The sequence below is a fragment of the Diplotaxodon limnothrissa genome, linkage group LG12 (assembly GCF_057381915.1).
Source record: "Diplotaxodon limnothrissa isolate DT_005_m linkage group LG12, D_limnothrissa_male_GT1.1, whole genome shotgun sequence".
Lineage (NCBI taxonomy): Eukaryota > Metazoa > Chordata > Actinopteri > Cichliformes > Cichlidae > Diplotaxodon > Diplotaxodon limnothrissa.
In genome coordinates this window covers 12762472-12988772 of record NC_140607.1, presented here as the reverse complement: position 1 = coordinate 12988772, position 226301 = coordinate 12762472, and the positions used below count along the sequence as shown (strand labels likewise).

Sequence of the window (226301 nt, the reverse complement as noted above, 5' to 3'; positions counted from 1 at the left end):
TAGCTATTTCCAGCATTTATCCATTACCTTTACCTCTTCTTTTTAAGCATTGCCCGTTGCTTTTATCAAAGAGTTTAGCATTGCCGTTAAACCGTTTTAGCTAGCTATTGCTGATAACCAGCAATAGCTTTTAGCTATTAGCCTCTTTAAAAGTTTTCTTACATATTCATACAAATTCCTTCTTGTTTTTAATACCTTTACTGAGTGCCTCTCGGCTCACTTTAAAGCTTTTCACTTGTGTATTGTCAAAACATGATCTTCACTCATATTTTAGCCAGCTTATATAGATATGTTCTTAAAGTGCACTCCACCATCTTTTCCCTGTAAGAAGCACCGTATGGCCTACCCTTGTTTGTTTACATTTCCATTTACATGTGGCTTTCATATATGCAATCAATAAAACAAAATCATTTCCTTTTTTCCCCACCAGACTACTCTGTAGTCTCAAACACAGGCAAACGAAGGAGAGCGAAGAGCCGCTGACTCTCCTCTTTATCAGTCAAAACAGCATAGCCAGGCTGCTCCCTGTAGTTCACTTCAATCCCTCTCTCTTGTGCCTCCTCTCAGTGCACACCCTAAGCCTGGGTGTGTTGGATGAGACTTAACAGACCCTACGCCCCTCACAACTTCAAGGCGCAGTATGGTCAAAGTGCTGCCTGATGTCCCACTGACCCAGCCCACCTCTGAGTATCTGTCCAAGGTCTCTCTTTTTGTGTGACTCCCCCCAACCTGCCCGCTTTTTATCCCTTTATCCAGGCATGAGATCAGAATTCCAGATCAGGATTAGGGTCAGCATCAGGATCAGTTGTATCATATATCTACTGAAGCATCTCTCTTTCTCCTCTCTGGCTTTGCTCGTCCACCAAAAGATGTTTTATCTTGTGTTCTCCTCTCTCCTGGAGATGAGTGACACATCAGAGATAGCCTTCAACTAATCCTATCCTTTATGCTCTGTGAAAGGAAGTTGCGAGCATGTAGCCCTTTCACACTTTATTTGTTGTCATTTGAAATCATGCTTAATGTCATGCTCAGTTTCAGATGGGGAGCTCTGTGCCTTTTTAAATTTCACTCAGTCTGTGATGCACCGCTCAGAAACAGGGGAAACTTAAACATCAAAGCGAAACAAGAATTCTTCCAGTCCAACTGTTGGTTATTGTTGGAGCTGCTCCAGGAAAATAGCTGATGATGTGTTGGCTGCGTGCCCTTCAAAGCCCACATTGTCTTTGGTTGGAAAATTTTAAGTGTCATCATTATACAAAACTGGAATCAGACAAATCATAATATATAACAGGCAGTGATCACCTTTTTTCTTTTCTATTGACATAAAGAATTATATACCTGTGTCTGGTACTGATACATTTCTTTAGGTAAATGTAAGTCATCTTAGCTGGAACTGTAGTCACTAAAATCCTTCACTTGTCAGCTGTGTGTGCCCATTTCTCCAGCAGGTGGTGCTGCAGAGCTGGCAATCCTACTGAAAGAAGCTCAGGCGAAGTTTTAGACTGTAAGACACATCCCCAGACCTTTACCTGACCTCCCCTTCCTCTCTCCTGCACACACCTTGTCAGCGGGCTGGGCCTTATCTCTCTCTGACTGAACTAAGCCATTGAGTGCACACTTGACCTTGTCATTATCTTGTACCTGGCTTTGTTTCCACTCTCATTTCTCCCTTTTGTGTGCTCACTGTCTTTCCCTTTCCGCACTATTTGAACAAAGATAAGAGCAGAGTCTATTTACTAGCTCAATAACCCCTCCCATATACACCCAGACACGTTTTGTTTATGAAAGAAGCCTTGTGATATTTCAAAGAGAGGCACTGACCATGACCTTCTGTGGTAGTTTGAGGTTACCATTCAGCACCACTAAGTCTTTTTCCTCTCATTTGCAATGCAGAGGAAGAAGAGAAGATCAAACTTTTTATGTGAAGTACAAAGAGTATTAAATACTGTATATGGGCGCTCTTCCTGCTAAATGTTAAACACACAACACACAAACTTCACAGAGTGAATTAACTTGGGCTATAAAGAAAGGAAGGAAGAGGAAGAAGATTTAGGCCATTAATCTTGACATTTATGTGCAAGATGAAGCCTAAATAATAAGAAAAATATAATTTGCAGGGGACAGTAACAGCCCCAGCTTCGTCATCAAAGCTTTCAATGTCCCTGTGTCCTCACAAAATGTCAGTATTGTGCAAAACTACAAAGGAAACTCCAGCAACAAGTGTTTACTGCTGTTAACCTTAATTCAAATCCACTATACTTTACCAGTGTCCAATAGTCAATATAAGACAGCTGGAATAAACCAAGATTCACCTAAATGATATAGCATTTATGTGGACTTTTCGGTTAGTAACATTGTAACCTGTAACCATAATCTGATTCAGTTTTACTTATATCACAACAACAGTCGGCTAAGATGTGATTCAGCCAGTGGTTGGCTTACTTCATCTGTGTCAGTATGAAGCTGTTATGACATCTTTGAAAATAGACTTAACCATTTTCTTTCTAAGAGTTGAATCAGAGGATAGCACTACTGTAGTTGTTGTTCTCAAAGGGGGGGGATAGTTTAATTTTAATGGAGAGAGACAGAATATCAACCAACAAAAACCCAAAAACAAATTTCATAAAAGTTAAAAACTGTTTTCCGTTTCAATGAGTGAAATAAGTATTTGATTCCCGAGCAAACGTGACTTATTTCTTAGTACTGTAGTTGTACAGCAGGAAGATGTTTCTTGTAGTTGTTCACCAGGTTTGCATCTCAACAGAGATTTTGGGCCATTCCTCTTTACAGAAACTCTCTAAATCCTTCAGGTTTCTTGGCTTCCACTGGGCGACTCGAAGATTCAGCTCCCACCACAGATTTTCTATAGGAATAAGGTCCAGAGGCCACTCCATGACCTTAATGTGCTTCTTCTTTATCTTTTCTTTCGTTGCCTTGCAGATAGGTTTAGGATCATTGTTGTTCTGTAAGACCAATCCACGACATCTCTTCAGCGTTCTGGCTGAGAGAAGAAGGTTCTCATCCAAGATTTTACAGTACATGGCCCCGTCCACTGGACCCTTAATATAGTCAAGTTGTCCTGTACCGTTAGCAGAAACACAGCCCCAAAGCATAATGTTTTCTCTCCTGTGTTTGACTGTTGGGTTGGTGATCTCAGGGCAAACTAAGCTTTTCTCTTCCTCTAAACAAACGGGTCAAGTTGATACCAAAACATTTAGTTTTATCTGACCACTTCACATTCTCATTTAGATGTTCACTGGTAAAATGAAGACGGGCCTATAAGGGAAAGGAGAAATTGGGGCCACCACCTGACTGAGAGCAGTTGATTATCCTTTTATATTTCTTCTACAATTGCACGATCAGTTGTCACCTTCTCACCAAGCTTCTTGTTGATGTCTTGGAGCCTGTTCTAGCATTGTGCAGGTCTACAATCTTTATCTTGATGTTCTTTGACAGCTCTTTGGTCCTGCCCATGGTGGTGAAGTTGGAATGAAAGAAACTGATTATATGGATGTTTTACTAATTAACATTATTCTTGTGGGAATGCTACATGATGATTTAGAAACACAGAAATAATTTAAGTAGTTATAAATTTAAAAAACAATGGTCTTGTTTCATATTCCTTTAGTGTTATATAAGTGTTTATCATCCATTTCCCCCTAGTAGTTACAAAATCCTGAGCATCAAGGAGGAAATACACATGTAGAAGACAATTAACAGACTGCAACTGTATCAGACAGACACAGTCTTATGTTAAGGTAAAGGTAAGTTTAACACACTGAGCAGTAGATATTGTCTATTTTTGTCACATAATGTCTTCACTGTATTATTCTTACAAGGAATATATGATGGAAAACTGCGATTATCGTCAAATAGCTCATTCTCACCAAAACTGACTGATGTGGTCAAGTTTCTCAGTCGCCTTCAAAATTATAATACATATGCTATCCATAGAACAAGCCTTAATATATCTGTCCATCAAAAAGTTCACTGACAGCATGAGGAGAGATGGTGCTAGCCTTTGATTCTAATGCTAAGAACATAATTTATGTAAGATGTTTGAATGGCTTTTTGAGTAAGAATAGATTAAAGGAAGTTTCATGTTTGAGGAGCCAAAAAAAAGTGCCTGCAAAGCAGTGTTTTTAAAACTCCTGGGGCTGCAAGGGGTTTGATGAATGAGCCGGGTGCAAACGGTGATTAGCTCAAGCCATTTCTAACATCTCTTACAATACAGTTTGCCAATCACAGCTATCCCTTGAGTTTTCCTCTTTTCTGTAAATATGAAAGACCTTGTCCTGACAGTGACTTCAAACGTGGCAGCAGCGGGCCCCATACCAGGCCATGGTGACTCCTTCAGCCCTTCCTCTCCACACATCAAACCCCAGCTGACAAAAGCAGCTCTAGGTGGCATAATGAGACGCACTGCTCCTTTCAACTATGTGTGAAGTGTGACATTCTCTGTCTTCTTGTATCGTGTGTTGACACTGCAGCCTGTGTGTGAGGAGCTGACCGAATGGTACAGAGAGCCTTCCACCTTTTAGACCCCAGCTGCTGAGTGCCGCATCATAGATCACTGAGTTCCTTAGGTCAACAGCCAGAGTCGCGCACACAAGGACGCGCCTGACACAAAAGCAGAGGAGAGATGCTTTGGTGTGGCCCTTCCCACTCCAGCTTCCTCAAGATTGTTTCATCTGCGTCCAGAGGAAGGTCTGCAGACTAAAACATCAACTGATAACTCAGTGTTCGCAAAGCCTTTTAGGATAGGCGGCACTGGTGACCTGTAAAACAGTTTTATGCACATGTGCACCCTATCACCCTGCCTTGTGACTGACTCTCCGGTATTTTTTGGAGGCGATGAAGGCCATTATCGGTGGATTAGCAGAAACTAAGATGGTAGGGGCGTGCTCACAGTATTGGAACACGCCAGCCTCATTCTCCCTCAGCTATATCCTGTGTATTACCCTTCTCCACTGGGCAGTAGACAAGATCCAATAAAGAAACAGAAGTTCTGCAATTGAAATCAAAACTGCACCTCTCATGTGACTGCTAAGCTAGAGCCAAAGGTACTTAACCAAAGGTTTAGTAACCTGAAAGAGCCCCGCATGCTTCCAGGAGGGAAACCTGGGGCTCTGGATCTAAATACATAAAGCAGCAACATGTCGCAGCACAGCCAAAAAAAACAAGAACTGGTTTCTGCTCCCTAGAGGAAACTGCACAACAGCTGCATTCACATCCATCCACCATTAATCCCAAATCATAGCATAATACATTTGGACAGGTGGATTGATAATCTAACATGTCTTCCCCTTTTTTTCACGATTATTATTCTGTTCCTCTCACTTTTCAAATAGTTTACTTTAAGCCCGAGGGTGTGAGCCATCGTGTTTTCTATGGCTGCCGAATTACCTCAGAGCGCGCATTGCCTAGCTCGCTGCCAGAGAGGGAGGCGAGTATTGTTTTCATGACAGAGATCAATGGGTGGGTGAATGTGCTTTAATTCTGCAGGAGCTCCTCTCCCAGGCTAATAAATGCAAGCCTCCCCGCTGACTGAGCTGTCGTGCTGAGCCCAGCGGGGGTCAGCCTTTTTGTGTTCCTGTGCCCAAATTATGGAACCATCAATACACTCCCTGGAACCAGTCAATAGAAACCCGCTTTGTGGCCGAGGGGAGACCAACTTCAAGGCCGATAAAAAAAAGAAGAAGAAGAAGAGAAAAAACTAAGCTCTGACAGATTTAAATAAGATCAGGATGAGAACTTGATATGTTATACTTTTAAAATTTTGGAGTTACTTGTGCAACAGTTAATGGATTCATCCGGCTAAACCTGTTTGCGTGCTGAACATTTTCTTAAATGCTTGTTTACATTCCGCAAGCTCTTTAGTCGTCTGAGGTGGGCAGTTCACCCTGTCCATAAGAATTGTTTTAGTTTTTTTTCTGCAGATCTGTGTGGGAGTAAAGTTATAAAAAGGAAGCTAAGACTTAGTGTTTCTAAAATAAACTTGTGACTTTTTACAGGGCACAATTAAAATTTCCTTCTATGCTTTTCAGGATCTGTGAAACATAACTCCTCAACACACACACACACACACACACATACACAAAACTACATCGCTGTTTCCTGAACCAGAGGTTGTGACACACTTTTTCTCGACAATGCATATGCAGTGAAATCTGTTGTCATGCATGAGTGTGTTTCCATACTGCCTTACTGCTGCTTGTAGCATCAAGTGAATTATTAAGTACCTAGCTTCAAAAAGCTTGTAAAACTCTGTCCTCTTCCAAATCTGAAACTTTCTTTTTCTTCCCTTCTCCTCTTTTTCTCTCCTTCTCTTATTTTTGTCAGCTTCTCAAACATCAAGTTGTCTCCAGGTTTTCAAATGGGCTGAAAAATATGAGTTTCCCCAGCTTGCAAGCGCATTCAAAGGGCGCGTTCTTCAGATGTGCCACCTTGCAGCGTGGTGGTGGCTGTGCAGGAACAGGATCATTCAGATATGCTAATGGATCAGCGGGGTAGCTCCAAGCACGGCTTACCCCGCTTTAAAAGACAGCTGCCTTCTCCCTTTCTTTTCATGCCCTACTCTCAGCCTGCCTCTCTTTTTCCCACTCTACATTGATAGCAGGTTGAAATTTAATAACCATTAAATTTCGACTAATTAGACAGATAGAGCAATTAGCTGGGTGCATGTAAATCCAAGTCGGGAAATATGTCAGACAAAGAAGAGTTCAGAGGATGAGTTTGGCCAGTCGCTGAACGCAGCTGAGGTTAGAGTCGGCACAGTGTAGGCTAATGATATCATGCTCAATGCAGAGAGCTGCAGATAATAGAGCAAGTGCCCAGTGGCCCTCCCCTTGGTAAAGTGGCCCTCTGTGTCAGTGCCTGTGTGTTAGCCGTTGGCTGTGCCGCCGTCCCACACTCTCCTGGGCTATCTATTCTCTCCAGCCAGAGTCATGCTGCGCAGGAATCCTGGGTGATTGGGTTTCTTTCAGGGGCCTTATAGTCAGTCATAAATCGGAGGGGATCCTGCCCAGCCCCTCTCTCTCGCCCCTAACCCTGGCTCCAGCTGGCAGGGGACGATTGTTGGAGAGCCGAGGTCATTGGAGGGTCGCTCTCTGTGGTGCTTCTTAACTCCCTTTGCCTATTTTTTTGTACCCCATCCACTTTACTATCCCCCCCTCCCCTTTTCTCTGTGTCTCCCAGCTGAGGTTGCTAGGGTTTGGTATTTGCTTTTTAAGACCATGTTGTAATTACAGAGGAGCTCTACTCCCCTTGCCGCCTCTGGCTCACTCGTCTCTCTCTCTTTTTTTTTATCACTGCTGATTGGTGGTAAGAAGCTATGCTGGGGCCATCTCACCGCTCCGCAACAGGATTTTGTACTGTCTCTCCCCCTGAACACACACAGAACTGATTCATTCACATCTTCTAACCTTTTCTGCAGCAGAAAGAGGGCGGCATCCTCACTCCAGACAGACAGCTCTCTGCACACCTACAGAGAGGAAATGACTACTAATTTTTGTTAGCATTTGCATGCAATCGCTGCAAAATAAACTGAGGGGGAAAAAAGTACTTTGATAAAAGTGCAACTGTTGCATGTCAGTAAAATTTCTCAAGTTGCACAACAAATCAGTGTGCCACAGGCTCAGGTCACATTTCTATCTGGTATAAGCCAGCGGCTGCTTGCTGTTTTAAGAAGAAGAGTCTGTTTTTGCTGTTAAAGCAGCAATGCCACCACAGAGAACATCAGACACAGCCCTGAACTGTCTTTTCTGTGGGTTTGCACTCCTCCGCCAACATCTGGGACCATAAACCAAGATCAAAAAGCAAAAACAATACCTCAGTGACAACAAACAATCATTGTACCACTGGATGTGGAGGAGGAGTCGCCTTGAACAGCAGTTTGGCCATGGGGGGAAAGGTTTTCACAAGCAAGATGAGGGCAGTCGTTAAATTATCTGAGTTCTTAAGTGCTGTCTTGAGCTCAATTTGTATTATAGGAAAAGAAAGCTAGAGTTAATTCTAACCAAAATCCTGCAAATTGCAAAATAATACAGGAACAGGGGCTGCCTTTTAGAGAATTTAGTGCAGCTGCTGCACAAACCTGACTGCTATAGATGCCTGTGATGCAGCAGCTAATCATAAATATGCTGTACGAATAACTCATTAAAATACAGGCTGTAACTAAACGATTATCTCCGCGTCACAAATCCTTTAGAGTGAGTGAAGCATTTGATGCTATGCAGAGGCTTGTCTTTCCCCCCTAACACACTTCAAAGCGAACAGAACCAAAATATCACAGAAATGTGTACAGTGTATCACTACAGAAGCATGGCTAGTCTTTCATGTGAATGGAAAAGTGCCATAAACTAAGCATTGTTGCCTATGAAATAGGATACAGGCTGGGAAAAGCTATTGTTCTATTTCAGTTTGCTTGAATCTCCTGTGTTGCTTGCTGACTCGCCGCTTCACCATCCTGACTTCTGACAATCAGCATCTGCACCAGGGACGCCATTTCTTCCCACGAGGCAGATGGGAACAAACCCAGGATAATCACTTAAAAAACAAAAAAAACAGGACGCCATTAATTGTTTGCCTCGATTGAAGTATGTCCCTTGGTACTCGACAGGAATTTTATTAATCATTTTAGTGGTTTGACTTATTGGGTGCCAATGAGCACAGATGAATCGTCTGGCGAGGCACAAATCGTTGGTAGAAGCCCACATTACTCTGCATAAGCCAGACCTGTTCATAACTATAGACAGGGAGTCCATAGTGGACACCACTGCTGCAAGTGTATGAAGAGCCAGAGTAAAACCAGACCAGGACTCCTGGACTCTGCTCAAGAAACCTGATTCACAATCATACTGAAATTTGTATCTAATTTTAACAACTTCCAGCTGGTGAACATAAGAATATTATTGGATATGGGTTTCTCTTTATTTCTAGATATAAACCAGACAGTCAGCGAACTTAAAGAAACATCGCTTCCCATTAAGCCCAGACCACTGAAGCTTAAATGTTACCAGCTTGACAAAATAGACATGTTTGTGGGCAGCTGGAGGGGTTCAGGCTTGTTCAGACATGTCTGAACAGACAAGGTGACATTATAAGAAAGCAAGGATGATATCCCAAGCAGTTCTCCATTCAAAAGTAGTGCAAAAAATGAGGTGGAAAACTATATCGAATATGTGAGTTATAAAGAAAACGATACTTGTTATGCAGACATTCATGAGGGACTGCACTAATTTAAGGAATCTAATTGGACAGAGGCTTACACTTCAAAACTCTCTGCCTTTTGTCAACATGCCTTCGAGGTAAATCAGTACAAGAAACTGTATTTTAGGGCGCCAACAATATATCTGAGCTAAAACAACAGTATCATACATCACATCTCACAACAGACTGCGCTGAGGAGTGACATTTGTACAAGATATCATAAACACATCAACACTGAGCTGAATGTCAACAAGCTTAAACTCACACCTCCAGACAACAGAGCAAACAATTACTGAGTCAGAGTCTGTGCAGAACTGAGGACTTCCTCCCCATGTTGTTGGAGCTGTCTGCCTTGGCATTGTTAGAGCACCAGTTTAACAGCCTGGCTGTGGCCAGATCACAAGGGCTGTAACTGCTGGATGAAAGGGCTTCACCAAAAGGTGCTAATGGAAACGTCCTGAACCTGAAACCCAAGCCTCTCTGTCAAAACCGCAGAGGGGAAGGGGGTGAGAGAGCGAGGTCGAAGCAGACGCTGAAATCTAGAGAGGCTGCGGTTATTTCTCCCAAGTGAGAGGGTCATAGTGGTAACAGCGTGTCTTTGCAGTCATTGCTTGTGGATGGGGGACAAGGGTGTCAGTCATCACAAGAAAGAGGAGTTGTGGGAGGGGATTGGGGAGGTGAGGATACCAAACAGTTTGTGTCAGCACGCAAAGGACACGAGGCTATCTGAGCAGGTGTTTGCGGACCATCGGCTGTCGGCCCGTTTGACAGTTAAAAGTCTGCCTACACTGAAGACTGTCAACAGCACTTGACACTTAAGACGGCACTTAAGGCACAAACATTTTGTTTAGCCTCCTTTTGGCCTCCCTCTCATGCGACTGAAGGTACGCATCTTCTCAACATCTGTAGTGAAGATGAAACGGAATAATAATTGCACGCACCCATTAAAAAGGCCTCTGTTCTTCTTGCGAGCTTCAGACACAGACTTCGTTGTCGAAAGAAAGAAGTTCAGTGGGTTGTTACATTGAGGCCGAAGTTAAAACATGCACACAAATGCATAGCAATTTTTGTCAAATTCAGGGGTGATTTTAGCCCATTTTTGGGGGTGCTTCAGCAGATTTCTTACTTTTTTTTGACAATATTTGCTGTTTGTGTGACACACTACTAAAAATATAAAAAGCATACAGTACTGTACTTGTTTGAGACGTAACATTTTAACAACAAAAGTATAGATAACCCCCCCTCCCAAAATGGTTTGTTCCAGCTCGCCTCTCCCCTGCTCTGGCTCTAGCGCTCTTGCTGCCAGAGCGATGCTGGCTGAGACGCAACGGAGCGGAGGTGTAAGTGCCTGGCTTAAAACAGGACATATTAGCTGCATTTAACCTTCAGTTACTCTTTATATAGTTAGGTAGGAGTCAGACCATGTTTCTTTTTAGCTGAAAAACATTACACCAGGTAACCTGCTGTGTTGAAAATGTGTTTTTCTACAATGTTTGTTGCTCTGTAGTAAAATCAGTGACATTTGAACGTCCTGTTGCTCCCATTGAAATGTATACAGCCTATTTAAAATCTAAAACTTTAAATTGGCCGTAGCCTGCTGTTGGTTACCACTGTCCTGTATGAAACTCCTGTTGTGTGTGTGTGTGTGTGTGTGTGTGTACAGAGAGACAGCCAGGTTCATAATGGATATAAGGAAATTTTTTCAAAAAAAGGAGCCACATTCAGGTAAAAGTGTAAAATCAAATGATCCATCAATCAAGAATAATGTTGGATCAGTGTTTCAATATTTATATCTTTTATTAGATGTAGGGGAGAGCGGGGTAAGTTGTCACACGGGTAAGTTGTCACACTGTTCATAACTCCAACACTAGAGGCTCTATCTCAAAAATGAAATAGCCACTTTGTGTGACTTCTTCTTCTATAGTCAACCTCCTGTTCACATGTGGTCAAGACTGCTCTAATCTGAGGTGAGCACATCTTTTTTATTTTTTTGACCTAAAAGGAAAAATAAATCACTTTAAATTTTCTTCAGTACAACTTTGTTAGGTATAGATGTTACAAATTATTATTTTACACAAAATAGAGGAGACATTAACGTGTCTTTTGATACTTCAGCTGATGTGCTATGTTGAGCTAACCCTGACATTTAGCCAAAATTAGCATAAATGTCAGTTTGGGGCAAGTTGTCTCATTAACTTTGGGGCAAGTCGTCACATGTGACAACTTGCCCCAGTACAAATAAATGCTCCAAAAAATTGTGATATTGTAATTCATTTGTATTTGTAATAACTTGGTAGTCCACTGTCAGTAATTGCAGTGCTGGCAATTACTGACAGTGGACTACCAACTCCAGAGGACATCCAGCCATATCCAAAAGCTGGCCGCCGAAAACCATCCGGCAAAGGAAGAAAACGATGCAAATCAGCAATTCTAACCGACACACCAGTGAAGCAGCAACTAGAAAAAGAAAAGAATAAGGCTGAATCTAGCAAAAAGCTGTTTCAAAAGAGAGGGACGCAAGGGGGGAAAACATCTGGACCTATGAAGAACAACGCAGCTAAAAGAAGAAAAATAATTCAAGAGTCATCATCAGATGATGAAGAGTGCTTCTGCCTTGTCTGTGTGGAGCCATTTTCAAACAGTCGTCCAAAAGAGACCTGGGTAAAATGCGTAAAATGCAACAAATGGGCCCATGATGCTTGCACCTCAGGCCAGGCAATTTATGTGTGCCAGAATTGTGACTCTGAAGTTGAGTCTGATTAATCAGAAATAGGGCATCTGTTTTGTTCAGAGGATAAACATGTTAAGTAAAGCAAGTTATTTGCAGCATTCCATTCATGGATGATGGATTTATGTGCAAGCCAGAGAACATTTGAGTTTAAAGTTCAAACTAAAGTTTTCTTTCTACTTAATGTTTTGATTAAAATGTGTATTGAATTGAAATAATTGTTTTTTTCCAAATTCTCTTGGCATAATTGTTCAAATTTCCAGTTTTGGTTTGAATTTAACAATTAAAATCAATAATCACAATTAAGTATTTGTGTTCTTATTTTAAGATAATCTAGTGTGACAACTTACCTGCCGATGGGGCAAATTGTCACAAGTGCACATTCTCCATTCAACAGTCTACAACTCCGTAATGAGATAAGATATGAAAATGTAATGAATACATCATATGTGCCCGAGACTTCCGTCTTTCATTTGGTGAAACATTTATTACGTTGTGATGTATGGTGCTCAGTAAAAGTTAGTCAGTGTGAAAAGTGTGACAACTTACCCCGCTCTCCCCTACATGTGGTTTGGTTATTTGCCTTTTGGTTGAAAGTACACTGACAGAGGACTTTTTGTTAGTGATCTTAATAGAATTTTTTTCATATTAATGTAATTTTTTCATCTAATTGAATACAATCTATTTGTGTATGATTGTCAGTCCGAAGAGGGAGAGAGAAAGAGGGGAACGCGAGGAGAAAGTACAAGGTCAGGAAGAACCAGGTAAGAAAACAGACAGGGAACAGTGACACAACAGAAACTGTTGAACTGACAAAGAGAAAAAAAACCCTCACACAATCTGGAAGTTGTGTTCTCCCTATATTAAAGCTGCTATACAGAATCTGCAAAACAAACTGGTTTGAAACAGTTTTGACCCTCTTTAACAACATTCCAACATAACATTATCATTGATTGGGGAGATTACAGTAGAGCCACAACTTTAGTAAAATCTCAGCCAGTAATAGGTAGGCCAACTTTTGGACCGTCCAGTTGTCTGTATGACTGCCGCAGTACGTACATCACATTTGCACACTATCAAAAAGTGCCAAACAGAGTCCTGGTGGAGTGAGGAGCTGTAAAGAGAAGCAGATGCTCTGTTTATATTCTAAAAATGTTTTAAGCTAGCTTGTTTCAAAGGTTCTGTACAGCAGCTTTAAATGTTTTCCAAAAGCACATATACACTTAACTTATCAGTGTTTCTCAAACGTTTTACAGTGTGTACCACCTGATAAAAATGTCAAGCTCTCCCAAGTATCACTATGAAAGCATGAAAGTCATAAATCTTACAACACAAAATTATTATTATTAAATTAGTAAAATTAGTATCTGCAATAAAGATTTTTTCATACATTGTATACATTCTACGACAGGCAAAGTTGCCTCCATTTTTATAGATTTTATTAATATTTTGTAATAATTTATTTGTAATAATTTATTCTGTTTTGGGAGTGTTTTTTTATGTATCTGTATTATATTATACAGACACATTAAAAGTGAATCTCTGTCCAAAAAATGCACTCAGTTTACTTTTTACTCACTGTGAGCATCATTCATTATTCTCCTCCAGTAATTAAGGTTAGGATATGTATTTTTTTCCTATTCCAATCCATTCTTCTTTTGCAGCATTTAAATAACCTTGATCAGATTTGATGGTTTTGTTACAGACTTTTCAAAAAAGTGTTTTGCCTTTCTTTCACAAATGTGGGGATTAAATTGTGTTAAAATTCATAAAACAGTGATGTCATGGTCTGTGACAAGGACCCAGGCACAGAGAGACTTGATGAATTTAAGAATCTTATGATTTAATAAAGAAATTTGCAGACTTGCACAGAGATGGTAAAATTCTGATGACTGATAACGGAGATGAAGACAACAGATGATGAGGACAGGGAGGATGCAGGGGTTTAAATGCACCAAAGTGACAGTCAGAGAGAACTCGGGACAACAATAAAGGATGCAGGGACTGACAGAGACAGGTTTATCTTGCCTGGCTGGGCAGCTCTCTGGGTGCTCAGCACCCTCAAAGCTCTGATCCTAGAATCGCCCCTGGTCAAATTACAACTAGATGCAGTGTGTTTGCCAAGTTAAGATTTAAGAGGTGTTGAGATCAAACACAAAGAAAACACAAAGAAAACTTTAAAAGGCACAGCGTTTATGCACACAGACTGGTTCTGGAGGATACAAACTGAAGCTAATACTAACACAAATCAAAATGACTTTCAAATATTTCAGCTTCATTTAAAAATATAACATATTTTTTGTTATAAAAAAGGATTTCAAGCTCATGTCATACAAAATTTAAATCATGTGCATTTAGAGTTTCAAAAAATAGTACCAGAGCCAGACTTATGCCAGGTTTACTGGCTTTTATTCATTAGTTGGGGAATGGTGTTAATTAGTGTTATTTTCACTAACTTTAGTCTAATTGTCATTATATTCATATTCAATCAATTCAATCATAGTAAAGCTAACATGGCCTTGTCTGTAGTTTTATATGCATCGGGCTGATATAAGTGTCTCATTTGTGTCATTTGAAATTTGTCAACAAACTGAATGAGCTCAAACTCTGTACCGTCACAATAAATGTAACAAAACACTGACACTGAGGCTACGTCCACACTTCCACGGGTATTTTTGAAAACTGAGATTTACCGTTTTCGTTTTAAAAAATAGTCCCATCCACACGTAAACGCAAAAATGAAGGAAAACGCTGCTAGGAACATGCCAAAGCAACAGGTGGCGATATATTCCTAACCTGTAGAAATGTTGGCCAATCAGAAGTCTAGAAACCTCGGTGGGAAATAGTAAACAAAGATGGGGCATAGAAGCAGAACCGAGTCGTATGTGTGAAGGGACAGTAACTGTGTGTGTATATGTAAGCATTTAAACACTGCAGAGAGTACAATTAACAGTAACAGTATTGTAGAAATTCATTTCACCAAAACAATAACGTGGTGCACAGTGTGACGTCAAAAATGGCGCACACCTTTTACGCTGCATTTTCTCCGTTTTCCTCATCCACACGTAAATTAAAAAACTGAGTTTTCGAAAATATCCACCCTAGCAGGCGTTTTTAAAAATCTCCGTTTTCAGTGACCAAAAACGCCATTTACGTGTGTACGAAATCTGACAAGGCATAGAAAAATCTCAGTTTTCAAAAATACCCGGGTACGTGTGGAGGTTGAACTAGATGTAATGTAATGACTTCAGCTTTCTATGCTCATTTAGTAAATTGGTTAAGGAACATTCTAGTCATGTTTCCCCAAAATAGTTTGCATTTGAAAAATTATGTACTCAAAAATCATAAATTCTTCTCAGCTGGCCTACCATGTTTGTAATTAAATAATTTATGTAAATGAAAAACAAAACAAGAATGACTTTGAAAGGAAGATAAAAACCTGCTTCGAGCTAAGAATCAGCACGCTTTGCTCTTAGTAATGATCTTAAGAGCTCAAACCTGGCATGGGTCTGTCACATCCAATCTGCACTGATAATTTTACTACACTGTTATAACAACAATCTTTAAACATTCTGTCTGCTCCTTTTTTTTTTTATCTCCCTCAAGTCCCTGGCTTCTTATCGGAGTCAATAAGACTCTTTTCAAAGCCCAAGTCAACATCTTTTTCCATTACAAGGAGAAGCAACTGCCTTGTTTGTAGGAGCTGTGAAGCATCAAGACGAATGTGTGCATTTCCATGCGTGTGAGATAGACAACCCCGAATCCATATAGATTCATGTGTTGTTTAATCATAGGAAAAAACAAGCCTTCCCCAAGATGCCATCTACCATACTTTGGAGATAAAAACTGAAGCAAATCAAACAGGATGTATGAAGCTTGCATGTCAAACAGCTCCGAACAGGACAACTTTTAACCAAACGTAGCAGTGGCTTCTTTTTTAATGGAGTTGGATCTATCGCAGGTTCCCCGGCCGATCACTCCGGAGGCACTGAGACAGCGATGTGAAATGAAATCACTCGGTATAAAGTTTGATAATAATGTCTGGGACATCTCTTGAACACCGCACACGTAAAAGTTAAACAGCCATTGCACTTTTTCAGAGTGGAAAAAGGAATAAAGCCCAGAGGCGCATTCCATAACTGGGTTACCAACAGCTGTCACAAGAGCGAAATGTGTGAAAACAAGACATTTTTACCACTTCTATAATTCAGTTTCTGGATCATTTCACCGCGTTCACTTCATAGCACTGCTTCTTTTGTTACATCTTATTTGCAGGTTACAGAAATCTTAATCCTGCCTTTCATCTGCATATATTTATGATGTTTTGACCTTTAAACTTAAGAGGATATACCATCAGAGGGTAAATCTTCCCCCAAAATATGGACCATCATGCTGCAACATCTATATTCTGGGAAATGAGACTGACGGGTTATTTAGTGCTGTTTTGATATTTGAGCCTGAGGAATGCCTACAGATACAGTGATCCCTCTGTCTGAGAAGGAAGATTCATAGATGAGGTAAGACTGCTTACAGCTATGAAACAAAATCTGAAACAGATTAAAAGACATTTTCCTCAGCTTGATTCATGTTTCTTTCAGCTCGCCCAGGTGTTACACCTCAAAACAGAGAGCGGCACAGACAGCAGGAAGGAAGGATGTGCATATACACTCATGCATATGTTTGGAAGAAATGCAAAACACTTTTTTTTTCGTTTTGTCAGTGCTTTGAGAGCTGCAGTGTCAACATTTTGGCTTTCTAACATCTTTGCCACATTACTTCATGTTAGTCTCTGCAGACATTCAACATGAGAATTGATCTTGTACTGTGTGTAGATCATAGGCTGTACATTGCAACAACAACAAAATGCTGCAACTGCAGTGACGTCCCCTGTTACTGCTTTTTGAAGCATCAGCTTTAGCATTCTGGCAGCCTCCCTGTTAGATCTGTGGCTAACATATAAGGATTAGAGTTACTAAATACTAAATTATCAGTTAATGCAAGCAAGCTTGGTTAGTAAGCTCCATTCCTAAACTGTTGGGCTGCACAGACACAGATACAGATACAGATTAATACACCAAGATCCTTGAAATCATCAAAAATAAAATACACACATATTGGATGGGCTAAACATTACATCAAATAATATTATTTGTTGGAATATTTCATTAAAATATTAAAATAATAAAGGGCAAAAAAGTGATGGCAGCAATATTGAGGTGAGTTCTTGAAGCTATTCTTCACTTTTCTGTCAGTAAGCACTGCTGGTTTTGCCATCTTTACCTGCTGTTGGCCTCTGTTAGCCGCTGTTAGCCGCTATTAGCCTCTGTTAGCTGCTGTTAGCCCACATTAGTGAAACATGTGGCTCTAATATGAGAATGTAATCAAACTGTTTATTAGAGGGAAAGTGTGATTTTGAGCCCAACAGCTTAACCTTAGCTGGCATGTTAGCTTATAACTAGTTGTTGTTGTTGTTGTTGTTTAGCCGACTCGGTAGCTCACTGGAGACAGGAGCACTGCATGCCTTATCTACTGACAGTAACTGCGACAACATTGGGACTAAATAAACATGTTTATGCATGTTATTTTGTATTTTCTCAATTCTAAACAGGGTCAGAAATATACATTCACCCACACTAACATTTGGTTAAATGTTTGGATGCAAGTTGATGGCTACCAGATGCTTTTGGTAGCCATCAAGAAGCTTCTGGTATAATTCTGGCAAGATAGTCTGAAGGCCCTTTTCACATAGGACATGGCACCTGCAGCCCTGCACTCTGAAACACATTCATTTCTATTGACTGCATAGCGCAATAACGGTTTCCCACTGCGCTGAGCAAGTCCAAACTCAACCCAGTTCAATTTTAACTGCTGCGTGCTGTGACGTACCTTTGCGCGACCAATAGAAACGAAGCCTAGAGTTGCATTAAGTTCAACCACACGATGAAGGAAAACATTCTATTCATCTGTGAGTTTGGTGAGCTTTCTCGCACAAGTTTACATGCATATATCAGCAATTTAAACAGGTGAGCTATATGAATGTTCGCCCTTCCCCAAGAAGGTCAGAATTAGATTTTGTTTTTGTATTATGCAGTAAACATAATCATCTGTGATGTAAAATTTGGCAACAAGCGGGTTGATCGGGATGTATTTCTGTGCCACCCTCAAGTGGCTATTCAGGAAACTGCAGTTATTGGCACTTGTTCCACACTGTCTGCGCTGGCTTCATTTTTCAGCCCCGGAGGTTGCTGCTTGTTACAGACACTGATTGTTCCAGCTTGTCTTCATACCTGCTCAGGTTTCACTGCAAGGCTTGTCAATCCCTCCCCAGGACTTCAAACACAGCACTGAATCTGTCACCTGCACCTTCACTCATCCCTTCACACCTTGCAGCAGCAAGATGGTAAATTACCCATAATTACTTTGGTTTGAGCCTAACAAAGACATTTTGTTTGCTTTTGTATTATTATTGGAACCTTGCATTCAAACTAGTTCTCTCTCTAATTAAAGATGACGTCTTTCCAAAGTATAGATATCTGCTGTGCGGCAAAAAGAAAACTTCAGCTGTGCCTGACTTTTTTTCGCACTAACGCTGAACATGAAAGCAAATAGAAATAGCCAGAGAAACGTCTGCGAAAGACACTCTTCAGTGTTCTTGCGAATCTAAATAAACTTTAGAGAAAAAGACTCCACATGTGGCTCCTTAAAAAAAAAAGAAAAAGAAAGAGACCCATGCACCAGATGAAAAGACAATGACAAAACTTTGCTCTACACGCCTTCTTCTGGCGAGAGAATCACAGCTAATAACAGCACAAGACAATGCCATTCCTATGCTTGCGCTTCATGCCTCTTGCTATTAGACGGTCTCATTATTTTTCCCTTTGTCTTAATGCAAAGTGAAAACAAATTTGGAAAGCAATGAAAAGTTGCCCAATCACTTAGATCTCACACACTCTGTGAAGTCCGTTTATCCCTGATCATTATGACAGTGTTTTTCTGTCTGTATCGATAGTCATTTCCTTTCTCCCTGCAGCAGCCTTAGAGTCTCCAATGCTGGCGCTGAGCACAGCACAGCCAGCACAGTCCCACGGAGTGCAAGCAAAGGAGGAAATCAATAGAGAAAATATCGCTGCAGGCTCACACATTTTTATCTTGCTTTGAACGAGTCAGCTTTAATTTTGCTTTGATCTCAATTTGCTGCTTTTGGGATAGCTTGGCTGCACATTGAACCAGGAGGAATAAGCTTCCACCAGGGCTTTCTTACAAAAGACCCTTTCAACTGAGGCCTTTATTTTGCCTATATGCGTCAGTGTCCATTACTGGTTTACAAGGATACAAGGAATCAAAACAACTAATACTGGAGGACTCGGACACACTGGTGCACATCTTGTGCAGACCGTTCGCCAAGTGAATTTTATCTATTCTAGTCAGGGAGGATTTACGGCCGAGCTGAGCAAATGCTGGACAATGTTAGCGAGGGGGCACAATAAAGAGATCCTTAGTGTTGCTGTCAATGTTTTTGTGGGGTAACAGGTTGACATGATGCACAGCTGGCGTTGTTCTCACTGCTCTGCCAACCGCACTGCCAGACTTCTGTTCACCCCCCCTCCCCACACACACACACATCATTAGAGCTGACACACCAAAGGGTCGGTGATATTATAGCATCACCTAAGGTCCGCTAAAGATGTCTGCCCTTCCCTCATCCTTTTCCAAACCAGTGAATTCTTAGGCGGGGAGCTGTTTGGGAATTTGTTTCTCTTTTATGAAGCAGAGACAAAAGGGCTAGGATAAATGACCAGGCAGAGAAAAGACCAGCGCCTTGCTGGGGAGAAAGGGAAGGGTCTAATCTAATTTGGTTAGAGGAGGATGTGCGTTTGTGTAGGTTTGTGCACATGTGTGTGCGCGCACATGCATGGCAGCTCTGCACAGTGTGAGGGGACTGTGGGAATGGGACAGGAGGGCTACGCTATTGAATGGAGCCTCCAGAGCCAGAAGCAGTGGGGAGTCTCCCCAGACGTGCTGATTCCAGGCCGGCCACTCAAAGAGGGATTAGACCAGAGAAGCCCTTCCTGATTAGCAATTCACACTCAAGTGCCCCCACAAGGACCTTGGGTAATAATATTGCCATTAGTGTCCTTCACCGATGCACCCAAGAAAATGTTTACCCTCATTTTGACTTATTTTCCCCCCCTTCCTCTTTCATCCATAGCATCTTATTCACTTTTGTGTTTCTAAGAACTTGACAGAAAAAGTCGACTGAGTCTCGCAAACGTCTCCGCTGGGTCTGATGTGACTTTCTTAAATATAAATGCATTTTTCGAGCATTTATATTTGAATCTGTTTTGGTTCATTACTTCATCTTAAGCTCCACCAGCAAACCCCCACCCCTTTCCTCTTCCATCCACTACTACTTCCTCCCTTCCGCTTCTCTTTGCGGTTAAACGACCACCACATAAAAGGGTATGATGTAAGAACAGCCCACTAAACTAATACTGCCGTCTCAAAGCAGCCTCGGCGCAGATGTTATTAAGATTCAAAACAAACCAAATTCATTACAACAGCTCTGTTTATTGCAGATTGGCTGACAGCTTCTCCCAGTCATATTGCTAATTTACCCTCTAAACACTTGGGAAGGTTATAATTATGCAATGACGTCCTCTTATCAACCAGAATACACAAACAATGAGGTCAGAGGGTTAACCTTCAACTGGTTTAGCTCTGCCCATAAATGACAGCAGTGAAGCAAAGCAGGTTTTAATTGAGCAAAGCAAAATAAAATTTAAAAAAAGCACGAAACAAATTAGTCCTCATTAATAAGTTACTTTATCAGACTATTTAAACCATATGAGCAAAGAATACTGGAGGCTTTGATGTTGACAGGGATCTTCAATAATTAATTATTTGATTCATATGCGTTTCCTCAAAACGTCTGACCCTTTACAGAAACCCGTGCTCTCAGTAAAGCTCCAGCATTTTAAACAGGACAGAAACACCATGTATATTATTACACCGGATTATCTCTGCGAGCAGTTTTGCAAGCAGAAGATGTTTTTAACGGAGATTGGGCAGAGATTTTGCTTTGATATTCAAACACTGCTTTATTTTTTTAATTTAATTTTTTTACTACTGTCTTTGCCCAGATGCCATAGCTTTCCCATCATTTTTCTTTTCTTTCTTTTTTCTTTTTTGGTTTTTGGCACCAGCCTCTTCACACATTGTTAAGTGGCAATAAGAGAGAAAATAACAGATTATGTTGATAAATAGGATCATCCTGAGCTAAATGCTGAATGTGTGCGATCAGGAGGGAGAACAGGATCCTTGGACAATGTGCAGGGCATGTGGACAAATAGTCTCACCTCCAACTGAGTGTGTTGTTTCTTCTTATTGTGCCCTCTGAAAGAGCAGGAGGGCCTTGGTTAAGAAGATTATAGGGCTACCCCACCCGTACGTTTAATCAACATGCCCTTTCAACGCCGCCAACAATGCCAAACATGTCTAAAACGTCCCCCCATCTCTCCCATAGCATACCTCACATGTTGGAACAGCATGCCAGTCAGCTAAGCGCGGCAATTAACTGAAATACTGTGATTGCTCTTGCTGATAGCGAGTCAGCTTTGGGCACACTCTCATCAGAGAGGTGATGGCCTCAGTTTCAGAAATGTCACCACTATAGTTGCGTGTTTTATCTAATTTGAAGCCACGCAAGCAAAAAAAAAGAAAGAAAAGACACGAGGTACAACTCATTTTTACTGATTGAAATTCTCTTAAGAGCCCAAGGAGCTTTGCTTCCTCGCCCTTCATTTCTTTCATCCGTTGTTAAATATGTAAATAAAATGTCTAAAGTCATTCTTCAAAGGGGAACAAAAGAAAAAAGGGGGCTGAGGGAAAAGACAGCCATAAAATTCCTCCGATTCTCCATAACATTAGCCAGAGGGGGGCCAGCTTCCAGCCAGAGCCTAGCAGCAGGGGAGCGAGCTCGCTCCATAGAATCACACATCTCAAATCCCACACACACAAAAAATAAAATATCTTTTCAGCTTCAGCCATCAAAGGGCCCTCCCTTTCACTTTATTAGTTACAGAATTATCTCACAGTTGCTGATTTCTCAGAGATGGAGCAGTGCCGCTTTTCTTCGTCGCACTGTTGTGGTTGCAGAGATGAGATAAAGTTGCTGTGTGTGCATGTGTGTGTGTGAGAGAGAGAGAGAGAGAGAAATAGACTGTGCGAGTAGGAATCAGTTATAGGAGGGGGTATATAAAAAAAGGTGGGGGGGGGGATGCTGAGGGAGGGGAGGATCATAAAAGAGACAGTGGTAGCTACTGATGCGACAGATGCTAAAGACTGAACAGGCCGGATTCCTTCTCTTTTTCTTCCCGTTTTCAAAGAGATATCATCATGACCAGCAAAACAATCATTAAAGAGAAGGAGGCAGGAGGAAAGACAGGGACGAGAACAGAACAAAGGCGATGAATTACAACAAGCCAGCAGACTGTGTCTTCTTATTAGACTATGTGACAATTTTATCTTGTCTGCTTCATTACACCAAAGGCAGTGGAAATAAGGGCAGATATTTGCTTTCAAAAATGCCAGACAAGGTTTCCTAAAAGCCAGATGATCAGTAAATGGTGAGCAGAACAGGCCCAGCGAGCAAGCAGATATTATATTATTCTTCACATTAAAGCCGTCAACTCTTTTTATTTTTTTACGTCTGCGCATCAGCCGCAGACTAATAGAGCTCTAGTTGGGCGGGAGGGGTAGAGCAGGCAGGTCAGCTGTTGTCCTTATCTTTGCGAGGGGTCCGAATATTAAAAAGAAAAGGGGGGGGGGACTGCTGCTGTATTACAAAGGAAAATGGTTTCCATTATTATTCTTCGTTTCCCGCCAGAATGACTTTAACTAAAGATTTCCCCTTTGGAAATATTATATCTGTCAGGAAATGAAACTAGCGTAAGCAGCTAAAGGCTGTGGACACATCACAAGGCACACATATAAGCAGTGTGTGAAGTGAACATCAAGTATTTTATACTCACATTTAGGACCGGAGCACCTAAAATGTTAACAGCTGGATACATGAAATCTGAGGAGCACATGTGCTGCATAGGAGGAGGGTATTGTGTCCATAAGTGTATTCATACCCCATATTTATGCTCTCGCTCCTCACGCTGAGCACTAACAGCTGAAGTGCCACCACTAAGATATGCTGGGCTTAAGCCATTTAGGCACGCTGGTGCCGGGTTTCTCTTGCTCGGACACATTTCTGAAATACTTCTAAAAGCACTTTAGTGACTTGTAAAAATGCACTAAAAGCACTCCTGTTTACTTGTGATCAGCATTTCACCCGCAGTGGAGACCATAGCCAGGCCTCAGTATAAATCTTACCACTACAAGGTAGTGTGAGCAAAGCCTGGAGGATCTCTCTCTCTCTCTCACACACACACACACACACACACACACACACACACACACACACGCACGCACACACACACACACACACACACACACACACAAAACAGGCAGAAAGTCCCTTGTGCCATCACATCCTGCCATATAGCACCACTAAAGTTAAACAGATAGTTTAGAGAACAAGCCTGCATAATGAAAAGAACAAAGTGTGGTCAAATCCTCTCTCCACTTGTACTGCTCTGAATCACAGGGAGTTGGAGCTTAACAAGCACAAGAGCTAGGGTGAAAACTGAACAGATCATCAGTGTATTTGTATTTGTGGAAAAAGTGGTCAGTTCAGCCAATCCACATGTCTTAAGAGTGGGAGGAAACCGGTGCACCTGCAGGAAACCATCAGAGAAAGCAAGACCAAGCAAAGTGCACAGAAGTTGAAACGCCCAGTGGTTTATCCATACCAAATTATTTTCAGATATTTGTCTGGGACAGCAACCTAATATTTACTCTTTAACGTTTCAGTTTTGCTTGCATTGAAATGTGATGGAAGAAATTAGCATCCAAAAAAAAAGATTTTTAAAAAAAAGCTGAAATTGACCTGATCTGGTGAGAATGGAAGTGTCGCTGTAGGAGACGTTAAACAGTAAATTTATTTACTGCTGCAAGTGTACCTCTGTAAGCTTGACAATAGAACAATGGCACCACTTTAGGACCACAGATCCAAAAGGAATTTGACCTTCTTATTTGTTTGCAGAATGGCTTCCTTCATTGGAAAAAAGGCAGGAAATGTCTGCGAGGTATTGTTGAATTATGCGTTTGCAACGTTGGCCAGAGCACCCAGATTCTTGTACTGCTGAATCCTAAACAGCTCCCAAAACTGGACATACTTTTACCATTATCCTTGTGTGTTTTGGCTTTTCTTCATGAGTGTTTTGTTGTTTGTTAAAGACTGCCCAGAGATGATTGCGACACAATGCAGTCAGATTCCTTTCTTTCACAGTTAAAAGAATACGTCTGTAACATTTTGGTTGGTTTGTTCTATTCTTCATGTTACTGGTTTGGAAACTTGGCTCTAAAAACCGAGAGGATTCTGATTTAATTCTCTGTACTCTGAACTTATACGGAGTTGAAAAGGCCTAATAGTACTTTAAATGAATACTTTAAAATGAATGTGAGGCCACTGTGCTCTCCCCTAACGTGTAGTACTTTGGAACAGATAAAATATGATACCGTTTGAGTGTAAAAGTCATATAAAACAGTACAGTTAGATCCCTTTGGAAAAGCTGCAATATTAAAATGCAGCTTAAATTTAAGTATTAATAACCCAGAATCTCCAAACTGACTACAGCTTACTTAGCCTGTGATTTGCTGTACTTGGTTGCATGGTTGTACTACAACCATAGGATAATCTACTACCTTATTATTCAATAGATTTGAGAGCATGACTGTTGTTGCCTAGATTACATCAAACACTTATTAAAAAACATCTATTGATGTTTGATATCTGATTGAGACTTTTAGATTTATAGTATAGAATTATATTGAGAATTTTAAAAGTCTTAAATGGTGTTAAATAAATATAAAAAAATTTCCATCGTTTATCAAAATTGATATATATTGTAAATATTTGCAAAGGGAAAGAATTAAATGCGAAAAAAGTTAAAGGAAAACATTATCTACACTTGCATTTTATTTTTATTTTTAACTAAATGCAATTGGAATATGAACCGTGGCTGCTTTTGGTGGACCAGTGCGGCCGTGAGCCATATTGCGCAATATTTTTGGTGATTCTCTTAAAATGCGCCTCGAAGTTTGTGGCTGAGCACAAACAAACAGAGAGAAGGAAGTTTGCTGCGAGCCTTTGAAAGCGCTGTAATGAACAAGCTGTTCCGCACGATCTGAAAATAATCCGCGTGTCAGTGTCAGCTTTCTTATGCAAATTAGCTGTCTTTGAAGGCGGATCTTTTGGCAGGTTAGACCGGGACGGAGGCTCCGACCAGCTCAGACGAGCACTGCCACCAAAAGCATCAACTGCCTACTTACAGAGGGAGCATAATCCTGCGTTTCTGGGACACATTTATAGAGACCGATATGTGTTCGACTTGTTTTGCTGACTGCTTATTTGTCCCCGTTGCCTTGCGAGCAGCCATGACCGTCGGATAAAGAGCTGGAGGGAGATTGTTTGTTTTTGTTTTTTAAAGTTGTCACACAATGACTGAAATCTGCCACAGAGAGAGAGAGACTCTCGGAAAGTGCCATGGAGCGTAAAGGCGAGCCGGTGAGACTTTTGGAAACAAGAGGGGAACACATCGGGGCACAAAGAAATTCTCTTTTACGCACAGCAGACTGATATTCACAGCGCAGGAGACGGAACAAGTAGCTGCTGCACCGAAGCCGCAAACTGAAAGCATGGACCAGACGGCACACTTCCAGCGAGGAACCGTGTTCGGACCGTCGCGGGATTTATCTTTGATATTTTAAATCTGCAGTTTTTAAAGTGAGGAAGCGATGGTCCTGCTACGGAGAGCTGAGTAAGTTTCTCCACATTGATCCAATAACCGCCATCGCCAGCCTGGATTCATCGCTCACTTTTTTAATGAAAGAAACTTGTGTGTCTGAGGTTTTGGTGAACATTTAGCTGTTTTTTTGCCTCTATTAAAACAACACAATGTGTTCAGCTGTTAAAGTGAGCCTTATCTATTCGCTGGTGCTGCTGCTGTTGAGCAGTAGGGGCTCAGCCATAAGCTCAATAGATCCTGACTGGTCAGGAGAGGGGAGATGTCAGCACATCACCATCCCTCAGTGTAAAGACATTGGCTACAACATGACTCGCATGCCAAATCTGATGGGCCATGATGACCAAAAAGAGGCAGCGATAAAGCTGCAGGAGTTTGCCACCCTCATACAGTTTGGATGTCACAGCCACCTCAGATTTTTCCTCTGCTCACTGTATGCTCCCATGTGCACGGAGCAGGTGTCAAACCCCATTCCAGCGTGTAGAGTTATGTGTGAGCAGGTCAAGCTGAAATGTTCTCCCATCCTGGAACATTTTAACTTCCCCTGGCCGGAGTCTCTGGACTGCTCACGTCTGCCTACCAAAAATGACCCAAACAACCTCTGCATGGAGGCGCCCAACAATGGCTCGGACGAACCTCCCAAAGTCTCCCACACCCAGCCTCCGGATTTCAGGCTGCAGCGGCCTCTGAGTGGGCAGGACCTTCACCCTAAAGACAGTGGCAGCAAGCAGATGTGCAGCAACCCAGGCAAGTTCCACTTTGTGGAGAAGAGTGAGTCCTGTGCCCCCAAATGCTACCCAAAAGTGGATGTGTACTGGAGTCAGGGAGACAAGCAGTTCTCTCTGGTGTGGATGGCCATCTGGTCCATCCTGTGCTTTGTCTCCAGCGCCTTCACAGTGCTCACTTTCCTCATTGACCCACAGCGTTTCAAATACCCCGAGAGACCAATCATCTTCCTCTCCATGTCCTACTGTGTTTACTCTGTGGGCTACCTCATTCGGCTCTTTGTGGGAGCTGACAGAATAGCCTGCGACAGAGACAACGGGGTCCAATATATTATCCAGGAGGGTCTGGAGAGCACAGGCTGCACTATTGTGTTCCTCATTCTGTATTATTTTGGCATGGCCAGCTCCCTCTGGTGGGTTATCCTGACCCTCACGTGGTTCTTGGCTGCTGGGAAGAAATGGGGTCACGAGGCCATCGAAGCAAACAGCAGCTACTTCCATCTGGCAGCGTGGGCCATCCCTGCCATAAAGACAATCATGATACTGGTGATGAGGAAGGTGGCCGGAGACGAGCTGACGGGCGTCTGCTACGTGGGCAGCATGGATGTCAAAGCTCTCACAGGTTTTGTGCTCATTCCTCTCTCCTGCTATCTCATTATCGGCACTTCATTTCTGCTGTCCGGCTTTGTTGCACTCTTCCACATCCGCAAGATTATGAAAACCGAGGGAGAGAACACAGACAAGCTTGAGAAGCTGATGGTTCGCATCGGAGTCTTCTCTGTCCTCTACACTGTCCCAGCCACCTGCGTCATCGCCTGCTATTTCTACGAGAGGCTCAACATGGACTACTGGCGCATTCTCGCAGGGGAGCAGAAATGCAGCAGCAGCGGGCTAGAGTCCGACGACTGCATCATGAAGGCTTCTATCCCCGCTGTCGAAATCTTCATGGTGAAGATCTTCATGCTGCTGGTGGTGGGCATCACCAGCGGCATGTGGATCTGGACCTCAAAGACACTGCAGTCATGGCAGAACGTGTTCAGCAGGAAGATAAAGAAGAGGACGAGGCGGAAGGCTGCCAGTGTGTTCACCAGCAGCAGGCCTTACATTAAACCTCACCCATCTCTCAAAGGGCCCAACACTAAATACGAGCCCACACGCCCCCCTCCAACATGTGTATGAGCTGACTCTCTTTGTGCAAACCCCCAAAATACTTTTAAAGCCCTAAACAAGACTTCTAATGATCAGTGCCATCAAATGAATCAAGCTTCATGTTTTATTTATGCAATATGCATCGAAGGTAATACAACATGGGGGTTTTGTTCAGTCTTGAGCCATGTCACACAACAAGAGCTGCCTTTGTTTGAGAAAAATCTGCTACTCCTGGATTCACTTATCCTAGAGGAAAAAAAAGTTATTGTTCCAGAGACAAAAAGAGTGGAATAAACCATTTGGATGTGCAGTGGGGTTACTTGAATAATGTGCAATAGATGTTTTTCATTACAGCCAAAACAACACTTGTACTGTTGTTGACCGATTACAGACAATGCATGATGAACCCCATAGACATTAATGGCAAATAGTCAGAGAGATGACCGGTGTGTTTGGAGGCTTTTTCTGTTAATGGAAATCAATGCAGTGCCATATATGTTTAAACTGGACTGAGAGCAGTTGCTGAAAGGCGCTCGAGACCTTCAGAACTGCCCCATTGTGAGGCAAATCCATGCCATAAATTAATCAAGCACTCAGTACTGAGAAAAGTTATTTGTAAATGCTGTTTTTTTTTTCTTTGCTGTTTTATAGCACAAGGGAACATTTGTATATATTTCTGAAAAGTTGAGATTTTATAGAAAAGTAATAAAACGTTCTAGTTTTAAATGTTTGTAAAGCTGGAATTTTGTGTGGCTGCTGTGCTGTTGTTCTCCCTGTTGGCGTGAGACACGTTAAGCTTGTGAGATTTTTTTGTTGTTCTTTTTTACCCCCACTATCATATACAGGGAGTAATTTTAATGCGTACTAAACATTTAAACCATTAACCTTAATTTATATATGTGCTTAAGAGCTAGGTTTTGACTATTCTATCTGGAATTTTTATAAGAATATAAAATTAAGCAAAAAATATATCTGTAGTTCTTTATTAGCAGGTTAGTAGCTTATGGGAGATCCACATTAACTCATAAATCGTGCGCATGCATTTGATCGTGCTTATGGAAAATATATATTAACACGTCTGAAAAAAGGTAAATTAATAAGTGCGGGAACAGGAGAAGTGATGCACAAGTCGAGTGGAAATGAGTCGCTGTGTCCCGATTCTTGTTTTTAAACGTTCTTGAGGAAACAGTTGAAATGTGTGGCTAAAGATGACTAACAGCAGAAAAAAAAAACACAGTCAGTGTCATAAAAACATTACAGTTAGGCAGCACTGTCACTAATGGGCATATTTATTCAGTGTTTTCAATATTTTGTCCCAGAGATATCATTAATATTGTGTCCTCAGAACTTGATGTGGTGGCTTTAGATGTTGTCATTAGGATTGGGATTGTGTTTACATTTGTAACTGTTAGTGGCTTTCTTTAAAGATGAAAAGCGAAAGCGGGTGCAGTCAAGCGGTTTAACCTCCATGTTTATTGGACCAAATATCAGTGGTTTGAATCAGCGCTTTGATTGCAGTGTTAATGATTTTCTGCACTCCTCGCTGTCTTTATGCTGCATGCTTATGTAAGCCCGGTTCTTCAGCCACAGCTGAAGTGAATATAGAACTTTATTTTAGTCTTCCTTCGTCATCTCTCTCTTTCTCTCTTTTCTTCTCCGTCTCACTTTCTCGCTGCGTGCATGTGTCGGTGCGCATCAATGAAAGGGTTATACAATAATCCAGCTCTCATTCAGGACAGGATTAGACTGTTTGAAGGGTTTGACTTTGAAAAGAGCACCGCTGCAAACCAAAATACAGAATATCTGTCATCTCTTCTCTTCTTATCAGCAGGGCACGGTGACGTTTCTAAAGACACATCTGGTCAGGATTTGAAGTAGTTACATATTGACTGAGGCGATTTATTTTTTCTTTAAAGCGTGAGCAAACTGAATACATTGTCGTATACTGAGATGTTTAGTGTCCTTCCATTGTCAAAATATTAAGGTGCATGCACAAGTCTAGTCTTGAACCTCAGATTCATGTTTTCCCATTGCTGTGGTAGCAATGGGAAAACATGAATCTGAGAGATGATGGCAACAAATAAGGGTAAAGCTATAGTTTTGAGTATAAAACCATTTCCACTTTTTTCAGTCTCACTTTCAACCCTTTTTTTTTTTTTTTTAGATATTTGTTTTTTTGTGACTGTACCATAGAAGTAAAAAATAGTTTAAATCCTATGTTAGAGGGCCCTCTCTGGTCTAATAAAGTTTTAGAAGTGTATTAATGCTTTATCCCTCAGGGCATTCAAGTTCCAGCGTCAACCCAACCCGTTTTAACAGTCAAAAGCACATGACTCACAAAGTCTATGTGGCTGAATCAAAGTCAGCCGGTGTCTATTGATACTCTGAGTTGCGAAAAAGGTGTGAGTTCTTCTGAGAGCTTCAACAGAGGCCACCTGGATAACAGCCCTGGAGGTGTCTGGGAAGGCTGTAAATAAAAATGACAGTTACCACCCCCCTCCGGGGCTTCTTCAGCCAAGCAGGCTTCACTTCTCTTCTTTTGCTCTCTTCAAAGGGGAAAAAAAAATCCTGCTCAGAGCAAGGGCATAGTAATGCTGGCAAGAAATCTTGAAATCACACTGAACTGTATTAATGTTTTTAAAAGTCTCATTCCATCACATCACAGGCAGCCTCTTGCCAAAGTGAAACAACTGATGTCTCATGGTGTTCTCTAGTGAATGCTTGTTTCTTGCAAGGATGCGTTTTATTTGACCAAGCGGGGAATCCCGCCACAGCCACATGACTAAAGCTGATGAATCTCAGATGCACGTATCTTAAAATTCCACCAGGATGAATCCCGTCACCCACATACTCCATCCGTTTCCTGTTCCGTACTCTTTCTGCCGTGCTGTGCTGGCGATAGCAGCAGGCATGCGTTTATGATGTGTTGACAAAAAAAAGGGAGGGGGGAAAGGGGGGCTTTTGCTTGTGATCAGTGTTGTTGAAATTGCATCAAACCTTTGATAATTATTTGATTTAATTTAATTTGACTGGTTTGCCAGCAAGCCAGGATTTTCAGCTTTTCACACTCTGTAATTGAGCTGATGTTAGGTGTCTTTGCAGAAAAGAGCGGTATTACGAACATAAATTAAGCGTCCTCTGCGTGTCAACGGCAGATTCAGCTTCAGAGGGAAAGTGTCAAGTAAACATCGCCAGTCAAAACCTGAAGCCTATGCTTTTGTTTCAATAAGTGGCGACGCCTTCTACTCTGTGCTGTAGCTGTATGAAAGGCCACAGAGGAACTTATGCACTATTATCCGCTGTTTTTTCAAGCACTCATAAAGTACTCTGACACAGTGGCATAAATCAAGTTGCTGGGATGACTGGCGGCTCAGGCAACTTCTCTTTGATCAAGGCTTTATGGAGACGCCCCATGTCTTCATCCTCAGCTGCTCCGGCAGCACCTGTTTACTAGTTCAGGCCTGTCTATTTGGAAAGCAATGTTTAGCCTCTCAGTGTCCTAGACGCATACATGACGCGCACGCATGCAGCATACACACAAAGGAATTCGGCTGCTTCTCAGAGGAGAATGGGCTTCCGCCATCACGTCTGCTCCCAGTGCCCCAAACCCACTCAAGGCTCTTGTTTCTCTTATTAGAAAGCTACTTTAGATGTAAATCTGTCTCTTTTTGGAGGGTTCTGACTCCTTTGGCTATACCAGAATCTTTTTGAAAAAAGTTGACAAATGAAACAGCCTTGTTTCTTCTTGAAGAAGAAACTCAGAGGGTTACTGGATTAAACAAAACAAAAGGAAAATGCACAGAGAAAGACAGACAGAGAGAGCTGCAAGTTTCAAAGACCAAAGCATTATCATAGCATGCAATGAAAGCTCTCTATCATCCCTCAAGTTCTTGTGGTACAAAAATCCAGAGTTCTAAGGGCTTTGGTTTGGAGGAAGAGTGGGTGAGCTTCATGTTCTGAGTTGATCTATACAGCAAAGAAACTAGGGCAATGTAGAGTACAGCATATAAAGCCAATCTGCAACAAAGAGCAGCACTAATAGCTCTCTCACACACACATACATCCCAGTCTTATTTCCAGGCCGCGACTGAAGGTGAGAGTAATTACATAAAAACCTGGCAACAATGTGTTCTCTCCTTGTAAGGCGGGGGCAGGGCCCTTTTTCTTCAAATGCATAATGAACTGCCTCAAAAGCCCTCTGCTGATCAAACAAGTGTTTGATAACAGCTTTGGTTTGAAAGAGGACTGAATATGTTTATTTGCATGTGGAGAAGTGAGTGACTTTGAGGTGGAGATCAGGCAGATTAGTGTTAACTGACAGAGACCTGTGCAAACAGACACTCCCCCCGCATATGCAAGCAGGGCAGTGGCAAACTTCCTCTGAGGACCAGAGTATGGCAACTCGGGGCTATTTTTCAATTGTGCTGCTTTGTATGCCAGCTTCCTCCCTTAAGTTTGAGTCTATTTTTTTCCAGAGACTTTGCCTGTTTGCTTGTTGCATGTGAAAGCATGCACAATGATATCTGGCAAACAATATAAGGGATGGGAAATCCAATAACTTGCAGCTATTCATCAAAAATTCCCTCAGAACTGCATTCACAGCAAGACTCACTTTTGTTTCACGAGAGCTAAAGCATTCATCTGGAACTATTATACACTAAAAGCAGTGTGAAAAATATGGAAATTGGATAACAGTTGCATAGGGATTTTTGATCGATATTGGCAGTAGCAATCGCCTCATTGAACTCTCAGCAAGAATCTGAAAAATCCTAATGTGCAAATTGCTTTAACAGAGAAATGACCAGTCATATCTTTGTGTTTTGGCAAGTTGAATTGATGCACTTGTTCTCTGCTATGGCAACAACGGATATGCAACATTCGACACAAAACAATCAGATGAAAGCGAGCTGCTTCACGAGTGCGGTGACACCCATGGGCTTGCAACGTGACTGAGAAGGCAAGAGTCTGGTGTCAGCTGGAAGCAAGTTTTGCCACGGTGTCTAAGCAGCAGACTTTAATATGCCACCTTCGTAATCCACGCTGCTACGAGCTCAGATAACTCTAAAACACAGCAAAACACCAGAATGGGCCGGCTCTCCTTCGTACGAGGTCACTGCTATATTTCTTTGCAACTATGTATGGGAGCAACCCTGTGTGCATTCATCACATGTAGGGGCATTTTTCAGAGATGTTATGATGGCAGTGACAGGATTGATGGAGGAGTAGAGAGAACAGGCACAGCGGGAGGCTGCCGACATGTGTATGTATTTACGTGCGCGCGAGTTTACAGACAGTATAGGAGCTATAGAGGGAGAGGCAGAGGGAGAGGGATGATGATGGATCTGGCAGGGCTCATGAACACCGCTGAGAGAAAATGCCTGTGGTTCAAAGACACTCTCAGCAAACTTAACAAAGAAAGATGGCACAGAGGGGGAGAACATGAAAGCAAACTACACAATCAACTGTCACATAAACTGGGAAATAATATCCCCGTCCTGTTGGCGGAATATACTTCAGGCAGGCATGTGACTATTTTAATATTAACTCCATGCAAAAGATGGCAACAAGGCGAGATGTAGTTTGGTTTTTAATGCAGATCAAACAGCAGATTAGCAATAGTTTGATTTGGCTTACTGATAAAGTTAAAGGCCATACTGCAAATTCCAGAAGAACCTCAATATTATTGTACCCCGACCACTTGACTATAAGGGTTGCCTGTTTTAAATGATGACTGAAAATGAATTATATGCTGTATTTCATATTCATCTGTGTACATCTCAGTGCCCTTAAATCATCTAGATGTCAGCTGACATGCGGATTTGGTCCATGCAGAAGTAGATGTTTTACTGGTGTAAAAGTAGACTAAAAACACTCTATTGTAGAGCTACGATGACAATCTTAAAGATAGAAATGTATACCGGAAAAATGTCTCAAAAAGCAGTTTATATAAGTGGTGCTGTTTATTGGGTTGCTGCTTTATTAAACATCCTTTTTGACGCTCTTCCAATATAATACTATTAGCATAGCCTGACTAAATACATCAGAATTACACTGAACTGCATAAGTAATGCTACGCTAACTTAGATACACTCCACCAGACAAGAAGCTGCTCTGGACTTTGTAATCTATGAATGCATAACAACAACAGGAAGACATAAACAAAACGTTTTTCATGGAATTTTGCACCCACTGATTTGCAATTCAAAGTATTAAACTACAGGAGAGCGCGGCTGTGCTGTTTGTTAGCTTGCTTGTGTTTTGTTTTTTTGTTTTTTTCTGTTCAGGTTTTTGCCCAAGTTTTCTTTGCTCTGGCCAAAAATTCCTTTTTCTTCTTGGGGCATCAAGTTAATATGAATGGGCATGCACAACGCATAACATGTGTTGGTCTACAGTTTTCCAAAGCAATGTCCCATTTTGCTCCCAGCTTGCTTTACGCAGTGACAGGACTGGAAGCAATTTGGGATAAGTACCGAGGAACAGTTGAGGAGATGATAAACGACTTTATTGTTGGTTATTGCAACTGTATCTGATACCGGTACATGTGTTCCTTTGAGCAATCAAGCCGTAGCATTGGCAAAGGAATCTTGGGTTTCCTGGACACTGGTTGCAGGCCAGATTGTCTGGTCCTGATAATAGTAATGAGAGTGATGGCTGCAGCAGCTAATGTACCCAGAGAAGAGGTCAGGACCCACTTATCAGGCCAAAGTTGAAAATAATGACCTACTTAAGAGGCTAATCTGTATGTTGCAACTTGTTTAAAACACTGCTGACCCCCTGCTGTCTTTGTTGATATCGTGACTTTATGACTTAAGATCTTTTTTCATACCTTAAATGTATTTTCTGACCTTTTAAAGTTAGACTTAAGGATGCTCAAGCTGTGTTTATATCAATAAACTTGTCAACACTTGAATAAAATGTGCTTGTATTTTTAGGTACACTGGGATAGAAGGATTTCCAAAAAGGATCCATTCTTCATGTCAGAGTGTTTGAGAGCAGATGTGAGCAAAGCCAACATTTCCATGGCCAAATAAAAAACTGATTCTAGCCCATAAAACAGCTGTCAGGAGACAGGCTCCAGCCCAAACCATCTCACGCTGTGGTAAACTGGTTTGACAAATGCACGGAAACTATGTGTCTGCATATTTACTGCACGACACCTGCCCGGCCTGTTTACTATCGTTCACAACGCGGTGCACAAAGAAATGAAGAACTAAATTCAGTTCTCTGTTTGATCATTGCCTCACATCACAAACGACATGGCTAGTACAAAAGACAAGCTTCTGTTCCTCTGTCCTTCAAGACAGAAAAGGGAGCAGTGTGGAAGACAACAATGTGTTCTGTTAAACAGAAAATGCGCAGCTAGCTGTAGATTGACACTATGGGTGCAGCTGCTGTAGAAACCCTGCTTTGAATTTGCTCATGTATTCTGAAAACTGCTTTTGTTTGCATAAGCTCTCTACAGACAAAATGATTTCCTCTGGCTCTGCTGTGTCCGATGACTTCTGTCTGATCCACCCACCCGATTCTATCCGATGAGCTCAAGCACCCGTTCATTTACTCTATCCATCATGTCTTTTTTAATAACAACTGAACATGAATGTTAATGAATACAAGATAAAACCACATATTGTGGATGTGCGTGTATATTTATGTTGGGGGATGGGGAGTGGTATGTATGTGATCCTCAAGCTCGGGTCCTATGCCAGTGCCCGGGAGGGGGTTGATGGTTCTGCACAGTATCTGTTCCTGGGAATACACTCTTCTGGACAACGACCTCCGATGTTGTATCTGGAATCTGCTGGAGTTACTCTTCCAGTTTGGCTTTTATAGCTCCTAATGCTCCTGTACTTCTCATGCTCCTTGTTCCTGGTGTGGCTGTCTGCTGGGATTGCCACATCTATCACAGCTGCAGTCTTCTGCTCCTTGTCAACCACCACTATGTCTGGTTGGTTGGCCAACGGCTGCTTATCTGTCTGAAGCTCAAAGACCCACCAGATCTTAACCCTGTTGTTCTCAACCACCTTTAATCATGTTTCCCATCGGGACTTGATGACTTCTCATCCATATGTGGCACAGATGTTCCTGTACACTGTCCCAACCACTTGGTTAGGGCTCTCAGTTAAAACGGTTCCAGCTTGCATCTTACATATTGCTACTATATGCTGGATCGTCTCTGGGGCACCTTTGCACAGTCTGCAACTTGGGTCCTGCCTGCTATGGTATGGACTCCTGTCTCTATGGATCTGTGGCTTGGAGTTTGTTCTTGTGCTGCCATGTATAGAGCCTCTGTGCTGTCCTTTAGGCCAGCCTTTACTGTTGTGTAGGGCGCAATGATAAGCTTAGTGTCCAGCTTTTTTAGGGACATAAGAGCCCCAGTTTCTCATGTGGCCAGTTAGGAAAATTAATTTCCGACTTCTAGACAGATTATACACTATAGTTTTCATTTCAGCCAAAATTCAGTTTTTCCTTATTTTTTGGGCTTTTTCCGCTTTATTTGATAGACACAATGAAGATAAGACAGGAATGCAAGGGCAGAGAGAGAAGGAGGAAGGCATGCAGCAAAGGGCCACAGTTCAAACTCGAACGCAGGCTGGCCACTGTCAGTCATATGGCACGTGTTCGCCCACTCAACACACTGAGCTAACCCAGCGCCCGCTTACTTACTTTCTAACCAAACGTACAGTACATACATTTAGTCTTTTTCTTAAACTAATAGTAATCATAAGCACACTTTTAATGGTGAAGATTCTTTTGTTTTCCTTGGATTTTTGGCTTTTTCTGTCATAGTTTCATAGTTTAGCCCCTTCTATGGTTTTGGTTGTTAACTCCTAGCTCAGGTAACCCAGTCATTACTGGCTGATATGAAACACTTCCATCATGTCACTGACAGTAACTTCAACATAGATGGAACTTAAATGCTTTTTTATTGCAAAAACACAAAGTGATTTAGAGCCTGGCTGGTACCTACAGAGTTCATCGACAACCTGACAACACCTTAGGCAACAAAGTAACAGATGTTCATAGATGTTCCTGTACGGTCATGTAACAAAAAAAAAAAAAGCTTTCACAGAATCATATGCAGTCCTGTGAAAAACTAAGTACACTCCATGATTTAGTAGCTTGTCGAACCACTTTCAGCAGCAATCACTTTAATGAATCATTTTCTGTTTGTTTTTATCAGTGTGTCACATCTCAGTGATTTGGTTCACTCAGGTTTGCAGTCATTTGTTTATCCACAGCTCTTTTAAGCTCCTTTCACAGCGTTTCAGTCTGGTTAAGGTCTGAACTTTGACTCGGGTGTCGCTGCTGTAAAACAAGCCTGAATCATCACCCTGCTACCACCATGCTTGGGTTTTTTCCAGTTTCTTTGATCACCTTGATGCTGGTGTGACTTTGCTGGCATGTTTACGCCTGGGAAGATTAGCAGCTGTCTTGAATGCTTTTCCACTTTCTCACTGTAGAATGATGAACTTCAGGTTGTTTGGAAATTGCCTTACTTAACACTTCCCAGATTGATGGGCGGCAACAATTGCTTCTCTAAGATCATTAGACATTTCTTTACACTTACTAACTTTTACTGTGTAATCAGTGTGTGTAAGCCAGATTTAATTCATATAAATATAGTTTTAAATAAATATATTCACCGTTAATGCTGAAATTAGTTATTTTAGCACATATTTTCTATATAGCATTAAGCTACAGAGGTAATTTCATTGCCAGTTACTGGTTGGGAATCAAACTGGTTGGGAATTACTCTAGCAGACAAGAAATAAACTGGAAGCAGCAATGCACGTGTGTGTTGATTAAGTGTTGTTTAACCCTGTGGTGTAAGTGTGAATGCAGCAAGAGGCTGGAAGCAGGTCAGGAGAGGTCAGAGAGAACAGCGAGAGCTTCTTATGTGAACTGGACAGTTTTGAGGACCACTACAAGGGGCACGGAGTCAGTTCATTGATATTCAAGCATTTGACCCGCTGACAACGGGGATGTCACCGGGGTTAAGACAGCCGTGCCTCTCCGTATTGTACTGGCCCGGAAAGCCAGGGGTCCCCCGGCCCTCCGCCTCCACTCTGCATGGTTGTCATGGTGAGCAAATGAGTCCAGCAGCCCTATGTCACACTCATGTGGGCACTTTCTCGCCTTCTTCCTCGCTTTCCTTTCTTTTCCTTGACTTTCTGTGCTGTTTCACCGAGGGGGCTGCCAAAGAGTGCATTCTGTACGCTGACAATGCCCGGCATGTCATAGACATCCGCATACATATACAGTGCAAAGAAGAGCAGGCAGCGAAAATTCACGGGCATCTTTTCCCATAACTCATAGCAACAGAAACAGCACATTTCCCTTTTGTGTGGGATCCGATTGAGAGTTTTAGATGCAGTTTATCAGCTGCTGGAGTAAGGATTGTTGTTTCACGACAAGTTAGATGATGCTATGTGCATTATTCTGTCTATTATTGTATCTTTTGTTCAAATGATATCAGTGGCTCAATGAGAGAGCAAAAACCATTTAACTGTAACTAATCTGGCTTAATGAATATACTTTCTCTACATTCTGTCAGTAATTCGAGCCCACACTCAGAAAAATAAAGGTGCCAACTGGAACCAAAAGTGGTTCTTTAGACTGATGCCATAGAAGAACCTTTTTTGGTGCCACAAAGAACCTTTCAAACAATGGTTCTTTGAAGAACCATTTCTTTCAGTGGTTCATTGAAGAACTATTAAAGGTGCCCCAAAGAACCATCAAGAAATGGTTCTTTGGGGCACCTTTAATGGTTTTTCAAAGAACCTTTTTAAAAATGGTTCTTTAAAAGAACCATTTTAAAGAACCTTTTTTGAGTGGTTCTTTAAAAAACCATTTTAAATCTTTCAAAATAAAATGCATCATAAATTGAATTTGAGCAGGGTAAAATAAATACGAGCACAGCATAGACATATATTAATGGTTTATTGTCATTTTGTAGTTACCAAAAGACAAAAAGGCATTTTAACCCTCAGCACAACATCACTACTAATACATGTCACATATTAGTGTTTTAAACAGTAATAATTATATATATATATATATATATATATATATATATATATATATATATATACACACACACACACACACATACACACACATATACATATACACACATATAAATACTATATCTACAGATAACACAACAAATAATACATGTATTGTTTAATTAATAAAACATCAGAAAGTGATAAAACACGTTAGAAATAGCAATAGCTTCATAACAGACCAATAAATCAACACATTTTCATCAGCAGATGTTTGCATGTTCAGTAAAAACATTTCAACAACAAGTTTATGATTAAAATGATCAATGAACTTCAGCCTTACGCTCTGTAATGTACTTTTCATGTTGTACTCATGGCCCTTTGTTAGTCCAGTTTAGGACAATGTCTCTGACGTATGTTTCATATCAAATATATGTCATATCAAAACAAGCCCACACCTGCAGTTGTTTCAGGTTTTCACTGGTGTTTCCTGTCAGCTGGTCAACCTCACTCAGGCGGACATCCATATCAGCCAACCAAACGACAAGTTCCTCCCTTTGTGCTTCAAATCCCTCCCACTCTGAGACAAGGAGCTGAAAGAGAGAGAAAAGAGTCAATTATAAAGAAGAGAGAAAAGTGAAACCCTCCTCAGAAGGTCTGACTCGCATACCTGCAGTTGACCTGTGATGGACTCCAGTTTGGCGTTCACGTCATCCCTCGCCGATGCCAGCAGCAGAGTCTGCAGGGTGCCCTGGAAGAGCTGAGTTAATGTTCGACTCCTCCTGGTCAGGCTCTCCAGCTGGATGACCCGAGGTCTCCCCTCTCGCCGCTGCCTCTGAACACACAAACACAAATTGCATCTGAAGCAGGAGGTGCAGATTTTTTTTGCTATTCTTTTCTAAATCCAGGCTTGATCACGTGGAGGTATTTGGAAAATTGTTTTGGCCAGTGGACGACTGTTGTCTTGCAGAAAGTCAAATCAATCAAACATATGCGATACACAATCAATTCACAAGAACACATTGTAAAAAATAAGTCCAGTTCTTGCCTGATTTCAAGTGAAATCTGCATCAAAACAGGGTGACAGAAGTAAAACGAGTGCACAAAGCCTCACTTTGTACAAGCCTGCTATTACAGTTCTCCTCTATGCAGACGACTTTCCTGTTTTCAAGGCACAACTTGGATCTGCTGTACGAATCTTATGGATACACACTAAATGAAATAATAGTGTGCATGACTCCAGATTCTGATCCCTCATCCTAATATGGTCCCAACATAGCAACAGCAATAATGCAAATGCTGAGGCTTCAAAATACAAAGTCCATAAACCAATGGCTGACATGGGTTTTATCATAAGGGTGATAAATATACAGATTTCAGTCTGTCTTAGAGATTTGATTTTCATTTACCTGCAGATGCACTATACGTACCTGCTCCATGGTTTTTCACAACATTTTGCATATCACTATTTAATACAGGAAGTACGTGAACTAAAACATGTCATCGGTCTTTGTGAGAGGACCATATTAATGAAACAAACCTCAATGACATCATAGGGATCCCTAAAGATGCTCTTGCTGCTTCTCTTCCTCCTCATCCTAAGCTTCCTTCTTCTTGTCCTCGCCTTCCATCCAATTGTAATTCAATCTAATTGTGTTTCTGCCCCTCCTCTTCCTCATTTTGTTGGAGCTGTGAACACAGTTAATGTGAATCTGGATTAATTTGTGCAAACAAGAAAAATCTACAGCTTTTTGGTCAGAGGTGCTCTTGTGATTTAAGCCGGGTAGAGTAGATTTATGTGTTGATGCTACCTGCTTCAGCTCTGGCTGCTGAGTGATATTTACACCCTGGCTGGATTACAAACTTTAACCATGTGCTGAACTTTGGCCCAGCGTTGATACCTCTTGTTAGTATAACGACCTCTTCTTAGCTTGTATGTATGATGGTGGATAAATGAAATATACAAAAAAATGTAACTATATTACAAAAGAACATCTATCTTGGAAACATCAAATGACCAGAGCATAACTTGTCAACTAGTCCGAAACTAAGTTATGCAGGAACAGTCAAAGACACACCTTCTCATGTTTGAAACCATTGTTTGAAAGGTTCTTTGTGGCACCAAAAAAGGTTCTTCTATGGCATCAGTCTAAAGAACCACTTTCTATTCATTTCTATATAATTCTATTAGACAATAAAGAGTTATCTAATCTAATTATTCATTCAAAACACTTATGCATAGCTGTATTTTATACAGCTCATACAGAATTCAAAGTACAGGTTCATGTGAGTATTTAATGTACGGCTCAGATCTACAGACTTTCAGAGTTTCTAGAGCAGACACAGAGCTCACGTCATAACAGGCTTCAGGCGCCATTTTAGTGACTTTAACAATATATTAAATTTTAATTTCGGTCTAGCTGACATTAGGTTATGTACGCAGCACGCAATTGAACCACATATTTTAGAAGCCAAAGGTTCAAATTAGCTGGGAGCAGCTTCACTTAATTATAACAGTGGTTTTGTTAGGAAAACTGTTTCTGTATACCGGATACTAAATTGCGCTGACCTCAACGGCTAACGTATCTAGCTAATCGCTACTGTTAGCACAACATTAACAGCAAGCTACAATGACGAGTAACAAAAACAAAACAGTAATAAGGTTTTAATGGAAATGTTTTACCTTTTCTAACAGTCCCAGAATCCACAGCTTCAAAGTCCAGCAGGTACTGAAGACTGTTATCCGCCTCGCTGTCACCGTCCGTGAGTTTTTTTTTCCCGAAAGGTCAAGGCCCGCCGCTCGCACACTCTGTCTGCGCATGCGCATCCCAACGACTGACCCCCTAAGTCCGCTCCCGGGAGGTTATAGTATGACGTGTTCTGACGTCACTCTCTCTCCCTGTCATTTATTTGGCTCGAAACACATATTAACAAATTGCTCAGTGATGAACAACTACTCAGATCATTTACCTAAGTTGTGATTTGTCAAAACGAAGTGTGTGTTTATTACACTGACATTCTGTTCTGCAATTGTTATTTACTTGTATCTTATAATTTGACTTTACATACTGCTGGGTGGTTTGTAAAGTTTACAATAATTAGTATTATCATTATGCTGTATTTTCAAAAATATATAATAATCTCAAAAGTAATGCCTTGGAGTAGAAAACGGTAATGCTTTATTAAAATTTAAAACTAAAGTACAGTATTTGAATGTGTGTATTGTGTCTACTGTTTGTTAACTCACCATATTCATAATGTGTTTGTGGGGTTAGGGGTGTGTGTGTGTGTGTGTGGGGGGGGGGGTTAGGGTCTTTAGGCTTTGGCCCCCACCCTGCCACCAGTATATTTTTAAGCAAATATTTCTAACTTTTATTTGAATATTCAGTTTCCTACCATCTTCTCTTAAAGGGTAATTGCCAGGTAACCTGCCCTTCCCCTTCGCACACACATGCACACAAAGAAAACACACAGTATAATTCACAGCCTCATTATAGTGAATAAATATTTATGCCATTTACACCATCAAACTTAGATTGCTAAGGATGAAGAACCTTTTGTTCTTTAAAGAACCATTTGTAATAGCTGAAGAACCATCCACAAAATAAAAAGGTTCTTTGACGTATGATGGTTCTTTAAAGAACCATGAAGCCATCTGAAGAACCATTTAAGAACCATAATTTTTCTGAGTGCACTTATGTTTGGCAGGAGGTCTGTGCAGTGTCTTGTTGTCACACAAATATGTTTCTAGAGCCAGCGTCAGGGAGATTAGGTTGAAGGGAAAATTGCAGCTGTATTTTGCAGCAGAACTAGTAAGTTGCTGCTCTCAGGTGATGGGGCATGTCTGTGCCTCACCCCATCCGAACTTGACGGCTGCTGCGGTTTGCACTGTAATTAGACATAAATCACAGAGCAAGAGGTGGGGTGGGGGTGGGGGGTTGGGAAGAGTGGGGTGAAGAGAAAGTGAAGAGAGAGATTGTTGGCCTCAGGGCCAGTGAAGGCCCTGACACTCAGAAGCACACTGTTCCCTCCTAAATGCTCCCCGCAGTCTCCTCTTTCTCTTTCTTTTATTTATTTTTTCTTCCGGTCAAAAACACAAACACGCTGTTGCAGTTTGTCACTAAGGCTTCTCCTCCTAGCTGTGGTTGTGGTAGCTGGACTATGCTGGGTGCTTTACTGGTCCTCTGGGTACACTTTAAAAGCAGTAAGCAACATACTTTCAGAAACAATGGTTGTTTCCACTGCTGATGTGGGCAGATGTCATTATTCTTGTTTCCATTTTCCTCAGAATTTAAGATTCTGTTCAAAATGTGCCACAACTATCATCACAGCACTATTAACAAGCCACTGTGTATGCTGTGGACTACTGTGGTGTTGTAAGTGGTCTCGAAGAGTAGTCGGCACATTTGTTTTATTGGTCAGATCATGTTATATAACTTAAAACTGCCACTTATGCCGATAGACATTATATCTAAATGCCTCATTTTAATTCCCATTTCGGAAAAGCAGTCTGTGAGTCATTTTACCTTCATTTTGAATGTGGATAATTGAAAGATGACAGGGAATGTATAACAAAAGAGAAGGGGGGGGGGGGGGGGGTGTTGTGCATTAAAGGGCTCAGCAAGAGTCAATTGGAACAGGCAGGATTGCAGTGTATTGTATCAAAGCATCATTCTCACTGTGATTCATCACTGTTATTATTTATGACACTTCATTAATTCAACTTAATTAAACAGTCTAACTCTCAGTTAAATTATTACAGTAGGATTATTAATCTTTACTAATTGGTTAATAATTGAAGTTTATCAGATTAATGGAGCAAGCTGAAACTGGTGTTTAAAAAACTCTGTAAAGGGTTAAGATGCATTTGGATGGCTGTCATAAAAATGAGTCTAATGTTTATAATACTTGCTTTAAAAAAGTGTGTAAGTTAAAAAAAAAGTGGGCTAAAATGAATGCAGTTAATAACACAGTTGATTTCCCGCTTTTCTCGATGTTCAGGTTTTGGGTTATGCCATTACTACTACTATGAGTAGCAAGTGTGCTAAAATGTGACACCAAGGTCCTGTCCAAGCACCCGTGTGTGAGGAGCAGGAGGTAAGGGTTTCTCTATCACTGCACTAATTTAACACCCTTAGAAAGAGCAGCAATTCAACTTTTATTATTGCCACATTTAATCATCATTAACAAATACATAAAATAGCATTATATCTATCAGAAACTAATATCAAAATAGCACCAATAAACATAATGATTGGTTGTCAATTCTCTGTTTATTGTTTAATAATGATGATTCTTTTAAATTGTTACTTTTTAAATCTATTTGGAAAGTTTCAAATGACTGGTCAACATCACAGGCTCAGCAGCAAAAGAACTAAAAAGATATACATCTTTTTAGTCCCTGTCCAAAAATCTAAATGCAAGCTCGTTCCTTCATTTTCCATAGTCTCCCATGGTGATCAGTCAATGACTTCCTTCGTCAGGGTTTAGGTAACATCCCTTTAGAGCCACAAAAGACATTAGAGAACAGCTTTGAGTTCTTCTGCTTGTGCAGCACATGCAACGAGGTTAAAAAGAACCGACGTGTTAGCAGGAAGTGCCAAACAAACAGCACCACACTGCTTCTTCTTTTGCTCCCTGCAGAGAACAATTACAATTTCTATGCCTGAGAGAAGGTTTTTGTGTCTTAAACATAAGCATATGTTATTTGGAGGCATTTACTGAAACAACTGATGAGCACCTCTTTCCTGGAATTCACAATGAACGATGAAAAAATATTTGCTGCCGACGGCAAAAATACAATGTATACATGTTTATATGTAGCAAGCGTAACAGGCATGTGATTGTAAAGGGAAAGAGAAGAAGAGAATCCCATTAATGTAGCAAAAATTAGAAAAACAAATCTCAAAAACTGCAAATATCACTGATTCTTGAATGTCACAAGTCCTGAACCATTTAAGTGACTACCTAAATGAGTAGTGACTGCAGCCTAACATACAGTTTTGTTCAGAAGTTTAAACGCACTCATCACGAGCAGGAATGTCATGGTAATTTGAGCCTTTAAATGATTTCTTTGAACTGTTCGTTTTGCAAGGCAGACTCATTGTACAGCATCTGTAATAACTTTCAAAAGCAAGAATTGGGTGCACATGTTTGAATTCATTTCCGATTTTCTGTAATCCACACAGGCACGTAAATGCATGCACACACACTGAAATTTGGTTAAATGTCCTTTAGCTGGTTGCACCTCAACCTGACACTTCTGGTAGCTTCTAGCATAATTCTCATAGCATAGTTTCTTGGACTTTCCCATAGTTCTGATTGTTCTGCCCATGATGAGTGAATGTAAACTTCTGACCACAGCCATAAATATTCAGTCTGAGTCACTGTCCTTTCTGCACTCTGTCCTTACCACAGCGGCTATGGTTTGATTCCACGTCCTCCCCCCATCTCTCTGCCCTTCCTGTCTTTCTTCAGCTGTCCCCAAAATAAATCTATGTAAACAAAATAAACGATATAGAATAAAAAGTTAGCTGCCGAATAACAGAAAGTCCACCAAGATTTCGGAGCAGTCAGCTGTGCACTTCCCCTAAATAATCAAATCATGCACCACCCGTCTGTTTAGCGAGACGTGTTATGCGGGAAAATCTAAAGACTGTCACTGCAAAATCCACTGCATCTGAATAATTTCCTCCTTTGAACTGTGAAATAGAGTGCAATGTGGAGACTCCTGCTGCTGAATTAGGACATATGGAAATGAACACATCTTAGCTGATATCTGATATGTGCTCCATCCATATCAGGCAAAGATGTAGGCACAGCCCTCAAGGTCAGTGGGTTTTTTTTTTCTATGTAAAGACAGTGTTACTCAAAAGACAATCGACACTTCTTATTGTGTTTTGAGCCAAAGACAATATGACTTCCACTGATCCATAAACTCATTACCAAGAAGCTTTTAACAGGTTCCAAGGACCACGGCTTACTTTTTAAATAAAATATAAACAAGGGAAAATATCAAACCCATTAATCTTTCATTAAGCTCGCCGGATAAAAAAGAATCGCTTAAAGTATAATTCGTTACCATCACTGCGAGTGCAAAAGCCCCCTGCTAACATCAAAGGCTTCTCAAAGAAACAGAGCGGGAGAGAGTCAGTTAGCTGAATTTGGCTGAGAACCAGCTTCTGGTTGGGTTTAAATTTTGACTGACTCATAATGGCGCTGAAGAGAAAATAGGGACCTGATCTATAATGGTTCTTGTGGCATGAAGGCCTTTTTTTCTGCGCAAACACTCGCATAAACAATGCACTGCGGTTAGCGAAAAAAGCAGCGCATTCAGGGTGGATGTTGACAAAGGTTGGGAGCTCATCCTCCTCTTGCACAAGTCTTTGTGCCAGTAAAAGATCAGAGGCTTCCCATGGCCAAAGAATGGGGTGACTCCATTTCAAATACATACACTACACACATGCATGCATGCATACTTGTGCAGCAGAAGGAGTGGCTGTCATGTTTGTGAGGGCCGTGTGACAGCACTCTGTAAGAACAGACTGGCCTGGCTTTGTGTGTTTGGGTGGGGCTTCCTGCAAATATTTAGCAGCTCTTCAGAGGATCAGAGAATATATTCCAAACCTCATCTGCAGCAATTTGAAATATCTTTGATAAACTACTCTGTGGTTAAAAACCATAGGCAGTGTACACTATGTGTTTTGAGAACTGGCCAGTGACAGACAGGCACTGCTTAGCTCAAAGAAACAATGCTTTTATTTACACCCCTGTCTCTTCCATTAGCTCTGTTGCGTTTATCCTAATGCACTAAAACATCCTGGCAGTGATGCCAAGTAGGTTAATAATATGCAGTGGATTACGGTTTTAGCACAGCTCTGCGTTGCTGCTATGCTAAAGAACTGATTTAGCAGGGTGTAAAATAAACCTATCGCGACATATTTCCTTGACTCGCAAGCCTGCGCTGTGCTGTGCTGAGGTACATTCATTTCTGTCTCCGGCACAAAGCAAGTGAAGCAGCCTGCGATTGACTTCAGAGGCCCAGTATATTACATGAGTTAGTCATGGCTCATACTGAATTAAACATGGGAAGAAGAGTTTCTTTTTATCTACAGCCAAAGTGCTAAATCTGACCACTGCAACCGATACTCGCCCACTTCAAATCCTCCCTTTGATAGTGAAAGGGTAGGAGTTTCAAATGTATCAGTTTCTCCTCTTTTTTTTTTTTTTTTTTGATGTTTCCGTCGCAAACACTGGTTGATGTTTGCAGCTGAAAACAAAATCATACAAAACAGAAAAAACAAAAAGGATTTTTTGTTCCCCTGCAGAGGGAATGCATCACGCTACACTTTGGTTTCTCTTTCATATGTGCGTTTAGTTTTTGTTTGCTGCACAGGTAGATTTAATCAGCCAACAGCAGGGTGACAGTTTCCTGCCAAATTATCTCTGATTGGTGCACTAATAATTACGGTGGACATGAATAGACCAGCTTCTGTGATCTCCCGCAGTTCCTTTGGAGTTGGATGATAGTCAGATAATGCTCTGTTCAGCTCCGAGGATTTACGGACGTGTGTTTTGGTTTGTGGGACTCATCATTGCTGGTGCGGAGTTGTGATATTTATGGACAAGTAGGGATGAAAGCCTGGGGTCCTGTGGCTAATGAGATGCCGAGGCAGTGGGAATGATGGTTTTAATTACTGCCCAGGACTGGTCTAAAGGGGGCAATTGCTGAAGAGCATGCTGAGTGTCCTAGGTTGGGAGTTCAGACTGATGCCAGTCATGCTGTGCCTGGCTGCCTTTGATGCTCACTCCCCTCTGCTTTATTCCCACATTGTGCTTATTAGATTCTTTGCTGCTGATGCTTCACTGCACCTTTGTTCAAACCAATGCCACTGACTACGGAGAAGCATAACCACTGAGATTTTAACTCGAAATCCTCAGAAAGTTTCAGTGATGCTGAAGGCAACTTAATCTTAGCTCGAAATTAAATCCACCGTGTGTCCATTGTGCAGTGGCTTTTGCCGCACATGGGGAGTTTGCTTGGAAAAGACGAGGTGATGGAGTCCAACATGCATGGAAACTAAAATGGGCGCTAAAACTGAATTGGGGAAGATTCCACCCTGCTGTCTGCTCACATTTCACGGAGGAAGACAGTAGATTCCCATGCAGGTCCTGAGTCCTCCCTTTGCTCGGCTGCTCCCAGTAGGAGGGTGTTGCTACGTGTCTGCTCTCTGTTCTCCTGCGGCCCAGCTGTGGACCAACCCTTGTTGACTTTTCAGAGATCACATGGGATCCTCACTGAGGCCAGCACCAAGGGAGGGGGGTTCAGCCTCTGCAGGAGTCTGCTATGGTCAGCAAAGGCCTCCTCCTGCCAACCCCCTGCCTCTTCCCCCAAGAAAGGGAGAAAAAAGGTTGGTCTGGGTAGGGTCTGAACATGTCAGGTATATTCATAAACACAGTATTAAAAACAAGCTTACAGCTATCACTTCCTCATAGCAAACTCAAAAAAAAGATTGACAGTTTTTCACCTTTATAGTATTCAGTGGATACATCGGGGCCTATTTTTTTTTCTCTACCCAGATGTCCCGTATCTATGTACACAAATAATCTCTAACAAGTCAAGGCCGCCACAAGCCAGAGGGGTTTTTTCTTTTTTTAATCAAATGAACAGGAAACAGTATTTGCCAAGTACTAAAGGGAAAAAAAAGCTTGAATAGGGTATGTCCTTGGAGCTCATGCTTGCAGGAAGTGTGGATAAGGGGAAGGATCACTTAAGGAAAAAGGGTTTTGTATATTCACGACAAGTAAATGTTTTGGTTTAAACAGTTTGACAATTCAGCCGTGCTTTGTGGTTTTTAAAGTATTATTTATATAGTTGTCGACTTTGCTCGAAAGTGTTGCGCGGACAATGATTTAAGTCAGATGTAAAATCCTCGACATCCGAAGCACACACAATAAAATTAAGCCACTGTTAAGGTTTGCTTTGTCCAGTAAGATCCTGTCTCTCTCCTCCACCAGACACTTAGTTGCCCAGAGAAACAACTTCAACATTAAAAAACAGGGAAGCTCTATTCATTTCAGTTTTGTTTATATAGCACCATATCACAATAACAGTCTGCTCAAGGCGCTTAATGTTATAAGACTCTACAGTAATATGGAAAAACCCAACAATCGAGCAACCCCCGATGAGCACGCACTTGGCGACAGTGGGAAAGAAAAACTCCCTTTTAACTGAGGGAAACGTTAGGCAGAAGGAGGCTCAGTGAAGGGAGGGAGACAAGCTGAGTACAATAAGCTGAACCAACATACTTCATTACTTTAAAGTAATTTTAAGTTTCACAGTACATAGAAAATTCATCCAGTCATCAACCAGTGTCTGGGTCTATTCACACAGCCAGTAACTTCACATGAGATGCAGGCACTGTAGGAACATACACACTCCTGATAACTGCACCAGGGCTTCAAACTGCAAGGATATCAACTACTAGACGCACTCTGATTATGATAATTTAAATATTCCATTATCCAAGTTAAGGTTAAGGAGTACTGAACGCATCTCAGCTGACACTGGGAAAAATGGGGTTTACACCCTGAACAGATCACTCTTCCTTCACAGGGCTAACGCAGAGCAGCACATTGAGTTTTCTCAGCCGTCTTCATTCTTCATTTCACTGTTAATACCAGTGTGTGTTCAAAATATTCAAGGGTATTCAGTTAAAACATCAAACAAGAGAATCTTGTGACTTAAATATTCGATACTGCTTGTTTATCTCGGTGTGCACATCCACACGGTTGGATATGATAAAGGATGGCAGCGCTTTCACAGATTGCATGCTGAAATATGTGCAAAGCTATTACTCTGGTTTAATGTCTTTTCCAATAAGTGGATGTGTTTTATAATATTTTCTCCTCTTCTTTTTTTCATATTGTATTTAAGTTTGTAGGAGTACAATTTATAGCTTATTAATGATTTAAGGTGGTACAGCATAATCTAATCTGTAAATGTAACAAAAGCTCAAATGTATTGATGAATAAAAGCGTTCTCTTTGGCATTTTTCGACTGCTTGGAAATGATCGTCTCCTTGTTCCGGAGGACTGATTGTTGGTATTGAACCTCAGCGATTCTGACAACACCAGCTGTGCGGCATCACTAACAAAGCCGGAAACTGTTTTCCGTCTTCATTATAAATAGACCAACACAGTTTGTTTTAGATTTTACAAACTATGTGTCTGCTTTGACTGCTTCTTCTGCATGGGCTTTGGATACCCGTGGAGAAAAATAACTTTTTTTTTTTACCCCTGTGATACAGTGCATGGCTGCATCATTTTAAGGAGCCTGGCATCATGAAATGCAAAGTCATTTTACTGCATCCCCCCCGACCACAATCTTTTTCTGTTTTGTTTCATGCCGTGAAGTGCATCTCTAGCTCCGACCTCAACCCCTAAGGCCACAAAAAAGCTTAAAATGCTTAGACATGGCATGCAAAATATGCCTGTAGTGTCGTGCCGCTTGTATGAAATCTCATGATTGTTTTAAAGGGGAACACGCTGATGTGGAGCAGATTAGGTTCCATGGCCGGGAAGAGAATAATCTAATTTTCCTAACCCGCTTACTGACATTGTGGCACGGTAGATCCCTAATATGCAGAATCCCCTCTTGTTCTGGTTTTTGCAATCAGGGGTTCGAGCTTAATGGAGCCACTGCGATTTATGTTGAAGGAAAGCTTTGATCCTGTTTGGGTTTTTTTTTTTTAAATGACAAAAGTAGGAAATTAGGTTGAAAACTATGAATATCAATATGAAGACACGTTCTTGACGGCGATGACGATGTTCTCGGTTGTGTTGATGATAGATGCAGGAGTGATGAGTGTGTGTTTGTGACTGTGCAGCCAGTTTTGATAGCCTAACTGTGTTGCGTGTTTCCTTTCATCAGCTTCGAGGCCGTAGCATCTCGCAGAGCATGATTAGCGTAAGCGTGGAATCCGCACCGCTGGGGGCTGCAGGGCGAGCTTGAAGCCTGAAGCGCATTCATCAACGTCCCTGGCAAGGTGCACCTTTCTCAGCCTCACACCACTCAGCTTGCAGTCCTCTCTCTGGCCCCGTTTTCTTCTTTTTCTTTCATTTTCCCCCCGTTTTTTTCTTTTTTCAGTGGCCTTTGTTGTTTTTTTAAGAGATAGGGTGGTTTTTGAAGATTTTTTCTCCTCCTTTATCAAAGCTTTTACAGTACTGGAACATTTTTGGAGGTGCATGTTGTGAGTAATGCTGAATTGCATCTGTAGCTGTTAATGAGCTTACAGAGACATACATCATAGTGGAGGTTTGCTTTTTGGGGGTTTTCTTTTTAGATTGTTACATCCTTTCCTGTTTTTTACCAAACAATTTGACTTGATGACACTGATGTCTCTGCCTTTAGCTCCCTTCAGTCTCCTTCCAGCAGGTAAACAGTGACTAAAGCAGGTCCTCGCAGATTCATCCCTCAGGTCTGAATATGTAATCACTCTTAGATCTCAGACATGAAAGACTTGCGTACATCTTCCTAAAAAAAATGCCCTCTGAGGTGCCAAGTTGTGTTTTAAATGGTGAGATGTTGAGAAGAGAGGCAAAGTCTGTGAGGAAATAATGGCTCATGATTAGGTAGGCCTTGAAAGAAACTGCTGACTTTGTGTAAGCCATTTAACACACTTCTGGATTAACATTTCTGTCATCATGGTGATAAGTTTACATTTGCACAGAAACTGAATGACACAAAGCCTTCATTGCCTTGGAAAAAGGCCCTCATCTATATAGTCATGAAAAGATCACTCACAGTTATCACTTGACTTTCATTCAGTGAGTTGTACAGCCCTCTTTTGTTCACCTTCATTCGGTTTAATACTAGCTAAAAGAACTGATAGGCTATTTTTAAGAAGATAATCTTTTATAGATTATGTTATATGGTGTACACACTCTAAGTCATCCTTGTCAAGGTGAAATTTTAGGAAACATTCTTTAGGAAACATTCTTACAGGTTCTTACTGGCCTGTCGGGTGAAATCTCAGGCCAACAACCAGCAACCATATGTTTAAGGCCCGCATCAGAGGCTGGATGAACTGTATTAGCGGTCATCCTGAGTCTGTAAATTTAATTCTACAGCTTTGCTGACATCTAGTGGCCAAAATTGAAATCACACTATTTTAAAAAAATGCACACACAACCACCGTATCAGGTTAAACCACTCCGCTTAAAAACATAGTTCGGGGGGGGGGAGTGCATTTTGTAATTACAGGTATCCCGTCATGGATGGGTCCGTTTTGCCCGGATATAATTATAATATACTTATAATATATGGTTGATATGTGGATTAAATACATTATTTAATCTCAAGACGTTTGTTGAGAAAGTCGATGAAACTCAGTAGCGTATTAATTTTTTCAGTGATGCGGCCTATAAGTACATTGTGCACATTTCATTTTCCTCTTTGACCGGGACACCTGCTGTAAGGGAAAGTTAGGACGGTTTATAATAAGAAAAGAAAAAAATAAAGTGAGTATTCTTAGTTAATATCATACAACATGTGTTGAAAACGACAGTAAATATTGAGAGTGACTCTTAAAGTTGATATTGAAATCGATTAATGATAGCCTTACCGTTAATGGGCAGATGTTAATTAGCTAACGCATTGGTCTCTATTTATTTGACAAAAAACGCTACAATTTACAGTCAAAATCTTGGATAACGCATGCAATTAATGTGCAAACAAGAATGTCACATTTTATTCTGTAAAACAATCGTACACAAAAATCGGATTTCTCGTTAGCATGTGGTCATTAGCTAGCATCAGGTGTAACGATTCTACTTGATCACAAAATGGCGGCGGGGTAAAAGTAGAGGGCCTTGATGTTTTTGCAACGGTAAATTTTGGTTGGCAAAAATTAATTGCATTTTTTTAATCGCTGAAAATTTAGAGTATCGCTTTTCATCAGCCGAAAAAATTGAGAGGGGGCGAAAATGACTGGCAGAGCACGAGCGAGATCCAGAGGAAGAGCGCGTGGGCAGGAGACTGCAGCACCTGGAGCGGTAAGGACACCTTTGAATTTACTGTTAAATAATCCTTTAAAAAAAATCATATTCCCGTTACACGCTGGTTAACTACTTTGATTCAGCAGGGGTCAGTGGTGCATACAGCTTAGGCCGCATGGCCGATAGAAAGACAACAGGCTGATATTTACTGTGCCAAGCCTTATATTACCCAATGGTCTGTATCTGTAATGCCAACAAGTTATTATGGGTTTTTTTGTTATTTCTTTTGTACCCCTCACCCGGAAAAGGCTTATAGGATGTCCTCACACCGCTGGGCATGCGCACTGGACAAGTTTGTGAATTCAAAACTGGAGAAGGAAATCATCTAGGCTTTTCAAATTGGTACCATATGAGTTAAAAGGTTGAGGGATGGCAGTGCCGACTGCCAGTATTTTTCCCTCTATACTGAAATTTGCCTCAAACATGCACCAGCAGGGTTGCTCCATTTGTTTTTGTGCTTGTATTATCAAGATCTACCTCACTATATAAAATACCTTGAAATAATTAGCTGTTAACCCATTCTGTATAAATAAAATGGAAGTGACTCATGAAACTAAGAAAAATGATGTGTCAGGACTGCATTTCTGCATTTTTTATTTTTTTTTGTCACAGTGGGAATTCTCTCCATTATCCACAGGACTCACTGTTGTCATTGCCCATACTCTTTGAAAAAGACATGTACTGCATAAAACATGCTCAGCATTTCATTTACAGAACGTAATTGTTCTTCTCACCTGTTAAAAGTGAAACGGCACACAGTGGCAGTCATTTCTAAAGTTGGACTTTAAATCTGAATTTTTCCAGATTAAAATGATTTTACATAATTTTGTCTCACCCTGTTGCATAAAATGCAGAAACAAGCCGAGGTGTGAAAAACGTTTTCCAAGCGTAATTCTTTATTTACTACAGAAAATACTGAGAACTTGCAGCATTAATGTGCTGTGGAAAATGTAAAGGGAAAACATTCTCTCTGGTATATTTATCTCATTCTTGGATGCGCACATTAAAAGTAATTGTCAAAAAAATGTGTCTGCAGAGTTAAGTTCCTTCTCGTGAAAAGAATGACCATGCTTAAAGCGACGTCACTTCTCCAACCTTCCTTTTGTTTTGTTTTTTTGTTTTTTTTCTTCAAGAGTCAGGCCCAAGAGCCGGCACCAGCAGCTGCCCCTCCCCCAGAGGCGGGGGACCTGGGTGGTAGAGGGAGGCAGAAAGGTGCTCCAGGACCCTTCAGTGCAGAAGGTGCAGTCAAACAAAAAGTCGAGCTACATTTCTTCTGTTAAATATCTTTGTTTGTCCTTTCTTTACTCCATTTATAAGTAAAGTTAAAAATGTAAACTGATGAGGACTGCACTGCAGAGGAAACCATCTCTTCTAATTGTGCAAAGAAATAAGGCAGTCCGATTCGATAACACTTTCTGTGCATTGCTAGAAATGTAAAATGCAGATTATATATTTGTAGACCGACACTATTGCCTTGTTGTTTTTTACATTCATATTAGTGCATGTGGACTGTTAACAGTCTTCATTTGTTTTCATTAGCTCTTCTACAGATTTCAGCTGGATTTCAGCAGGTGAAGCTTGGAGAAAGAGGTGGACGCCGCCGGGATTTTCATGATGCAGGCGTTAACACGAGGCAGGCAATGGAGCATGTGAAGGAATCCAAATGCGGTCAGTAGTTTTAAATCGAAACGATGCCAAATGTAACTTTCTGTAATCTGTGAGGTTTGAAAATTACTACTAAAATTCTGTGTGTGTTCACTTCCTCAGGAGTAACTGGTAATCCCATTCAGCTGACCGCAAACTTCTTTCGCATCCTGTCCCGCCCTCAGTGGGTTCTGTATCAGTACCATGTGGACTTCAAACCACAAATGGAGTCGCGACGCCTGAGATCTGCGCTCCTCTTCCAGCACGAGGAAACACTTGGCTCAGCACGGAGCTTCGATGGAGCTCTGCTTTTTCTGCCGAACAGATTGCACAGCAAGGTACTGTGATGCTCCAAACATCGCGCGTTATGAAGAAAGTGTTTGTGCACGCAGATGGAATTGCCTGTTCGTTATCATTGTAAAAAGAGTTGGTTTCCATAAATCAGTCAGCCTGAATGATCAGGTTAGTGTTAATCTCTTGAGAGATTGGAGTTATTGATTGCAAAACACTGAATTCCTGTAATTCTTTCAAAGTAGTAGTTGTTATATTATAAATGGCACAGGAGTTGACAAAGGCGTTGCTTGGTGGCTTGGAATGTTGTGGTCTTTTGACAAGCCTGGATTTTCCTCTTATCCAGTGTCTAACCCTCGTGTTTAGGAGACTGTGGTCTATAGCGAGACCAGAAATGGAGAGAAGGTTCAGATAACAATCACCCTGACGAATGAACTGCCACCCTCTTCACCAGTGTGCATTCAGTTTTACAATATCATATTCCGAAGGTAAGCTTTCCACTTTTCAGAGCTTCTTTTTAAAAAGTGATGCGCAGCAATATTTTTCGAATGCGTCTGCCAATTTAATGAAGTGATTTGCAACTGATTCGTAGTTTATGATTGTTGATCGGTAAAGTAAATAGTTGCATTTAATTGCAAACATTTTGACGTTGGTACAACTCACCAAAGTATTTTTGATGACTGGAAGCTTTAATGTCTACAGGATTTTGAGAATTCTCAACATGCAGCAGATTGGACGCAACTACTACAGCCCCAGTGATCCCCTTAACATCCCACAGCACAAGTATAGTTCTTTTGTTTTTTCTTATATTAAAATTTAAGGCCTAACATTAACTGCAAAAGTTTTTATATGTATCAACATGAATGAACTTATTTTTCTCAGTACACAGTAACATCGACCGTCTGCAGGCAAAGTCCTCACAGTTTTTGCCCACTCATACATGATTGTGCCTGGCATAGTTGCCAGATGAAAAGGGTTTGGGGGGTATTTGCTTATCAACAGGTATTTAAAAAAAACATTACGAGCTAAAACAATTTCCTCTAAAACCTGATGGTGTCGGTTAGATCTGAAACTTTTAAACTCCTCATAAATGTCAAAGTAAAAGCAATGTATTCTTAACGGTTTTAGAAATTACGTAATTTAAAAAAATAATTATTATTTGTATTTATTTAAAATTTTATGCTAGGTTGACCATCTGGCCAGGGTACACCACCAACATCTTGCAGTACGAGTCCTGTATCATGATGTGCACTGACGTGAGCCACAAGGTGCTGCGCAGTGAGACAGTCCTCGACTTTATGGTCAACTTGAGGCAGCAATGTGGAAGTCAACGCTTTACTGAGATCTGTGAGAAGGAGCTTGTCGGGCTCATAATCCTCACGAAGTAAGATTTGCATTTAGCATCTTGTTTTTGTACTTGTGATGTGTATCACTCTAATGCAGGGGTGTCGAACTCCAGGCCTCGAGGGCCGGTGTCCTGGAGGTTTTAGATATCACCTTGGGTCAACACACCTGAATCAAATGATTGGTTCATTACCAGGCCTCTGGAGAACTTCAAGACATGTTTAGGAAGTAAGTTAGCCATTTAAATTGGCTGTGTTGGATCAAGGACACATCTAAAACCTGCAGGACACCGGCCCTCGAGGCCTAGAGTTCGACACCTGTGCGCTGATGCATTAGTTTCACAGTGCTTATGTGTAATCATATGTGACTTACTACTTGTGTTTATTTCTAATGTTTAGGTACAACAACAAAACCTACCGGATTGATGGTATTGCTTGGGATCACACTCCCAGCAACACATTCAAGAGGGGAGATGCTGACACTTCCTTTAAGAACTACTACAAGAGTGTGGGTATTGTGCACTCAACATTAAAAAAAAAAAAAAAGCCCTCAAGTTCTCATTACATGGACAATTACTGGCAAAGGCAAATATAAGAAATGGAACTAAAATTATCTAACTATTTAAAGGGCTAAAATTCAGATGCAAAATTTAAGAAAGAATTTGCATTTAGTGTCACTGGTGCAAAGTTTTTAAAGTGCTGCAAGTAGTAACTTTATGGTAAATTGCCTCAGTTTCAGTCCACACTCAAATATTTATACTTCCTGTTCTTAGCAATATGGCCTGGACATCACTGATGAAAACCAGGTGCTGCTGATCAGCTATGTGAAGAGGATGGGTCCTGCTGGAGCGCCACCTCCTGGTCCAGCCATGCTTATCCCAGAGCTGTGCTACCTAACAGGTTTAACCTTATTCTGTGCCATTTGGCCCTTTTCGGATAAATGTGCCTCTTTGTTCATCTGCAGGCATCTGTAAATATACGCTTCACGTCTAAGGACCTCAGTCCGTCTGCATTAAAGTTACAATGCTAATCTTACAAACATGTATGTACCACTTTCAACAAGGTACAAGTCAGAAATGTTTGCAGTTAGATTCACTAATAGTAATCCACAAGAAGGTATTTAGTTTGTTTATTCTGATACCTGAAACATTGGCCTCAGATGTGTTTTACAAGGAAGTTGTTTTATTATAACTAACTTTTTATAGGAATTGGATATTTTACATTTTGATTGGTTGTGTTTAACAGGCTTGACTGATAAGATGCGAGCTGATTTCAGCATCATGAAGGACTTGAGTACCCACACCAGACTGACCCCAGAGCAGAGGGAGGGACGCCTCAACAGATTTATCACTAATATACAGAGGTAGGTGACAGTCACTAGTAGAATCAGAATCAGAATAGAAATAAACGGATTGTTTTGAGTTATTGCCTAGGTGGTCTTTAATAGCTAGGCAATAATATATAAAACAATGATTTAGTGTTAATACTGGACTTGTCACATCTATACTGTGCTTAAGAGGAGAGGTGATTTTTGAGGCATATATTTTCAATTGATCATGACAATTAAAGCTCTGATTTTTTTTTTCCTAGAAGTTTTCTTCATCTCAGACACACTTTGGGTGTTCTGATAATATACTCAAAAGTTGACTGCAAATTTCTTCGTCATTATGTTCTGTCTGTAAGATTCCTGGCTTTGATTTACAGCTTAAATTATTTCACAGGAACGCTGACGCGCAAGCCGAGTTGGATAAGTGGGGACTCAGCTTTGATAAGCAACTTCTAAATCTGGCTGGCAGAGTCCTCCCTGTGGAGAGGATTTACCAGGGGTCAAGATCGGTATAATTTCTTCTTCTCAGTTAATTAAACGGATACATTTAAGGGCTCATTTAATATGTTTAATATAATTATCACATAGTATGACTACAACCCCTGGGCCGCTGACTGGGCCAAAGAGATGCGTGGATTAGCTGTGATGAGCGCTCCTCCCTTGAACAACTGGCTCCTCTTTCACACCCGTCGTAACGGCAATGAAGCCAGTTCTCTTCTACAGACTCTCAGCAGAGTCTCAGGCCCACTGGGAATCGCCATGGGAAAACCTGTCATGTGAGTTTAGCATTTTTAAGTATTTCTGCAACACATTTTTTTTTTTTTTTATCACAATGGACTGTCACGTATGTAAAGTGAAATTTTTGACTGTAACACTTGTAGGTTTTTTTTTTTCTTGTCTTTTAATTCACAAACGTTATCGTGCATCCTTGTTTTTCTGTAGGATACAGTATGAAGATCATCAGGAATCTCTCCTCGCAGCCCTGCGGCACAGTGTTGGACCCCAGATAGAGATGGTTGGTGATGTGTGAAGTGCACACACTTGTACATTTACATTTCAGTTTTCAGGTCTAAAATGTTTTTTATGAACCACATTTGCATTTAAATGCTCGAATTGTAGCCATTTTTTATAACTGACAGAAACTGCAGGTCAGTGTATTGTAGTTATGTCACATTGCATTTTTGCCATCAGGGATCTTAATTTTGACGTTTCCCAAAGCGGTACCAGACCTCAAGGTGTTTCTGTTTGTTAGGTGGTGGTAGTCCTCCCCAACAACAGGAAGGATAAGTATGACAGCGTTAAGAAGTTCCTTTGTGTGGACTGCCCCACTCCCAGCCAGTGTGTGGTGGCCCGTACCCTCAGCCGACCTCAGGCACTCATGACTATAGCTACAAAGATTGCGCTGCAGATGGCTTGCAAGATGGGAGGGGAACTCTGGAGTGTGGAAATCCCTGTAAGTCCCACACAAACTAAATACTTCAGATGTCAGAGATTAAAGTTTAAGGTGTTTTGGAAAGCAAAGAGTAGTAACTTTTGAATTGATTAAACTTTCTGGTGCTTTAGATGAGAATGTATTTTTTTTTTTTTTTTTTTTTCCTTTCATCCAAAACTGGTTTGATTGGGTTCACAATGCCTCTGACTGTCCTTGGGATGACTTCTTAAAAATAGATCCCCAGTTTGATCTCTGGAGGTGCAGAAATCATCTATGGTTCTGTAGCTGTCCAACATTAAGAAAAAGAAAGAAAATCTGCTAAGTCATACATCCGGAGCTACCTGCTGTGGCAACCCCTTGTGATATTGTCATGTTTGTGCAGCTCAAACAGCTGATGATCGTGGGCATCGACTGCTACCATGACGCCGCTGCTGGGAAAAGGTCTATTGGTGCTCTAGTGGCCAGTCTCAACCAAAGCATGAGCAGGTTGGTTTCTGTAACTGAGTTGGGAATTCACACTGGGAGCAGTGCAATGCTCTCGGTTATGTTCAACATGTGCAAACAAGGCCTCACTTGGCGTTTTGTGTGTGTGTGTGTGTGTGTGTGTGTGGTTTCCCAGCCTTTAAATGCAATAGTACAGTTAATGATTCAAATGTTTTTCAAGGTGGTTCTCAAAGTGTGTGCTGCAGCACAAAGGTCAGGAGATCATGGATGAGCTGAAGAAGACTTTGAGTGGCAAGTTTCTTTTGTCATTTCAAAAACTTTTACTTTTAAATACACAGAGGATCTCAGAAACTGTCTTAACACTTTGTTTTCCAGCTGCCCTGAAAGAGTATTTGAGGTTCAATGGCTGTCTGCCTTCACGCATCATCGTTTACCGAGACGGAGTGGGGGATGGGCAGTTGCACAGTGTGGTGAACTATGAGGTTCAGCAGATCATGGACTCCATCAAGTCAATGGGGCAAGACTACAAGTGAGTTTTTACATCTCCAACGGTTATGGTGTTTTTTAAATCTCTAAAAACGGTTGCCCTCAGAGGCAGTTAAATTTGCATTTGATAACACAAATGGTCATACATGATTCCTTCCTTTGATTTGAGAATTGTAAGGACAGTAAAGTAAAATGACTGGTTGGAACATGGACATTTTTGTAGTGCTGTTAGTATTTATTCCTGAGCATCAAAAGAACAAAGTTGAGATTATTTAGTAGAAGTGTCAGGTTTTCCCAGAGCCTCTGTCCTTTTGTTGTAGCCCAAAGCTGAGTGTGGTGGTGGTGAAGAAGCGCATAAGCAGCAGGTTTTTCGCCCACATAAATGGCAAGGTGTCCAATCCTCCTCCTGGCACCATCGTTGACGCAGAGGTCACCCGGCCAGAGTGGTACGTCTTGTTTTGAGGGGGGGCGGGTTTTTTTTTTTTGGTTTTTTTTTAAGCTGTTAACGGTCTTTTGATATTTACATAGGAGCAGTTGTATTGTGACAGTACTGTTGCACGTTTGTTTTCTAGGTATGACTTCTATATTGTGAGCCAAGCTGTTCGCAGTGGGAGTGTCTCACCAACCCACTACAATGTCGTGTATGACACCAGTGGACTCAAGCCAGATCACATGCAGCGGCTCACCTACAAGCTCTGCCACATGTACTACAACTGGCAGGTAGGCTGGCATCAGAGTGACCTTTTTGAGTAGAAATCTTTCTACACTGAAAATGTTGTCTTCATCTAAACTGGTCATAATCAGGTCTTTCTCCTCAGTGTTTTTAAGGAGTTTTCATTAAATGATGACATTTTTGAATGATCGACTCTAATTTAGAAATTTACAAAGCAATACAATTTAATTTTAATGGAGGGAGAATATCAGTCAAAAATCAATGAGTGATATAATTATTTGATCCCCTACAACCCAGCCAGAATTCTGACTCAAATTGGCAAATTACAATCAAGGAGTTCAAGAGTGTCTAATTATAAAGCACACCTGTCTACAGAATCAATTTCTTCAATTAATTATATTTTTCAGTAATTGAAAAAGAGCTGTCAAAGGACAAACGGGGAATGGGATGTAAGAAGGTGACAATTACTGGTGCAATTATCTGGAAATATAAAATGACCATCAGTTGCCCTCGGTTTGGAGCTCCACATACGATCTTTGCTCATGGGGTGCACAAGAAAGGTGGTCATCAGCACAAAACTACATGCCAGGAGCTTGTTAGAGATCTGAAGGCAGCTGGGACTACGGACACCAGAAAGGCACATGGCACACCCATCTTAAGTTCGCCAGTGAACAACTAAATGATTTAGAGAACGCTTTGAAAGTGCTGCGGTCAGATGAAACCAAAATTGAGCTCTTTGGCATCAGCTCAACCCGCTGTGTTTGTAGTAGGGCTGCCACAAACGATTATTTTGATAGTCGACTAGTCACCGATTATTTATGCGATTAGTCGACTAATCAGATCATCATCCACTGGACGTAAAACTACAGCTTATTGCACCAGCAGCATCTGCTCTTATATAACTATCATTAGCTTACAGCTTTAAGCTTTTAAGGTGCTAACTAAAACTAAAGACAAGATGATAGTTTATTCAATTTTAATGAAATTTGCAGATTGTTTCGGTAAAGTTTAATAAACTCCTTGCTATCTAAAATATAACAGGACACCGGAGTATATTCTCCAGCATCTCACACTTCTGATAATCAGCTGTCTGCTTGACGTTTATTCAGCTGTGTAAAAACTATAACTTTAATCTCAGCCAAACCGATTTACTCAGGAACAAATAAAATACAAAAAAAAAAAAAAGCCAAACAACAACATTTTTAATTTATCTAAGTGACTCATATATATTTAACCTGAGTCGCGAAAGACGGCGGTGGGTTTGAAAACAATTTGCCGGGAGTCCGGTGTTCTCACGGCGCTAGTGACCTAGCCCCCGGCTAGCTATCGAGCTAGTGGGTAACAGACGTCTCCGAAAACGTCGGAGCGCTTTTGAAAATATGTGGTGTCCTGATAAACTGAGCCGATATTTGAAGTTTACACGGCTACATTCTCGCCTGAAAATATGTTAAACGTTTATTTTGTGACCCAGAAAGAATAATAAGAGTAATATTAAAACTAACTAGCTACCGCCATTGTTGGAAACTAAGCTGGGCCGCGCTATGAATTCTGGGACACAGCTGCCTCTTCTTCTTCGGGGTTTAACGGCAGCTGGCATCCTTGTACATGCTGTGCTGCCATCTTCTGTTTCAGTCCGTTATTACACTCTTAAATCCTGCTATTATTCCTGCGTCTTTTGCGATCTTACAAAGCTTCAAACGACACGTCGACTATTAAATCAGTCGTCGACGATTTTGATAGTCGACGTAATCGTGACTAGTCGACAAATCGTGGCAGCCCTAGTTTGTAGGACAAGAAATGCAGAGTATTACCAAAGAACATGATCTCTGCAGTCAAACATGAAGGTGGAAACTTTGTACTTTGGAGGTGTTTTTCCGATAAGAGCACAGAAGACTAAAGGTGGGTCCGAATTAGGGCTGCCACAAACAATTATTTTGATAGTCGACTAGTCACCGATTATTTTTGCGATTAGTCGACTAATCAGATCATGCATCCATTGGACGTAAAACGTACAGCTTATTGCACCAGCAGCATCTGCTCTTATATAACTATCATTAGTTTACAGCTTTAAGTGTTTATGGTATGTGTTAACTAAAAATAAAGACAAGATGATAGTTTAAAGTTTAGTGAAATCTGCAGATTGTTTCGGTGGAGTTTAATAAACTCAGCCGTTGCTCCTTGCTATCTAAAATATAACAGGACACCGGAGTATATTCTCGCGCATCTCACACTTCTGATAATCAGTTGTCTGCTTGATGTTTATTCAGCTGTGTAAAAACTATAACTTTAATCTCAGCCAAACCGATTTACTCAGGAACAAATAAAAAAAAAAAAAAAAAGCCAAACGATAACATTTTTAAGTTATCTAACTGACTTATATATGTTTAACCTGAGTAGTGAAAGACGGCGTTGGGTTTGAAAACGATTTGCCGGGAGTCCGGTGTTCTCACCGGCTCTGGTGAGCCTTGAACCCCGGCTCGCTATCGAGCTGGTGGGTAACAGGCGTCTCCGAAAACGTCGGAGCGCTTTTGAAAATATGTGGTGTCCTGATAAACTGAGCAGATATTTGAAGTTTACACAGCTACATTCTCGCCTGAAAATATGTTAAGCGTTTATTTTGTGACCCAGAAAGAATAATAAGAGTAATATTAAAACTAACTAGCTGCCGCCATTGTTAGAAACTGAGCAGGGCCGTGCTACGAATTCTGGGACACTGCTTCTTCTTCAAGGTTTAACGGCAGCTGGCATCCTTGTACATGCAGTGCTGCCATCTTCTGCTTCAGTCCGTTATTACACCCTTAAATACTACTACTTATTCCTGCGTCTTTTGGGATCTTACAAAGCTTCAAACGACACATCAACTATTAAATTAGTCGTCGACGATTTTGATAGTCGACTAATCGTGGCAGCCCTAGTCCGAATCAGTCTTCCACCATGATGATGACCGGCCAAAGAAGTAGTACATTAAGGTCATTGAGTGGTCTAGTCAGTTTCCAGACCTCAATTGTATAGAAAACCTGTGGAGGGAGCTTAAGCTTTGAGTTCCCAAGTGGCAACTGAGAAACCTAAAGGATTTAGTTTCTGTAAAAAGGACCGGGCCAAAATCACTCCAGAGATGTGTGCAAACCTGGTGACAGACTATACGGCTGTACTGGCCAAGAGTTCCTTCACCAAGTACCCACTTGTGTTTTACTTGTGTATCAAATACTTTTTTCACTCAGTGACATGTGAATCCATTCATAACTCTGATATGTTTTTTTTTCTGTATTTGTTAAAATAAAACTGCCATTAAAAATTAGACTTCATTTCTGTGTAAGTGAGCAAACGTATAAATTCAGCAGGGATCAAATAATTTTCCCCGACTGTGTAAATGTCACTGGCTTTGGCATTGTGTTGGTCATGCCTGATTGTTTTTCTTTGTGCTTTAGGGGATCATCAGAGTGCCTGCTCCCTGCCAGTACGCCCACAAGTTGGCTTTCCTTGTGGGTCAGAGCATCCACAAAGAGCCCAATATGAAGCTGGATGACCAGCTTTTCTACCTTTAAAGATAAAAAGGCCCAGTTTGCATAGAAAATCTTATTTACTCGTTTTTGTTGTTTGAGCTTAGTTGTTGTTTGAGCTTAGTAGTTGTTGTTTCGGAGGCCAAATTGAATGCAGTAGTTCGATCAGTTATACTTTAAGTGATGGGGAAAGTCTTTTTTTTTGTTGAGTATCTATAATCTTTGGTTTTGTTATATTTGAGCCTTTTATTGTTATCATTTGCAGCACAAGATTTAACCTAGATGCTGTCACACTTTCTGTATTCATTTACTCACAAATCAATAAATCTGTTTGTAATTCCTGGCATTTCAAAGCAAGTCAGTCCAATATTACATTACAAAATATCAAATTTATTTATTTTTTTATATAAAAGATTGCACATGCACACCCACACAATAATTTGTAACCATCAATATAGGCTGATAATTCTTATCATAAAGCTAGCACACAGTTGCAGACTTTTAAACAATATGGTCTTCAAGACACCATGGGGAAAGCTTAAACTGTTTGATTATAAATTTAAATGTACAAAAAAGGCAGTCTGAAAATCAAGTATAAACATTTAAAAACAATTTTACAAATGGACAAAGTACAAAAAGAGCAACAGTCACTCAAAATGAAGAGAAGCAATGTCTGAGGAAGTGGTTCGTAAATAGGAAAAAGGTGTTCATCAGTTTACTGTAGGTGCAGATGGCGGTCTGGCCGAGAATTGTACAGAAAGCATCAGAATGTTTTGCATACATTCTTGTTTTGTTTTTTTTCTTCTTTGTTTTTGGCAGTTTCAGTTCAACTCTTGTGTATAGAAAATAGTCTGGATTTAAACGGCATGGGAGGATGAAATGGGGAAACTGAATGATGTAAGGTAGGAGGAGGTGGACTGTTCCATTTCACGCACAAGGATGGACATCTGCACAATCCCTTAGGGCAGCTTTGAAAATACATTGGCCTTCAATTCATTGTACATTCACTACTCTACATTAAGGTGTAGATATATATATAGATATATCGATATACAGTACTTGTATCCTGCACCAACATAAAGTGGGACACTGAACAGGCATCACTGACGGATTGGCTTGAAGAAAAGTATTTCAGATCAAATATATTTTGGGTTAGGAGGGGCAGCATAGAGGTAGCCTTGTGTCTCACTGTTTACTACTGTGAAGTCATCAAACCTGTAGCATTTAGTGAAGCTCAGAAGTGTTGCATGTTAGAAATCCACCGCAGTACAATGGCTGATTTGATCTGCCGATGCCATATCGCACAGTAACTATTTCTTTAATGCAACTGTAAAGTCATGTTTTAATTTGGGAGTATAGTGTCAACTTTAAAAAAATCTCCATACATATGAATTTGGTATAGGGGGAGAATTTTCAAAAGTTTTTCTAGGATTACAAAAATGTTTATTTTTGAGAGGTTTAACAATAAATGGACGACAACACTGGAGACTTGAATAGTTCTACGTAAGCTCTGTCGCATGGAAACAACAGTCACACAATACCCTGCATGTCACAAGTTGGGATTGACATTTGCGAACGCCTTTTATGAAGTAACATAAATGAATAGTAGGCATGAAACTGCATGCTCTACTGCAGCGGTCCCCAACCCCCGGGCCTCGGACCAGTACCGGGCCACGAGAGTTGAGGCTCAGGTGTGAAATGTATAGTTTTCAGGGTTATTTTGTTATCGTTTACTCAGTTTTCCTTGGTCTTTTCACGTGTGTTATGAATAAATTTTCGTTTTTTTGGTACCGGTACTAGTTTTATTTTGTTGTATTTATCCGCGACACCTTAAAGGCCGGTCCATGAAAATATTGTCGGGCATAAACCGGTCCGTGGTGCAAAAAAGGTTGGGGACCGCTGCTCTACTGGACAAAGTACTACCCATTGTGCAATTATAAGGCAAATACATGGAGGTTGGATATACTAGGCATTGTCATTTAGGCTGATTTGACTGCAAAGACCCTGTAGTAAATACAGTATGTGCTTGTTGCTGACACGTCTCTGGGGAGGGAAATATGCCTATATCACAGCTGTTGAAGTAGGGCAGAAGAGAAGGAGTTAATTCTGCTGATTTGTCAACGTTTACTGCACAGTATGTCAGCTATGCTGACTTAAAAGTACTGCATGCTCCAGGTTCCACACTAACCCCGTTGCATCGTATGCGATCTGAAGGGGCCAGGAGGGAATGTGCTGAAGTAACGCATGCAAACCTTGTGTACAATTTACGACTGGCTGTTTTGGACTAGCTCAAAGACACTCAAATCCATCTTCACATCAAATTCAAACTGGACTCCAAGGTTTAAGTGAGCCCTCAGTATTTGAACGACATTCTGGTTTCTGTGTACAACACACTTGACTCATGATGTCTCTTAAGTGTCGCACTTGACCAAGCAGAAAATGAAAATCGCTGCAGGCTCAGTCTTTCCTTTCTACAGCAAAATCTCATCAGCCAGAGAGTTGGAGGTAAGATCACTACATCGTCCGACATTATGAGGTCTTGGGACCGTAATATGAAATGTTTTTGAAAATATGAGTGGATACTGTTCGACAAAGTACAAATATTCTAGTGTACAACAGATGTAAAAGAATAAAGCATTTGCTAAGCTCACAAATGCCACCTGTCCACTGCATTTGGATGAGTTTGTTTTTAAAACACTACAAGGATATGGCTGACACTCTCCAAGTATGTCAAGAAATTATTTTACAGCGCCAAGTCTTTGCAATAGTTTCTTCCCTTTGGAGAGCAGTCCCTTTTTCTTTTTGGAGGAGTACATGTCCATTGGGGCCCTGATGGGACTGCCGGGCCCCACGGTGGCGGGGCCAGAGCCAGGGATGTGTGGACGCACTGTGGAAGAGGCTGCTCTTCTGGGCGGACCCGATTTTTCCAATGGAACCTAATGGGAGACCCGTAAGGGACAGTTGAGGGTGTTAAAAAGCCAACCGTCTCTAACACCCCTGTCACTACTCCCCTCCTTCTCTTAAGTCCTTTCTGTCTCAGCTGGGCCAGCATAGCTCTGAAGTCTACTGCCCTCCCTGGATGTTGACCCACCCCACCCACTCTGTCAGGTAGAAACAGTGTTTGTACATATAGCTTTTTTTTCTTTTCTTTTTTTTTAAATGAAGCTGCTATGAATAAACTACAGGAACATGGAATTTTAGACTTGACATTGACTAACTTCCACATCAGTTTAAGGTGACAACATTTCCCAACACTGTCAAAGGCGGGGCAGTTTCTCTCACATAAAAAGATACATTTGCATTTTGGGACAGATCTACATCACATTCACCTTCCTCCCTCTTACATATACATATTTACTGATACAACTGGGTTACAGAGAAACCACCAGCCACTCTTCCTTTTCTGTAATCATGAGCTAAAAGGCTCCTTTAAATTGCACTTTGGGAAGACACAGGACAAAAGATCACATTTGTACGAAGTTGCATTTATATATACATGTGTCAACGCACAGTAATTTACACACGGGTAAAAATGAAGTGTGATTTTGAAAGCTAGTCTACGTGACCTTTGAGAGAAAATTGTTTGTCCAATTACAAGTCAAAGCACAAAATAAAATGCACCACTGCTCAGAGTCAGGCTTCCGCCTTGGCATTTTAGCTAAATGCTAATGCAGCTGTTTTGCACGGCACCTTCAGTGCCATTTGCAGTGGTCGCTGTGCAGCAAAAGTTGCATAGTCTCACTTGAATTAAGAACCAGTTCTTGGTCGTCAACTAGCTAATCTTGGTTCACAGGATTAGGACTGATTTGAAAACCAGATCACAAACAAGAAAAGGCAAAATAATAATAATAACAAAACCCATCCTAAATTTGGCTACAGGAAGAAGAAAAAACGTGACAATTTGAAGTGTAAAACCAAACAAGCTTGTTTAAAATGTTTATTTTTGTGAATGTGGTTTTGCATAGAATTGCTCGATTTTCTGCTTTTCCTTGATTTTACTGTATATCTAATTTGAACTGTTATTTTCCAGATTTGAGGGTCGCTGTGCAACAATGGCCTTTTAGCTTACCATGACTTACAGCAGGAGCCTTGCTTCAGGAGACGGACATTGTCATGTACAACACTCAGAGAAACAACTGAAGATACCACACCTTTTTTTGTCTAATGCATTGGCTAGGGTTTCTATGTCCTACCAACAAACAGCATCAAGTTTTTTGGTAACACAGAGAAGTTTCCTAAAACAACCTACAGGAATGTCATACAAAGTATACATGTTGCATACCAGAAACTAAGGGTACCCATGACATCTGCATTAGACGAGGGGAGCGTAATCTTGGTATCCTCAGTTGCTCACTTACGTGACGGAAACAGAGCCTTTAAGGTGTGAAATGAACACTCTTCTTCTGTTTTGCCAAGCAGGTGAGGAAAAGAAATAAAACAAAAAAATATGGTGATGGCATTTCAATAGTTTGCACTATGACAATGGCAAATTAGAACACAAGGAAGGAAATATCTAATGACACCTATTAATATATTCTTTTTTAACAATTGCATTATTTGTTAAAACACAAAAATAACATCACATATTTACATTTAGTAAAGAGTTACTTCTGAAATGATTCTCTGATGGCAACATAGGCTAAGTGACCTTTGCGTGCTACTTTACAAGAAAGCAATTTACAAAACAAGGTGTTCAGGAGCAGATACAAAAAGTTGAACTACACTAGACTCATCTTTATATAAAATGATCAAGAGTTCATGCATCTGGACTATATACCATGCTGAGCTACACACTACATAGTTCATCTTTCAGTACAACAAAACTATTTACTCTATTAGAAATGACTTAAGATCAAACACAGAATATATTCATAAAGCATCTGTCAGAATGCTAAATACACATGTGCAAAAAAAGGTATTAACGGATCTTTTCCCAGACATGACATGACAAGTAAAAAGTCACAGGAGCTTCTTGCCCTTTAATTTTACTCTCATTGAGAATGCTTTATGAATACAATATATCCATGTATTATACAATGCAGAACTCCCACTCCCACCCACAGCAGTGAACATGAAAAATAAAATACCTCTGTCTTAAAATTTCTTTTTTTTTTCTTTTCATCGATTTCTTAGACATCTATTTATTTACAGTGTAATGCTATAAAGTCAGAAATCCCTTTTTGCTCAATGAGACACACACGCACAGACACAAAACTAAAGGAGATAGAGGGAACTGAAAACAGTAAATGGATGACAGAGCGCTAGTACTGCGAAGGAGCATGTACCCTTTTGGTCTTTATCCGTGCTGGAGTGTCCTGGGGGTACCGAGATGGTGAGTCAGTGAGAAAAACCTCTACATCATCAGGCACTTCTTCTAGAAAGTTGGAAGGAACAAGTCCCTTGTGTCCATTGAGCTCACCCTGTGGAGTACATGAGGACAGCGAGACTCACTGTGGTGTATTTAACTTTCAATTTTTACCTTTTGATTTAAACCTTTCTCCGCGTAGCAGGGATGGAGAATTTTAGCAGCAGTAAAACCGAGAAACTTGAGGAACACTCGCCAGCCACTTTATTAGTTACACCTGTTCAGCTTCTCATCAGCGCAAATATCTAATATCCAATCACGTGACAGCAGCTCAATGCTAAAAGGCATGTAGATAGGGTCGAGACGAGCTTCGGAGGTTGAGGACAAAAAGAGTTTTAAGTGATTTTGAACCTGCCATGGTTGTTGATGCCAGAGGGGCTGGTCTGAGGATTTCAAACAATTGCTGATCTACTAGGATTTTTCCAACAACCATCTCTAGGGTTTAAAGAGAACGATCTGAAAAAGAGAAAATATCCAGTGGGCAGCAGTTCTCTGGGGGAAAATGCCCGTTGATGCCAGGAGTCAGAGGAGAATCACCAGACTGCATTCGGCTGATGAGGAAAGCAACAGCTGGTTATGACCAGCAAATGCAGAAAAGCATCTCTGGATACACAACCAGATGGGCTTCAAAAACGCAAGACCACACTGGCAGCCACTCCAACAAGGAAACTTCTAACAGGAAACTGAGACTATAATTCACACAGCCTCACCTAAATTGATCAACAAAAGAATATAATTATGTTGTCTGGTCTGATGAGTCTCAATGTCTGCTGCAACATTTGATGGTAGAGTCGGAATTTGGCAGAAACAACATGAAAGCATGAATCAGACCTGCGTTGTATCAACGCTTCAAATTGGTGGTGGTGCAATGGTGTCGCTTAGCATCAGGTCACCATCATTTAAACACTACCTGAGTAGTGTTGCAGACCATCCTAATCCCCTTATGAACACAGTGTACCCATCTTCTGATGGCTGCTTCCAGTGACATAATGCATCATGTCAGAAAGCTCAAATCATCTCAACTGGTTTCTTGAAACACAACAATGAGTTCACTGAACCCAAATGACCTCCAGAGTCAGGAGACATCAATCCATCACAGCACCTTTGGGATGTGGTGCACGACATGGATGTACAGCCAACACATCTGCAGCAACTGTGTGATGCTGTCATGTCAATATGGACCAAAATCTCTAAGGAACATTTCCAGAATCGTCTTGAATCTGTGCCACGAAGAACTAAAGCAGTCCTAGAGAAAAAAAGAGGATCCAACCTGATACAGGAAGGTGTACCTAATAAAGTGGTTGATGGTTGTTTTCCTCACTATTAATTTCCTTCTCTGCCAAGCCTGTTCTTGTGTTGCAGTTTTAGGCCAATTAATCCTTCATTATATTCCTTCATTCTCACATAACCATTTTTAGATGCGTGTTATCATTTTCCTTTAACTGCAGGAGAACCCTCCTGTGTTTGACAGGATCTTGGTATCATATGTTCTTTCACAAGAAAACAATATTATGATTGATTGATTTGATCATTTGCATAACTGTATCAGAGAGAAATCTGATCACTGACACCTAAAGAAGCATCTTCAGCTGTGAGAAATCTGGCCAAGATCTCAATGCCTGGCTTCAGTCTGGGATTACATGAAGACAGAACCTAAATCCGCCATGAAAAACTGTAATTGCAAATTGGTTCCTGTAGACAAAAGATAGTCCGCTACAGTAAAGCATATTCTATACCGTATTTTTCAGACTATAAGGCGCACTTAAAATCCTTTAATTTTCTCAAAAATCAACAGTGCGCCTTATAATCCAGTGTGCTTTATGTGTGAATTTTGGTTGTGCTTACTGACCTCGAACCAATTTTATGTGGTACACGGCAATCTGTCAAAAAATGTTTTAGTACGACTTTGGTAAACTACGAAGCCGCACCGGTTGATGGATTGTCGGAGCATTACGGCTACCGTAGTCAAGAACCTTGCGGAATAATCTGGGTCCAAAACTCCCTCCGCTTCAGGTCCCAAAGTCAAACGAACACTGCGGCATCACTGAGAGTTAAAAACTGTCTAAATTCTTTCACAAAATGATCAGCGTTGCTGCTTTACCAGGTGTAACAATTAAGTAACAATTAAATAACATCCAGGCGTCCATGAAAACAGAATTTATTAAATTTAATGGAGTTAGAAGTTAGCAGGAAGTTATCTCGCTAGTTTCCATCTAAACATGATATAGCATGTTCTGAGAAATTTCTGAAAAAATTAAAACGTACAGCTCTACTATCACTTCCAACATAAATGAAGACAGAAAACTAAACAGTAGTGACTTTTGTACGGTTACTGAAGTTGTGCTAGCTGGTATATAATGATGTGCTACGTGATCGCTAGCGACTCAGCTATGTTAGCATAACATAAACAGTAAGGCTGGAGGATGAATGCTAACTTTTTCTACTCGATAAAAGTTAACGTGAGGGTTCCCAATGGTTAGGGACAAATGCAGTCGCATGGCAGGATGCTGTAAACATACCAAACTTCAGCCGGGAGAACAACTGAGATAATCCAGCCACAATACCAGGTTAGTCATTAAAATACTGCAACAACATGGCAATAGAGCAGCTGCAAGAGAATTCAACATTAATCAGTTAATGGTAGGGAAGTGGAGGAAGCAAGAAGAATGAGTTGAGTAAAGTTTGACTTATCTGACTGTTTTGTTTCGCTTAATGCGCCTTATAATCCGGTGCACCTTATGTATGAAAACAGACCCGTTCATCAACAGTGCGCCTTATAGTCCGAAAAATACGGTAAATTAATTTATAAAGTGCCCCAAAACCTTTAGCTGAATCACTTTTTTTTGTCCATAAACCTCGTATTGCTTTGTCCTCTGGTCAGCTCATGTGAATTCTGTGTACTTACATAGTAAAATCCATCTTCATCTATTTCACCAAAAACTGTGATGACATCACCGGCACAGAAAGTCAGTTCAGTCTGTCAAAGAAGAAGAAGAAAAAAAATAGCATTACGACATGTTTAGCCCATCTCTGTCCGTCACAGCAAGCGAGCACTCTCCAAAACATCCAGTTCTCGGGCAGTGTCATGAGTTTGAAATGCTTTTGCTTCCTTCTCCAAATCACTGTGATGCATCTTAAACACTAGTGTCAATTCAGTCTCAGCACTCAGGACTGTTGCAACTGTTAATGCATCAAATGTTGTAACTTTGAAGACAGGATTGCAGCACACTGGGCACATCTCTTTTATGGGATTCTGGAGAACACATAAACCAAACAGCGCATGTGCACAATATGTAGGAGAGCGGTCAACACAAAAGACCAAACCAAGGAGGGGAGATGCTGGCTCAGGCAATGCATGTGAGGGGCTTTAATTCATGATCACCGAGGAGAGGACAGAGGGCCGTGGCCTGGCATCCGAAGCCCACCTCCTCTTTTGCACTCCAACAAACGGGTGGGGGGGGGAAGAAACACACAGAGAGCAGACAATACCGTACCCTCCTAACCCTCACTCACCTCCTCATTCAGTCTGTTGCCTTCATACTGTGTCGGTGGCAGTGCCAATAGAAAGGTGAGAGTAAGTGAAATGGGGGGAGGGGCCAAAAAAAAAAAAGACAGCACAAGCTAACACAGCGCTAACTCCTCAGATAACCTCACCTGTGCACATATTATCCAGGGAATAATAATAAGGGAATAATTCCACTTTGTCTTAAAGAGTTTAACAAGAAGATTAATACAACTTCATCTGTCTGTTAAATAAGACCAGGGCGCCAGGTGAGCAATCGTCTCCAGGGCTGAAATATGAAGCCAATCCACAAATGGGTAGTTTCACATTTTTTAATGGGAGAACAGTGGTTGAAGACCACAGGATGAGCAAAATTATTGCGACTGAACACGGTGAACTTGCAATCTCAAGTAATCTGCTTCGAATACAGGTACCAGTTTTCACTTGCAGTCAGCTGACGTCTTCAAAAGGAGGCGCGTCAAGATGGCAATAAAATGGCAATGACACCGAGTCAGTCTGCTGTCAATTTCCCCCTGAATAGGGTGAAGCTGGCAAATGCATCCAATCTGTTTGTAATAATACGGCAATTAACTGTGATCTGCACACAAAGAAACTCAATTAAACTGAAATACACATAAACTTGGCAGCTGCTTTACAACTGAAAGGGAGTGTTGTTGGTGGGCAACCAGTTGGTTGCCACCAGCTACTTGTGATCGGTTTCCAGCAGCAAAAAATTAAATGCAATGACTAAACACATTAAGGGTTACAGTTCTGCGTGATTAAGGGCTTATGTGCTTCAACTGAACGCAGCTGTCAGGGATTACCTAAACTAACTGAAGCCAAAAAAGTGGACCTTTCATGCCTTTAACCCAATTATCTGACAAATAACAGCTCGCTACACAGTGAACTGGATATCTAAGGAATTTTTCTCCATTTTTTTTAGGAACCTGTTGAAAAGTTAGCTCCGAAATTTAGCACCTCGCCCTCTCATTCAAGTGTGGTTGTGAAGCTCCTAAAAGCCAAGATGGTGGTAAACCTAAACTCATGAGCATACTTAACGTGACCTAAGATAAATAAAGGTCGACACAGATTTGTTTTTGAAACCAGAAATATGTGGATCCCTCCCTGCAGCCTCATGTCTGTTCATTTTTAACAGACAGACATGACTGTAGAATCAATCTTCTCATGCAACTCTTCAACACAGTGAGCATCTCTCAAACGGTCAAAATATTCCTTTAAATGCTAAACCTTGGAAAAAATACTAGCATTAATAGTAGAATATAATCTCTCATTGCCTGCATGACTCAAAATATTTGGTGCTTTTTCTGCTTTTACGCCTCTGTGACAAACAATGATTGAGACATAGCGGAAAGCTGGAGCTGCGGGGAACGGTACCTCGACGTCAACGTTAGGGGAGCTTTCTCGGGGGTCGTAGTCATACAGAGCCACCATTCTTCGCGTGGACATCGGTTGCTGACGCCCGCTTCGCCTGTTTCTTTCTAAGAAGAAGAAAAGCAGAATACAGATAGAGAGACAAGAATAATCACTGGTAAGAATGTAAAAACGGAACTGGGTGTGATGACCAATGACCATACATAATGCTCGTGTAAGACCATGTGCCTTCAGTTTAAAGTGTGTCCATGTTAGAATGACAGAAAATATAATACATGTATTCAAAATCATTATATCTGGAAAACCCCTTGAGATATACCAGCTCATTTTCAAGAGGGGTACAAAAATTTAGCCCACAGATGAATAAAGATGGTGAAGAGTGAAAAACAAGCAGTAAAGATGAAGCGGAGAGCTTAAGAGCATCTCGCTGCACACAGACCTCTTTTGGACTTTCTGGACCTGCGATTTATTGAGCGGCCATCTTTGAAACGGTCACAGTTCACTTCACAGGAAAGCAGAAAAACATAATTAAGCAGGGAGAGTAGAGGAAAGGAGAAGCGAGTCAGTAAAAGACAGTCCAGTGTATCATTAAGTTGGCTAGATAGACACAAAGGTTATCAGGGCAGAAGGAAGAAGAAAAGTCAGATGGTCATTTAGGAGGAAAAGAAAAACATGTCTCACCTAACTTCTCCACAGGAGTGTTAAGTGGGAGGAAGCCCTGTTTAAGGAGCTGGTCCATCATTTCATTGTCTTCTGTTTGGATCTCGGAGACCATGTTACAGGGGATCAGACCCACTCGATCTCGGATCTCTGCCCTGTAGAAACCATCCGTGTCTTTGTTCCCAAACACCTAAAAGAACAAGTATCAGAGTCAAAGGGCAGATACCATGAAACTGACAGATTAGGAGTGGACAGCTTATCTGGTCTTTAAGTCTGACGCCATTTGCCGTGTCTGGGCCCAAACTCCACTGCCGGTCCCCAAGTGAAACGATCACTGCGGCATCACTGAGAGTTGAAAAACTGTCTAAATTCTTTCATCTCTAATAAAATGATCAGTGTTGCTGCTCTACCAGGTGTAACAATTAAGTTTAACATCCAGGCATCCATGAAAACAATTGATTAAATTTAACAAAGTTAGCAGGAAGTTAGCTCGCTAGTTTCCATCTAAATATAATATATCATGTTCAGACAGAGATTTCTGAAACAAATTCATACGTACAGCTCTGCTATCACTTTCAACATGAATGAAGACAGGAAAGTAAACAGCAGTGATGTTTGTCGGGTTGCTGAAGTTGTGCTAGCTGGTATTTAATGATGTGCTATGTGATCGCTAGTGACTCAGCTCTGCTAGCATAATATAAACAGTGAAGCTGGAGGATAAACGCTAACTTTTTTCCACTTGATAAAAGTTAACTTGAGGGTTCCCGATGGTTAGGGACAAATGCAATCGCATGGCAGGATGCTGTAAACGGGCAAACTTCAGTCACTAGAACAACTGAGATAATCTATCCTCAATACAAGGTTAGCCATTAATATACTGCTGCATGGGCTGGGCTGTAGTTACATTGTAAGGTTTTAAAAACTGAACTTTAAAATGAATATCGGTAATAAAAACCCAGAGAGGCCGACAGTGATCACTGACCATTTTTAGGAGATTAAATGGAAGAAGATACAAAGCATTAAAATATGTTAAAAACACATCAGCCTTAATTAACGCAGAGTAGTTTGGACCCGGAAGCAGGATTCATCACGTCATCACTTAAAGACCGGATTGCTATTTAAAGGCAACAACATTTAAAGGTGGGTGAATTTAATAACAAAAAATTGGGGGTTATGAAGCTAAAGGATGACTGATATAGGATAAGGTGCATACCAATATTTGGTGATTTTAAAATCCAATATACTGATAGATGCTGATCCTTTTTTCTTTCAGACAGCCTTCCTTGGTTGTTGTGTTGCCAAAGGGGTAGGGCTGTGCGATATGACCACACTCTTATATCCCGATATAAGACATCTATCGTCCCGATAACTAAATAAATCACAAAAATTTAACATTGTCTGTAAGTTCTGTGAATCTCAGGAAGCTGGACTTGGAAGTGTTTCCAGCTGGGTGTCGTGTACCTGGAGTCGAGTGTTTTAACCGATGCATGAAACTATACAATTTTTGACATAAGTTGTAACGGCCACCATTTTCATTGTGAGTATTTATTACACAGCATGCTGCGGGGAAAAGCCTGTTGTAACTTTTGAGTCTAAGGTTTATGTTTTAGCACCTGACGGCTCTTTTTTGCTTCTCACCCGTAAACTCTCTGCATACTCTTTCACGTGGTTCAGTTTATTTTGAAAAGTCTCAACAGGATCTTGAGCTTTATTGTGAAAGGTTTATGTGGAAAATAAACAAGCGGACACGTGATGGTTTTACCGTCGTTGTTGCTAACGACAACGCATAAAAACAGTCGCTTGTCCGTCCGTAGTGTGGTTATATTAAATATAAGAGAAAGAGAGAACTTTAAGAAATTAATATAGCCACTACAGTGACCATAAAAACTATGAAAAGATGTTGCTGTAAACAGTTTATTTTGCGACACCACGAAACAAACGATAGTGTAAAATGAAACGATAGATGTTTTTATGTTATATCGAACAGCCCTACAAAAGGGAGTGCCCTCTGGTGGACAAACTATGCAACTTCATCACTCAAAATATGGCTGAAGGGTGTTTCTCCCATTTCTTCATTGATTTTTTTAATTTTCGTTCATTAGCTGTTATAAATGCTGATATTGATAGATTAGCCAATAACTAATATCGGCCAATAATACTGCCCCACCATGTCTGTATGGTATGCACGTATTTAAAGAGACAGTCTACCACCTTGATGATCTGGCCTTCCTTGAACGGCAGCTCCTCATCAGCAGCGTCGGGATTAGGAGACATGGACAGGGGGTCATAGTCAAAGAGAGCCACAAACACACGGGTCATCTCCTCCGGCTCGGACTCCTCGTAGTAATCCGGGGAGCGCCGTCCCCGCCCGTGCCTGCGCCCACCATAGCCGTCTGAAACATAGAGGAGGCCTCTGCTGCTACTACCAGCCTTATACAGCCACGTTGGCTGTAGAGGCAATGAGAGCAGAAGATGTCTCTTTGTTAGAGCTGACAGGGGAGCGGGCGATGAGATGCATGTGTGAAAAAGGAGCCAGGGGTTTAATGCGATAAATACAATTTTACCTTGGTTATAATATTAACTTGGAAAACAACCAGGCCCTTTTTTTTTCAACGAAACGATCGAAACACACCGGGGTTCTTTGTTCACACATCTCTGCTTGCTGGCGTGTCAGTTACCAAACGTCACACAACAACACAACACAGGCAGGAAATGCGTGTCAGGCAGTTTTGGGAGGGTGCAAGGGAAGCTGAACAACCATACACACCAGGAGGACACAAGTAACACTGCACTGTTGCTCATTGCTGTTTCACTGCCTTATCTCGCAGAGGCTGATTAGCATGCATGCTTTCATGAGTTCAGACACAATGAGGAGGGTGTTCCCACAACAACACAGGTGTAATGTCATGCTCTGAGGCCAGATCTGGAAACAATGTGCAGAGGAAAAGGGCAAGGAGGCACGTTCACATGGGTGATAACACATCAAATGCCCCAGCAGCTCCTGGCAGCATAGATATCAGGGACAGTGAGGGGGAAAGGATGAATCTGATATCAGTTCCTCATGCTTCTCATGGATCACCATGTTAAATGTTACAATGGCAGATTATAAGTCTAAAAAATGGCTCGGAAATATTGCAACAACTTCCCGCTTAGCAACTGAAATATGCCATTTGGGTGGTGTAAAATGTGCTTCAACAGTCGGAAGTAATGAATGTGCACCTGAGTGATACGGACAAAGCAGGAATGCAATAATTCATCCAGTAGTGTGTCCGTCTTTCTCACTGTACTGTAAACAGCTCATGCAAAAACGTACAAAAGGGGCTACAGTCTCATAAAGGCAGGGAGAGGGAAAAGAGGAGGTCGAGGAAAGAATAAGGTGGGAGGGGAAGGGGGAAAAAAAAGGCATTGCTAAGTTGCAGCAGGTTGGAGAGTGGGCTGGACATGGAAGGTAGATGGGAAGACAGGATAGGTGGGTTGGGGTTTCTTGGGGTTTAAGGCATTAGGAGTACATACAGGGAAGGGATTTTCATTCTCCAGCAACAGGAAAAAGTGGCCAGTCTTGTCTTCCCCCGTCAGCTTTTTTCAGCTAAGCTAAACTAAACCAAACAAAGCAGCTGTCCAGAACAGAACAAAGACCACCGCGACATCACTGCATGTGTTCAAACAACAGCGCTTGGGCTTTTCTGGCATGGTCAAGGTGAATTGTCATCTTGGAGAGAAGCTGTACCACATACCATATTGATCCTCTGAGGACATAGATCGCCATATCCTGCGCCGAGCTACACTGCCATAGTAAACATCCTCCTTGACGGGTGAGAGGTTCCCCTCACTCCCCTCACTGTTACTGTCCATGGTGATCTCTACAGAAGACACCAATCACAACGGTCAGAGATCCCCCCTCACACACACTCTGCTCTACCCCATGGCCCATTCACTCATGCTGAGACAGTAGGATGATGAGGTTACCCTGAGGTGGGGGTGGGTGGGTGGGGTTAGGGTGCACAAGGCAACAGGTTTTCACTCTGGAGTCACTGGATGTAAAACAGCAATGCTTGCACTGTTTGCGAGGAGGTCGGATTGGCTTGGTAATGGAAACATGTTAACCCACGGTAAACACAGGGACAGTGGGGGCGTGTCTGAGGTGAACTTTCCTGCAAAACTGCATGTGAACATTTGGCAAATCCAGCTCATGAGGATGGACAGCTACAGGGTGTGCAAACACCACCACCCCCCTCAAAAAACAAAACAAAAAAACAAAACAAAACAAAAAACACGGGGGGTCTACGTGGTTGTTTAAGCTCTATGGGAGAGATGTACAGCTCGGCTCATATGGGTAAGACATGGTATAAATCACAAGCACAAACATCAGTGGCCCTGCAGGTGGAGATCCTCATGTGGTGACCTCACTAACCAATGGATGGGATAGGTCGTCGCTGAGGAGGGGTGCCGATGTGAACCGGCCTCCTCCCTGAATGGTCCAGACGATCGGCGCTTCCATGTGACGGCGAGTTCCCAATGATCTTAGGAGTGAAAAACAACAGAGAAGAAGTCAGCACCGCGATTCACCTACAACCTGCAGGCAAGTAAACATTTAAAATAATATTTCAAAAAGAAACCCCACAATCCTGTTAAAACAACTAAAAACAAAAACATAAGAGCAAATGATGTGGTTTCCATTTGTCCTTAGGAAGGCAAAATAATAGAAAAAATAATAATAATGAATAATAAAGAAACCGATCAAACCATCAAAAGAAAAGTAAATCAAATCAACCCCCAACACAACAAGATGGACAGGGGTTCGGGAAAGGTCAGATGTTAAGCTAAAGACCATTTGTTTGTTTTGTTTTGTTCTGTGCATGTCAGCACCTTGATGAGAAAAGGAAGCAAATGATGGCACAAAGAGACAGAAATCATGGTGAAAGAACAGAGAGAGCGAGAGTGGGAAGAGAACGAGTATGAGCTTTGGGAAGCTGCGGTCAAATGAGCAAAAGATACTAACGCCTTTAGCCTGTGGCTTCGGATCACATCAGCTGAAACGACGTGAAAAGTCGTGATGAAGAAGAATTTTAAGACAGAGATGAAGGCTTAAATGAATCCCAACAGGCTAAAAGTCTTGAATTGGCCTCCTTTTTTGTATGTGAAGTGATGGAAAGCAGAAGATGGCTGGAGCTCTAGAGGGTGAGACATGGAGAGCAACGTATGAAGTCTGCAGCTGGCAGAGAGAAGAAGGCACAGGCGGGGGAGAGCAGAGGAGCAGCATGTCCCCATGCACTGCACAGAGACTTTCCTTTACATGGAGCCTTTCCCCTCAAAGACATGAGAAGTCAAAACTTTGTTAAATGGCCTTTAGGTAATTTGAAAGTTCTACTTTATAAAATCCACCGAACACTAGAAATACAAGCAAAGTAATTCACACAAAATAAAACATCAAATGAGACCAACCATGACCATGTGATAAACTGTCAAGAATGGAGGAAAACAGAAAGTCAAACGAAATAAAGGGGGGGTCTCTTAAAAAGAAAACAAAAACAAAAAAACAAACACACAACATTAAGAAAACAGAATGGCTGCAGCTTGCTGATGAAAAGTACATCAGAAAGTCTGAATCACACACCAGCGCCTGGTCCCGGTTGAGCCTGGACAAAGACTGGGCCCTAGCCTCCCTGTGGGGGCTGTAATAGACCCTGTCCAGCTCGTTCAGCCTGCCCTCGCTCAGGGCCCCTTCCCTGGAGTAGTTTCGCGGCCCAGCATCCCGACCGGGCCCAAAGTGCTCCCTGTTCCTAAAATCACCCGTGTGTACCGACTTGGCCGCGATCACTGGGACATCGGAGAACTCCTCCTCCACGCTGCACTGCCGTGTGAGAGTCCTTTTCCGGCCCATGGCCAGCGCCCGCCTCTCTACGGGGCCTTCACAGTGAATGATGCGCACAGGTCCTCGCATGGGGCTCCCGTGAGCGTAGTACCCTCGATGGCCCCGCCCTAGAGAGCCTTCTTCTTCACTGCCGCAGTCTAAACCGCTGTCAGGGCTCTTGGTGTTCTGGCGGTTGGGTCGTCCCAAGCTGCGGTCGTCGGCGCTGTAGCAGTACCGGCTGTCGGTGAAGCGAGGGGAAGAGCGTTGGCGTTGCAAGCGGGTGCTCTTGCTGGGGGTGAGATGGTTGCGCACGTGAGCGTCTTGGGGGTACATCCTCCGCTGAGTGTGCGGCGTCCCCGGTCGCCCCCCGTCTTCGAAGGACAGACGCTGACCCATGCTGTCCACGCTGTCCGACTCTTCCTCGGCCACCTCGGGGATGCTGTGGAGACGCTTGCTGCGGAGCGACTTCTGCTTCACCACCTCCCTCTGGAGGTCCCAGCAGTCTCTTTCCTCAGCTAAGTCCTGACGCTTGTAATATGCCTTCAGTCGCGACCGAGGTTGGGGGTAGGAGGGGGGTTCAACATCCCACAATTTCACAGTTCAGTTCAAGTAAACGGTTCAGTTTATATTTTTGCGAGGGAGGGGGGGGGGGGGTTTGTAAAGTTTTTCGAAGGTTTTAGAACAGGCAGGAAACAACACAGTGTGTGAATAGAACAAATGGGGGGGAAAGACAAAATAAAGACAGAATTAGTTATTTGTGGCTATGTGGTAAGACATGCAGTCTCATTCCGTGAGGAGGAAATGGCATGCTCTGAACAGGAATCTGTCACAGCTTTAAGATGGAGCGTTAAATCGTAAAAAGTGGACACAGAGTTTACACATGGAAAACATTTAAACGAATGAAAGTACTGGACGCTGTGAGTGTTACAGGTGAGGGCGGTGGGAACATTTATAAGGATGAAATGAGCAGATGAAGTTTTTAAAAAGCAAAAAATGAGAAGAAAACAAAAGAACAATGCCAAGCTGAGTGGACGCACTCCTCCTGCGTATTCACATCGCTTTACAACATCTAAACGTTTAAAGAGAATAAAAAATGTGCAGCAGAGATTTACACATAGATGTGATGACAAAAAGGAGATGAAGAACTGGCGCACAGACAGAGTTAATACACCAGTATATACCCCTCATTAACACCTCATTGATCTACAGGTTTTACTGGACAAAATCAGTGGTATGCTAACCGAACCTGTAGTGATTTTCTGCTATAATACAAAGAAAAGATCAGCCAATACAGTACAGGTAGCTCTCGCTCTTATAATAATGCTTTTCTTTCATGATATCAAGTTGTCTTCCACACATCCCCGCTGACAGACCAAATGAAGACGGGATCATGTGCCGACAATGTTAACAATAACATTCAAATTAAACATTAGGACATGACAGACATAAACAAAAGTGGATATTTCCATTTAAGTACTCACTTAAATGAGATTCCCATGTGCACTTGATATGCCATGACCCTTTGATACAGTACAGTATATTAATAGTTGCATTTCAAGTTCACAGTCTTAACATTTTGACTTTCAACACTTGTAAAACTAGTCTGGTACAGTAAATCGAGCATCCAAATGCAATGCAAATGGTAAAAGAAAACACTGTATTTTTTTTGGGGGGGGGGGGGGGGGGGGGGGATTTGTTTACACCCTTTCCTTCTCACATGCATCTTGTACAGCTTATGTATACACAGCCATATGATCAGCCTGGGAAGAATAAAGCAGAGCTGGAGGGGCAGGGGTGGAGGAGCAGGTAGGGTGGGGAGAGTAGGGAGGCTGATTCGGCTAACGCAGCTAACAGGCACGGGAGATTAGCCAGGCAAAGCCACGACGGGCCTGGTTGTAGAGCTTGTGAAAGATAGCAGGTATCTCCAGAGGTGGCAGAGCCCTTCTTCCCTATATCTTTATTTCTCCCCACCTTCCTGTGTCCTCCCTCCAGGCCACTGTAGAGTGAAGGCGTGCAGGTAAATATGTACCTTGAGAGTGTTGTGAGAGTTGATGCTGCGTCTGCGGCCTTCCTCCAGCTGCATCTCAGAGTAAAGATCCTCCTCGTCCTCCTCCAGGATGTCAGACAGGTCAGATCCTCGGCTGCTCTCTGTGTAGTACTCCTCACTGTGGCTGTAGTGGTGATGATGGTGCTAAGGGAAATGAATGAGAGAAAGCAAGCTGAAGAGCGATGGTAAGTAATAAAAGCTCTGAATTCAGGTCCTTTATTTTCAGCAACTGTGTGATGCTGTCAACCTGAAACCTGCTGAATCTGTCCCTTTAAGAGTTAAGGAAGTTCTGAATGCAAGATGTATCTTATAAAGTGTCCAAATTATAAGCCTACAGTACATATTATAATACACACATTAAGATGGGACTCGGTTTGATTTCAGACTGATTTGATTTGATCCAGCAAACCGATTCTCCTGACACGCTGAGCACAGCTTGTGTTTTCTGTAAAGTACCTGTCTGCCTAACTCGGAGCCTCTGAGGAATTCATCCACTGAGGCGCCTCTCCTCCTGGCATGAGGCGAGTCGTAGCCATCCTCCTCCTCATCAGAGTTGACAGGATGCAAAGCATTACCTCGCTCACTGAAGATATTCCTTTTCTCGACCTGACAGGGGAAAAGTCAAACTTTTAGATGGAAAAAGGAGAGAAGAATAACCGAGAGGATGAGAAAGACAAACAAGTTGCTTACTATCTTACTATATTTTCACAAATCTAATGATTTCCTCCAAAGCACTGCTTGTTTACAAAGCAGCCTAAAAGATATTACCATTAGCTTTTTGGCTGAGAGCTCTCTCATCACAAGCTGTGAAAAGGTTTAAGAGTGAAATCCTCACACACCCGGTTACCCTCAGCAAACACTCTCTGGGCAGCTTCCCTGGCCATGGCCTTGGCGATGGTGTTGGGGATGGGGACTCCCTGAGGCTGCGGCAGGATCCTCTGTGGAGAGGGAGATCGCTGTGGCTGGAAGGGCGGTGGCTCCAGGTTGGGACCTCGCATGGGAGGCAGCGGAGACGGGGAGCGTTCCCAGGGCTGGGCTGGCCGCAGGCCCACCTCATGCTCTTTGGTTTCTGGCTCTCTGGCACTTACTAATGGTTTGGATTTGGGCATGGAGTTGCGGTGAAAATGAGGCTGCGGATAGGGAGGAGGGGGGCGGATGGGCTGCGAGTGAGGCTGTGCGTGGGGCAGCGTGTGGGGCTGGGGTCGAGGCAGAGGCTGCACCTGGGGCTGAGGGTGGTTCGGGGGGTACGTCGATGGATAAGGAGGGTGGGTTTGTGAGTGAACTGGGTGGGGTGTGGGATGGGAAGGTGCAGTGGTTCTGTGGGAAAGGCGTGGAGAGCCCAAGAGATTGTGCGGTATGATGGCCACAGGCGAGTCCTGGGACTCTCCTTGTGTTGATAACGTCCTTACAATGACTTCCCTCGCCTCCAGACCCTGAATCCTGGTTAAGTCCACAGTCACATAGTCTGCTGTGGGGTACAAGACCTCTGCTATCTGCATTTACAAAGAAACCAGAGTCTTTACCAAAGGGCAATTCAGAATGTCCTCATACAAACATACATGTATCAATATGCATTCGTAGCTTTTACATCTTGGCTGTCGTAAAAGTTCTACGAGACAGTTACCATAATTTAAAAACTCACTACAGGCAGATTTGAAGCCTTACAGCCACAGCACCATTTTTATACTTCACACTCACTTCACACCTCTCAGGGAACGTCCAAATACTTAATAAATAAAGCATATATCTGGCATTTAGTTCAAAATAAGATAAAAATGTAGTTACTGGATACATACGTGTGCATAACAAAAATAGCCTGTAGAAAAAGGGACCCAGGGCAAACCTGTTTATTTCTCATGCCTCGGGGCTGCATATGAACATTAAAGACTTTCTCCAGGAGATGGCAATAGAGTGCTACTGAGAAGTTACAACTCAGGAAGGCAGAGGCTACCCATTTTAAGATCTGCAGTGTAAGACTAAAAAAAAAAAATAATAATAATTTTTTGTTTGTTACCTTTTGTCCCTTTGTGCACACGGCGTAGCCTATCACACTGGCTCCGTTGGAGGTTCCTGAAGACGTCAGGGGCGGCGGCTTCCATCTCACCTGCAGGAACCCGGGTGTTTGACCACACTGGACCTGCACCTCCTGGGGAGGGAGAGGGGGGCCTGCGGAGGACAGTGCACATTTATCAGACAAGGAGAGAGGAAATAAAGACAGACTGCCTGTTCCTGCCATCCCTGCCTGTTTTATCAAAAAAGAATGAGCTGACCTTTGTACTGTGGACCGCTGGCGTTCAATATCCACTTCACTGTGGGATGGAATAAGCATGTTCTCAATCTGGAGGATTTGTAGTACACGTCTCGAATTTAAAACCTATTTCACTAAGATGAATAGCTGGTATATCATATGATAACATCAGTCGGGAACGGCTGAATAGCAGTATTTACCAGTAGGATGATTTTTCTTTCTATCTATAAACAGGTTTATGTCGGGGCACTGGTTGAAAAATCCAAGTCTGCCAACATTGGCTATATGTATAGCAATATCATGCTCTTACTGACAATATTCTTCCGAGCCTCAAAAAAACCCCAGTTTGCTATTTTCTCAATCTGTCCATCCTGCATGCATACTAAACAACATGCCCATCTGTGCAGCGCCGCCGTTCACCTGCAGCCACACAGCGAGCAAGAGGGAGTCACAGTCAGTCAGCAGAATCTCCGAGCCGTGACGTGCAGCTGCACGAGCGTCCGGGAATCTACATCAGAGCAATCTTAATCACATTTCTAAGACTGACTGTTGGGAAAAAACGCAGTCTCTGAATAGCAGCAGTAGCTGTTTGGAGATTTCATTTCCTCTTGTCATTTTTAAACGGCCCCCGTCACAAACAACGCGTTCTCCTCCGAGAGCCGAAACGAGTGTTTAAATGAATATCTCAGTGGAGCCACTTTCATTAGTAGTGGACACAAACGGCAGGCGCTGATTTCCAGGGAGCGAACTGGTAGCCGCTCTGTGCGACTAATATTAAAAATGCATCACTAAGCACTAATGAAGCAACTTGTTTGAAGAACACACGCTGAGTGCAGAAGCCTAATATAGCACTTCCAGATACTGCCGTCGTCACTGACAGCGGCTGTCTGCCTCCACTATTCAGACAATTTTAGACGCCTCTAATTAACATATTCAATAGATGGATCGTTTAATGAACTCTCAGCATGCGGGCTCGTCAGCTGCCAACACAAAATGTCAATTCAAACTTCAGCCTCGATCTCCGTCTTTCCCCCCTTTCTCTCTCTCTTTTTTCACTTCTTGACGTCATAACTCTCTGTCATCTCCCGTTTGGCTCCACTTTTCTCAGTGACTGCCATAATAATTGGAAGTGTCTCCTTCCATGGTAAATGGAAGGTGTCACACATTAAACATCCCTCCGAGTGCATATAAAAAGCAATAATATGAACCATATTCAATCTATAGGCAACAACGGGCTGACTAGTTTTACCTGTCCATGGCTTTTCTCGCTTGACAGCAGGGCCGTGAGACCCAAGTTAACACTGGCAACAGTCAAGCAACAAAGAGCCTCCTGGGAGAAGAAATCCCAGAGATGCATGCTTAATATTTACACCCTTGTTTTCAGAATACTTCTTAAGCGGGTTTTCACATTACAGCTTTATCGGAACGTCTTTTTTCTTGTTTGTTCGTGTTTCTACCCTTTACGTCTTATCACAAAAGCACACACACAGATCCTCGAGGGCAATATAAAGGTAGCTGGGGAAGAATCTAAATGACTAAAATGTTTGTAAGTGTAATGACCTTGATGCGTGTGCCCGATTAAACACGATGACTGGTACCTCAGATGGAAATTTTTCAGGCTTTTATTTATTGTGAAATCAAAGCTTTTTATGCAGAACAAAGTCTATAAGAGCACCGTTCAGACTGGGATAAAAAGAAGGCCGTGTTAGCCTTTTATCCAAAGCATTTTGTACCTGCCTTGGTGCATTTGCAAACAACAAGACTTTGCTTCACACCGAGTGTCTGATTAACCTTATTTTCGCATGCAGCAGGCAGCTGTTTGCAGTTTGTATCGGCACCAAACAGCAGATAAGGTTAAGGACTAAGTGAGATATAGGAAGGGAAGCATGTTGTTACATATTTTTCTCAGACTTTGCTGAGTCTGTTGGATGTGTAAACATTCAACATTCACCTCAACAACTTTATACTGCCCCCAAGTGGGAAAAAAGAAAAAAAAGATAGACAAGCCAAGGCAAAATGTATTTTAAGCACAACACAAACCTTCAGCAGTAGTAGTAGTATTATGTGTCTTAAGCCACACCACCAAGGATTTTGTGAGGCTTTACTTCAGTAAGATGGACTGATCAACCAACCAACCAACCAACCAACCAAGAGACTAACATTGATATCTCTAGTCATGCTACCATGGCTACAAATATCCGAGCATTTCTAGCCACGGCCATGCAACCATGCACCATGCAAAGGAAAATTCCTCCACTGCTGTGATTCACAAAACCAATTATTTCTGCACTGGGGTGACTTACGTTTTAAGGACTGACCTGCAGGCTGAGTGCAGAACTCCACAGAGATTTCCCTCTTTTCCCTTTGATCCACTGGAAGCTGCCAAGGCACCTGATGTGGCTGTGCGACAACCTTCACCTTGTAAACTGTCATCGGCTTCAAGTTGAAAAACTTGTACTTATAGCCCCCTGCCTTGACCATGTCATACTCTGCACCGTTGAGGAAGATGGTGTGACTGTAGTTGCTGTTGCTGGGCATCCAAGACAGCTCAGCAGAGGCCTGCGTGATGCTGTCCACCCGCAGGTAGTAAGGTGCCACCACCACGTCCTTACCCACGAGAAGAGTGCACCGAAGTTCGTCTGACGGGCCCCTGTCAGTGATGCTCTGCACTGAGATGCGGTAGGTGTGTGTGGCCAGATTGAGCTTTTCAATAAGAGACTTTGTCCTGCCCCCGTAGGGGACACTCATACGAACCTCCTTATCCACCAAGACATTGTAGCCACTAATGGAGCCCCAGCCCGGTGGGAACACCGGAGGATCCCAGCCAATAATCACACTTTTGGCCAGTTGCTTAATCAGGTTGATGCGGCGGGGATAAGGCACAATGTCTTCACCGACCTCGTCAATGCTGACATCCAAGGTTCCCGTGCCATTGGTGGAGGAGCCCAGGAGGTCCATGCCCAAGCTGCTGGTGCTTAGACAGTCTAATTTACTGTCAGACAGCAGGCTGCTTATGCCTGTTCCTGTGCCGACCCCAGGTCTTTGAGGCCTCAGGCTACTGTGGTTGAGGTAGCCAGGTTCTTTAGTTAATATGTCCCTGTGCTGGACAGAGGGCGCCTCCTCATCTTGGATAAAATCTACAAAATTGGATGGGACGAGTCCTCTCTGTCCATCCAGCAGCTCTCCTGAGGACACAATAAGGATGCAGCTGGTACTTTGGTCACGTGGTAAAGTGCAAGATGTGATAAAAAAAAAAAAACAAACACCTTTTTAAAAAAAGGCCTGACCTTCATAAAAGCCATCCTCGTCCATTGTTCCGTAAATGTAAAGGTACTTCCCAGCCACCAGGGGGAGCTCTGCCTCAGGATGCTCATTGGGTCCATCATAAGGATTGTAACTACAGTAAAAAGAAAACAAATTAATTAGCTTCCAAAGTGCACACTTTTTTGTTGCAATTATTCTCCATTTGGGTTTGTTTTATATCAAACACCACAAACATAATATGTATGTCGAGGAAAACGATTTGCCGAGCGCTGCTTTGAAAATACAAAGTTTTTTTTCTGTTCTATTATATTTGGCTGTTTGCAAATATGAGAGGGTTGAAGAGAGTGTGGGTTGAAAGCTTTGGCCCTGTTTCACAAATCTGTGTGCTTGAGGATTCCAATTATTTTCTATGCTGACAGGTTATTTTCTTTAGCAGCAGAAACACTGAGTCACATTTAAGACCACAGCGCTGCGAGAGAAAGCAAATAACAGAGCAAGATTTTCAGTTCAGTGCGAGAGATTTTCCACCACCTCTGTTTTAAATGATCACAATGATTTCACTTTGGTTTAGGGGTAGGGGTGTAACGTAAGCACAAAGCCCTGTAGGTTTGAAATGATAAACTCATGAGGATCAAACTTTTTTTCCATTTATTTATTTTACAAATACAGCAGTGGTTGAAAAAGTAATTGTGTGTTTTGTGTGCATACCTGTAGCGAGCAACACACAGACGGACCTTCCCTGTGAACCGTGGTTTGGATCTGGTGGTGGAGCTGAGATCTTTGTCCATCTGGAGAAGGAAGCATTCACAGATTTTCACAGTTTCAACATCGAATGCTTCTTAATGTTTGCACGTTCCCTTTGGTTCAATGTTTTAGCTTGTGTCAACTAAATATATTTGATCAATCCCAAATAATCTGCATGAGTAACACCGAGAAGCCTCCTGGATTCCCGCTGTGTGGATTTTCTCGTGTTCAGCCCAAAGACATTATTTAGATTAAAATGAATCAGCATTTTCCCAAATGTGCCGTCTACGTAAGGGATCACAGAGGCATGAGCGAGGGAATGGATCTAATACTGGTGAGTTCATCTTAAAAAAAAATTATAATAAAAAGCTTTTTCACAGAAACTATTAGAGCTCCACTGACCTGAGTGACAACAGAAATGCTTTTGGGTAAATACGTGGAGCAAACGATTGAAATTATTGGGAATTCTCCCACGTTGTGTCTCAACGGTGTCGTTTGGGATTTTTAGACCGTCTTTCCACAGTTTATTAGATTCCATTTGTTTGAGATGTATCGAATCGATCTGATTTCGGACGTGTAAAAAGATAGAGTACAAATGGACACTATAATATACCTCAGAGAGTAAAGCCCGCGCTGGACTGCTGGCTCGACCGCGAGTGAGGAATGTTGGCTTGACAGAGAGGAGCTCGGGCTTGTCTCCGCTGACTTGGAGTGGTCGGATGAACTCCGATATCAAAGATCTGCTTGTTGGGGCCTCATTGCCTGTGGAACAAAAGCAACGTAGCTCCACACATCACAATATAACAGAACTAATATCAAAGTCAGAATTTTCATCTTGTATTTGATTGCATGCTGTCCTTTAAAAAGGTTCTGCCATTTAATTCAATTTGATTTCATGAAATTTTTGTTAAGCAGGATGATTGATGTGGTTCTATCAGAGTACTTGTTTGCTTTGGTTTTATTTGTCCATCACTTCTTTGGTGAATCTCATTCACCTTTTTTCATCAATTACTGAATTAGCTCTGTCTGTATTTATAGTCCTGTGCTTCTCCTTGTTGTCTGTGTGATCATCTGCGTGTACTCTGTGTTCCCCGGCTGTTCCATCCTGGCTCCTAGTTTTTTTGGATCACTTTATATCATTAATCTGTGGACTGTGTGCTTGTTTCTGCCTGAACTCTGCTGTTGCTATCTTCTTCCTTTTGGTTTGATTTGACTTATTCTTAGTTCTTCAACCTAACAGCATCCATGTGTTCTGTGATCTCTGTGTGGATAACCTGAATTTAGGACAAACTGAATAAAAGTGGCCCGATAGATACTGATTTTGAGGGGTGACGAAGGAAAGTGACATCCAGAATGAAATGCAGTCAGCGCTGACATCATGCATCTCCACTGCTCGGCTCGCTGTTACATCACAGGCACTGTTGCACAGTGTGCCTGCCAGTGTCTGTCCTTATCCTGGGTGAGGTCAAGCCAGGTCCTGAATCAACTGCTCCTGTTTCTCAGCCTGTTCCTGAGAGTGGTGTTGCTCCTTGAGTCACTCGCTAAAGTTTGGACTGTTTCTGTGTCAGGCAACTATTCCTGAGTCTGAGTCAGCTGACACATAACCAATTACTAAGACTGTCCCAGAGTCAGCTGCACTTTTCCAGCCAAACTCGGCTAAAGTCTTAATGGCCAGTACAGAGACTTGATTGATACTCAGACAATAAATTAAACTCCCGGCTCGACTAAAGTAAAAAGATATTTTTACTCCACCTGCAACTCCTGAATCGACTTACGCCACACCTGCCCAAAAGCCTAAACAGCACTGATGACCTACAACCAGTTCCTGAGTCATTCTACTTGCTGGCTCCCAGTGGCTACAGTGGGAGGATAGATGATATCTATTAACTCCCACCCTGAGGAAAACTGGTCTGCTGGAGTACCAAGATTCAGCCCCCTTGAGTGTCCCGCATCATTCCCTGAACTTACTCAGTTTCCCCACCTTTCAAGGTGGTATCCTCCACCACAGAGAGGGATTCTGTCCTTTCCCACAAATAGATCCCGCCTTCACCGGCACTCCTTCCTGTCTGCTGAGCACCTGTGCTGCCCTCCTTAGTAACCCAGCCACTTTGCTATCCCACCTGTTCTTCACCCACCACGCGTTACTTTACTTTTGTCTTTGAGCCCTTTAAATGTAAGTTTTAAAATAGCACATAACTTTATTTTGTAAATGTGTAAAATTACATAGCAACAACAACCTAAACAACACGTTGTGCTGTAATTAGTGAGCAACTTATGCATTGATTTAAAAAGTTTCACATACTAGAGGCCATTTAAACAGATTACAGGTGACACAGCTGTCTTTGACTTAATATTTCTAAACGTTTAGTTAATTTGACTTTTTATGAGGGAAGTCATAAAAACTACTACTACTAATAGTTCCTATAAGACTGGAATGATACATCTTAATTAACTGTACACTTGAATACAGGTGATCTGCATTTCGTTGCCCTGTACCTGTGCATGTGCAATGACAATAAAGTTGAATTCTATTCTATTCTATCTACAGTACCGGCGTAACCTTTATCTGCTGAAAGCAGAGCTTTAATGCTAACAAATGGCCTTTACCTTTCTCTGTGGGGGCAGCCAGTCCATTAAGGAGCTGTGACAGGGATTTGTTCGGAGACCCAGGAGATTCACACACAGTTAAGGGTTCAGTGCTGAGGATATCAAACTTCCCAGCCTGGAGCCGAAACTTCTCCAGCTCTTTAGACAGGAGGTTGAACTGCTCACTCTGAGTCCGACATTTCTCCTCCAGCTCGCGGACTTTGGCCTGATGGCGGGGAGGGAGGAGACACATTGAGACAGAAGCGAGAGACAGAGGAGGAGAGAAAAAAGGATGGGAAAGGGAGAAAGATGGAATGGAGACAAAGAAAATAAAAATAAAAAATAATGATAAAGACACAAAAAGAGTTCACGCTATATGTGAACAAGAAAACAGACATTTACTGTAGGACTAATAACACTGATCAGTCATTACAAAGAAAAGAAACCTTGAAATGACTTCTTGACCACTACTGACGGTACATTATACAAATCGCATGCACAACTATCCTACAGTTCATAATAACAGTACTCCAAATAAAACTTATTTCAAAGCATACCCAAACTGTCTTAAAGGATGAGGTCGATGATATTATATGTTTTTGTTATTGCCGTGTAAGACCTTAAAAAGACCAAAAACAGAAAGCTTTAAGCGAATTGAGGCAAACAGGCAAACAGGCAAACTGCAGCAGAGGGCAACGTGTTTCTCAAACTGTGATGAGCATGAGTAGTGCAGTTTATTTTAAGTCTATCCCACACACTCCACACCATCCAGGGAGTATGCACTGGTGCTCTACTACTAACTGGGTCTGTATTTATCCGAAGATGAGAATAGCCACCATAAAATGCACTACCGGTATTTACTTCAGTTTGCGTAATCTCTGCTGGAAATGCAGAATAGCCCTTTTTTGTATATTTGTCACACTTACATTTTTTCAGATCATAAAACAAATTTCAATATTAAATCTAATACTAAAGATGACGCCAGTGAATACAAAATGCAGTTTTTAAATGATGATTTTGATTTATCAAGGGAAAAAAAGCTATCCAAACCTACCTGGCCCTGCGTGAACAAAGCAATTTCCCCTCTTGTTAAATCATGAATAAACTTTGATTAACCACATTTATTTGGAACGCTGATTTTAGCTTAGGTCTGATTACTGCCAGACCTGCTGAAACAAGAAATCACTTAAATACAGCTTGTCTGAAAAAGCGAAATAGGCTCAAAGAGCTCAAAACGTCAATCTGAAAAAACAGCCGAGAAACAAAGTTGACATCTATCGGTCTGGAAATGGTTACAAAGACAGTGAACCACAGTGAGTGCTATTATCTCCAAATGGAGGAGATATGGCTTGAATAGTGGTGAATTTATCAAAATGACTCCAGAAGTGCATTGATAGTGGTCACAAAAAACCCAGAAGGACATCTAAAAGACTGCAGGCCTCACAGTTAAGGTCAGAGTTCATGAATCAACAATAAGAAAGAGAGTGGGCAAAAATGGCACCCATGAGAGAGTCCAACGAGAAATCCACCACTGACACAAAGGCTTGTCTCACATTTGCTGAAAGACGTTTTGATGACCGCTTTTGGGAAATATTCTGTGGACTGATGACACAAAAGCTGAACTTTTTGGTAGGTTTTTTTTTCTTTTTTTCCTAGTGTGAAAGCAACACAGCATTCCACAAACATGGTGGTGGCAGAGTGATCATGTGTGGCTGGTTTTAGAGAAAATCCTGAAGGAGAACATCCATTCATCACTTCATGACCTGAAGCTCACGAACATTTGGATTGTGCAACCGGACAGCGGTCCAAAAAGATCGGCAAGTCCAACTCTGAATGGCTCAAAAACACAAAACAAAAAGCAAAATGAGTTAAGATTCAGACTGAGTTCCTTTGGCATGACCTTAAACATGCTGATGATGCTTCACAACCCTCCAACGTGTCTGAATTAAAACAATTATGAGAAGAAGAGTGGGTCAAAATTCCTCCACAGCGAAAGATTCACTGCCAGTCGTCACAAAAAGCTTGATTGCAGTTCACAACCAGTTATTAGATTTAGGACACAATTACTTTTTTCACACAGGAACTGCTAAGTTTGGATAACTTTTTTCCCTTAATAAATGAAATCATAATTGTATTTACTGGGATTATCATTGTGCTGTGTATTTAAGATGAGTGCAACACAACATTGCAATTTCGTCACCACTGGATATGACTGGATTTGAGATGAGACCCACACACAAGGCACGGAGGTCTGCTTGCTGTTGGTACTGGTCTTTCTGTAAGATTTCAACAATAACAAAAATTTTGCATAACATCATCCGTACATGTTGAGAGCAGGAAACATTATCGCACAGACTGACAAACTGAACATGACCGCTTGGGCAGGTTCAATAGAAAATTCCAGGTGCTGCAGCATGGTTTCCCACGTAAAATGATGCAATGCATTAGCAATCACTTCTCGGTCCGAAACCGAGCGCAGTCTGAGAGGCTCTGGAAGATACTGAAGCGACCGTGGAATTATACAGCGCCGCCCAAAAACACAGTGATGCCCGCCGCATCAGTATTTCTGTTAAAACAGCGTTTCATGCAGGCAGGTTGCTGCTGGATATAACATGCTGCTGGCAGACTGACGACAAATATATTCCTGCATTTATGAAACAGAATTAGTAAATTAGGAGACACTAGTTTGAGCAGCATCATACAGTTAGTTGTATGGCAAGTAGACTGTTTTTAAAACACATGCTGCATAAACACACATGCAATGCTACAAAGGAAAAAGGATCACATTCATCACCGTCTGGTACTGTATCCTATACTAGAAATGCAGTTTGTTCTTTTTAAGCTACTACATATTATAATGAAGAGAGAATATTATACTTTGGAAAAACTTACTTATTTTAGCCTGAGAGTTTTGTTTGCTCACATGTAAATAGAATTTTAACATATCTGATGCAAATACATGTCGATACAAGTGATTTATATTGAATTAAAGTGTATTTTGTTACTTGGTTTTCTGATTCTTTTATCAATGTTTCTTTATGATCAGGCCAGAAAGACCTCCGTGTTATCTATTAGTCATGTTTCACCCTTTCAAAGAGTCCACTCGTGAGTCTTGCCTTGTGAAACGAGCTGAAAGGGCTGTATGAAAAGATCGATGTGAAAAATTGTACTGAAAAGCCAAAAGGCATGACCGCAAGTTAAATCAGCTCATAACTGCATTTTTTTAATGTTATCTCTTTAGCCAGATAAATGTTGATCTTAATTCACAATGTGGTGTTACTTGGCCCCATGGGTCAAACTACATACCAGGCTGCTGTATATCCCGCTAATGGCAAAGGCGTAAAATATATATACTTATATATATCAAGTAAATAAATAAAAGCAATTCTGAAATACCTGCATGCTGTCCAAGTGGTTCTGTATAAGCATAAACACACATCCATACAATGACAAGAGATGTAAGAAAGAAATAAAGCACAATTACACACATGTGATCACTCATACACATCTCTAAAATCACAATCTTTTCAACACACACGCATACATATCGCCGTATTACAATGCCAATACAAAGACTAAATATAGATTTTTGCGTGCTTTATGGTTCATTTACCCCAAAAGCAACTCTCTATACCAAAAGTCATTTTAAAGATACTGTGAAAAAAAGCAGTATACTTTGGCCAAGATAGTTTTAAAACAATAAGACTTTATTAAAGAAACAAAAGAAACAAAAAAAAAAAAAAAATTCAGGAAGTGAGGTCACGGAAAGCAGGAAAAACACACAGCAAAGCCCCCAAGACCCCCAGAGTCCAGACGCTCACCTCTAACAGATGGACAGCGCCCTCATGTTCCTTTTTAGCCTCAACCTGAGCCTGAGAAACACAAGGTGCAGTTCACTTACATTGCAGTTTATGCTGTGCTTTAGTTTCTGTTTAAAACACCGATGAAAGATCCTCACAAAGAGCATCTCTCAAAGGCATTCATTGGTGCGCGAGGTGAAAATGGTTGAAAAAACGGCGCGGACCCCCGTCCGCACTCACGTTTGCCAGCAGTGGCTTGATTCGATAAGATATCGCCGAATGGTTAAAGAATATCGCGTCTTTTCTCAAACCATTTTCGCCTCTCCGGTTTTATGTTTTGTTAAGCATGTTTGTCATTTATCATTCGGAGAGCTGTGCAACATGAAAGCATTACATGCGTGCAAGAAACTGAATATAATCAAGCAACTGCAAGCTGAAGAGCACCTGCACAAGAGTCTCTAACTACCAGCCCAGGGGTTAGATGCACACATGATTTTATTGCTTCTATTATGGTTTCCCTCAACACAGAAATCATAGTAAGGCTCCTCCTTCAGATATAACATCAGCTACAGAGGTGAAAGTGACATAAATGCTCCTGTGTTGTCAACAACACAGGAGCAAAGCAGAGTACACAGCTGTACATTTTTGCAAAGCTAAGAGGAACTGCTGATTGTGGTTGGGGCACAGCCATTTTTAAGAGAAGACGACTTCCTGCATCATCTATGGGCAAAAAACCTAAGTTTGAGCCTGCCCATGTATCCGTAGTTAAAAAATACTGCAACGTTTACTCTTGCTGTGGCTGTTTTTCTTTTCGTTACACGATTCGTAAATGGCCGTTTCAGACAGTGAACATCTTGCCAGGGTGTTTGTTTGAATAGTTGTTTTTGGGCTACATCAAAAGGTGTAGATTTATGATCTGATTTTTTATGCTATTGCGCTCCAGAAAAATGGGAGTTTACATTCTGAAAGACAAGGAGTATACGGAAACACTGCATCGTACGCATCATTTTTCTTATGAAAACGAGAAACATCTGTTGAGAAAAAAAATAATAAAGCGTTCCACATAAATACGAGAGCATCTGCGGGGCTTTACCATTTCATAAATCTACTTTGCAGGCAATTAATTTAGAACACAGAGAGCAGTGAGTGTCTGCAGGAAGATAAGGCAGTAATGAGCTTCTGTTAATGAGAGAAAAAAGCTGAGAACGACTGCCTGTGAAGGGCTGACTGTGAAGTCAGAACACTGCAGCAACAGCAACACGAGGGCGCTCACAGTGTTGCCAGAGAAGGCATTGGTGACAATTCCTATCATGTTCACACTATCAGTAATCTCAGCCGTTGCTTTCACATTACAGTCAGCTTCAGTGCACAGTGGAGGAAGGCCAACCATCAAATGGCCAGCGCGAGCCTTTTTTCCCCCCTTTATTAAAGTGTGCCTCTAAAAAGTGTCGTGTCTACTTTGGATTCTAAAAGTCTGATTTGCTCGCTTGTGACAAACAAGAGTGCTCCAGAAACGCTCTGGGATTGATAAACAGCTGCAGGACGGGGATGCGACGGAGACGCTCGTGCGAAACTAGAAAAAGCGTAGAGAAAATCATGCACTCCTTAACTTCTGTTTCGTTTCTGTTGACTTTCACCTTTGTTGTGCTGTATGTTTCGCACGGGTGTTCAACAAAAAGCTCTTTCACCCATGACACACGCCAAAAGCCGGGCAAACACAAAAGCCCATCCCCACTGGTGCTTGGAGTTCGCTTACCTTCTGGAGAATGTCAATCTCCTGCTGCTTTGCATTGAGTACAGCCAAGGCCTGCTCATGCTCCAACTCTAGCTGCTGCCTCCGCTCCGCAGCCTCTCGCATATGCTGTCCACAAGGGGTGTAGGGATGGAGAGCCGGAGGGGAAAATTGTGGAAGGAAGGGGGATGGGGTGGGGGGCATAGAGAGGGCTGCTGTTAGTGGTACTAATACCCAAAGGCACGGAGCCAACACAAAATGATTCTACAGTCTTTAACTCCACATTCAGAAGTGTTACATGTGCACACATTACGCATACAGAGGCTGGTTAACAGTGTACTGACCTTTAAACCCTTAAAAAAATCAAGAAAGACATAAACTATGCCACAGCAAATGCCACGTGAAGACATGTTTATGTCGAACGATCCGTGGGAAAGATCAGATCTCATCTTGCGCAAAGGTGCTCATGGATGAGGACTAGGGATGCTTTGGTGTGTGAACGAGAAACTTCCATCGGCAGTGAGGTTTGCTGCCCCCTTTAGGTAACACGAGACCTGTTTCGTCTCGGTTACTTTGAAAAGCCGTCCTCTGATCTCGTCTTTGCGTGATCAATGCGAGGTTTCGTGTTACGTGAAAAGGGTGAGCAAACTCTCTGACGTGCTCACTTGTCTGTGGTCATCCATAACAACAAAAGAAGCCATACAGTACGGGGGGGGGGGACTGAATGCTCGGCTCTTCCTAACACAGTGTGCCCGTGTCACATCACTGCTCCCACTACATGTGAATATTTGCAGCGCTGTAAGGTGAAAGAAGCAAATGACATTTACATGCCAGTAAAAATCTAAGATAGGTAATGTCATCGGACGTGTAGGTGACATTATCATCTAGTCTTCCTCCCCCTCCCGTCATCGTAAAGCCAAACTCTTTGTCCCGCCTCATGCATAAATCACATTAAGCAGTGCTGTGGTCGTATAGCCACGTGACCATTCGTATGTCTGGCAGCCCGCGGATAAAGGGAGGGATAAGCACAGCCACTGAGGTTGACAGAAAGCATTCAGAATGGGCTTCTCCCCAACAGATGGACATAGCAGTGATACCTTATAAATCTAGCAGGGGCAGAGGGGGCAAGGGGAAAGAAGGAAGGGATAGATCAAGTCGGGTAGGACAATGTGAAAAGGTGAAATTGGAAAGGGAAGAGCGCAGACTGTTCCGAGCTTCTACTCTTTCACAGCTCCTGGTCAGACCTCCCAACACGACACTGGAAGGCAACAGACATGTCGAGGCCATTAGACAGTATAGCGGAAAATAACCAGATGGAGGCAGTGTAGCACAGATAGGAGAAAGGGGTACTGGCAAAAGGGTTAGGCTCCATAAATGAAAAGGAATCCCAGGACAGATGAATTACTAGAAATGGAAATGCACACAGTACTGACAGACAGCGTCTGTTCTAGGAGCCAGCTTCCTCACCTTGAGCACCTGCTCTAGGTTCTCCAGTTTGGCTTGGAGCTGGTTCCTCTCCCACAGGGCTAAATCTCTCTCCTGTGTCACAGCACCAAGGGTCTCTTTGAGCTGGGCATACTCAGACTTCACCTGTGCACAAGGGAAAAGCAAGGTCCAGCGTTTTGATGAGTTGCATTACAGTATTCAATCGTCACTAATTTGTAGCATTTTTGGAACACAAAAATTGATTCATGTCATTCTTATGTGATATGGGTAAATACCCTTTCAGGTTCCCTCACCTGCCCCTGTCCTCCTGCAACCCTAAAGTTTAATGATGCAAACAATGGAGCATGATGGCTGTTTTATAGTTGAAACTAGCAACTGAAAATTTGAATTGAGTTTGTACATGAGATAAGGAGGAGGGTAACTTCCCATGCACCTTTATACAGTGGCCTTAAGCCTGGACTTTTAGCAGACCAGATTTAAGGCACTTGTCCAGTGGCTTCACTTTTCAGATGCAGAGGCTACATGAATCACGAGCCTATGAGAGAAAATATCTAACAATGAGTCAGCGACACTGCAACTCTTTCACAACTGATGCAACACAATGCTACATGTATTTTAATGATAACGGTACAAAGTGGCCTCTTCAGCAGCTGTGCTTAGCACTAAAAATGACTCTGGTTCCTTTATATAACAGACATGGTGCTGGTGCTGGGGCCTCCAGAGCAGAAGAGCTTAAATAGTCTGTCACAGCCGTTTCCAAGAGTCTGCAGCATTAGTCCAATTTTTTTTTCTTTTTTTTTTGAAAGTGCACAAAATTACAGAAAGTGTTCGGTAATCTAGTTCATTAAGACAGCAGTTTCCCAATATCATTTGTATAAATACATATTAGTCAGTCAGTGACTGATACAATATTTATGCAAGCTGAATATAACGTGCTACATGAAGGTTAGAGTTGCTGCTTTGGAATGAATGACGCTGAACAGGTTTTGCTGTACTATAAAATGTGATGCGGTTGAATGGCACGCAACAGGCAGAAAGTGGTCGGGTAAGAGAACTGCCTGGTTTCTCTGCTAAAACTATATAATTGTAATTAACACAAGAGTAATATAATTGACTCACTCCCATTGCTATGAACCAAAATATTAATACATTATTCATGTTTCCTTGTTAGCCAAGCACCAAGCATCTGACTGAACCAAGCGTTGTGACTATTTCCAACACTACATATTCTTTATAATTTGTCTTCCACAGATCATTTGTATTGGTACTTACGAGGCAGCTTTTTATAAAGGCCCCTAAGTGGAAGTGAGATGACTGGCTCCTGCGGCCGTAATGTGGTAAAGTCCCTTCCTCAGGGCGACCGTGAATGACTAATGATTCCTCAAGGAGGGCGTTTCGAGCGACATCAGCAAAGCAAAACACACACAGAACCCAGCGAGTCTGTCTCCTCTGAACGGCCCACATCCACAGATTACAAACTATCTGGAGGGGGGTGCCACGCCTAATGCAGACAAACTGAACAACTACACTGGATCCAGCAGAAGCAGGTCAATAGTCTATTAAGGGTAGAGGGAGGCTCTCTCAGTAGCCCCTCCTAGTTCATTCAAAGATAACAGGCATCAGAACACAGGGTTGCAAGCCAGGGCTAGTATCTGCGCTACCCTGCAGAGAGCTACTCTCATATCTGTCAGTCTGATAACAGCTGAGATCACTGCTGCAAGAGCCACCCATGTCCTGATAAGACACCAGTAACAAGCATCCCACCCTTCTTCAGCACCAACAGTAAATACCTGCCAGTCAGCTGCTTCACAAAATTGCTTTCCCATTCATAGAGAGGCCTGGGGATCCTTGTTGGTCTACTTGGACTTTTTGTTATCAGCTCCAAATGCCTTTGAAGTCTTGGGGCTAAAACTGAAGGGATAGTGTGTGTGTAGGATTTTAAGTCTTGTAGATTTCATTGATAATGGGCTCCATTGATCCAGTATAAAAGGACATATAATCTGTTTGTGTTATGGTTTGACCCAGAAACTCTTCAGATTGTGTCAAGATGGAGAGGCAGTGACAAGTTAGCAGCTATTAGTGTGTACTTATGTACAGCAAACTTTCTACACGTAGCTTTCACCTCTTACCTCCTCATAGTCAGATGCCTTGTGGCTGTTGCTGAACAACTGTAGATTCAAGTGCTTATTCTCGTGGAGGAAGTCTTGAAGCTCATTCTCCTAGGCAAAAGAGGCAGAAAGGAAACTGTTTAAAATCCACAAGTCACAAAGATTAGACCAGAGCACAGCACTCAAGCCCAGTATGTTGTTAGCAATAACCCATGCATTATTCATCCAAGAAGACTGCTTGAGTTTCTCTTGTACGCTCTAGAAAGCATCGCTAAAAGAAGCTGCCACTTCAGCTGCTACAGCAGAACAATAAGAATGTCATAATAGTTTTCTATGTTAGCATCTCGGATACAAAGCAATGAACAGAACAAGAAACTCAGAGAATGTTGTTTTTCACTGCTGCGAGCGTTTTGGAAGCAAACATGTATTCAAATACTACACACACACACACACACACACACACACACACACACACACACACACACAATGATCTTTCCTACCAAGTGCTTCAAGCTGGGAGTAAAAAAAAAAACCTTCATTGGAGAGAAGGAAAACTTAATTACATTCAATCAACAGTCGCGTGGCGTGCCGTGAATGCAATTTGCAGTGCCAACTTGAGACTTCCCTGAGATGTGCAATTTATAGCAGCAGCAGCAGCAGCAGCATGTAGGCCAAGGGTTCTTCTTGTCTGGAGCTAAGAAGCTAAATGGCTCATGCATGATGCATTTACTGTAAATACAGTGCATCCTAATGGCCTGTGATGGAGAGTCTGCTCCTTTATGTTTTACTTATGAAGGATGCTTCATAAAAATGACCCAAGAGGTAAACTTGGAACTAACATTAATGCACATTAATGCACAGCCTGCGTGACGTTTGTGTTACATGCACACCAAAACACAGAGAGACACATTTTCTTTCACGATCACATGGTTTTCTATTTATATCTTATACAGAAATGGCAAAAATAACAATAGCCAACACCGAAACTAATTTTTGTATTTGTTTATTCCCTTTTTTTTAAAATTAATTTCTTCACTTCGAGCCAAGGAAACAGGGAAGCTCTACAGCCTTTTAGCTTTTATGCTACAGCACAGTATTGCCATATTTTGTAGATCATATAATATCAATACAGTGAGAGCAAATATCTATATCTTACTATATAAAATAAAAACAAATGGAACTTTTTAGTGCTGGAATAATAAAATCAATTCTTTTTCAGTTCGCCACACGATGCTGTTGTTGTTTTTTTGTTTTAAATGACATCAGCATATTTGATATTTAGTGTGAGAGTGGAAATTGTTGCAATTAAGATTAAGATATCGTGGAAAGAATCCAAAAAGCACAATGTGCATTTATATCAAACGTGTCTTGGATTTATTTTGCGGAAGTATGGGACAAAGCAGATGGATATAGCACATGGGATTTGCAAGGATAGTCATCCGTCCCTCTTCTTCAGGGTCATCTTAGCTGCCGCGCAGACACCCTTTCACACTCACATTCACACCTATGGGCAATTTAGAATCACCAGTTAAGCTAATCCCACTAACCGCACTAACTGTGTTTGGAGTTTGGTGGGAGGAAGCCGGAGAGAACCCACGCAGACATGGGGAGAACATGCAAACGCCACACAGAAAGGCCCTTTTCAGATGATGAATTCAACCCAGGCCCAATTCACGGTGAGGTAACCACCACACCACTGTGCTGGCCCAGGGAGTGCTATATGAAAGTAAAATATTCTGGGACTACTACGAACATGAAGGCTCATCTCACGTGCCGCCATTCTGAAAACAGCAAATATTAAAAAAGCTCAACTGAAAAAGCAGCCGACAGTGGGCGCATTTATCTTGACAAAGCTACCTCTCGATTCAACGGGAGCTAAGAAAATGACACGATCCATCACCCAGTTTATTTACAAAGACCTGAATCCACATAGTTGTTGTAGAAAACAAGGGTTTGGAGTCCATGTGACAGCATCGTGATATATTTTCATAGACGCCGCCATACCCAGGCTACAGAGAAGTTAAACATAAAGCTGGGGAAAGTTTGAGTACAGCAGAAAGGAGTGCATCAACTTGTGACACACTGAAAAAAGATAAATCGCAATATATGCTACTGCAATACTCAGCATGTCACAAAATGTTTAAAAGTGCTAAAATATTGTATCATAGGTTACGTGTCACATCGTTGGACCCCCGCCTCTAACTGCTGCTACTCTCTACACCTACTTATGACAATACTAGCGTGACATCCGATACACAGTATACATTAAAGTCACATATGTAAGACCATAGAAGAGAAAACACTATCAAGGAAAAGCAGAGTAAACAACAGCCTGAAGACAGTACGAGAGTTGAGAGTGAGCTTTGCCTTTTTTTTTTTTTTTTTTTTTTTTCGCCTGTCCCATTTGGTTCTTTAGCCATCAGAATTGTTGTCTGAAGACCAACAAGGATACCCAATGGATTTACTTTGCCAAATGGATCATCGTGGCATTGCCGTATTGGTCCATTTGGTCGATCTTTGTTTTTATTATTTATTATATTTTATTTTCAGATGTTACAGACGGGACAGACATGAGTGAGAGATAGGAAAGGGAGAAAGAAAGAGGAAGGAAAGGAAAAACAGAAGGGGAGAGGGACAGTGAGAAAGGGGGGGAGAAAAAAAATAAAAATCTCCTGGATCACCTGTTGAGAGAAGAATAGAAAACAAGCAAAAAAGACAAAAAAAACAAAAACAAAGCAACATACTAAACACAACACCATCGCATTAATCTAGCTAAGTGTAAACAGCAGTAAATACTAAATATTCAATGTTGTTGTGCAGCACGCAGGACAGATGTGCTTCGAAGTAGCAGCCAAGAAAGGTGTAATTTGGGTCTACGAGCAGTGAACACCCGTGTGCATACCTGTGTGGATCAGCGCGCTTGTATTCCAAAGGTTTCTCCATGTAACGATCTGCTAGGGAGTGTGGGGGGGCCACAGCCCCGTCCTCCAGGGTGTGAAGCAGGTATGGAGGAGATCAAAACTCCAGACATCCAGAGGCCCCCAGAACACAAGAGACCAAGGAAGACCAACAGAGGGGCAGCCGCGCCACTGTTCCAGTAAGAGCTGAGGAGAGTCCCAGATGAGGGTTCACTCAGCAGCCGCGGAGCAGAAGCCAGGGGGAGTTGCAGTGACGCGCCCGTGAGCTCCGCCGGCCGCCAGCTGTGCCTGAGTGACCGAGCCCCAGGCCGAGAGGCCGGGGGCACCCCACCCCCGAAGGGGCCCGAGCGAGCCACAGGCTCCAGGCCCCGATAAGCGGCCGCCAAGGAGTGAGCCGGTGTGTACCTGGACGCCCACCCCCAGACACAAAGAACCACCAACGCACCGACACCTGAGGGAGTCCGCCACTGGCAGGGGAAGTGGTGGTAGGTGGAGATAGGCCTCCAAACCTTGGAGGGCCTGAGGTGTCCCCAGAGAGGTGGCGTCTGATACCCAACCTGACATATAGACACAGACATACAGGCACACACAGACACAAACATCCATTCCCCCCCTCATGCTCTCAAATGCACTCACTCCACACTCAACCAACGTGGAGACAGACATAAAGAGACGCTGTACACACGATCACACTCCCCAAGCATACTCTACGAACCGGGTCTAGGTACCGGTGAGCTTTGCTGCTTTTTCATTCATTTATGTCACAAAAAAAAGATTCCACTTGCATCGATTGTGTCCAGTCAATTTTAATGCTTCCCGAACAAGCAGTAGATTGCATTGGCAATCCTATTCATATCCATTGATCCTTCAATTCGGTGTTAATATGGGCTGGCTGAGCCTCCAGGTGTTCCCGCTGAAGGACAAACAGCTACAGAAAAAAAAGCAAAAGCTGACATTTTGCCGTGCATACGCTGAAAGAACAATATACTGAAGCACTTTAGACATCCTGGTTTGTTGTTGATTTAAGCATTTCAATATGACTGCCACCCTCATTTAAAATCCTTTTTTTTTGGTGGTGGGGGATTTGGACGTGACAAAACACGCATAACGATGCAAACCAAATTGTGTCTCAAACAGAGAATCAGCTGTGACTTTGTTCTATATTGTTGACGTGTTAATGCTTTAAACAGATCAGCGCACGTCATAATCCCTTGGCAAGACACATTTTTACGGAGAGTCCGTGAGCCAAGCTGTGGAAGCATTTCAGTGCAGAAAACAGCGTGGCCTATACTGAGCCGTCCTCGGCGTTATTCAGCTGAAAACCTGAGATTTCTGCTGAGATGAGATTTTCTTGCACACCAACACAGACACGCACACAAAGAACAGCAAGTTTAACTGAAAGGAGGTATTACAAAAAACAGACAGAGAGCAAAGAGACTGAATTATAGGAAAAGCGACTGCCACACAGCAATAGGAGGGGGGGAAATGAATGAATGCATTCTATTTGATCTGGATAGGAGAGCTAGGACAGTTTCATGAATGATACGCAGTGGAAAAATATAATTAGGCCTTGGGGGCAGAGTACCCGGCTACTCCTACTCCAAATGTGCATTTGGTCCAGACATGCTCTGACTCAGCTTCGTGTGCCGCAGCAACGTGTTAAGTTTTGATAAGGCTGACAGATGAATCAACTCTGCCATTTAACTCGCAAGCAATGCAAACATTTCACCCACTAACTCTATATTCAGCGGCCTCTGTTCGATGTGGATGAAAGCATCTTATTCCTCTCGTTCAGAATAGGTAATTGCCAGCTGTCTAGATGTCCAGCAAAAGGAGAAAGCATATACTTCCCCTACCTGAAGACTGGTTCCTCATGACTTCTGTAATCTCTAATATTATTAGGAGGTGGCAGTAGGTATTGAGTTGTATAAATAAACTCAATTATAGTGTCAGAAATGTGCCTAAAATATCATCTAACGGTGTAGAACTGTGAAGATGACCGACTTTAAACAGTTGGTCAGCTTCACAGTTAGACTTTTCCTTTTCCCCCCTTACACTTGAATCTCTACAACACTTTAACACACCAGGATTCCACGGACACGACGCAAAAAGCAAAATGAGCCACTTTCTGTACTATACAAAAAAGAGAAGAAACATAGTCTATCTTCAAATTAATTTTGGACACCTAGAGTGCGTGCCATGTGTCCAAGGCAACATGAGATGCCAATCGCACCTTTAACAGAAGGTGCTTGTGTTTACAAACTGCTCCTTAATGATAACAAAGCTAACCACAAAGATGCCCTGGAGATAAAATTCGGCACTGCTGTAAAGAACCTGGACTTATCGAGCCTGCCCGCCGTCTCCCTCAGCACTGATCTTCGATTATCGCGGACGCATATTCGAGCAACGCTGATACAGCTAATGCTTGTCGCCATGGTAACAGGCTTTAAATGCTCGCGGAGGCACGCTCTGCTGATGGTCTGTAGCTGTACACCCGATACCCAGGAAAGTAGAGGTGCCAGATGGCTGTGACAGTGTTTACTGTCACTCACACACTCAGTCAGATGATGTGTTTATATACACGGCCGCTGAACTCACGATGAGGGGGGACATTAATGAAAATGTGCAATTTCAACACTGGGTCAAAAAAAAAAAAAAAGAAGTATCAGTGTGTATTCCTATTGACACTGTTAAAAATTCGCCAACAGCGCAGGTAATCCTGCACGTTTGTGCTTCTTTTTAACATGAGATGTAGAGGAAACAGAGGAGAGAGAGGGAGTTGGTTTAGACCAAACAGGAAGTGACATTACTGTCAACTCGCCATCCCCTCACAAAAAAATTCCCTGGTCTTGTCTCTGTTTGCGTCGCTGTTCTCAAAGCTTGGTGGAGCAGGGGGAGATGAGAGCTGTACTGCAGTCTGTGGAGACCAGCCTGCCATTTCTGCTCGCCATTTGGGGACAGTTTGTCCTTTGGGTAGCTTCCCCTGGACTCAGCAGGCTAATAATGGGCGAGGAGGGAAGTGCTGCTGTGGGCAGGGACGGCGAGAGGAGGGCAGCAAAGAAAACTGTCCTAATGCAGTGTTTATTTAGGGCAGAAAGCCACACACAAAGACAGCTCGTCTATAGAGGGGGGGCTCGGGGGTATGACGAAATGAATTCAAATGGTCCAGGACCAGACAGTGCCATTTAAATTACTGCCGAGTCCCTCGAGCTCCTACCTTTCATAGAGAAAAAATTCCATTTCAGGCCATCTGCACTAGTCTTTTACTACTCTCTTTCAAACACGTATACTTTTATTGTGGTGCCAAACTTCAACTTTTTATAAAGAGGCTTTGATGTCTACAGTTTTTTTCCCCCCAGCTCTCAAACTACAGAGAAGAGAAGAATAATGCTTTATCTACTCTCACTATCACACATACTCTAAAATTCTTTAGCTGAGCATTTTGCCTCAGAGTGCGTGGGTAACCAACTTTAACCACTGGAAATTCATAGCAGAAAAACTTTTCTCTCTCTCAAACTCAACTTTAATGGACAGAAGCATCTCCAGCTTTGGCACACTGTGAAACAAACTGATTAGTCACTCTGGCTTGGTACCATCAACTCGTCTACACGTCCTTGCTGCGAGAAGCCGTGAGAACTCCTCCTGTCTCAGGTACAGAATGTTTCTCCAGTTAAATAAATAAAATATAGCAGGGTAATTATTGCCTTTGCTGGTCACTGGTTATTTTAGCACATTTGGCATTTAGCCTGGCCTCAATGACAAATCCCACCACTCCCACCCCTCCCAACACCACCAAACAGTAAAATTAAAAACGCTGTCTTGTGTGATCTGCCTCACCCTCCAACACTGCACACAGTCAGAGGAATTCGACTCGCTTTTCTCCAACAGAGTGGCTCTTAACAGAAAAAAATAAAATAAATTTAACCTTCGAGACTTAATTTAAGACATCAGCACCACATTCGAATGCCAGCATTGCTAAAGTAAAGGTACACTGTGTTTGATTTAATAGAAAGCCTCTCTATATAACTCCTACTAACCAACAAAACTGACTTATTCTGTCATATCATGAGATTAAAATAAGATGAATCCAGTATAATAAGATTAAATGTGTAGTTTTTTTCGTTTGTTTGGTCTTTTACTAATCAGCAGGGCCCGTCTGTTTCCCTTTTTCTTCTCTTTACCTTTTGTCCTGAGTCAAGGCCACTCCAGCGGGAAGCAGAGTGACATTTCTGGGGCATTATGAGAAAATGTCCTTAAAGAACCACCAAGTGAAAGAGAGTTGTGTAACATATCTCTGACCTTTCGCAGTTGTGACCACACACACACAGCGCTGTGTAGCTCTGTTCATTTACATCACAGCTATGTTGTACCGAGCGACTGCGTATACAAAAGAAGCCAATAAAGCCACAGCGTGAAGATACTACTGCACAAGATGCGCAGCACTTCTTCGGTTTGTGCACGATCACTCACAACAAGTAATTACTACAGCAATGTGCATCGCTCATTCTCAAATGTGGTCCCCATGCCAACAAAACCCAACCCACAGATACTGCACCCTGCAATTAATTGTTCCAATTTTTTTTTTCATTTCAGTCACTGCCAGGGAACCATGCTATCACTGCCACTCGTTTTCTCAAGGGAGGCTTGTGTGTGATGATAGAAGGCAAAGCTCTCAGGGTACAAATCAATTTTAGCATCCATCCTTTTCATTCAGAGGCCAAAGTATATTCTTGGGGCACTTACCAAAGTCTGACATGTTTGATTCTTTTTCTTCACCTCTGCATCAAGCGCTTCACACTCTTTCCTTCTGGTGCTGATCTCAGTCTCCTGGGGAGATGGGGAAAAAGCAGAGGACAGCTGCTTGGTTTGTCAGGAACAGAAGCTTCCTGAGAGAACTCAGTAAAACTAAACAGGAAGAGACTGAGCTGAGGCTTTTCAGCATTTAGGTGTGCGAGTGCATGTGTCAGGGGTTTGTGTGTATATGAATTGTACATGGGTGAGATTTGCAGAGATTATCTGCTAGAGATTACAAATGTTTCAATGTCAGGGAAAAGGGCTGAAATGCTTTGAAATGAGAGGTTCAAAAAAATGTGGATAGAGGGAGTGTGGCCCCTAATGAATACTATCGTGAAAAAGATCAAACCAAAATCTGCTTAAAACTTCTGCAAATAAAAGCGGGGTTAGACCTTCCTACACCTATGAGAAGCTGCACACAGAGGTGCTTTAAACTAAATGTCAGCAAGCTCTCAATGGCGATGCTTGGGTCGCCATTTGTATTTGATTTTACGTGTCATATTCAACACACGTAAGTTAACGATCTGATGGGATTTTGTTCCCTCATCGCTAAATATGGAATGAAGATTTTGAAAATGTGGTGAAATGTTTAATGTAGAGGCTTGAAGTGGTTTTATCTAGCGGGCGATCGTAGCTCAAGAGTTGGGAGTTTGCCTTGTAATCGGAAGGTTGCCGGTTCGAGCCCTGGCTTGGACAGTCTCGTTCGTTGTGTCCTTGGGCAAGACACTTCACCCGTTGCCTACTGGTGGTGGTCAGAGGGCCCGGTGGTGCCAGTGTCCTCGCCTCTGTCAGTGCGCCCCAGGGTGGCTGTGGCTACAATGTAGCTTACCATCACCAGTGTGTGAATGGGTGGATGACTGGATATGTAAAGCGCTTTGGGGTCCTTAGAGACTAGTAAAGCGCTATATAAATACAGGCCATTTACCATCTAATGATGGAGTAAAATACCAAGAAAACAACTCCTATCAGCTTAAAAAGAAAGCGACTAAATTCCCCATCAATCCACGAGGCTCATTCAGGTCTAAAACATAAAGGTAAAGAGTCTGAGGTATTTTAACCTTAGTGGGGTTGTCCCTCAAACATGTGGTCATTGACCCACTGTTAACTATGTGCTTGGGTCATTACTACCAGAGGTTTTGGGTGAAACCACTGTGAGACTTTGCCCCACCCTGTGATGTAGTGTACTGAGGTCACCTGATGCGAGGGACAGCCCCTTCTAAGGTTTAAATACCTGGGACTCTCCACCGTTTGATTTTAGAGCTACAAAGAAGAAGCCTCTTGGATAAGAGGTGAAATGCCTTAAACTTAAAGAAGTCCAGCCGCTTTCTTTTTAAGCGCCTAAGATTATCCTGACCAGGATCAACAAGACAGCAAGCAAGCTATTTATTCCAGCTCTTTTCTGAACTAAGGTGGTTCTGTCATACTTCAAGTCTGCCTATAGAACAAAATGAGCAGCTGTGGGTTAGACGTGGAAGCAACCCTTGGAAAAACCCAGAAGGTCGTCAAAGTGTGTCAAAGTGTCAAAAGCCATCATTAATGGTACAGCAATGAAACCTGTGAATCTATAAGCCATTATATTTTTCCTATTTTTTAAATATTGGTAATTGTTGAGTCTATTGACCAGCTTTACAGCAGAAGCTTCTGCGTACCATAGCAGAATCAGAACAGGTGTAACTAATAACTATAATGAGTGCTGTGTTGTGCTTCAGGGTCTCAGCGGACCCCTAAACACACCACAGCATGCACAGCACAGCCCGTCTGCAGAGCGGCGTTGCTGACCTTCCTTCGCAGGATAAACACAGGTGTAATTGGTAACATTACTTACGGTAGAGCAGGGCGATATGGCCAAAAATATTTATCACGATATATATTTGAAAATTTGCGATAACGATATAACCGACCATATAATTGATGCGAGACAAAATACAACTCCACAACATTACTAGCGCAAAAAGACAACCTTCCATTTATTTTCACTTAAACAAGAAGCTGGTTTTTATGTACATTAAAGCTTTATAAAAATGTAACAGTGCAAATGCAAATTCCTTGCTGAAAGTTTAACCAAAAGGCATTTCCAGTAGAAATGGGCTGACATATCCTGAGCATAACCATGTATAATATCCACTGAAGTTAAAAAGAGGTGCTTTGCAACATTAAACTGCAGTGTGCAGTACGCATTTTTCGGACCATAAGGTGCACAGGATTATAAGGCACATTAAGCGAAACAAAGCAGTCAGATAAATCAAACTTGATTAAACTCATTCTTCTTGCTTCCTCCACTTCTGTACCATTGATTCATTAATGTTGAATTCTCTGGCAGCTGCTCTATTCCCATGTTGCAGTATATTAATGACTAACCTCGTATTGTGGATGGATTATCTCAGTTGTTCTCCTGACTGAAGTTTGGTCCGTTTACAGCATCCTGCCATGCGATTGCATTTGTCTCTAACCATGAAGAACCTTAACGTTAACTTTTATAAGTGGAAAAGTGTTAGTGTTCGTCCTCCAGCTTCACTGTTTATGTTATGCTAATATAGCTGTGTCGCTAGCGATCACGTAGCACATCATTATATACCAGCTAGCCCAACTTCAGTAACCCTACAAACGTCACTGCTGTTTAGTTTCCTGTCTTCATTTATGTTGGAAGTGATAGCAGAGCTGTACGTTTGATTTTTTTCAGAAATCTCTCAGTCAGAACATGCAATATCATGCTTAGGTAACTAGCAAAACTAGCGAGCTAACTTCCGCTAGCTTCCTGCTAACTTCTAACTCCGTTAAATGTAATAACTTTTGTTTTCATGGATGCCTGGAAGTTAAACTTTATAGTTACACCTGGTAAAGCAGCAATGCTGATCGTTTTATTAAAGATGAAAGAATTTAGACAGTTTTTAACTCTCAGTGATGCTGCAGTGTTGTTTGACCTGAAGCATACGGAGTTTAGGACCCAGATTACTCCCAGATTTAAGAGCATCTTAGTCCGACAAATACGACAATAACGACGGCCGCTTGCATGTTCTGCAAAAAAATGTGCTTTGTCGTGTATCTGACGGACAAACACCAAATAAGTTCCACATCACTGAAGTTGCACCATTTTTACAAACCAATTCTGGTTCATCTGTTTCACTCAACAATCGGCCATGTGCGTATGAAAACAAAGGCACTGCGCATGCGCGTTTTACTCCCATTCTACTCCCATCCCATATTTCATTTTCCTATCGTTGCCTAACATTATACCGGTATTACCGTGAACGGTATAATATGGCCCAGCCCTAACTTACGGCCATGTTCCGTTTAGACGGCCCTGCTATTGTGAGTGCTGGTTTAACTAAGACAAAACAGACGTGACAATATGTAGGAAATCCAGATTAACCTTTAGGGAAACGGGAACTTTCTGTTCATGCTTTATCCTTTTTTTCCCAATATGAATTTTCTGACATACTCGTGTTTACTAAGAAATAAGGAGACTTTATTTGATCCATTACTACAGCTTAAGGGTTTTCTTGGAAAAAGCCACTGCTGTGATCTGGCACTAAGACTTGCACTGAAATTCAGCCCCAATTATTGCAATTAAATACTGTATACCTGTATGGTAGACTGCATCCCCTGTTTGATCGGGGAAATAAAAGGTTGAACATGTTTTCAACTTATGCCTAATATTTTCTCCAAATGATCCGAGTGCTTGTTGTGTTTCCATTAGGCTGCAAGCCGAACAGTGCATTAGTTGGAATTACAGTGAAAAGAAATTCAACTTTCTTCACAATGTGCAATTTGAGCCAAAACATGACTTAAGTCTGGTGCAGTCAATTACTCAGACTAACAGTGTTGTTCAGAGAACTCGTCTCCGCTCGCTTCTCAGTAGGGGCGCACAGAGAGAAACAGGATATCCCTATCAAGGCTGCCGGTGTGTTTAGTCTCATTTGTGTGCCTTCAGTCCAACACCATGGCGACCTTAGCTGGGAAGCTTGGATGCCTTCTATAGTCATGAGAGTACCCACAGTATTTTTTACTGGATATCAGGGTAATGCATAGCTACTTTTACGGTCCAAAATGCACGCCAGCTTTACGTCATCACCGAGATCCTCTGTTTACCAGATCACTGAGCTTTGAAGGAGGAACATTGCTGCTGTGGATGGATGCGTGCGACCACACCGAGGTCGTTATCGTTAACTAAAATAAGCTAAACACCAAAATAAGATGTGGCAAAACATTTTAGTTAACTAAAAAATAAAATAAAAACTATCCTTGTAAGAAAGAAAGGAAGAAAATAAAGCAGCATCTGTTGTTTAAGTGAAAAATTTACCTTGAATAATGAGGTATTGGTGGGCGTGTTTGAGTCAACAGTTTTTAAAAGGTTCTGTGTTTTTATTGTAGTACCTGTGCTTATTTTCCTAAATCTTGCCTCTCACATATCCTCGCCATAGATTAATAACCAGAAAGACTAAAGGTAACACTGAAACTAATGAAAACTAAATTAAACCTAAACTGAATTAAAAACAAAAAGTCAATTTGAAATAAAATAAAAACTAATCAGAACATACAAAATTATCATAGCTCTATATCACACACTCACGCACACACACGGGCAGCATCACACGCCTCTGAGCGAGACTAAAATGTGAGAATGCACGAATGTTTGCTTCCTCATAGCAAAGCTCACAGGCTGCTTTGAGCTTGAATATATCCATTGAAGGCATTTTTGTTACTGCTGCCCTCCTGACCTGCTGTCGTTCTGACTGTATTTAATAAGACAGTGAGCAACAGGGTCAGAGAACAAGATGAGGAGGAGGATGAACAAGCTCTGACCCTTTTGTAACCCACAACCTTGTGGCATTTCACCCCAGGAAAGCATCAGATTACTGGTTAAATCTTCAACCACTTATCCGTGATGGTGGGTCCAATAGCTGAAGTCAACACGCAAGTGTGCACCCAGGATTTCAAACGATTTAGCAGTCGTGTGAATGGAAAGAAATGGAAGATGAACCCCATTTCAAGCATAGAGTTCATGATTAAGTCCTGAATAAGGTGAAGATAGGAACTAAAATAAAAGTATGGCTGTGGAAGCGGCGGCGGCCTAGAGGGAAGCGAGCCGGCGTCAGGAACAGGCTGAGAGCTCGTGCACACCGCACACCTCTGCCTAGCATCCTGCTCGCCAACGTCCAGTCACTGGAGAACAAGCTTGACGACCTCAGGGCCAGGATAAAGTTCCAGAGAGACATTCGGGACTGCAATCTCCTCTGCTTCACCGAGACATGGCTGAACCCAGCGGTGCCGGACCACGCCATCCAGCCGGCCGAGTTCTTCTCGGTTCACCGCATGGACAGGACACGGGACTCGGGGAAGTCAAGGGGAGGCGGCGTGTGTTTAATGGTGAACAACAACTGGTGCAACAGTGCGAACGTTGTTCCTCTCACACGCTCCTGCACACCAAATCTGGAACTACTGTCCATCATGTGTCGTCCTTTTTATCTACCTCGGGAATTTACATCGGTCATTGTAAGTGCCGTTTATATTCCACCACAAGCGGACACGGTCACCGCCTTATGCGAGCTGCATGAGGCACTCACACAGCACCAGACACAACACCGGGACGCTGCGCTTATTGTGACGGGGGACTTTAATAGTGCCAACCTCAAACGCGCAGCGCCGAACTTTTATCAACACATCACCTGCCCCACCAGGGGTGAAAGGACACTGGACCACTGCTACACTACGGTCAAGGACGGCTACAAGGCACAATCCCGCCCCCCGTTTGGCAAATCTGATCACGCCGCCATCTTCCTCATGCCAAAATACAAACAAAGGCTGAAACAGGAAGTTCCGGTTCAGAGGAAGGTCGCGCGCTGGACGGATCAATCGGTGGCCGCGTTACAGGACGCACTCGATGACGCAGACTGGGGCATGTTCAGAAACAGCTCCGACGATGACGTCAACGTGTTTACGGAAGCGGTTGTGGGATTCATCGGGAAACTAGCGGATGATACCGTGGAGACAAAGACTATCACAACGTTTCCCAACCAGAAGCCGTGGGTGGATAAAACCATCCGCGACGCTCTAAGATCCCGCACCGCTGCCTACAACACGGGACTCATGACGGGGGACATGGACCCGTACAAAGCCGCGTCATATAACGTGCGGAGGGCGGTGAAAGAGGCGAAGCAGCGCTACGGGAGGAAACTAGAGTCACAACTCCAACAGAGTGACTCTAGGAGCCTGTGGCGGGGACTAAGGACAATAACGGACTATAAAGCACCAACAACCGGTATGACGAACGCGGCCGTGACTCTGGCAGACGAGCTGAACACTTTCTATGCTCGCTTCGAGGCTGCAGCTAAGGTCTCCAACAATGCTAGTGTTAGCAGCGCTAACGGCTGCAGACAGGAAGATACTGCCAGCACCGGAAACGTGCTCGTCATCTCCGAGCATGAAGTAAGGAGAGCCTTCAAGAGAGTGAACACCAGGAAAGCAGCAGGACCAGACGGCATCCCAGGTCGTATCCTAAGAGACTGCGCATACCAGCTAGCTCCTGTGTTCACTGAGATATTCAACATCTCTTTATCTCAGTCGGTGATCCCCACATGCTTCAAAGAGTCCATCATTGTTCCTGTCCCGAAGAAACCCCACCCTGCTTCTCTCAATGACTATCGCCCTGTAGCCCTCACCTCAGTAGTGATGAAGTGCTTTGAACGCCTGGTCAGAGACTTCATCATTTCTTCACTACCAGACACACTGGACCCACTACAGTTCGCTTACCGTCCAAATCGTTCCACAGACGATGCCATCTCTCATCTCCTCCACACATCATTCACTCACTTGGACACTAGAAGGGGGAATTATGTTAAAATGCTCTTCATAGACTACAGCTCTGCATTTAACACCATAATTCCCTCCACACTCACCACCAAGCTGGAGCATCTGGGACTCAGCTCATCTATGTGTCAGTGGATCTCCAACTTCCTAACTGGCAGACCACAGGCAGTAAGGATGGGCGGACATGTCTCAGCCTCCACCACTCTCAGCACTGGAGCCCCCCAGGGGTGTGTTCTGAGCCCCCTGCTGTACTCTTTGTACACATATGACTGTGTGGCCACTACCAGCTCCACCACCATCATCAAGTTTGCTGACGACACCGTCGTGGTGGGCCTGATCTCTGATAACAACGAGACGGCCTACCTGAAGGAGATTAGGAATCTGGAGAACTGGTGCCAGAGGAACAACCTCCTTCTAAACGTCAGTAAGACAAAGGAGCTGATAGTGGACTTCAGCACTAAGCAGGAGAGGAACTACCAGACCCCCGTCATCAACGAGTGCCCAGTGGAGAGAGTGGACAGCTTCAAATACCTCGGAGTTCACATCACGCAGGACCTGTCATGGTCCTGTCACATCAACACCGTGGTGAAAAAGGCCCGACAGTGTCTCTACCACCTCAGACGCTTGAGAGACTTCCAACTGCCCTCCAAGGTGCTCAGGAACTTTTACTCGTGCACCATAGAGAGCATCCTGGCGGGAAACATCTTAACCTGGTTCGGGAACAGCACCATGCAGGACAGATGAGCTCTACAGAGGGTTGTGCGGTCAGCTGAGCGCACCATCCGCTCCGAGCTCCCTGACCTGCACTCGATCAGCCATCCCAACAACAGACTGTTCTCTCTGCTGAGGTCAGGAAAGCGATTCCGCTCCCTGAAGACCAACACAGAGAGACTGAGGAGGAGCTTCTTCCCGCAGGCGATACGGTCTCTCAATCACACCACCACACAGTACTGACCCACACATATGGTTCTTACACACACACTGGACTTTCTGGACTTTGGTTTTGCACAACACTGGTCACTATATTCTTCATTTCCGGTTAATACTTGTACAGCTGCTGTTATCGTGTATATATTTATTTATATTTAGATTTCTTCATACATTCTTATATAGTTCTATATTGTGTATTTTGTTGTACAGTTATTTTATTTTCAACTTTAATTTATATATTTTATCTTATTCTTCCCAGTTAAATTTACCCTTCATTCTAATTTGTGTTGTACAGTTATTTCATTTTTAACCTTAATTTATATTTTATTCCTTCCTAGTTAAATTTACCCTTTTAATTTTTCATATTTATTTCCTATCTTATTCATAGCCTTTTCCTTTTTTGTTTTCTTTAGGTCACGAGCAGTTGTCCAAGCATTTCACTACATATCGTACTGTGTATGACTGTGTACGTGACAAATAAAATTTGAATTTGAATTTGGTTATGAGTCTGTTATCAGTTTGTCTTTAAGTTTGACTAATGATTCGTGGCTGAGAATAAAAGGGGCAACAGTATGATTAGGTTTTGCCAATTGTTCACTAACAGCTAAATTTTACTCAATCAAATGTGATGCGCATTGATTCCAAATAGGGGGAAATACTGCTGATCTTTAAAATAACAAGAACAGAAAGTAGTTTCATTTACTTGTTCAGGTGGGATTGATTATCCGCTGCAGGTGTTTTTCTGGGACTTTAAGGCCCTAAAACTCCAGAGTTCTTCTACGACTTCTTTTACACTCTAGAAATGATTCCCTGTGAGTGAATCACACACAGTTTCTACAGACAGCTCGCCATCTCCCATGTGGGCTGGTAGCTAATGTGTACACTTTGCAGAACCTGACGGCTACGGCGTTGCGCAAACTCACCCGATGAATATTTCACTCGCACGCATACAAACACACAGCTCGCAGGCTCGCTGAAGCCCATTTGTTTGGAGCACATTTGCCAGTGTTCAATTAAAAATCCCTCTGATAAAAGATTCAAATGGCTGCCACTGTGAGTAATGAGCTCCTGTATAAGTGAAGAGGCGTTTACTGCACAGCAGATGAAGATAGATGAGAAAGACCATTCCATTAGGCTATGTCTAGCATTTGTGCCTCAGTGGCACTAATGCAAATGCATGCACAAAAGAGGTGCATTCACTACTCTACGTGTGTCGGATATACTACAATTCAAATCTTAAGGTTTTTGCATACAAAATCAGGTAATACAACCTCAGATGAATTATAAAACATGCAAAACAAAAATTAAGCCATAGTGCAGAAGCAGTGGGTAAAAAACCAAGTACACCATTACTGCTTCTGTAGGAATTAAGAGGATAAGTAGCAGCCAGGTGCTGATAATCAAGTACAGTTGAGTAACTGATGATCAGCAAATGTGAGCACCTCTATAAAAACAGAAGTTTTGGCAGCTTGCTGGTCTGGAGCATTCAGGTGTGTGTAAACATAATGCCAAAGAGGAAAGAAGCCCAACAGTGTGGGAAGGATTATAAGGGAAAACAGTTTGAATGTCATCAGGCTACAGGAAGCAAGATCATTCACTGGTGTAAAACATTTAAGTCAGTTGCTGGTCTACCCAAGAGCTATATCTCTGACTCTACAGGCCTCAGTTAGCATGTTAAATGCCAAAATTCATGACAGTACAATTAGATAAAGACTGAAGATGTGTGGCTTGTTTGGAAAGGTGACGCGTTTACAACACAGAAGAAGTCCAAACATGGACGAAGTAATTTCCCCCAAAAATTTAGGCTGTCGGCGTTAACGTGGTCATCAGGATTAACGCAACCCATCTGGAGCAGAGAATGAACAAACTTTGGACAAACTGCGCAAAATGTTTTGACAGAGACAATTCAGGGATTTTGACTCAGTCTGCGCTCCAGATGGGTTAATTGTTAATCACGTTAGTCGTGATGACGGCGAGTTAACCCTGACAGCACTAAAAAAAATATAAAGTCGCTAATTTGGGATTTATACAATACAATACACAACTTTATTTATAGAACACATTTAAAAACCAACGGTATACCGAAGTGCTTCACATAAAAGACAGGAAATAAGCCATAAATATTATAAATATTATATTATAGGACCATAACAAAGTACCACGTATGCTAACAGGTCAGTGGCACTAAAACACAGGAATAGCATAAAATGCATATCAAGTAAAACATGTTAAAAGCACAAAGCCATAAAAGATATATATAAAAGGTAATACAGAGTGAGTCTAGGGATCTGCTACAGGCATTAACGAGCAGCAAAGGCAAGGTTAAATAAATAGGTTTTTAACTGTGATTTAAATGATTGGATAGAATCAGACACGCGGTTATTCCATAAATCAGGTGCAGCCAAGGCAAACGTACGGTCACCTCTAGACTTCAGCCGAGATCTTAGCTGCACCAGGAGTAACTGAGTAGACGATCTTAGTGCTCTAGCGGGAATGTACGGTCTAAGGTAGCTTGGGGTTGTGTTGTTGATAATTTTAAAAGTAAGCAGCAGTATTTTAAATTGGATGCGGTATTTAATAGGTAGCCAGTGCGGGTCAGCTAGAACAGGGGTAATAGAGGCAAACCTCCCAGTCCCGGTCAGAAGGCATGCCACCGCATTTTGAACAGTTTGCAGTCTATGAAGAAGGGTAGAATAAAGACCGAAATGAAGGGAGTTGCAGTAATCCAGCCTAGAGGTCACAAAGGCTTGAACAAGCTTTTCCAGGTCCTTGTGCGGAACATAATGCCTAGCCTCAGAAATGAGACGCGGTTGGTAAAAACTAGAACTACAGCGGACACTTGTTTATCAAATTAAAAAGAGCTATCCAGCAATACGCCCAAATTGCTAACAGTGTCAGAGAGGGAGCTGGCAAGGGAACCAAAGTTGTCCACGAGAAATATTACTATCAAATATCACGATTTCATTTTTCTTATCATTTAAGATAAGAGAGTTTCCTAAGAGCCATTCTTTGACCTCACACATGCACTCTTGAAAGCAGTGCAAAGGCAGAGCAGGATCATCAGCTAGTTCAAAGTAGATCTGTATATGGTCAGCATAACAGTGAAAAGTGATATTGTATTTCTCAAAGATTGCGCCTAGAGGGCGCATATACAGTTTGGCTTTAAACCAGATGAAAAGAGGTAAGCCTAAGGATGTAACCAAAGCAGTGTGCCGCTTGTCCAGACATATAGTGCGGGCAAAGTACCCAAACATGACTAACTTGCACGAGCATGTCCACCAGTGAGTATGCTAGGCTATCACCAGCTTCTGCAGCTCCATCAACAAGCATTTGGGCGCACTCAGAGGAGGGTGCATTTTCTTGCAGATGAAAGAGGATGCTGTTAAAACAGCGCTATTTTGTGTTTTGTTTTTTTTCTGTTGACTGCTTCTATTAGCTCCATCATTATTAGCAAACTTACTCATGGGCAAATAATTAAATAAATGACCCTTGTAAAAATGATTGATAGTCAATATATTCGTCCAATCGGTCAACCCTAATATGTGCTGATATGCTGTGTGTTTAAAAATTACACAGCATATCATCTAAAGTAGGGGTCCCCAATCCCAGTCCATGAGAGCCGTTGTCCCTGCAGGTTTTAGATCTCACCCTGGGTCAACACACCTGAATCACATGATTAGTTCATTCCCAGGCCTCTGGAGAACTTCAAGACATGTTGAGGAGGTAATTTATCCATTTAACTCAGCTGTGATGGATCAAGGACATCTAAAACCTGCAGGGACACCAGCCCTCGTGGACTGGGATTGAGGACCCCTGATCTAAAGTTTGGTTTAAACTGGGTCATGCAACACAACAATGATCACAAGCAGAGCGGCAAATCTACAACAGAATGGCTGAAAAAGAAAATAATGAAAGTGCAGACCTCAACCTCAATGTAAGACAGCTGTGTATAAAGTGAACTTAAGTATGACTGATAAAGCAAATCAATAGAAAATTAATCAGCCACAACTCTCCAGCTTCTCAGATGTGATCATCTTTTATTTCGGACTCTCCTCAGTCACTGAGTTTGACAAAGTCACACCCTTCCACTGTAGGTATGTGCAGCTTGTGTGCATTTTTTGTTAACTTCAACTAATTTAAAGGGGGAAAACAAAAACAAATCAGCGGCACAGTAACCAGGACTGAAGTTAATCATTACACGCATATCTTGATTATATTAAATTACATTGGATTTACTTCTATGATACACTGCATGGCTTTTAGACATGTTGTACTGGATGGTTTGTGATACCCAGAGAATGTACAATATTGATCTTCTGTTTTTTTTCGTCTACTCTCACCAACTTTAAGGTTAATCCATACAATTTTCAAGCATGTATTATGGATTATCACAGAAATTTGTACAGTATTCAATGTTCCCAGCCAGCAAAGCCTAAAGTCTTCTGCGATCACAAGGTCTCAATAACATTACATGGACTGTGATGAAATGTGATAAAGACCTTCATGTTTCCTTCCTTCATTTAAATTAGGTCTACTGACTGTGAATGCATCACGGCAGCGCCTGTTTCTATTACATCAGATTATAACAACATTATAACAATAGTAATAAAACTGCTATATTAATGCTAATTAGCAAATAGAACAGTAAACATTAGAAATGTTTCACTGTTGATATTAGAAATGTATATTAAGAGCACCTTCACATGCTCTCATTAGCATTTAGTACAGTCTCTACTGCCAGCCCTGAATACAGCAGTCTGTGCTCAGCACCATGAAGAGTTCCCCCCGGGCCGACACAACCGCAGCATGTGGCTTATATACTATAACTATTTCATTTCTTTTGCTGCTGACTCCACTCCACTGCACTGCTCAGCAACATCTCCACAAAATAAGGCTCACATGCTACCGTATTATTCCTGAAATGACTAATTAACACAGGAGGCTTCCCCCATCCTGTTCTCTGTGTTTCGTCTTCTGATCTTCGGAGCTGGGAAAGCTCTGCGTATAATCTCTAGTGAGCAGAGGTAACCTCATTACTTTCTCTTTTTCCCTCTCTCGTTTTCCCTTTCATGCCTTGCCTTGTGTTGACTAATGATATGTAAAAGGGGTGAAAATCGACTTAAACTTATCCCTAACCGTGAGGTTTGCAGTGTACCCTTTGATTATGAAATGTCCTTGTTTGAGTACGCCCCGAAACACTTACTGTCGGAGGAGTCTGTGTGTACGTAAATGTGCTCCTGGAACAGAAACCTTAGAGCACAAGCTCCACTTGCAGCATCTCAGTAGTGCACCTGGCAAATTGCATGCTAGAAGGGTTATCCTTGAAATCTGAGCACAGTGTGCTGATTTAGTCAAATTTTAATAAGTAAATACAAGTCCCATGTGCCCCCAGGTCATGTATCTACCAAACATTTTAGTGCACTCGTGTGAGGTGAGAAAAGGTGGAAAGGTTTGGTTCCATCTAAGAAAATTCCCAGGGATGTCTGTGCAGCAACACATCTGCTTTGTATGTCCACATTGTGTCCACAGTCCACAGTCGGACACACCGACATCAAAAAACAACTTCCCGGTTTTAATCCAAGTCCACTGGTGCTCCCCAAGCTTGTTTTTAGGAAGAGGCACGAGTGACAGAGGATGGCACCGTACATGCAGCTGACAGCTGGGCATCCAACATCCACAATGAGATAATCTTCCGCACGTAGTGATCACTTTAAACAAAGCGGAAATCACAGCAAAGCCATTATCTTTAACTTACGAGGTGGTGCACAGGCATTAAATCTCAGTCATCGCAAGTTATGTTATGACACGTTTTTTGTTTTTGTTTTTTCCCAGACAAACCGAGTTGCAGACAAAAGTCAGGCAATCAAGGAAGCAGGAGGAATGTCGAGGTCTTTAACAGAGGATTCCCCTCTGTTACCTGATACGCAAACACAACTTTTACTTAGCATTGTTTAGTACACGACTATACTGCACTTACTCCTGGCCCAGAACACGGTAATCTAGTCCAGCACAACAAGGACTTGTGATTTTCAATCATTTGAAATGACAGAGTAAGTTACATAACCCCTGCAGCTTAAGTCTGTGTGTGCAGGCACAGATGCTTGCATTCCACTAATACTGTACTCATCTGGCACCTGCAAGTGTGTATCGCTGTGTATGTTTGTTTGTGTGCAGTAAAATGCAGACTGAATGCTGAATCACAGATTTACAGGAAAAACAAGAGTAGCTCCCGGAGGTCTACAAGAACATGCCAACATGCGCACACACTTGCAAAACACACACGTGGACGTGCACACATGCTCACAGGGCAAAAGAAATTGGACCCAGACCAGGGAGGTAGAGTGAAAAGTGAGATGAAAGGGAATCAGAATTCCGGCCTCACAGCGGTGAGTCTCTGTCATCGGGTCAAGTTTTAGTTTGCGTATATATCCGTCCAGACTTGACTTTTGGCCTTCTGGATATCATCATTTAATGCTTTATTGCTATTAGTCTGTGAAAGAAGTGCTGCTATTATTACCATATGAAAGTTAGTGAATGTCACATTAACAAAAACAGTAAAAAAAAGACTTACAGATGGACACGACTGTAAAGATTTTAGCCAAACACGGACATAAAATAGCAATACTCTAAATAACCACATGAATTTAGGTGGCAATGTGCAGAGTACAGGCAATGACGCCTACGTATAAATGTGAATGTGAGGGGAATATGGGCAAAATGAAAAACAGAATTGAGGCACCTCAGCTAGGCTACTGCTATCAGGCATATTAAACACCTATGCAGCAGCGTCGGGAACAGTTCACTGGTCTAAATTCCACTTTCTTTCCTTCCCAATCTCTCTTTTTTTCTAACTCACCACCATGAAACACGAGCCTTGGGGTGCCGGACAATCAGAAATGAAGCTGCCGCTTTCACCGGGGTCTGACCTCGCTGAGCCACCAATCGCTACCTTACCTGCCTGCTGATATCTAACGCGCAAACACCAACAAGCAAAATACGGGGAAGACGAAGAGTGGAAGGTGAAATAACGCAAGCAAGGCAGGAGAATGAATCATAATGAATGAAAAAGGCAAGAAGATGAATTGAGAGTGCAGATGAGAGGCGAGCGAGAGGAACAAAAAGGATAAACTAGGATCTGTTAAGGTGAGGTAACTGGCACACGAGGCTAATTTGACAAAAAACAGGCTCTGTGTGTATAAGAGGCTCCGAGAGAAGACTGCAAAATCTGATAATCCCACAGCATGAACAAAAACATGTCAGATGAGACTTCTGTCTTAATGGAAACTAAACAATGACTCATGCATACACAACACACTCCTACGTAGATAATGGAGGGTCCTATCAGTTGCTCGGATATCTATTCATTTCCCACGTGACCATGCTGGATTTAATAATCCATTCTTTTAAAAAATGACTAGTGCATTATGGGAAAATAAACAGGTTTTATTTTTTTATGTTTTGGCAGCTGAGGCAGTCTCGATGACTTAAAGGCCACAGAGAACATCTGATGATCTGATGAGCACTGCTGCAACCAAACAAACGCTAGATGCCCATTGCTGTTGCCCACTCAGACACGGAGGCTTACTCATACCCAGCTGGATTTGCTGGGCAATTTCTGCAGACTGTCATTCAGTTCACATGGTAACCTTCATCCCTCATGGCACAGCATTAAACTCCATATAACAAAAGACTTTTGTCATAAATTGCATGGAGAAATTACACAGAGAAGACTGCGCTGACACATCATACAGTGTGATTTGTGAACAGGAAGGTATTTTCTTTATATGGACTTGGGGACCCTGCACTACAAAGACAGAGCTGTGTGTTGTTATTCTATTCTCTTTTATTAGATTCCAGTAGACTTTGCAGAGATCCATGGGAATCAATGCAAATGCTTACAGCCGGCTTAGTCACATAGATACACAGACGCTAAATGCTCAAAAACAAGGACTCAACAAACAATGCTTGTATAGCTAGTTCTGGTTATTGCAAAGACTTACAAACATTTTCAGGTCAATATGTTGCTGCTAGAGGATGGAACAATTGTTTTAAAGTCATTCAGCAACTCCATAACTGTACCAACACATTGCTCAAGATGAAGATGCATAAATAAGCAAATGAATGACAGCGTCATGGCCGTCTAAGTCAAATTAGAGTGGCCAGTAACCGTGCAGGTAGATTAGCTGCTGTCATGATGGACTGTTGGCTGAGAGGTCCAGACAAGCATTAAAGCCTCGGGAGGCAGTGTCAACATCGAAAACTGAGCAGGGGAACAAACACAGGCTACAAATAAACCATGAATCAAGGCACACTAATACGTGCAACTGTGCACACGGGAACTCCAGGTATTATCGAGGCGCAGCTAACACATTATCCACAGCAGAGGGCTCTCTTCATTCATTTTAGCCATTATTATCTAAAAAAAAAAAAAGAAAGAAAGAAAAAGGAAAAGGTCATTGGCAGCTGGAAAAACAAACAACAAAAAATACATATGTTTAAATAAAGCAGCAAACAAATTTCAACAGCTATAAAGTGGATCTAGCCACAACAAAAGTACAAAAAGGCAAACAAGAGCAAAACCACCAAACATACCAAAAAACCTTATCTCTGTGTAAAATAAAAAGAGTTAAAAAGAGGCTACTGCCCTTTCCTTCATGCTGTCATGACTATGTCAGAATCACTCACTCCCTTTCTAAGGGGAGCTCTGCTCTTACATCTGCGCCCCTCTCAGTCCGAAGCCGACAGAACGAGAATCTCGCAAAACCTGGCATGATCAAATTAATTCACATCGAACCAAGCTGCCTGTTTGTCTGCACACTTGGGCCCCGACCAGATAAGCTGATTATAACACAAAATATTACATGCTGTCCTATTTGTTCTGATCCACTGTTATCCTAGTGTCCCTGGTAATACGAAATCACTGACCTATGAAATGTCAAGGTACACTTAGATGGATAATTACAAGGTATGTGATCCTTCAGATCTAAAACCTGCGCACAAATAGGAGCGTTTATCATCAGTGGTGACAATTATGTCTAATAATTTTATGTGCTGAAATGACCAAGGAGTCACAGGGCCACAGGGCCTCCCTCTTCCACCCACTGGATTACGACATGTGCTCTGCGTTATCAGACTGCAGTAACACTGTGTGGATGCTGTTGTGATACTGTGAATCACAGCATTAGGGCAGCAGACTTTGAACAACACCCCGTGCTGACCAGCACGGGCTCGGATGGCGCATCCCCTTTTGTTTGGCTCAGTTTAAAGGTCACTTCAACAGAATGTAGTGATAAACTCTTAAATGATGCTTCTACACTGGTTTCCGCTAATTTAACTGTCTCCCTGCCCTGCAAAATTAGAGCTCACATAGTTATGGGCAAAAGGGCTGTCACCAGCTGAGGTGCCTTTGATCCTGTGCCAGAGACACAGACATATGCTGTTCCATCCTGCAGGGAGGAGCTGTACTGGATGCAGGGTACAGCTCTTCATTGGCTTTCCATTCATTAACCACATTTCAACAGCTGGCGACCAATTAGTTTGCTCTCCAAACTCCAAAACCAATATAATGAGTACAACTTCACTTTTGTATCCTTTGTTAAGGGGAAACAAACTTGTGTTTGTGTTGGCAAAATAAAGTTTATACAGTGCGCATGCATGCCTTCTAGTCATGACAAGGCATGCATCCTCTAACACTTGTTTCCATTTGTCAGAGCGCTTTTTCTAACAGCAACAGGCTTTGACATATCGCATTCAGCTTACCGTCAAAGTTCATCAGTAGCTTGTGAACCCACAGAGGTGTTCATTAATGTGTCTTTAATGCTAAAAAAAAGAACAACATAGATTGAGAGGGATAAGGTCATCCAGGTCTGATGTACAAAACCACCTCCTTTTGAACACACTTATCAAAAAGAACCAACTTTCTGCTGAAGTGATTACTGTGAGCTGTCTGACTTGGCTTTTGGCCTCAGCAAAACCGTGCTGACTCTCTGATGTGAGCAGTTTTTGCATTAGGTTGTGGCTGAGATCCTGTGTGCAGTAATAGGAGACAGGTGGTGCCCAGGAGGAGATAAAGAGTGAGGTTCTCACCCCACAGGATTCTGGCACAATCGCAGCAGAAACAGACGCTCTTGTTTCCCCATTTGGGGGACAGTTTCTAACAATCATGCGCCAGAATACAGGGCACCCAATTACTCGTCAAATCTGAGTAGCAAACACAGGGACCTGCTGCCTACGGCGTTCAAGTGCCAAACACAGTGGTCACATGCAGAAACTGGATAATGCATGCACTGGGCAGATACTATACTCAATTCAGTTCAGTTGCTAGTCGCTTTGCTTTTGCAGACTAATTATGTAAGTTAAGCTTTAAGAAAGTGAGCAGGCGAGAAGTTAAAGAAAAAGACTAAAGAGATCAAGTAGATTAGTAAAAGCACTGTGTGTGTAAAAGCAACGTTAGCAGTGCTGTGAGGCTGTATCAAATTATATCAAATATCAAATTTTATTATCTGTGTGCGTTAGCACTCCTAACTGCTGCTTAGCAAGTACAAGTAAGGCTGGAAATGTCACTGAGAATTTGATTAGTGTTGTAGATGTGTGCTCTAAGAACTAACATTTACATATATACATCATGCTCCTTTGATCTTTTGTTCTTTGTAATAAATAAATAAATAAAAACAGCAATAGTTAGCCAGCAATCTGACTCATTTTTTGAATACAAAAATTATCATGTCAGTGGTGTCTTCTAATTAAGCAGCTCATTAGAAAAAAGAACAACAACCTCACGCTTGTATCCAGAGCACGAAGCAGGCAAAATGTTACCCGCAGTAAGAAGATCGATAAATCAAGCTTTGCTCGCAGAGTGCAAGGAAAAATACTTCATCACAAATAAAGAATGTGATAAATTTAAAAAATGCAAGAAAAGTACCCTCTAAAGCCGGTTATCCAGCACTGGCCTCTGAGGACACGCAGGGTTTTCTAAACCATTTCAGCTCGAGAACTAAGGTTAAAGGTTTTGAGCAGCTTATGATACATCAGCTTTTCACAGTGGATTATGGAAAAACAAACTACTGATAGACCTCAAAAGTTTGCAAAAACTACCTGAAGAGCTACCTGAAGTCACAGTGCTCAAAGTCACTTGACCTCAATCCCTGTGAATATTAATCAGCATTTCTTTTTATATATGTATGTCTTGGCCTTTTTATTCTTGTTGATAGGAGAGTGTAGAGAAGACAGGAAAACTGGGAGAAAGACATGCAGTAAACCTCCTCAGGGCAGATTTGAACCCAGCCACTCTGCATTAGTCTTATGGCATAGAAGTGACCAGCTCTACTAAGTAAGCTATACTGGCACCCCCTCTGAACATTCATGACATCACCAACAAATGAAAACAAACCATGATGTGTCAAATAGATATGCAAGTAATTTGTCAGTGTGGAGGGGAATTTGTTTTGCGTCATAGTAGCGTGACATTTTACCCACACTGCAGCCCTTTGATGATTACACTGGTTGTTCCTATTGCAATGGTGATCAAGCTAAGCTTTCATCAGAAACGCAGATGGAAGAGATTCTAAACTAATGCATAAAGGCTGGAAAAATAGCCTTCATCATTATATTGCTCTGCATTTTACCTTGATATCGAAGTCAAAATCCATCTATCTGCATTTAATCTTCAGTTATTCATAATCTCAGGCTCTCTTCTACATCTTATCTTTTGTCCCGTCTGTCTTCCTGATGGTAGACGGTTAATTCTGCAGCAGGTTTCTTCCTGTTAAAAGGAAGTTTTTCCTTCCCACTGTCTCCAATTGCTTTCTCAAAGGGTTTGATCATTGGGGTTTTCTTTATATTTTTTGTGGGATCTTTACCTTAAAATACAAAGCGACTTGACTGTTATTGTGATTTGGCACTATAAATAACATCAAATAGAAAATTCATTCACATGCAGTACCAGTGTGATACACTTGAAAAATATATACATTTCTTTATCTTTAACTTTCTTGGTGCTTTTATTACAGGTACATCCCCACCTCCACCATCACCTCCCACCTTCCTGTTTTCAGCTCCATCTTTAACTTCACTCTTGTCCTCACATGTCCAAAACAACTCACCTCTCCTACTGTGTCCTATCTCGTCCATCCTCGTCACTTCCGATGCAGCTGTCAGTGTGTTTAAATCAGCTGCCTGCAGCTTCACTTCCTATATAGCAGAGCTCGTCTCACTACCATTCTGTAAAACCTTTGCTTTCACTGTTGCCCTTCTGTCGCATATCACTCCCGGCATCCTTTTTCACTCTGCCTGCCCTCCCATCTACACCTCTCCATCACACCTTTCTGTCATATTCACTACTAATTAAAACAGAGTATGGGTTTAGAGAACATGAATTAATAAAATCAGCGTAAGAAGGAATACTATTTTCATCAACACAAATTCAATATATTTCTTCCACTTTACATATTACACAGTGATTTTCCTCTCTTAGATAAGTTATGTGTGTTGTTCCAGGCTGTTAAATTAACCTTAAATGGTAAATTATGTTTAATTTAATTATATGTGCACATTTTTGAAAATGCAGGCATTCTGAGCTGACATGTGTGTCCCTAACTTGTTTTCATTTTTACATTTTATAACGAGAAAAATCTTCTGGGATTTTTTTTAATGAACCAAAAGAAGTAAGCAACTTAATTCCTCCTACACTTGCAGACGCTGTGGTCACACAGTCATAGTAGCTTGGAACAAATGAGAAGGCGTCCCTGCTCAGGCTCAATTTAGGAAAAAAGAGAAGAGAATAACTAAAGCAGGGAGTTCTGTAAATCCACCATTTATGGGGACTACACTTCCCAAACTAATTTCGTTGTTTGTTGTTGATGTCCTAGACCAGGGGTGCCCAATCCCGGTCCTCGAGAGCTACCGTCCTGCAGCTTTTAGATGCATCCCTACTCCAACACAGCTGAATCAAATGAATGGCTTGTTATCAGGCCTTTGCCAAACACGATGGCATGCTGAAGAGGTAATCAAACCATTTGATTCAGCTGTGTTGGAGTAGGGATGCATCTAAAAGCTGCAGGACGGTAGCTCTCGAGGACCGGGATTGGGCACCCCTGTCCTAGACAATAACAACAACAACAACAAAAAAACAACATCATCACAGTTGATGTTTCTGTCAAACTGAATAGTAGTGTAGTGATGTAAAGCCTGCTGTGCACAACCAACAGCTTAACAGAAAACAAGCCTCTTGTGTGAGTCCAGCATTAGCATATAAACAAGAGCCTGGAGTAGATGGTTGCTGCTGCTGCACGAGGCTCAATTGTCAATATGTTCACTGGGCCTCATCCAGGGATCAGAGAGGGGGCTGTCAGGACTTTGATTCCTTCACACAGGGGACAGAATAAAAAGCAGAAAAACAACACTCCAACCTGTCAATCACGAGACTCTCCATTTCTATCACAATAAACTCCAATTTGAGTATTCAGCTAAACAAAAATGGCTCCAATGTAGCTATTTGTGTTGGGAAAGTTGTCTACGCCACTTAAGATGGTCCAAAATAGACAAGTGGGTAAAGGCGCTAATCTAGTACCATTCTCCCTGAGAGGAGCTTCCCTCTTCTCCTTCACTCCATTGCAATGACGTTTTAGTAGGAGTGAGGTTAATTCTGTTATCTATTACACAAACAGTTTAATGATGCTGCCAACATTAGTAAAGATACATAACCTTCCATAACCTGCCATAGAGCTGAAAGAAGCCGTTTTAACACATCTCTGTCTACATTTACTGCCTTAGAGTCAGCTAAAAGTCAAGGTTTTCACATGTTTGTACGATTGCTATGAATAGCTTGGAGCACACAGTAACAATTAATACAGTGTGTGGTGTTTGATGGTTGCTTTCATCAAAGTGCAGTCCAGAACAATCAGTGAGTACACAAAATTACCCATACTGTATCCTTTGTATAACACAGGATATCTCTCCTCTGAGAACACTTGAGCAAATGTTAAACTGCTTTCAGCAGTTACCATGGCATTTCTGCTGCCAGGGCATTTTTTTTTTGTTTGAAACTGGAGTGAAGCAGCTTTGCAAAAGCTACTCACACATGCAAGTTTATTCAGAACTTAGCTGTGTATCTTACTACTCTACAAACTTTCTGTGGAGTCTGAAATGGCACAGAAACGTCTCCATCTGATCTTAAATTGCAGCAAGAGAAGGAGTATGAAAAGTGTGTGTGTGAGACTGTGTGTGTGTGTGTGTGTGTGTGTGTGTGTGTGTGTGTGTGTGTGTGTGTATGAGGAGATATGAAAGAGAGTATGATAGGGTCAACAGTTCTCTGATATCTCTGTTCATTTAATTAATACTTTGAACTACTTCAAATATATTTCCAAGGCTCATTTACCACCTTAGTCTCAGCTAAATGTTGATATTTGAGGTTCAGAAGTCAAATCAGACACACTCAGTCACTAATGCATTTTTAATTTGAGAAACACAAGTTCTGTTCAAATCCCATGTTCTTACGATGTGCTCTAATTTTCAGGCAATTAAACAGAAAGTTTAGTTGGTATTTACTTACTGTTCTTATAACTTGAAGGGAAACTGAAACTGTTTGCAAAATAAGCTTACAATCTTTGCATTTGTGCTGAGGAGAAGATAGAGATACTCATGTCTGTTTGTTAAATACAGTTGTAACCAGCAGCTTTATATTTATATTTTTTTCACACCATTTTGATATACAAATATAAGCTTATGCTAATGCTAACACACACTTGTCTGCACGCTAAATTTAAAGCCAGAACCATCTGCTGGTTAAGTATTTTGAAACTGTTGCTATAATGTTGAAATGTTACTAAAAGGTAAACCAATAACATCACTTTGTTAACTAATGTAAATACAAAGTTGAAAATGGAGAAATATGGTTCTTTTCATTTTTTGTTTGGATTCAACAATGACAAAAATTAGCTTGAAGAGCTGCTAGTACATTTGTAGTAGCAGTTTGTTTTCCCTCTTTTTTTAAAATAAATTTTGGACAAAACCAATGGACTGTACATTTTTGGTTATTTTAACACTAGTCTTTTTGCTAAGCTAATCTCTCTTATATGTGTACAGGCTATATTTTGAAGCATTAAGTGTTAGCTGGGTAAACATTTTAAAACGACAGGTGGACATGCACCTTAACATTAATGAGGCCATAATTTATTCTGAAAATACATACAATTCTGAAATACAGACTCAATTACCTCCTTAGTTGAAGCTAAATACGTATATCTGAGTAGCCCATTAGCTTTGATTAGCATAAACTACCAGCTGCTGTAACACCAGAAACTGTTACTGTTATGGTGTCTGTATGTATCAAATAAAAAAATGTATAATTTGTGAGCTTTTAAGCTGCTGGTGTAGCAACAGTAGCAATGCTGTTTGGAGTTTCTTTTCCCTATTGTGTCAGTCTTTGCAAAAGCTATTATCTGTAATTTTATATGAATATAAACTACATTTTTAGTTTAGCTGCTGCTACAATGTTACCTAGACTTTACTGTTACAATAATATATCTTTAGTAATAATATTCTTATCCACAAATCTTGATTTTTGCCTACTTACTTCTTTGACAACCGTGTTTGCCTTTGCAATATTCTTTTATATTGTACATGCAACACACCAATATTGCAATAGTAAATGTACAACATAGTTTTGTACTTAAAGAATCTTGTTTGCTGCTGTACACACACAGGCATACCATGAAACAGGCCTTGTTAACAGTTAATTTCAAATTACAGTGCATCTTTCATGGGAGTATGAACTAATTAATTACAGCCTTATACTACATACATTTCAGTAGACGGCATATTAAGAATTCAAGGCATATTCAAAGCTCTGTTAAACCTGCCAAGAGCACTGGGCAATATGGCATATTAAACAATAAGTGCAATGTTGCCAGCTGTCTCTATTCAGAAGTGGGATGCCTTTGTAAATACAGCCCTCTTGGAATGAAAATGAGGTAGAGCACACAGAAAACCCTCTGACAACAGAGGACCGATCACCCTTTCTTCTTCCGCTGGCCCTCGCTGACCTGCCCTCACCATCCCGTAAAGAAAGAGAGAGAGACAGAGAAAAAAAGCTGCACATTTACACCTTTAACCGACTCTGTAAAAGCTGCTCCGGTTTGGTATACAGGAAGACTGCTGGTGTGCAAACAAACCAGTGCACCATGCATTCTTGGAAATGCTTAGTGACTTGGAAAAGTCACTATCAATATGCATTAAGATTAAGAAAAAGGGGTCAAGGTAAAAGCAAAGAAAAGGGGAAAGGTAAGATGAGAGGGAGAATGATTGGTAGCTGGCTGCCATTCTGGCCCGGTGGCCCTGCGGCTGATGCACGGGGTTGCGTAATGGTTCTGCATGCAATGTGAAACACAGTAAACAGGACTTCAGCGCATGAAGCTGAAGAGACCACTCAAGCCTTCTGGGGAAGGGAAGTTATTTCAGTGAACCCATACATACACAGGATGAGACAGCCATGTTTTGACACAGTGCACTAAAAATAGCACATTCTTAATAGAAAAAAACTGGGTGCCATGCAAATCTAGGCTCGCACATGGCGGGAGCAATAAAACGTTTCCTGCAAAGAGAGACCAACTAGGGGGCATGGTAAATAAGAGAAAGAGTGACCAGTTGCAGGGTAAACTACTCAGAATATAAAACCATTCACAACTCACCATGACAGTGATCCCACCTGACAACCAAGCATCGCAGAAGGCCACACGACCACATTTACATACGATAAAAGAGCCGAAGCAATTAAGGATCAGAATGAGCAACTTTGCAGATCTGTTATGTAATTCCCAGCCTGTGGGACCATGTGTTAGAAAATGGCGGCAGGCAAGCATGTTGTGTTTTTGTGCTGCACGTATATGGTTGTTAATCACGCTCGGTCTCTTTGCTCTCTTTCCATTTCCAGAGAAGTAGAAGCCTGGCGGCAGCCAACCTACGGCGCCGCAGCACGTGCAGGCTGGACTTCAGCATCGCTGCGAATGTCACACAATGTTAACTTGCACACTGGAGGCCAGGCTACGGTTAGAGGATCACGAGGACAGCCTATAAATGGCGCCTTTTCACGCAACTCTGAATGAAAAGTTTACTGCTTTGATTGGATTTTATAGTTTTTCATTTCATTTTATTTTTATAGATATCAAATGCGTTGGGTGAATGTAAATGAAAGGTTGCAGATCAGAGAGAAGTTGTTCAAATACATGTCAAATAGACTTAGAGGTGCAAAAACATGCATCTCCTTTGGGAAACCAGTGGGAATACTGATGAGTACAGGTATTTTTCCAAGCACACAGAGAAAGCAGGTAGCACACATGAAGGGATGAACAGGTACTCTGTTAGAGCCACATAAAGGAACACATCTCTCTCTTTTCTTTCTCTTGTTCTCTCTCTCTCGCTCGCTGTCGGTAGCATGGGAGAAGATTTCTGCAGGGCGTGTTGGAGTGTGAGTCATCATCATTGCAGAGTGAGAGAGAAAGAGGGGAGAGGCATTCTTTAAGTCGAAGACAGAGCTTATGGCAGCAATGCAGCATGGAAACACCAAACGCATCGGCCTTTATCAGGGTTAAAAACCTCCACACATGCCAAACAACCGCATTTAAATGAGTCCCACGACAGCATCCCAGCACAGGAAGGAAATGCCATCTTGTTGTTATACAACAACAGGCCAGAACTGACACTTCAGTGAAACCTACTGACTCACAACATGATCCAATGAGTTAGTGTAAAAGCCTGAATAATTATGAGTGAGTTTCCATTATGGCCATGTTACTATGATAAACACAGACGTGGACACACCACTGTAGTTCGATAAGCTTGAAATCAGAAATCAGAAAATCAGTCAAATAACTGCACAACAAGTATTTTAGGTTATTTAATAGAAAAAAATAATGTATTCATATATATATATATATATATATATATATATATATATATATATATATATATATATATATATATATATATATATATATTAGTGTTTATTTACTTCCAATGATGAGATTGATGCAGAATGCTAAACTTAGAATTAATCCATTAAAAATACATTGGAGCAGGCACTGGTTTTTGGAAGCCACCATGTTGCCCTCTTTAATACAGTGGCCATCGCCATTATGCCCAATCGTTTCATTCAATCTATGACCATTTTAACATTTTTAAATCATCTTTTACTCATCATGCCTTTCTCCTCTGCTCTGTCTCCTCCTTTATTTCCCCCTCATCCTTTTCCTCATTACCTAAAGCTTCATTTTCAGAACTGAAGTCAACTAACACATGGAAATGTGCAAATGCATGTTTATTCATTCCCGATATTCAATATATTCACTCTACAATAATAAAAAGAAAACCCCAACAATCAGATAACCCTATATGAGCAAGCACTTGGTGACAGTGGGAAGGAAAAACTCCATTTTAGCAGGAAGAAACCTCTGGCAGAACAAGATTTAGGGAGGGGCAGCCATCTGCCATGGCTGGTTGGGGTTGGAGGGCACAATTACTCACAATTGTCACACTTAGTATTCTTAGCAGATTAGACATGTGTCCTTCCTGTCTCTGAACAGATGCCAATAAGCTGAAGAACAACAACAACAGTTGGTTATAAGCCAACATTGTGACAGCTAAGGTTAGACTCAAGTCCCCCAGAAATCACACTTTCCTTCAGATAAACAGTGAGCTTACATTCTAATAATAATAATAATAATAATAATAATAATAATAATAATAATAATACATTTTATTTATAAGCGCCTTTCAGACCCTCAAGGTCACCTTACAGTAACACGTGAACAATACCATAAAAAACATAAGAAAAATGTATATATAGCAAACATGATAAGATAAAATTTAGACATAAACAGTCATAAAATTCTCACATCACACAAGAGATTATTTGCTGTGAATCCAAGTCCAAAAATGTTAGATCCGAATCAAAGAAAGGTTCAGTTACACCGACTAACAGCAGCAAAAACAGCAGGAGTTGACTGCAATCTATCACTGGTGATATTATATGATATATAATAGTGATATTTTACATACTCTAGCTTTAAATTGTTATTTGCAGCCCTACAACCATTAGCAACAATTTTAATAAATCTTAAAGTTAAAACTCAAAAATATTATCTGGTTGCAGCTTCTCCAATATTGTTGACAAATTAGGTATAAAATAAAACACTTTAAATAGGAATTAGTTATGGTTAATATTCATTGTACTTTAAAGACTAGATGATGACAATATTAAAAAGTCAGTATTAATTGCTATTACTTATAGCAATGGTTGTTTGGTTAAAATATAAAACATTTATGAAATATGATCAAAGCCAGAAAAGCAGTGTTATCTTATTCTGTGAAAGACAAACAAAATATTGAGAGTTTAGGGGAAAGCTGCCCGTCTGTGACATATTTTGTAACAAAGAGACGTTGACTATTTCTAGAAACTTCCAGCGACATTAGGAACATTCCAGAAGGAGCTATCTGACACAGTGCAGGCAGAATTTCTCAAAATGTTAAGACTGACAGTTAACACATGACTTTTTCCCCATTAAACTGACAACTACATACCCATAACCAAATCTAAAAAAAAAAAAAAAAAAAGGACAATTAAGCACATGTTCCTGAAGTAAGACAGACACATACAGGCTGATGCTCTCATTAAGACAGCATCAAAAAGACAAATGTCAATCATTGCCTGATATTTCCCGTGACCTCCCAGATATTCTCACCCACACTGTAATATTTAAGTTCCCAAATCATGCTTTCTAGCCTGGCCTTACCTTCTCCCACACAGAGACAGTGCAAGCCTTGAAGACTAGTTCCCTCATATCCAGACTGCAATCCGGCAGGAACCTGTGGTACGTTTTCTTCTCCCCAAGTCTACCTGGATTGTTATGTAGACAACGTGACAGAAGGACCTCTATTCACAGAACTCTAAAAGCTGCTGCATAAGTCTGCAACCTGATCCTGAAGTTCAGCTAAGTCCGTGCTGCTATCCAATCCGACAGATTAAATTACCGAGTGTGGCCAGTGTTACACCAGCCTGATATTACCCCGTCACAGACTCTAAATTAATATGAACCTAAGGCCACTGTATAAACTGCATCTGGTAAAAGACAGTGTGTTAACAGATCAGCTGTAAAATTACAAATCCTTTGAAAAGCCCTTTGAAAAGTCAATAGTTGTTTAAATGTAGTTATATATATTCTCACATACAAATACAAATATTAATCTATGCAACAACATGATGATGATGAAAGAAGTTGAAAACCTTAGCTTAGTTGGGTGATAAACAAAGTTAACCTTCTATTTCAGAAAAAGTCTGGAGCTCGATGAAATGTCCACTGTACTTGCAAGAAAACACTGAAATATTTCATAGTAGGCAGTATTATTTCTCAGCTGAAACACAGCCTAAAAACAGGCTGTCTGACTTACTGTTTCAACCAATCAATAAGCCAGCCAGGTATTATGTAGTTCAAATAAGTCACAGTTCAAAACCACTACATTACATGCAGTTATCGTTAAGCTCAAAAATATGCTCCCATTATTCTGTTGCTAATAACTAAGGACCTGGAAAAGTTAGTCTGGACTCCACCAATACACACTCAAACTGAGTGTGCACCAAAGATTGCCATTTAAATTTGCTAACCTCCTCAAAAGAAGTCAAGCAACAAAAAAAACCAGTAATAATCTGCAAGGTCAAACAGGAACCCAGGGTAACGTTAGGTAACTAAAGACCTCTTTCACTTTGTCCACTAACCAGGAGAACACTGAAGAACACTGAGCATGTGCATGGCATGGCTGCAAGGAGAAAGCAAACAACAAAGCGGGCCATCTGCAGTTTACTAAAGATCACAATGACAAGCCAGAAGCCCGGTTTGAGCAATATTAACTGTGTTAGGAAAGGGCAATACTGCAATGGTTTGGTCCTGTTTCACTACGTTACAGTCAGGATGGATTTCCATTTTTGATTAAACAATGAATTCTGAATGATCCTGGTAAAGTCTAAACAAAAATGTCAGGACATCTGTCCATGAACTGAATCTTAAGAAAAGGTTGGTCATGGGTCATGGAGGAAGAGAATGCCCCTAAGCACACGAGACGCTCTACTGAAAGAAAGAAAATGGTAGAAGAAAAAGTTAATGTTTTGAAATGGCCAAGTCAAAGTCTTGACCTTAATCTAACAGAAATGTTGTGGAATGGCCTGAAGCAAATAGTTCATGTGAGGAAATCCACCAAGATTCCCACATAGGAAGCAGAGCAACGAGCTGAAATTCCTCCAAGCCAACATGCAGGATCGATTAACAGATAAACATTTAAAATGCGCCAGAATGGAATCATGTTTTTACTCAGTAAATAAATGACTTTTTATTCTTTTCTGTCTTTTCTACTTTTGCAGCTGATCATCTGTTGATATTTCAGCTTCATGTGTGGAAATACACAAAAGAAATCAGGATTCAGCCTAATCAAGACATGTACCTGTGATGCGTTGCTTTCTCTTTCAGTCCCAAAGAGTACAAGTAAAACCATAAAAACAATGTTCAGCTTTAAGTTTGAGAAATACGGTCACATGCAGCTTGTAGATTGCGGGATGCTGATAAAATAGAAAACATAGTGAACATTTATTCACACCAATTCTGTCATAGAACAACACTCGCAGGAGTTTCCTTTCCGGCTCTTATTTCCCTGGCAAGCTGTGCGATACCCAAGACATCAACTGAAAAGGAGTAAAAGAACAAGATAGAAAGGAAGAGAGGTGCAATCTAGGCAAATGACCCAGAAAAAAACCTTTTTCATGTGAACAAAAAGTCATGTCAGTAGTGTGAGTCACACCAAGTCAGCCTGTCAGTACCACTTGCTGAGCACACTTATCTCAAAGTACATAGCTACCAAGAACAAAACCTCAAAGAGGGCAGCATCTTAAATGCAGCAAGAGGCAGGAGTCTGAATGTAACAGTTGATAACAAGGTCAGAGAAAAAAGCACCAATAACAAGCATTCCCGTCTGAGGCAGACGAGCACTCGAGACACGGCTCATCGCAACTGTTCTGACACTGCGAAGGACCAGCTTATCAGTCAGCTCCACTATCTACGCAAGAAATGCTGTTAGCCATCACTGGCCTTTAGTTTTACCCGAGCACCAATTAAGAGGCACTGGACTGAACACAAGCACCCATTACTGATGTTCTACAACTGTAAATATGTAGTGAATAGATAGTGAGAAACTTTAACGAAGTTTTAAGGGTAGGCAGCAAGTATCTGCCAAAATGTAAACTTCAATGACAACTACAAATATCGACAGTATCAGCATCAGGTCAATACTAGCACAATAGGATCGATACTTGTGAAGTGAAAATGACAATATATACCTCACACATGCACTAGGTTTTGTTGTTTTAACTAATTATTGTGTATCATTAAAATGTGTTCAGAATTTGCAAATTGATGACGATTCAAGTATCAGTATCAATAAATGTATCACCAATACCAATACTGGTGATTTACTATTAGTATTAGTACTATTTAGTATCAGATCAACTCGAAAATTTGCAGTATAGCACAGCACTAATGATAACCTCCTCTTATGATTTCCAGTTGCGGTTACTTCTCAACTGGGTGAAGTCGAACTCTCTAAATACTGACAAAAGGTGCTTTTACAGTATAAGCTGCTTTAGTAATAGATCCACTGGATCATCCTTTAGGAAAGGAAAAAAGAGATTCAATCCAACAATTTCATAGTGACGCTGTTAGGACTGATAGGTTCTCCTCTAACACTGCTGCCCTAACCTGCGGGGTTCCACAGGGTTCAGTTTTGGGTCCATTATTATTTTCTTTTTATATGTTTCCTTTAGCTGGCATTATTCAGTCTTTTAGTGACCCGTCTTATCATTTCTATGCCGATGACATTCAGCTGTATATGTCCTTTAAGCCTCATCAGCTGGATAGGCTGTCCACCCTAGTCCAGTGCTTAACTCTGGCTTTCTAACAATTACCTTGTTTTAAACATGAACAAGACAGAGACCATGATCATAGCTCCTCCTGATCTATATTCTAAAATCAGTCAGGTTCTTGCCCCTTTCTGTTCTTCTGCTAAGCCAAATATTCGAAATCTTGGAGTAATATTTGACTCTTCTCTGGGCCTTGACTCACACGTAAAATCTCTGTCCATTGAATTGTTCTCAAAAACAGACTGCTTAACTGAAAACTGGCTGTTAATTGTTGTGTTTTTCGTATCGTGCTAACATTTGTTAATACAGTGACTTGCAAAAGTATTCGACCCCCTTGAACTTTCCCAATTTTTTTACATTACAGCCACAAACATGAATCAATTTTATTGGAATTCCACATGAAAGACCAACACAAAGTGGTGTACACGTGAGAAGTGGAACGAAAATCATACATGATTCCAAACATTTTTACAAATAAATAACTGAAAAGTGGGGTGTGCGTAATTATTCAGCCCTCTTTGGTCTGAGTGCAGTCAGTTGCCCATAGGCATTGCCTGATGACTAAATACAGTGCACCTGTGTGTAATCTAATGTCAGTACAAATACAGCTGCTCTGTGACGGCCTCAGAGGTTGTCTAAGAGAATATTGGGAGCAACAACACCATGAAGTTCAAAGAACACACCAGACAGGTCAGGGATAAAGTTATTGTGAAATTTAAAGCAGGCTTAGGCTACAAAAAGATTTCCCAAGCCTTGAACATCCCAGGGAGCACTGTTCAAGCGATCATTCAGAAATGGAAGGAGTATGGCACATCTGTAAACCTACCAAGACAAGGCCGTCCACCTAAACTCACAGGCACAAGGAGAGCGCTGATCAGAAATGCAGCCAAGAGGCCCATGGTGACTCTGGACGAGCTGCAGAGATCTACAGCTCAGGTGGGGGAATCTGTCAATAGGACAACTATTAGTCGTGCACTGCACAAAGTTGGCCTTTATGGAAGAGTGGCAAGAAGAAAGCCATTGTTAACAGAAAACCATAAGAAGTCCCGTTTGCAGTTTGCCAAAAGCCATGTGGGGGACACAGCAAACATGTGGAAGAAGGTGCTCTGGTCAGATGAGACCAAAATGGAACTTTTTGGCCAAAATGCAAAACGCTATGTGTGGTGGAAAACTAACACTGCACATCACTCTGAACACACCATCCCCACTGTCAAATATGGTGGTGGCAGCGTCATTCTCTGGGGGTGCTTCTCTTCAGCAGGGACAGGGAAGCTGGTCAGAGTTGATGGGAAGATGGATGGAGCCAAATACAGGGCAATCTTGGAAGAAAACCTCTTGGAGTCTGCAAAAGACTTGAGACTGGGGTGGAGGTTCACCTTCCAGCAGGACAACGACCCTAAACATAAAGCCAGGGCAACAATTGAATGGTTTAAAACAAAACATATCCATGTGTTAGAATCGCCCAGTCAAAGTTCAGATCTAAATCCAATCGAGAATCTGTGGCAAGATCTGAAACTGTTGTACACAAACGGTGTCCATCTAATCTGACTGAGCTGGAGCTGTTTTGCAAAGAAGAATGGGCAAGGAATTCAGTCTCTAGATGTGCAAAGCTGGTAGAGACATACCCTAAAAGACTGGCAGCAAAAGCTGTAATTGCAGCAAAAGGTGGTTCTACAAAGTATTGACTCAGGGGGCTGAATAATTACACACACCCCACTTTGCAGTTATTTATTTGTAAAAAATGTTCCACTTCTCACGTGTACACCACTTTGTATTGGTCTTTCACGTGGAATTCCAATAAAATTGATTCGTGTTTGTGGCTGTAATGTGACAAAATGTGGAAAAGTTCAAGGGGGCCGAATACTTTTGCAAGCCACTGTATATTTTTAACAACTGGGTTTTGAAACTACTATAACTAGATCCTCAAAATTTCTCCTTCACACTTTTCCTTGACTGACTGTCTTCTGTAATGTTCATAATAGTGTTTTTGTAGGACATTATGAAGTCTCAGTAAAGCTGACCCTAGATCTTTTCGATAGAAAATGTTATCCCTTGATTATTCTAGCTGACACATCTTTTCCCACACAATTAGAGAGAAGGAGGGTGCATGGATTTGTGCAAGCACACAAAAGGAAGCTACAAGGAAGTTTTCTTAAATAAATCAATAAATGATACCATATAGAACAAGTGTATGTTGTGCTAAAAACTGAAGAAACTCAGCTGTGAAAGAATGGGTCGCTCTCAGGAGCTCAGAGAATTTCACCATTGTACCATGATGGAACAACACTCACTCAAGTTGTGAAATATTCCTCAGTCAACTGTTAGTGGTATTGTAACAAAATGATTGGGAACAATGGCAACTTGACCGTACACCAGTGCACAAACAGTGTTGGGGAGTAACGGAATACATGTACCGCCGTTACGTATTTAAAATACAAAATATGAGTAACTATTCCGTTACAGTTACCGTTTAAAAAGGTGGTATTTACAATACAGTTACTTTGTTGAAATAAATGGATTACACGGCGGTACTGTCCTGTTTCATATTGTGGCGGGTCAGGACTGTTTCGGTTTTGTTTGACAGTAGTTCCAGGCAGCAGCGTTGCGGTTGCCATGGTTACAGGGTGACGCTCTCGCTCTGCGTGTTTCCTGGGTGAGAGAGCGCCTTTTTGTTATTGTTGTTGTGCTAAGCTAATAAGCAGAATGCAGAATGTAGCATCATGGGCAGTGTAGTCCATGCTGCAGGGAGAATGGACTGCCATACTCGTTATGTGTCTGTGAGTGCGAGGTGGGAGAAAACGAGAACTGGAAGCATGTAAATATAATAATAACCACTGCAGCCAAGAAGAGTGCCTCACGAGCCCAGTTGTAAGTACGCTATTAAAACTCTGTACGCTTTGTTCCTGTTTTCCGAAACAATAAGTTCCGTTGGAGCAGCCTTTCAACGCCTCTGTCTCTCACAAGCAGAGTTGACCCACACAACAAAGTAAATCTATTTTTCGTCTAGGAGCCCCACACGAACCCATATTATTCAGAGGTCCCTTTACTACGGTTCGGAGCCGCGGACCTTCAGTAACAGCAATAGTACATTCACGTTGTTGTAAAAAGTATGATAATATGTTAAGTAATCCAAAGTATTCAGAATACGTTACTCTCATTGAGTAACGTAATGGAATACGTTACAGAATACATTTTAGGGCATGTATTCTGTATTCTGTAATGGAATACATTTTAAAAGTAACCTTCCCAACACTGTGCACAAAGCAAGGTACGTGGACGAGAGGGTTTGGTGTTGGATAACTTGATTGGCCTGCACAGAGTCCTGACCTCAGCCTGACAGACTTTCTCATCCAACATCAGCATCTGAGCTCACAAATGCACCTCTGGAAGAATGCTCAAAAATTCCAATAAACTTATGTGTGAATACGTTTGAAGGCAGACAAGAGAACAGTTTTGGCTAAATAGTATTGACACAGTACAGATACAGCACGTACCATAAAGCTACAATGGTTTGAATCTGGCAAAAAGCATTCTCCACTGCAAACTTTTGTAATACAGGCAGGGAATAAACATAATTAGAATAGACAGATGAAAACACTTTGGAGAGAATACAGTATGCATTATGGATGGGTGGATGGAAGGAAGTAATAGCAGCAGCAGTAGTAGTAGTAGTATTGCTCTTATTAACTGCTGTAAGAAATTATTTTCCCAAATATCGGTTAAAATAATTTCTTATTCTTCATTTTATTTAATATAAGCTTGCAGGTTAAAAAATTATACTTCTGAAATCCTGTTTTGAGGCATTGATTTGGCTCTTGGCCGTTGCCATGTTGGTATTTTAAGACTAAATACTGGGATGAATTTGACAGACAAACTCAGACACTCAGAGAATGAACTTGCTAACACAGGGTAGCTATTCCACTTTCATCATGTAGTTTACTCCAAACAGGCCCATATTCAAACAAATGAAGATGATTCTGTATTACTGAAATATGTGGTAAAATGTTTTATTGAATTTACAAGTCAAAAAAGTGGCAGGCTCCTTTTCTCACTGACTGTTACATATGCTAAAAAACCAACAACACAGGTTTAAAGTATTACCAGACTGAGTTTCACTTTTCAGAGATTACATGCATCCTTTATGTGCAGTCTCTGCGCTGGAGAATAAACCAGGGTGTTACCAAAGTCAGGAGTCAGATTTCCTCCTCAGCAGGCCAACAACAGCTCGACCACGTCATCGGTGCCATTCACGTCCAACTGTGGTTGGAAAGTAAAAAAAAAAAAAAAAAAACATCGATAGACTAATCAACTGAAAAAAAACCCAACCAAAATAAATATGAATGAAGGGGTAAACACTATTTTGGGTTTATGAAGTGTCCCTTTAAACTGTTCTTTCACTTGACAGTGCAGCTTGGGGATAACAGGCATTGTAATTAGCCACCACATAATAGGAATGACCTTATTAAGCTGCTGCTGGGTCACGAGCAGATTTAGGTTATCAAAACACACGCTCTACAAAGTATTCTTTTATTTAAAGTACTATCATTTTATTATTTTTTTTTTAAACCCAGCTGGCACTCGACTGCACAAACACACAAAATGCCTGATCTTTCTTTAGGAGTATCAATATTTATGCAGTGGCTGAGTCCATATATACCAGCGGTGAGTCCAAAAATCAATGCACGCCTGCTACATATTTTAATCTCCCTATGAAGGTCACATTATCCACCAATGCCTGAGAGGACAAACACACACACACACACTTAGAGAAAGCAGCTAGCAGTGTTTGCATTCACGCCACCCTGACCCTTTTACTAGTACAACTAATGTCACTGAAGCACACACAGTTTTAAAGACTGGAAAAAGAGCCCCATCAGCCCCAAAAAGATTTATGTAAACCATGACGTTGAAGGCGCTTCATCTGAAAAGGCTGCGTTTTCATGTTTTAGCTCTGTGTAACTCGTGTACATTATAGATGAGGAACAAGAGAATAGGAGTATTCAGTGGAGCCCTATCACTTACCAAAAGGCCAATCTCCTATATCATGACTAGCCACTACTTCAGAGCCATGCGGGCAACACAGAAACAACCTCAGCTTCCCCTGAAGGCTGCCATAAACTTCAGCACAACAATCCAAGCCAACAAGGAGCTGCAGTAAAAAAAATAAATAAATAAAATAGATTTTCACAGCGTTCTCATGGCTAAAACTGAGGAACTGCCAAAGAGATTCCTGCCATCATATGAATATGTCACTTTGCTAACAGAGCTTATGAAAATTAGATGAACATTTTACGATCTTGTTAAAACCGGTTACATTATTAAAAGGGCACATTCATCCTGCGAGGTGAGGAAAGAGAGCCCGTAGCAGATTGAAAATTTAATAAGCTCAATGCAGTGGCGAGAGATTGAGAAACTTGGCAGAGGTTTAACTTTAAAATCCTGAACACGGGCGTGCGATGATTTAACCTCATTGTAGAGTAACATGCATGCACTCAGCGGGTCAGAAGACAGGGGATTCTGACCTGTCATAAACCCATTAAACGGCTTAGCTTCAGACACTTCCACCAGCATTTAATCTCTCACATTAAGCATTGTTTCTGTCATCTCTGTTGTTTTTAAATGTGGTCACATGGTGTTATCTCATATGTTTCGCAGCAAATGGTGTGTTTTTCTTCTTCATGGTACCACACCTTCACTGAATAAAGAAAGAGAGTAGTGTGATGCTAATGCCCACGGCTATCATAAGAGGCCAGGCTGTAGAAGTAGGTGGCTGTTGTCAGCAGGCTGCGAATCATCGCTTCTCTCTGCTTACTGCTGATGAGGCTGTGATTAACGTTGTCTGTGCGTCAGAAGTGTAGTATTATCTGGTCGGGCAAAAACCAAACCACTGACTACATGAAGTGCAGCATATGTATGTCTGTGTATGTGTACCCTTGTCTCCATGCATGCTGGCAACAGACACCCTGTGTGCTAAATTCCACCATACATCATGCCAGATCCTTGCAGACCTGTTACAGCACAGAGGCAATGGGCCCAGTTCCAACAGCAACACTGTCTAACAGTTTACATTCAAAGGTTTGCGTTTTAGTCAGGATATAACAGAGACTGTCATTCCTCTTTGGAATGACAGCAAATTTCAATTACAGTCTGAAGCAAATGTCTTTTTTTCTCTTTTGGCGACCGATTGCAAGTAAATGGTTGCCCATAGGTTCAACGGCTTATCACAGTTAATTGTTGTATTGTTACAAATAGACTGCTAAAATTATCAACTTGACCCAAATCAATTGCAAAGTGATATCAGAATTACTCAGACTTATTGCCGTTTTATTGCTGTTTTGACACACCAAAGCCTTTATGAGTGTAGCAACAGACTCCTGGTCATCACAGACTCGGCCCCCGTCTGCAAAACAACCATTTCAAAGACAATAATATCACAAGTTCACTGCCCACGATAATTTTGGCCGTGGTCTCCAACCCCTGTTTTCCCTAGCATGACTTTAATATATATCAACAAAATCATTCAACATCAGTTTTACCAGTACTTTGAATTTGAACATTTTAGTCTAGTTTCTGTTAGGTTATACAATTGATTACTTAATGGTTCATTTAAGGCATAAACGGCAAACATACTACGTGTCTTAATCAAAAAATGAAACATAATGCATCAGGATGGATGCATATGCATGCATATATGAAAGTTATCGTTAAAAAAAGTTGTAAAATAGGTCTAAATAAAACCTGTGTAATGGTCCTTTAAAAATTGCAGTTTAGTTTTGTATGTAATGCAGGAGGAGACTCATGCCGAATGCTAATTTGTTAATCCATAATAGCACATAGGACATCAGATAATCTATTTTGAAAGAGGAGATTGTACATGTGTTGGCTCATTTTTTTCCTTTTTCATACAGTCTGTTGTTATGATCTGTGGATGATGACGGGGGAAAAAGACCAGTCAAGAACAGTATTTATCTGAATATCTCAGCATTTGATAGTTTTTTGTCTTTTAACATTATCTTTGAAAAACAATCACAGTATCCAGATGTTTACTGGAACCAATGTAATATTCAGGATTGGTCAGTGCTCCACATGTAAACTCTGCTGCTCCAACCATAAACAAATATACTGGTGTCAGGATGACCCTAACCAGTTATTCCACTGGAGAAGCAAAAAGAGCTGCAGAGCAAATGGTGTGTAGCAAAAACAGCGTGGTCAGCCAGCAGCATCTGAGCGTTAATAAGGGGAGTAATTGAATTAGAGGATCAGTGGACGCCTGTAGTGTGGGCGCCACGCAGCTCTAATTTCATTACAAGTGATGTAAACATGAGGTTGGCCCCCAGCACAAGGGCCTCCAACATCAATACATGCACAAATGATTAAAAATAAAAATAAAAAAAAATTAAAAAAAATCACATAACTACATACCCACACCTGTTTGTCTCATATAACATCCTGTCCCCAAGCACTTTGATATTTTTTGTGGGTGTTGTGAGCTAATAAACACTAATCATAAGGGGAAAAATCAGGGTCATGCAGTAAAAAAAAAACAAAAAAAAAAAACAGGGCCCGAGTAGCATCGTCTCCTCACGATGAAGTCTTTAAAGTGTCAATCTGGGGAAGAACAGTTGCTCAGTGGTTAGCGCTGTCATATCGTGGCAAGAGAGGGACAGATTCTCAGCACTTTCTGTGAAATGTTCTGAATATCAATGTGCATGAATAAATGATGAATCTCACATCGATGGTGGAGTGCATAAGACGTTAAGTTGACGCGACAGAATATTTTTAGTTAGGTTTGTTTAGAAGTGATGCTCTAGTACATCTACACTGCAAAGTCACTGCAATTTATCCCATCTATCTGATCAGCAGTCTAATATCCCTTGGCCCCGATGAGTAACTTGACCATTAAACCAAGCATAGCTGAAATAAACCTGAAAGCCTGACTGTAGGCCTTCTGACAGTCATGAATAAAGGCAGTTAACCAAGAGGAAAATGTTCACATGCCAATACGCCTTGCCCCTTTTCATCTCAGATGTGACAATGAGACACTCCCAGAGGCAGATCACTTATCAATATAGCTGCAAGCGGGATTAAGGGGGGGCCACGCAGACCAGCGGGGCACAGTTGCCATGGCAACTTGATCCGTTCTAATGTTAAACATACGACTGTAAGTAAAGCCCTTCTAGAATTAAGACCTTCCACTTCAAAGCTATCTCGGCAACATCTTTGGGCAGTTTTTTGGGCAGTCAGAAAGAACCAGGTGAGAGCATCAACATCAGCCTGTATGGACACGGTGACATAAAAACTGCATGCACAAAATCACCAGTAAAATATGAAAATCTACTGAAAAGGTTTTTGTTACGTTTTCTTTCCAAAAATAAGAGAAAAAGTTTTTGGGTCCATGATCCGTGTCTCAGCACTGAAGACAGAAACACTATAGGTATTAAATATGCACGTGATATATTCAAGACCATAGATTAAAAACAACTGATATGGAGACATAAATAGCTCGTTTTTTTGGTTGTTGTGCTGAAGGAATTGTGTTGCCTGTCCCTGCCAAAAGGATTACACATCAAATTACTTCATCGGGCAGCAAACCAGTAAATTTTCTCCATTTCAAAGAGCAAATCTGTTCATGTAACCCACATCTATCACATGCTCGGTGCTAAAAATGCTTGCTTGGACCGATCCTTGATGAACACTTTATCTTTTTTTTTTTTGTTTTATGACACCTTTGAAAACAATTTCATTACCTTAAAGCTTTGCAAATGAGAAAAGCATAGGTGAGCACACGCTTCTATAGAAGAAAGACTTCCCTCCTCTAAGGTCAATCCAGAAGGTTTGAGCAATACATGAGCAATTTGCAGGTATGTTCTGGAATTATGAGTAGCTTATAATGGCCAATGTAGTTTAATACTGCTGTGCATTAATGAACATTAGCAACCCATTTCACTCACACAATAACGCCTCTCTTTGTATTCTACACTTTGCTTTACACACACTTATTAGATAGGTGACATTTTTGGCTGCAGGGGCTACTCTAACCATTGTGTTAGTATGAACACAATGATTACATTCAAATGATATTAGAGCAGACTACAACTGCATGATATTTTAAAGATTTGCATTTTTACAAAGTAGGTTCACAACTCACAAGTAGGAAAGTCACAAAGCAGAGAATTGCTTCTTTCATGAGCCGTTTACTCTGATCTCAAAAAACATTTGCAGTCGTACAGTATGAGTTGCTCTGGCAAAGAAAATATTTTTTTTCATGCCAACTTTTGCAGAATGACAATCACAACCCAAAGATTTCTCCTTCAGGACAAATCTGCAAGCCTACAAAGACAACACGGAACAAAGTTTGATCAAATTTAATGAGGTTTGCCCAAAAGCAAAAGCATAACCCACAGATAGAAACGTGTAACGGCTGAAGACAGCCGCTCAACCAGGAAGACACCTTTGCAGTCTTGTTGATTACATCTCCGTCAGAGATGATAACAGAGCAGCGGGTTAATGAAGCTCACTGCAGAAGTGCCTCGCGTCGTGTCAGTTTTTCATTGCATCACTCGGTCTTACGTAGAGCCGTGCAGTATTAGTAATTACTGACGCTACTTCAATCTTTCAAGATTCATAATCAGCTCTTTTTCCGCTTGAGGAAACCAGCAACACTGCTTCAAAACCACCCACCCTTTTACAATACGCCTGTCACTCCCAGTCCATTTCTCTGTTGACTGAGCAGTGGAAAACACCATCTAATGACAAGATAGGATGTGTGTTAACTTTAAAAGCATTTCTTTCCCAGCAACCACCGTGGAAAAGATTTTGTGTGACCGTACCTCACTCAAGGATGTTGTCAAGGTTGTAATTAGTACTAAAAGAAGGCCACCTGCCAAGTAATCCCATAAACTCAGCACTCCACATTAAGCATTTTGTCTGCTACGAGTTAAACGCAGGCACGGGAAGATGCACTAATAACTGTCCATCACACTGATTTGCAGGAATACCTCCAGGCAAAAATTAATAATTCATTTATAATCACTTTTCTTTAAAAAGAAATCATGTTTGGTTGCTTTACAAATAATGCTGCGTGTGACTGAAATGGCAGATCAGCACTTAAGAAATGTTGTTAATTAACAAGCAGTCCTGTCACAAGCAGGCAGATAGGTTAAAAAAATAAAGTTCACACTATGCTCATTTTGGATAAAATCACAGTCAGCAGTGCTAACCTTGCACCCCTATCGACTAGAAGTATGGACTTTAACACCAGAATGCCGCACTCTCAGTATGTGAGGCGAGAAGGTGTTTCTGTATTTTTGGAGATTGTCTCCTCACAAAACCAACAAAATATGGCAGGAGAAATTTAATAGAGACAACACCTTCTCTAGTTCCTTATGTTACCGTTAGTGCCAGTGTTATTCTTATCGCTAGGAAAATCAGGACATCAGTTAGATTGTTCATCAACGCGCAACAGAAAAGCTGTTAATAACAAAGCTTCAGTTTATGGTTCAACCAAAAGATGTCACCCATAACATCACCCTCTGTGAAAACAACAGTCTGGTAAGTGCTGAGGAGACACAGAAGAGAAAGCCAGCAGTCCCATGCACACACATAGACACGTACATATACGCACGCACACGCGCATTCCCTTTGCACAGGCACCACACTGAGATCTAATCGATGGAGCTCATTCATATTGAACCACAGACGTCAGGGGAAGCCGGGGGAATTACAAGCAGCCTCCGCTGTGAGATCGCAGCCTGGAGGAAGCCGGAGGAAGACAGCTCTGCACTGGTAACCTCCAGTTTACCGTCCACTGGATTTTCAGCAACACGATTATGAGGTGTCCTAACGCCCCGAGAAAGTACAGTCAGGTTCACTGCACTTAGATTGTACTGTTAAATAAAAGTATGTGTGTATGCATATAAAACATTACTTTAAGTCCAAAAAATTACCTTAACCGATTTCCACCAACTCATAGTAGCACTAACATACAACCTCAATGTCACAGTAGCTCACAATTCACCAGTTATTGCCTGTAAATGTGACCTCGACCTTAAGGCTGATTTGAATGAAGACCCATTAGGTGATCATTGCATGCAGGTTTGAGTAAATGCTGACTTGGGAATCGTAGACAAATACTTCACCACGGCATAATTTCATCAGTAATTTGGCAGCATTAGCTAAAAAAAACAAAAAAATAATAATAATCACAAGGCTCTCAAATGTCACTAAAAACAGGATCAAATGATTAGCAAATCATTTAAAGACGATATTTAATACAGCTGTACAAACACGACAGATCAAATGCTAAAACTAAATGTTTTTTTAATAATCCTTTTTTAATTTCATAAAAATAGTCTAATATAATAAAAGTTGTTTTTCAACTGTGCTGCATCATCTCTTCTTTTAACACTCATAAGCATTTGGGAGGTGATGGGACAAACTGCCATTAAAGTGCTCACCAGTTCAGGACCTTTTTCAGAAATACCTTTCATAGTGTAAGAAATGGGTGACAGGGATGGAATAGATCCAGAAAGTGTTTTGGGATTGTCTTTTTGTAATATGTAAGGGTTTCCCTGAAAAAGATCTCGTCCAGATGGCATCTATGTTGCTTGCTGTTTCAAAACATGTATATACTGTTCACCATTAATATGGCCTTCAGAAATATTATTGAGTGGGCCATGTTGACCAATGGCCCATACAATAACATCTTGGATGCTGGCTTTTGAACACAGCTCTGATGACAAGCCGAACGGTCCTACTTGTCTTAAACCCAGAAGATGTGGCACGCATGGCTTCCAAAGACTGTTTCAAATTTTCGGGACCTGTGGGACCTCTGGATCGTAGAGATTTCACTTCAGTTTTCTGATGCAGTGACAAACTCTGTTGACTGACAGTGTTTTTTTCAGGAGTTCTTAAACCCATCCTGAGATTTCTACCATAGACTTGTGTCTGTTTTTACTGTAGAGCCATAAGAGCTTGGCTTTTGTCTTTGAATGACGAGCCCCACTTATCTTTATATCTGAAACATTCAGGCTCTCTGGGATGCTCTTTTTATATGTAATGCTGGTACTAATTAACCTCATTAGTTGTGAGATGTTCCACCAGGTGTTTTTCATGACACAACCTTTAAATTGTTTTAATATCCCTGACCCAATCAATAAATCAACATTTCTCAGCTTGAGCATCTGAAACAGATAGGTAATCTACAATAAATATATAAACCAAGCAATTAAAATAAAAGTGTCACAAGTGCCTGGAAAAGGCCTTATACTATGAGGTAGTGCTGGAATTTATATATTTACAAAAGTGATAAAGACAGTAAAATGTAAGACTGACATTATATAAGAGAGAAGTGCAAATTGCATTAATAAATAAAATGTACACTATAAATCTAAGAAAACCAGCAGTATGAAGGCGTAATACACAAATATGCTTGTGACAGGTGTGTTCACCTGTGACAGAATGAAGAGTTGTTTTACAAGTTATGGCAGGAATGAGTTGCTAACATTTTCTTTATGGCAACGAGGTGAATCAGTCTGAGGGAGAAGGAGCTCTGCTCCCTCAGAAGTGTGTAGTGGAGCGGGGGTGATGGGCTGTCCATGATGGAGACCAGTTTGTTCAGTGACCTCTGACCCTCACTGACTCAAACGCCTCCAAATTCTTACCAATGACAGTTCCAGCCTTCCAGATTAGTTTGCTGATCCTGCTGGCATCTCTGCCACTGATGATGGCAAATTATACTAATTTCAGTTCAAATATTTTCAAATATTTGCATTCTGTTTTTCCTGATATCTTTCAAAGCATCCTACATTTTGGGGTGCTACCAACATCTTCCTGTAGGTTTGGTGTAATTATTAGACAGGAAAGAGGTGAAGGCCTAAGTTTGTTCACATGGTCAGTAAAGAAACTGCCACTTTGACCCCAATCAGGCTCAATGAAGGCTCTAAATGAACAGCAGATGTGTTTTCACAGCTCATTTAAAATTAAACCAACAACTGGGAAAAAAAGCATGGTTCACAACTTGACAGTCGAAAGCAGGGAGAAGGACATGAAAGCCAAAAAGCGCCGAAAGCAAACGCCTTGACAGCGGTCTTCAGCCGGCCTTAATGGCCCATGAAAAGTTCAGCATTAACGAGACTTTATCTCCCTCACACACAGAGAACTCACCAGTAACTTCTGCTGTAGCCTTTGGTGGCTCAGGGTCTCTGGGTTAAGTCGCCGAGCTTGGCTGTAGTCCTCTAGAAGACAAAGCTCGTCCAAAAGGTGGAGGGGAAAAGCTTCATTTCTCTGCAGTGGGGGACAGGGAAGGTGGGGGAGTTATTTGTCACAATAGCAATGGGAGGTTTATGTGCAGCTTTTTTGTTGGGATTTGCTGTATTCCAAATAACCTTTCACTACTTTTGCTGAGTCCCACTGGTGATGAAATCTGCTACCACTCGATCTGTAAGTGTAGGTGACTGGCTGCTAACAGCCAGCAGGAGTTCTGAGTGGGAAAGCAGCTCTAACAGCTCTAACAGATACACTAACGCAGTGCAAGCAGAATGTGTGTTTCTCTTTATTGATCTTCACGGATTCAGTCTGACAGCAAAGCATGCTCAACTACCTGCCCACCTGCTGCTTTTAGCAAACTCCGACAACTGCATTTAACTATAAATGCAGTTGTTAGAGACTAATTAAATTATATTCAATATATATCAAAGTATTTCAAAACAGCTCATTTTACATAGTTTCTCAAATCTGCAAACAAACAAGCAACATGCTAATGTCGTGTATCATTGAAAAATATCTCTTAAGCACTAACAAACCCACATAAGTATAAGATGTCACACTCAAAAAAGTCAACTAAGGCACTTGTTTGATTATTTAGATATAAAAATGCTTGATTACTTTAAATATATTATGTTTATAGTTATTAAATGACTCCTTCTTGCTGGTGTAAACTAGATCTATGTCTGCACCCAATGAGAAGAACAGTGACTCTTTCATTGCTAACTATTGCCCGTGCTGCATACCACGGAAAAAGTTCAAATCAACGCAAGCAGGAACAAATGTTGGAAGGTTGTTAAGCTAACACAGCTTCAGAGCTACCAGTTACAGAACTACTTTTTATAAGTTTATAGTTAACAAATCTAGCTCAATCCTATACTGCGTTGTTTTGTTTTCTAGTATACTCCAGGTACATTTTGCTGTCTCAAAGTGATCACACACACACAGATTGACTTTGTGTGGAAATCTGTTTGTCCTCTATTGTTAGCCAGGCTACTGTTAGCCTCTGTGCTATAACTGAGACTTGGTAGGGAGTGTTACAGTCTAGCTTCATTTAGCAGAAGCTAGCCAGTCCTCAGTGCCCAAAGACAACTGTTAGCAGGTTTAATTCATTTGAGAGACATTTCAGAAGCTGGAAATGAGCTGTATATATTTTTTATTTTTTTTATTTATTTTTTTATTTTTGAGTGCAACAGGCTAAAATAACATCCTCTCTCCATGTTCTCCACTTAGCCAGCAACACTGATAGCACTACCTAAACTTCTTGTTATTGCCAGGCTAGTGGAGCTGGCTGGAATAATAATGCCCCCTGTTAAATTATTCATGGCTCCAGTCAGGTGGAACCAGATGCTACTGTTGTGTCATAAAGGAAGAGCTGTAACTCAACTCAAGCACGGAAGGCTGTTGCTCCACGGAGGGAAAGACTGGATCCAGCATGGATGCTGCTGGGCTACAAACAAAAACACGGAATGTCATGACACTCGCTCGGCTCTTTCCAAGTGACATTTTCCTGCGAGTGTTCAAACAGAGGACAATGGTTCAGTAGGTTGATCCATATGGGGGTAAAGCCTAAGGTGCTTTTTGCTGCTCACCACCCTGTGTTGGTGTTGCTGTATACCCAACCCTGACATTTGTGGCCATGCCCAGAAGATGACCTTTTTTGTCCATGCCATGTTTTAGTGCTGAATACTAATGCTATGGTGCTGTGTGCCCGCCACTCATGGGAACAAGCAGTGCCATTTTTAGCCACATGTCCCCAGCTGCACATCTCCAACCCGGGGCCAATGGGCAATTAGTGTTTGTCTCTCATGGAAGGAGGCAGTGCTAGAAACTCCATAACACAAACAGACATCTGGACACAGGCTGTCTCTGTCCTGCCCCGCACCCATGCCACAGGGTACAACTCTTAAAGCCATGCACTCCCTCCCTCCATCCGTCTCACCGCCCATAAGTGCTCAGTCACTCGGAAGCTCCTCTCTCTAATCTAATTCACACACATTTGTGTGTCTTCACTTCATAGACATTTGTGAAAAAATTACAATTTGTGTTTACATCCGGCACTTTGTTAAGTCCACGCAAATGCTTGTTCCTTAAAGAGGCCATCCATATACTACAGTAGTCATAGAGAGAAAATATACATATTTTTTGGAGTATAAGGCGCACTTAAAATCCTTTAAGTTTCTCAAAAATTTAAAAATTAAGTGCGCTTTATAATCCAGTGCACCTTATGTATGAATTCTGGTTGTGCTTACTGACCTCGAACTGATTTTATGTGGTACATGGTGCTCAAAAATCTGTCAAAAAACGCTTTATTAAAACTTTGGTAGGCTGCACTGCTTGATGGCTTGTTGGAGCATTACGGCTGCCGTAGTCAGGAGCCGCACGGAGCAATTCAGGTCCAAACTCCGCTTCAGGTCCCAAAGTCAAACGAACACTGCGGCATCACTGAGAGGTAAGAACTGTCTAAATTCTTTCATCTTTACCTGCTTTACCAGGTGTAAAGTTTAATTTCCAGGCATCCATGAAAACAGAATTTATTAAATTTAACAGCATTAGAAGTTAGCAGGAAGTTTCCACCTAAACATATCATGTTCTGTGTGACAGATTTCTTAGAAAATTAAAATGTACAGCTCTGCTATCACTTCCAACATAAATGAAGACAGAAAACTAAACAGCAGTGATGTTTGTAGGGTTACTGAAATTGGACTAGCTGGTATATAATGATGTGCTACGTGATTGCTAGCGACACAGCTATGTTAGCATAACATAAACACTAGCTGGGTCCCAAAACGTAGGCTACATCCTTCGGAGGCCGCATTTGAAGGCCGATTATGTCACAGCCAGGCGACAAAGGCTGTCCCAATTCATCGAGTCCTTCAAATGCGGCTGACAAATCCGTCCTTCATTTTCCCCGAATTTGAAGGATGGGTCGGGTGTGGCCTTTTAGGCCCATCATATCCCAGAATTCATAGCGCAGCCCTGCCAATTCCAGTTTCCAACAATGGCGGCCGCTACTAAGTTTTAATATTACTTTTATTAATCTTTCTGGGTCACAAACGTAACTTTTAACAAAGTAGCCGTGTAAACTTTAAATATCTGTTTGGTTCAGGGCTCGCAAAATCGCTAGCCCGACGTCCCGGGGCTAGTGATATTTCCAGTCGGGCTACCAAAATCTATCTCAGCCCTGCCCGTCGGGCTATCATAGGAAGTAAAAATATATGACAATGCCTTTGCTTTCTTTCGCAAATGTAGCTGAGTAATTAGCTGAGTCCTCATCAAAGAACAGTGCTCTTTAATGAATGCAGCACATAACTTTACATCGTAGAGGTAACAGGGAGACATATCGAGTTATCAGATAGCCGTCTTAACTATATTCTAACTCTACAATTTCCCGACTGCACTTTCCTCTTATTTCACGACACCACCCTCTAGTGGTGCAATATGGTATAGTCAGACAGGACACAACATCACTCACTAGCTTACTCTTCAAACGTGGCACGTGAAATCTCCCGCAGCAAGCTTAAACGTGCTAGAGGTTGACTGCGCAGAGAATTAAAAAAAAATCTCTGGCATGTGTAAAGACAGATGGATTTACGCAGGTATTTTAGTTCTGCTGAGCCAAAAAAGACAGGTCAGGATGAAGAAGGGACAGGCAAAGAAAGGCTTACCACAAAGCGGAAAAGTTATGATAAATCAGATTACGAGGCAAAAAGAAAGCGCAGTTTTTTGGATTCATGGACAAAAGAATTTCTGTGGCTGGAATATGACAAGGTAAATAACATGATGTTCTGCCGGGTGTGTCGTGAGTTTCCCTCTATTGCTGAGTCGACAAGCGCCTTTGTTACTGGGACCAGTAATTTTAGGAAAGACCCCATCAGAACTCATGAGAAATCTCTGCATCACAAGAAATGCATTGGTGCTCAGTCTGCAGCATCTGTCCCAGAACAAACACCAATTGCAAAAACCATACTAAAAATAAACCAAGCACAACAAGAAGTCCTGAAAAAGCTGTTTAGAACTGCGTACTATGTTGCAAAGAGTGAACTACCACTGGCAAAATTTAGCAGTCTTTGCAAACTTCAGAAAGCAAATGGCCTAGATCTTGGTTCCACTTACCTCAATGACCATGCTTGCAGAGAGTTTATTGGAGCAATAGCACAAACTTCAAGAGACCAGATTGAAAAGGAAATTCAAGAAAGCAGGTTCTTATCCATTCTTGCAGATGGCAGTACAGACACTGGTATAATAGAACAGGAGTTGGTTCACGTCAGGTATGTGAGGGATAATGGTGACATAGCCACATACATGATCAAATGTCAGCCAGTCAAGAGTGCAAATGCTGCAGGTATTTTAGAGGCTATTGATGAAGCAGTGAACACCATGGGTATCAGAGAGGACACATGGAAAAAGAAAGTAGTGTGTGCAAATTTTGATGGTGCTGCAGTGATGATGGGTGAGAAAACAGGAGTAGCTGGGAGACTGAAACAGAGGATACCCCACATCATAACAATCCACTGTGTGGCACACAAACTAGAGCTAGCCGTGCTGGATAGCGTGAAAGGCTGTGAGTACCTGGTGAAATTTGAAGATACACTGAAAACCATCTTTAAGATGTACTACTATTCCCCAAAGAAGCGAAGAGAGCTGACAGAAATAAGTGAACTGCTAAATGAGAGGCTGGCACATTTCAGTGGGCTGAAGAGCACACGGTGGCTTCCAAGCCGGCTGAGATGTCTAAAGGCTGTGGAAAAAAATTACACTCCCACTGTTGTTCATATGGAGAACATGGCAGAAGGAAGTGATGTCAAAGCCGAGGATGCAGCCAAGGCTAAGGGGGTGGTGCAGGAGATGAAGACTGAGAAATTTGTTCGCTTCCTGCATTTCATGTTGGACTACAGTACCATCTTATCCAAGTGCTCTACTGATTTTCAGCATGATAACCTAAACATCACACGAACAAATCAGTTAGTTGAGAGCACAACATCACGCTTACTCAGCCTAAAAACAAAACCAGGAGAATATCAGAAAACCTTGGACACAAAGTTCACAGCGAACCAGGATGGTAGCATTTGCTACTGTGGAACTCAGCTAACAAAAAGTCAGCGACCTGCTAGAAGAGGTGAGGGAACAGACAAAGACACCTTTGGTGCAGAGATCCAGAAGATTATTGACAACACAGTCAAGTACATGGACAACAGATTTAAAAATCTCCATGAAAAGCCTCTCTCTTGTTTCAAGGTTTTTGACCCTTCCACTCTTCCCTACCCCAGAGAAGAACTAGCAAATTATGGGGATGAAGAGGTGGATTATCTTGTCACACATTTTGCCTGTTTGCTAGATGCAGAAGAGAAAGAGAAAATTCCACAAGAATGGATGGATCTAAAAGTGTGGCTTGCAGAACGCCGGGGTCGCAAAGTAGATTGCTTGTACAGAGATCTCCTCTCTGAGAATCCAGAACATCTCTCTCATATCTTGTTGCTGGTGAAATTAATGCTGACACTTAGTCCATCGACAGCCATCTGTGAGAGAGGATTTTCTTGCATGAACCGAGTGAAGACAACACATCGTACCTCTCTACACCCTGAAACACTGAATGACTGCATGCAACTCTCCATTAATGGGGAAACAGTTGAATCTTTTTGCCCTGACAAGTCGATTCGTTTCTGGATGTTTTCTGGAAAAGGTTCAAGACACCTGGATCATAAAACCCCGACAAGAACAAAGAGCAGTGAAATGGAGGGCAATGCACAGGAAGAGAAAGCTGATGAAGGAGATGCTATGCCCTCAACGTCGAGTGGCATTTTCTCATCCGAGACTTCAGTGGAAATTTCAGATTCAGGATCTGACACAGACTAATTCATGTTCTACACAGTTCTAACAAGTTCACAGAAAATTCTGTTTAATTAGAACCAGATATTTGAGTTGATTGTAATGTTTACACAGTTGTTGTAATTTGTGTTTTAACAATTTTTTGATTGATGTTTTGTTTCCTTTACAATATTATACAATAAAAATAATCTTTTTTTATTCGGGCTACTCAAATTTATTTCGGGCTACCAAAAACTAAAGAGTGTCTGCCCGAAGGGCTACCAGGGATTTTAAAATTTTGCGAGCCCTGTGGTTTATCAAGACATCGCATATTTGGAAAAGTGCTCCAATGTTTTCGGAGACGTCTGTTACTCACCCGCTCAATAGCTAGCCGGGGGGGTCAATGGTCACTCGAGCCGGCGGGAGCAGCGAACTCCTGGCTTCATCATTTTCAGACCCCTGCTGTCTTTCGCTAATCAGGTTAAACATGATGTATAAGTCACTCAGATAACTGGCTTTTTTCGGTGTGTTATTTGTTTTGGAGTAAATCGGTTTGGCTGAGATCAAAGTTATTAGATTAGATTAAATTTAAAAAAATAAACAAATAAATAATAAATAATATTAAAATAAAAAAAAACTTTATGAATCCATTGGGTGGGTTCCTCCGGGATTTTCACAGAGCTGAATAAAACATCAAACAGTGTGTGAGACGGTCGAGAATTTACGCCAGTGTCCTGATATATTTTAGACAGCGAGGAGCAGACGGCTGAGTTTATTAAACTCCACTGAAACAGCGGTGACGCAAATCTGAAGGCTAGACTGTCCCATTTCATAGCCTCGCACTTCCGGCCTTCTCAGTGTTCGAAGGACCTGGCCCACACAGACCACAGTCCTCTGAAGGATGCGGCCTTCGTTTTGGGATACAGCTACTGTAAAGCTGGAGGATGAATGCTAACTTTTTTCCACTCAATAAAAGTTAACGTGAGGGTTCCCGATGGTTAGGGGCAAATGCAATCGCATGGCAGGATGCTGTAAACGGACCAAACTTCAGTCAGGAGAACAACTGAGATAATCCATCCACAATACGAGGTTAGTCATTAATATACTGCAACAACATGGGAATAGAGCAGCTGCCAGAGAATTCAACATTAATGTCTCAATGGTACAGAAGTGGAGGAAGCAAGAAGAGTTAGTTAAGTTAACTTATCTGACAGTTTTGTTTCGGTTAATGCACCTTATAATCCGGTGCACCTTATGGTCCGAAAAATACGGTATATATAGAAGCCAACCGCCACACAAAAATAGTCGCACAAAATGGTTTCACATCAACTTGTCAGATGTCACTGGCAATTCAGGGATGTGCTCAGGGTGTGCTTTGGTGCAGTAGGCACCAACCATAACATCATCAGACACACGAGATTACAGTTCACTTTTGCAGAGCAAAGTCCTCAACTGGAGGGTGAAGAGCTGGTGATAGAGCTAGTTAGCCCGCAACCATAGTTCCAGTCTTATGTTTTGGTTTTATGTGATGAAATGTTTCCTTAACAACTGCTTTTTACTTTTTCTTATGTGGTTAGGTTTAGGCACCAAAACTAAATGGTTAGGAAACCTTACAGTTCTCTGACATTCTGGAATCCTGGCATGAGGAGTTTTCTATTGGTAAAGTAGACTCATTTTATTAATTAGAAAACCTTGAAAAAGAAAATGGAACCGCTAAGAATAGACTGTTTGCTTTGTCTTAATATTGGTGTGATCTGTTCGACTAAACTTGGAGTCAAATGGAGAATCAGGTGTTTAAAGGTGGAAAGAGTATCAGTTGCCCTTTACATCTTTTAGAGTTTAGCACAAACTGCAGTTTCTAGCTCAGGAAACTGAATAATGCATTTTCCTGCCTTCTTGATCAAACTTTCACATTAACTTGTAGAATCATGAAATGGATCACAATTGGACACCATAATGTTCACCCATTTGGATTGTAGCCTACTCACATACTATATTTTTTAGCAATGTACCACCAAAGTAGGACATGTAGGGGATATCTTTCCCTTACTATATGAACACACAGATGCAGGAATGCTTCTGAGATAAAGACAGGGGGATGTTTATCTTATAGTCTTTATTCTTATTTTGAAAATAGGAATATAATTATAAGATCATGCAGCTACTGAATTGCTCAAAATGTAATTATCCTCACCACACACATAAAGTATTGTGATTTCAGCCATCGGTGGCCTCACGGCATCTCCTCCACTCAATACTGACTTTGTGAAAGTTGAGAAACATTTGACTCAACATGACAGAGATCTGGTTAGCAGGTTAGAAGATTCCTGGGCCAGGCCTTTTCTCTGTGGAGTTTCCATGATCTCCCTGTGCCTGCTAGGTAGTCTGACTTTCTCCCACAATGCAATGCTTGTTAGTTTAATTGGTGATTCTAAATTGGCCTTTGGTGTAAACGTAAAAGACTGTGTCTCTCTGTGTTTGCACTGAGCCAGACTGGTAAACTGCCTTTTGCTGTATGCCAGATGTATGAGTTGGATAAGTGTTTTGGAAAATTGATAGATGGCATAAAATCCTCACACAATAAGAAACTGGGACTACTTGTTTAAGTGATTTCCTAAAAAAGCTGACAGATAATGTTCTGACGACCTGATCATATAATTTGTGTAGCCATAAATAGACGCCTGACTACATTTAGTAACATTAAAAAACGAAACATTATCATCAGTGTGTAAATATCAAGTCTGGCAAAGCAGAAAGAAAAATCAACATTCCTTTACCCTCACGATTGCCACTGAACTTTGTTTTCATCTTTCTCTTATGAATGTTGCCTTCAAACATTGCCAATTAAACTAATTGAATCCTGACAATTATTCCAGCGTACAGGCATTTGGGTTGTAATCCTAGATTCCCAATGTCTCTAAGTTAACACAGCATATTATGATATATTTGGTTGAGCAGGTGTAATGAGTCTGTTAAAGAGTCTGCATGTCATGATGACCTCTTTAATTCATTTTAGTCAGGGCAAAGCTAATTCAATCCACCTTATTACAGCTTCTTTATGCAATTATCCCATGCCCCCGTTCACTGATGGGCCAGCATAGAAGCAGTGGATTGGACAGCAAGCTTACTAACCCGTAGAGACCTATAACATAAAACAATGCAGAGTAACTTCTCATAACGTTAGCAAACTGGAATGACAAAAAGGAAATGACTGTGTGGCAAAACATACTCCAGAGACAAGCCTTTTTTTCCCCCCCTCAAGTAATCCGCTGTGAAATTTCACTTGATCAGGACATCAGAATCAATTACATCCTCATATAAACAAGAGCATTAACTCTGGAGCACATTAGCATCCCATTAATCACTCTCAACTTTAAAAGTAAAAAAAAAAAAAAAAAACAAACTTTAAAAGTGGTCGAGAAACAGCTAGTGTACCTTGAAGTGACTGGCACGGCGTATCCATGGTGCTGCCTGCCAATAATATGTTATCAAAGAGCGCACAATTAACCTCCAGCATGGTGGACAATACACAGAGTAGAATGTGTCCACATAAAGGACACAAACACTGGACTCGATCTCTTCAAAAGCCACTTCAGACATTACAAAATCCTGCTTTTTGTCGCCTGCTGTTTTAACTATAAAGCAAATACATCACATAAAGCAGACCGTGAATAGCTCCCAGCGGAAAAAAATCTGATTGTGTAAGTTTGGATAAATTAACCTGTAACATCTGAGTGCAGTGTGGGCGAAGCAGACGCAGTAAGCACAAAGGTAGAGACAGAGATAAAGACTGAGATGAACCTGTGGAGATAAGCTTTTTTATTACAAAGCAAATCCCAACAAATAATCATCACTGCCTGTGGATTTTGGCAAGATCCGAATAATCATTCCCAACCCCCAACCTCAGGCACGATCATCTACGTTTTAGAACAGCTCCAAATAGCCCTTACTCTCACCGAGCTGACCACCAGCACAGACATGCTGAAAGGTCAGAGAGGGACACAAACATCTCTTTAAACTCTTTCTGTATGGAGTCTTTCTGCAATACGTGAGCAATTTCCCACGTCACCAGCACCAAAGCCCACCCATAATTAATGATTTCAATCATCTTTAAAACTTCTAATAGTATTGTTATGATGGTATTAACAAGTGCTTTAAGACCACACTGCACTTTGTAACTTTCATGCAGAAGTCTCAAACTGTAGGATACTCACTAGAATTTGCCATAAGGCCAAACTGAGCAATAAGATCATTGATCAGGGGTGAGACTAGGAACCCACCTGTCACTCCAAAGCTGCTTCTAAAGTCCTCTGTAGAGATGTGAGCCAAAGCAAAGACTATCCAAGAAGCACTATGTCAATCAGGGCTGTGTCTTTGAGTGCATAGATTGGAACCACTCAAAGTAAAAGCCACATAGCAATCTGTTTGGTGTTTGTAAAAGACTCTGAAACATAGTGGTGGCAGCACTGTGTATGGGACTGAGTCTCAGATGAAGGGACAAGGAGACAGAAGGATATTTCCCTGTATTTAACTCTTGGGCAGATTTGTCCAAGAATGGAGCAACACAAGATTAAGGCAATGGTTCAGCAAACCCTATAGAACATCTGTGAATACAACTGAAGATCTGAGTTCACAAAATAGAATTTTGTTAATAGAGTGCAACATGACAGTTGCCTCAAAGTGCTGTATATTGTCATGTAAAGACTTTACATTATAAATACAGAGAAAACCCCAACAATCGGATGATGCCCTATGAGCAAGCACTTAAACGTTAAAGAAATCTGAAGACATGTTTGTCATTATCATTGGTTGAAATTGAATATACAATGCTATATGTGCACGATATGAGAAAAGATCTGGATACTGGTTACATCCCAGGAACTTGGATCTAGAGATCAGTTAATCGCCCACACTTGGGAAAACTCTCTAACCTCGACTGGTTAGAGAGTGGCTGCGAGAGGTTGCTTACTGTCACTTGGCGAAAATGATAAAACTGGTTGAAAGCAGTATACAGTAATGCACCAAAAACCTCCTTGTGATTGCTTTGGTCACAGATTCCCTATAATTTGTATGGAAGGCGCCAACTTGTCTACAGACACTGGCCAAATATTCACTAAGTGGTAGCTGAACTGTGTGACACGAACTGGAAACGTTCGCCTTCAAAGTTGCAAAGTTTCAAAGTCTGAAACATGTTGATTGCAGTGGGAAGGCACAACTTTTCCTCTCAGTTTCTGGTTTGTGTTACGCTTTTCCCAGGTTTCACTAGCACTCAGTGGTTAGTTAGCAAATGTTTGCAGAGTACAAGTAAGGCTCTTTTATTGGCAACTATAAGCTTGCGTAGACAACTACAACCAACCAGCAGGGGAATAGATATTTTTCCGTGATGGCTGGAAGTTGGCTGTGTTTCACGACGAAACCTCTAAGCCTCTGTTACTGAAACCTAAGCAATCCTGCTTGGTGTGCTACCCCCAGCTGGTCTTTCTGGAAGGCAGATGTCCAACTGATAGAAACTACATACCAAAATAAAGCAAACATTCTGGTACGCAGTGGAGTATTTTATATAACCTGTAATGAAGTATCTACATTTCATGTACATTGCAAAAGTGGCATTTTATATTGGTGTTTTTTTAAATAGAGCTTTTTTCTAATTCAATACTTTGTTCTGTATTTGCAAAATACTTGAATTGCTTTTTAAGTTGCATCAGTTAAGCAAACTAGATTTTACCCCTAGAGTGGCTTTGTTATAGGTCAGCGATTTATATAATTGATGTAATTTCTATATATGGTTAAGAAAGTTCTACATAGATTCATAAGCTATGTCATCAGCCTAAGCTTTGTTTAGGCCCTACAGGTTTGTCAGTACTCTGTCAAACATGTAAATTAGAGGCAAAAAAATAGCATCGCTCTAACAGCCAATCATTAGAGCTAACTTCTGTGGAATCTACTCTCATGGTGTTTACACTACAGCAGTGTTGTCCAACTGAGTGAGTGGACTGCCCTGATCAGATGCAGGAACAATCAATTATGAATGCAGGCAGATTCCTCAGATAATTGCATGTGGCTCCCTTTTGACCTCCAGTGTTGTCAGCAGCGAGTCCCCACCACAGCAAACTGCCTCCGTGATGACAGCTGGCACAATCTACTTACATTACATTTGAGCTGCAGGAGCCATGGCGTGACACAATCATGTTCACTATGTAAGCATAAACATAGATATATGTAAAACCTCACGTGTAAAGGCATACGTAAGACGATACATACATTTGGAGACAAGCTCGTGAACACAAATACACTGAACATGTGCACACGGTGGATCTGTCCTGAGGCTTATAAAGCTAAAAAGAAAAAAGAAAAAAAAAAAGCAGCATAGATTTGAAATGAAATACCCCGAGGACACATGTTTGCTTTGTCATGCACGGGACAATCAGAGCAAGCGATGTAGTTGTAGACAATGATGATGCACTTACTTTCACTCTGCTGTCACAGAGTCTCCCAGAGCCATCTTTACAGAGATTTCCCAGTGAAGATAGTGTTATGTAACAGCGGCGGTGGACCCTGCTGTTCATATTACTAATGCCTCACACTGTGGCGGGGTCACGTGCCTTATCCAGGCCACATCCAGACGCCAACGGCAGCCGTGTTCCAGCTGTTACTATAGCCTATAGCTTTAGTCACTCAGGACCATGCTGAACCATGCTCCTCTCACAATCCTACATCCCAAGTGCTAAGCACGTTAAGCACCTTAGACCATTTCTATCTGTTTTTCTCCAATACCACCACTGGAGGCAATTCTTCATATTAGTTAGTATTAGTAAAGCGCTATACAAATACAGGCCATTTACCATTTTAGTAATGCTATTGGGCTTATCCACAAAACTATACACCGATTGTATAATGATACACAAAATTCACAGTTCACATGGTTTCAAAATTATTTTGTACAATGGTGCAGCAAGTCTGCTCACACATTGTGTGAAACACTCACTGAACTAGAAGTTAGGTAATAGCATACCTTTTGTTAAAGAAAGAATAAACACAGACCAAACCATTTGAGCCACACACACCTCACCCTATCATTCCAAAGCATTGATTAGTAATGTTTTACGATGCTTTTAAACACTAGCTACAAACCACAAGCTAGCTTTTTTATCTTATTAGCCTACATTTGTTGACATGAACAGCCAGAGAGTTAGCAAAACAGAAGGAAATTTAAAACCAGACATGTCATGACTTAACATTGTTTTATTCCATCACTCAGACAATATCCCACCACTTGTGTTCCATAATTACAGTAAACTAAATCATTCAATGCTATCTTTCCACACAACCAGCAGTGAAGACGTGCTTTGTCCAAAGTAGTGAGAGTTGAACGTAGATGGTTTTAAACATGGATAAACCATCCAGAAAAATTAAACCTTTGCAGAAATTCTATTTGAAGACCATCAGATGGCGATAATTGTGGTTGCAAAAGCGTTCTGGTCCAGTTTATATGGAAAACGTGTTCCAGACTTGATGTCTGTAAACATCTGCTTAATGAGTTCATGGGCTCAGTCACTCATTTTGAGTGATATTCAATAAAAAAAATGTATGTCTTTCACACGTTTCAAAAAGTTTATCTGTGCTCACTGGCTACCAGGTGTCAAACCCGTCATTAGCCAATGAGCTAACAGCTGACAGTCAGTCCTCCAGTTTTTTGAAACCAAGATGCAGATGCTGAAAACTTTCATTTCAAGTGGTTGACATTACAATAGCTATGTCCGCTTTTTATACTGACTATGAGTCTATGTCAAACAGCTGTCCTTACTTTGGCACAGTATGCAGCACTGTGGGTGGAAAGTGCAGTCTTACCCTCTGGCACCACTGGGAACAACAACTTTTCTGGTGAAGATAAAGTTTTGCATTTTTTAATTCTTCACAAACAGACAGCTGATAATGTTGTTTTTCCCCCCCTAAGCAGTTATTAATTTTACATTTGACTTGCTACAGTTGAATTTTATTGTTGTTGTTTTTTTAGTTTTTGATTATATAATTAATGCTAGTTTGATTGTTAGCCTTACAAAGTGTACAAATGTGTTACCTGGTAAGATAGAGGGAAAAAAAGTATAATTCAATCAGGCAACAATATTTTCTTAAGAAGAGAATAAATCTCTTTGCCATGAGCTTTTTAACTTTGCAGTTGCAATAAAATGTTATAAAACACCCTAAAGGAAAGAGAAAATCCCACCGAGCTTAATCTGTGTACTTTAATGGATCAAAAGTGCATTTGTATGCAAAACCCACAACTCAGAACTTTACTGTTTTCATTCATTCTCTGTGCTCTCAGCAAAAGAGTCTTTATATGTATGTAGCAGATTGAATACAGATTAGCTTATGAGAATCTTGACACATTAGTAAAGCAGCAAAGCAAGTACATATTGTCCCCGGTATAATTAAAATATAATTTTACTTAATTAATGTTTAGTAATTCATTAAAATTATATTTAGTACTTGAATTGTTTTCATTTAAAAAACAGTCATTACATCACTACTAAACTCATTAAACTGCTCTTCGGTTTTATTCATGTGCCATTAAGGCAAGCACCAAATTAATTTTTCTAATTCACATTCAGTATTCTCTCCGAGTCAAAATAAATAAAAATGTTTGAACCCCTAGCATGTTTCACCACACCCATTTGCTGCGTATGCAAATATTATCTGACCCTGGGGCTAGGTTTAAAGGAAAAAAAAAAAAAGTACACTTCCTCCCACCACCAGCAGCACCCTACTGCCACTCCTCTAGGAATCTACTCCGTGGACAGCACGCAAATTTTTGGTTTGAAATATGAAAACTTGCCTCCGGTGCATAGTGAGGATAAAAGTCCCTCTGCTGCCAGCAAAGGGATCGCCAGCGAAATGATGAATGGCCATGTCTGCTTGTCGAGGTGGACAGGAGGAGCTACGGCACGGATGGGAGTTTGGCGTCAGAGTACTCTCTCATACCCAAGGTGTGAATCGAGACTGACAGTTCTAATTCTGGAAACACTGCAAATGAGTGACCTTGGGAGGCACTCGTGCATTCATGCACAGATACACATAAAATATTTTCTCGCAGTAAAAATCATAATACATCCCTGTATGTCCGCTGCCAATGCTGCAATCTGCTACAGCCAATGCAATATGCAGAAATAGTTTTACCCCTTGCATATTTACACTGTACCCATTTATAATGGACAAACATACACACCGTATCATCTTTCAGCTATGAAACACACACACGCAGCCACACAGACAGTATACACTGTTATCTTAACGAAAACAATGGATAATCTGAGCAAATATTTGGTAAAACCCATTCAAGCAAATGCATCCATTTCAGTTGAATGCTTTTTCCAATTAGTATTCCTATCTCCACTTCACTGACATAAGTTCAGCAATCCTACTAGTTTCCTTAACCTAAAGCTAAACACACCTCCTCTGCATATACAATCTACAGAAAACATCTCCTGACAGGCATGGCAGTAACAGCTGGGACCAACGTCAAGCCCAAAGACCATGTTATATCACACACACTGACCATAAACACACTGCTCCAGCTATGCTAAGGTAAGTGTACGCTTTAAACATGTTTCCCCATCAGGTCACCAACAACACAGAAAAAAAATAAGCATGAATCCTCACTGCATGCAAATGATGCTTAATGTCCTCTGGCTCTTCACCGTGCTGTCAAACCTACACTCCTGGGCAGAGCAGCTCAAAACATGCTGATCCATCTCCAAGACATGCATAAGAGGGTAGACGGTTATGAGTGTGTAAGAGGCAGTGGGTTGCATTTCAATTATGTTTGCCACTAAGAGATATTATGATCATCCACCAGCAGCAGCATCAGCAGCAGCAGCAGCAGCAGCATCAGCATCAGCATAGGAAGCCTGCAGCAGAGTCAGTGCAACAATCCGCGGCTCGGAAAAACATACACAGCTTGACAGCCAACAGTAGATTGGTACACTACCTTAGCAGAAAGGGCCGACGAGGAAATGGCAGGTGTCTCCTACTGTGTCGAAAGGAAAGAGAAGCAGCCGGCAGCAGGACCAGGACGATGTAGCATAAAATGGTTCATCAATGCTCGGCAGAAAGAGGCACAGCCAGGCAGCGCAGGCAGAGAGAGAGAGAGAGAGGGACAGCCAGCGAGCATCATTCAGTTCACACTATCGTGGCTGTGCAGCAGAGCACACACATCAACACGCCCCCTTCCTCTCTCTCCTTCTCTCGCTCTCTCTCACTTTCTCTCTCACACACACATGCACGCACGCTTAGTCACACAGACACACGCACGCTGGGGTGCAGAGGCAGTGCAGTGTGCAGTGGTGCCGAGCAGTGCACCTTCTCCACGATGTCTTTTGGTCCTCTTTAATCAGGACCGTCTCTGTCCTGTTCTCTGCAGTCACAGACAATTCTGTCAATAAACGCTGCCAGCGGCGTGCTGTATCCTACTGCCCGCTCACCTAACCAGCCACTGATGAGTAGCCATGATTGAAGCTGGCAAGGTCATGCAAGGTTCTCTGACATCCCCAGCTCCAGTGCTCCCAGCTTTGTGGCACTACCTCCCAGCTACTGTATTTCTTTTGCAAGCTAATACAGGAGCACCGCCTTTCCTCATCATGGGTCATCATGCCACAGAGGCTGCCCAGCGGCTCGACAAAGCCTCACTCGCTGTCAAGTTGGGCAAGACCAATCAGCTGTCATAAACAGCAGCAATACCGGGGCCGTCCAATCGCAGATCGGGAAATCAAGTGCACAGGGGTATTAAAGGGGATTATTTGGGTCATCCTGGGTTTTTTTACTACAGGGAGATGTGGAGGATAGCAGCACAGCATGTGTGGTGTGGCTGCCCTCTGTGGCTGACAGTGGTGCTGCACTCTGTTATGGGAAAAGGAGAAGCGGGAAGAGCAGGGCCCAAAACGACTTCCCTCAACATTGATGCTTAGCAACTACAGCAGGCTCTTACCTCCTGTCTTGGGGCCTCCCTCCCCCTACGGCGGGACCCTCGCTGCAATCCCAATCGACAGACTATTTATCACAGCATCTGTTTAAGACTCAAGGCAACCACGACACAAGCAATTGTCAACCGTTCCCACACGTGTCCTCTGACTGTGTGTAAACACTAAATGGGGAGGTGCTTAGTTCTGATAATAAGCAGGAAGTACTGTTCAGTATAGCACACCTTTATAGGTAACTGTAGATCTCACCAAAGTAGGACTTCTAAGTGTGATTTTACCCTGTTTTTCCACAGATGTAAATGCTACAAATACATTTAAAATGTCTGTCTCCATCACACCGAAGCTCTACAGGTAGACACAGCATTTAAATAAAACCATTAACTGTTACGGACTAGAGGTAAACTCTGTCTATTAAACTATTTGGAAGCACAGTATTTTCTCATCCCCGGGGAGGGCAAAGCTGTACAGGGTACGTCAAATTGTTCGCTTATTTTATTCTTGAAATAATGATTCAGTGGATGCCTGCCTACCTTAGAATGTTAAAGAGAACCAAACCTGGGCAGACAGCTGTCAAAAGCTGTCAGAAGGCAGAACAGCAGCTCCAGGCCTGCCTGCGCCCAGCTTACTGAGACACATTCGGAGGTGTGAACAACTGTTTTGGCATTCCCTTTTGTGAAGAGTTCGGAATATTATTCAAAAACTGTGCAACAAATAGAACACGGAGAGCTCAGCTTTTGCACGGAGATGATTTGGATACGCCGATGGGGTCAGACAATATTCACCAGAAAATAACTCATAACGTGCATATGACAAAGAGGTAGAGGTCAGATTGCAGTTATTTCTTCGACATTTCAAAAGGGGGAGGAAAAATACAGGTTTCAGTTGCTACAGGCCACTACACTGACTTCAGTCATATTAAAGTGCTCCAGGTCCTGCCCTGCCTCCTGCTGTTTGCCTGTAGCACGAACTACCCTGATGCTATCTACGTCACCCTCCTCTGAACACTTGCATTGCTCTTGTTATTATGTCGGACCCTTATGTAAACATTTTAGACATTTTCAAAAGAACTGTCCATGTATGGATTGTGGGTTTCCTTTTGAGGCTTGTAGACAATGGCTGTGAATACAAACCCCTACAAGGTTCTCTGCAGGTGCCTGAATGAGCTTGCCATTCTCATCTCTTATTACCTCTATAAGTAAATTACTGCACCTGCAGGGTGCAGTTAGGCTATTTGCTTTAATCAAGCAAATAGCCTAACTTTGTGAATATGCACACTGGGTTAAATATGTACACTTGGGTTTTAAGGGGTATTTATTATTTTCTTCTTTTTTTTGGGTTGTATGGAAGCCCCAAACGCAATTTCATTGTTCTTGACAATGACAATAAATAAATAAATACAAATACAAATACAAATACCAGTCATGCAACACGCTGAAGAGATCGTGTGCTGACGATAGAAGTATCACAACATAGTTCTCATCAGATGTTACCACTTTGCTTTTTCAAGCTATGTTAATTTACATCATACACCTGCCACAGGCTCCAGCAGCTGGAACTGGAAGATGGTTTGAGTATATCGCTATCACTAACAGTTACTATCATAATAGTTTCTTTCCAACTGTGTCGTTTTTAACTCATTCCAGCAAGACTGATACAGAAGCACAAATACAGGCAGGAGTTTCAGGGGTTTTCCTGGTTTAGAGTGGGCCTTTCTGGGTAACAGTAAGCATAAACCTATTTTAACACAAGCCTCAGTATTTCATATACTGTATTTCTGACCATTTAATGATCAAAAACTATTGAAATTGGCATACCAAATACAATAACTATTTAAAAAATATTTTACTAGAATGATTTTCCTTTGGCTCCTGGTAAAAGCTTTGAGGGCTCATAAAATTCCCCTATACAGGAAAAATTTAATAATAATGGATTGGATTTATATAGCACTTTTCAAGGCACCCAAAGCGCTTTACAATGCCACTATTCATTCACTCACTGGTGGAAGCAGACTGACAGAAGCGAGGCTGCCATAACGCGCCATCGGCCCCTCTGGCCAACACCAGTAGGCAGTAGGGTAAAGTGTCTTGCCCAAGGACACAACGACCAGGACAGAGAGCCCGGGGATCGAACCGGCGACCTTCCGGTTACAGATACGCTGCCCAACCCCCTGAGCCACGGTCGCCCTTTTTTTTTAGATTTGCCATGTGATAATACAGAGTTTAGTGTGATTAGGGTCAAAGTACAAAACACAAAAAATAACTTTTCTGTCTCTGCGTTTAACTTGTGCTAGACTAATAATATGTCCCACGTCTACTGCGCTTCAGCCTAATCTCATCATCACACTCCTGTCCCTCTGCAAGCCTGGGTGATGGCTTATATCGACACTAGAGTAAAAACAGGACAGCAACCTCTTTTGTGATTTGGAAAAGTGGTGGCAATTGTATTCAATATTTTCATTCAGCAGCCTATTGCAAGTATTTGAGCATGAAACGTCCTCAAGTACTGGGCAACCAATCGCAAGGTGACTGCACAGGTCACCTGGTTCGAGGCAACCAATAATAGTTTTTGATATGCTGCAAACCTCCCTAGCATGACTGTAACATAAAGCTCCAGTGTAGATGGCCCCTGGTGACCACGGGTCCATAAGGAAGAATTGTATTACTAATCGAATGGCAAGTGTTTGCTAGAGGTAGCTTACTTTTGCTAGCTGACCAGTTTGACCTAGCAACAGTTTCTGCTGCACCAAAGATCTTGTGATTGCTTTGGTCACGAGCAGATTGCTGCAGTCACCTGTAGTTTGAATAGAAGATACCAACTTGTCTGCAAATACTCACCAACTACTTGCTAAGGAGCAGTGAAACTGAACCAGGTTGGTTGTCAACCTGTTTTTTCTTTTCTTTAAAGGTGAACCATGCAAATACAGGCAATTAGTGACGACCAATAACCTCTAGCAGTCACTCACCAACCACGCAAAAAATACATATTCTTCTGCAAACTAGCTCTAAGCCTGTGTGACAGAAGCCTAAATGTTGGAAAATTACTTTAGCCTTCATTTTGTATCGTCTAATTTAAAGAGTCTATGAATCTAGATGCTTAACTGATTATCTAGTTCAGGGCAGCAGGAGTGCTGCAACCTATCTCAATCTATCTGGGCAAGATCAAGGGTACACCCTGGATTGTCAGTTTATCACAGCGAAAGCAACTGAGTACCCAACATTCAAAATGTTGAAAGTGACAATATTTAGTTTTTAAGAAAAATACATATGTTTATTTTGAATTGAATTTCAGCAATTATAGCACAAACAGCTGAAAAGACTGTGAATATCTTGTATTGGGATTTTTCCTCAAGAGTAAAGATGGGAATAGATTCAGACAGTCCAGGTGCTAAACTGATTTGCCAGCAGTCCAGACTTTTCACAATTTCAAAAGCATTTTGAAAAGAAAATTAAAAGGGAGCCTGAAACAGACAGAAAAATCAGAAAACATTTTACTTTTCCCAACTCAACCTATGTTGCAGAGACACTAAAAACTCTAGGAGTGGCCAAATCAACAATCCGTAGATTCTTAAAGAGAATGAACTCACTGGCCAACCCATCAACACCATAAGGCCTGAAAGAGCACCAAAGAAAATTAAAGTACGTCATGCTGTTTAGAAAAACTGTAATTCAATTCCATTCACATTGATTTTTAAAGTTAAAAGCTATATGGTGGTGTACAAAACAAATATTAATGGACCTAACTGTAGCTATCCATTTTAAGTCTATTTAATGAGCAGCAAGGACTACTTACGCTGTTATGTTGTTAATTTAATAGCTAAATATATGAGGCAAGACGATTATTAAGAGGTGCATATGGCTGAGTTTGTTAATAATAACCTCAGTGGCAGTCAAGAATCTTGTTTGAGGAGCACGGGATGAGGTCAGATTATGGCTGCAGGCATCAACAAATTCTGATCCACAGTGTCCAGACACTGTTAAATCTTATTCACTGAAAGCTTAGCAACCAGCACACACTCAAACAGCACGCCACACTCACTTTATCCGTGCCTCTCACCCAGCTGTTCTTCTTTGCTCTGGCCAGCGTTCGTCTCTGGCTCCACACTACTTCCCGTTGAGACTGTCTCAGGAGTTTCTCCACCTTGCAAGTCTTATGGCAACCCATCGTCCCCTGCCAAATGGAAAAATAGATGTCAAGCAAAGTCTTGCATCAGTCACATTTCATCTCTTGCTTGGTACAAGCAATAACCTACCATGACAGAACAGTTTGCATGCTTCCCCAAGTGCTTGTCATGGTCAGCAGCGACGGATGATGATCTCCAGCATGTTCAGATTATAAATATCTGTATTCAACAGAGTTACATAATAATGGATTTGGATTATTGTTAGTACACACAGACAGAAAAGATGACACAGCTGCCACAGGAAATGCAAAATGCATAAAACTACACCTCTGTAATTGAAAAGTCGAGTCAATATATTTATATGCATTTCCTCTTATTATATGCACATAGAAAGTGTTAAAGGCTTTAAATATTAACTGTGGAAATCATAAAAAAAATATTAAGCTCAATTTTATTTTAGAGTGTATGCTGCATTAGGCTACAGTTTAAAATTCATGCTTTTCTCAAACTAAAATTGTGATTTACAGCAGCTGTGAACCTTAATGCGACTCCAGACTAAGTACACCCTGAAGTCTAACGGTCATGAGTTACTGCACAGTTTCCACTGTGTCATCTAGACCAGCGTGTTCCAGACCCAGAGTAGACTTATTAGCTGTGGACTTCTCCTTCCCTGACAGCTCCAGATCCAGTTAGACTCTAATATACTAAACGACAGTGCTGTGCAAAAGACTTGAGCCACCTTTGATTTCTTTATTTTTTCCAGGAAAATGGGAAATAGATGCAGTGATTTATTCAAACATGTGCAAACATACATGGAAATACAATATATAAGACACAAACAAAATTTACATAATTCTAATGAGTTTAAAAATCTGTATTTGGCATGAACACCTTTATTCTTCAGCACAGCCTAAACTCTCTAAATACATTAAACAGTCCTCAGGAAGAGTTTGCAGGTTTTGCAGTACATTCAAAGCTCTTCTTTGGGTGTTTCTGCCTTTTTTTTCTGTCCTCTGTCAAGATGATCCCACACTGCTTTAATAATATTGAAGTGCAGGCTCTGGGGAGGCCAATCCATGGCTGATAGTGTTAAATTGTGTGTTTGTCTATCCAGGTATGCTTTTACCACATTGGCAGAGTATTTTGGGCATATTGTATGGTGGATTAAAATCTAACGGTACTATTATACCTCCATAATTCCATTAATTTTGACCACATCCCCAACACCACTGGCTGAAACACAGCCCTAATTGATGACAGCACCTCCACTGTGGCTGTAGACACTCACTGTCACTCACCTGATCTCCTCTGTACAGTTTAATGATTTGAACTAAAATTTGGATGAATTACTCCATAAGACCTCTTGCCACTGACTTTGGTTCTTGTGTACTTACCTCTGACTTTTCTCCCTGTTTCTTTTCCTTAATAATGGCTTCTTGACAGCAACCCTTCCACTGAGATCATTTCTGATGAGGCTTCACTGAGCAGCAGATGAATCAACTGAAGGGTCAGAAGCATTGCTCAGGTCCTGTGTCAAATTCTTCCTGCATTTTTAACGCTTTCTTAAAGACATGAATTAGAGAAACTGCTCAGCTGCAGTGGATAACTTTTTAGCCTTGCTACTTTAGGTTTCTGTCTTGCACATGTCCAGCTTCCTCAAATATTTTAAGAACACACTGCATCCAGTGCTGAGACATGCCAAGCTGATTGCTCTTTGGGAATCATGTCGCACTCTTTCTTAAATTTGACGTCATACCAACCCACAGAGCTGGAGTCTTCTAGCCACTCTTGCTTAAGCCAAACTCAAAAAGGTTGCAAAAGCGTACGATATGATCCACGACCCTAACCTAATATTTACAAATGTGTGCAATGATTTGTAACTTTTGAGGACTGACAAATGCAAAGCAATCAAACCACACGTGAAACCATTTTACAAGTGTACGTACATCCAAACCTGAAATACTGGTCGTTTGCGCGCATTTTTTAAGGTCAGCTCGCGAATCAGATAATTTTACCTTTAGAAAACATTTCTGTGCGTACAAATGTCTAAAACTACACGTAACTCTCGCTCGCTTGCTCACAAAACCTTATACGTGCGAACGAATCGCTCGATACGAACAGATCAAGTTTGAGACTAATTTAACGGGGCCAACCTCGCACAGATCCACAAATGTGAGCTGCTTTCAGGTCCCAGTGTAAAACTGGGACATTTGAACTTCAAACACTGTACTTTCTCTCCACGCAGATTAGCAAACACAAAGCTACATGCACTACTAGCAAGGGAGGCTGGTGAAAGAAAATGAAATAGTGCTCCAGCCCTGTTGCATTTGACTAGTAGCATTAAGCTAAGTTGTTCTCCATTTGGCATATTGATTTCTATTTTGACTGATATTTCCAGCTTTCACTCATGGCAGAGGTCAAACCTCACTGCTGTTGTTTTCTTTAATCCCCCTGCACTTTCATCACATCCAGTGGCTAGTGAGCTAACACTATAAATAACACTGAAATTAAATGAATTTCAACTGTATTCTCAGCAAAACTGACTGTCCATTTAACAACTCCACTTTATCTCACATACCATCACTTCACATAGGTAGTTGATACAACCTATCACACAACTCTGAATTATTCTGGCTTGTTTATAATCCACTCTTACAAAATGTTGATCTCAACACGCCCCTCAAGCTTCACCTTCATCAAAGTCAAGAAAAGTTGGTCTGGTAGTTGAGGATACTTATTCCAGCCAATCGCTACTCATCGTTACAGATCAGTAGGGACTATGATGTAAGTAATGCAAGCACTTAAAATAAATTATTTTATGTGTAAAGTAATACATTTAGCACAGTTGAGGAGACTTGTAAGTATTGCTGTGCCATACTGCAAATTTAGTACAGATACCAAGTAAATACAGGGCCAGTATTGCTGATACCAAGACTTTTGAACTTCGAGCCTATCGCGCTAGTATCAGTCTGATACCAATACCAAGACTGGTATCAATGCTATCGATATTTGATCAAACTCTGCTGGTGAATAACACTGACCACAGCAGAGTAAGAACAGAGTATTACCTTTATTGACAGAAAATTGCAGTAACAGGGCAGTTTAATATATTTCTTTAGCACTCCTGACCAGTGATGGAAGATGATCACCACCTGTGGTGAGTCACTGAGAAGTTTAAATATCTCTTATTTATAGTTCACAAAATGTTCATATTTGTATAATTTCCCTTTCAAACTGACAGATGGCTGCTTACAATTCTCAATCTATTCTGTGGAACGTGGGAGATTTCCCACTAATGACTAACAGTAAACTATTATTCAAAATTTGAAAAGGCACTAACCCAAATAATTAGTCAATGCACAAAATACACTTTGTTATCACTCACCATGCTTTAACATCGACATATTGCCACAGAAATTACTCATCTGAACCAACTTCTGTGACCAAGTTAAATCACAGCTCTTAATGTCCCCTGATTTGACATGTAGGATGAATACTTGGGGGGGAGTCCCAGAGCTCATATTTAAGGACATTCTGTGATATTTCATTCAAAGTACACCTCTGAAAGAGCCTTTGATCTAAGTCAAAGGAGAGAAAAAGAGAGGAAAGGGAAAAAAGACCTTGCCCTCCAGGGACTCACTTCCACTTTCCTAACTAATCTTGTTTGGTTGATTACACAGAAGACAAGTGCTTTGTGCAAAGCATTCATTAGGCCAGAAGTAAACAGCAGCCTCTGTTTCTTTCCGCTTCTTTTAAACAAACTGAACCTCCAAATGTTTGAAGTGTTATTAGAGCAGGCAAAATACCCCTAATTTTGTCTTGAATAGTCAGAGATTTTATTTATTTATTATTTTAAATATCTGGATAGCCCCTGTATATTTAACTAAGAAGTTTTTAAGAAAATAAACAAGGACAGGACTTTTCATTCTGGATTTTTTATTTATTGCATTAGTTAATATCTGTTTTTTCAGTATAAAATACAAAAATCAAGCAAAAAACAAAAAGGTATCAAAATAAAAATGTGTGTTCCTGAAATATTCTTCCAAGAGTCTTACATTACTGCATGACTCTTTTCACAGCAGTATTTCAGTCATCACACTCAGTAGCTGTGACAAATGCACTTAAGGTTAAGGTTTCATATTAAAATGTCAAGAAGGCACATTTACAGTATAACAGTGGATTCTATGTTACTACATGAAATTCCTAAAGGTCTCCTGAGCTGTAGTAGTTTAACATTCACATCACACAAATAACATTATATATACACAACAGGTGAAAAGGATAAAGCACATACTTGAACATGTAAACACAAAGTATGCCGTCAGTTTACAGAGAAGTGAGCTGGTCACATGTTTTGACACTAAAGCAGCAGTTTGATAAAATTGTGACATGCATCAGCTTACCCAATTCAGGGTACACAGCTGGGACATGGTGCCAAACTAGCACTTGGAGAGAGACAGCCATTCATCTACAGTCAGTTAAACAAACCCCACGTGTGTCTGTGGGAGTACCTAGAGATAACATGTGAACTCCACACAGAAAGGCCCCAGCTAGCTGGTAGACCTGAACCCAGGACCTTCTTTCTGCAAGGCAACAGTGCTAACCAGTGCACCACTGTCTGGGCAGTTGTTGTAGCTTTATTAAATTATGATAAAAGAATGATATGCTCTCGTGTCTGTGTTTAATGTGAAGCAGCAGCCAGCAGCTATCCTAGCCTGGGTTAAAAAAAAAGTGTCTATGGCATGTTTATTACTTTAAACATGCAAGTTATACTTAATCCTTTAATCGAACCCTCAACAAGCACCCAAATCATTTCCCAAAATGTCAAACTGTTTCGTCAGCACAAAAAAATCTATTTAACAGCAATATAGAACAACAGTAATCTGCTGTATTGAACAGACGTGCTCTACTTCAGCATAACACAGAGGCCGATGTTGTTGTGTCTATTGTAACTGGTTCTGTGTGTTGACTGTTGCGTCTTTGTTCAGGGCTGATAGCAATTATGATGTTTTACAGTTAAGAAGAATTGATATATTTTTGCAGTGAAAATATAAACCTTGAAACTTTAGAACCACACAAAACAGACTACTGCTGGACCACTACTCTGTGACCTAGAGCAATGTCCCAATCACATCCGATTAGTTACATGCATATAACAAACAATCAAAACTAAAGGCTATTCTGGCACAGTAAAGTACACACAGACTGGAGCTGACCAGTAGCTAGATGAGCTGTGTTTTGAAGGTAGAATAGCAGATATCCTTGAAGTGGTACATCCCACAATCTTACAACCTACTTCTGTTATGACAAGTATGCCCACCTCTATTCCAGTTTTATTGAATTCAGTCTTCATCCTTAAAACTCATCAAAAATAGGAACAAATTTCAGAGTAATTTCAGGCTCACCAATTTGCAAGACCAATTATGGAACAATTTCAGAATAAAGAATGCTTTATTGTTTCATAAATTTTTTTCAGCTTAAACATTTGATATGTTTTCTGTGTTCTATAGTAATGAAATATGAGGATTTGCTTTTGAATAATTACATTCTGCTTTTATTTTTACATTTTATCCCAACTTAAATTTTAAAAATATATTTTGTCTCTTTATCATCAAATATAAGCACCATGTTTTCACTAAGGCATGAAACTGGCAACTGAGGCCATTAACTCCAAAGGAAAGTGTTAAGGAGCCGAGGAATATTTTCCCCACCAAGATCTGTTGCACTGGACTCTGCTGACCACGAGAAGGAATTCATGCTTCTAATTGGACAGACACGCCCTAACTGCCATAAAACAGTAACAATTAATACTTTAAGATGTTGTCTTTAGTGAGTGATTAAATTGCTAAAAAAGCGAAAAATTAAAATAAAATAAAAAAACATTGAAGAATAGCAGGGGTACTGGGAAGATGAGACAAACAGATCTATATCTATATACACATCTGCTGCTAAGCTTTAGGCTTTGATTATTTTTTCTTTTAATTAAGAAAAGGTATTAATTAACACCAACACTTGTGTCCATCATGTAAATATGCCAGATCTGCTTTTTTCATATGTAGTGAAGTGATGTAAACATTAAAACTTTCTTTTACCGTAAAAATGTATCAATTCCAAATATCAGCTGTCAGTTGGTTGTTATCAGGAGTCATTGTTTTTTTTAAAAATAATAACAATAATGGGGGAAAAGTTCTGCTCAAGACATCCGTCCTGCTGGGTAGAGGCTGACAGTCCTATTATGAAGTTTGTAAAAGTTTCATCACTTCTGACTGCTGTGGAACTGCACACGATGGAATTCATTACTCAAAGACTCCGACTATTATGATGAGTAAAAGTATGAAACCTCCACACATGGCAAGGTAGAGAAGCTTCTGTCAAAACAGGAGAAAGGAGTAGTCAGAGGAACTGGCTGCATATGAGAAACCGCAGATCCAGTGAAGCATTCGGCAGATGAACATAATATATAAAATAGATTCATAAATTAAGAGATGGATGTTTGGCTCAAGAAAAGGAAGTTGTGGGTGTGGAAGTGTTGTTACCTCACAGCAGGTCTCATGCAGGGGGTTTGGTTAGTCCGACAGACAGGCCGACAATTAGTGCAATAACAGCAAGCAGGATCAACAGAGCAAAGGCAAGAATAATGTATTTCTGGCAAGTGAAGAGGAAGACGGTGTTATTTAAAGTTCATGAATGAAAAGAAATGCTGCTTAGACCACGATCTTATATCAAATTTACCTTTACAAAGATTTATATTTTTTAAATTGCATCAAGAAAGAACCAGAAAGGAGCACATACCCTCCGGGATTTCTTCTGGTACCTGACTGCTTTTTTGGTCTCTTCCTTTGCACGACAAATGTATTCAGCTGCATTAGAGACGTTCTTCTCAATGTTGTTAACCATATCCCCCTGTAAATGAATGCAGATGCTTTTATTTATGGCCGGGATGTCAAACCTATTTCACATCCTGGATCACATACAGGCCACTTTGATCTTAAGCAGTAATTTCTATAGTAGTGGAAAAACAGGAACTTTATGTCCTTTAATTTTGTAAATAGTGAATGACAGTTTGGGGGGGTACACCTCCTTGCTGGACAAGTCTTAGTGGCCACAAGCCTTATGTTTTACACCTCTGATTTGATACTGGTATTTGTGCTATGAGCTCCATTCTAATATACCTAGTAGACAATATTAGAAACAAGTTTTAAAAGAAAAATCAACAGATCTGCTTGTGAAAGTTTCCACTCAGATGAGGCTCTTACCTGAGTTTCTACCAGCATTGCCATGTCCATGAACATCGCATGGAGCTCCCTGATGCTCGTCTCCAAGCGCATGATGTCCTGGTGTCGTGACTCTATCTCGTTCACGACTTGCCGTGTGATTTGGGAATCAGAAATGATCTGAGGGAGAAAGATTTAATACCTTCAAAAATCCATCCAAAATCACCCCATCGGCACACAACCCCAACTGCAAAAAAGATTTACTCATCAGCCACTAGATGGCAGTCGTGGCATTTTACCAAGCAAGCACATTAATGCTGGAGAAACCGTACATCAGAGGTGAAGATGGATGGATTTCCACTTTCTAACATGTCTTCTAGTTCTTCATTGGTGGTCACTCTTCCAGCTAGAATTAAACAAATAAACAAAGAATTCAAAATTGTCTGGCAGTTTTATTTGATTCATAAGTTTTGGCACTCCTAACAAAAGTGACTGTTTTGGACCATGTGTATTTGCTCCCACCCATGAAAGTAATATGCCTTCATTTGATGTCATTATGGAACTGAGGAAGAATCCCTCTGAATATATTTTATTTCTTTTGCCCCATCTCTGCCTGCTGCAGCTGTCAGTGGATTCATGCCAAAGGGTTGCATAAGAGGTACCGAAATCTACAAACCCCACCCCCCCCAAAGCTCCTGAAACAATCTCTACAAACAGAGGGCTTTCTTTTACAGCAACCATGCCTCCTGTTGTAAAGTACTCTCCCTGGAGAGAGAGAGACCGCTGTGCAGGTGCTTACTGTATATCGCACACCTTTATCGGTGGCTGTTCCTCAGAGAGACACTCAAAGCAAAACACACCACGCGCTCAGCTCATCGCTACACATCAAGGCTTTTACTTGTGAACGGTGTCAGTTATTGGTGTTTGGCGACAGCACAAACTGAGTCTGGTCAAAGACAGGTGAACTACTGTTGCACAGGCCGCTGAGTGCTCTGCTCGTATCCCGGGCAACGCAAACACAGAGAGGCGTCTCCAGTATCAGGCTCGCCCGTCTGCAGAACTAGAGCCTCTCATTAATGCCGGCCGCAGGGACTGGCTCTGGGAGTCAACCCTTTTTTATTTTTTGCTTTTCACTATTGTTACTCACATATACTTAATACAATGGATCTGCCTGTTTGTTACAGGGATACTGAACAGCGAGGACTTAACACAATAAGCAGAAAGCAAATTACAAATCTGGAGTTATAACAAATATGAATCTTATTGTACCTAAACAATCATTTCTATCTGATATAGAATATTTGTTAATGAGACTACGTTATATGTTGCTAATACGGGAACCATTTTTAGTACATTTCTTTCCAAAACACTGGAAATTTATTGTCTGGGCGTTGCAGAAACCCTATACTATTGCTCTTCTCTGTTTATCAGCACTAAGGCTGGTGTCCAGAGAAGCAGAGAGGAAGCTGGTGCGGTCTGTTTCCTGGATCCTGCCCTAACACAGCTTGAGGGTTTTACTTCTTTTGTCGCCCTTTTAGCACTACTTTTTTAAATTTGTCAAAAGAATTGAAAGTGTAATTAATTTCAAGTCCTGTATGGTCTTCCATTGGTAGTTAATGTAGCCCATTATTCCTGGGCTTATTCAGATACAGGAGTACAATTATTTGTCACTCACTTATCTCCAGCTGTCTCTGGATTCTTCCTTTGCTTCTTTCCCTAAAGGACACTTGAGTCTCGTTGTACTGGGTCATGACCTCCACAAACTTCCTGGAGAGCACAGTGTGCTGAGGACAAGTCAAAACACAGGGACACAAAGTGATAATGTGCTGCAGGCTTTCCAGACTTCTGCTTATCCAGCTCAGGGTTGCCTATCCCAGCTGTTTTAAGGGGAGCGGCAGAGTAATCTGCCACAGAGGTAACACATATAGTGAAAACCATTCACCCTTATGTTCACACCTGCAGCCCATTTAGAAACAGTCCATCTAACCCAGTGCATTTCTTTGGACTGTGGGAGGCCAGAGTACCCAGACCGGATTTAAATCCAGCTCTCTCTTGCTGTGAGGCAACACGGTTAACAGCTGGACCATCATGTCACCCTGCAAAGTTTTAAGACTTAATACCTTATAATTCAGAAGTACAAGATACAAAGTACACGTTGGAAGTGTTGGAAGGTTATGATACAGTTTTTGCTCTTAAACTAGAGAAATATACCATCAACAAAATACAGAAGTAAAGCTGAGAGCTGGATAGTCAGAAGTTATTTTGTCTGGATTTATTTATAATAAAAACAAAACAGCTTTTATCTGTATGAAGTTCTGCATACAGCTGACAGAGTAGTGCTTGGGTCGTCGTGTGATCAGGTATGTGATAAGTGTGCGTGTGTGAGGAGATCGTGACCTGTGTTTTCTGGATCCTGAAGTCTACGGAGGCCCTGTTAGCAGCATCGTCTTTGGGCATGCTCAGCTCAATGGCTGTGAAAAAAAAAAGTAAAAATGACATTGTTACACAATTTGAAACACATGAAAGAAATGTGGACGACAGCTGAACTCACATTTTAGTTTGGTTCGCACCACATTGGCATTCCCTTTGATATCATTGGTGAGTGCAGCCAGCTGATCCTTTGTCCCTTCGCACACAAACAGGAGATGTGTTAGATTTGAGTTTGTTTAGAAGAAAAGTCGTCATCCAGGTAATCCAAATATTTGATCTGCTCTGATTTCAGCTGGTCACTTGGCAACGACCCCGAGGCAATAATGGAGAGGTTACAAAATAAAGGACAATTTCCACGTCATGGACACTGTTATGAACTACATTAACTGATTCCATGGCAAAGTAAACTGAGTTATCCTGTGACCAGATTTTCCACTCACACAGTAAAGAAGGCTAGACACTGATTCGGATCTAATTAAAGGATCAGTCATAATTTAAAACCATTTGGAATTTGTAGAAATTCTTTTTTTAGTAAAACAGCATGTTTAACCTTCCTGCCTTCTTGGGACCTTTTTGTGCCACTGCTATGTGTTAAATGGCTGCCATTTCCACTGTGTTCAGTGGAATATAACCAAATTTGCCACAGGATAGTTTTTACCTGTCAATGTTAATATTCCAGTGTGAATTCCTTAAATCAGCCTAAAATGGCTGAGCAGCAGAAATCCCCACACCCATCACCCTGGGGACCATTTTCTGCCCATTGACTTCCATTATAAACGCTATTTTTCAACCCCAAATTATCATCATATGATTTTATTTTTTCTTCTTTTCTTGGATGTCAATGAAGACTCAGGGCCTTGAAGTTTTAATTTTTAAATTGCAAAAAAAATGCAAAAAAAATAATGGCAGGTCAAAATGTATGTTGGTGCCAATCTTTGGTCCATCTAAAGGCCTACTTATAATGACAATCACATATTACTTCAACTGGTTTTTTGTGGAAATATTTAGTTTCGTTTTTTGGTTTTTGGGGCTTATAACACAGGGCGCTCATGTAATAACACTGGGATTTGAAGGGTTAAAACAACGAAAATATAATTAAAACTTTACATGAATATTTCAGGGAGAAGTAGTTTTACAAGGTTGGCTAATTTAAAGTGGAATAAAATATGGATATATGGTCTTTTTATGGCGTGGCTGAGAATGGTCCCTAGGGTGATGGGTGTGAGTTTTTTAAAGGATGGCAGGAGGGTTAAATCCCTGATTAAGTCCTGAATCTCACAGTAGTTTGTCAGGTTTGATGCAAATTTGAGTGCTACTTCCTTCACAGGTTTCCGGTCTGCCGGCCATTCATCGCAACTAAGGAAGGAAGACATCTGAAGCACGTTGACTCTGTGCCCAAAAAGACTACTTCCATCCATGCATTTCTAAAAATAAAGCAATAAAAAAAACCTAAAGGATGTTAACATCCTAAACGACCCACACTTACTGTCATCTGTGTTGGGTGCCGACAGGATCATGCTGTGGATCTTCCTCACTTCTTCCACTTGTATGGAGATCTTATCGATGACTCCTCTGACTTCTTCCACCTACACCAGCCGATAAATAAGCAAAGAATCCATCAGTGTCCTCAATTATTATTGCTTTTAGTCTTAATACACATTCTGGAAGTCACAGTAGTACACACCCTTCTGAAAAAGCTATCCATGAATCCATCTTGGTTAACTGTAACTGCAACATCCTCTTCTGTTTGTGAAGCGGCCTACGAGGATGAAAATGTGTTTGAGTGACCTTTTTTTTTTAATGCCGCCAGGCTATTTCATGTCACGATCCACGAAGTTGAAGCTAAAACAAAAACACTTACAGCGGTCAGTTCAGCCAGTCGATCCTTCATCACACCGGTCAGCTCGTCTCCCGCTCAGCTAGTTGTAAAGCATATGCTGGCTCTATCCTGTACATCTCCATGTGGAGAGGAACATTGCCGCGCAGTCGGGTCCAGGTGGCTAATAAAAATAGATTTAGTTTAATCTCTGAGATCCAGGCCCACGAGGTTGTGAGATGACAGTCGCAGAAATAGGAAGTCAGTGCCACAGGTCGAGCTTTGTTTGATCAAAACTGGGTCCAAGACACAACTCAGAAATAAACCCAGAAGGGGCTGTTCCTGTTTCAACTCTGCCGATATTCCCCGCTCAACAAGTGCATCGGATCCGTAATAGATCCACAGTAATATCCCTCTCCCCGGGATACGCCTCTCTCTCTCTCTCTCTCTGTCCCTCTCTGTGAGGTCTCTCTCTCTCTCAGATGACGTTGATGGAGAATCTGGTCCTCCCTTAATCGCATTTGAACTTTATGATAAATAAACTAAATGGCTGCAATCATATTTCAAAAGGGCTGAACTTGGTAGAACTATTACACAAATCTGAAACTATTTGAGGTACCATTGTCAGACTTTAATCTTTTGTGGCATTTCTGAGTTTATTGTAAATCGATTTTTTTAATATCAATTTGTTTTCTTTATTTAATTTTTTTTAGACAGCAAGAACAGTTTGCGGTTACATGAAAAGGTTTTTTATAAATAATATATAAGCGCTGCTGGATGGCCGCTAAGCTATTATTCACCTGGCCACACAGTGGCGCTGTTTACCCGCGTAAATCGACTTTTGGAGCCTTCGACGGGACTCCTGATGACTTCCCCATATGTGGATGTCATCCAAACTCTAAATGCCCAACTCTCATTACGCATTTCACAAACCGAAATTACCGAGCCAAAAGTCAAACAAGGGCCCACTTCTCATCTGACAACAACATAGGTCTTGTTTTATGTTTCCACTTGGAGTGCTTTGAGTTCTTCTTTAATACTGATCTTATTTACAGAACTTTCATACTTTAGTGTGTGTGTGTGTGTGTGTGTGTGTGTGTGTATGTGTTGTTTAACTGTAACTCAATTTGTTTTTAAAAGGGGTTTCTGCTCCTTTCCCACATATCTAGGCATATCTGTGCAACTTCGCAGATAGCACTCAGCGTATTCCTATTATTCCTAGAAAGGTTTTGCATGCTGTTTGTGTAGCTACTCAGTCATCCAGGTTATTGTAGTCTTCAGAGCTTGAAAAGAAAGAAAAAAGCTAGACAACGCGACTCTCCACCAGTTGTCGGAAGAAGCTTGCTCGAAACGTCTTTAAAATCGTATGCTATTTACAAATATTTTGAATACAAACTCAGATGTGCATCTGTGGATCACACGGTGCACACCCTGATCTCACTCCCCGTGCAATCTCCAATTACGCACAAGTAACGCCTTTTACGCACAAACTTTACCGCCCCTTCTTAGAAGATCCAAAGAAAATGACTTCACGTTTTGCAATTCCCACGTTCAGTCCAGCAGCAGCCCAGCACAGCTCAGCGGAGCTCCTGTACTCCTTGAGGCTCCCAGATGCAGGCAGATAAATTCTAAGAAAACGGCTTTTTAAATTTTCGGATAAATATTAAGGATTACAATTTTCTGGAGTTGGGCTTCAGTTTTTATCATGAAAGGACAACTTCTGAAGTTTTTCGGCCTCATGCCACAACTCTAAATTGAATGCTTTATTGAGTCAGTGCTTCTATTTATTTTCTTTGGGTATTTCTAACCTTGGACAAATGGACTGATCCGAAGTTTTATTTTTATTCTATTGGTACAATGAGCGGTGCTTATTGGATTCATCTTCACCCGTGGAATTAAGTTGTTTCAGAGATTTAATGTTATATTTTGCAGAGACTATGGCATTTTGTTTGCGGATTCGCATTTTTACAGCTTTTGTCTCCTTTATTAAGGTAAACTTAAAAAAGGCACATCATGATGAAAATGCCTAGCAATTCCTCCCATGTAGCAGAACGAACTGTGCACTGCAGACTTTATAAGTTATTTTTAATTTCTTAACAGGTTTATGCTCAAGTGGCGCAAGCTCAGAAGCATCCAGGTAGTAAGAAATTTCTGGACTGACAATTTTCCTGTGTTTCCAGTTGCTAGATTAAAAATGAAAAAAGAAAGAAAGAAATAATTTGTAAGATCCTGTTTTACCATCTGCTAATTTCCATGCCAGAGGATGTTATTGCTTTGTTTACTTCTTCTGCTTAATCAAAATAGTCTGCTTCATAAACAACTTTTTTCCAGTTGTTTGCATCATTATTATCATCACTGTCTTTTTAATCCACCCCAAACCCAAAATGTAGTTCTGGGAAAATAAATTCTGATTAATGAGGCAGTGCTTGATTGGATGAAAAGCCCTTTCTGGATGCCTGTTTATGCTTGACTTGTCCATCCAGGCCTGGAGGTATTGGACACGGCCTCGCATTACTGGCCGCTGGATGCAGTGGAAGGAATCCATGAACTGTGGGATCATAATGGAAACAGATCAGGTTATATTAACGGAAGCAACATAAGTATGTGAATATGAAAACACCTGTTCGATTTAAATGTATTTTTACCACCCATCTTCCAGCCAAAGCTATATGATTTTAATTTTAATGCCAGATTTATGAGTGAAATTACAGTCAATTAAAAAAAAATAGGATTTAAAAATGCTGCAGTACATCGTTTACAAAAATCTATAGTTTGGAGATGACATTTGCCTAATTTTTAATTAAATATCATTTGCAGCAGTGTTGTAGATTCCTCATTCAGTGAAAGATTAAAGTTAAAGAGGGATCGGGTATAGACTTGGGCATGATGTGTGAAGTCACACTGAGTTTTCTTTGACCACTGCCACCTCGCACGCTGGTCACCATCACTCTGTCTCATACCTGTGCATCACGTCCCTCCCATTGCTTTCCTTTCACTGTTCTGTCTTCTGTTTTTTTGTCCGTATTGGTGTGAATCACTTTTTTTTTGTCTCTGTTGTTTTTGTCCAGCTATCAGAATCCACAACCACACTGTGCTCCCTTCTTCCCATAATTCTTCCTATGTGTACAATGACTCTGCCTACACTAACATTTCTGCAATACTAGGTGAGGATCCATCACTTTTCCTCTCACTGAAAATCATTTGTGCATCACCCACTGCCTTCTGTTGTTCCCTCTGTATTGCCACACGGTTGAGCTGAGCCCTCCACACTTTTCTCCCCATTCAGTCTTCGGTTCTTGCAGACTGAAATGAGGACTTCTTGGTATGTTGATGATAAGGGATTGTTCTTTAACATTAAATAAACCTGAAGTCAAGTAGGAGACTTATTGACTGGCTTCTGACATGAGATGCAAGTAAAGCTGCAAAATCTTTATGTTCATCATGCAAAACAGCGTGTGGTTAGATGACTATAAAGTCACTTAAACGGTTACAACACCTTCCTGTTTTTAAATGAAATTTTTCCTCTAAATTGTGCTTTTCCCAGACATTGTTGAAGGAATGGTCAACAAGGGCATCTTTCTGAATGGAGATAACGGTGGCACCTTTCTTCACTTTGGAAACTACCAGAACACGTGCATTAGTGACCCTAATTTATGTGGTCCTGAGGGTGAGTGCACTGCAATTAATCTATAATTGAACAAGTTATCGTTTAGCTTGTAAAACTGTTCAGTTCCTGTACTGACGGCTGCTGGGTTTTCATCATCCCCTAGGCATTACCTTCTCCTTTTTTTGGAAAAACCACGAGTCAGCCTCCCGCTTTGCTGTCGCTTCTGGAGGAAAAGTTATCTCCAATGGCTTCTCAGTCTACACAAACCCTTTAGGAGGATATGTGGAGTTTTACACTCGTAGCAACAAGCACAGATGGCGGGCCAACATCGACGTTCCAGGTACGCTTAATACATTTCCTTTCACATAGTTACATTTCCCACAAGGAATCTATTTTGGTCTTGAACACACCATAAACTAATGGTTATATAATTGCATTCATGACTTTGTTAACTGAGACCAGATGTAACTACGGACAGTTGATTTGACAAAGATGGGGGTAGATTTCTCAAATCTTTTGCTGTAGCACTAAACATACAATTTTTTGGAGATGGCAGACAACATGTGCAAAATAATGTTCGGTGTTTAGTTTTGGTGTCAAGTTAGATGAGATATGAAACACAATAAAAGTCAGAGTGTGACCAATATTTTGAATTAATTTCTGAAAATGAAATTACTTTCTTTTCTTTTTTTTCATGAGATGGGCTGATACTGTAAACAGTTGACAAAATGAAATAAACCATGTGAGATTCAACATTACGTGAAACTTTTACCAATCGCTATTCTCTTCTCAAATGACTTGTGTCATCCTTGTTTTTCCTGCAGTTACTCAAGGTCTTGGTCGTAACTCAATTTTGATGCTAGTGTTCGGTTATAAAGATCCAAACGTCATCTGGTTCTCATACAATGACATGTTGAGCCTTGGGGACATAATGTCAAAATATGTCACTTCTCTTTCTTCTGATTTGGGAGAAAAGGTTTTTGTGGGTGAATGAGTAAGACTCGAGGGCCTGTGTGACCCAGTGTGTGATTGTAAGGTGAAAGTTAATAATATAAAAATGTACATTTAGAAGTGAATGAGAGACTTGCAAGCTGAGCTTGGTCTTTGGTACATCCAGTACTGCTTATATTGCAACCACAAATGACATGTGTTTTGGTGGTTTTGGCTGTCTGGCATGTGTGACGGGGAAGGCATTGTCTTTTGGGACTTCTCTATTGTTTATTAATTTCTCTGTTCTTGTGATGCACAATTCATTGTAAATATTGGCTGGAGTTTTTGGTTTGTGCAAACCATAAAATCTAGCATCTGGAACTGAAGGAGTAATAAATTACTAAATCAGTCAAAAGATTAAGCTCGATTAATTAATGGAAAAATCAAACATTTTAGTTGACAGAGTTAATTCAATTCAGTTCTGCTTTATTTATAAAGTGCCAAATCACAACAACAGTCCCCTCAAGGCGCTTAATGTTAGTTGAGTTTTGGTTCTTCGCTTAAGACAGCGCCATCAGCTGGTCAAAATGTAAAATTGTGTAGTGTTCTTGCTATTCTAACTATTCTTGCTAAACTAACCCAGCATCTTTCTGAACTTAATAGGCTATCTCACAAAAGCCATGTATCTATGTTCAGCCTCACATAGCTGTTAGCACGGCTAGGAACTTGTGTTTAAGACACACACAAATTCTATTCAGTTCAAGCCAATATTGTTTTTATATTCTCGGGTAGTAGAACAGGTCACCTACAATCTGGAAGGCTTGCGGGTCGATCCCTGGCTGCTCTCCGATGCATCCATGAGTTCAAATTTGCAAAGCACCTGGTGACAGCGGGAATGAAAAACTCCCTTTTAACAGGAAGAAAGCTTGAGCAGAACCAGGTGCAATGAGGGACAGCTATCTGCTGTGACTGGTTTGGGATGAGGGGAGGGAGACGGGCAAAAAGACACAATTTAAAAAACAAATATTAAATTTAAAAAGCTAGAACCAGCAAATATCAGTGTGAGTTTCATTTGATGAAAGCTACTGTGCATTGAGAACACGTCATCGTTTACTTTCTGGGTTAAACCAAGCATGAAACATGGTGTCTGCAATATCAGTCGCTTTAAAAAGGCGACCAATGACTGAAAACATTTGCAACACCACACACTCAGTGTATTTTCCCGCTAAACGTATTCACACATGAAAAGCTACAATACCTAAAACATTATAAAGAAATCCCAACAATCAGGTAACCCCCTGTGAGCAAGCACTTGGCAACAATGGGAAAGAAAAAACTTCCTTTAAACAGGAAGAAAGTTCTGGCAGAATCAGACTCAGGGAGGGGTGGATTCAATTCTTCAACAATTGAGCGTTTCTTTCATTTTATGTTTACGTTATTAGGGCCATACTGGACCCACATCCTCTTTACATGGACTAAGAAAGATGGCCTGAAGGTCTACATCAATGCGACCCTAACTGCTGAGAACAAAAACGGAAGCATCTCAGAGGAAACCTATGGAGACCCCTACCCTGACCTCGTCATTGGAACTGCCAACAATAAGGGATATAGTCACTATGTAACAGGAGCCTTTGATGAATTCGTCATCTGGGAAAGGGCCCTTTCACCTGAGAACATCTCACTCTACTACAATGCAACTATAGGTAGGACCTGTCTACTATTAAAAAAAACCTCCTGACATTTTTGAAGATGCTGATTTATTAAAATGCTTCCTCCCTTTTGGCTTTTCTCTGAGGAAATCATGGGTTAAAAAGCAATTTCCGTCTTTATCCATGCTACATTCCATCCACAGAATTCATGCTTAACAGAAGCACATCAAACCATGCAAATATAGCCTGCCTCACTGTCAAATGGCTCTTCTTGCAGAAACCATTTTCATGACCTTCAAGTGCCATGGCTTCCATAGTTTTGCCTTATAAGTATTTATAAGAGTGCAAAGACCTGAGTTGAGATGCAGGGGCCAATCATTTTAATATAATGTGACAAGTTACAACACGCTAGGACAAAACACCCAGAAGCTTTTCTGTTTTTGTTCAGTAGAGAGCCATAAAAGGACACAAAATGGCATTTATGAGAATGTAGAAAAAAATGAACATTCTGCTTTGTGGCGCTTTGTATTGTAAGGTGAAAACTTACAATATGAAAACAGAGAAAACCACAACAATGAGCTTTGGCAACATTGGGAAGGAAAACCTCCCTTTTAACGGGAAGAAACCTCTAGCAGAATCAGCTGGGGATGAGGGGAGGAAGACAGGATAGACTTTCTGTGGAAGAGAGCAAGAGATTAATAATAACTATATTACAGTATATAGTTATGATTATATTTTCTAATATAAGATATTAGAAAATTTCATTTTAATCTGAAAAATATTCGACACTTAATGAAATGTACCTTTTTAGCTGAGCGGTTAAAGCATTTTTGGTTGCAGATAAGTCTTACCGATCAGTAAAGTTGAACTCCTCTTGTGTATGGTGTTGATATATAAAGACTGCTACAGAGAATTATTTTGTGGTCACGATAAAGCCAGAGAGTCTTGATTTCTTTATTACCCGACAAGAAGAGCCTGACTGTTGTGGTTACAGAGAAATATTTTTACCTCTGCAGAACATGCATATAAAATGCTGTATTGAATTAAAGAAGAGCTGACTAATATGTCTAATGTACATCCATATATGGTGTTTTTCTGGTAGTGGCTTAGAGCTGTTTTTATTAAATGACAGCAAATATATAAAATGTGTTTGAGCCCGGTACAGAAATTAGTGGCAGACTATTATGTGGTGGAGTATCCCACTTTTGCGGAGGCTGTAAAATACCTCCTCTCATGACCGGGCATTACACTCACACTGTAAGCTTGAAGGTGATAAAATCCAGCCACACTACTGCAGCCTGACCCAGCTGCATTCAACAAAGGACCTAAAAAAAAGTCACAAAAAGGCAAGGCTAGACTAAACCATGATTAAAGAGAGGAGTGATGCTAAGCTATACCGTGTCCTGTTTCAACCCTTTGTATTGTCTTTTCTAGCTTGGGACATGGTTTCTAAAACAACACCTAGAATCTCCAAGGAAGTGATCTCAACTACGCCAATGGCCGTAAGTGTCTCAGGGTTTCTTTGAACAATAAAAGCATAGTAGAGGGGACAGTAGAGGAGGGTCTCGCCACAGAACACCAGTGAAAACTAAAGCCCTAAAAAATTGGTTTTATATCATTAAACAAATTAGATTATTTTTGTAACAGAGAATGACTGAGCACTCAGTATCTTGTTAGCTGTACAGAAGGTAATTTTAGCTCCTTGTTAGCAAACTACATTTGTTAGCTACTCACAGTTTGAAACCCCAAGAGCTACAAATCCATGGGCTTCAGTTAGCATGCTAAATGTTAAAGTTCATGATAACACAATTAGAAAAATGCTGTATGTCTTTTTGGAAGGACTGCCAGGAGAAAGCCTCTTCTCTTAAAAAAAAAAAAGAAAAAAAAATCATGTCGGCTTGTCTTTGGTTTGCAAAGCTGCAAACTAATCATAAGACTTCTGGAACAGTATCCTTTAGATAGATAAGATAAAAGTGGAGTTGTTTGGGCAAAATGCCCAGCGAGACGTTTGGCAAAAACCAAAGCATATCAGCACAAACACCTCATACCAATTGGCAAACACAGTGTTGGAGGGGTGATGATTTGTGCTTGTTTTGCAGCCAAAGGACCGGAGTGCCTTGCAATTTTTTTAGTTGACCATGAACTTCTCTGTATACCAAAGTGTTCTAGAGTCAAATTTGAGGCTAACTGTTCGACAGAAGCTTTACCCGAAATGGATCGTGCAACAGGATTACAAGCACAGCAGCAAATGTACAACAGAATGGCTGAAAAGAAAAGATTGACAAATACTGTACAACGGTAATTTCTCAGTTTTGGTATAGATTAGGATTAATTTATTGGATGTTAAAAATATAGTACTCTTACAATGTGTGGGTGATGAAACCCCATCTCTGTACCTCAACATCATTGGAAACTATTACCAGAGCGTCTTTGAGCCAAAACACATATGAAAGTCAATAAAGAAGTAACAATGAAGGACTTTTAGTTGAATGCACACAAAGAGTTTATTTCCTGTTGAGGCATTTTTTTTCTTTTAAAGACAAATGGAAAAAAGCAAATAGATAACACATGTGAATAGAAGCAACCTTTTTATCGAAAGGCTTTGTTTGTAGGAAACAACTAAAGAAATAGAAGATGGTAGGCAGAGTCAGTCAACAGTGCACACTACAGCGCACTCCTTGTTGGGCACTAATCTGAAAAAGACCAATGCCGAAACTCTGGTCCAAAGAGTTTTCTCTAAATTCAAGCTATCAGTCACTAAACATCCTGTGTATACTGGAACTCGCTGCTCCTGGCAGTAAACTTCATTTGATGCCCGATGTGCTGTCTCCCCAGAGAGCCGCTGATATGAGTCCCCCTGTCATCAGCAGTCTCCAGGAGGAGCTCCGACCCACAGACTTCTTGCCAGTGCAGAGTTTCCTGAAGACGCTGCCCAATGGAACCATTTCTCGTGATACTGCGAACAACCTCACACAGGTCTTGAAACACAGTCCAAAACACATGTTGCTGTTGCAAAACCAATTCATACACACAGATACAATACCCACCCATGCGCATATGATGCAACAATTCTATGATGTTCATTTTCTTCCACCCAGGGTTTGCTCAAAAGTGTGGAAGAAGTGCTGTCTTTTCCTGGACTGACAGAGGTAAATGGGTTCACTCTGTAGTTGTGCAGTATCCAAACATGACGAAATGTAACGTATGCAATGTGGCGAATACGTTAATGTAACACACCGAGGATATCTGGATGTTTAAAACTGCGTAACTGACTATAAAGATTTTTGCTTCCTCCACTGTGCAATTGTTATGGCCAAATCACAAACACAAGAGAGTGGTTTCAGTACACTGGGTGTTCAGAACAACCTTGCTTGTTTTTGTAAGAGCAAGCTGAAACAGATGTTCACATCAAACTTGGACAGTAGATACAGTGTAGTGAGTGAGTTTGAGCCAACCGAATTATCAAGTTTTTGTCAGGTTTTTTGTCAGGTTTACAGTGTAACTCTAGACGGTGACACTATCACCTGTTTTTATACTGTGAGCAGTACTCTCCGTGACAAACAACAAAATCAGAAACAGTGAATCAGTTGTCAACTTTTTCTCGTTGGGTCATTGTTCTCTAGCAGCAGTCCACCCCTGTGGTCAGCGGACTGGTCAAGACAGTGGACAGAGTGATGGAACATGTAGTGACTAACCTGGAGGACAGCCCGAACTCTCTCATCTCCCTGGATGGAACATCTTTTGTTGCAGGTCAGTAAAGTGTCAGGTTCTCCATAAAGTAAGTCATTGTTTGTAGCTTTTGCGGACTCCAAGCCTCAAGTTGACATCATTAGTTTTGTAATCACGTCAGGCCAACATTTGTTCAGAGAAGCACAAGTTAAGCTTCTCCACTTTTCCTCTCCTGAGTTTTTTCCTCATTTTTTATTACTGTCTCTCTCCCAAGGGGTTGTTTGATGTTTCTGATTCCCCCCCGACAAAGCAAATCGGTCTTGTTACTTGCTTGTCACTTTGTTTTTCTCAACAGTTCTCCCTTTTCTTAACCTCTGACCTCCACAGATTACTCTCTGATGAAACTCCCACAGAATTTTGAGCTGTCACATTACCGCTTCCCCACAGAAGGCAAGAGCTACATCTCTGTGCCTGGAGAGGCGTTCGCAATGGAGTGTAAGTACTAGCACTACAGCCTCTGCATGTTCACTGACAGGTGCTCATCGACGTGCAAGGAGAAACTTTCGGAGGATTCTTTGCATAGACAGACCAGTAGCTGGGTTTGAGTGTGAATACCTCACATTAGCCGTGCACTGATTCTGCCAAGAGAAAATTGTCCAGCTGGGAGACTCTTGTTACCGGACGGTAATTTATTATCGTAAGATTTAGGACTACTAACATGGCATACAGTTAAGGACAAGAGTGCCATGAGAGCTTTTGTGTGGCTTTATGGTGTACTGTAGAAACCCAGCTATGACTTTAATGTTGGCAGTTACCCTTTTATTCAGAACAGAAAGAATGAGAGAGAGCGCACTTTTTCTCCACTTTCCTCCACCGTTAAAAGGAATGGATCCACGTAGTAGTGCAAGGGAGAGCAGTAATTACAGTGGGCATTAAAACTCTGTTTGTTTGACTTTGTGTTTAGGTCAGATTCCCTTGGCTCCACCTGGCTCTCGCATGCACTGAGTTGCCATACAGAACGAACTCTTAATAATTAGTTAAAGGGCTATTATCAGAAGTGGAATACATGTTATTGCTTAACACATTAGAGCCAGGAACAAATTAACTCTGAATACCTGGCTGCCCATAGTGCTCCAAGGACAGATTTTATATTCTAATTAAGAACAGAAAATGCTGCATATTTTGCGTTTTGTTTTTTCTTGTTCTCTCGCTCTTCTGTAGGAGAGTTGTACAAGTGTACTGGCCCAGTCTCTGCTGAGGCTCACTGGGATGCATTCTGTTGTAATATATATATGTATTCCACTACAGATTACAGAATACATGGCCCAAAATGTAGTTTGAAGCATATTCTTAACTTGATGTGAGTAACGTATTCTGATGCTGTGTGAATTATTACTATTACTGAAGGCTACTTGCCGCCGAGCTAACATTGTTAGCTAGCGTTACCTGAGTTCATAGAGCGCAGACTGTAGACTTGATGGATAGCATTAACAACCTGCTAGCTGCAAACGATCACATGCAGTTCTGAAAACAATACCAGCTAGATTTTTAAATCTTAATATAAAATGAGTAACATTAGGGTGGACTTTAGGTAAGGCTGCACTTTTTGCAGTGATCTCGCATAGAAAACTCTTTCTGTATCAGTAATATGTTTTCCTTTTGTCTGCTTTCAAAACTGCACACGATTATTTGCAGCTAGCAGGTTGTAATGCAGCTTTCAGTAATAGTAATACATCACACAGCAATGGTACATCGCAGATACTGAAGTGGCACATAACCCAGGTAGCTACTACAACTAAAACAAGATAGCTGCAGTAGGCTAACCTTAGTTTTTAAAAAAGAACTTACTCCCAGATGTTTCTTTAGGTTGGAGTCTTTTGAAGATGAGAGCAGCTTGGTTGCTGACAAACAGAGTTTGCATTGCGCAGTCAGATTTCCGGTCAGAGCCTCTTATTGCGTTTTTTGTTTGGGTTTCCACTGGCGTGAAATTACCAAAATTAGAGAGGAGATAGAGAGGAGATAGCCTAACATATGAAACAGAAAAAGACCACCGTGTAATCCATTGATTTTAACAAAGTAACTGTATTTCCAATTATCACCTATTTAAGCAGTAACTGTAACAGAATACCGTTACTCATATTTTGTATTTTAAATACGTAACGCCGGTACATGTATTCCCCAACACTGGATGGATTATATATTTATTAACAGTTTTCTGTTGCGTATCCATATTGTTTGACATCTGCTTTTGTTGTTCTAGAGCAGTTCCCAAGTGAAAGGCCTTTGAAAGGAGGAACAGGGCCATTAAGCATTTCCTCCAATTTCATTGTTTATCTTAAAGTATTAAGGTGGGACCGAGCTGAACGATAGGTCAAGTCAGGGGTGGGGGAGCAGACCCCCAGCTCTCCTGGTGAAGTCATTTAGACATTTCACAAGCTTTCCAACATCCACATGGGTTTGCGGCAGTCTTGCTTTTCACCCCGGTGCGAGTATAGGACTGTCCCATTAGCCCGCCGGTGCCACCACACTGTAGCAAGCCAATGTTAATTAACTTGCCTTCTTTGTGAGTGTTTTAGCAGCACTGCTTTACATTCCCGGCCCTCAGCTCATTTCTTTCACATTCAGTCTGCGCGTGTTGTCTTCTTCTCCTCAGCTCAAACCACCTTTGTTGGCCTTTTTTATCACAACATGCACAGCTACTACAAAGAGATCAGCCCTGTGAAGACCAGGTAAGATGACACAGCATGCTACCAAACGTGAAAAGTAAAATCTTGAAAGGTCTAACTAATAATAAACAGCAACAAGAACAAAAGCGCAAAGTCAGGGACACTGTCTTTGTACTTCCTGTGTGGGAAATGGGTAAGCTGGCACCAAAGGCGCCCCTGCTTCCTGAATTGCAGAACAGCTGATGCCCCAGGCCAAGGCCTTATCTGTTTTTTTCTCTCCTATCTCTCATCACACCACTGAGCTCTGATACACCCTGCTATTAGCTCTTTCACTTACTGTTCCAACACTGGATCAGCTTGTTCCAGCTTTTAACTCAGTTTGACATAACGGTGATTAAGCATCTTGTTGTTCCCCACTTTTGCATCCATCTAAATTAAGTCAGAAATGTTTATGGCAGTACATTTGGAGGCTGCTAGGCCTCCCTTTGTATCGTAAGAAGGAGACGATGTTTGTGTGACCGCAATGTCAAATTGGGGTCACATGATCATCTTGAAAAACTTGTCATGGAATAATTCTGGCACTAAGTGTGATTCATTAAACAGACAGATGGTTAAAGTCTCATCTAAATGTCAATGCTCTGGTCCTGTGTTTAACACGTATGTGGGAATGCCAGTTGCAGATAACAGTGGTGATAGATGCTATTGTGAAGCAAGAGATCTGGAGTACTTCTCCTTTTAACCAACTATCAACTTTGATCCACTGATGAATTTGTAAGTTTGCTCACTTACCAAGAAATGAACATTTTTATGCAATCCTCTTTTAATGAAGAGACAGATAAGCTTAACCAAATATCCAGAAAACAGAAACGCATTATATAAAGGTTATAAATTGATTTGCTTGTCATTTCCTGAAATAACTATTCGATCCCCTACAACCCAGCCACAATTCTTGTTTAGACTTGTTGTGTGCCCACAGTCATGCACGGAGGAGGAAACATTAGGTAATGGATGAGGCCATGTAATGTAAAATCAGCCAGAACACTGAGAATGGGTCATGGATGGGTCTTCCAGCATAACAATGACTCCAAACATACTGCTAACTAGCTACTCAAAGGAGTAGCTAAAGAAGAAGCATATAAAAGTCAACTGCGTAGACGGCCTTCAGGCTTAAGTCCTATAGAAAATTTGTAGAGGAGCTGAAGCTTCAAGTTAGCAAACGATAGCCAAGAAACCTAAAGGATTTAGAAAGTTTCTGTAGAGAGGAGTGGAACAAAATCCCTCCCGAGATGTGTGCAAGCCCGGTGACCACCTACAAGAAGCATCTTATTGCTGTGCTTGCCAACAAGAGTTTCTCCAACAAGTGCTAAGTCATGTTTCGCCTGTGGATCAAATACTTATTTCACTCAATGATTCAATGTCTTTTTTTTCTATATTTTGGTATATATTCTTGCTTTCTCCATTAAATTGAAGTTACTATAAAATTGGAGATGTTTCATTTCTTCGTAAGTGAGCAAACTTACAAAGAGTTGGGATCTGCAGGGGATCAAATAAATCTCCCCCCACTGTATGTCTGCCATTTCTTTCCGTCTCTTTCTTTTGTATGTTTGTCTGGCTTTCTGCTTCAGTTTCTTTTTTAGATTATCTAAGCCAATTCTCCCCTTTTTATCTCTTAGGATTAATGAAGCAGCTGATTACAAGGATCACAAAATCCATGTAGCAAGCTGTCTGATTTCTTTGAAAGTGGAGCCTCTGCCAGCCCTGTCGGTCAACCTTTCTGGAACGCCACTCATAAAGATTGTGCTCACCCATGTTTTGGTAAGACTGTAATTTGCATGTCCCATTTCTTCCTCTCTGACTCATTTATCTTTTTTTTCCATCTTGGTGAGTAATACTGGGAAAACTAAGAGAGTTTCTGCTTGTCTCAATTGTTGGGTGTGGGATGTTATCAGAGGGGAGAGCTCTGCCTATGGTTTCGATAGCGGTCGGATCTCTTCACATGAAAACTGTCGGCTCTATTTTTGGTATATGCTTATGTAAGACGATGGCTGTCCATCACTGACTGACTGAGGTTTGCGCAGCTGGGCATTTACCAGCACAAAGAGCGAAGCCTGGTTTGGTTTTCATTAGGCTGCCTAGCATTTCCCTTGCGGAGCATTTGGCTTCTAGAAAGCGAGCTGATTATGGGCATTTGAGCTGCAAGCTTAGGGCACTTTAAAAGGAACAATAACTTTATTTTATGAACAACATATTTTTCTTTGGTACTTTATGGCAGGGACAGTGCCAGCTTTCCATGGGAAATTCAGTCAAAACTGGAAATTAATTGACCAGTGTCTATTGCATTAGCTTGTGTTCCTGTAAACTCATAAATGTGGTGGCAAACTTCACAATCTTGTATTTGTTTTATCTTAATTAGTTGTGTTGATAAGCTGTTAGATTATCATGCAATGGCATTAATGAGGCGGTTGACTTAAGCACACTGCAATGTATTTCTGTTTCTTTTACAAGTCCTGCATGAATGATCGACTTTCTGTAGAAGTGAATCAACCCCCCCTCCCCACTCATAAAAGCAAAAAAGAAACTCATGCAGCTTTATGAAACCATGGTAATATTGCTTTGTTTGCCTTCATCTTCCCTGGTGAAATAAATGTTTATGCTGTAATTATCTGGCCTGGTTTCTGTGACAATGATTGCTCTGTTTGTTTTAGCGGACACCATGGGAGAGGAGTTAAAATTTCCTTTGTTATGGTAGTGCTGGAGATGCTCAGCAGTTCTCCGCTCTGTTTCTGTTTTAAGGTGTTTCTATTTTAGTTGGATTGCCCTTACCACTGATGTAAGGATAAATCAGGTTACATGCATTCTTTCCTCTCTATCCCATTACAAATAGGCTGTTATACTTATTAGTAATGCATACTGATTGGAACGCACCGAGCCAGCGCATTTCTGTTGCACATAGCTCAGGCTGTGATTTATTACAAGGAGCCACATCGTAATTTGGCATGCAGAACTTTTGGCTCTGGTCGCATCCAGAACAGGTTGTTTTTGCTAAAACTGCACAGACCTGTTGTTGGATTTAGTCAAAAAGAAACTATTTTGGTTGTTTTACTAGTTTTGGCAAGGTGTCGATACTTATCACCTCCCTAGCTTGAAGGCAGGGTGGGCTGCTGACACAGTATGTGGCAGACATTACCCATCATAGTTTATGTTGGTCTTTACTGTCTGTACTAAACCTCAAACATGTCTGCTCATGGCACCGGTTCACTGGGCTGGAGTAAGTGATTTGCGGCTGACCTCTCTGTTTACCCCCTGAGAATAGGTAAGTGCACAGTGACTTCATTAAAGCCCAGTGGGAGTGCTGAATGTGTCTAGCACAGAAATATGTCAGCTCCCTCATCCGTCTTTTCGTGCTGTCGTGGCTACGACAAGCTCTGTGTTTCGTCTCTGGTACTGTACAGTCAACTACTATCCTGGCTCAGACACAAAGTCTCATCCATTTTCTCTGTCTGACACTTGGAATGCTAAAACATATGATATCATGGAGTGATGGAGTCACCAGCCTGTAAATAAACCTTTGTTATAGCAGGTACTACTCACTCAAGTCAAGGTCTAAATCATGTGGTTGCCATCTGAGTGACCTTGCATCCTTGACTGATGCTCTGAGCTCAGAGACTCAATCACTTCTGCAACCACGCTTTGTGGCATGGAGCTGGTTTGATAACCTGACTAGGTGTTATCATCAAAGGCCCACAGGCTTTCTCACGCCTTTGAGCTGCGGTGGTGATTGGACCCTGGCTCTTTTGGTGATTTATTACGGCTGTCTGACTCTGGTTTACTTTGAGAGGGGTGAAGGCGGCGAAGAGGAAAAAAACGGTGTGAAGCACTGAGGTCTGTAGTTAAACATTAATATATACATTTAAAAAAAGAGGCTGGGACCTTCTTTTTATCCTCTACTGGCATGAAAGCATCACACTGATGGTATGAAGTGAACAAATGGAAAGATTGACTTCATGTGTGAGGTCTATTTATAGAATTAAAACTATGAGGATTAAATAAATGATTTTGACAAGGGTGCCTGACTTTAGAGGCATATAAAGAAGTGTGTTAGCTGAGAAGGTTTATAAGAAGATCCAGAGTCATGAGTGGAATGGCACGGCAGTATTTTGCTGCTAGTCTCTCAATTCACTTGAATGATTTTTATGCTGATGTTTAGCTTTTAATGACTTCTTTGAACTGTTGTTTTTCCCAATTGGAATGACTGTACACAGCATACATCTTTAATGACTTAAGGAAAGATTTGGGTGCACAAGTTTAAATGTATATGTGTGACAGTGACTTCTGTCGGTAGCCTTATGCAAAAGTAGGTTATAAACTCACAACTTTAGTAACTTTGCACATCTGTTCAACTGCTTAATAATACAAATACCTAATCAGCCAGTCAGATGGCAGCAACTCAGTTCATTTGGGCATGTAGACATGGTGAAGACAGCATGCTGAAAACTTGAAAACTGAGTATCAAAATTGCAAAGAGGGGTATTTTATGTGGCTTTGACTGTGGTGTGGTTGTTGGTGCCAGACAAGCTAGTCTGAATATTTCAGAAACTGCTGATTTGTTGGGATTTTCCTGCACAACCATTTCTAGGGTTTATAGATAATAGTCTGAAAAGCAAAGCTATGCAGATCTGATTGGAAGGCAGTAATAATTCCAACAACCTCTTGTTACAACCAGTATGTGCAGAAGAGCATCTCTTGTTGGCAACACATTGCCTGGTCCAATAAATCTAGATTTTTGCTCCAACATTCAGACTCAGAATGCTGCATAAATGAAAGTATGAATCCATCCTGTCTTTTATCAGTGGGTCAGGCTGCTGCTGGTGGTCTAATGGTTTTCTTGGCACACTTTCAACCCCACAGTACCACCTATTGTTTAAACACTGTTGCTGAGCACACTGTACGCCTCTTCTGATGGCTGCTTCCAGCAGGATAGTCCGCCATGTCACAAAACTCAGATCACATGAGAACATGCAAACTCCACACAGAAAGACCCCGGCCTGATGTTGGAATTGAACTCAGGACCTTCTTGCTGTGCGGCAACAGTGCTAACCACCGTGCCACCATGCTGCCGGGGATCACTGCATATCAGTCCAATATAACATCTTAGGGATGTGGTGATTCTCATCTTGGACATGCAGGTAACAAATCTGAATTTATGTGATGTTGTCGCGTCATTGTGGCCCGAAATCTCTGAGGAATGTTTCAAGCTTCTTGACGGAACTGATCCAGAAAGCATTACAGCATTTTTGAAAGCAAAAGGGGGTCCAACCTAGTACCTGAGAGGTGTACCTATTAAAGTGTCCAGTGAGTGTGTTATGCTTCTACTCTTAAGGACCTCAAATATTTACCAGGTAGCCATACAACCTCTGAGAGGCTAACTTTTTGATTTATTTTTATAACAAAGAAAGTGAGAGTTCAGCAGGAAGTAATTCTTGTAATAAGGTCAGGAGAGAAGAAGGAAAAATGCTTACTTGTGCATGAAAACATGTCAAGGCTTGTTAGTGTGGAAAATAATGGGCTAATTGTTCAGTACCATTGAAAATAAACACGCAAAGGTTATTCAACACACACTGATACCCACGCTCTTATTCGTTTAATCACGCCAAGCCATGCTGATCCTGATCAGACCTTTCTGCCACAATAGCATATCTGCTCTTTTTTGCCAGTCTTTTTATAACTCCAGCACACGCCCAGTTTGAACCTTATGGGCAAAACCTATCACTCTGTTTTTCTCTCTCTCTCTCCCTCTCTCTCCAGATTTCCCAGCCACCCACACCCACCCGTACACTTGCGCACACAAACACAAGACCTGTGATCCAACTCACTGATCAATCACAGATGGAGGTCTGGCTATTGCAATTCCCACTGCAATAGACAGCTCCTCCCATTTAGCGCCCCCTTTCTGTCACCACTCCAACTTCGCGACCACCACCTCTCGCTACGTGATAAAAAGCAGATCTCTTTTTTTAAGCAAGCCCCCCATCTGTGCCCACAGACACAGGGAGTTTTCTTAAAAGAATGATGAAAAAAAAAAGGATTTGGTACTTGTGAAGTAATGTTCAAAAAGAATTTCATTGCCTAGTAGAAGCAGTTTTATGTCCGCTCTTTTAAACTCATGGCAAAACGATGAAATAGCAATTCAAGATTGTGAATGTGCAGAACAGATTTATAGCTGTAGATTTTAAAAAAAAATCTCGCCAAGATAAAGACAAAACAAAAAAAGCTGCTTTTATGGAATAAGTTAGTCTTTGGAAAGTCAAAGTGAATTTATTTCCCTCAAACAAGCTCTTCAGTTTAATAAATGGCTGAAATATTCTCCCTCCCCTGCTGCAGGCAGTAATGTTAGTCATGCAGTGTCAGGAAAACTAAGACCTAAACTAAGACTGGGATCTTTGTAATGAGGGATATTCCTGCACAATATAGCAGATTTTTTGGTATCGATACCATACCATGTACATACAGTCAGTGGGCTAAACAAAGTATTGATCCTCTCATGCTAGCATCGATGCAATACCAATATCAGCATTGATACTGTTGATTTGGAGCAATCTACCCACCTCTACAGTTGATCGTGCACACAGGAAGCTCAATAATTTTGGAGAGCACTATCAGTTAGGGCTGGGCCATATTATACCGTTCACGGTAATACCGGTATAATCTTAGGCAACGATAGGAAAATGAAATATCGCGATAGAATATGAGTAAAATGCGCATGCGCAGTGCCTTTGTTTTCATACGCACATCGCTGATTGTTGAGTGAAACAGATGAACCAGAATTGGTTTGTAAAAATGGTGCAACTTCAGTGATGTGGAACTGGTTTGGTGTTTGTCCGTCAGATCCACGACAAAGCACATTTTTTTGCAGAACATGCAAGCGGCCGTCGTTATTGTCGTATATGTCGGACTAAGATGCTCTTAAATCTGGGAGTAATCTGGTTCCTAAACTCCGTAATCTTCAGGTCAAACGAACACTGCAGCATCACTGAGAGTTAAAAACTGTCTCAATTCTTTCATCTTTAATAAAACGATCAGCATTGCTGCTTAACCAGGTGAAACTATGAAGTTTAACTTCCAGGCATCCACGAAAACAAAATTTATTACATTTAACAGAGTCAGAAGTTAGCAGGAAGCTAGTGGAAGTTAGCTCGCTAGTTTCGCTAGTTACCTAAGCATGATGTTCTGACAGAGATTTCTGGAAAAATTCAAACGTACAGCTCTGCTATCACTTCCAACATAAATGAAGACAGGAAACTAAACAGCAGTGATGTTTGTAGGCTTACTGAAGTTGGGCTAGCTGGTATATAATGATGTGCTACCTGATCGCTAGCGACACAGCTATGTTAGCATAACATAAACAGTGAAGCTGGAGGACGAACACTAACACTTTTCCACTTATAAAAGTTAACGTTAAAGTTCCTGATAGTTAGAGACAAACGCAATCGCATGGGTTGGCTGTAAACAGACCAAACTTCAGTCAGGAGAACAACTGAGATAATCCATCCACAATACAAGGTTAGTCATTAATATACTGCAGCAACATGGGAATAGATCAGAATTCATTCATTAATAAATCAATGGTACAGAAGTGGAGGAAGCAAGAAGAATGTGTTTAATAAAGTTTAATTTATCTGACTGCTTTGTTTTGCTTAATGTGCCTTATAATCCCGTGAACAGCAAGCCGCAGGAGGAGACGTTGCGAGCGGAGGCAGAAGAGGGGCAAGCGGGGAGGCCTGTGGGCACGGCTAAAGACTAGTCCGTTTAAACCACCACTCCCGATCATATTCCTCTCCAACGCCCGTTCAATCCGTTACAAACTGGATGAAATACGACTGCAGATCGCCACTCGACGGACTTTTAATAACTGTTCATGCATGATTTTCACTGAAACCTGGCTGGACAGCGCCATTCCCGATGCGGCTATCGATCTAGCAGGCCGCACCGCCTATCGAGCCGACAGGTCTGCGGACTCGGGTAAGAAGACTGGCGGGGGGCTGTGCATCTATATTAACAACCTTTGGTGCACGAACGTCACGGTAACGGAAAAACTGTGCAGTACAGAGGTAGAACTGTTGGTGTTAAAGTGCCGTCCATTCTATCTCCCTCGGGAATTTTCTGCCGTTTACATCTGCGCTGTTTACATTCCACCAGATGCTAATGCTAAGCTAGCGTTAGCACAATTGAGCAGCAGCATCAATAACAGCCTGGTAGCACACCCGGACAGTGTCTTTATTGCGGCTGGGGATTTTAACCACGCGGACCTGAAATCTGTACTTCACCAGAGGAGATAGAACGTTGGACCAGGTGTACACCAACATGGCGAATGCGTACAGAGCCCAGGCTTATCCCCACCTGGGTCTGTCAGACCATCTCTCCCTTCTGCTACACCCAATATACACACAAAAGATCAAGAGCACTGGGATTACAACCAAAACCGTGAGAACATGGCCGCAGGATGCTATTCCGATGCTTCAGGACTGTTTCCACTGCACAGACTGGGATGTATTCAAGGTGCAGGACACTGACAATCGTGTCGCATTGGACAGTTACACCTCCACTGTCTTGGACTACATCTGTTTCTGTGTGGACAATGTAACAACTTGGAAACGATTCCGTGTGTTCCCTAATAATCCACCCTGGATGACACACGGAGTTCAACAACTTATTCGAACAAGGAACAACGCTTTCAAATCCGGGGACCAGGAGGCATACAGTGCTGCCAGGGCCAACCTGAGAAGAGGCATCAAGACTGCCAAGCAGCAGCACAGGAGGCGTATCGAGGCCAGGTTTGAGAACAACACAAACCCAAGGCAGGTCTGGGAGGGCATCAGGGCTATCACGGACTACAAAAGAAGAACACCATCACCCTCAGCCGACAGTTCTACTCTGGCTGAGGATCTAAATCTCTTTTATGCCCGTTTTGACAGGGAGAACACCGACCCTGTCCTGTCCCCTCTCCCCTCAACCGACCCTGCTCCGGTCCTGAGCACTCATGAGCTGAGGCGTGTGTTCCGGAGCATTAACACCAGGAAGGCGGCCGGGCCGGATGGAGTGCTGGGCCGGGTGCTAAAAGACTGTGCTGCGGACCTGGCGGACGTCTTCACCTCTATATATAACACCTCGTTGTCCTGTTCACTGGTACCATCCTGTTTCAAAGCAGCAACCATTGTTCCCATCCCAAAACAGTCAAATGTCACATGTCTGAACGATTTCAGACCTGTGGCACTCACCCCCATTCCCGCCAAATGCCTGGAGAGACTGGTCATTAAACACATCAGAGCTGCTTTTCCACCATCCCTGGACTCGCACCAGTTTGCATACAGGGAGAACCGGTCAACCGAGGATGCGATCGCCACAGTGCTGCACACATTACTGAAGCACTTGGAACACAGGAACACCTATGCACGGCTCCTCTTTGTAGACTACAGCTCGGCTTTTAATACCATCCGGCCATACAAACTCCGTCCCCAACTCCACCAACTGGGACTTAACTCCTCTCTGTGCAACTGGATTGTGGACTTCCTCACTAACCGTAGACAGAGTGTCAGAGTGGGTAAGAACACCTCTTCCACCCTTGTGGTCAACACTGGTGCCCCTCAGGGGTGTGTTCTGAGCCCTCTGCTATACACTCTCTTCACCCATGACTGTATTTCCTCCTGCGCGTCCAATCTCATTGTTAAGTTTGCAGATGACACTACAGTGCTCGGACTTATATCCAACAATGATGAGACAAACTATAGGACAGAGGTGCAACAACTAGAGTCATGGTGCCACGACAATAACTTGGTCTTAAACACCAAAAAGACCAAGGAGATCATTGTAGATTTCCGGAAGAGGGGTCATAACAACCATCTGCCTCTCTTCATTGGCAGTGAGGCGGTGGAGAGGGTGAGCAGTTTTAAATTCTTGGGGGTAACTGTGACCGAGGACCTGTCCTGGGGCAACCATATCACCTCAGTTGTACGGAAGGCCCAACAGCGCCTCTACTACCTGAGGAGACTGCGGAGCGCACACATTCCCAGATCTCTGATGTTGAACTTCTACAACTGTGCCATCAGCAGCGTTCTGACGTATGGATTTCTAGTGTGGTTCCCCAGCTGCACCAAGGCCGATCAGCAAGCACTCCAGCGGGTGGTGAAAGAAGCTGGCAGAATTATTGGAACAAGTCTGCCAGAGATCAGTAACATCTTCCCCACTCGCTGTCTGAGGAGGGTGCACAGTATCCTGCGGGACCAACATCACCCTGCGCGCCACCTTTTCCATCTGCTGCCCTCAGGGAGAAGGTACAGGTCTATACAGGCCAGAACATCCAGACTGGCCAACAGCCTGTATCCACAGGCTGTGAGGCTCCTGAACTCTCTGCCCCCCTCTCACGGACAATAACCATATCCAACTTCTTAATAGCAATGAACTGGTCTGCATTGGTGCATCATATCTTTATTCTCTTCCCCCCCCCTGCCCCCCCCCCCTCTTTCTTAAATAGATAACTATCATATCTGATATCATATCTCACAGTACAATAATATTGAATGGGTTGCATTGTTGTATTTTGTCATGTTTCTCAGGTCTTTGTCTGAATTTCTACGAACATTATTGCTAAGGATTGTCTTATTGCATTGGAGTCACACTGGGTTAAATATGTACACTTGGGTTTTAAGGGGTATTTATTATTTTCTTCTTTTTTTTGGGTTGTATGGAAGCCCCAAACGCAATTTCATTGTTCTTGACAATGACAATAAATAAATAAATACTAAAATACACCTTATGGTCCGAAAAATACGCACTGCACACTGCAGTTTAATGTTGCAAAGCACCTCTTTTTAACATCAGTGGATATTATACATGGTTATGCTCAGGATGTGTCAGCCCATTTCTACTGGAAATGCCTTTTGGTTAAACTTTCAGCAAGGAATTTGCATTTGCACTGTTACATTTTTATAAAGCTTTAATGTACATAAAAACCAGCTTCTTGTTTAAGTGAAAATAAATGGAAGGTTGTCTTTTTGTGCTAGTAATGTTGTGGAGTTGTATTTTGTCTCGCATCAATTAAATCGTTATCGCAAATTTTCAAATATATATCATGATAAATATTTTTGGCCATATCGTAGAGCTGGGCGATATATCGAATTTTTAAAAAATATCGATATATTTTTATACGAGATATAAGATGTGACAATATCCTTTATATCGATATAGTCTATGTTACGTATAATTATACTTGTGGAGCCGCAAGTTTGCCTCTCTTTCGTCCACTTTCGTCTTTACGCAACGTTACTCGGCCTCGCCTCTCCTTCACTGAACACAACTCCCCCTCCTCCCCCATCGCTTCACCTGCAGGAAGCGACAAGATGGACACGGCAAATCTCCGTTAACGAGTTACTGCGCATCGCCCCGTGCGTGGGGCTGGACGGCGTCAATGTGTTAGCTAGCTAACCACGCTAACGCCATGCAGCCCAGAGGTGCTGCACGGACTAAAATCCTTTCATTTTCTCAAAAGTTGACAGTGCGCCTTATGTATGAATTCTGGTTGTGCTTGATGGCCGCGAACCGATTTTATGTGGAACACGGCGCTCAGCAATCTGTCAAAAAATGTTTTAGTACGACTTTGATAAGCTACGGAGCTGCACCGCTTGATGGATTGTCGGAGCATTACGGCTGAGCCTCGCGGAGTGATACGTACTGTGCTTCAACGTAATATTACCCTACTGTGTATAAGGACCATAAATGGCACCTGTTAAGAGACGTGGTTGCGAAGCGGATTTCAAACTCCAGGCTGTCAGTCACGCAGTACAAGTTGGGAACAGAGCAGCTGTGAAATCTGTCTTTGTTATTGTGCTCAGCGTCTTTTAGTTTACATTTTGACTGCACAATTGTGAGCTTTTTGTTATGCACAAAAACAACATTGTTTTCTTTTATTTATGGAGCATTATTATTTAATAAATGCTCATAATTTATTTTTGAGTAAATTTTATGTACATCTGCTCTATGTTAATAAAAGTGCCTGTGTGACATCTGGGACACAGCTTTGACTAAGAACTCTCTTCTTGTTCTTACTTTATGGCTTTAAAAAAATATATTGAGATATATATCTTATATCGCCATCCAGCTAAAAAATATCGAGATATGAATTTTGGGTCATATCGCCCAGCCCTACCATATCGCCCTGCTCTACTATCAGTGTCACACTAGCTGGCAAAGACGCTCATCATCTCATAGTGACAGTGCTTATTTTTCATTTAAAGAATTCATTTAGTTAAGTGCATCTATTTCTGTTGTTTATCCACACTCAGGATGCATCGATCTGGTACTTATATAATAAGGAGTTATTGCCGTACTCTAATCCAATGGAAAGGGCAAACAAATGTATCCAATCAGCTGATTAACAGGTGTCGTCGTCATCATCTGAATCTAGGAATTTTCTCATGATAAGCACAAAATTAAAAATGCTTTTCTTTATGTATTGATAAAGATGTATGATTGCTTAAAATTTTCATGAGTTACAGTTAGCGTGAGTCGTCCCAAATAAAAGCTCTTTCTTTCTTGGCGTATCCTCAGCGTCGATATGTTTACATACCGATAGAGGTGCAAGCTTTATCGGGGAACATCATCACCTAAAAATCTTATGTATTGTTAAACTTCACCACAAAGACTCTAAATATGCAGCCCTTTGACTTTTTTTTTTTAATGTGAATGTGTCATTGCTCTGAAGCAGACCAGAAAACAGAGAAACATTGCAGTGGTTCCATGTGAAACCCCTTTGGATTTAAACTTATGAATTCATGCATGTGAAGCTGGTGATAAAAAGGGGGGAGGGGATCACTTTCTCTTTTCTTCTTTTCTTTTGAGTCGACTTCATATCAGCGATACAGTACATCTGCAAATCAAAACCATCTCGCTGACTTTTAGAGCTGTTTAATTGTTCCTGGTTTTCCTCACATCCAGCTCGTCTCGTTGTTTTCGATGTCTACCTCCGAGGCTGAGCTGGGACCACAGCTGCATGTCTTTTTACATTTCCCCTGACAGCATGATCTCACTCATGGCCAGTTGTGTTATGCTGCATGGATTTTTGTTGTTGCTCCTCGTGCTGTGTGTGTGGATCAACCTAAGTCCGGACTCTGATTGAAAAGCTGTGTTACAGCAGCGGCGCAGCCTGCGCCTCATCGCAGTCACAGGATGTGTAATGCTTTAGTTTATACTGAGTAGAAGATTTTTTTTCTCAGGCTCCGTGTGTGTTTGTGTGACTGAGGAATGTTCCACCATACCTCGTTGTGCGTTGCCCAGACATAGTGCAATAAAATATTTCCTTCCCTTACTAAATTTAACAGCAGTCAGTTCAGCTTTCTAAGCTTATACGTGTACGGCCTCATTGTTTTTATACAGAGCAGTTGAGCCACTGTCAAACCCTGTGCACCTCACAGGCCTACTCTAAAAGGTGAAGGTGATTTTAAATTATGCCTTTCAGTTTTGCAAAAGCAAGATTGATCATTGTTTTTATGGCGCTCGCTGCAAAATAAATACGTGTACCAAATCCAGAAATTGCAGCCCAAATTACACCTCAGCTCTCTGCGTTTCAAAACGATTTGGAACATTTCAGGGAACGGGAGACGAACGCTCCTTTTCTCTTCTCACGCTCACACCACTCTGTAATTTCTCTCTGGTTTTTAAATTTAGCACAACTGAAACTGTCCGATTACTCTTGCGGCCGCATTTTGTTGTATCAGTGCTGGATGGATGGAATGAGTGGGTGAAGCAGGACTGACATCAAGCTCTAGAGGATAGTAGTAGATATAAAAAAAACAAAAAAATGTTTTAAGACTGAGGTCAAGATTGCTGTTACGTTAGCTCAGACTCAATTTGTTTCATTGTTGTCAGGGTTCCACGATTTTGTGCTGTTTCTGAGTTTTTAATCCTTAGTTAATATTACCTTCGTTGAGTTTCTGTTCCTGTTTTTTTCTGTGTGAAGGATTTTTCTCTGGTTCACTTTCTAGTTTTACTTCTTCGGCTTCTAGCTCTGCTACACGTGGAAGGCCTATAAGACTCCACAGAGGACAGACAGGCTGGCACTTCTGTATAAATTGCTGGGTTGCGTATGAAGTTAAGATTTTGTGCTGTGTGTTATTTTTATCCTTCATTGTCTCACCCAAAAACCACGGATGGATGGATGGATGGTGATCAAAACCATAAAGATGAAGATCTGATTTGGTTTAGAGGGATATGTGCGTCAGACAGCAGCCGCTGATTATCACTTTTATTCTGAAGGTGGTGTGTATGCCTGGTAGAGATGTGCTGCCATGAGCAAGACAGGAATAGGTTGTCCTAACTTCCTCCCCTCCGGTCACGGCAGATGGCATTCCCTCCCTGAGCCTGCTGCAAGTTTCTTCCTGTAAAAAGGGAGTTTTTCCTTCCCACTGTCGCCAAGTGCTTACTGATAGGTGGTCGTTTGTTTGTTGGAGTTTTCTCTGTATTACTGTAGGGTCTTTACCTTACAATATAAAGTGCCTTGAGGCGACTGTGAGTGTTAGTCAGTCCAGGATGTACAACAGCCTCTAATATCAGCTTATACAGGCTCCAGTGCATCTAGTACATGACTGAAAAGATGGAAGTTACAGGTGCAAGAATTGATCCAACACCAACAGCTCTAAAGCTGGAGTCTTTCCATTCAAGCCCTCTGTGAATGGCTTCATGCAGTGTTGATTAAGGCTTTCAGCACTTAGTAAATGTCTCTTTACTCCTCCTGAGTTTAAGCGTGAAGCGAAGCACTGGTGGACCAATGTGATGCATCACCTTAACATTTAACGTAGCTGAAAAGAGTCCAGATAAACTTTTTAGAGGAAAGATTAAAGTCTGACAAAGTGAGCTATTGACCGCAAAGACATTTTCTTGTTAGAACTGAGTTCCCTAATGTTTGTGGAAATGCTCCCACGGCCAGAAGGTGGAGACAAAATTTCCACTCTGCTGATTTCATGCTTAATTCAGAGTTTACCCACTTTACTGTTGGCATTAAGTTAATAAATGTTTATTTGTTTATTTTTGCTTTTAAGTATTTTAACAGTGCATTATGCTGTATAAAAATAAATGTGAAATGAGTCTGTTTTGAGTAATTTAATAACGGCTTCTCTTGGTCATGACTCAGTTTATACAACTATTCACTGTGGCAGTGGAGAAAATCCCACCTGAACCCTGAACAAAGTAACAGGATGTGTGATTAAGCCAAATAATACCTCACTGTTTTTTTTCTTACAAATTCAGTGACAGTAGCTAATCTCCTGACAAAAATGTTATCAGAGTCTTTTGGGGAAAAATATTTAAAATATCTAATCAGGTAACAGTTTATTACATAATCTTCTTATGAGAAGAAGAAGATAGGAAAGCTATCGACTGCAAAAAAAAAAAAAAAATCTGCCAAATCAAAGACTTGGATTTATGGGAGCAGCTACAACTGCTTTTAACATATTATTATTATTGTTGTTGTTGTTATTATTATTATTATCAAAAGAAGCGGTATGACTGTCCATACCCCCTCACCCACCCACCCACCCAAAGAAAAAGCCAGAAACAAGCATGCGCCAGCATATGCTTCATATCCCAAAAGTTATATCAGTGTCGCAATAGCTTCAAACAGGACCGAGCCCCTGCTCTCCTCCGCGATGTGATAATCCTCCGCATAACCCGTTGCACCGTCACATCCTATTCTAATCACGCAATCGGGTCTGAAAAGACCTCTGATTGGCTCCTTCACAGACTCCGTGTGCGTGGAGTTGGGTTCTCTCCTGAAATTCGTGAATGGCAATATGCTGAAAGGTTGTTTTGATTTCTTGTCCGGTGACAGCAAAACTGTGTTGCCTTCTCCAGCTGTAAGATTTTTAAAGGTTTTACTAAGAAACTTGTGAATTGGGATAAATTGCTAAGTATGAATCATGCCTGCCTGCCTTTTGTTGTGCTTTAAGTCATTTGTCTACATTGATGCATCAATAATTGTTATTAGATAATATTATATTAGATGTTATATATGCAAGCATTTGTATCTACATTAATTACATTTAACTGATAACTCTATTGCATGCTTAAATAACTAAGAATTTTAAATAGTTAGTTTAAAATTCTGGCAATTTTAACTGGCATATCCGATATGTTTGAAACCACAGGCAGCTACAACAGACACTGTAGTGGGACATTGTAACAAAGAGGCACCAGAAACATCTTGTCTATCTATGATTTATCAGCCTCTCTCTCCCAGGCTCTTCTCCTTTATCAGCCTGTCACTCTGCATCACTCTCCTGTCACTAGTTTTTCCTCTCCCTTATTCCTCCCTGTTCTGCTCGCCTTACAAGGCTCAAAGTGACTTCCAGGGCGGTGTTTCCTGGCCCTCTGTTGTTAATAAAGACTTGGAGCGCCAGCTGCAGTCTTGGCTGGTAGATGCTGAGGCCCCGGGGCACTGGGGAAACAACAGCGTGCTCTCAAAGCTCGACCAAATCTCCAAGTACATTTTAAGCGCTCACCAGTGACTTTCGGGGTCCTGCATCGCTCCTCAGATATCAGCTGGAAAATGCAAACTGGACACACCACAAAACAGTTGTTAGAGCAGGAACATGGCCAAGAAGCGCGCTCATACAGTATGTGTGATGGTCTGTTAGTTAATGTATGTTTCACTTGTGTCTGGTACGCATCAGGGTTTGATGATTAGTGTTTGAAGCTGAGTTTACATTGTATTGTTAATAAGAATAATTAGTCTTCCTATGCTCTACAAAGCCCCAGTTAGAGCAGATATGGCCCTTTAATGGTGGACTTCCAGTGGGCAAGTTGCAGTTTTTCTTATTTCCATCTGCTTTCATTTACACCCAGTAAGAAAAAAAGAGCATATTAGAGCCCACAGGAGACCAGTAAATTCATCCACGGGGTTGCTTGCAGATCACCAGAGCTGGCCAGCTGCTGGTGATGACGGGGTACTTTCGAAGCGCTCTCATGGCTCTTGCCCTGCTTGCTGTAATGGGCCACATAAATAGCTAATTGTTAAATCCATCTCGGGGGTCGCAATACACGATGAGTAAGGAGGTGAATCTGCGAAACAGGCAGAATGAGAGCACGCCGTGACATCTAGGTATCGTGCTATGCTTTTGTAATATGAATCTCGGGGCCTATGGGCCATTTAGACAGCCTGACTGTCAGTTTCACTCTCACTCTCACTTTTTCCAGGAGGAAATAGTACAGACACACTCCATGTAATCATATAGTTGTTGAGTCTGAGAGGAAAGGCAACAGTGCCTATGAAGAGGTGTGCAACACTTAGTGTTGTTTTCCTCAGCTGACAGATTGAGGAGGGTAGTGGTTTGACCCGTAATCAGGGCCAAGTCCCAATTACTGCAGTCTTGCACTGTAGCCATTAGCTCACTGTCTCTGGAGACTCCAAATCTCATTTTAAGGGAATGACTCAGAAAAAGTGATTTATAATCGAATAAGATTCTCGAAGACAGCAGGGATTTTCGCTCTGCGTGCTAATCACCTTAGCCGAGTGACGATCTGCACTTTGTCTTTCCCAGCGAATGATCTCAGATCTCCTTAGCTGTCATGTTTTACGCTGGTCATTTAAGCAGCAATGAAGAATTTATTGTTACTTTAATATTGCTTAATGTGTGCATTGAACACAGAGGTAGAAAGATCGAAAAGTCAAGCAGCCTGTAAGAAATAATGATGCTGACTGCTGTCTAAAATATTCTAGTTTATACACACAAACAGTCCACAAGCGAGCACGTCCTCATCTCACACACTTCTCTTACTCGCTGCCTTTTTTGTTTTCAGACTAAAGAGCAACAGGACCAAGTACAGAATCAGAGCAATAAAGTCTTCCTCTACTGTGCCTTCTTGGACTACAGGTGGGTTTGTGTTCATGATTTCGACACAGAACTTCTGAATTATCCATTCAGATCCAGCTCCAAAGGGATTTTTATCTTGATTGTTCACTCGTTGCATGCATTTCTTTCTCGAGTCTTTAAATCATAAGAAATCACTGGTGATTGGAAGAAGGTGGTGGTTTTTTTTTTTTTCTTTTACTCTTTCAAATCAGAAACATCCAGTTTTACACGTGTCGCTGTTTCGGCTTCTTGAGCCACAGCCCTCAATGTAAAACAAAGGAAAAAAAAGCTGAAGCTCTGATATGCAGAGCCAAAACACTTTTTGCTAAGCTTAACTCATTTTTAAAAATAGGGAGTCCAATACATTGGATTCAAACACGTCCTTCTCCTACTCCACTTTGCCCTGAAGCTTAAGAAAAATGTGAATAATTGGGTCGCCCTGTCAGATTGCACTAATAAAGTCAACTTAATCTCTGTGTGCCTCCCACGGGGGGGATATTGGATTATACTGAGTGCACCCTCTCAGCAGCGTTCCAGTAAAGAATTGCCCCGTCTGTTTCTCTGTATCCTGTTTGTTCTAGTTTTTTATGTTTGATCTTGCATTAGATACATTTCCTCTGCTAACAGCACCTAATTGTCATTCATTTCAGTTCTAAAGAGGGAGTATGGTCCAACAAAGGCTGCGTGCGCGCACATGGAAACATGACATACTCCGTGTGTTTGTGCAACCACCTTACCAACTTTGCCATCCTCATGCAAGTTGTGCCCTTAAAGGTATGAATGTTCTGGCTGCTCTTCAAAAGTCTGAATATTAGGCAGCATTTGCAACAGATCTCATTTTTATTTTGTTGTTTTGAAGGAGTTCAACACAGTTTGATGTTTGTAGTCTTCAGCTTTGCATGTTTCTCCTATTTGTACTGAAGCTTCTAATCTCACCAGACTCCAGACTTTTATCAGCACGGCGCCTGGTAGCCAGTAACTCATTCTCCTATTTTTCTTGTTCAGTGGTGGTTTGCAAACAAATTTTTGGTGGAATAACTGCAAGTAGTAGTGTTTTACATACTATCAGACTCCTGCAACAACAAAGGAAGATGTATATTTTAAGAAAACAATAAAACATTTTATTTATATCGAACCTCGGATACAGGAGGAACAATGCGGTTTTCGTCCTGGTCGCGGAACACTGGACCAGCTCTTTATCCTCTCCAGGATACTTGAGGGTGCATGGGAGTTTGCCCAACCAGTCTACATGTGTTTTGTGGACTTGGAGAAGGCATTCGACCGTGTCCCTCGGGGTGTCCTGTGGGAGGTGTTGCGGGAATATGGGGTGTCTGGCCCATTGCTACGGGCCATTCGATCCCTATACAACCGTTGCAAGAGCTTGGTTCGCATTGCCGGCAATAAGTCGGACTCGTTCCCGGTGGGTGATGGGCTCCGCCAGGGCTGCCCTTTGTCTCCGGTTCTGTTCATAATTTTTATGGACAGAATTTCTAGGCGCAGCCAAGTGCTTTCGCTTTGGTGGCCTCAGAATCTCATCTCTGATTTTTGCAGATGATGTGGTTCTGTTGGCTTCATCGGGTGAGGGCCTCCAGCTCGCACTGGAACGGTTCGCAGCCGAGTGTGAAGCAGCGGGAATGAGGATCAGCACCTCCAAATCTGAGGCCATGGTTCTCAGCCGGAAAAGGGTGGAGTGCCCACTCCGGGTCGGGGATGAGTTCCTGCCCCAAGTGGAGGAGTTCAAGTATCTCGGTCTTGTTCGCGAGTGATGGGAGAAGGGAGCCGGAGATCGACAGACGGATTGGGGCTGCAGCTGCAGTAATGCGGACGCTGCACCGGTCCGTCGTGGTGAAGAGGGAGCTGAGTGTAAAAGCGAAGCTCTCAATTTACCGGTCGATCTACGTCCCTACCCTCACCTATGGCCACGAGCTGTGGGTAGTGACCGAAAGAACGAGATCGCGGATACAAGCGGCAGAAATGAGCTTCCTCCGAAGGGTGGCTGGCCTCTCCCTTAGAGATAGGGTGAGAAGTTCGGCCATCCGGGAGGGGCTCAGAGTAGAGCAGCTGCTGCTCCACATCGAAAGGAGCCAGTTGAGGTGGTTCGGGCATCTGACAAGGATGCCCCCTGGGCGCCTCCTGGGTGAGGTGTTCCAGGCATGTCCCACCGGGAGGAGGCCCCGGGGCAGACCCAGGACACGCTGGAGAGATTATATCTCTCGGCTGGCCTGGGAACGCCTTGGTATTCCCCCGGATAAGCTGGAGGAGGTGGCTGGGGAGAGGGAGGTCTGGGCCTCTTTGCTTAGGCTGCTGCCCCCGCGACCCGGCCCCGGATAAAGCGGATGAAGATGGATGGATGGAATAAAACATTTTAAAATCATTTAAAATTATTACAGTTTACTTGAAGACTGAGAAGTGAAAATGGAATCTCTGTAAAATATAATATTCAAGTGCAGACAGAGCCAGTGGCAGACACCTGGGCCAGGTGATGTGGAAGCCAGGCAACTTGGTCGGTGCACTCTGCAAGCAACTTTACAAGTGAATGCGCAGCATGAGTGAGTGAAAGGATGGAGCCACTATATTACGCCATCCAACAAATCAGTTGGATTTAAAAGTGTAGCCCTCTCACCAAGACACAAAATACGCTGGTTAGCTTGTAGAAGAGTAAGTAAACAGGAAGCAGTGGTTTATCAGTGCCTTCTTTACTTCTCTATCAAACCACTAGTTTCACTGGTGGTTTGATAGAGAAGCGCTTTGTGCAACCATGATTTGTGTGGTTGTTTTAGGTCACTGAATGGGTCAGTGGAGCATTCCTCAAAGTTATGGGCTCTCAAGGGGCAAATAAACAAAAATCTCTTTAAACCATCCTTCATTTATTTTTTTCTGTTTTCTCTTTTTCACGTTTACATCATCTGCACGTGGAGCACTTAAAAGCACAAAACCTGTGCATGATTTTTTCCTCTTATCTAACTCTTTTGCATCCAAGAATACGAACCCATGGGAGTATGGTTAACATCCACAATGGCTTCTTAAAATAGAAAAAGCAGACTTCTTATTGCAGCTTAAGTGCGCCAGTGCTGTATTTATGGCACACGAGTCTATTTGATGCTATGCTTTCCCTTAGCAAGTCTCTAATTAGTGGGCTGCCTCATCCCTCAGTTGCAAGGGAACATCTCACGTATCCCAGTTCTGGATGGCTGAGACTCCTCTGCTCTTGTAATGACAAGGCACATGAGTAGACAGTTAATGGAAAATTAAACCCAAACACTCAAAATAGCCTGAAATCCAAAACAACATCAACACACTGGGCTGGACGCACACTGCGTCGATTATAAACATTTTTGCTTTTTGCTCAAAATATAAAAATCGGTGTTTAATCTTTTGCAATGGCTTTAAGAGGACATTACCTCAAAAACTTGTGAACAAAACATGTAAACAAAAGCAGAATATATAGTTTTGTGATCAAGAATCATTTTAATTGCAACATCTGTGCTATCCTATTTGACATGAGAGGTTATAAATAACTTTTTGAGGCTATGATATTGTGCCCACTTGTGGAAGTACTAATGGTGTTTGTTAGTCTTGTGTTCACAGTAATAAACTCTAGAGACTCCCTTTGTTGAAAAAGGATGCACTAGATTTGGATGTATGTGGGATGGCACATGTACCAACACTCCATGTGCTGTGTTGTCAGATCTGATGCTGACAATGCCTCTCTCCACAGATTTCTACTGGCCACAAGGTGGCACTATCAACCATCGGTTACGTTGGCTGCTCTATTTCCATCTTCTGCCTTGCCATCACTCTGGTCACCTTTGCAGTCTTATCGTAAGTATTACTTTTTAAACAGTAAGTAAATTTACAAGAACTCAGTGGAATTACCTTTTTTTTCTCCTTCATATGTGGCCAAAGACATGTAGTGTGATGAGTCGGATGTCAGAATCTGGAATGTTTAAATGCAACAAAGCCTTTTTTATTACCATAGTAGTCTATGAAGTTATACTGTAGTTAAGTATTTTTCCTTTTGCTTCTTTTCAGGTCAGTGAGTACCATCCGTAACCAGCGCTACCACATCCACGCCAACCTCTCCTTTGCCATCCTGGTGGCAGAGATCTTACTGCTGATCAGCGCTCGCTTTGACCCTGGCACGGTACGTACACGGCACAGTGACTGCTTGATGATTGCAGCATAATGATGACAGGAGTGGCAGTGGTTTTAATGGTTTTACAGCTGTTACTATGACAAGGATAGAAATACATCATGTTGAAAATGATGAGAAGCATAGAAAGCAGTATAAAAATGAGGGTTTAAGAAAAAAATACACATTAAAAGAGACAGTTTTGATCTTTTCCCAGCTGCCATGTAAGGTTATGGCTGTCCTGCTACACTTCTTCTTTCTGAGTGCTTTTGCCTGGATGTTGGTGGAGGGCCTTCACCTGTACAGTATGGTGGTCAAGGTGTTCGGCTCTGAAGACAGCAAACACTTCTACTACTATGGCATTGGCTGGGGTGGGTCTGTCTTGCTTCTTTTTTTTTTTTTTTTTTTTTTGAAAATATGTATTTAAAAAGGATAACTATTCAGTAATATTTTCCTCATTTCTGTCCTTACATCATCTTATTTTATTGTCACAAATCTGATCCAAAGCCCTGCCTCTACCCTGGGCGACCTCATCTAAAGATGATTTCCTTAAAATTGATCTTTCTTTGTCAAATATAATAAAAACAGCCATAGCAGTGTTGAATAAGTCAACTTTAAGGTTCACCACATTCCAGTCTATCTTTTAGGTCTCATCATTTTTGTGAGCTCGAGTGTGATGGACAGAAAAAACAAATCTGGAACATACATGTCCCATCTCTGGCTGCTGGGGAACGCCTCTCTTACATGTTGAACCCATTTGTGGAAAAACATCGGCTTTTTTTTAATTACTTCCTTTCTTCTGGCTAGAGTATTTTTTTCATTTTGTGTTTTTTTTTTACTGCACATTACTCACTTGAGACTTCTTCCCTGTCAGCTTCAAGTACAGTTGTTATCAAAAGAAAGTAAATACATGCTTTTATAAAGAATTATTTCTCTGTTACGCTGTGATAAAGGCTTTCAGCTACTTCATCCTTCATTTCCTCACTCTAAGTAAAAAATTCCTCCCAGCATAGTGTCCTCAAAACCTTTGGACCTCAGAGGCCAAGAGATCAAAGCAGTGAAATCTAAGGACTTGTTTTCAAGGAAACAAGCAATTAGCAGCACGCTAAAAAACCTCTACAGGGAGTTTATACAGGCCCGGGTCCTGCACGGTGCACAGTTCCAAAGTGTTTGCAATGAAGTTTATCCTGTGGAGCTTTGACAACAAGGCAAAGAAAGGAAATGGGAAGGGAAAAAAACTCTGCGAGCAATCACCATTGGATTTAAAATGAAACATTTATATTTGTAGGCATTTCTATGGCATTTATATAACATAATGTACAGTAAGGTACAGTGAGAACATGTAAACTGTAACAAATATGTGTTTTATATACTATAATTACCACAAACTAAAATATACAGCATACTATAATAAAGCTGCCATGCTATTCTATGTGTAGGTACTGTACGCAACCCCCATTTGAGGAGTGTATGGAGGAAATAGGTGTCTATGGTGCTGCTATTACTGAATATGTGTTTGTTTGTTTTTTTGGACCAGGTTCTCCGTTCTTGATCTGTGTCGTGTCCATGACATCAGCACTTGACAGTTATGGAAAAGTTGATAAGTAAGTATAAAAAAGAAATCTTTGGGGAAATGTACTTTACTCCATTAAGGCTCTTTGCAGTTGCATAATAGTGACATCACCTGTGTGCAAGAAATTGCAAACAGAAATTGTTATTTAAAAGCATTTGGTTACCAGTGTGTTGCTCCATGTTTGCATTGCAACATTATTTCCTTTTTGTTCTGAGGGAAAACAATCCAAAGTCTAAATGAAGGAGGTATCCTCAGCTCGGATGCATAATTTACTGTGGGCAGAGAATACTGAAGTTTTCAGCTGGCTTTTCCGTGAAAAACATTCGAAAAACAGAGAAATTCCAGTGCATGTTAAAATGCCTACTACACTAAAATACTTACTTAATTTGATTGAATCACATTGTTGAAACTTTATATTAAGGTCAGATAAAGTTTTACACTTTTTTGTTGTTGTTTTTTTGTATAATTGAACAGCAAGTCACAGAGAACGGTATAAAAGAAAGAAAAAAGATCAAAATTTTCAATTCAAAATTATTGCGAGTTGGTCATCAAAATTCTGATATACCAAACGTGAAATTTTGAGACATTGTGGATGGCAAAAAAAAAAAAGTTTGTCCTTTTTAGTGGTGACAAAAAGCATCGTGGGCATGTTAAAATAGAGCCAACCTTTTACTTGTGAACTGTGGATTCCTCTTTAGTAAGGATTACTGTGAGAGACCATGAGTTGTTTACTTATTTAGAGCAAAGTGGCTCTAAAGTCATATTAAAGATACATTTTGGCCTACATGTTATGTGTATAAATGCTCTCTTTTTATATGATATACAGTAGTGTTGGTTTCTTGTTGTGGTATTTGTCGTCATCCTGGATCTACTAGAAAACATTGTTATACAGTTATACATGAATAGACTACATAAACACTGACTAAAAATCTTTTGGGGTTGGAATGTGATTATCAAATAATCGTCAGTAAAAGCCTTTCAACATTTCTTCCATTGGATAATCTTGTTTTTATCTTCGATCTTTTTGAACACTGTCTCATCTGTTTATTTCAGCTGCTGGCTGTCACTGCAGAACGGAGCCATCTGGGCATTTGTGGCACCGGCTCTTTTTGTGATTGTGGTGAGAAATTTGCAAAGGTTTCCTTTTGTTGTTTTACACGAGTCACAATTTGTCACCTAATTTACAAAAAGTCTGTTTTCTGTTCAAACACGGCTTTGTTTCAGGTAAACATTGGCATTCTGATATCCGTGACCAGGATCATATCTCGAATCAGCGGAGAGAATTACAAGGTTCATGGAGACGCCAATGCAGTCAAGTGAGGGGTTTTTTGTTTATTGTTTTTTTACATAATCAGGCTAATTCTTGTATTATTATCAAATGCTGATATTTGAATAAAAATTCATAACATAACCATATTATCTCTTGGATTGTCTCCAGGCTGACCATAAAGGCAGTAGCTGTGCTTCTGCCTATACTTGGCATTTCCTGGATCTTTGGTGTTCTCGTGGTCAACACACAGTCTTTGCCATTCCTTTATATATTTGCAGTTTTCAACTCATTACAAGTAGGTTCTTTACAATATGATCAATGTTAGATTTTGTAACGCTATTTCTAAAACTATGTATAAATTCTTTTCTCTCCTTTAGGGGTTCTTTGTCTTCTTATTTCACTGTCTTCTCAACTCTGAGGTATAATGCTGAATATGTTTTCACTTCCCCACACACAAACAACTAGAATTTCATATTATGTATATGTTATTAGATAGGGGTGCAACGATATTCGTATCGATATTGAACCGTTCGATACAGTGCTTTCGGTTCAGTACGCATATGTATGAACAATACAACATTTGTAATTTATTTTATCAACTTTCCTTCTGACGATGCTGTCTGTGTTGAGCGCTCAGTGAATCTGCGTTCGACTACTCCGCCTAGGCTGCACTGTCCAGCGCAGATCCACTGAGCGCTCAACACAGACAGCATAGTCAGGAGGAAGAGCGCAGGGCAAGCTAGCGAGACAGAAGTTAAGCTCTCCTTGCAAGATGGACCTCCCCCACCCTCATTCAGATCTGGCGTTTGGAATTATTTTGGTTTTCATGTGACGTATGACCCTGAAGGTAAGCGAGTCATGGACTAAAGTAAAACAGTATGTTGGATGTGCCATGCAATGCTTAATTACATTGGTGTGAACTAGTGTGTTAGCGCAGTTAGCTCGTTAACGTGTTGGCCGTCTAGCCCCATGCACGGGGCGATCGGCGGTAGCTCGTTAACGGAGATTTGCCGTGTTGTGGCGTTAAGGTCATTTCAACGAGATTAACCTGAAAGCACTAGTGGGAACACAAGGAATATGACTGCACATTTACGCCGACATCATCCTAGTGCAAAGACAAAAACAACAAGCATGCTACTAACTTTAGCCGAGTCATTTAGACAGCTGTTAGCACGTGATTCTCCTTATGCTGCTGAGAATATAGCCCAGAAGAAGCGGATAGTATCGCTTTTATTTTGGAAAGAGACATTTCTCTGTAATAAACTCTCTTTTCCAAAGATGAGTGATTCCTCAATCAGATACAGGGCTTGCAAAATCGCTAGCCCGACGTCCCGGAGCTAGCGATCTTTCCAGTCGGGCTACAAAAATCTCTCTGCCCTGCCCGTCGGGCTATTGTAGGAAAAATATATGTCAATGCTTTTGCATTCTTTCAGTAATGTAGCTGGGTAATTATGTCATTGGCATCGGTGAGCCACTGTCAATATGTGACATATTGAAATCGCGTTTGAATTTGCGCTTGTTTTTTTGCTTTCACTTTGCAATGACAGCACTGATCTGTGAGTGATGATAATTTGTGCACCAATTCCTCTGACATCGTCTTATTAATCGTTAGCTTACTATGCAAACATGACAAGTGAAATCTCCCGCAGCAAGCTTAAACATGTGAGAGGTTGATCGCGCAGAGAATCGCTGAGCTTATGTGAGTCCGTGTGTAAAAGTAGCAGTGTATATATATTTTAGTTCTGCTGAGCCAAATAAGACAGGTCAGGGTGAAGAAGTGACAGCCAAAGAAAAGCTTACCACAAAACGGAGAAGTTATGACAAATGAGACTATAAGGCAAAAAGAAAGTGCAGCTTTATGGTTTCATGGACAAAAGAATTTCTGTGGCTGCAATATGACGAGCTAAATAACCAGGGCTGCACATAAGTGGTCCGCAGGTGCGCATTCGCTGTCAAAATAAAAAACGCGCACAAGGGTTAGGGTTAAATTTAAAAACTGTACTTTTGAGTTAAAATATATATTTATAATTTTAATAAATGACAAATTAAAAAGGCATGAACATTTTTTGTATCGAAAAAATATCGAACCGTGACACCAAAGTATCGAACCGAACCGAACCGTGAATTTTGTGTATCGTTGCACCCCTATTATTAGATATTTAGTCTAAATAGCAAGAAGGGGGACAAAGTTCTCTGCTGTAACAACTTCTAACTTGTGATGAATGCACAGCATACTTTGCCTCATATTTCTCAGTGTTTGTGATGGATTTACTTCTTACTGTAGGTCAGAGCTGCTTTCAAACACAAAACCAAGGTCTGGTCTCTTACCAGCAGCTCCATCCGAAACATTAATGTGAAGCCCTTCAACTCTGACATAGTGAGTCCTGATCATGGGGGAAAAAGAACAGATAAAGCAAAAATGGCTGCTTGAGTCTGACTTTCTCTCTGTTTTTGTTGTTTTATAGATGAATGGACACAAGGAGGGTGTAACTCCCACCAAGATGAACACATGGGACAAGAGCACCAACTCAGCCAACCGCATTGACCTCTCTGCCGTGTAGAACCCCACATCACTATTTCCGCCTGTGGTGGGAGAGCAGTCTGAAGCCCCCAGAGTGTCCTCCCACGTTATTATGTAATGAATTGGACAGTGGTCTGCTTAAGTTAAAAATGTCCCCAAAAGAGGTGTTTTGTAGCTACGCGATAGCTTCATCTTTAAAGACAAACAGATTCTTAGGACTGTGCCTTACTATCCACTCAAAATAACATGCCGCGTTCCCAAAAAGAAAACCAGAAGGAGAAAGAAGGATCTGTGAAGTTATTAGAAAGATCCATGAGCGTAGCTCGAGGCCTGATGATGAAACTCTGTAGTGTAGCATGTCAGCTTGTCTACCTGCATACTGTACTGTAGATAGGGGAGCTAGGGTTAGATGGCACAGCTTTTATGTATGTTTAGTACATATGTAGAATGAAAAAAGGAAGTTATTTTTGATGCCAAGGGTGTACTTACTGTTCGCACTCAAAGAGTAACATTTATTAATATTTTTTATGACAAGAAAGAAAGAAATAATTGAAAATATTAACTTTATCTCTGGGCATCGAATGTTGTTTTCAAAAATTTCAGAATCTCTGTTGGTTGTACTTATTTTTTCTACAACTCCACAAAGTTATCTCCACCTACTAGCTAGCTAGCATAGCTTAGCACAAAAAACGGGAAGCTAGCTAGCTTGGACAAAGGAGACGAAATTCACCTACCAGACACCACTAATGAGGCTCATTTGTTAAATATGTACAAAAACAGATGTAAAAATAACAAGCTGTAGCTTTACAGTCATGTGCCAGATTTAGCAGCATCCGTCTTTCTGACGAATCTGTGCTCTGCCAGACTAGTTTGCTGCTGTTTAGCTGTAGACTCAAGAGCAGTGGTGTCTAATCTTTTTATGTAACTCTTGGCAAGAAAGCAAACGAGCTTATCTTCCAAAATGTCAACCTGTTTATTTGAATCACAGGGACGTGCTTATCATAGCCTAAGCTGTCTCACATGATAAAATAGTGCAATTACATCCAATGAAACGCAGTAATAGGCTAAGTATTTTCAAGATATAGCTGAGTAAAAAACAAAACCATGCCATCGGATAGAAAAAGACCAAGGAAAGTTTCTGTTTTCCTTTAACTTAGTGTTATATTTATGTTTTAAAAACTATGACAAAGTGGTTTGACCAACAGGCAACAGAATTCATCATCATAAGGGACACATTGTAAATTTTATCTAGGTGAAACCTTTTTTATATTCACATGATAAACACAGTTTTAATTCAGTTCTGGTGATGGCACAACACAATAACGGCATAATAACCATGGATGATGTAAAAGTGGATTAGAATCTTATAACGTATTTATTTATTTTGTGAATCTGAATTTATCTTTATCTTGTCTTCTGCAAAGTGTCACAGCTCAACAATCAGTATGTTCTTATGTTAAATTTGTGTGTCTGTTACTGTTTAAAATGAATAAAATGAATTGACTGGCACAGTTGCAGTACCTCACATCTTAGTAAGCTGCCATATATTATTTTTTTCATGGAATAATGAAGACTAGTTGTGTATCGAACACCGTTCTGTGAAGTTTTGATTTCGTGTTTAGCCTCGTCTGTTGCTATTTCTTCTATAACAGAGGGACTGGATAAGGTTATTGCTTTTTTTTCTTACTATAC

The 226301-nt window shown here is 41.4% G+C and overlaps 5 protein-coding genes across 12 annotated transcripts; 3 read left to right on the top strand and 2 right to left on the bottom strand.

Annotated features, from left to right (window-relative positions):
• Nucleotides 1-26003: 26003 nt before the first annotated feature.
• Nucleotides 26004-27755, top strand: fzd10 (frizzled class receptor 10). Its single transcript, XM_085367987.1, has one exon. The coding sequence runs from the start codon at nucleotides 26004-26006 to the stop codon at nucleotides 27753-27755; it is 1752 nt and encodes a 583-aa protein (XP_085224113.1).
• A 24962-nt stretch (nucleotides 27756-52717) lies between these two features.
• Nucleotides 52718-63974, top strand: piwil1 (piwi-like RNA-mediated gene silencing 1). Of its 4 annotated transcripts, none has more exons than XM_085367986.1 (21): nucleotides 52718-52786; nucleotides 53427-53434; nucleotides 53925-54028; nucleotides 54329-54457; nucleotides 54557-54771; nucleotides 55091-55212; nucleotides 55427-55507; nucleotides 55911-56108; nucleotides 56467-56575; nucleotides 56841-56967; nucleotides 57313-57430; nucleotides 57789-57903; nucleotides 57983-58170; nucleotides 58337-58409; nucleotides 58647-58847; nucleotides 59209-59312; nucleotides 59491-59561; nucleotides 59646-59799; nucleotides 60077-60202; nucleotides 60329-60476; nucleotides 63858-63974. In XM_085367986.1, the coding sequence occupies exons 1-21, from the start codon at nucleotides 52718-52720 to the stop codon at nucleotides 63972-63974; spliced, it is 2577 nt and encodes an 858-aa protein (XP_085224112.1). The 4 variants fall into 4 exon arrangements, with proteins under 4 accessions (XP_085224112.1, XP_085224111.1, XP_085224110.1 ...); XM_085367985.1 differs by lacking the exon at nucleotides 53427-53434 and adding an exon at nucleotides 52873-52884 and having other exon boundaries at nucleotides 53929-54028; XM_085367984.1 differs by lacking the exon at nucleotides 53427-53434 and having other exon boundaries at nucleotides 53929-54028.
• Nucleotides 63975-66667: 2693 nt separating this feature from the next.
• rimbp2b (RIMS binding protein 2b) lies at nucleotides 66668-173285 on the bottom strand. Of its 4 annotated transcripts, XM_085367979.1 has the most exons (29): nucleotides 173148-173279; nucleotides 152239-152358; nucleotides 108336-108419; nucleotides 100696-100785; nucleotides 98588-98710; nucleotides 97145-97249; nucleotides 95410-95460; nucleotides 94985-95005; nucleotides 91610-91814; nucleotides 89616-89764; nucleotides 88967-89046; nucleotides 88282-88391; nucleotides 87313-88179; nucleotides 84957-84965; nucleotides 84761-84924; nucleotides 83586-84239; nucleotides 83203-83352; nucleotides 82729-82890; nucleotides 80463-81239; nucleotides 79260-79368; nucleotides 78583-78708; nucleotides 77060-77241; nucleotides 74870-75038; nucleotides 74628-74690; nucleotides 74192-74295; nucleotides 72808-72834; nucleotides 72200-72271; nucleotides 69215-69349; nucleotides 66668-66865 (listed from the first exon to the last, which is right to left on the bottom strand). In XM_085367979.1, the coding sequence occupies exons 1-29, from the start codon at nucleotides 173277-173279 to the stop codon at nucleotides 66668-66670; spliced, it is 5238 nt and encodes a 1745-aa protein (XP_085224105.1). The 4 variants fall into 4 exon arrangements, with proteins under 4 accessions (XP_085224105.1, XP_085224106.1, XP_085224107.1 ...); XM_085367980.1 differs by lacking the exon at nucleotides 84957-84965 and having other exon boundaries at nucleotides 84761-84912; nucleotides 173148-173285; XM_085367981.1 differs by lacking the exons at nucleotides 66668-66865; nucleotides 84957-84965 and adding an exon at nucleotides 68306-68332 and having other exon boundaries at nucleotides 84761-84912; nucleotides 173154-173279.
• A 6093-nt stretch (nucleotides 173286-179378) lies between these two features.
• stx2b (syntaxin 2b) lies at nucleotides 179379-185058 on the bottom strand. 2 transcript variants are annotated; one of them, XM_085367978.1, is made up of 11 exons: nucleotides 184744-185058; nucleotides 184567-184641; nucleotides 184369-184468; nucleotides 183004-183078; nucleotides 182850-182923; nucleotides 182128-182236; nucleotides 180785-180858; nucleotides 180495-180632; nucleotides 180031-180141; nucleotides 179775-179883; nucleotides 179547-179606 (listed from the first exon to the last, which is right to left on the bottom strand). In XM_085367978.1, the coding sequence occupies exons 1-10, from the start codon at nucleotides 184771-184773 to the stop codon at nucleotides 179788-179790; spliced, it is 882 nt and encodes a 293-aa protein (XP_085224104.1). In that variant the 5' UTR covers nucleotides 184774-185058; the 3' UTR covers nucleotides 179547-179606; nucleotides 179775-179787. The 2 variants fall into 2 exon arrangements, with proteins under 2 accessions (XP_085224102.1, XP_085224104.1); XM_085367976.1 differs by lacking the exon at nucleotides 179775-179883 and having other exon boundaries at nucleotides 179379-179606.
• Nucleotides 185059-186616: 1558 nt separating this feature from the next.
• adgrd1 (adhesion G protein-coupled receptor D1) lies at nucleotides 186617-224974 on the top strand. The gene is made up of 25 exons (XM_085367975.1): nucleotides 186617-186689; nucleotides 186799-186835; nucleotides 187182-187298; nucleotides 188243-188365; nucleotides 188469-188645; nucleotides 190678-190938; nucleotides 192319-192386; nucleotides 193720-193860; nucleotides 193983-194033; nucleotides 194508-194634; nucleotides 194941-195048; nucleotides 197207-197282; nucleotides 198893-199034; nucleotides 215061-215134; nucleotides 215764-215887; nucleotides 218832-218935; nucleotides 219146-219257; nucleotides 219463-219616; nucleotides 220783-220849; nucleotides 221872-221938; nucleotides 222043-222134; nucleotides 222257-222383; nucleotides 222466-222507; nucleotides 224373-224465; nucleotides 224554-224974. The coding sequence occupies exons 1-25, from the start codon at nucleotides 186636-186638 to the stop codon at nucleotides 224647-224649; spliced, it is 2634 nt and encodes an 877-aa protein (XP_085224101.1). The 5' UTR covers nucleotides 186617-186635; the 3' UTR covers nucleotides 224650-224974.
• The last annotated feature ends 1327 nt before the right edge of the window (nucleotides 224975-226301 follow it).

Excerpts from the sequence above, each read along its gene's own strand:
- adgrd1 (XM_085367975.1), top strand. The coding sequence starts at position 186,636 with ATGGCATTTTGTTTGCGGATTCGCATTTTTACAGCTTTTGTCTCCTTT. Across the intron at positions 188,646-190,677 it reads GGCCAACATCGACGTTCCAG|GGCCATACTGGACCCACATC; the intron begins GTACGCTTAATA and ends TTACGTTATTAG. Across the intron at positions 195,049-197,206 it reads AGAGGCGTTCGCAATGGAGT|CTCAAACCACCTTTGTTGGC; the intron begins GTAAGTACTAGC and ends TCTTCTCCTCAG.
- fzd10 (XM_085367987.1), top strand. The coding sequence starts at position 26,004 with ATGTGTTCAGCTGTTAAAGTGAGCCTTATCTATTCGCTGGTGCTGCTG.
- stx2b (XM_085367978.1), bottom strand. The coding sequence starts at position 184,773 with ATGAAGGATCGACTGGCTGAACTGACCGCT. Across the intron at positions 184,642-184,743 it reads GACTGGCTGAACTGACCGCT|GCCGCTTCACAAACAGAAGA; the intron begins GTAAGTGTTTTT and ends TCATCCTCGTAG. Across the intron at positions 180,142-180,494 it reads CAATGCTGGTAGAAACTCAG|GGGGATATGGTTAACAACAT; the intron begins GTAAGAGCCTCA and ends ATTCATTTACAG.
- rimbp2b (XM_085367979.1), bottom strand. The coding sequence starts at position 173,279 with ATGGGTTGCCATAAGACTTGCAAGGTGGAGAAACTCCTGAGACAGTCT. Across the intron at positions 89,047-89,615 it reads CGCGGGCTTTACTCTCTGAG|ATGGACAAAGATCTCAGCTC; the intron begins GTATATTATAGT and ends TTCCTTCTCCAG. Across the intron at positions 79,369-80,462 it reads TCAACCGGGACCAGGCGCTG|ATCATTGGGAACTCGCCGTC; the intron begins GTGTGTGATTCA and ends TTCACTCCTAAG.
- piwil1 (XM_085367986.1), top strand. The coding sequence starts at position 52,718 with ATGACTGGCAGAGCACGAGCGAGATCCAGAGGAAGAGCGCGTGGGCAG. Across the intron at positions 56,109-56,466 it reads GGGCTCATAATCCTCACGAA|GTACAACAACAAAACCTACC; the intron begins GTAAGATTTGCA and ends TCTAATGTTTAG. Across the intron at positions 57,904-57,982 it reads TTTACCAGGGGTCAAGATCG|TATGACTACAACCCCTGGGC; the intron begins GTATAATTTCTT and ends ATTATCACATAG.